The sequence below is a fragment of the Apteryx mantelli genome, chromosome 1 (assembly GCF_036417845.1).
Source record: "Apteryx mantelli isolate bAptMan1 chromosome 1, bAptMan1.hap1, whole genome shotgun sequence".
Lineage (NCBI taxonomy): Eukaryota > Metazoa > Chordata > Aves > Apterygiformes > Apterygidae > Apteryx > Apteryx mantelli.
In genome coordinates this window covers 18,635,615-18,923,972 of record NC_089978.1, presented here as the reverse complement: position 1 = coordinate 18,923,972, position 288,358 = coordinate 18,635,615, and the positions used below count along the sequence as shown (strand labels likewise).

At 40.1% G+C, this 288,358-nt stretch overlaps 2 protein-coding genes across 2 annotated transcripts; both read left to right on the top strand.

Moving 5' to 3' along the window:
• The first annotated feature begins 9,621 nt into the window (after positions 1 to 9,621).
• LOC106493473 (vitelline membrane outer layer protein 1-like) lies at positions 9,622 to 11,493 on the top strand. The gene is made up of 3 exons (XM_013953533.2): positions 9,622 to 9,792; positions 10,391 to 10,485; positions 11,208 to 11,493. The coding sequence occupies exons 1-3, from the start codon at positions 9,622 to 9,624 to the stop codon at positions 11,491 to 11,493; spliced, it is 552 nt and encodes a 183-aa protein (XP_013808987.1).
• Positions 11,494 to 89,439: 77,946 nt separating this feature from the next.
• Positions 89,440 to 261,841, top strand: GUCY1A2 (guanylate cyclase 1 soluble subunit alpha 2). Its single transcript, XM_067289748.1, has 8 exons — positions 89,440 to 89,691; positions 105,752 to 105,813; positions 111,468 to 111,589; positions 128,160 to 128,878; positions 185,403 to 185,888; positions 205,348 to 205,491; positions 242,132 to 242,286; positions 257,030 to 261,841. Exons 1-8 carry the CDS (start codon positions 89,440 to 89,442, stop codon positions 257,235 to 257,237), a joined length of 2,148 nt encoding a protein of 715 aa, XP_067145849.1. The 3' UTR covers positions 257,238 to 261,841.
• The last annotated feature ends 26,517 nt before the right edge of the window (positions 261,842 to 288,358 follow it).

The window sequence follows — 288,358 nt, the reverse complement described above, 5'->3', positions numbered from 1 at the left end:
TAAAGTCCTTTCTTAAAACAAAGAAATACTTGAAATAATCTGATACTTATCAAAATAATCTAAAAGTAATCTTTTTTTTTCAGCACTTTGTACACTGTTTCTTTCTTTCCTTCCCTCCTCCCTCCTTCTCTCCCTGAGCAGACCTGGATCTGCTCTGCTTGGCTTGGCATTACCCAGCAGGAAACATAGCCACCAGCCAGTGCGCACATGGCTGAAAACCAGCTGCACCACATGCTGCCTTTTCTCCATGCTGCAGTTAAGGGACAAGGGTGGGAACAGAGGAGGATGGTCGAGGCCCACTGCTGGGAACCAGGGTAAGGTGATATCAATGAGAAGGGCAGTTGTGGGGTCTGAGCCGTCTGTTTCACTGTGGGTGCAGTGGACACTCTGGGACTGAAGTGCCCGGAGATTATTTCCACTCTGTCTTTGCTGTTAGCACCAGGCAGTATTGTATTGTCCCCAGGCCAAGTGGTGAGGATTGGCTTGACTCCATACTGAAGATGGATCTGGATCCCAATGCAGAACATCTTGTAGTTAGTGCTAGCATGTCACCATCAAGAGAACAACTTGATTTACTGGGAAAAAAAGCCCAGGTATGGACTAGCCTGTATACAGTAGACACTCAGGGAACTAGGACCCTGTTATGGAACAGGGAGATGAATCAGTTTGGCCATATGCGATACACCCCCAAACTACTGTTTAGGGGACTGAATAGCCTTATGGCTGAGGTTATAGCAGATTCTGAGAACTTTTCTCAAGTGTTTTCAGAATATGTTGCTGGAGTTTTCTTATATAAAGTGATCTTTAGTTAAAGATATAGTGGTAGATCTGCAGTGGGTGCAAATTGACATTGGTCTCTGGCTGTCAGTAAAGCTGCACTACAGGAGGGTCTGGCCCATTTTTTTTTTAATTAGCAATTTCAATCAATGGTAAAAATTGTCAAAAGCCTAATCCTACTGTGAAAAGATATATCGAGCCATGTTCCGCAGGAGACTGTTCTGGTTCTGGAATTATTCAATATTTTTACTAATGACTTGCATGGTAGAATAGAGAGTTTGCTTATTAAATTTATAGATGACACCAACCTGTGAGAAGCTGAAGAACATTAGAGGATGGGGATAGAACTCAAGATAAACACAGGTGCAAAGTATTATGCTAACGTGAGAATAATCAGCTTCACAAAGATGTGAGTGAGAATGACTGGCTAGGCAGTAGTTCTACAGGAAAGGAGGTGCCTGTTCTACCCTATCTAGCTAAACAACCATGTTAAGTAAACGAGTAGAAAGCTTCCACCTTTCCAGTACCATGCTGCACTGGTAATGTCTCAGTTGAAATGCTCTTAAATTCTAGGCACTACTTTTCAAAAAAGATGTCACCAGTTGTGTAGAGTCCAGAAGAGGGGTGAAAATGATGAGAGGTCTTCAGAACAGCCTATGTAGGATGATCAAAGAAACGGGGCCTTGGACTAGGGAACTGATGACAGTGCTGACATGACAGAGAGTGCATCTCAAACAGCAACACCAAGAAGATGTGCTATCTTGCATGTACAATTGTAAATAGGTCTCCATTGTGAATGATTTGCTCATCTACTTGCAGTCCTTTGCTTCTCTGGTGTAAACTCATTTGCAATTTGTCCCTACATTTATGTCATAGCATGTTTCTGCTGGAACAGAAATGTCCTGCCAAGAACAAATGCAGGCCCTGAAATCTATTTTTGCTGGCAAATCTTTCAACCCTTTGTATTACCACTATTGTCTGGGCCATCTACCCACCTTCTTGTTGAAATCGTAGCTGTTTATGCACTCACTGAGAGTTGCCTAAAGAGTTAGGAATGAAGGAATCAAAGCCAGATAAAACCTTGACTCAGATGAGCTGTCAGAATGAGAAGGGTCATGTGGGGGGAGATGGTAAAATGACATGTGGGGATTAAACATGCAGAAAGTATCAGGTGGCAGAGCCTGAAGAGCTGGTTCCTTGGGCTCTGTTGTCACTTCATGGTTGCCTGTGCCATGAGCAAAGACGGACTTGTTTCCCTGCCATGGCCTTATCTTGGGACCCAGCTGTGCTCTAAGCAGCTTCCCTCAGCCTCCTTTCAGTGCATCTGGGCTGCCACCAGCCAGCAGCTCTCTCCACTGCAGGCTGCCGCAGCATCATCCTGCTTTTCTAGCTGCTATTCTCTGGTCCTTATTTGTAAACATCCTTTCCCACTGATTCTGGCCCCTGTCAATACCTAGAGGAAAAGATGTGAATGTCCCAGTGTAGAGAGTGTAAACAACCACGAGACAGGAGCAAAGGCAATCTCCTGGTTACCGGCCATGATGTGGGCTCTGCTTTTTTTGAACTCAATGGAATTCTTATGGAAGCTCGGTTTGCTTGCTGTCCGTCATATGCAGGTGGAAATCACGATGAGATTGCAATGACAAGTTGACCCTTTACATGTTTCAGTTCTTGTATGTGCATGGCAGAGAATAACTTGTACTGAAATTAATTTAGTATGAAAGAAAAATGCAGGGAGCCTCAGTAGCAACTCCAAGTGTAGTGGAGCATAAGTTGAGCATAAGACAACAGGATCCAACTCTTGAAGATGGATGTGACAACAGTCTTCATGTGTTCAAATGGCTGTTGAGGGAGGAAAAGAATAAACAGTACTAATGTGAATAAAAAAAAGCAGACTAGTCTTAAATTTCAGTAGACATTAGGAGAACCATTCCAACAATAAGGACAGCTGAGCATTAGACTATATTGCTTAAGGGATCTGTGGAGTGTTTATTACTGAAAGTTTCTAAGAACAGGTTGAACAAACATCTTTCATCCTTCAGGAATATTTGGGTGTAGACTGATTCTGCCTTGGGGCTGCAGGCATGGACTGGTTGTCTTGTTAAGTTCCTTCAGGTTCTCTATCTGTAGAATGATTTTGTAGAGGATTGTTCAGTGGCACTTTATGGCAAAAATAAGAAGCAGTTATGGTGTGCTGTCTCCCAGATGGGAATTGGGAACCAAAAGTAATTGAGGTTCCCCACTGCAGAGGAACTAGGCTTTCACAACAATGTATTAAAATAATGTCACTTAAAGTTGTAAACAAAAATTAAAATGAGCAAATAAACAATAGACTATAGAAATAAGGCATAAAAATTCATATATGGAGGAAGGCAAGTTCCATTGATAATACAGAAATAAAAAATGTGAGAAACTGTGAAGATTCTGTTATGTATGTTAGAAATCACTAATGGGTGCTCAGCCTACTAGGGAAGACAACTAAAATGTCTAGGTTTCAGAGACAATTTTGTATAAAAATCTGGGGTCATGGGCAGGTAGGAAACTCTGCCTGAAGACAAACTCGGAAGAGGAGCACCACCTTGAGGTGGAAATCTTCTTTATACCCTATCACTATTGTAAAACTGCCTCATCCTAAATGAAAGAAATAGCTATACTTAGTCTGTTGTTTGCTGTAAACTTCTTTCCCTGCTCATGAATCTAGAAAATCCTGGCTCTTGCCTCACTTCTAATGTCTCTTGCTTGCATTTTTCCTGCTATTCTATTTTCTATTAATCTGAGTCAGCTTAATGAATGAGAAAATGAGGATCAAATAGCACCTGAATTGATTACTCATGTTCTCTTCAATGTTAGCCCATGCTAGTTAAACTATTTCTAATCCAGCACTACTGTTTTTAGTCTAGTAAAGCTTAAAAAAGAGACTGAAGATGTAAGACTAGTCCAGATGGGGAATCTGCCTCCCTGTAGTCAATGGGGATAAACAGGTATTTTTAGGGAGAGGTTCATCTGAAATAGACACGTGAAGGTGTCTGTTTCTCTCTATTGTTGTCATATTTCTTTCTCAGCTGTGTTAAAAGGCGGCCATGGTGATTATTTCAGATGGAGACATCTCCGGTGTAGACGGGTTTGTTCAGTCAGAATCCCACCCCTTTTTCCTAAATAGTACAGCCCTTTGCTTATGCATATTTTCACAGAGTAAAATAGACTGTTTAGTGCCCTTTCATGTTTCTCTGGTAATAGGTGTAGTTTCTGTGTTTGCGAATATCCTACTTCCATGAAACAGTGAGTTCTTTTGCAGGAAGGTACTTTTGGAGTGTCTCATCTTCATCCCAAGGTGGAGGTGAGGAAGGTTTGTCAGAGCCAGGACATGTGATTTACAAACGATTCATATTTAATTGTAATGGCCAATTTGTGCGTTGGCGCTAATGACAGACATGGCTATTGAGAGCTGTCTGCGTTGGTGAGTGTCAACCAGGACCTTGGCAAGAGACAGCGGGAGGGGTACGAAATGGCCTGCAGCTTACAGAACCACACATTCATAAAGCTGAAACTGCCCCTCAGTTCTTACTTACTGATCTCTTCTTTGGTTGATGCTATCTATCTTCTCTTCTTCCCTGAGTTCCCACACACTTGCATCAGCCTTTCCTACAGCTCACTCAGAAAGTATCGCTATGATTATTTTCGTGGACATTTATCATGCAGTGTCATTCCTGTTGACATCTCTCTTCCAGTTTCCTGAAGGTTTTATTCACTTCTTCAGGAAATGAATTCAGCACAAGTTGCTTTTGCCTCCATAGGCCAGAGGGCCTGCTGGGAGCTCAAGTACTTCTTTGCTATGAAAAAAATGAGCTAAGAGAAGCTTTAGACCCTGGACCCATCCTAAGATGTGAACTCTTTTGTGTTACCTCATAGAGAAGATTTCATGTCAGAAGAAACCTTTTTCATTTCGCAGACTAGAATGGAGAATTTCTTCCTTCTTTCTCACAGGCTGATTTATTTGTGATTCTGAGTTAGGGATGTTAGTGTACAATGCTTGTCCTTTCTTTATGTCTCTTAGAAAACTGTTATGCTTCCCTGCTCCTGGAAACGTACAGTGTAAGATGGATCCTGCAAAAGAGGGAGCAAGAATGCTCAAAGATGGAGGCTAACATGGACAGCTGGAAGTTATGGTGAAAAGTTTATTTCTACTTGTTGCCAAAAAAGAAGCTTTAAACTTCTTCTAGATTAGTATATTAATCTTTCATATGGAAATCTGCAACAAGACAGAGTAGAGAAGGTGGTAAGAACAGAAGAGAAACAGGAATATGAATCTTCACTGTTTCTCTGCCTGCCAGAGAAATACGACTAATGACTAGGATTTTAAAATGCCAGATTCTTATAATTTAAGAGAACTGAAAAGTCGAAAGGACCCTAGTGCATGGTCTTCTTCACAACACAGGCAGAGAAAATCTTGCTGAAACACTGCATGATCTTCACAGGACAGCAGTATTCTTAACACCCTCAGGAGCAGGGTGGAGATACAAGGGCTGTGAATGGAGAAAAGAGGCACTGGAGACTGAAATGGCAGACAAAAAGCTGGAGCAGATGTGGTCTTGAATGACTTTGCAGCCTATTGCCTTGCTTTTCAAAAGCTCTACTATGAGGCTGGGCAGTCTGGTAAATCCCTCAAATGATCATTGTCTTTTCTGCAGCAGTAGGTATATATGAATACAAGAAATTGAGAGTGTGAGAAAGACAACACCCAATAGTGTCAAATAAAGTTTGTATTCCTAACTATGATGGCATTTTTGAGGGTCAAAGTCAGAAGAGAACTACTTTCCAAAAGCTAGTAATATATAGTTTTTTCATAGCATCATAAAATAAAGCAAATTGTGTGTGAAATGTATTTTTATATGTTATACATGCATATTTATTTTGCATGTTCCATATAAATATAAACTATTTCATAACTTCAATATATTAATTTTATATAATTAATATAATACTTAATATTATATTTATCTGCTTGTATTAAGCATTTTAGAAGTATTTACAAAAGTTGAAAAATATTGGCCTAATTTTTATGCTCCTCTGCTTGTAAAAATAGTTGTATTCAGCTGGATGAATGATGAAGGCCTGAAATACCCTGTATCATCATCACTTTTGCATAGTCCTGCTTTATTAATCAAACTAATGGGCTTGCCAGTTTTCTTTAAAGCTGTGTTCTGCCATTATTTTACAATTACAGGAATTATTTTACAGTTATTATTTTAAGGTTAAGAAATATAGTGGTCAAGTGTCAGTAAGATGCCTGGAACTTACCATTATGGGATATTTTTATTTTAGTATTCTAGGTAAGCTGATCTTAGAAAAATTTTAGAGGAGCCCAAGAAAAAATGCGCCATTACATTGTAACAGAAATCAACAGCAGCTCTGCTTTGCACATATTAGGTGCTACATAAGGTATGTACTTGGAAATCAAGTCTGAGACATCTCATATCTGACACCTCAGATTACCATGTAGTTTCTTCCATAGCCTTTGACCCTCAGTTCCTTTAAAGTGGGGAAATGATACTTTCCAAGCACCAGAGTAACTGTACTAGTCTGGGGTTTGAATTTTCTTAGGGGCTTCTGAAGTGCATGCAAGAGTCATTTCTCATGTCCGCATGCCTGAAGCTGGCCTCCCTGCTCCTCTCCATTCTTCTCCTCCCCACACTCCCCTTGCACACAGTGGGCTCACAGAGCCCTGGGATGCCTCCCCTGGGAGCTGGGAAGAGTTGGAAATCTCCTAATCTGAGCAGAGTCTGAGGCGGAGGTGGGGAGTGCACTTGCTGGCCAGGCCATGGGTCTAAATCACTGTGGCTGGAGGTGGTTTTCAGCTGGGAAAGAAGAAATGAATGTGGGAATTCTGCTTTTTATTTTATGGTGTTACCTCCAGGTCCCAGCCCTTTCTCAGTGACTCCTCTCGGTGCCTTTTAGACTTTGTGAGCTACAGCCAAGGGCAGGTCTGCATGTCCCCGGTTGCCCTGTGTGACCTCGGCTGAGCAAACACACCTGGCTCACCAGCAGTGGTTGCACGGTCCCTGCTGAGGAGATCACCTTTCCTCTAGGCTCTGACATCCCACTTGGAGAAGAAGGATGAATATTCTGGTTTATGAAGGAAAACAGTCTGTGCCTCCGTCACTTACTGTGGTCTTTCAGTGCCTTCATCCAGATTCCTGTCATCTCTGTTTCCAGATATTTCAGTCTCTCCCCTTGGAGAGCCCAGGCTCTCATGTTCTCGTTCACCCATTTAAAAGCCATCCCACTTCCCCTCCAGTTCTGCGTCACTCTGCTGACTCTTTGTTGTCTACTTGGTTAAATGAATAACATACATGACACCTGAAACTGAAGGAATAGGAAGTTATGTACGTTATGATCGTTCTTGCATTTTTTAATCTTGAGTGCTGACACTGTTACCCTGTTATAGTGTGTCACCTCCATAGTTAGGAAACCCTGTTGATTCCCTGGTTCACAGGAAGCACTAATTTTTCCAGTTACTATCTTTTGCCTCCGTTTCATTTGTGAGTTCTGTCTGAATCTTTGTCAGATTTCTGTCTCTGTATGTAGGCTTTGTTGAAATTGGCCAAAATATTCACCACCTATCAGGTTTGAAAAGTAAAGAAAAAAACAATGAAAGGATATGTATTTGGATGTGTGTTCAGGTCCAGAATTAGACCTTTGAAAACTCACATTTTTGGAAAAGGCAGTATATCCCCAGAGTGTCAAAGAAAAAAATGAAAATAAGGTGCCTTGTGCATCTTTTTGAGAAAGAATTGTGGGTAAAACTCACTCTCACCTGCAAGAAGAAGATACTTTGGACACTAGCTCTTGAACCTCCTTTTTCAGTCATTGGGATGATTATGGAGTAAACAGCTGTTTGTCTAATATGTCTCTTTGTGTATTCTCCCGCCCACCTCTGATACATCCCACTCACATTTGGTAGTCATGGGAAGCTGTAATCCAGGAATGCAGCAGCAGCCATTCTCCAGTCTTGAGGGGAACAGTGCGTTTTCTGGTTTGAAGGCTTCATCATCTCTGTATGCTACAGTGATGTTAGCCATATTTGTCCAGGAAGTCCTCCCCAAGATCTAGTCACCCTAGCAACTGAGCCCTCCAATTTCAGCCAGGAGCTTCTCAGCAAAGTCTCCTGCTGTCTCTTGTACAAATTCCTTATCAATGAGAATTTATGGCATGTAGTGCCATGGGCAGAGCCCTTCCTGCCATGTCTGCACTCTGATCTACCAAGCAGTGCTGAGTCTTCCTGTCCCTGTCTGGATGCCAACTTGTGCCAGTGTTTTCCCTTTGCAACCTCTTTCCCTGCAAGCTCTGTTCTTTTTTTTCAGGACATTATCTGTGGAAGCTTAATTTGACCTAGCCATTATGAGGCTGAAGCTGGTTCCTTATTTCAAGACTCTTATTTGTAGCCCCTGATTTCTTTTTCTGATACAGTAGTCTGTATAACAGGATTCATTTCCTCTAAGGAAGCAGAAATTGCCCATGTCATCTTCATCTTGTAGATCAGATCTTAGTAGATAATGAGGAATGTTTTGTCTTCATCTTATGCTGTTCCATAGAGCCACAGAACAAGAATCATGTTTCCATACAGCAGGGCTCAGGCGGGCAGACAGGAACCAAAAGGCTGAAGTCTAAGAATGCTGAGTTTAAGAAAACTGGAACTAGCATGAGCTGGAGCCCAGAAGTACTGACAAGGAGATGGGGAGTACAGAGTGAAGGGTGGGAAAGGCAACATTACCTTTTAATGGGACAGGAATAGAGGGAATAGATCTGAGATTAAAAGAAAACTAGAAGAGAGAAACTCTTTGCCTTCCTCCCTTTCAAGACTTGGTACCAAGTCCTGCTATGGGATCCTGAGCCTCGAGACACATTCCTTTTTTCCCCTCCTGGCTTCCTAAATTGAGAAATAGCTTCTATCAGGGCCAGCTAATCTGAATACAGGCCACAGTGAGCACAAGTTGTTTGTATGTCAAAAGAGTCTCTCAAATGCAGGATTTTAAATTTGCCTCTCCCTGCATTGTGGCCTCCTGAAAGACAGAGCACTCAAGTTCAACCTCACCTTTCTGGAAAACCTGTTTCCCCCCCATGCTGTCCCAGTAGCATTTATTTTGCAGTCTCCCTGAGAATCACTGCAGGTATCCTAGCATGACTGAGTCAGTTAAGCTTGTCACAAAGCACAATGTTTTTTATTGAGATCAAAGAGACAGTGGGAAATAACTGATATTGAAAAAATTAAATTCCTAGTACATATGTCAAGCTTACCAGGAATCCCATTCATTAGGGAATGCTGGGAGACACAGGATGTGAGCTTACCCATTCTTTTTTCTAGACTGTGTCCCCAGTTAAGTCATGTTTGTTACTTTTTTTGTATAGTTTGATCTGCCTTGTCAGACATCCAGAAACAGCTAAAGCAGTTATTACAGTTTCCCTCAAAGGATAAACATTCCCTGGGCCAAGGATTTGCATAGCCAATAGTGGGAATCCACATTAAACCTCTGTGAAGTTGTTCCACAGGTATCCACGAACACAGAAAGGGCCGCAAAGACCTCTGTGTAGTCCTTCAGTGATGATGAATAGCCTTGTAGCCACAGCATCTGCCATATGTTTGCCGTCGAACTCTCTGGGCTTCCAAGGGAGCTCGTCGCTGGCACCAAGAGCAGGTCAGCAAGTGCTCTGTCGCTCCCCAGAGAAAAGCTATTGTTCCCACAGTGTTTGTCTATGAGCTGATGGGAAAATCCAACCTGCCCTGACAGAGTATAAATTCCCCTGTTGTTACACTAGCTCTCCTTCAGCAGATCAGGATTCGAAAACATGAAGCTCCTCACACCAACCACACTCATTCTGTTCCTCTCTCTTTGCCTCCAGGACACAGGGGCACGCAAATACATCTCTGTCCTCGCTGTGCCTAATGGAGGCCACTGGGGCCACTGGGGGAGTCGGCAATTTTGCCGCTATGGCTATGCCAGTGGATTTGCGCTGAAGGTAAAATTCTCCCTATTTCCTGCCATCTCCTGTCCCTGTGTCTCACTTCCTCCCCACCTCTCCACCTCCAAGGAAGGTCTTCTCCAAAGTTTAAGGACCTGTTGCAGAGTTTTTGCCCCTCCTGACTGTTAACCTGTACATAAAATTCTGAGACTTTGGGTAAACTTAGCCTAGAAAATGCTGCCACCATAGTTACACCAGTAAGGAAAAATATGATCTTTTTAGGACAGGAAGTTTCCTATCAAATACAGCAAAAAACAGGTCGATGCCAGAATTGTTTTGCTCTCAAACTGGAAAGAGATGTGCTGGCAAATGCATCATGCACATTTGGCTGATGCTGCTGGGAGAAGCCACATCAGTGCTGAAATGCACTGCTGGAGTTAGGAGAGAGGCAGTTGTGTCTAACTTCTCAGCTGGGATTAAGAGTCTCTGCCTTACACATTGGGTCAGGAGTTGGCAAACCTAATGAAGAAATTCCCCAGGTATGCTTCTCATTACAGAAAGGAATTGCAACTGCTAATGACAAGCAGTTAAAGGACATTTCCTGGCCTTTCTCCACCTTGCCTTTACCTCTATCCCTGTGTGTCTTCCACTGCAGGTGGAGCCCTCCCAGTTTGGAAGAGACGACACAGCTCTGAATGGCATACGCTTGCGTTGTGAAGATAACTCAATCATTGAGTCTTTGGTGGGGAAGTAAGTACCATTGTAGTTTCTCTTGTTTGTCATGCACTGGCTCACAAAATAACCATAGGCGTCACCCTTTGCAGGGGACTCTTCTGATTGTTTCGTTTGCACAGTGCTGGAGCATAAAGTAAGCTAAAACAGGTGTCTGGGGTTTTTATTTTGTAGATGAACATGTTTATTTCACATTGCTGTCTTCTGTTGTCTCTTGAAATTTCTGCAGAGTACTATGAACACCAGAAGTATAATCCCAGGGCTACAGTTCTTGTTGGAAATCTGAAACACATGGGGCAAATGTGAGGAAAGAGACTTTTAGCCATACATTTAGAAACTCTTTGGGTGAGGTCCTGACCCTGTTGATATGAATAGCACTGCACTACAGGACTGCAGGGTATCTATTCTGACTGCTGTCTGATGTGTACGTGTGCAAAAGGTTGGAGATTCATCATAAAACATGCTCAGGCTATCCTGGGAGTTTCCACCAGGACCACGACAATCCAGTCTGGGACTTCCTGGTGTTTTTCTGATGAGATACAAACAAAGAGAAAAGGACACCCATGAAAGGGGGGGGGGGAAATGGAGAAAGTAAGGGGCCCCTGACTTCAACAGGATGTTGCACTGGTCACTGCTGTGAGCAAAGGAAGTGTTAAGCTTGAGGGCAGCAAGGCAAGGAGAAGGGGCACTCCCTAGTGGTTTGCAGAGCCTAGACATCACTCTGTCTGCTTTTTTGACAGATGGGGAACCTGGACCAGCTTCCAGGTTTGTCCTAGAGGCCACTTGATCTCCTTCTCACTGAGAACAGAGAAATCTCAAGGAGGAGGTGATGACACAGCAGCCAACAACATCCGGTTCAGATGCTCAGATGCAACTGTGCTAGTAGGTGATGGACTTTCATGGGGTAGTTTTGGCCCATGGAGCAACAGTTGCAACATATGTGGTCTCCAGACAAAGGTGGAGCCCCCACAGGGGCTTCAGGATGACACATCACTCAACAATGGGAAGTTCTTCTGCTGTAGCTGAGCGCTTTCTCCATGTTCCTCATTGCCTTACACATCCCATAACAAATGAAACATCAGTAAAGCTTGGCTGTAACATTATGCTGAAAAATGCCTGTGATTTTTTGACTAAGCCCAACCTTATGAACATGGATTGCCTCCATATATGCAGTAGAAGGGCAAGAAAGAGAACCATGAAGAAAAGCAGCAAGAGGGAAAGAGGTGGAAGAGTCTGTCCTAGTCGAGTCAGTGAGATGGAAGGGGTGAGTGAAAGACAGTGTCTCTGCCATGTACTAAGGGATAGTACAGGGAAGCAGTCCAAATAGCACTATATCATAGCTTCCCTTAGCCTAGACAGGCTTTCAAAAGGGACACCTGCCTCCTGACCCTTTTGGATTATACAGTCCTGCTTATTTCCAAACAATATATAGAAAATCTTATTTCTCTGAACGTGGCAGAAACAAATAATTGGAGGCAACAGGTCTGCAGTGAAATGGTGCCCTTCCAGCAGAGCGTGGAAGAGCTCTCTCTCTAGGCTTACTTCCAGGCTGTAGCCTCATGCCCACATTTTTCATTTGGCTAGGCATTCTTTTCCACCTCTGCATGTGGTGTTCCCAGACACTTAAAGTGGTAACCAAGCAATACCTTTGCATTTGCAGTCGGTCTGCAAGGAAAGTCCCAGGCTTTTGTGGTTTAGCTTCTGCTTGCATATGCCTGCCTGTGTCTGCATGCCTTAGATGATGGTACCTCTTACAGCTATCACTACCTTAGTGTATCTTCTTATGGTTTCCAGGGCGTTATTGTGCTTAAAACAATTATCATGTTATGTAACTGGTAGTATATCACTGTGAAAATACCTAATTTCTGACAATTGCTTAGAATGGATTAGTCTTCTCACCTTTTTCTTCTCTGACTGGTTGGTTTCTTTCAGATATGCTCTGCCCATTTGTCCCTTTGTTTGAAACAGTATTTGACCTGGTAACATGACAGACAGGGAAGAAGGGTTATTAGTTTGGGTCTACTTGAGGTCTCTGACCAAAATGCTGAGGACTAAACTGGGGGAAATCGAAGTTTGGGTGGACTGTGTGCAGCAGCAAAGATTTGGCATCATTGCCCACTCCTGACTTTGTCTTTAATTGCTCGAAGTCTTGTACATATTTTTTACAAGTAGTCTGTTAGGTCATGTTTGAGTTTCTGCCTTAGGGAGCATGGCTAGAAAGTGTACCTGCACATAAGTGTGGCTATGGTGCCAGCTGGGTGGTCTGTAGCTACACAAAACCTCCCTTTTTATTGCTTTGGATTTCCTTATCAGGGAAGTACTTAAAAACCTTTGAGGAACCATCTCCAACAGGTTACAAAAGCGAGAGCAGACTCTGGCTTACTGTGCATTCTCCCTTTGCTCTTTGCTTGTGATATCTCTGTACTGAAGCATCAGCATGCTCCACTGGCTCACCTAGCTGTTAACACAAGACTGTTTTTCACAGGACTTGTTTTCTTGTTTGTTGTTTTCAGGCTTCATGCTCTAAATAGAATTAAGGGGAATACAAACTAAAAATAAACTTTGTCTTTCTCATTGATCCATTTTTTATGCTCCAATTTGCTAAGTTTGGAGTCAGCTTGTCCTGGTGTGCTAGATGTAAAGAATGTACTTTTTGGATTTAGGGAAAACTTGTGCTTGGAGAACATGATCCTGCCCTAAAGTCTGAGCAATGTCTGAACTCTAACAAGAGTTCAAGGAGATTTAGTGCCTTTCTGAGAACCTTTTAGGAAGTGTCACTGTTGCTATTTACTCAAAGCAGTGCATTATGCATCTCTCTGTACTCAAAACAAGCCAAGGGCCTGGTGTTGCCATGATTTTGTTGACTAGCTGGGCTGTGGGAGTGTTGTGTTCAGGAGCACAGACACTACGCAAAGGTACCTCAAGTGAAGAACTTCCCAAGGCCTCAGCAATGCAACCTTTAAAAGATTCTTGGATTTGAATGATGTTATTGTTTTTAAAAATTAATATGAAACTTTCTAACCAGACCCTCTGGTGCAAATTTGCATAACTCTGCTTTATTCAGTCTTAGGATCTGGTTTATTTCATAACTTATTAAGCTTTAAATTTTGTATTTTTAGATATTTCTCTAACTGACCTTCTTTCCCACTCTTGACTGAAGACATTTTATGAGTGCTATTCTTTTGTTATAGAAATGCCTATTTGGTTTAATTGGCCTAGTCAGCATTTGAAATACAAGGGATTCATGGCTTCAGGGAAGCATTTTTTAACTTTATAACCAACAGAGAGAGCAACCTTTTTCTAACAATCTAAACTGAACTGAGCTGAAACTATAGTCTATTGCTATCACAGTTAACTGGGGTTTTTGATTCACTTGTCCCTTTATTTATAGACCAAATATAAACTCAGCATCTAAAATAGTGTTTTCAGTCCTCACACATGGACATATCTTAAGTTGCACCTGGTTGCTTGACTTCCATTTTATTGTGAGATAAGGGTTGTTTCAGCTTGCAAACTCACCATCCAGCGCATTTAGTGAGGTGAGATTTGAGGAAGTAAGAACAAGAACAGCTGCACTTGCCTAAACAAATTGGGTGTCACTTAGTGAAGGTGAACAGTAGTCACAGTGACATTGTCTGCATGGTCTTGCAAAGTTTGTGGAAACCATTTGCTCAGGCAAAGGCAGCTATATACATTGCAGAGAAGTCTTGCAAGGCCAGCTACTGGTCAGCTTTCATCAGAGTGAGTAGGACAAGCAAAAATTATCATGCATTTTATGTTATAGCATCTTACCTTCAGTGTCACCAGGAAATAAGGAAACATTGTATTTCAGGTGCTTTTTCTCAGTATGTGAGCAAGTTCTGTGTCTTGGAAAAACATGCTGTTTGAACCTAATTGTGTGTGCAGCTGGTTTCCCAAAGAAACAGTTACGTGTGGAGAAAGAAGGTTTGGTAGTTGCTGTGTTCTCCAGTTAGAGTTGGTTTCTAAAAGAGTTAAATCTTGGAACAGCCATTAGTGTTGAGCTGAACTGTCTGAAAGAAGGAATTACTTTTTTTTGAAAGATTTGTTCAAGAACTGGTGCAAGCTTGCTTGCTTATGTGTGTGCAGATAATTGAACTAGCCTGGACTTCATATTGCATGTTTCTTCTCCAGCGGGTAGGCCAAGCTGGAAGGCTCTGAACATCTGCTGCTTCTCTGCAGAGGATGATTCAGTTAAATTTTGAGGTTGTACTGAGGGAAGGATTAATCACACCATCAACTAAACTGACCTTTTACGCTTCCCTATTATGCCAGGTGTAACACAGCCTCATATCAATGTGTGAACAGACACTCCAAACGAGTGCTATTCCAAGAAATGTTTGGAAAAAGAGAGCACAGTCTCCTCTTCACTGACTTTATCATGTTTTTAACAGCAATTTCAAAATCAAATGGATGCTTTTTGTCTTCTGAAAACTGATGTAATACTTTCAGCCAGACCTCCTCTAATAGTCTACTTGCATAACACGGAGCATATACAGAAAAATAGAGTGGAATTTGAATTTAGAAGTTCAAGCTGAGTAGATCTCAGCTATTTTACTGCACTAGTTCAAGAAGCATTTCAGGTAGAAGAATCAAACTCTTTCAACTAAAATGAAGGACTAAATGCACCAGCAAAGTGCACTGGAACTGCAACTGTGGCTAGCTAGAAACTGTGAGTAGCGATAGCTACATTACTTTCAAAAGTCACTGTGTGTCCCTGGTGCACCTAGGATTCAGGAACACGTTGCCAAAGAACTGCCAGTCTGTTCCTGACAGTAGGGCCAGGGACAAGACTGAGGAACAAGCAAACATTATTCCAGCACCACCAGTAATGTGGGGATTTTTGGACTGGAGTTTGAGCAGGCTTGGGGAAGGGAAGGAGAAGTTTTCCACCTGTCCACATATATGTGGCACAGCTCTCAGGAAGGCAGGTGGCAGCAGCAGCAGGTGCAGAGCTTTCCAGAAGTGATTTTTAAAAGTCAGTTCTATTTAATAAGACTAAATAAGGCTCAGAATAAACCTGCTGGTAGCGGTGCTCAAATGAACCAAGCTTTGATGCTTTGATACAAGTTTCTAGAAACTTGACCTTAGTCTTTATGTATGGGTTGCCCCCTCTGCATAAGGAAAATAAATATTCCCTCCATCACAGAGGTGTTCTGATGCTTAAATTATTTGTTTCTGTGAGATGCAAAGAAAACATCTGAAGATGTTTTAGCTACATGAAATTGTTAATGTTGTGCAGGATGGAGGTGTGCACCATGCAGTTTTTACTAAATCTGTCATAGTTACCTTTGCTAGCCCTTAGAGCCAATTCTAATTAACTAGCATGATTATCAGTGACGAAACAACTGAAAACATCTGTTTTAGAATTTTAGGAGGATAATTATTCAGAAATTTTGCTGCAGAATATGAGCCTCGGAGAATGTTAATCTGTGTGTCCTGAACAGAAGAGTAACAGGGACCTGTAGAAGAAGGCATTCATGAAGGATTGAATTCTGGCCTTCATTCTCCCCCACAATGCCAAGGCTCTCAGTACTCTGTATTTGTGGTAGTGCTCTTGAATCCTAACTTTTGTCTAAGAAATTCTTGCGTGGTTTGTACCTGGCTGGTTTGTCTTCATCTCTGCAGAAATAGAGCCTATCCAAGGCAGTCCAGGCTTTAGCAAGTGAAGTCAGAAACTATTGTGCCAGCAGGAATGGGGGTAGAAGGTACCTGCTTGGCTCAGTAAAAGCTGGGGAGACTGTGTGAGTCAAGAGGTCCCAGGGAAAGTCCTGCCTAGCAGCTCAGAAGCAGAATTAACAGCAAAGTGGCAACACCAGGTATACAGAAACCACATTTCTCTTGAGCAGATAAAGTGGAACATTTCTTATAGACTGTTTCTTTTTTGGTACGTTTCCTACACTTCCATATCTCATCAGATCAAAACTTGGTAGGCCTAAATCACCTCACAACATAAGGCCGACCCTCTATAGCGTGGTAAGGTTTGATGGCTACTGCAGCAATTCAACTAGTTCAAAGAGATTTGGCTGCAAGAACAAACAAACCCCTCCAGCAAAGGGTAACAACTATTTATTTTTGATCAGTCAAAACCAGGTCAATGGCAATAGTGGAGAGCTATAGTGGTAGTTTGGTCCATTTCTTAATGAACATAAATCACCAGAATGAACATCAAATAGCCTTAGTGGCTGTGTAGTGGAGAAAACTGAGGCTGCACTGTTGTAAGGATAAATGGATGTGCTTAAATCAGTCTGTGGTAAATAACCACTTTTTCAAAGGGAACGTAACAGTATGAAAAGTTAAGTTCATCCATGAGTCTTTGCAGGATCAAGTCCTGAGTGGATCTGAGATCTTTAGTGATCTAAGCCCTCTTTCATTGGGGAGCAATCTGTATCTGTTTTGTGAGTGACTTAGAAGTGCATTGACCAAAATGTACATGAATAGCTTTGTTAAAATTCATAAAGTGCCATTCACTCCTTAAATGACAATCTCCTTCCACACTATTCAAAAATATCTTAAATTCTTGCCCTTTTTACAAGTAGTAGAAGTTGATTGAAGAATTTATCTGATATCCCCTAATCTGATACAATGCATAGAAAGCCTTTCAATCCTTGCTCCTCCCACCAGCAATTTTTTTTATGTCAGTGAACTTTTTATGGTGAGATAACCAGAGGTAATTTATAAAGCAACTTTCCTTCTCAGCTTTTGTCAATACTGTGATTATCAAATATGGTGAGCTTTATTATTTCTAGTTTATTGCAATGACATCTGCAGCATGGCAGGGAACTGCTGCCAATGGGAAAACATTAAATATATTCTAAAAGTTTATTTGAACATTTGCCTTTCTGGGGATGAAAATAAATTCTGACAACTGCCCTCTGCTGGGTTTGTGTTCTACTATAAGTAGCAACCTCAGTGCACTCCCCAGGAAGAGCAGTATCAAGGGGATAAAGTTCTTAACTTCAAAGGAGACTTTCGTCTGAGGATGAGTAGTAACTAACCGAAGAAAATACCATTTCTGTTTCTAAGTGTTTGCAAACAAACAGCTGGGAGCACTTGAATATTTCAAGAAAAAACATAACTGTGTTTCTCTTCAGGATCACATTGGAGTCAGTGTTGTTGCATATGTATAAAATAGGGCATAAGTGAGAAAGGAACAAGACATTAATTTAGGAAATAATTACTGTATGATCTACCTCTTGAAAAATTTCCTTTCAAGTCTGGCAAAATGACTGCAACTTTCCATGTGAATTTATAACACTTATGCTACAGTGCTAAGTAGTTAGCCAGTAGTACCCACTGACTCTCACTCTTATTAGAGGTGTAAGAAATCCACTGGTTTCCTGCTAGACTTTAAAACTCAGCTGGAAATTTATCAATGAGATATCTTGGAAGTGGCTCACCTTGAATGAGATACTGTGTCACAGTCTTGCTTGTTAAACAGACTTTCATATAATGGTTATGGTTTCCATAGAAACATAACTAAATCTTTTCTCCAGCATAATCCCAGAGGCTTTCACAGACCTGAAAAATATGCTGTAAATAGTCAAATCATTTTTTATGCTGACACAAAGAATGCTACAGTTGTCACCCAGTCAAGTGTCTCACCTGTGGCAAAATAAATTTAAATCCCACATTGCAGAATTGCCCTGCAACATTCAGACATTTTTTGCTATCCCATTTCCTTGCAGATTTGGTTTTATAAACGTCTTATGAAAGCTTACAGACTCACATAAGTTATAGATGGGAAAGACCTTATTCGTTTATCTTCATAAAGCATATTGGTGAGTGCAAAATACATTAGAACAGAAACAATAATTATGCTGATGATCTCTTTCCCAGGGCTATGTTGTTTCTGATTGGGCATGTGTTCTTCATGCCTAGTTTTAAATGCTCCCCTTAAATGTTGGACCTCCCATCACGTAACAGGGAGGTCAATCTACAAAACAATGGCTTTGGCAGACAGAGAGCTTTCCCCGGACATTCAGTCTACAGTTTCTTTTGTGTAATTCCATCCCTGTTCTCCTAGTTGTTTAGGGCCATGTTCTCTTTTCTTGGTCACGAATGAAGATATTTATTAATACTGTCCTACAGCAGAAATGGAGCTGATCTGTAATAACTGATTAATAGTTTGTGGGCATTTTAATACTTTCAACTAAAGGAGAGCCAAGGAGTAAGCTTGAACAGTGGATCCAGACTGCACACTGTTAGCTCCTCCTTGTCTGTTTTGGCCTGTTCCAAACAGTCCTTTACAAGACAAATCTGTTACATGGGGTGGCAATTCTCAGCATTGTGCAGGGGGCCACTTGGTCTCAGGCCAGGGTGTGTGTCCCCAGTCATGTTTTTTTTTTTTTCTTAGCAAAAAAGGCATGGACTATATAAAAGAGTTTTTGGAATGTTTCTAGTCTGAAATGCTTTATTTCAGTGCTGAGGTATGATGTCTTCATTCCAGCTGAACACCCAACAGAAAGAAAAACAATGATGTTCAAGGTAAATCCGAAGGTGATGTTAAGAGATGATACCTGAACTATCATCTCCAGATTAAGTCTATGGTGATACTGAAGGGAAAAAAACATGGGAATGGATGAACCTGGATGGAAACTGGCTGGACAAGAAGTGATGCTTTGCCATGCTGGCGAGGTTGCTGCAAGGAGCCGTTCAGAATGGAAGGGGCAACTTCTGGAAAGCCTGAATGAGCGAGGGCTGCAGTGTGGGCATGTCTGGACTGTTCACTGTGTTAAAATTCCCTGGTTTCTTCCATCCTGCTGGGGGACATTAGAAAATATTTTGGCATAGTCAGGGTCAACTGTTCACCACTGGTCACAGACTGCTGAAGGCAAGAACAGCCAAGCTGCAAAACATTGGACCAGCTGGGCTAGCACAACCAATATACAGCATATTGAGCTCTGGCCCAGTTTGAGAGAGATATCTGTGTGACTTTGTGTCCTGAAGAAGCACATAATTAGGGAGTCATGCAGAGACACCAGAGAAAGAGTAGAATATAGGTTGACCTGAAATCATGACACTTCATACAAGTGTAAGCTTTTCCACCAAGCTTTTCCCACAAACTTTATCCTGTTCATACCTTATGCCTTTATTATCTTTGTATTCCTGTAGCTGTTTTTGAATCTATATGATATCAAGGTATTGGGAGAGGTGCTTTGTAGACTGTTCCCCACCTGTTTTTCTCTCTCCTTGGCTTTTCTCTCTCCTGCTCCGTATCACTATAAAGTTAAAGAAAATTATTACATCATTTTTCCTGTCATTGTTAATACAGCAAGCAAAAAACTGATTCTGGTGGGTGAATGGAAACATTTAACACATTTGCTTTTTGCCATCAGAGCACAAAACCAGTAGTGATTTCCTCTAAACTGATTTGAATTCATTTTGAGGGTAAGATCAGCTGAGTTACTATTTTTGGATGTTTTAACAAGAAATTTGCATTTCAAGGTTGATTTAGCAAGGCAATTTGTCTGAACTTTGAGATCCCTGAGCCTTTTGTCATGAAGCCTTCCTGCTCTCCTTGTACTTCTGCATGTTTTTTATTGAGCCCCCCATATTCAATAACTAATTTATCAAGAAAGGGCTTCAAATGCAGAGTTCATACCCAATAGATTTTACACAGATGGTCTGCAAATTTACAGCTACATAAGGCCAAGAAATGTTGAGCTTGATGTTCTCTAGCATGAAGCAGGTAGCACCATTCCTTACGCAGGCAAAACTCATTCTATGGGAAATGGAGGGAGGTGATTCTCTCCCTCTACTCAGCCCTGGTGAGGCCCCATCTGGAGTACTGCGTCCAGTTCTGGGCTCCCCAGTACAAGAGGGATGTGGCACTACTGGAGCAAGTCCAGCGAAGGGCTACAAAGATGATTAGGGGACTGGAGCATCTCTCTTATGAGGAAAGGCTGAGAGAGCTGGGCCTGTTTAGCCTGGAGAAGAGAAGGCTGAGAGGAGATCTTATCAATGTGTACAAGTACCTGAAGGGAGGGTGTCGAGAGGATGGGACCAGACTCTTTTCAGTGGTGCCCAGTGACAGGACGCAAGGCAAGGGGCGCAAACTGAAACGCAGACAATTCCATCTGAACATGAGGAAAAACTTCTTCACTGTGAGGGTGACAGAGCACTGGAACAGGTTGCCCAGAGAGGTTGTGGAGTCTCCTTCTATGGAGATATTCAAAACGCGCCTGGACACGATCCTGTGCAACGTGCTCTAGGTGACCCTGCTTGAGCAGGGGGGTTGGACGAGATGATCTCCGGAGGTCCCTTCCAACCTCAGCGATTCTGTGATTCTGTGATTCTGTGAAATACCTTGGTTAAAAATAGGGAAAGTTCACAGTAAAAAATACTCAAAAACTATTAAGTACTGTGTATAAAAATAATGGATTCTGGAAAACAGAACAGGCTGTGCAGTGTGATGCCTAATCTGGCTCTCAGTTTCCCACAGTGGTCAAGGTGTTGTGACAGCACAAACTCCTAGTCTGGTGGACTGCAGATCTGCATCACACTGAAAGAAGCTCTGGAAATACTGTCTTTCTGGGATTCTGCTCTCAGACCCAAGAACATCTTCACTGGTGACTGCCTCATCCTTCACACACCCTTTGGGAGGCTCATGGGAGGCTCCTGGAGGGAGAAATTCCATTCCAGTAAGACATAATTAGAAGAAACGAATGGTATGCTATTTTAAGAGTCCACTCGTACTCAGCTGGGCTGTGTTTCTCACAGGAGATATATTCAGGCACTCCTGTCAAGTGGAGAAGTTCTGGCAATATTCAGAGATACCAGCTGTAACTCAGTCTGCTAGAATTGTAGGATTCTTTCTTTGGTGAAGCCAGCTTTGATTCTCCCAGCCTCCATAGTATACCAACCCTTTCCAGCCATCTCCAGCATATTGCATAGCTACTTTATGATCATCTCTGCTGGGTGTTGCATTGGCATAAATAGACCTGTGACCACATTCAGAGCCAGTGGCTCCACTATCAGGAAGGAGGAAGATGGGGACGCTGAAGCAGAAATGCCAAGCATGTTGTAGAGACCCATGGGGAGCATGGGCAGCAGGGAGTGGAGACTGGTGAATGTGTGGTGGGGGAATATGGCCTGGTCCTGCAAGAGCAAGAGCAAAGCCTGAGCAGGGTGCAATGATAAGTAATGAAAACACAAAATGGAGAGGAGGTGGAAGGGGCTGTGTTCCTGTAGAAGCTGCACTCATGCAGGTGTGTTTTCAGTCCATACTGCTGTTTCTTCATGTCACCATGGTTTGATGGTATTATGGGGAAAGATGGTACTGGAAGTGAAGGTCCCCACATGCAACGAAGTGCTGTTTGGTACAGCTGGGCTCCTGAGACTACTGGTACAAGCATAGCCACAGCAGATGCTTGAAGCTCCTTCTGACATGTACTGGGGTAGGTATTAGGGACAAATCATTACCTTTCAGCTTAGACCGCCTCTCCATTTGAGTGGCCTGTGTTCCCAATCCAGGGATTATTTGCTATGCAGTGAACTGCCATCTTCTCTGCTCTCCAATTTTATTCAAGGGGAAGGAAATATCTTTTGACTTTTGGTCAAATACATTGCTGATTTCTGGTATTCTGAGGGAGTAGCTTCTGCCATGGACCTTCTTCTGCCACACTGATTTCAGACTCTTCTCTTTGAGTTCAGATTGCAGTTGGTGCCTCCTGACTTGGTCTCTAGTTCAGTCACCAGATCTGCACATTAGTCTGCTGGAGCAATTGACTGCAGGGAACAGCTTGGTTTTCTTTGGTATCTTATGTGTATCAGTGTATGATTGTTAGCCTAGAAGTTTAAGATATTTTCACCTTTGAGCAAAGTGCTACTTTGGCCAGGCACTGAGGCCTGCTAGAGGTCAGTGATAAGAAGATGTGAGCATCTATTTATTTGAAATTAGGCTTTTTTATTCACTGCAGTCAGAAGAGCATTTAATTAAGACAGGATCAGGATATGGCTATTCACCCTCATATTTAACCTCAACTTTTACTTTTTTAGCTTTCAGCTACTACTTCTTATCTTGAGGCTCTGAATCATTCTTTTGCTACTGAGACTATGTATATTGTTTTCTATGTATACTGTTACCTTGCAGTAAAATAAGTAGTAATATAGGTATATATAGTCTGTGATTATCTTTCCTTTTCTTCTCAATGTAAATAAACTCCTTCAGTCTCTATATGGTATATTATTCCCTTTATAAAGCCAGAAGAACTATGGGGAGATGGTTTCTTTTGACTTTGAATTTTAAAAGTAGCTATAATATTTTAAATAAGATTGTAAGCAATATAAAGCACACAAACTTAACCAGTTCGTTGCATGCATAAATTTGTCAATACCTGGAAATATATTCTGAACTGCAAGAGTCATATAAAACCTTCATAAGCCATTACAAAGAATACGGAAGTCTGTTGGAAGGAAAATAGAAATAATGCATTAGGACGTCAGGTTGCCTTCTCAACTCTTCTGCTTGTACTTATCTAGACAAGCTGGAAATACAATCCTGTGAATTCAGAAATTGTTTATGATCTGAATAGACTGGCTCATAAAATTTGAGCCTGGGAATAAGCCGTTCCTGTTGGAATGTAGGACAGACTGACCAGTCATCATGGGACTTCCGAGAAAATACAGAAACCAGGTTGATATGAGGAGGGATTATCAAGAATCCGAATTTGACTCAGCCTCCTATTTTGCTCTATTCAGAAATGTGAGCAGAGAGAGAGCTGAAATGCTATAAAATCCAGACAAAACTATTATGATTCATCTAATTAGCACTGTGTAAAGTTCTTTTCTCTGAAGTTTTTAATATATAATATTACCACAGTCCAATTAGGTAACTAAGCATAGGCTTAGTATGGGTTCATGAATATTCCTGTAACTTTCAACATTTAAAATTAAACACGAGCAGTTGATTTGTTAGAATGGGGCTAAATTTTTTTGCTAAAATTATTTGTTATGAATGACAGGTATTTGAACTACAGTGCCTTCAGGTGGAATATACCTGACTAAATATTGGCACCTGTAATACATAGTCCAGCTGCTCATGAGTGGCCATGCCCCTTGGTAGCTGATTTTTGCTTCTGTTATTGGGACAGCATCTGAGATTTAGTAATAAGATAATCCTCTTCCTTCTTTTTTTTTAAGGGGGAAAAATGCAGCTCTTCCAGCTTTGTGTTTAGGTGAAGTATTCCAGTCAAAGAGACAGAGAGAGAGAGAGAGAGGGAGTGAATTGCCTGGAGAGCTTATTCTGGGTTACTGGCTGCGGATGACCAGTCAGTGTTGATGGGAATTGATGGCTTGGTCGCAGCCCTCCAGATATTGGGTACTTACTGAGCATAAAGTCCCCGTTGCAAAGCAGATGGTCTAATTCTCAGTGAGAGAGCCAGGTGGGATTCGGAGTTGGACACAGAAATCTTCCAGACTATCTGCATACTGCTCTGCTTTATATGGGAGCATGGCACAGTTGTCAGCTCTTGTTATGTTCCCATGAGTGAACTTGCTACTTTCCCAGCTGGGGCTGAAGCCAGACTGTCTGGCAGGGACTTGAGGAACTGCAGCCACTCAGATGAATTACAGCATCCACAGGGGAAAATCCCTCTCTGGTTAGCTGGCTGTGCCACACGCTTTCCTTGGGAGTAGAGCAGAGGGGAAGGGGAGGCAGCGCTGTCCCATATGCACCCCTCAGTACTCTGAAACTATCCTGAGACCAGCAGAGGAGCAAGTGCTCCTTGTTCGAGCTGCCTTCCTTCAGGTACAGGGTGGCAACCCCGCCTGTCAGGAGGCCCAAACTCCAGCTCTGTGGATCTGCAAAAACTGCAGAAATCATTGGGGGAATTAGCCGGGCTTGAGATGGGATACAGACACTATCTTGAAGCTAAAGCAGACGGAGAAGCGGATGTGAGAAGAATTATTGTTTCATGTCTCCATGTTTGTCTCCAAGTATAAAGTTATTTCTTTAAACTTTATTTTTTACTTGAACGAACTTGTTTTAATTGTAGCCTTCGATACCTTAATGTTAAGAGTGGTTTCAAGCAGGCTGCAAGTTGATACTGGTTTGCTCTGGCAAGGCCAGGGTTCCCCTAGATCTGGCAGGGTTCTCCACAGCACTGGTAGGGATCTCCACAGGGATGAGCTCCACCTCGCAGTAGGTGTCATCCACCAGCCAAGGTCCTGAACCACCAGGTGAAGGAGTTGAGGGAGAGAAGAGGTGAGCCCGCTACACAGCATCAGGGAAGCTGAGCAGAAGATTGCCCCCTGTTGCATGGAAAGAGGGATTGCTAGGGGCTATACTCAAGCAGGTGGAGGATGGGGAGTCCCATGATGGCTGCATGCTTGAGACCTACAGCAGGAGGACAGCTCCTTCACCACAGGCATAGGTGAAAGTGCCCAGTAGGTATAGGGTCCTGGCAACATGTGAGGCCCAAAAGGTTGTGTCAGGGAAGATATCTGAGAAAACCAAACCTGATCCTTGCTCTAGAGTCAGGAAGCTGTGGATGGCAGTGGTGGGACCTCCTTCCTGCGGGGCATGGAGGCACCTCTCTGCCAACCAGGAGGTTTGCTGCTTGCCCAGGGGCTGTGATCTGGGATGTACTGGAGAGACTGCCAAGGCTCATCAAGCCCTCCAACTGCTACCCCTTACTTGCTCACCCATGTGGGCACCAACAAGTCTTCCAGGGGAGAGCATGATCATATCAAGACTGGCTACAGGGCCCTGTGGGCAACAACCAATGGCATGGCAGCCCAGGAGGGCTTCTCCTCAATCAGGCTGGTGGACTGGAAAGGCTCAGGTCAAAGTGGATGCATCCTGTGGGTCAATTTCTGTTTGTGCAGCTGGTATTGCAGGCAGGGCTTCAGCTCTTACAACTGTGGGACCTTCTTTCAGGAATAGGGACAGCCAGGAAAAGACAGGATCCATCTCATAAAGTGGGGCAAGACCAACTTTGCCAGAATTCTTGTTAACCTAATAAGTAGGGCTTTAAACTAGGATTGTCAGGGGATGGTGACCAAAGCCCCAAAAGAGGTGGAGGAGCTGAGAGCAGGAAAGATGAGCCCAGGCTCTCACACTTTTCCTGAGAAAGGTGTGCAATTGGGGACCCATTTGAAGTACCTTTATCCAAACACATGCAGCATGGGAAATAAATGAGAATAATCAGAAGTTCATGTACAGTTGCACATTGGGATTCAGGGACATGATGGAATACCTCACATGACTGGAGTGCTGTGATGGATGAATGAAGCCTCTTTGGGAAGGACAGACTAGGAAATGAGAAGGAGAATTGTGCTTTATGCAGAACAGCTCACATCCATGTCATTTTGTTAAGGACCATGTGGTGGGCCAGTCAAGAGCTCCTGAGACAGGATGTAGCAAGAACACCTGCGGAAGACCTGACAAGGAGTCAGTGACTGGCAGAACACATGGTAGCAGCCCCAGTGTGTGAAACTACACACTGACCATCAGGGCCAGGCATTCATATTCCGTTTTGTCAACAACGTCTAGTTGCCTCCCAGACAATAGTTTCTCAAGGTTAGCACAGCTGAGATGAGGAAATAGTTCTAGTAGATTTAAGGGGCCCTTACAAACAGCAAGTCAAGTCCCCCATGTGTCCAACCTGTGCATCCTACCTGTGCATCTGACCCATACCTTCAGCAGCCTCCCATTGATGACCCCTCCTTGCAGTTCCTGGGGCTCCCTGTTCAGTCTGTAATGTAAAAGTCCTTTATTAAATCTGTCCTGTTTAACCCCTTACGAACCTTGAGTGTCTCTCTCTGCCAGTATCCGACCCTCTCTTGCCCACCTTGTGGTCACATTTGGCGTAGTCGGCAGGATACCAGTGTGGAGATGCCTCTTTGGGAGCGAAAGGACAAGGAGGAGGTGGGGAGCTGTGTTCCCAGGCGGCCCGCTGCAGGTCAGTGGGCACCCATGGCTTGCAAGCTGGCGGGGTGGGTCGCCCCTGCAGCACAGCCGGAGCTGGAGAGTGAGCCAGGGGTAACCCCAGAGTGGCTTGTGGAACTGATTTCCAAGCTCTGGCTGGAAAAAGCAGGGCTGGTGGCGTGAAAGGCAGCGGGGGATCTGGGGCGATCCTACTGGCTGCGCTCTGCACCCTGGACGAGGCATTGCTGACGCAGTGCCAGTGAAATGGGCAGTTGGAAAGTGATCTCAAAGCCACTAAGGAGGTTTGCCAACAGTCCTGAGAGGTTGCAACTACAGCCACGGATCGAGCAGAGAAGCTGGAGCACCAGTGTGCTGCTTTGGCTGCTAGCATTACAAATCACCAGTGGTGACATGGAGGGCAATGAGAGGTCCATCCCCTGGCGCTGCAGACACTGGTGCGAAAAGCAGATTGGGATCCAGAAACTTGGGATGGCAATGTCTGGGACCGCGACGAGTCCCCCAGCTCAGAGTCAGACACAGAGCATGAGGGGGAGGCAGCTGCCTGGCCGGTGGTACAGCAGAGGCTCACTGGACCGAATGCAGCCCATCTGCAAGGGACCACAACTATTTGTGATTTTTAAAGCATCAGAGCTGCAGGATATGCAGGGCCATTTCAGGCAGCAGCCCTGGGAAGAGTTATTAGAGTGGCTGTTAAGGTTGTGGGGTGATGGGGCAGAGGCAGTTTATTTTACTAGAGAGGGGCTCGGTAGAATGGGGCTCTGCCCCAGGATCCCAGGCTGCGCAATACCCTCCACACCTGGCAGCAGCAGAACCGAAACGTTTACCTCTCCGTAATGGAGTGGGTGCTGGGCACGGCGTGGTTAACCTGGTCGACCGCCGCGGACATCAATGACGGGCTCACCGGGTGGACTACTATTGCAGCAGGGATAAACCAGCTGCGGCAATTAGGAATGTTTCTGGAATTTAGTCCCCCGAGTTTACGGGACCGGGTCAGATTCCCATGAGTAAAGCTGCGAACCGCCCCTCCCCGCCCCCGTATTAAAGCAATGGTGCTACCTATGATCGGGGGAGAGGCAGGTACAGTGGGGGAAATTGCAGCGCTGCTATCTTGGTTAGCAGAGGCATCCTCTGTTAGAAGAGATAGGAAGTCAGGAAATAATAGGACGGTAAACGTGAAAAAGAAAAAGAGTGAGTTGCGGCACTATGTCCCGAGACCTGCTGCCAGCCAGCATGCCATGGCGGGAGGTGGATGGTAAATCCAGCGCAGGGCTGCTCGAGCGGTGGCTGCAGCTCCAGCCGGAGCAGCGCACGCAGCCCCTAGGGGTGGGGGAGCAAGGTGAGCAGCCTGGAAAGCGCAGGGAGGGACCTGCAACACCCACTGCCCTACCGTCAGCGTGCACAGAGGGACAGCTGCCAGTGGCACAAAAACAAGCCAGGCAGAGTTGCCCCTGTTGTACCCGCTCAGCCCCACAGCAGTTGTGGACCAAAAAGCGTTATATCTGCAGAGGGCAAAAGCCTGGGGAGGTGCAGCAAATTGATTATATTGGACCCTTACCAGAGAGCCAGTGGCACAGATATGTCCTGTCCACTGTAGATATCTGCTCCGGTCTATTGTACACCCACTCCTGTGCTGCAGCTACCCAGGCTCACACCATTAAGGCATTAGAAAACTTGATTGGGTTATGTGGTTCCCCAGTGGAAGTCCAAAGTGATCAGGGCACTCATTTCACAGGGAATGACATTCAAAATTGGGCCAGAGAGTGAGGAATAGCCTGGATGTATCACGTACCCTACCATTGCAAAGGGCAGGATTGATAGAGTGAATGAATGGGCTGCTCAAAGAGCAGCTGTGCAAACTGTCCTCTGCTGGTACCATCATGAGTTGGAGCAAAAACATTCATCAGGCAACTGCCTGCCTCAATGACCACCCACTGCATGGCTCTACCCCATAGGCTTGTTTCAAAGGGGAATCCATCGAGTGGCTGCATGTGCTTAGAGTGCAACGGCTGCACCTCCAAGCCTGCCTCCCCAGGCGAGCCATGTCTGGGAGTACAGGGTTGGATCTGCGATTGCCACGCAAAGAAATAACTCTAGAACTGGAGGGCCATATTCTTGTGAGTATGGGGTTGGCCATCACCATACCTCAAGGGTATTATGGTTGCGTGGTGCCCTGTAATAGTTTGGCTCTCTGGGGGGGGCGGGGAGGGCATCGAGGCAGGAGTCATTGACTCAAACTACCTTGAGCAGGTTAAGGCAGCAATCCACTATGCTGGATCCCAACCCCTGTGATGTACACAGGGAGATCAAATAGCGCGACTGATATGTGAGCGAATAGGGGTCCCCACTATCCAGGAAACAGATTCCTTGCGACTCACCCAGCAACCAGGTGATTTTGGGTCTACAGGGTGTGCTGTGTGGGTGCATGATCTGGCTAAACCTGAACAGTTGGAACCATCCTCACATCTGCTGGCAGAACAACATGGCAGGGTGCTTAAGCAGGTAAAATGGGCATGCAAAAATCCATGGGACCTGATAGACTGCATCAGAGAGTGCTGAGGAAGCTGGCTGATGTCACTGTGAAGCCTCTCTCTGTCATCTTCAAAAGGTTATGGCAATCAGGGGAGGTTCATAGTGACTGACGGAAAGCAAATGTCACATCTAGCTTCAAGAAGGGCAAGCAGGAGGATCCAGAGTACTACAGGCCAGTCAGCTTCACCTCTGTCCCTGGGAAGATGGTGGAGCAAATCCTCCTGGAAGTCATTTATGAGCACAAGAAGCACAAGAAGATGCTTGAGATCCACCAGCATGGATTTACCAAGGTTGAATTGTGCCTGACCAATCTGACTGACTTCTGTGATGTGATGACTGTCTCAGTGAGTTGGAGGAGAGCAATGGATGTTGTTTACCTTGACTTCAGCAAGGCCTTTGACATGGTCTCTCATAGAGTCCTTAAAACCAAACTGGAGAAATACATAATGGAAGGATGGATCACTAGGTGGGTGAAAAACTATGGGACAGAGTGCTCTCTTAGAAGTTCATGGATGAAACCAAATTGGGAGGAGTGATCAATATGCTAGTCAGCAGGGTTGCTACTCACAAGAATCCTGTCAGGCTGAAGAAATGGTCTGACAGAAACCTCATCATGTTTAGCAAAGATGAATACAACATCCTGCCTGTGGATGGAATCACCCCAAGTAACAGTGTGGCTGGTGGCTGACTGGCTAGAAAGCATTGTTGCAGTTAAAGACCTGGCTGACCTGGCTGAACAAGAGTCAGCAGTGTGCCTTTAAGGCAATGAAGGCTGTCTGCATTCTGGGCTACATCAATATGTGTATTGCCAGCAGGTCAAGGTAAATGATTATTCAGTACTTAGAGGTTTCCTCTGGAGTGCTGTGTCTGGCTTTGGGCTCTCCAGTACAAGACATTGATACACTGTGATGAGTCAATGGGAGGGCCACCGGGATAGTCAGGGGCTGGAGCACATGGCGCACAATAAGAGGTTGACAGCTGGGTTTGTTCAGGCTGAAGAAGAGAAAGCTGAGGTGGATCTTATTGCTGTCTAAAACCACCTAATGGGAGCATGTAGAGAAGGCAGAGCTGGTCTCTTGGAAATGCATGGAGAAAGGACTATAGGAAAGAGTCACATGTTGCAGCCAGGGAGATCTTTATTAGACATGAGGAAGAATTCTTCAGAGTGAAGGTGGAAAGCACAGGAACAGGAGCCAAGAGGAGATGTGAAATCTCTGTCCTCAGATATGTCCAGGGTTTGATCAGGACAAGATCTTGAGCAACCTGTTATAACTTTGAAGTTGGCTTTGCTCTGTGTGTGAGGGTTGCACCAGCTGACCTACAGAGGTACCTCCAGCCTGAATTATTATATGAGTCTGTGAATGTTTGGGAATTTATTAATGCACAGGTGACCAAATGTTTCTTTGATGGGCAGCAGGGCAAGAGGGAGGGAGAGGGACTAAAACACAGGGTTGCCTTTGAAACTGTGATAACCTGCAATACTTTTTATGAGAAACACCCCCTGAGATAGGCAACGGAAGGAGAGATTTCCAAAGATAAGCCGGCTCCAAATCATGACAAAATTCTTTCACATTTTTAACAATAATTTTGGAGAAATTCACACTGTTTTCTAGGACTGCCTCATGATTCCTCATATCTTGAGTCTGGCAACACTAATAGCAGTAACAGTAAAGGGCTGTGATTGTGCTCAGCCTAAATGGCATCCATAAATGTATTCACTTAGGACTAAATGTTGACCTTGGGCACAGCCAGTTGTTTGGGATAATGCAGGGTGCACAGATGCAAGGGCAGTGCAAGTAGGCACAACTCTTCCCAGAGCTGCCTGCTAGCACTGGTAAAAACTGCTGTGTTCCCAGTTTGTTCCTCTGCCCCCAACACTCAGCCAGAGTCAATTGCAGTGAACTCCCTGTTACAGTTGTAACATTCTGTGGGAAGTGAAAGGGCTGAAAATAGTAGGTAGACTTTACCTGAAATGCTTAAAATCATTTTAAAATAAGGCTTATACCTTAAAACATTCAATAACTTGCAGAAAGCTTGCAAACTTTTTGCCTTTTACAGTACCTGAGTGTGTGCGCATGGTAGCCTACTGCCCTCATAGTCCACACAGTGACCTAAGGTTGGACTGTTGCCTGTGTCAGCACACACCTATCATATTAATGACTCGGGTCTCTCAGGGAGAGAGTAAAGAGACTGTAGAGTGAATGTGCACATGGATAGCACACCTCAAACCCCAGTGAGGGGTAAATGATTCCTTTTATACTGTGAGTGTTTGAAAGGATGGGGATATATTAAGTGGAGCCTCTTTTGTAGTTTACCTGCAGGTGACTATCAGGGTCTTCAGGAGAAAAGTGCTATAGGACAGCTCTGCAGAATTTGGTACAGCACTGGGTGCCCTCATGGTGACTGACAGAAAGAGCTCAAGGAGGCTGCTTAATAGATGTCCAGAACTGAGGCTTTCTTAGATGAACTTCTTGAAATCTGCTGGAGGGTTCCCTGACTGCTGGTCAGGGATGGTGCCGTTGGTCATGACATAGAATAGTCTGGGCAGAAGGAGGAAGGCTTGTTTTTGACGGGAAAAGAGAGAAGGAAGGTCAGAACAATGACGTCATTTACACCTTTCAGGATGTTTGGAGAGTGAGATTTGTGAGGAGAGGTTTTATGCATGGAGAGACTGTCTAGGAAAGCTCCAATCTCTTTTTGCTTGTGATCCTGAAGCTGATTATGTATGAGCTCTGGAAAGGGACTTACTTTGGTCCAATACATGCAACCTGTAGGTCAGCCTTTTCCTGGATTACCAATATTTAGCTGCTTATCAGTGCAGGATATTGATGCATGCAAAGGACCTCCTCCCGCTTCAGTTAAAAAGTTCAGTTGCCTTTGAAACATATCGCAGGGAGACATGATTGATGTAGCCTCAATCTATGTCACAGAGTGACAGCTCTGGTCATGGAGATGGAGAAAGAGTCCACTCTTTAAAGCATCCTGAAACCAAGTTCTAACCAGAAGCTGGCCCTCAGTTTAAAGGCAACCAACAGAAAGATACTCAGTAGTGAATCAAAAGTTGGTCATAAAAGCAGTGTTCACTTGAAGCCACAAGGACATGGTAAATAGTAATCTGGAACTGCTGGCATATAGCTCTGAGTGCATCTTACCCAAGGTGTTTGATTTTTGAGGCTCTTTGTCTTTTAATATAAGCAGAGCTTGGTCTTTTTTGCTAATTGTGGTTGCTACCAACAAGGAAAGTACACATTCTGCACTGGTCTGGAGGTACTTGATATGTTTTGTCTGCTCCAATGGCAAGGAGTTTTAAGAAAGCTGGAGCTATCACAGAAGGTGAGGGGGTTGTTATGATCTCAGTAGTAGGGATAGTGATCTTCTTTTCTAAGTTGAATCGAGAATTTCCCTTGTTGCTCCACTCTTTTCACACCTGAAGACCTTGAACAACTCTTTTCAGCAGATCTTAAATATCCCCAAAGTCCCTGAAGTCCTCTGACTGGGGTAGCTAGTGACAGAGCCTGATCTCCAGGTGAGATGAAGTGTTATCCAGTTATGACTGTTTGGGTCAGTGGAAGGGTGAGATCTGGTGGATAAAATATTGTGCGGGGGGGGTGGGGTGGGGTGGGGTGGGGTGGGGTTAGTCAAACTGAATCCCAGAGAATTTCCCCTGGAGGATTCCACTTTTCTCAGTGACTGTGAAACAGAATAGCCAAAGCACCAGGTTTCATAAGATGACTGGCTTTTTGTTATTTCATATAATGACTAGCTTTCCCATGTAATGGTAGCATAAACAGGCAATATAGTGGAATGCACTTAAAAGGGTATAATTTGGAGCTCTTCTGCGTTATCTGACTCCATTCAGGCTGATTGAAGGAGAAAGAGCTTGTGAGATAATAATGAAGGAAAGGCTGTGACTGAGAATAATAGAATTTTGTCCCTGTAACAGTCTCCAAGAGAAGGAAGCAAATGATGTCATGATGGAGCAAAAGAGACACAAAAGTGACACGATACAGTAGGCCCTAGTCCTGGGAATTTAGTCTTCTTTCCCCCAAATCTGATGATCAGAAAGGGAATCCCTCAGTCCCATCCTACAATGGCAGCTTGCTCTCTACTTTTCTGGTCATCACCACCCTTCCTGCTTGCAGTTTACCCTGTTTAATAGTTTTTCCCTAGGAGGTGGCTCTAAAATCAGGGAGAGAGTCAGCAGCATTTGGGTCTTGGCCTGTGTGCCTCTGGTCTTTAACTAGTAAGAATTTAGCTCCTAATTATGCAAATTTTTGATGCTTTTTCCTTTCTCTCACATCCAGGAGGTGACATGTCCTTGCAGTAATGCTAAAGAGGCACTTTCTTTCTGCCTGTGGTCTGTTCCTTGTTCAATCTTGCTATTTACACCATGTGACAGTGGCTCCTCTTATTTAATGCTGCCTGGAGGAAACTGGGGGAACACTCATAAGGCTGTATCTCTGAGAAAAGCTCTTCATCTGACAGCTCACAAAGCTGTCAGAGTCCCTGACTGTGGCCTCCATTTACCTGCACTGAGACGGGATGCTGGCAGGCAGCAGTTTCACCAAGCTTTTTCTCCCAATACAGCAAAGATCCTAACTCTCCATATCACTGCTGGTTTGTTGCTGCTGCAGCATCACTGCCACTGTTGAAATCAAGCACATAGCTTCCAGGGCTGACGGAGATAAGACACTTATCATAGTCTTATATCAAATCTACTCTAGAATTAATTACATCATTGTATTACTGTTCTTTATTCTTCTCATGAAATTTAGTTCCCTAAAGGAGAATTGTAATACAAATTACATGCTGTAAAGACCGATGGGAAATGAACTCATGCTTTCCTTGGGAAGATCATGGGTAACCATGCAGGGTAAACTATAATTGCCCATCCATTCCTGTTTCGCTTGCAAGGGCATACAGCTTTTCATGACATAATTTCTTCCACTGATTTGCTGGATGTCATTAGACAAATTACCTCACTTTCTCCTCATTGTCTGCCCATGTTTCTCCTGTACAGACTCTAGGCTATTTGACATCAGGATGGTTTCTCACAGTGGGTGCATGTGCAATGGTGCCTTTGAAGTACCTGCAGCTCATGGAGATGTATCCAGGTTAGCTTTGAACTAGTTAAATCAAATGCTACTAGGAGCAGAGCAATAGCAGCAGGAAGCTCATCAGAAGTGACAGCTACCGCTTCAGAAGCCCATGCCACCTCAGACATGCTTCCCTCAGAAGCCCACCTCCAAAGCTGGGCATGTACTTGGGTGTCCAGTCCATGCCAAGCCACTGCAGTGAGAATATTGACTGCTAGAATATTTAGCATGTCAGCAACTAGTTGGGGTAAACCAGAAACAAGCCTGGCTATGTGATTACTTCACCTAACCATAGCCACCTGCAATTTAGGTGCTGAGTCAAAGCTAGGTGTCTAGGTTTCTCTCCCCCTAATGGAGATATTGTTGCCTCCAGAAGATGATTCAATCCCACTACTTTTTGCACTGTCATCTGGAGGTGCCTGTCTTTCCTATGCCTACAGAAAGGAGCTCAGACTGTTCACCCAGCTTTCAGGTGCCTACAGATGGCTGAGAAAAATTCAGTTCTCTGTGGATACAATATTCAGCAGATAGTGGTGTTCTGATTTCTTTGGAGCTTCCAGGTGCTACTCCAATTCTGATACAAATCAGTAACATTGGTATATGTACGGCAGCTTGGCTCCCAAGCCAAAACAGTGCTTTCACTGGGTGAGTTGTTTGTCAAATTCTGATCTAACATCAGGATTTCTAATTGTCAATGACATTTTGAATAATCACATAAATTAACTACTCTGAACACGATCTCAATAGATAAGAAGCTGCCATTGTGCAGTGGAGGTTGACTCAGCACACACATTATGGGACAATGTTTTTCTATGAGCATTTCACCTGTGTGCACTTATTTGTCTTGTCAGTGAGACTGAGGCAATTCTAATGATTATTTTGTAGCTGGATTTTATTCCTATGCAAAGAGAATTTTATACTGCAGTACTGATACTTGAAGGTGTCTGTTTCTGGTAGCCTATCTTCATTCCATAATTATTCCTTCAAGGACAAATGGAGGCAGAAAATGCATTAATTTTTATTATGTCAAGAATGAGAGTGATTGTAGTGTTGACAGCTCACTTATAGCTGTATTAAAAATGGCAAATTCTTGTTCTTTCTTCCTGGTATGGAGGTTTCTGTGGCTGCATTTTCTCCAAAGTTTCCTGTGTAATTAATTAATAAAAGACTTGCTTTTTAAGAAACCTAACTCTTGACTCCACTGAACATAAAGGAAAGGAAGATCCTTTTTGTCCTTTGCCAAGATAGCAATGAGAGTTTGGCCTAAAGAAAGATGTTGGAAAGATATCATGAGTGACAGGGTGATGTAATACCTAATGCATCAGCATGGACCTTGGAGTACAACAGTTTCTGCTATGACTTGCTATATAGTTGAGTGCTAATGACTGACTCAGGCCCTTGATAACATTTAGGTGCCTACCTTTCATTGACTGAAGTGTGATGGAGAAGGTGCTCAGGTGCTCCAGGAACATTAATGTGTCAGTTTGCTGTGCTTTTGTCCATCTCTGTCTTGGAAAACCTAAGGGTTGTTTTTGCCAGAACAAGGATTTCTGCATCCATGCAGGCATGGGGTGGTCAGGGAAGAGAGTGTGTCTTGACAGAGGGTTGGTGTCACTGAGCTAATTGCCTTAAATTTGCTGATGACAATTTTCAGACTATCAGTAGTGATGATCAAAACTGTTTATGGCCTGACCATCAAAGGCCAGTTTTGATGGCAAAACTTTTGTATTATCAGCCAGATCTGATTTCCCCTGTTCTTCACTGCAGCAACTCCCAGCTCCAGCTTCTCTGAACATGTCACTCCTGCTCCCTTTCTTTTCCAGCTGGTAGCATGACTAACACTAAAGTAGTTAATTACTGGCAATGCATTGTCAGGACTGACCTTTAAAACTAATGCTTTAGTGTAATGAATACAAACAAGTGAGATGGGTCATATCCCTCAGAGTTATTTGAAGATTTTGATAGGCAATCTGGAAGTCAGGTTACACTTGTTATGATTTCTTTACAACCATGATAGATAGAAATTTCTCTCTCTCTTTCTCTTTTTAACTGAAATTCATGATTTTTCTGAACCTCAGTATCTGGTATAACACATTATATTGATCAGCTCAAAAGTGGAGCCTGCATGCATGACCATCCTCTTCCTCCTGCCTGACCAAGACAAATGGGATCTTCAGAGAAAACACAGACTCTTCTGTATCTGTGTGAATTCTGGGCTGGATGATTAAAGTAATGGAGTTCTTGAGCTGCTGCATGAATGGGATGTGTTTGCCTGAGATGATGACTGCTGAGATGTGGTTGGCACATATCAGAATTTCGGTCTGCAGACTTCACTTTTGTTAGAGCAGATGAGTTGCAGTAACCTCTGAATCTTTTCTCCCTTGACCTTACAGGTTATCCAGAAGCTTTGTATTTGTTAGTTCCAGCATTTTTCTCATTCAGTACAAGAATTGGAAATTTGTGTTCCTTAATAAGTGCATTATACGCCTCTTTATTTGTAGACTCTCAGCAGTGGTTTGATAGCTAAGTTCATCTTTGCAGATTTCTGTTCTGGAAGGATCCCAACTAAATTCAAGATTAGTTGCCTGGGAGACCAGCTAATCCAATTCAAAATCCATTGCAGTGCAGACTAGTTTCTTGCTGCCTGCCTAGTATATGGCTAACTTTTTCTACAGAGGACCTGGTTTCAGATGTTTCCTGCTCTTACACTTGCTTTTTCCAAGTAGTAGGGAAGTAGATGTGTTAATCACATCTCAGGTTTCAGCTACTTGGTTTTTTTGTTTTTTGTTTTGGCTTGTCTCTATAAAAGGTGATAATAGGTTTTCTCCTCCTGCTGCATTTTGTGTGTTTATGATTTTAATGGACACCTTCAGCACTGTTATCACTTTCCCTTTTAAAAGTTTGAACAAACATTTTTAGTGCTGGTACCATTGCAGTCAATGAGAGTGGCAGCTTGGAAAAAAAAAAAAAAACTTCTTTAGCACGTTAGCTAGACTAACTAGATAATCAGTATTTCTTGTTACTAACTAATGTCTAGAAATGTGAATAAGATCTCTGTCCCATTGCCTGGTACAGTGTAGATGCACAGATAGCTGCTGTCTTGAAGATCTTACTATCAATAGGTAAAGCTAAAATGCAGCACAGTGGTTTGGCTAAGGTGAATTATAGATCAGTGGGAGAGCTGAGGTGAAGGTAAAGATCTCTAGAGCTCCATAGTACTCTCCATCCACTCTGCATTTCTGCCTTTTAAGTGTAGAATTACCCAGTTTTGGATATTTCTTCCTTTTCTCTTATTCCCTGTAAACCCTTCTAGGTCATTCAAATGTGTTGCTGGGAAGGAGAAGAAAGCTCATGGAAATCAGTCTAACCTGCAGGAGCATCTCTGTGAGGTGTTGACTCTGCTAGGTTGTTGTCCCCACTCCCTGCCCCCCCACTGCCATTTGAAAAGAGGAGCAGCAGATCGTCAGTGCCAAGAGCTGTCTCATTGTTCACTGATTCATTTGTCAGCAGTGACTGACTACTGGAGCACATTTGCGATCTATGAGCTGACTTGTCAATACATAAAATGCTGGCTGCTTACATTGACGGGAGATAAGCAGCAAGTGTCCAACTTCCCAGCTCAGAGTGAGTTTCCACTCATGGTGACTCCAGCTGGGGCTGGGGATCCCAAAGAGGATGTACAAACACAGTGTACAGACAAAGGGTGCTTTGAAATCCCTAGCCTGACTTGAAATCGTTTTATCTGATAGCACGAAGCACGCAATAGACACTGGCAATTTATATGACGTAACCACTGCAAACAATGATCCTGCCAGATTTACCAGTTAAACAATACCTAAGAAAGTATTGTAACCATTTCTCCTGTATATTGGCCACAAATGAGCTTTCTATCACTGCTAGTTGCAAGGTCATTTCTCTGGTCTATATTTAGGGGACTGGGAGACTCCGTTGCTTCTAAAAGCCAGGCTTAGGGTATGATCTAGTAACTCTGGGCATGTTGCCCGCCTTCTCAGGAAATATGTCCCTTGAAGTCCTATTTCTTTTTGGATTCTACTTAGGTTTATTGTATTGGATGAAAACAAACAACTGCTTTATGTTTCTATTTGTGTAGCCTCATGTCCTTTACACGGTATCTAAGAGTGATGGCGGAGTTTTAGTCATGTCAACCCCCTCCTGGCAGGAAGTTTCAGTGCCACTAAAAGCAGTAACAACAATAAGACATGATAATAAAGGTGAACATCTGCAGGATGGAGCTGTCTAGGGTGAAAGATCAGGACATCAATAGATGAAACCATCAATACAAGTCACCAATTGCTTCTGATCGGTGACGATGTGCTGCACATCACTGCTATCCCTGTCTTGCTACTTTTGCCGAGCTCTTCTGCAGAATTATGCTGAAGTGAAATGACTCTGTAAGATAAGACTGGAGGAAAAAGGTCAAAGGAATGCAGATTGTATGAAAATGCCTGATTTGGACGTGATGGGCCTAATAATCACTGAGCTAGGATTTATAGATTATGCTCAGCTCTGCCTGCAGTGTGCCACAGATGAAGTAAATCACTTCATCTCCCCATGCTTCTCCGGCTCCCCCTTGACCTTGAGGTTTCTCCAGCTCAGGCAGGGGGGGATCTCAGGCACAGCCAGTGCTTTGCTGTTTCCTTGGAGGGAGCAGAATTGCCATCCTGGTGGAGCGCTGGCTTCTCCTATGCTGTGCATCCCTCTCACTGTCACTTACTGCTCATTTGTATGCACAGAGCTCTGCTCTGTGCTTTGTTTCTTGGCCCTTTCCCCCTTTGAAGAAAGGTCCAGTTCCCTATGGTCATTCCAAGGGAAAATGCTAGCAAGGGAGGTCTGCAATAATAGTTGGTATCTGCAGTCAGTCTCCACTGAGTGTAAAAGCAGGCCTGTGCCTCCCTCTTTCTCCTCCAGCAGGCTCTGGCTGCAGCGCTGAGGATACAATACTCACACCTGCTGCATTTGGAGATGCGATGAAGCATCTCTCCTGCCTCACTGCACAGATCTGGATGAATGCTGCTCTTTGTCTACATGACAGGACTAGTGCAGCCTGCTTTACCCAGACCTTCCTATACATCAAGGTCAACAGAAAAATCCCTGCCATCAATCAGATGTCAAGGCCTCCATATCAAAGATGAAGACGTGTAGCAACCAATATATTCTGTTATTCTCTGCCTGTGTTTTACAGCTTTGCCCCTGAGTTGCAAGTATTTTACCAGCCATTAACCTGACCACAGATTGTAAAATCATCTACTTATGCAGCTACTGTATCAGCTCAATCTTTAATTTGTCTTGGTAAACAAACATGTTCATCTTGTTTTGAATTAAAAATTTGGCTCATAAAAAGTTAACTGCATGGATATAACAAACTCTAATAAGCAATTTGTTTCAGGGCCCTGTCATATGCTGTCTGCAACAAGAAGGATAAACAGTATTTATAAAGAGCTGGCTAACCAGCAGGCCACAAAAGGTAGCAGTGAATGGGAAATGGTCATGGAATGGGACTGTGCCTAATGGGATTCTCCATGGATCACTGCTATGCCAGATGCTCTGCAACATTTTTGTTTGTATTCTGGGAGAAAATCTAAAATCAGTGCTAATAAAAGGTTGCAGATGAGACTGGCACCGCAGTAAATAGTGATAAGAGCTGGGCAGCCATTAAGAACAATCTGGATCATTTGGTCCTGTTCAGAAAAAATCATTTTCCATCGCTCCTGTGCAGGAGCAGCCTTTGAGGCTGGCTGTGAGGCCAAAAGCACTGTCAGTCTGCATTTCTGACTTAGCTGCATGCACTTGGAGCCTGCTGACCTGGAGCAATACCTGGGTGGTATTTGCCATGTGGGGAATTTTATGTATCTTCTGGACACTGGAGCATGCTGAAGGGCAATGTCATATCAACAGTGTCAAGCAGGCAAGATGGCCTGGGGTCTTTCCTACACCAGACCTCAAGATGCCACCTGGAAGAAACCTTTGCTAAGCTGTTGTAGGAGCAGAGAGGATTTGCAGGCAGCCTGTGTTTAATCCCAGTTCAGGTCGTCCATGAAGGAAATACGGAAGGGGGTGCTGCTGTTTTGGAGTATTTCTACAGTTAGCCAGCTGAACAGGGCTAAGGCTTTCACACCAGACCTCAAGGTGGGGGACTGCAGCCTAGGAAGCAGACACTCAGAAAAGGACTAAGGTCCCACAGAGACCCAATATCAGTCCTCTCTATGACACTTTGAAAAATATGTTTTCCCTGCATGCATCAAGAGAGGACTAACAAGTTAGCATGGGCAGATGATTTTATTGCTAAATGCATGGCATTGGGAAGACCACACTGAAGAACTAGGTAGGGTTCAGAGGAGGAGTTCAGCTAAATAAATGTGGATATCTGAGCTAGGGCACTCCTAACTGTGGGCATCTGAGCTAGGCACTCCTGGCTTTCTTTTAGTCAGCAGAGGTGCTTTTAGGAACTGACACATTGTGCCCCAATGTGGGCTATGAAGTAGATCAAAAGAAATATGCTCTGGAAGTGTCCATTTCTCCCACTGACTATGGGGAACCCAGGGCCACACATGCAGACATTGCACTGTAGATGTGTCAGGTAGATCCCATCCAGATTGTGCATATTCTTTAAAGGATGTTGAAAGACTGGTGAATACACAGAAAAGACAAATGATGCTAACAGTAACGGTTAAAGGAAATGATGAATGGTAGAAGTCTTAAAGAGTTAATTTTGTTCAGACTGTCAGAAATAAAACTGAAACACCATTTGATTGTGACCCCTAAAGCCTTGACAAGAAGAAAATATCAGTTAGCAAATGGCTCATTAAGCTCAGGGTAGAGGAAAGTATAATGAGATCCAGTTGCTGGATGCTGAAGACAGAAAATTTGAGTGAGGCAAAATAATGTGAGGCACTAATTCTAATGTTGCATTACTAACTATTGCAACAGGTTGTTGGGGAAGGAGTAGGCTGTCCACCTTCTGATATTTCCCAACCACAGGATGACACCTTTCTAGAAGACACTCTTCAATTCTGGCCAAACACAAATTGCTCAGCTCAGGAAGGAATGCCAGAGTGTAATGTAATAGCTGTCGTACACGATGTTAGATGAGGGAATCTGCTGTTCCCCAAAGGACTTAATCTCTATGAATCAACGAGTGAAAGCATTAGGAACCCATTTGCTTTTGCAGCAGTCTGATTATTTTTTGAAACTCCCCAATTCAGACACAGGCATCAAGCAGATGGGCATGCAAAAAGGCTAGTTAGGTACACAGTCAGTCACTGGGAAATCTGTTCTTTACTTGTTCATGAAGTCACACTAACTGAGCCCATTTTATTTTTAATTAAAGCTTCAGTGCTCTTAAAAACAGAAAACCATTCTGTGGAAAGTTGCACCTGAGTGGATGGTGCATCCCTTCCATGGAATCTCCTGGGATCCAAAAGAACTCCTGGATCTAAATTAAGAATTTCCTGATCTTCTTTATGAAAGAAGTCAGTGAAGGAAAAGAAAAATACACTCCTGGAGCATAACTGATTCTTTATTTGGGAGAACCTTTAACTCTCTATAAAACCTAATGTTTAGCTCTTTGGCTCTCTTGATGCCCCAGTTTCTTTGTGCAGAGATGGGGATGCTGCCATTTGTCTATTAGACAGAGATACTGTTAACCTTGTTTTATGAACATATTAAAAGGGCACTGATTTCCCTACCGGAGTTCTAGAAGTACAAAATCCAGTTATTAAATTAAATCAGCCCCACTGAGGCGGAGATAGGCAGACTAGGGTAGTTTTCCAAAAAGAACCTGCAATTTCTCTGTCCAAATAACCATCGGATGCAAATTATGCCTTTTATAGACACTCGGCCGACAAATACCTGCTCATATAAATAAATGGTTTGAATGGGAGATGCAGAAAATAGGACAATCTAATCAAAGTTAGGCTGAAGTCAGGGTCATCATACCATATTTCAGGTTAAGATATAAAGCATATATTCTCCAGGAGGGAATATTACCTGGTGGGTGGAAAAGTTGTTTTTAGCATGCAATCAATGCAGATGATGTCAGCATACCACAAGCCCAAATCTTCCATTTATAGTGTCTTTCCTAACCCTGATTGCTTTTCTCTGCCCTTGTGATTCTCTGTGCAGAGCTCTTTCCCAGACAAACGCAGAACTTCCTTGTCCATAGGCCGTGCAGGAAGGTAGGCAGGGAGTTACGGAAAGGACATGGGAGCACTATCAGCATTTGAGATGCTATGCTTGCATTCTCAGCTTCACCCCAGCATTAACCCACACCAGTCATGGAAATTAGTTTCAGCTTCATGCCAGTTATTTCTCTGTAGAGCTAGTGTTATTGTTTGAATAAACCAAGATAAGGACTCAAGGTAACTGTGCAAAAAAGAGAAACCCATGCATTCTGACATTCACTTGATGCTTGCCTTAGTTTTCCCACCTACAAAATGTATGCAACAAGTTAGGTGCAACAAATAGCTATAGTAGGTTTTAGGGCTGTAATGAACAAACCATTCAGAAATGCTCTTGCATTCTCTGGAGAAAAGCTGAGTATTGTGTTTATTTTTTAAACAAAATCAGCCAAGGATTTCAGGTGACCCAAGTCACAAATTCAGAAAATAGACTGCCAATATCAAGCTGAACCAGTCTATTAGTATGGATACCAACAGGTGCTCTGTTCATCAGTCGCACAGAGAATGAATGAGTTCACATGCTAATGCCATCTTTCCATCAGTGTCCAACAAATGGAGTCATAACAACACCTTGCAGTCTTGCTTGGATGCTTGAAATTGTTCAAGAATCACAGCAGAAATCTGCACTAAACCCTCATCCTTGCCACCTGAGAAGAAGGTGGGTTTTTAAAAAAGACCCCAAACAAACCTCTGAGCATAGCAGCCCCTGAAAGTTGCAGTGTCTTGTTGCTGAATAATGTTATTTCCAGATGAGTTTGTACCAATTTGAATGAACATTTTAAGAAGACAGGAACAGTTCTTCAGTAATTACAGCTACACCACCTTAATTTACAGACTCCTGTAAAACTGTTGACACATGGCAATAGAGGTATTTCATCAGAGTTCTGATAGCAGATTTCTACAGCTTTGGTACACTTGATACCTTTCATTGCTAATTTCTTCCTAAGCTCCCTTCCTTTTTCAAAAACATGTAAAGGAAGAATTTTCTTTGTGGCTTAACTGTCTGGAAATGCACCCAGATAGTATATAGGCAGGTGTTGTTCTGGAAAAGGGAAATAATTGGATCAACAGCTTTGTATTTTCCAATAGCTTTGTATTTTAGGAAACTCTGAAGCTTCAGAAAAAGGGAAGGGAAGGGAAGGGAAGGGAAGGGAAGGGAAGGGAAGGGAAGGGAAGGGAAGGGAAGGGAAGGGAAGGGAAGGGAAGGGAAGGGGCCATTTTAAATTAATATGGCTCAGGAACTTAGACGGCTCATAAAATTCCAAGGCCCAGCTGTACAAAGGTATAGAGACATTTAGACTCCATTTATTCTAAAGGAGCTAGTCACTCTTAGATATCCTTGAGAATCTGGGCCTGATAGTTTGATTCAAAAAACAAAACAAAGAGAAAACAGAGACTTTCTTTTGCATCACAGTTTGCTCCTGGGGGAAACCACCAGGAGCATTTACTTTTGGGAATAACAGAGGGTAGGCAGATACCTGAACACTAAGTGAGGGCTATAAGTCAATCACATTTTCTGTTTTTGATACCCTAATTACTCAATAAATTCTTCAAATTATTAATTCCTTTGAAAGAGATCAGATTAAAATCTCTAAAAATCATGATCTAAATACTTTGCTTTTTTTTTAACTCTACCATCACCACATAGAGTTGCTCTCCTTCCTGCAAGCAACCATCATCTTAGCAAGAGGAATAACTCAGCAAAGCATATGTCGCCCTGTTGTCTGTGGTGCAAGTGTTAACGAGCCCACAGGGTCCTCAGAGCTCCGGTGCGACCATCAGTGGTGCTAGGGCTCAAACCAGCATCAGGATTGCAGGTGAACGTGGAATCCCCAGGAGGTGCGTGGGGCCTCCAGGAGTCAGGAGGAGGGGAGCTCAGCATCTGAGGTGGTTCACAGCACAGCCCTGGGGCACCCCACGAGTGTTCCCAAACAGTGTGAGCCCCTGACGCCAAGCAGTGGTCATGATGCAGAGCAGCTGCACCACCCCACTCTCTGCACACTGAGCAGTGCTGCGGGAGAAGGTGGAGAAGCGGTGGCGAGGATATTCCAGCGCTTGGGGTGTTCCCAGGGGCTGGTTGCCTTGGGGCTCTGCAATGTCCCCAGTTGCACAGTGGGATGAGGCTCAGGTGCTCCCCAGCTTCCTCTCCCTGCTTGCTTGGCATTGAACAGGGGGGAAAGCCAGGCAACTGTCCCACAGGGCTGCAGAGCACCCGTGCCGGGAAAGCCAGCTGCAGAGCGGTGGCGGGGGGGATGTGGGCACAGTGCCGCGTCCGCATGGCTTCTGTGGGAGCACAGACCTTGCACCAGCGGCAAGAGGAAGATCGCCCCATGGCAGAGACCTCCACCCACATTCCTGGGCTGGAGCATGAATACTGAAATCTCTCTGAGAGATGGTAGAGACAATGAAGAAAGAATCATGCATGTAAGATACTAACTACATGCTCTGAAATTTTGAATGCAATTAAATTGTACATGGTGCTTTTCTTGACATTGACCAAATCAGCTACTAAAATGTTATTTGAAAGAACCTTGGGAAGATTTGCTGCTCTAAACTTTTAAATCCAAATACTATAATGTATTCCCCCCCCCCCCAGTATGAACACCACATTAATCTTGCTGCACCCACCACAAGCTATTTCTACCTTAGTGTTTTTGTCCAGTCCCTCAAATTATTGCATTCCGCCTATTACTTAAGTTTCACATACTGGATTGTAAGAAGTCCTTGGTGTAGCATGCTGAATGAATGATCAGAAGAATTTGATTTTTTTTCCTTCATTTTCATGCATTACCTTTAGTGAGTCACATGCCTCTGTTTTTTCAGGTGTGCTTTTGGGGAGAATGAAGATAACCCACCTTCAGCATACTATCAGCCTCTCAGGAGGAATTGCAAGTTATTGTTATTATTCTAAACAAGGTTCTTTGCTGGTAAAGATCCACTTAGAATTGTTCATGCCCCCTGTATCCTTTGGGGAGGAATCGTCTTCTCAGGCTACTAATGGCTTGATATTTTTTTCTGTGGAAAAACAATAAATGAGCAAACAAACAAAGGGCCATCATCAGCAATGCTGTTCTTATTACAAGTTCATTTGTCAGAGGAAACATACAGATTTTCACATGAGAATCTCTCTATAAATATACGTATATATATATAAATATACAGATTTGCATCCCTTTCAGCACGGCCATTTGCAGATCTGCACTAAACAATGAATTTCAATGCGGGTGCTGTAAAGGTGTCAGTCAGCAGCTCTGTTGCTTCTGGGTCTGAAGGTAATAGATTGGCTAAGAAATCTGGACACGTTCATTTTACCAAGGGATTGTGTGCTGCTGGAGGTAATGCACATCAGATGAGATGTCACACTTCTAGAAGAAGTGCAGAGGCGTTAAAGCAAGCCAAATTCTCTGCTGTTTATATTCTCCTTTCCCAATCAGGATGTCAGGATGGGGACTGAATTTAAAAATACTGGAATGGGGTTTGTTGCATGACAGAAGCTCTTGGAGAAAAAAAAAGGTTAGACTTTTTGCCTTATTAAGTCCCAAGGAAACCTGATTATCTGTGTTCATAGTTTAAATTAAATGTATATCTTTGGACATAGGACTATACAGACTTCAGAAAAAAAAATGCATCCAACATCACATGCTGAGAGCTGTTCTGTACAAGAGTGGGTTGTAAGGAGAAAAGCAGGCAATGGTAGCCAGATGTTTTGTGCTATGCAGATTCCTGAACACCTTAGAACAGTCCTGTGAAACTTTGCAAGTGTTTTAGAAACAACTGTCTCCAATTAGCATTAGTTCTTGGCTCATATTTAAAAGTTGGTTTCAGGTCAGTGATAACTTCCTCAAAGAAAAAGAGAAAAGGAAAAAAAATTTCTGCTGGGGAATTGGTGAGTGCCTGAGATGTTGTTTTGATTTCCTTGCAGCTGTCGGCTGTGGAAGAGGGAAGGAACATGGAAGCCAGCAGAACAGGGAAGGAGGACTGTGACGGGATAGTGTTTAAGTTTGACTGTGGAAACCGTGTGCTGCAGCAAGAGGATGGAGCAATGATGCGAGTCTAATGTGCATCTCATTTGCTCTTTGCCTTTTAATCTTTTTGCCTATCACGATTTGACTAATCCTTTAAATATATTTTTCATTCATTTCTCAAATAACCAGCAGACATATGGTGCTAATGAGAACTAGAGAGGGTTTGTTTTTTTAATGAACAAGAGCAGCTGGTAAGCAGAACGTAAAATTAAAAATGGAGGGAAAAAAAAAAGCCCAAGGGGATAGATACAGTTATTAACCACAGCAGAATTCCTCAGCTCTCCCTTCTGATGAGAAGAATTAGGTGGAGAGGGACACTGTTGACCTTGAAATAAATACATGACTGCCTGTTGCACTAGGTCAAAAATGAAATGATGTCTGATATGCTTGACTGTGTCGAAGCTATAAAAAAACACAGAGAAGAGGCCTGCCCTTTCTCCATGTGGTGAGCCTAGCAGACAGTGGCAGTCCCATCCAATACAGCTGACCAAGCCTCCCAGTTCAACAGATGGCACTTAAATCATGAGGGGTGAAGCCCGAGGCACACATGTGGAGGCAAACTGCTGCGGGGTAGCTATGCCCAGACTTGTAGGCAAAACATCTGAAAGGAAAACATTTGGAGAAGGGAGAAAAATGCTCCACTATATCCAGGGTTAAATTACTACTTTCTGAGTGGTGCTTCATTGCTGGGAAGATTTGTGGCAGATGCTCACAGATTTCTTTAAGTGAAAACCACTTCATTTTCTGCTATTTAAACATGTCATCCTAACCAACACAAAACAATAAGAGAGTGTTCCAAGATACACTGATTTAGGGGCTAGGAAGGACTATTAGGACCATCCAGTCTCTTTCCTAACATGACTGTGCCAGCCTGCCTAGTAGTTGCAGCCTTAAGCCTGGAGTTTCTGTTGCACTATGCCATTACTTTTTGAAATCAAGCCTACTTCAGTTAATGACTTGAGGTAGACAGGGTCTAGCTAATGGTTTTAGTGTTAACTTACTTTCACAATACACACATACTACCAAAGACTGCTGCAAAACAATATGCCCCTTCCACCCAACAGATCTTGTTCTCACTTGACTAAAGCCTGTCAGTGGTAGAAACCTCCTCTCACAAAGCTATTTTTAGCCTGCAGTCAGGGTACCTCCTAGCCCTCCCTTAGCCCTCCCTTAGGTAACACCTGAGTTAGGACTGAGGTTACTACAAGCATTACCTGTGCTGTAAAATATGGAGCCCCAGGTTTTCGGTGGTCCTGAACACTTTCAGCTGCGTTGGCTCCAGGGCCATGTTTGTCCCTGTCTATCAGATCACGCACTCTTTGTCAGACAAAACCATTTTGTTTGTAGATGTGGCTAATTATTAAAGCAAATCAGGTTTGCCTCTGGTCTTTGCACATGTCTGGCCATAAAAAACAGAAACCATCTGGCCCAATTTTAGATGTCCATATGTGAGCTAGTCCCTAGGTTTCCTCTATAGTCAAAGGACAGAGAAAGGAGGTGTGAGCTGTCTCCTCCTGACACAGACAGGTGAAACTGGTCAGATTAATAGCTTTAGTAACCTTTCTGTACAGTGGCCAAGTCGACGTCAAAGGGCAGTCCTAGTTCTACATATTGCCCTCTGTGTGCTTACTGGAATATCCTTTGATCCCAGTAAGTTTAGGGAAGAAGTAAGATGGTGGTCCCAATTCCCTGCTCCCCTTGGTAGGCTAAGGGCATTTAGGGACACAGGTGCACTGTCAAAAGATGATGTTGGTCCTTTAGGTGCTGGGAATGGTGGGAAAGGTCCAAGATACAGTCTCTCCTGACAGGGGGGGTGAGATGTCCTTGCTCTGGGGGTGGTGAACAAGACCTTGTTCTCTCGTTGCAGACATTTTTTCCCTCCATTCCTCCTAACACAGATATGAGGAAGCTATGGGCTGATTTGGCCATAGACGCTATGCAGAGACACTCTGCAGTGCTGCTAGGAACATATCTCAGAGAAGTTTAGAGGAACATAAATGTGAGTGACCTTAACTAACCACTGTAGTAAGAGCACTACAGCAAACAAAGAGATTGCAGTATTCAAAGAGAAAGCCTGTTTATACTGAAATGCCACGTGCCATTTTCCCATCATAATGATTGTGCAGATTTTTTAATCTATCTGTGCTCTTTGATTTTACCTGGTTAATTCCTCAGAAAGAATGAACTATATTCAGGGTACTCTATGACTATGTCTACATTAGCAACAGGGTGCATCAGTAGGAGCAGATCTGCAGAGCAAAATAGCTGGTGTTTATGACAAGACATCCACATTATATATTTTTCAGGATTTTATCTTACTTCATAATTCTAGTCTGTCCTAAGGACTGAGTGCTTATTTGCCATGGGAATGCATTAAGTGCTATGGCTCCTGGATTGAATCCTCCAGGAAGTTAACCTTTATTTGAAAGGAATCCAGTTCACATCTATTTCATGATGTCAGTCAAAGCACAGTAAACAGGGGTGACTGCAATGTGCCTTCCTGATCTGACTTAAGACACCAATGTAGACAAACCTTAAGAATATTTAATGGACTGAAGCATGAACACTATTCATTGCTGGTTTCTATGGCACTATTGATCTTATAATTATGATGAGATAATGATGATTTACACAACACAACTCTTCTCCAAAAAGCATCTTCTTTGGCAAATTCCTAATCCCTCTGACTTTGTCCAGTGCATGCCTTTAATTTTCAGAGTTAGATGGATCCCATAGCAAAGTGACTGCTCTGAGCAGAATTGCGTGTTGTATCTTTTCCTCCTAGAGCAGTGTAGGTACTTTAACTCCTTTGAGGTTTACTGAAGGTTGTTTTCTCTTATTATTGAGTAAAATGTACATTGTTATAGCTACCAAGACAGCAGACCAGTCATCGTAAGAAAGGATTATGACTTCATTACAAGATGAGATCCTAAGGATCTGGCTGTATGGGAGAAAGCCCTTGTTTGAACATGTTATCTGCAACAGTAGCAGAGAGAATCCTCAAGGCTGAAAGACAGTAAGTAGCTTTTTCTGTTCAGTGAAATATAAAAAATCCATCTAGATGAGCTGGATGAGTAATGAAAGTACTCGAGCCCTCGAGGGAAACTCTCACTGCCTTGCAGGATTGGGCTCCTTTTGCATTTGGCAAAGGGAAAATTGAAAAAGAAAACAGTAGGAGATGATTGCTGCTGCTCACATCAGTGAAGAATGAGTGCATCTGTGTTGGGTTTTGCCCCCTGCGTGGTAATAACCTTTCTAGGAACAAAGAGCTACAATATGCTGTGGGATTTAATGGAAAGTGGGATGAAATGTCAGGGCATAGCTGAAGATGCCAGAAACAGGGAGAGAAGGAAAATATTCCAGATCAGCACTGCTGGTTCATCACTTGCTTCTTAAGTCATCCTGCAGTCTTTGGTGGACATAGACATCTGGCATACTGAGGCAACTCAGGTTTGTGCTTGGAAAAAGCTCTCCTGCTGTACGCTCAGAACGAGCAGTTTCTTGAAGAAAAGACTCTGCACGGCACACTTCTGCTTGGGCTGAAAATCCAGTGCTACTTGGGCTGTTTGTGCCATGAGAGTCTCACTAGCCCATTGTGGGAGTGCAAATTTTTAAGTTGTGGCTAAGACACATCTTATTCAGTTCCCTGTGATGATTACAGTAATACTTCTTGCTACATACTCTGCTGAGAGAGAAAGGTCCCTTGGTGTGCCTGAATGTCACACAACATAAAACACCATGGTGCTCCCTCTTGCCTCTCTCAGAGCCCCTCCAGCCCTGCATCAATCTCTCAGTAGGGGGAAAAAAGCTCACGTAAAAGGGATGTTTACACTGGTGATATTCCAATGAGCAACGTAAAAAAAATACGATATTTAGGCATTGCCTTTACTTCTCAGTAAATTTCTCCAGGCAAAATTACCCACAAAGCTCCTTAAGCCTCCTCAGGGGATCCATAGCTGTTGGCAATATTTTCTTTCCTGCTTGCTACAGTTTAGGGAGAAAAATATTCCTTACTGTACTGGCGTAGCCCACAAACTTGCTGAGGCCCAAATGTGAAATACTTGTCTTAAGAAAAGCCAGGAGGAGGAAGAGACCTGAAAAACAGCAAAAACACTCAATAAGAGAAATCTGCAATGGTATAAAATTCATCTCTTTGATATAAATGTTTCCATAACTTGTCAAAAAATTCAGCATTTTGTAAGTAGGAATAAAAATTCACTGTATTGAACAGCTGCTGGATAACATGTTTGTGCAGAACAGAAATATTCTAGGGCCAAAAATCAATGCTCAGAGGGGACCGAATGGCTCAATCTATGGGTGAACATATGGAGGCTTCTACGAAGATCTTTACACTTTGAAATTGGCCCAGGTCAGTAGAAACGGAAACTAATTTCCAACTGATGCCTTTTCTGAGCCTGTTAGTTATAATCTGTCAAGTTAATATGACCTCTTTTTCCAATTTCAAGAGGGCAAATGCTTCTATTTCCTATCTACACTGTGTTTCTCACTGGGGTAAAAAGCAATCAGCTTTTAGTGTGGAAAAAAATTGTCCTCAAAGATGGAAACAGTTCCTCCAAGTCAGGGCAGTTGTGTATTTCTGAGGGAAATGGGAAGGAAATTTGCACAGCCATGGACCATGCACTGGAGTGCAGTGCTTAGACTAGTCAATTTTCTGTCTTATGTGAGTACAGGGTTATCTTTGTACAAGCAACAGGAGAGACAAATAAGTAGATGAGTGGTGCAGCAAAGCATGGGCAGGGGAGAGTTTGCCTGTTTTGCTTTTATATCTGCTTTGGTGCTGTAGGATGTGCCTCCTTTATTTGAAACAAAGAAGGTCTTTGGCCTTACCACCTGAGCAAAGAACAACTTAGGCAGTGAGTGCAGGTGACCGATTTGACTGACTGTGAGCTAAAAGACATGAAAAAAACAGTGACAAATGAGGCTTTAAGGAAATGGGATGATCCCAGAAGAGCTTCACTTCTCCCTATTAGAAATGCAAGGGCTCCTGAGCAGGGACTTACCTCAGGTATACTTATTGCTTCAGGAATAAAAAAAAAGAAAACACTAAACCCAGACTATAGATCTGATGACGACTGTAATCTATCAGCTGCTGATAGTTTCAGTATGTGCTGAAACTGAAGGATTTTACCTAACCTTAACTGGGAGCTGAGAAGTGGTGAGCAGGTCTGTCTCTGCCTCCTAGAGAAGAGATTTTTCTGTCCTATTGCAGCAAGATTAATTAATTCTGGAAAATAATATCTTCCACTTAGAAGATCAAATGGAAAGTGCTGGTTTTGAGCAAGTATTTAGACCTGCAGGTCAGCTGTACTATTGCCTGGGCAAGTCAGCAATGCCAGAAACAGTAGATTTATATATGTGACTCACCTGGTGATTTTTTTGGAGGAAGCCTGTTTCAGGAGAGTTGTCCTGCTGGCAGCCTGGATGACCGGCACTACCACTAGGAATTGAGAACCCTCCTGGACTTCTCCAGCTTCAGTGGGAAGGTGACTGTGCTAGGTATAGCGAGGCTCACCCATGGTGGATGCGGTCACTGGTGGATTCTGGTCTTGGCATGAACAATTACGTCATTAGATGTGGTGAGGCATATTTACTGAAGAACATAGAAATTTACTAGATTGTACAAGATCTTACCAGCATGTTTTCTTTTTTCTGTTTAAACTCTCAGATTCAGGGACAGATTTTACACTTTGGATCATTTGGTTCCTCTATAAACAGATGAGTAAAAATATATTAAACACTCTCTCTATGCTCTACTCAGTAGAGTACTATAGCCAGACACTTCCATGATCTGTAAAGATTTAGAGTAAGCGGTTGCTGTTTCTCTTTGCCCACTGCTTACATTTCCATAGGATTCTCATTATTTCAAGTCTGATTGGAAACAGTGGGCAGCCCATCATACACCTATTACTTGAATCTTTCTGTAAATCTTACTCATTTACTTTTATACAGAGGAACTTTAAATCTCAGTGACCCACTTACAGCTCTGTTTATCTGCAACAGATGAAAAGTGGCCCAGACTCCTTGTGCTTCTTCAGTTCACTGGCTGAAATGAGCCCATGCCCTGAGGTCCTGCACACCCACTGGAGCGCAATGGGCTGTGCTGCCCCAGAGACTCCAGCTGCCCCAGAGCTCCCACTGGCTCCATGCATCCTCCCCTCTCACCTCCTGTCAGGAGGTGACATTGCAGCCACTACACAACAGTTTCCTGACAAAGTACAACCTGCACAGAATGAGGCTAATATCACCCGGGTATATTAGTTTCTTTACCGAGCACTAGGAAAAAATTTCTTTCCTTGCAAGCTAACCATGTGTGCTGTAGATTATATCCATCATACTCCTGTCTGTATTACTTGCATTAATCTAGTACAGTGTGGGATGAAAATGTGCCCCTGAGACTAAGCATGTACGTAACTTTAACTACCAGCTGCCAACGTGGATGCAAAGTTATCTCTTCAAAATACACATAAAAAAAACCTGTGGATAGTGACGTTAAGTAGCTATCTTGTATGCAATGCAGCCATTACATTTGTGTTCGTGTTTTGACACATCATTATATTTCTCAGGGAGGCAAATTAGAGCAATGATGTGAGATTTTGTCTTGAGAGCATGAGGATTTTTTTATAGTTTTGAAAACCAGCATTAAAACAGACTGTAAAATGGGGTGTAAATATTATTATGATGAGTTATTCCTTCCTGCTTACTAAGAAGCAATAAACATCACTGGTAGAAGCCAGCATAGCCGATAACAATAATTAGCATTATTTGTTAACAACTGCTGCTATATATTGATTGCTTTTACTTTTAGGCACCAAGGATACTGTTAGGGATACTCAAAAGAAATCTCACATTTTTTATATGGCAGCCATGGCTAACGATCTCCTCAGCTAGTTCCTCTGTTCTGCACTTAATGTGAAGACATCCATATGAGATCTTTCTTTTCTCTCGCTTTTTAATTTTCTGCCATCAGTTTTGCTTTCACAGTGAACATCTGCAGCAAACCTTGCACCACAGGTTCTGCAAGACTTGTTTCTTTTCTGGGTATAGCTGCATGGCATCCTGTGTTAAAGGCACCTACAAGGATGGGTTCCCCATGTCTATGCGGTGCCTTGCAGACTGCTGGGCAGCTGATGTGTGTTGCTAGAGCCTCTGTGGTATAATCTGGAGACTGCACAGCCCTTTCCCCTGCCCGACCCTAAGAGCCAGGGCCATCAGTTCGGTCACTGGGACCACAGTCCTCAGGCTCCTGCGTGATCCTCATCCAGGGAGGAGGACTGGAGTCAGGGGGACTGCAGCCACCAAGCCGTGTTACCATTTTTGGGTACCACCTTTTAGTGTAGTCCCCAGGCAGGCCATCTACTCTGATTAGCCAACAGACCTGCGGACTGACCTGTTATAACAAACCTTCATAGAAAGGACACTTCCACATAAAAGCTGAACAAGCATATGTAGAATTTAATATACCACAGGAGCCCCTCTTCCCTGTGTGCATATCTGTTTGGCTTTCCCCTCTTCTTCCTGTTTTCAAAGAGGTATATTTAGACACAAAAATAATCAGGACTGGGCCTCCTGAGATCTCCCCTAGGAAGGTGTTCTGCAGCCCAAAGCACTCCCTGAAAATTCACTGTGTCGTGGACATTCGTAGTTCTAGTGGCTATGTTTAAACTTTCAGGTTGCTGGGCATAGATATCTGCTTTGACTCCACCCATTGCCAGGCAGGGAGAAGGCTGAGTGAGCCCCAGACATTCATTGTGCCCTGGCTACAAAATCTGGAAGGACTCCATAGTGTATACTCATTGCTCACATAGATGTGGCAACAGTGGATAATCTGACATACATTTAATAACAGATATGTTTAGCAGCAATTGCCTTTCAATAAATGTTACTGATACCAAGTCTGACCTTCTGCATACTGCAGAACACATCACACTGTTTTGAAACCAGTAGCTTTTGCCACAAAAAACTTTCCAAAAAGTCATCCAGTCTTCAAGTGAAGGTTCAAAGGAGGGGGAACATGCCATTTTCCCTGGTCATTTGCTCTGTTGGTTAGTCATCTTTGTTCTGAAAATTGCATGCCTTATTTCTAATTTAAATGCATCTGACTTCAGTTTCTAGCTGCTGCGACTCATTTTTCTCTGGTAGGTGAAGAAGCCCTATGGTACTGAACATATCCTCTGAGGTTAGGTCACCTTTCAGCCATCTCTTTGATACAGTAACCACAACGAATGCTTTAAGTCTTATATTTTCTCTAGCCCTCAAATCATTCTAATGAATCTTTTCTGAGTGCTCTCTGATTTTTTGTCAGATCCTAGAAGTGAGCAAAATATCCCAATAGCAATTTCTGTAAATAGAAATGAAATGAACTGCCATCTGCCGTCTGCTTCTCTGCTGTCTGTACATTCAGCAGTCATTGCCGTTGCCGCCCCACGGTGGGAGCTCACTGTTTACCTGTCTGTCCACGTTGACCCCTTATCATTTTCAGAGGACTTGTTTTCCAGCAGCAGTGTGGCTTGCATCCCTTTTTCCTAGATACAGAACTTGATGCTTGACTGTTCCAGACATTACATTTTGTATTTCACCTGATGATAGCTTAAGGCAAAAACAGATAAACATCCTGAGAAAAAGGATCCAGGCTTCTCTCCATACTGCCTATCCTCATTACTGGACTATAAAGACTTTTTTGTTCATTTTCTTTCTGATTCTTTAAATCTGCACTCACGATTGGAAGGGCAGAGTCACCAAGAGGAGTGAAAAGTGTTTTTTTGGCAGCTCCAATGATATCCTTGGGGCTGGGGTGCTCCCTTGGGTGATAGGGGCTTCAGTCTGAACTCGTCCCTGGGATTTGTCTCCCCAACTCCCTGGGTGATTGCTCTGACCACCAGGCTTTTCTCTTCAGCTTAAAAAAAGAGGAGTGAGTCAGTCATGCTTACCTAGCAGAAAGGTCACAACCTGGGAGCAGAAGTCTGTTTCAGAGGGTAAATCTCAGGCTCCCTTAGGCACTCTGGCAGAAAGAAAGCAAAGTTAACATGAAATCAGTTTCAGACCAGATCCTAGTATTTCCAGACAGAATGCACTATTTCCAGAAAAAGCACCCATTTCCAGGTGCTTTTCTCTTCTTATTTGCTCCAGAGGATTGCAGGGTAGCAACCCTGAGGCAGGAGTCTTAAAGGTGTTATTCTAAGCCCCTTCGTGGAGCTGGAAACAAGTTCCCCAGTTCCCTTTCTGTAAAATAAATCTAGTAATGTTTCCCCACCCCATAGGAGTGTTGTATTAAAGGATCTGAGATGTGCAGACATAATGGGGTGAATGCCAATTACTTTTCTTAAATAGCATTTACTTTGTATATAGAACACCTTTCATCAGCAATATTAAATTGTACTTTAAAACAAGAAGATAGTAAATAGTAATAATTATTAGTGATAATAAATCCTTGATTAATGGTAAATGTAATTGCAAACTCAAGACAAAATTCTCCTCTTGTGTGCATAAGTATAGCTCTGTGAAGTAAAGTGGTAGTTTAGTGCTGTGAATGGACAAAATTTCGCCCATGGTTATTTTATTTTGGGTTTGAAATGTCTTCTTTGATCTTTTGTTAGTTATTTCTTTGAGAGACAGACAACTGCTCCAGAGATGAAAATGCAAAGACACATGAATGAACAAATAGTGGCCAATGGCATGTAGAATTCCTGCATTTATGCATTGAAGTATAATGACCATTGTGCGCTCTGGCATGTCTCATAAACACCTTTACCTCTGGTAAAGGCAGATCACAGCAAACCCTGATCTATTTCTGCTGTGTGTTTTATGCTTAAAAAAGCTGGAGTTGTATACTTTGATTACATAATGCAGTAGAACTATGAAGTTAAGGATGCTGGACCACATTTTAGGAAAAATGAAATAGAAAGAATGGAGATCAGATTCTAGACCACAGAACGTAAATGTGGAAGGTTTCAGCTGTGGATGAAATTTTTTTTTCTCATAATGACCAGCTACTAAGATAGGTATAACAGGAAGATATTTATTTTGAGTGCCAGCAAGCATTTGATTTTTTTATTGCCCTTGTAGTTCTATAAAAATTAATTTTTTATATAGACAACAATTTTCACGGGTGAGATACTGGTTCTCTATTTTTCTTTTAGGAGTTTTCTAGCCATGCTTACACTTCTGGCTCAGCTAAGGTCTTCTCAATGAAAAGCTAAAAGAAGTCTATACTGAATGAATTAGATGCATCCTGTAATGCTGTAACATACACTAAAACTGTGATTTACACTGGGGCTGGTTTTGATATAAAGTTTAGGTGAATTTGTGTCTGTTGTAAATGGGATAATTTACAGGGATTTGACTGCCTGAATTAAGAAACTATTTTATTTCAAGCACTGCAAACTCTGTATAAGAAAAATTTCTGATTATTTCCAGCATGGTTAAATGAAATACACTGCTAATACATATGTATTGCTCTTCTCTTTGAAAACAAAAAAAACCCAGATTTTCTTGAACATTTCCATTACCTTTCCAGCAGTACAACTGGACATTTAATGACCTGCAGAATATGGCTCATGATGGGAAAATGGTCATTGACACCTAAAATCTATGAGAATTGCTTCTAAGACAAAAAAAAAGTAGGATGTTCCAGGTTTTATTCTGTATGTCTTGTAATTCTAGCATATAGATCTCACCACCTATAGGCTCTCTAGCTCTTCACGCCTGATAATTTCCTAAGTGCACACAGAGGTAAGTGAAATAAAAGTCAAAGTAATTCCAAATAAAGAGATATTTGCCTTCAGCATTGTTTTTCTTCCTCTAAAATGAAAGCATATAGTGAAAAATTCTTTCTAACACCAAAGTCGATACTTTGTTTATCACTTGTCATCCAGGAAAGAAATTCTTAAACCTCTTTCTGCTGAAAGCCAGGAGAGGATATAAGCCTTGCTGGATGCATACCACTATTAGTGTCACATTACTGAGACCAGCTGGACCTTTCATTTGACCTAGGATGGAAGTTCTTCTATTCTTATTTAATCTAAATATGGAACTTTGTTTTTTTAAATAATTCTGCAGACTAACAAGTCCATGTTCCAGCTGTGTTATGTCTTTATACCCTGCCATGGAAATGAATAATAAATTGCTGTAGCATACTTAAAAAAAACATATCTGTGTATGTCCTTTTCACATTACATGCAAAAAAGAAAATCTGTCCTTGAACAAGAATATTTGCTGTTTGTATCCATTAGTCACTATTCACCATTCTCCTCCTGTTGTGTCACGCAGAGCACACAGCTGACATCACCTGACTTACATGGTCAATCACACAGCCCAAAAATCTATTAGTACACATTGCAGATGATCTGCTGGCTAACAATGACTCAGAAATAATGGATTATATGGATTGCTTTGTAAAATTGCTAACCGAGATAAGCGCCAGATTCATTAGGAACATTTACTTATTGGTGATGAAAAATCCACTGGGGATTTTGTGCCTTAAAAATCATTGTCAGAGTCCTGGGAAAGCTGCTGCATTTGGGTAACAGCAGACTGGATCCAGGTTCGCTTTAGCTTTTCCTCGTTTGATTAGACTGTGGCTGTTTTGTTCCTTTTGGCTTCCCTGCCTAAAATAGGCTCTTTGCCTCTTTTCTTTCCATGAGATGAGAATTTGCAGCCCAGCAGCCTTAGACCACCTGTACTGAAGCTGTCCCTTCAGATTGCTAGAAGTTTAAATACATTTTTTTCAAGAGATTTCACCATGAACAGTCTGGATTTACAGTTTTGTCTCCAGGGACACATGCTAAAAGAAAACTATGCCCAGGCTTTGTAAGGTTTTCAAGTAACAACCCCGCTTTTAACATAGAGTAGCACAGATCTAGACAAAGCTATAAAACACCTGTACACAATTCAATGCCTCATTTCCCTCCTCATTTGTGAGTCCTCTGGGGAATACAGCACACGTCTGCACATGGCTTCTCCTTCAGGTTGCAGACATCTATCTTCTGCAGCTGATTTCCTCCCTTCTTAGCTGTTTCCACAGTGAAAATGATCTCATTTCTACAAAAGCAGATCCCTCTGCTATTCTCTCCTGCTCAAGCTTCCTTGATGTCTTTAAGCTCCTGTAAGTTACCATTTGTTGGGACTCCTTTAATTTGCTTCATCAATCCTTTACTATAATGATTGGTTAGTTAGTGACTAGCCCACCCTGAAAAAATGTTTTACCCTGAACTGTAGCCTTGTTTGTCTAAGGAAGTACCTCTTAAATGAGCAGACACCAAAGTTTACTGGCCCTCTTCTGCTGGTCCCAGCTAGGAGCATCACTTCCCCTGCCACCTCTTGGGCTTTGCTCTCTGTACGAAATCAGTGTTCAGCAGAGAAGGTAACCAGGCTTTCACATTGGGACACATGCAAACCCCATCACCAAAAAAACCATGGGTTGTATAAAAGCAGAATGTCCAGGTCTGCACATCCACCTCGTGCTCAGGCAGGTGCAGGGCACGTTGTCAGAGATTTTTCTTCAGCAGTGCTTCTGTCATGAGCCTAGAATAGTTGTACATCCCCTATATATCCAGGCACTCGCAAGGCTTCCTTTCTTTATTGGGGCATACCTGCCTGCTGGAACCTGACTCCCCTCTGGATTTACCTTCCTTCCATCCTGCTGTTTAGGTCAATGTGCTCCCAAAAGTTTCCAGGTGCTGTCACATGGCCCCACAAAACACTCGTGGAGAACAGGCAGCATCCAGGGAAAAGGCTGCCGCCTTGCCGCAGTGTAAAGTGCTGAGACTTCAGAAGATTCTTTAGTTTTATTAACTTTTTAGTTCACTTTTGTGCTTTAGCCAGTGCCACAGAGTGTTTTAAGCAGCTGATTTAGTCCTCTGAGGCTGGGTGACGTATGCATTTGTTTAAAACTTGGTCCTACTGAGGAAGAGTGGCAGCTTTCATTTTTCAGTCTCTGAGACAGTTTTCAGTGAAGACATTGTGAATATGGCTTTGAGTTTTTTGGAATCAACCTTCACCGCTCCTTTAGCAAACTCATGCCTAGGCCGTGTTTGATACAACATTCATTTTTCTTCTTTTATCAAGGGCCAACTGCTCTAACATGCTTAATTTGCACATGACTGCCAACATTCACTATGCAAAAAGAAGGATTTGGCCAAATGTCACCCTTGCAACTTCCCACTGGCAATCTTGGTCACCAAATGTCTGGTTGTTTGGTGTATGCCAGAGTTAGTTTGTCATAAATGTAGCACTTTCCCTTGAAACCCTGACAGAATACCAGTCTCTTTTACTAAACAGACATACTTCTCTCAGGCTTCAGCCTCAATCTTGGGCAAGCTGCTAAACAAACAAATAAATAAATAAACATATGGAAAAGTAAGCAGCAAAGGAAGGGGTGACATTCCTCAGCAATCTTAGCTTTTTCATACCACACAGACTTTCTTGTCTTTTTTTCCCAACTCAACTGCCAGAACTATTTCAAACTAGACACCCCAGTAACCTTTGATATTCCCTGCAGATTTCTCCTTGTCATAGAGAATCCAAAAGCAGTACTCTCAAAGAAATCAGAAACCTTGTTTTCTGCAAATGTTCACTTCTTGATCTTCTCCGTGGGAATAGAGTATAAATGTAAGTCTCTATTCCAGATATAGCACAGAACAGCTACTGTGACCAGAAGGTAACAGATAAAAAAACTTATTTTATGCATCACTTAATTTTATTTCTATATCTATATGTTTATAAATACCCTTTTGTTAGTAGCTGCACAACATCAGAATTGAATAAAAGGAAAATGAGCTATATCTTGTTCTTCTTGTCAGGTTGAACTGCTGATAAAATGTGCGAGAGATCACAGTTCACCCCATAAAAAATGAGCAGGAGACTTGAATTCCCTTGGATATCTGCCAGCGGATATCAGTTGAAGCATTTCGGACAAGTCACTGGTATAAACACCTTCCTTCTTGCAGAAAGTGTCTTGAGAATGTCGATAACCACAAAGTGGTCAGGACCTTAGCAATACAAGTCTTTTGAAAGATGGTCTTTTGTGCAGCACTGAACTTCAAATGCTGTGTGGAACCATTGGTTCATAGTGCCACCTACAGAATCGCCACTTCCACTTTGTAATGATTTAAGGGCACAGCATGTGGATTTCCTCTGTTTGCTTTCTCTTTTAGGACCTGTAACTCATTTAAAATTCTCCAGAAATTTTGAAACAAAAGCCTCAAACTTTAGGTGTTAAGTTTACAAAGATTTTCAAGAGATACAGTGGACCTAGGTAAACATGCATCTTCCTTTAATTTAGGCTGTGGTGATGATATTCTCGCCCTGGAAAGCAGAATAAAATTGAACACAAATTGCAGGCGGAAGGCAAGACGACCTAGGACATCAATAAAAAGATAATCATTAAGAGTGGTGTGTGGACACTGAATCACATAGAAAAACATATATAACTTAGTAAGCCTAAAATATGGAAGAACTCATTCTCCAATTTTAAGGTAGTCTCCTATTTAAAAAAATATTAATTTGATAACTATACTATACTGTTTTCAAGTGTGAAGTTGAAAGATTTCAAAAATCTCCTTCTAAGAATGAGTGCTATTTTTATCAGTTGCTGTACAAGTATATATAAAGAGATGATATGCACATTTCAAGAACTACAGTCTAAAGGACATCAACAGAAGAAAGTTCAGGGACTGGGCTAGTCCATAAAGAAGCTTGAACAGACACTGACACATCTGAAAATGACAGCTGTAAGTGGAGAAGGCTGTCCAAGGAACATATTAGTAAAAGAATATCCTTTTACCTTGTTTGCTTTCCTTAAAAGGCTAATTAAAAAAAAAAAAAAGTAGGAGATGTAGATTGGACAGTAAGAGGAAGTTTGGATTTCAGGTGCATCTCCAGATTCTTCCTCTGTTAATTTACGCTTGCAAAGATGAAGATTCTGTAGGCCACTCCTAGAAAGTAAAAAAATTATCCAGATCCATCAACTGAGGTTGAGAAACTGGCTATCACCAATGGGACAGTTATATTCATTCATTCATGTGACCAGTTATTATTGTGTCAAATGGGATAGAGAGATAGCTTTTCCAAAGTTAGGCTGATGCATATGGGACAATTATTTCAGTTTTGGGCATGTTCTCATAAGGATTCTATTTCCAATGTCAATTTAAACACACAGGTGTTAGTACTGCAATAATAACATAGAAATGATGCACGGTGAGGCAACACAAATTTACTTACTTCTTATTCCATGCTAGGCCAGGCACTGAAAAGGGGTAAGCTCTGTTTTAGCTTTATTTGCCCTTGACTTCCACAATGCACACCACATCCTGGAATCAGTCCTCTTCTTGTGTTGGAGATGACCTACCTGTTGCAAGGACACTTCCCAAAGAATACTTCTAAAACACTGATGCTAAATGTGGAATTGTATCATAAAAGTGTTTGAGAGTCCCTGTTCCACAGAGTGTTAGAATTGGAGAACATTTCAAAGTGATCATGGAAGCTCTGGCAGGTGAATTAATCAGTGTATGAGTCCTTCCCCCATAGAGAGTAGTACTTGAGTGGTAATTTATTTAAAACAGGCAGAACAGAGTAGAAGATGTTATCAGTCTGACTGTCATTCCGTTCAATTTAGGAAATCTTACTTGTCCCTAAGGAAAGGAAAATAAGGTTCCTCGAGTCATGCTGTGCTGGAAAGGGGTGGTATGTTCAAATTGCTGGGAACATGGGTTGTATTGGGTAGATAGCAGGGAGAAGGAAGAGCTCCCTTAATTAACATCCCACTTCATGGAGTAGGTATCGGTACAAGCTAGACTGAAAATTTCTGAAATAGGAAACAAAGTACAAAGACAGAACCTGGAGAGATAACTTTATCACCTCTTCTGTGAGTAACTACAACCTACATTTCCACTGGATTATCAATTTTTGCACCTTTTATGTGTGACCTTTGTAATGATAAAGACCGAGACCAGTTCCTTTGGGTTGAACTACTCGGCTTAATATATGACAATTTATAAAATCAGAACACAGAAGAAAAGACTGACTTAAAAATACCCTTTTATTGCTATAAAATGGAGTGAAGTTGTATATCTCTTTTTGTTTGCCCTTTAGTTTCTGATGTTCTTTAAATTTATAATGGAGTGCTGAGCTAAAATGATAAATGGGACATAGATACTGGAAAATGGAAATGTTCCTTGTCAGCCTGCATAATATGAGTAGACAGTCAGGATAATGATTCCAGGTTTAAATATACTTTCTGATGCTTCTTCTTCTCCTATCCCTTCCCTTTTCTTACATGTTCTCTTTCTGAAATAGTGTCCTGCCATGAGATATTTGTTATGTATTTATGTCTCTCATTATTGAAGGAGGAATTTGACTGCCTGGTAGTAAGGTCTGTTGAATTTGCTTTTGACTCAACATGAAAACATGCTGTTTGACCTTTCCCTGGAGACAGTGGCACCTTTCTTTTATTCCAGCTTTCTTAAGAGAACTGCAAAAAGCATTTAAAAGAGCATTTTCATATTAGAAGGATGCTGTTAAGCACTTAAAGGGTCTCAGTTTGGTTCTGGTTAAAAATGTGGCATAAACTTGTGGGTAATGTCATTCAAATACTTCAAATGTTTAAAACCAATCAGTCTCCTTGTTCCAACCACCGAAACACACTAAAAGCAAATGAGTGCACTTCAGAGTATTTTTTTCCTGATGCTATATGAACAGATCAGAGAGACATTGCTAAACTATTCTGCTTTGACTTTGGACTGTAACTTTTCCTTTCTTTCTTTAGAAAGTAATCCAACAATGGTAGAGAGAGAAATAATCTGTGTTCTAACTGTGATATTTTTTTCCTGGCTATACATTAGGTGGAATTCGTCTGATCAGAGGTATGCTTCTACAGGGTAAGAATTTACATTTAAACTTGATATACAGACCTCTTTTATTGCCAAGGGAGAAAGATGGACACTAATTTTATGTACTTTGAGTGCAACTGAGCACCATGGGTGTTCAGCACCACTAAAGATGCCCTAGGCAAACCTTCCTGGCCTCCAGGTGCCAATCCAGCAGGACATGAGTATCCCACAGGTCCTATGTCACTTCTGCAAGCCCTGCATGGATTTTTTGGATATTCTGGAACATTTCCAGCAGCAGTAGATATTTAGGCCTTTATCTCCTTTGACTATCAGAAGAGCCTGGAGCAAATGGGTAGAAACAGACACCGGTGGTAGGTGCAGTCTTTTGTGTGTTTGCCCTTAATTTCTGTGGGAGTCCAAACACTCAGAGTTTATTTCTCATTGTCATTTCATTGACTCTCTGAAGCACAGAATCTTTCTCCTGGCTATCTCTGGTATTCGCTAGACCTGGTAGCATCTGCTGGTCTTGACACTAAAATGAAAATGGTTGCTGTCATTGAGATGGAGCCTGTCATATAAAGTGTGCTGAGGGGGAGATATAGGTTGTGCTGGGTTGCAGACAGCCTGTAGAGTGGAAAAGCCAGTCAGGGTGATGTGGAAAGGTACATGGGAGAACTGGAGAGGCCAAGTTCATTCTTGGCAAAAAGTGGTAGAAACTTAACTGCCGGAGTTAGCCAGAGGAGACCTTGGGCTGCCTTTTGGACCTTGAGTAGCTCAAGCTAAGTGCCTTAACTTAAGTCTGAACTGTGACATGTGCCAGCAAAGGTACAGACGTAGACATAATCTAGGAGTTTCTTAGTTTGCTTTCCCTAAAAGGCTCAGTTTAGTAGCTTTTTTCAGACAATGTCTGTCAACATCAGCAGGATTGCATCCTACATAAAACTCAGCAGCAGAGAATATTTTTTTGTGCATGAAGGAATGGCTTTCATTGATGCAATTATTTTCTGCACAGATCTCTCACTCTGCTGGTGGAGGCAGAAGTGATCTGCCTGAAGGGATTCCAGTCCACCTTTTCCACCTTGCGGGAGACTGCTCCAAATACCAGACTGTAAGCTCAACTGGGAAAATTACCCTCCCTGTGAATGTGTGTGTCTCTATAGAAAAGCACTGGAACCTAACTGGATCAGAACCTTGGAGCATGAAAGTAAGGATAGTTTTATAGCTTAGTAATCAGGTTTTCAACACAGACAGGAGGAGTCTTGAGTTTCGGCTTTTGCCCTAAGGCCTCTTTGTGCATTTTACCTAGTAACTGGGTAAATAATAATGTAATATAAACTAAAAGCTCCCTGGTGTAAAGATCAGCACTTGCATCCCTCCTCTCTTAGGTCAATTCCCATGAAACTATGGAGTCATGGGTGTTGTAAATGAAATTAAAACATACATCTTGTAAGAATGGAGTGCCCTGATATGACAAAGGATAGCAATGGCTTAGAGTGAGGAAGCCCGTGTTCAAGTCTCCCTTCTGTTTGAGCCAGAACACAGTTTTAGAGAAGGTCTTTCACATCCTGAGAACATGATTTAAGCATCAGAACAGGATTTTTCTCATCTGTCCTGGTGAAACTGTTGCGATTTGTGTTAGTACTTAACTATTTCTGAGGTGAGAGAACAAACCAGAATATCCAGCTCTCCAAACCACATGGACAAGGAACTCAGTCTGGGGGAAAAGGAATATCTTATATTCAGCCTGTTCTCCATATTCCAAGGAACCTGTCTGTATTTGGGGCTGAACATCCCACAATGTCTTTCTTCAGAAAGTTGCTTCTCAGTCCAGCTATTTCTCACAGTTCACAGAGGAACTGGTCTAGTGCTAATCTCAACCAACAAAAAAGAACTGAGTCAGTTCTATGGAATTCATATAATTATAACTCAAACTTCCCATGTGTTTTGGATTTCAAAGGTTCTGAAATGTGAGGATATTTGTGAAAGAAAAACAATTGCCAAAAGAACTTTCTTTTTTTTTGAGCCAAAATTAAAAATTTATTAGCTCTCAACTAGCATTGAGTTACTTACACACTCCTTGAAACTTGAAATGTTTCATCTCAAAAATGCCATTCCCAAAAGGCTGTTTTTTCCAAAATACTTTCCTTCTTTTGGGGCATAAATGGGCATGCAGAGGGAGGAAAATGTGAAGACAATTATTTTCCCCAAATCTGCATGTAATTCGAGGCTAATGAAACTGCATTTTTGGTAAATATGCTACTTATAAAAAGAATCCCACTATAAATTAAAGAATTACACAATCTTATAGCTGATGTTGAAAGATCATGATCAGGGATGCCAAACTAGACTTAAAAATAATGACATGACTTGCAGATAGTACTTAACAGGTTCCTCTTTTTTGCCTTCAGTTTTTCTTTTGTGACCTTCTTTATAAAGAACTTGTCTTTACTGGGACAGAATGAACCAATGGCACTTCAGATCCCGTAAGAGCAGCCCCAGCACTCAAGCTAATGGAGATTTTCATTATCTATCCATCTCAAAATACTGTGGTGATGAGCACTGGGGAAATTACTATTAATCTTCTGTCAGCAGCAGCAGCAGCAGCAACAATAAAATTCTTTTTTTTTTCCGTGCCTTTAACCATAAGAGGACAAGAACACCAATGTGCAAAATTCACCTAAATAAACTGCTCAGCATTTTATATGTTTTCTTGGGTGGTCATTGGTCTGAGAGAGAGGACTTTGCTTTGGGAACACACTAGTGGCAGTCTTGCTTGTGTGCAAGGTGTAGAAGTGGGCAGGGTAGATGCTGGAGGAGGAATGATGCACTGAGCAGGTGAGCAAGGTCCCACCAGCAGGAGGATGGCAATGACCTTTCCACTTTCCAGGGGGAGATGGAAGGTGACCATTTCTGTTGAGTGGTTGGAGGACAGCAGGGATGAGTTGGTAGGGCCTGACACTGACAAAACTGGGCCCAAGTGGAGGACTAAATTTCCTCCAAGAAAAAGGACAAAATGAGGCAATCTGGATGCTAGAGGAACCCAGTGATGAAAACTGATGTTAGCATGGTAATTCTTAGTGAATACAGAAGAGGCAGGACGGGAAAAAAAAGAAATATCTGAGAAAAATGTCCAGTTGTGTTCCTGCAACAGCTGCCTCTGTGAGTGTCATGCACTGGGAGCTGCAGTTCGGAGGGCTGGCACCCCTACAGCCGCTAATCCCTGATTGGACTACACCTCCCATGACACAGCGCAGTCTCCCCTCTCAGTCATGAAAATCGTTGAGTTTCTTGTGATTCGTGATCTCCCCGGCCCCCAGGCTCTGGCAGGAGGATGGCTGCACCTGTCAGCGAAGCCTTGCACCTGGTTGGCTCAGTGCCTTGGGGTGCACCCACACCTTTTGCCCTTGAGGTTCCACCTGCCAAAACCTGCCCTCCTGGGGGTTCACCTGGGTGCTTCAGGGGCCCCACCACAAACTAGGGGTCAGTGGGTGAAACCGTGCAGGGCCTGAGTTTATGTTCATGGTGCATTTCAAAAATAACCATCAAGAGCCTTTCATGACCTGACTCATGTTACACAATACAATATGCCTTTTTTTGCCGTAGTTTGTACTTAATACAGATAACACACATAAATGATCCTTACTTGAGTTGTTTAACACAGATGACAAAGTATGAATCTCTTCTTCTCACATTCAAATACAGTAACTCTGTCTATTCCTGCAAATATCCCTGAGCTGATAATGTTTTTCAGGATATTTTCCACCATGGACCAGTCAGAAACATTCATAAATGACATTTTTCTTGCGTGACTTGATTTTCCTCAAGCCTCAGTCAAACCTTCTCAGAGAAAATTGAGGTAGAGGTACACTGAATCCTCTACCCAGGCCACATAATTAGAAGGAATAGGGATTTCTGCAGAGGTAGTTCATGCAGTCCGCAAGGAGAAGAGAATATGGCCAGAGCATTCTATTAAGTTATTTTTGGTCACTTACAGCATGAAGCTGAGACATTTCTTGAAAATGGCACCTCTGTGCAGAAGTCATTATTTTCTTCATGGAGAGTAACAACTTTTTTCAGTGCAACCTTTACTATTATTTCACATGGTGTTGTTCTGGTGTTCCCTAGACAGGGGAGAGTCTGCAGAACTGTAAGTATCTGTGCGGGATATTTCTGAGTGGGATGCAACACATCTTGCCTTTACCTACACTTAAAAGTGTTTCCTGATGGAGACCCCAGGTTCTTCCTCAACAGTCTGTTCCAGTGCTTTACTAGGCTTAGCTGGACATTTCTTACTTTGCTGCTGCGTAACCCTGGTCTGAACTGGGGACTGTTCAACCACCCTTCTCAAGGCCGCGTTGTGATGTCCCCAGTCCTCAGCCTTCCCCGGTACTGGGGAGCAGCCCACACTGCTGGCGCACTGCCAAGGGGGTCCAGCCATGGCTATGGGATGTGCGACTTCAAGACTTTTATAATGACACTTAAAATAGTCCTAATTTACCTCTCTGAAAAAAAGAGTAGTCAGAGTGAGTTAGTTTAGCTGCGTTTCACTCTGTCACCTCATTCCAGTATGGTTGACTAAGAAAGGACTAAGGTATAAATTTATGTAAATTAGAACATATTTATACCCTAAAGTAGGCAGGGGCTCACTTTGATTTCCAGCTTGTGAGTAGCCACTCACATTGAGTCAAGATGCACCAGCACAATTATTAACTGTGCTGCACTGCTTTATTTCTATCATGGAATGATTAAATCTGCAGGTTTAATAACAGGCCCTTTCAGTCCCAAGGGATGAGCTCACCTTGTCACATAAGTGACTAAAGTGAGGACTGTTGATGCCTGCAAGCATTACTTTGTCTTTTTCTCAGCTGCTCAGTGTCTTTAAACTTAATCCTTACAGCAAACCCTTTACTTATCATAACTAACCAATAAATCCATTTATATGCAGACATCATAAATCACCTTTTACAATATTTTACTTGTCAAAATATGGTTAATTAAGTTGGAGTTCTTTTCTTTGTGAGTAGTTTAAATACATATGAACAAAAATTTAAATAATTATAGCCTTCTCAGAATATTTTGAACAAAGATCTATCAAGTATAAAGTTGAATTTTCAATGTCTCATTTAGCATATTGCAAAGAAGCAAAAGAAAGATTTTAAAATATTTTGAACTGGAGGTTTAGAATTAAAAAGAGATACATAGAATTCTGATTACTAGTTAAGTTCACATTTAGCACCAATAAAACATGCAGGATTGTAAGAAAGTTTGACAAGAGAAAGCCTACAGAGCTCAGTACAGTTTCATGCTATAATTATATTGGTATTTTTATATTATTATAATTATTATCTTGCCAATACTTATGAAAAAAAACCCTGCTGAATCCTCTGAAGTTGACAGTGGTTGTATATGTATGTTCATGTGTGTATACAAACGTGAGGTGTTGCAAAAATGTTGAATCAGATTCTGATGATAGACATTTCCAGAGCCTGCAGCCACTTAACTTTAGGTACCACAACATGAATTTTACCTTGTGTCTGTGAGCAATTCGATAGAGGTCAATTTGTGAAGAACCTGACTGAAGTCACGCACAGCTATTTACCGTCCAGCTCGTAGGACGTCCACTGGAGTCATCTGCTAACAAGCAGGTGAGTGAATTACTGGTTGCAAGCCTGGAGCCTGACATGGGTGTTGAATACTGTAGTACTGTAAGGATGCTGTCTTGGCTTATAGCCCTCCACCCACTGACTGTGAGCAATGTGTCTCCTGAGGGATTCTTCCACATTGCTCTTGGCCGCAGGAAATGAACAAATAAAAATGAGGCTGACAGAGCCAAGTATGATATTGGTCATAGTTCCTTGCTTGCAAAACAGATGCATCCATGGACAAGTGAAGTCTGGGGACTGCTAAAACAGTCTATCACAACCTTGCTGATTCCAATAGGAGAGCTTCAAGGTCACATTGATGTGACTGAGGTGAGAACTGAGTCCAATGTACTATGTGTCGCTATTCAGTAGTCTCCACCACTCTTACTATTGTTGATTTTTGTCAGTACAGAAATATTTATTTAACTGAGGGGAATAAAACTGAATCTCAGGCAAGGTATGTCACCATTTTTCAGAATGGACTAACAGTAATTCTTAATTCTTTTGGATTTGCTGAGAAAGGGCATATTTCTATTCATGTTTAGAGAGCAATATTAAAGTTCTCATTGAGAAGTTCATGCATTTAGAAAGATGCAATGACAGGAATTAGCGATAAGGAATACTTTATTTGCATTAGTCGGATATCGTTGATCAATTGTCTGAACTGAAGTTAAAAGCTTACTGGAGTCTGGAGATTAATTTGGAAATAGGCTTTGTGTTCTATTTTCAGGCCCCTTTATGTGTGTAAAGTGTGAATAAACATAGACCAATCAAGAGGGAAAGCAGAGGCCTGGGGAAGACAACTCTTTATGATATTATAATATTAGCATTATGCTTTCAGAACAATTCTCCCATAGGATGTATACAAACCTAGTGGGATTTACTTGCAGAATTTGTGCATTCAGGCCAAGTCAGGTTTCATTTATCTAGCCGCAGAAGATGTTCCACGGTATCAGGCTTCTTGTACCAAAGTTGCAGAGGGGAGTCTCCCTTTGGAATCCTGCTCTACCAACCTCTGATGAAGAAGCCACCCAGGCTCTACTGAGTGTTGGTCTTTTGGCACAGTAGGAGCAGAGACAAGTCCTGTAGTGAGGAGCTGATCAGAGTTAAAGGAACAAACTGTTCAATAGCTGCTGTTACTTTACAAACATCATAATTTCCTGGATACTAGGTCTCCATAAGTAATTTGCAAAATAAGTGAGAATATGCTAATGAGCAGTAATATTTCAGTTCTTTCAATCATGGAGACTGTCTGTTACAGCCTGCACTCACTTTTATACTTGTTTTGCAAAAAAAATGGGGGAAGTTCAGAAAAATCTAAGCAATGGGAAAAGCAGTGCATATAGCAGATCATTTCCCTGTCTGCTTTTCAATAATGCCCCAGAAATAGCAGTTCAGATTATGTCTTGGAAATAATCCTTTTATATAGGAAGAGAATGATTTTAAGGTATCTCAGTCTCTGCTTCCCTGTGGCTTCCTGTACATCTTCTATCCACCACAATAAGGCTCTTGCTTGGTCGACTCATAGGCTTCACAGTTTGGTGGGATGAGGACATGCCTGGAAGATGTTGATCAGGCTGGTTGATGAGGCTGGAGTTTCAGTGGCATGGTAACCACACATGTGTCTGCCTGGGCTGTGTTTGCCAGCTCAGGGGATCAGGATTGCCTCTGGAGGGGACAGCAGATGCAAAGGGTGTTTTGCAGTCTAATGTCAGTGTCGGTGAAGCAATGCCCAGGGCGAGGCAGAGGTGTCACCACTCGACATTGCTCAACCCAAAATGACACCTGGGACGAGGCGGGAGTCTTGCAGCCTGGCGTTGTTACTGAGGGCAAAAAGGCCAGCAGCCAGTGATGCCTTCTGCTGAGCTCTACAAGGACCAGTCATCCCACAGTGTTCGACTCAACCCCACCTCGCCAAGAGGATAAATTCAACGCATAAACATTGCTCCATTTTGAGGACGAGAATGCCAACTCGCGGACGGGTCGACAGGCCTGGACCTCTCTTCTCCTGAAACAGGGATGTCTCTTTGGTAAGACTTGTGCCTCTAACAACGTCGGATGTTACCCGGGAAAAATACCATTGTTGGAAGCACTTAATTATTAGTTTGAGCTCAAAGAAGGAAAATTTGTTGCAGCAAGTGCATTTATCAATGGCAATTCTGAATCTGTTGTATCTGGCGCTTTAATAAATTGTTTATTTTACAGCTTTGCAAAACTGACTCAGGGCAAGTCCTTTTCGGAGGGCTCTGGCAGGCAAACATTGATTGCTGAATAAGGAAGGGCCTTTCCCTCCCTTCAGGTGACAACAAGCAGTCTGGTCCAGTTGTCATGGCAGTCCTTGAACCAACTTGGTAACTACTGCTGCCTGTGAACATGCCAGCCTGCTGAAGAGCGAGTCACCCCTTACCCCCATGGCATTTGACTGTGCTGCCACAGGGCAGGAGCTCCAGGGGCTTTGTGGAGCCCTATGAGCACAGGAGCCACATGTTTAGCCACTGCTCATTTCCCTGGCCTTATACCAGCACAAGTAACTTTACAGCCATAAGGAACATCATTTGAACCTACTGATCACATTAGGTACATTAACATCTTGTGGGTGTGATCAGAACAGATGGTATTTTGTCACAGACCATGTATCAAGCACGTTTTTTAAACAAGTAGCAATGTGAACAGTGGAACAAAGGAAGGCTGATTTCTAACAGTTCTGTGATGACTAGTTATGTGTGAGCCCCCACTGCTCTCATGGCCTCAGTCAGGGCACCATCAAAGTCTCTCCTTTCTCTGCCTGCTTTTTTCATGAAATCTCTTTGTGCCCATCATTCCATTTCCCTACCCCACTGTTCAAAATTGGCCAACGGGTTCTCAAGTCTTTGGGGAGACGGAGAGTCTCACATCTTCACACAGACAGTGCGATAGCATATGCCACATTTTCCTTGAAAATCAGGCTAATAAAAATGTTATTGTTACAACACACAAAGCTCACAGACAGGTTTTCAGAGGCAAAATCCTAACTTAAGTCTTTCTCTTGTTTAGTGCTCAAATGAAAGATTTAAGTGTCATGGTCTATTTCACAAGGTGCAAGAAGTTTGGGTAGCTTATTGTTCTAAATGTGTTTGCTATGAACTGCTGGCCACGTGCTATTAAGATTTACTTGGAGAAGAAGAACAGCACCTATATCATCTCTTCTCGCTCATCCATCTATTCCAAACCCTGCTCAGCACAGGAATGCTTGAGGCATTGGACCTTTTGGTCTTGGGAAACCCAGAACAAGTTTTCTTTGGCAGAATAATGTGCTTGGAAACAGCATTCCCATTCATGCAGTGGTACTAACCAGCAAATTAGGGTGTATAGTGTATAGGGGTATATAGGTGTGTTTTACTATGACTGTGTGGTTATATGTGGTTAGCATTGACAGAGACCTCCACTTTGAAATCCACAGGATCTGCTTTCTAGTCCTACCTCTGCCCCTCAGGCATAGCTGACATTTTATGAATCCTCTTGAACAACCAGCCTGTCTGTATGGGCAGGTAACTTCTGTTGTTCCACCACTATGGTTCCTGCTTCCTTTGCTCCTCTCTCCAAGTACCTCCTGCCCCAAGACTTGCTTTACAAGATGTCATTGTGGGGTGAATTAGCTGAAGTGCAGTTTCCTCACTGCTAACAGAGTTCATGTCAGCCACAGTCCCGTGGTGCTGTTGGAAGATTCTCCTCTAGCAAAGGAAGTACACCATGCTGCACGCAGATTTTGCTGATGTGTCAGGACAAAAGCCTGATAAACAACAAATTTCTGGGCACTTAAAATACACAAAAGACCAGTGAAAGGCACCATTCTGGAGACTATTCCATGTCTTTAGATTCCAGAAAATAAAAAATAGACTGAGAAATGAATGCTGGAGCTTAGATGCCCAGGGCCATGCTGGCACTCACAAGACAGATGTTCTATCTGAGAGTTGCCTGGGAGGAATCTTTGCCAAAGCCATTAGTAGCAAAAGATCACTGGCATTACTGTGTTTCACTGAGATTATCAGTGCTTTTGGGAGGCAGGTAGGCTATTCACCATCTTTGCAGCTCTGGGAGAGTGTGAGGTATGGAACAGGCAGGGGGAGCCCTCCTTTGTCCCCCTCACAATCTTCTTTCTGCCAGCAGACAAGAGAGAAGAGCTTGGGGTGAAGGCAGGGGGTAGGGGAGTGACAACAGGGTTTTGGGCAGGCAGCTGCAGTGTCTCACGGCAGAGGCGATCTGAGGTGGGACCAGAGAACGGGTACAAGTAGGACAGGAAATGAGGATACGGGAGTATGGGGGGATCAGATAGTAAAGAGGAACTGCAGAAGAGGAAGCAAAAGTGAGCAGCTGAAAGGGAAACCATACTGGAGAAACCATTTCACTTATTTTTGCGTCGGAAAGAAGAATTCCCTCACCACAGAGCAAAACCTGAACAAACACTTGATGAGGAGTTCCTTGTGCTGTGATGGCTGGGACAACTGACCCTGGTCTGCAGCACTGTGACGACTACATACTGGGTAGCCCTGATTTGTCTTGATACTCTGTCAAACAGTATTTGAAATGCTTAGAGCAAGCCAATGAATTGTTAGAGGGTAGCTGGTGGCTTTTGACACTTGACTTGTATCACATGGAGCACAGCTCTGCTTTCATCTAGCCTATTCTTTCTCAAAAGCATGGCATCAGTTTAATGCTTTGTTCTGAGCTGTAGGATGATGATGATGATGTCTCCCTTAATATTAATACATTTTCCCTTCTTAAGTCTTTATGAGTATAGTTTGCTGATTACTGGTGGTTGTTGGTTGACTTTTTTTAATAATTATGTGACAGAAGACAGATAGAAGTGAAAGTTGCTTTGCAGAAAGCAGCCAAACACAAAGGGGAAAAAACTGGCATCTCTTCCCAGTCGCTGAGTTTCATTGTGATTCATTGTGCTGCTACTGGACTCCCAGCTCTTTGGTGTTTTTTTTAACTGCTGCAAGCAAAAGCCAGATCAATCTGTTTTAGGTGTCTATTTCATTGTTGGTATTCTGTATGCTGTCAGTCACAAGGGCAGGGGACACATACTGAGAGTCAAACAGAGGATGGCAATTTGTGGCATGCCAGATGGGGGTGTGTGATTCAGTCTCAATAGTGAGTGAAATTAGTAACTAGGAAGGCTATCAAGCAACAAAATATCTACATTTTCCATATGATTAATTGCATTCTGTCTGATCTCTGCCAGCCAAAAATATCCACAAGCTTGACATTATTTGCATTTTAGAGCATTTCTTTGTCCAAGAAGGTGTTGTTTTCACCTCAGCATTTCTTGGAGACCAGTACATGTGTTACCTGCCTGACTGAGGCATGGGTGAAAACTCAGCAGGATTTTGGCATGTGTAAACAATACCTCCTGATTACATGCCTTCTCTAGGAAACCTCATCTGACCAGGGCAAGTGAAATATCTCCCTTTGTTGCAGGAATTTATGAAAGTTGAAACACCTACAAAATTTGGTAAAGTAAATTTTAATCCTACTGCATAAAACTCACTCTGTTTTCCTCACTCTGTAATCCTTCTAATGGGCTTGATTTGCTCTTCACACTGTCTTTGTACAAGAGTAAGCTCAATGTTACAGAGAGATTTCCCCCCAATTAACACTAGTGCAAATGAGAGAGAACTATGACCGATAGGTTGCATACAATGCGCTACTAGCACCTAAATCCTGTAAAAGAGAGATCCGTTTGCTATGCCTAAGTGTTAAAGGTGTCCGCTCACTGATAAGAACATGTTCTCATGTTCTTCAGCCTCTAAGGCTGCATCTACACTGATCTTCAGTGCCTTCACTGGTTTGCCCCAAGGTCTCATTTCAGCAGCTCTCCAGGCCAGGAATATGACAGGAACATCTCCCACACACCCAGGGAAACAGGTCTTGCCCTAGCATATATTCAGGATGTAGCTAGGGTTTGCATCAAGTAGGAAATACTTTCAGACTTGTTATTACAGATATTGGGCCAATTGCCAGATTGTCCGTGAAGCTACTTGCTCTGTGTGTCCCTTGGGATGATGGCAATTACAATTTATTAGTTTTATTTTAATTAGCCTGTAATACTCACAGCTTCATCTGAAGCTCTGAGATTGATCTTGGAGTCTTAGAAGGAAAGACATGATACAGAGATGTAAAATACTTATTTGTGCGAATTCTCTTTTCATAAACAGTGCAAAATCTCAGATTTTTAACATAACTTATTGCTAGATTGTGGGAGGAGGAAAGAGAAACTGTGGCTCCTGCTTTTCTGTTGCTCTTCTATTATATCACAAAATCACTCCACTGCTCAGCCTGGATGCTCACACCACCACTGTGATGAGATTCTTTTTGCAAACATACTATCTCTGGTGTTGTTTTGTCTTCCACTGATTCAGTTATCCGTTTATATACATGGACTCTGACCCACAAGACTATTCAAATCAATGGGAATCTTTGCTCTGGCTGAATTTTTGATTAAGCTCTTGTTTGAAGTAGCCCAAATACTTCTCTGTAATGACTTTAGGGCAGAGGATACTTTGTGTCATATGCTTATGTAATTCTAAGTACAGTGGTACTTTATGCCTTGGTTGGGAACCTTGCCTGTCACAGCCACAGAAATAGCAATAGATATACTAATTACAGAAAAAAGAAAAAAATAAATATTTCTGCCCTTCCATTTCATTTGAAGCTCAGTGGAAATAAAAGCATTACCAAATATCAGTGGCTGTATTTTTATTTCTGATTCCTCCCTGCCCCTGGTTTGGCAAAGACAGACACTTCTTACCTGCTGAGGAATAGCACTTATATTTTTTAGGGATTCTTACTTTCTTTTACTCCTTGTCCTTGCCACCCATCTCCAATATTTAATCTTACACAATTTGTCATGCACCCAGATATTCCCATAGTCAGATTTTGTCCTGTTGCTCACAAACCCTGCAGTCTCCTGTCTGTAAGTATTCTCTTGCTTCCACTGACCCAAAAGCTGTTGCAGAATCAAGACTTGCTTCCTTAATTGTTTCTTCCTTTTCTTTCTGAAGCTCCATGAGGGCTCCTTCATGTGAGGAGGAAGGCAGGAAGGTTCATATAAGCCAAGAACAAGAGCTGTTTCCTGATCAGCATCTCAGCTCTGCTGCTGGCATTTAGTTGTGTCAAAGAAAGGGAAAGCAACACCTTTTTTTCCTTTCTTTGCCTGCTGCTGCTTTGCTTGTATCCTTATCTGCTTGCAGGAGCTTTGCATTATTATTGGGATAGAAGTGGAAATGGCTCTTTCTAAGCTCAGGGGAAAACCTAGCAAAGAGTGGCTTTGCCCTAGAGAGTTATCCAGAGCAGCCTGGGAGAAGAAGGAAAGGATGGGAAACTGAGGAATAGCCAGGTCTGCCAGCCTCCAGGAGAAGTCACAGGGCTCTGGGGATATCCCAGCCTGATCTAGCAGTCCCCAGTAAATTGTCCTGCAGTGGGAGTCCAGCAGAGTGCGAGTCCTGGTGATCACATACCTTTCTTCCCATCTGCCCAGGGCTGCTCTGAGGAAAGAGCAGGAACTGGCTGTGGTGGTTTTAGGATCCCCGAGAGCTCCTCTTCACCACAGGAAGGAACTTGCACAGTTTCCTTTCGAAGTGAACAAAATTAGCGGAACTGAACAGAAAAGCTTCTCCCTGTAACTGACTGCGACACCCTGACCTTTCCAAAACAAGCAGCTGAACCTTGGGCTGGTAAGGCTGAATGTTAATGAAGCAGAGGATGAGAATTTTGCTCCAAACAGAGATGCTGGGTCCCACTAGTTATTATCTAATGACAAAACAGTCTCAAATCAGTTACTGATCTGCTTGAAACAATGGGCAGTATTGCTGTTATCAAGTAGTAATGTTTGGACATAATTTTTTTTCCTCAGTAATTATTAGAACTCAAAAATAGCAAGGCTGCTGCTCTCTGAACACCTGATAGTTCAGTAAGCATAAACTGCAACACAGAGCGGGACCACTCCAGTGGTCTTCCTTTCTGTATTTCTAATCAGTCTCTGGATTCTTGTCAAAATCTAACACCTATTAATGGTCAGAATATTTTTTTTAATTGGTATTCTACCCAAATGTCATTGCTTTCACTTACATAGCACTTTTAAATATGACTGTGTCAAAACCTTATCCCCTCTCAATATAGACCACAATAACTCTGTGTTTATATTGCACATATTAAACTCATTACAGGTGAAATATGGAGGCTTGGTTAGGTATATTTACATTGATCTATAATGTCTTCACAGGCATTACTCTCATTTTTCAGATTCTAGATCTGACTGGAATAAATATAACTTTGTATTATTTAAGAAACATACTTAATGCAAACATATTTGACAGAGAGGACCAAAATCCAGTCCATGAGGTGCAATAAGGATCCACAGGAGAGCTCTCTGTCCCCGTGAGTGATTTGTATAAAGATGAAGAGAAGAATCTTGCCTTTGCATAGCGGTTGGGTAGATCATCTCATCTAATTACAGCTATCTATGGTGTAAGCATTTAAAATGGAACGAGTCACCCGAGGTTCCTTTTCAAGTCAGTTCAGAGAAAGAGGTATTTTCAAGAAGTGATTCACTTGACCTATTTGTAGCCATCTGTTTTAGGATGAAATGAATCCCCCTCTCCAAGGTGCCTATTTCTGTGCATTGACTGTAAAGAGCATTGAAGACACTAGCTGAAAGTTAAATGCCTACATTGCAGGCTTTTGCTTTTGGCCAATGAAGGCTGCAGGTTTATATATTATCATTACTTATTATTGACTCAGACCCTTACATTATATGGATGGTTGCTATTTGGGAAATATGCCCACACCAAGGACTGCTCAATTTCTGTCTGTTGCACCTCTGCCTTCCCTATCTTTGCCTGCCTGTCTTTTGCTTGTCTTTCTATGTCTTTTCCTTTTCTCTGTAGCAATTTCCAGACCTTTCTTATTCTATTTGCTGAAATTATTGTCAATTAAATAATTAATGCAGGCACTTAAAATATTATTAGGACTTTGAATGTAACACACAGTAGAATTAATAGGAAGCAGAGGAGTTCATAAGTCTTGAAACTCCCCTGTTGGTCAGGTTTCAAGGTTATCTTTACAGCTGGGAGAGATGGAAATGTGCAATGTAAAATAGGAGCTTAAATTGTTCAGAACCTAGTCCTGTACATCACATTAAATGTGCTGCATTCAGACAAATTCATTCCAGGGAACAGCTGTTTGGCAATCTTTGCTTGATGATGTCAATATTCTCAATTGCAGGACATCACATTTTACTCTTGCTTTTTCAGTTGCTGTAGTTTTGGTACACTTGTACATCTTCCCTCTGCTGATCAGCCTGATGAGGTGACATTCTGACCTCACCGAAATCCATGGGAGATTTCCATTGACTTTGGGACTAGATGTGATATGCTGTTGACTTGGATGGGCCATATGCTTTTAAACTCTACTGGTATGTGCCACATCCTGCCTTGTGCTGCCCTTTTCCTTCTCATGTGTGCTCTACACAATAGAGGGCAGAGGACATGGCAGAGAGAAGAGGATTTAGTGGGAATGTTTCTCATAAGATCACCAGAGTATACCACAGCTGTGAATCCCCCCAGGCAACTCAGATCCCCCCAGGCAACTCAGAGCCATAGTAGAACGTTATCTTTAGGATTTAAGTTGTAGGTGATGGTACCTCCTCTCACTTCTCATTGTTGTGACAGCCATGAAAACTAGGTTGCAATGCATAAATAAACATAACCATGTCGTATACCTCCTGCTCTGCCCCTAGAAGGGCTCTGAGTTCTGAGTGGATAGAAAATGTTAAAGATTTAATATACAGATAGTCATTGTTACTGTTTATTTTCTTTTTGCATACTGTGCTTTGAAATATGACTGATCTTCCACACTGTTGCTATACGGTCATTCTCACTTTCTGCTCCTAATCCTCTATATAATGAATAATGAAATTTTGCAACAAAAAATTTCCTTTTATTCATATTTCTGTTTACATGAGGTTCTTAAAAAGTTTCCACTGCTGCACATTTCAAATCTCTTTGTAAGGTGAGGTCTGAAAAGGAGATTTCCTTCTCTATGGAGATTGACAATGTTGCCGCTACAGGATACTGTAAAAACATGAAGGGTCTCAGACTGATGGGCAGGCCTTCTGGGAGAGCTGTACAATGTACCCTGAGGGGAAGAGCAGGAAGAAGAGCATGTGAAATTCATCTGATTGATTGACACAAAATGTGGAGAAAAACTGCTGAGCCTGGACTGGCAGAAATCCTGATGTTTTCCCCATCTCCTCTGGTGCCCACTTCTTTTTCCCTGCTGCACTAAACGTGTTAAACAGTCAGCAGGATATCTGGGATGTGAGTTCTGGGCAGGCAGGAGGACTGGCATGGCCACAGCGGGAAGGGCTCAGGGTGGAAACCTCAGGAGCCCCAGGAGAGTGTGAGCAGCCCTGCCTCTCCCATCCGGAATCGGGTCCAGCCCACACCCAAAGCCCAGGATTGTGACCCTGAGATGTGTGGTTGTGCTCCCTGACACCACAGGAGCAGGATCTCCTCTTCCCACCAACTCAACTCCCTTTTCCAGGGTTAAGGGTGAATACAGCCTCCGCTTTGACTTTCTCCTTGCCAAGAGCAGCCTGTTGCTTTTCTCATTCCCACCAAGATTATGCAAAACCTCCATAGGTTTCCCCAGCATTAAGATGTTCATCACCTCATCTGTTGCTTTCATGTTAATGGTTCAACAGTTCCCAATAGAACCTGATTTTCTTTGTTAGTCATCATTCTCTTCTTATCCAGAACAAAAAGCACTCACACCTCATAAATCCCCCTTCTCTAAAATTATTAAACTATTATCAGTGTTATCTTCAATATACAGAGGCTTATGTATGCCTTATGCCCATTGCTCTCTCATTAACAGTAAAAGAACCCAAAAGATTTAAAAAGAACAATGAAAAACAGAAATCTCCCAGTCCTCTCTTAGGCCAAATTCCCTTTTTAAGACAAAGAAAATTCAGGAAGACTGTGACAGTTGTAAAGTTGACAGAGGTTCACTGTGACCCAGGTCTTTCCTGAATTAGCTAGCAGAGTTATGTTTTCTGCTGTCAAATTTCTTAATGTGGAATTATATTCAGTTTCTTCTCTGGCCCATAACAGATGATGAGTTGTTTATAGGACACAGAGAAAGTTTTCCTTGAGGTGATTTCTGATTTTGTATGAAATCAGAATCTAGTATCTTCCAATAAAATTCAAAGAAGAAATGAAAAGGAACTCAAGATTGGCAAGTTTTAATTGGCAGAGCTTTCTGCTTTGATAAATTGTATATCTGTATTTGAATCCTTTACCTATCCACTTCCATTTTCCCCTTGTAACATCAAGTCTATCTTTCTGCCTGTCTCTAATACCTACATTTCCATTCTACCAAGGTTGAAACTTTGCTCAGTACAAAGATCCTTCAGAAGACCTTTCACACTACTTAAAAACCAATTACCCTGTAAGTCCTGCTCTTCCCAGACATGTCTGAAGCATTCAGGATATGATGAAACTGCTTTGCTCTATAAAAACAGGTACACTTGCCTTAGTAATAGCAGAATAAGAAGAATTTTGCTTTTATAAGTTGGTACACTTAAACAGGTCTGCTTGAATCAGTATGTTATTGTTTTTGATATTTAATAAGCTACATGTTGAATTTGTTTGATAAGTTATGGAAGGAAGCAGAGCAGGACAGAAAAGGACAGGAAAGAAGCAAACTGTTGCAGAAGAGAAGAATCAACTGAATTTGAAATATTTAAGAATTGCTGGCACTGTGATTCTAAGCACAGCTGTTTAGTTATATTGTTCAAACCTGTTGGCCCTATTAGTTTTAGAACAACTAAGTCTCTTGGCTTTCAGACAAATGGCAGAGATCAGTGTTTCTTATTCATGTCTTTATACTTTGCCTAAATGTGATTTCACAATTTTCTCTTTCAAATTCAAATCTTGTCCACATTCAGCCATTTTGATGGATTTGGTGTAAGCCAAAAGTAATTCCTGCTCTTTGTTGAACTGTATAGGTAACACTGCAATGCCATGAATGTCTCCCTACTTTTCATCTTCAGGGGACTCAAGGGGCTTTCTAATTATCACAATGCACTGAGCCAAGTGTTTTTCAAAATCTAGGGAAGCGTTTGCCATTTCAGATAGCATGGAAGCTTTCAATGGTATCCTGGTTCCATCTGCTGCATTGTGATTTCCATCCAACCGATAAAGAAATGTTAACATTTTTGACATCTTGTTTGTGTTGAGTCATGGCAAATGGCAAACCATCATCACTAGGTGGTAAATATGGCACTATCTGAAGACAAAACATGTGCAAGAAATAAAAACAATTTAGCAGCTTTGAGATGATACAGCAGGTATAGATTTTAGTTCATGGCAGCAACAAGGCATAGTATTTTTATAGGCACTTTGTATTGTGCACATACTAGTACTAAAATAGTTCAAACCAACTGTATTACCATTTTCACTTTTTTTGAAATCAAATTCTCATTTCTTTACAGAAGATAATTTTTACTTCTGTGGTTTAGTTGCAGCTGAATATTTTTATTAAAGAGGAACTATGTGAAAAAATGATTTTATGGAAAACTTTACTAGGTAGGCAACCTGTACTGCAGTGTTCACTCACTTTGCAAACCAGGCTCTTGAGGGCTGAGCCAGGGCCACCACACTGAGAATTTAGATCTACTTTGAATTTCTGAGACAAGTATTCTATAAATGTGGTTTACCTATCAGCTTTAACTGCAAAATGTTAAATATAATTGTCTTAAGACTGAGTTCTATTGTTTCAGGCTCTTAATGGTGTTTTGCTTTAAAAATGCTTTGCTCATCTGCTTTATTAATGTAAACAGACTAGTTTTTAAAAAAACATTATACCCTTAGCACTAAATGCTGTTGGTAGCTAGACTTTATTTCTGTATTGCTACTAGCACTTAAATTCCTATTATGGCAGTGAGTCCCTTGCCTGTGTTTTTTTTTTTTCTCATAAAAGATTTCATGACTGACTCACATTGGGCGTGATTCTGAGAAGTTCTGGGGACCTCCTACAAGGTACTGAGTGCCTCAGCCAATATCAGTAGGAAAGGAAACAGCTTGGTACCCACTGGATTGTGCCCACAGTTCTTTTAAATCCGCTGTGAAATCTCAGTTGTTTGTTCAAGCTTATTCACATCACAGACATTTGCTTTGCAATTGCTTGCAAATCACCTTGAGAAGTTTGGAATGAAACATGCTATGAAACTAATATTGATGTTGTGGCAAACATGTTGCAGCCCCCCCTAGATGTGTGATTCCTTCACAGTAACCTACCTTTCTCAGACCTTTTTGCATAAGATGTGTTGACATGAAAGAGGACTTGAGAATCAGATAGGAGTTTTGCATAGAGAAAGGGACTGTATTTTTTACCCATATTTTCTATTTTTTATTTGTCTCCCCCTCTTTCCCCCTGAAAGAACATTTTAGACAGGATTCAACACATATTTTAAAGCTAAAATCATATAAATATATTTGTTTCCAGTTGTGTTAGCATTAGAAGATGTATTTATTTAAGCATTTTCAGTGTGCAGCTTTCCCATTAGTATTCATGCTACTCTCTGCATAGAAATATTCCTCAGGGAAACGATGATCTGTTTTGCAAAGAACAAGAAATCTTGGAATATTAAATTTTGGTATCCTGATTCTAAGTAACATCAGCAAGAGTGACAGTGCTCTGAGTAGCACAAGTGCTCAGATTTGAAAGTTGTATTCTTTCAACAAAACAAAATGACAGAAGCTAAATGGTAGGAAAAGCATTTACCTTGGTATTTAACTGTAACCTTGTTCTAAGGAGTGAAGTGAAAGTGAAGAATGAGGTAAAAGAGCAAGGACTAAAGACCTGACAGAATAAACAAATAAATAGAAAAGTGGATGCTCAATTGGTGCTAAAAGTAAAGTCAACATGTTTTATAGCTATTGCAAAAATTTCTCTAGAATATTAGGATTATTTTTACAAAAGTAGCCATGACATCAGTAGGTTAGGTAGTTGAACAGCTGGAAAGGTTCCTGAACTCTGCTAAGTGCTTAAAACCTCTTTTTTCTTTTACTATAAAATGATAAGCAGAGACAGACTAAAGTTAACTTTGAAGGTATGGCCAGTGGCCAGTGAAGGAAGCTGGGACTGATGTAAGCAACTATGTACATTTAGAAACCTGCTTTCAGAAATTGTTTCACAACAGGATCACTTGCCCCCATCTCTGGCTAAAATATACTAGGTTTTATGAACATTTATTTTATTCTACTCATCAGTATCTTTCATTTGTGCAAAATTTTGGCTAACTCTGTATTCAGTGAAAAATATCACATAGGTAACATTCCTATTCCATTGCCTACATCATGTAGGCAAACTCAGGAAGTGCGGGATAGATGATCAGGCAATGAGGTCGATTGAGAACTGGCTGAATGGCAGAGCTCAGAGGGTTGTGATCAGCGGCACAGAGTCTAGTTGGAGGCCTGTAGTTAGCAGTGTCTCCCGGGGGTCAGTACTGGGTCCAATATTGTTCAATTTATTCATCAATGACCTGGATGAAGGGACAGTGCACCCTCAGCAAGTTTGCTGATGATACAAAACTGGGAGGAGTGGCGGATACACGAGAGGGTTGTGCTGCCATTCAGAGAGACCTGGACAGGCTGGAGAGGTGGGTGGAGAGGAACCTGCTGAAGTTCAACAAAGGCAAGTGCAGGGTCCTGCACCTGGGGAGCAATAACCCCATGCACCAGTACAGGTTGGGGGTTGACCTGCTGGAAAGCAGCTCTGCGGAGAAGGACCTGGGAGTGCTGGTGGACACCAAGTTAAGCATGAGGCAGCAATGTGCCCTTGTGGCCAAGAAGGCCAATGGTATGCTGGGGTGCATCAGGAAGAGTGCTGCCAGCAGGTCGAGGGAGGTGATCCTCCCCCTCTACTCAGCCCTGGTGAGGCCACATCTGGAATACTGCGTCCAGTGCTGGGCTCCCCAGTACAAGAGGGATGTGGCACTACTGGAGCAAGTCCAGCGAAGAGCTACCAAGATGATTAGGGGACTGGAGCATCTCTCTTATGAGGAAAGGCTGAGAGAGCTGGGCCTGTTTAGCCTGGAGAAGAGAAGGCTGAGAGGAGATCTTATCAACGTGTACAAGTATCTTAAGGGATGGTGTCAAGAGGATGGAGCCAGACTCTTTTCAGTGGTGTCGAGTGACAGGACGCGAGGCAACGGGCACAAACTGAAACACAGACAATTCCATCTGAACATGAGGAAATACTTTCTCACTGTGAGGGTGCCAGAGCGCTGGAACAGGTTGCCCAGAGAGGTTGTGAATCTCCTTCCTTGGAGATATTCAAAAGATGTCTGGACAGGGACCAATGTACTCTGGGTGAGCCTGCTTGAGCAGGGGGGTTGGACTAGATGATCTCCAGAGGTCCCTTCCAACCTCAGCCATTCTGTGATTCTGTGATTCTGTGATAAGAACAGTGGTAGATACATTTTATCTTCTCAGGTATTATGTTAGTGGTTTCTTACTCTCTACATCTATAGGTATAAGCATATTGTCTCTCTCTCTCCTGCTGAAATTATGTATAAATAAGACCTCTTTATTCCTTTTTTGTGCTCCATGGGAACAAGCCATTGTAGACAATTTGTTCATCAGTTCATGCATTATAGGATGCAAAGAAGCTTCCAAGAGAAAGTGTTCCTACTGGCTATACATTATGAGGTCTCGCTTTTAAATAATTCTGGGTCAAATATTCTGTGATTTCCTGTCATTAAGATAGAAAAAGGAAAAGATAATTCAATCAGATGAGATTCCAGTATTCCATTTTAGAGCAGTTGCTAAGAGAACATTAAAGATAATAACATTGATTTACATTTTGGAATTTTTAGATTTGAACACCAACTTTTATGAAACACAGGTCATACAAATATAATACATCTCCTTCTACAGACTAAGTATCTGTTTTTGCTCCTTCCTTGGCAAGTTGGTATAGTAAAATCCCTGAAATACTGAATGGATTTAGTGCCAGTCAGTCATATTTCAAGCCAATTGATTATGGATAATGTTGTCTTGAAGTTAGATTAGGCCTGATTCTGCTGTAGATTTGCTATGTATTGTGAGACTCACGATACTGGTGGCCTGTGCTTTGCTTTTCTCATTCACGAGAAGAACAAAACTCATCTTTGTAAAGTGTGCTGAGGGTCATGGATTAAAGATAGTTTATGAACATTAAGATCTAGATTCTACTGCCTTCATTAAGTGTAATATCTCATCCCACGTGCAAAATTAATTGACTACTCATTCAGTAATAATATGCCATGCAACATGATGGACTCTGACATACCGAATTACTTGGATCATCAACTTTGGTCAGTCAGAATCCACTATATCTTGTGCATAAACTTCATTTCTGAGTGGCTGAAAAGTAGAACTGATCTGTTCTCTAAGCCAATCATAATTCGACAGGTCATTAATGACAAATGGCAGAGTGCCCTCAGACATCCTTTCAGGCAATACTCCATATGGAAGTCATTGGATAAAGAACAGAAAGGTTTGGCAGAATGTGAAAAAAGAATAAATTTGCTACACATCAGTCATTTTGCCTGACCGCAATAAAGTAGTCGTAATAGAATGTTGTCACAGGATAATGGTCTCCTGCTGCTTTAGAAATGCTTTGCAAAACAGATGTTTACTTTCTCAGTGGGAGACATTGATCCCGGGACAACAATCTTTTCTATTAAAGGAAAATTAAGTACCTGTATGTTCAGCATTTTTATTGTATTATAAAAGGATGAATATAAAAAGTAATATAATGTGGTGTATGATATAAAATGAAATAAAATAGTGATATATAATATTAAGTGGGATTAATTGAAAGTTTCTTCCTACAGCTCTGACTAATATTTTCTTAGCAAATGCAGATAAAACAATGAAATTCACCATGACGAAGTTGTTTTCATTATTTTAATTGTCCAAGGCTTTGTGAACTGCAAAAAAACAGCATTTGCGAATAAAAATAATCACAATAAAACTCCAGTATGTAATGTATGATGAAAATGTTTAGTTAATAATAAATAGATGATAATCATGAATAAATAATGATAAAGTAACATGTTGCAATTAATGGACATTAAAGACCATGCATTTTATGTCAGGTCTGAATTCAACATTGTGAGTTTTGCTTAGTAGAACCAAAAAAATTGAAAAAAAAGTAAAAATTTGGAAAGGATTTGTGCATTTCAAAATAATTTTTCTTAGAAGAGCAATTATATGGTAGAGATTGCAAAAGCAATTAAAATACTCATATTTTTTCTTTAAATTGTCTGTAATAAGCATAGGACGCATAAATTGCATTATGTTGTAGTATGATAGAAAAGTTTTATAAGCACTATTCTGGTGAACCTTATACATTTTATCAGACACTTGCCATTCCAGTAATGTGCCAACTGCAAATTTAGGCTGATGAAGCATCCATAAAAGAAGAACATTTGTTCTCCATGTGCTGTAACTGTCTATGTCTACGTGCTGTCAAAGGCATTTGACTATCAGATGCAGCATCCCTCTGTGGTATTTAACTTTTGCCAAGGTTGTATCTGGATCAACAGAAATAAAATGAGAATAATTAACCAGGGAACAGGTGACTTACTGGCCTCACCTGACTGACCTCTGGGACCTGTGCCACCTTGGGTCCTTTCTTGTCCATTTCTAGTTCAAGACATCTTGTGATGGTGCTTGGTACCCTTCCAGTTAGTGTCTCTGTCCAGTTCTGTGTATTTTATAGTCGTGAATTCCAAACAGAGTTGCCGTAGACCAATTGCTGACATGTTTCTGACTGGAAGAAGTAGGTATTATGCCTGCTTCCACAAGTTTTAAAGGCCATATCTGAGCAGACTAGCCAGGGAATATTCAGTCTAGGTTAGTGTTCTCTGCTTCAGGTGGAACAGTAGAAGGTTTGAAGTCCTAATTGCATTTTTTACTCTGAATGATGAACTTTAGTATCTAGATGGTCAAGAAAAACAGGTTTTATGTTCTTTAAATGAATTGGTTTGGTACGTAAGTGGATTCAGGTATAACATTCTGACCTCAAGAACAGTCACTGAAGCAAAGCATTTCCCTTCCCATTTCAGGGTCACCACATTACAGAAATGAAAGGAATAAGGCTATGGAGGGCATGAAGAAAATAATTTTTAATGTTGCAAGGGGAACTCAAAATGCTGTTAAATGCTAATGATTGGTTGTATAGGGAAGTGGTACTTTAAACTTTACTCCAAGAAAAAATGTAAATTGACCACTCAAGGAATGTCAGAATTTTGTCTTCTTGAAAACCTTTTTCCCCAGTGGTAAGTAAAATGCAAATATCCCCTTAAGCAAGTGGCTTACCTTAGTCCTACAGTTAAAGTACTGCACATGGAACAAGGTGACACTTGGATATTTTAGTAGTTTAGACTTAACCTATAAATATGTATTTGCATTTTCAAAGCTAAACCATGTGGCTCTTACCCAGTTGTAACTCGCACTGAATCAGCCACGAAACCAACAAAAGTTTGCTTCACTTGGGTCTGTACCATATGGTCTATAAGCTAAATGGAAACCCAAGCATGGGAAAGAAGTTAACATCTTAACACAGTGTATCCTGCCCTAGGGATAGTGCTTAGCACCAAAGGATATCTTCCAAATGCCAGTTCCCAAATTCCTGAATGCCCTCATTGCCAGAGCTTGGACTGAGGGCAGGCAGGAGCTTGTACAACCAGGTCTCAAAGGGTCTGTTAGAATGAGGATGTCTACAGACGGACAAAGGGAAAGGCAGAACATCTGTCATCTCTGTGTACTATGATACTGATGAATAACTGTTGTTATCCACTGGAGAAGAGGAAAGATAGAGGCGGACAAAGGATCTGGAGGTTCATGTGTGCTACAGCACTGAATTAACTTTCAGATCTTCCGTCAAGTCATCTCTGATTCCTGTCCTTGGGCAGCTGAGGGAATCACCAGGACTGTGAAAAGAAAGCCTGTCTGCATCCTAACTGTAATGTTTAATAAGACAACAGAAAGCAGTATGCTTCACCCTGGCTTCATTATATGTCCTTTCAAACCACAGGCTTCAAATCCCAGAATTTTAAAGAGTGAGGCCTGACACAAGGAGATCCATTGCTTCTCTAACTCCATATTTCTTTAAAAAAAGAAATTTTGAAATAGAAACAGGGAGAGGTAAGAGAAACAGGGATGATGAAGCTGAAAGAAAGGCCCTGGCAGGGGCTGTCTTATTCTAGCTTAATAGCAGCATGCTCAGCCTCTGACCTGTACCCTTCGGAGCACAGACACACAGTGCGTGCTGCCTGCAGCCGTACTCAAAGTTCTTTCCTACCTGTGGAAATCCCCCTGTCTCCCTAGTGAGCTTTTGTTCAGGCTGCACTCAGATGCTCAGCAGGATGAGAATGTAAAATGTACGCCATAATATAAGGGAAGATAGAGTAAACACAGTCTTAAAACCATTGCCTTTTAAAATAAATTTTGTTTAATTCAAGATAAAATAATGACAAGCTATCTTTCCTGATGGTAGGATGAACCACAACAATGGAGATTACAGTTCTTCAGGGCCTTTCCGCCAAAGAGGAATAGATGGGGTTATCGCTATTGCCATGAAATGCTTAAGCTTTCTTTAAACTGACTGTGTGGGTAGGGATGGATGGTAAGGAGACACTTTGCTTTGTCTTCAAGGTTGTCATCTTATATCCAAGCTCCTCTGCTTTTTTTCCTCTACCCCCTCCTTTTTTTTTTTACCTTTTGCAAGATTTTTGACTTTTTTCCTTTTTTTCTTTTCATTTTTCTTTCCTCCCCTCCCCCCCTTCCCCCCCCCCCCTTTTGAAACTTTTGCGCAGGGCTGCGGGGAACGAATTTAGCTCCTGGTTTTCCTTTCGTGGACGCGACCCGCGAGGTTAGCCAGGGCGGTGTTTTATACAAAGGCGAAAAGAACTTTTCCCTCTGGAAACGGATGATTTTAAATGATTTCGCTCTCTGAGCGGCATTCGGAAAAGTTGTCGGAGCGGCGAGCGTGCGGCGCGGCAGGTGAGGAGGGAGCCGGAGCCGGAGCCGGAGCCGGAGCCGTCCCTCCCGCCGGCGGCGGCGGCGGCGGCGGCGGCGGCGGCGGCGGCGGCGCGGAGCTGTCCAGCACCGCTCGGCGACCGCGGGTGCCCGGGCGCGGCAGCCGGGCGGCGGCGGGGGGCAGGCCGGGAGCAGCGGGCGGAGGCAGGGGGAGATGGCGGCCCGTTCCCGCGCCCGCTCCGAAGCGCCCGGGGGGGGGGAGAGGGGCGCCGCCGCTCCCCGAGGCAGGCGCCGGGGGCGGGGGCGGGGCGGGGGCGGGGGGAGAGGCCCGGCGCCACGTGACCGCGCGGGGGGCGGGGGGCGGGGAGCGCGGGAGGCGGCCGAGGCAGGGGAGGGCAGGAGCCGCCGCCGCTGCCGCCGCTGCTGCCGCTGCCTTAAAGGCTCCCGGCGCGGCAGAGCCGCGTAGCTCCCCCGCTCGCCGGCGCTGCGCAGGCCGCCGCAGGCACCCGGCGCGGCCTCGCCATCGCCCGCCCGCCCGCCGGCGCGGCGCCCGGGGCCATGCGCGGCGGCAGCCCCCGCGGCGGCGCGGCTCGGCGCTGCCCGCCGCCGCTGCCCGCCGCGCTCCGCTGAGGCGCCGCTGCCGCCGCGGCACCATGTCCCGGCGGAAGATCTCCTCGGAGTCCTTCAGCTCGCTGGGCTCGGACTGCCCGGAGACGAGCCCCGAGGAGGAGGGCGAGTGCCCGCTGTCCCGCCTCTGCTGGAACGGCAGCCGCAGCCCCCCGGGGCCCGCCGAGCCCCCCGCGCCCGCCGCCGCGGCCAGCGCCGGGGCGCGCCGCGCTCCGCGCCGGCGGCGGGTTAACCTGGACTCGCTGGGCGAGAGCATCCGCCGCCTGACGGCCCCCGCGGTGAGTGCCCGCGGCCGCGGAGCGCCCGGCCGCGCCGCTTCCCCCCGCGCCGCGCCGGCCCTCCCTGCCCGCGCCGCTTCCCGCCGCGCCACACCGCACCGCGCCGCGCAGCGCAGCGCCGCCGGCGAGCCCCGGCGCGGCTCCCGCAGGCGCGCTGGGGCCGGCGGGTCTCGGCCCCCGCCCGCGCGCCTTCGCTGCGCGCTGCCTGCCCGCGAACCGCAGGGTTTAGGGGCCGCGGCGCGGCGGGAAGCGGCGCCGGGGGAAGCGGCGCGGGGGACGGCGGTGCGCGGAGCTGCCCTCTCCGTCGGGTTTGTTGTCTCTGCCGAGTTCCTTTCTGCATGGAAAAAAAAAAAAGTCATAAAGTACGTGTCGCTATCTAGTACTAGGAGCAATTTTTGTATAGAAAGTTGCATACATTATGTTTTCTTGACATGCACATCCTCCCTTCGCACAGCAGCAATAAGAACTTCTTACATTTCTTGGGCTTTTTTCCATACTGAACAAGGTAAAAAGTTTTGACTTGCTGTTCTGCAATTTTTGAGCAACAGATTTCCCTATGGCTCAGTGATGCACTGACATTTGTGAGCGACCGGTTTCTTTAAAGCGTACTTCGAAATCTGTGATTTACAATTATCTGAACAGTTATACCTGTAGCTGAGAGTCAGTGAAGCATTGCATGTCTTAAAATGAACAGTGAATTTGGGCAGAACTCATTATGTACCACGGTATTGCCTTGGAAGACTGGCATCGATGTCTGCCAGGGGAGTTCTGGTAGTTTCGTGTGAAACAGAAGGTCTTCTCCAATCCTTTTTGTTACAGACCTGCTAGGTGACCATCACAACATTTTGCTTGCCAAGTTTCATATGCAACAGAAAGCTTGTTTGGTCTCTGAGATATTTCAACATATTAAGGTATAAAAACATTAATTGCAACAAGTAGTAGATTAATCTATAATACACTTACATCTGCGAAATATTGTGGCATTAGAGTATCTTCTTACATTTTGTTTTTCAGCTTTGGAAATTACTTATGGGTCTAATCACCATCTGCTGTTGGTTTGCTTTGCTTTTAATGTACTCCTTTCTATTCAGCATTGCTTGAACTGGCTAGGTAGTAGTAGACAAGCTGTTTAATGGGAGAGGTTAGTAATGCATTACATTGCTAATAGTCGTCCAGTTTCAATACTTTTCTTTCCCACTGATTTTTTTTTTCCCTCTCCACTGGGAATCTGATCCTGTAATGCTGAAATTAATAGACAATATCTCAGGTGACCTATCTTGTTTTAGTACAAAAAAATGAAGCAATTTAATTTGGTAATAATACAGCGGTATAATTAGAGCATGTGTTACCCAAAATATTTGAAGTATTCTGAAGTAGCTCTGTGCAGTATTTTTAGATAACCTTAGTATTTGTATTTTCACAGCTTTGACTGTTACCTCCTGTAGTGAGATACTATAAAAGATAACTTCAGTTTTACAACTTAGATGAATTGTTGAATTTGTTTGAAAAATAAGCACATTCTTTGAATTTAGAGATTAGGAAAACTCCGATAGACCTTATAGTCCTCTTTCCTTTCTGCTGTCAGAGAAATTTCATTTAAGGACTCAAATTTCATCCAACCTGGTTTTGATGTCCCAAATGACAGTTCCCCATTGGCTACCTTGGGAGATAATTATAGCAACCCGTGTTGCTGAAAAGCTGTTTTATTCTTTCATTTTAATATGTGTATGTGAGTGATGCATATGATATGTATAGCCGAAAATTTCCCTTTTTATCTTGGCATAGTAACTAGTGCTTCGCTCTCATCTTACGAATTCTGGCATAAGTTAAAGTGACTCAACTAAAGTCAGAAAAGTTGTGCTGGCACAACTATGGTGTAAGAGAAGAATCAGGCCCCCATTTTTAATTTTTTACTCTAATTGAGAAATCACTCTTCAGATGCGTTGCTATTTTAGTGCATTTTTTCTTACCAAAAATCTTTTCTGTGATACTGAGTATGTGCCTTCTTGCAACAAGTCAAGTTACCATATGTCTAACACTCTGAATCTGATTATATTCTCACATCTGCTAATATAAATCAGGAATAACTTTAATTAGGAGTTAAAAAATTACTTTGCGTATAAAATTAGTGTCAAATGAGTGTCATCCCCATTATTTTGAAAATTAAAAGACAAGTCTGAAGTATGTATTTACATGTATTCTTTCTGAACAAAAAGCTTTTTTGTTCAATAATATAGATATATCTTCATTCAGTCATATAAGATTCAGTCAGAGTCTTCATTCAGAGATGTGGGTCTCTGTAAGTATATAAAAGGTATATATGAATGTGTGTGAATACATATTATATGTATTGCCTGAAATGAAAGCGCCAAGTCTTTTCCAGCATTAAGGCAGCAGCAATCTGCCCCCATCCCAGTGCTGAACACTTTCAAAGTTGAAGGATGTTACAGGTTTCTGATGTTTATACTTAGCCATAATTTTGTGCTTTCCTGCAGAGATAGCTGGGATTGAGATATCGAGTAAAATTTCTTTTTGAGTTTCCACTGAGAAAAAAACCCCTGTGTGTGTGTTTAATACCGCTGTGACATGCAGCGAGATCTCTGTGGTGAGGTTGTTTCAGTCTGGAGGTAGCAGAGGCTACAGAGGGCTGATGTGTGGAGCAAGGGCAGAGCCTGCGAGTGGAGCATGAAGCAGCATCTGAGGGGCGAAGCAGCCCCGTGAGAAGGGGTGCTCAAGGGGCAAATACCCTGGTGGAAACTGGGCTGTGTAAGCAGGCTAAGTCTTTTGAAGAGTGGTAGGACAGAAGAATGGATGAAATATAACCACCTGTTCAATGTATTCATTAACATGAATAAAAGTGTGCATAATAGTCAATGGAAAGGTAGATTCAGTGGAGTAGAAAGCAGTAATTAAGTATTTGAGGAATTTATGGGGAAAATATACTGAAGAGCAGTTATTGAATTTTGTATCACTTGTAATTTTAGCCTGAAACTTAGCTGAGTGTGACTTTGCATAAATATTAATTTTTTTCCCAAGGTTCAGCGGAAAGTAAAAAGCAAACCATTCTCAGTTGCAGGGTTTAACCAAATCCCTTCTGCTTTCTCCCAGAGAATGGCTTCTAGGACTTTCCAGCACACATGGCTTTTATCTTAAATATGTGTTCAGAGATTTTCCTGCAGTGGTTACCCTAGAGCATGTAGGGGCCTGATTCCCAGTCAGCACAGGGTCACTTCACACTGCTGTGGTTTCATGAAGGTTTCCTGGCATGCCTGGATAGCTGAAGGACTGACACTGAATGCTTGGAGTTTGCTTACCCCCGACCCTCTCTTTTTAACAGACAGAAATGGGGGGAGGATAGGGCTCACTCCCACCAAAACAGCTGCATATTTTGAAGAAAAGTGTATGGTAGCCAGGAAAAAAGAGCAGAGCTCCTCACGTAACATGCCCTTGGTGTTTGGGAGAAGGGTGCGCAGGGGAAGTAGGATGCACTGAGGCAGGAAGGCAGAGCAGCGATGCTGCAAGAGAGGTGTCCCTTAGTCACGGCTGTATCGAACAAGCAAACAGTGCACATACTGAACGCTGTTGTTGCTTCAAGTTGCTGTCCTGTTGCCCTCCTGCTTATTTTTCTGAATAAGCAGGAGGGCCGGCAACAGGCAGGTGGAGGCCCTTCCACAGCCAGCCACAGCCGGGCGCTGCAACCAGCGGGAATGCTGGCCGATGGGCTGTGCTCAGCACTGGGGCAGAGGAACTTTGGTGGGAGCCATGCTGAGCTGCTCCATGCCCTGAGCGCCGTCATTGCACGCCTTCAGCTCCGAGTCCTTTGTCTCACGGGATCGCGGCTAATGCTGTTCCTTGCTCGCTAGCCCCCAGTGCGGCTCTGCCCTCTCGCACCCTCATACCTGTGACGTTCTTGCAGAGCTGAGCCCCTGGTCGCGTAGGCAGCCTCTTTCCACTCTGCCAGGAGCCATGCACCCAAGAGTCATGGTCCCGACTGGGCAAACGCATCCCTTCTGTCCTCCTTCCTCTCCACCACCATCAAAAGGTCTTTGGTCACGTAGTCTAAAAGAGAAATTTGGGGCCAGATCCAGCTGCTGTCAAAGCTAGTAGGTACCCATCTCACTGGACTGTGTTCAAGTTTTCAGGACAAAGGATAAAATGCCAGGAACCTAGTATGTACATTGATTTATGTCCTAGCTTTTAAGAAATCAGCTACAGTAATTATGTGTTTATCACAAGCAAATTTAAGGATATATTTTTCTTCCAGCTTTACTATTATGCTCCACTTAAAAATTCATCCTTTACACTCTTGGTGACAAAAATTATGATTAACTATAACTAGAGATGATGACTATATGCTATTTATTATCAATATCAAATTTTCTGCCTTTAAGGGCTCTGTTAGATGGGAATGACATCCTGGCACCAGTGAGTATGGTTTTATTATTTAGAAACCCCCATTTATTATCTTACTGAATTCTAGTTCCTTGCAGCAATTTTCACATTTGCTCCAGTTCTATCTTGACTTGTATCCAATACCAGGCTGAAAGTAGAATCAAAATCAGAAAAAAAATTGTCACTGGTTTGAAAAGTCAAATACTCTGCTCCAATCTGTGGGGCATGGACTACCCTAAAGGAGTGGAGAGTGATGGGCATGCATTCAGAGGAGACTACATACCCCTAAGTGTTGAACTGATCTTTCTGAAAAGAGAATTACAGCATGACAGCACTAAACTGACTTATGTTTCTGTTTGCTTTTATCTTCTGAATGGCCTATGTAACATATCTCTCGACCTATAGACATTATTAAGTGAAAATCACTTCTGATAAACTTTTCTGCGTGTTCAGAATTATTCCATGCATCTTTTAAAGGCCCAGTTAAAAACACATTAAATTAAGAAGGTTTTTCTAATATTTAAGCCAGGAAGCAGCTACTGGCTTCTACCAAATAGTTTGAATTTCAGAATTGTCTTTTTGAACACAGCCTTCTACTGGCAGTGGGAGAAAATAGAACCTAAAGACTGTCTTTTAAGTTAGCATGTAGGCTATTACACAGAATTGCAGAAACTTCAAATTGCTTAATTGTAAGTGTAACCTCCAGTAAGCAGAGATGTAATTTTGGCAGAGAAATTGTAAGTATAGCAGCCCAAATTGAACCTTGCTCCATTATAAACCTCTGCTACTTACTCTTAAGGAATAGCTACTCTTGCTAGTAGCAATAGCAAGTTGCTGCCACTATCAGGAAAGGTAACAGATTGATTTAAGATTTTGAAAAATTTCACACAGGTATTCCGAGCTTCTTAAGATGCACATTAATCCATCAGTGTATCTAAGCTCTAATGTAAGAATAACTTCTGCCTAATTTTCTGAATGAAGTAAGATAATATTAAATGTTATGGATATCAGCAGTGTGACTGGCATATTCACTTAATAGCTTGGGTTGGATGATCTTTATATGAGCAACATCCTTCTCAGGAAAGAGAGTGTGAAAGGAAAAAAAGCATGAAAATGGTGAAGAAAGGCACATCCCATTTAAAAACCGATAATTTCTAGTTTCAGTAGGCTAACAGGATTAATTTTCTTAAACATAACATCAGACTTTTGTCCAGTATCTTTCAACTTATCAGAGCTGCAAGCCATTTATAATACAAGGCCACACTGGCAGTCTGAAGCCAGTCAGTTAGCTATTTCATAGCATGAAACACAGCTGCAGTGCCTTAAACAGGAACATTCTGAAAAATTTTATTAGTCTGAGAATCACAATGGGTTTTGTTTATTTGTCATGTGTGGTAGTTTAATATCTCATGCAAGGGAACTTCAGCCTCAGCAAACAAAATGTAAACAACTCATTTTAGCTGCACCCGAGGGACTGCGGCATTGCATTGACCTTGATGAAATTTTATTTAGGGTGAGCTTGAATATTTCACATCTAGTGTTTAGACCAATCATAATAATAGTTACTGCATGCTGCAAATGAAAGAAAAGCGTCCTTCAGACATTCACCGTGGGGTATAAAATACTGTACCATGGAAATTTAGACTAAGCCTGATTGCTTTCTTAACCTTTGTGTACTTTCAGGATGAAATCTTGACTTTTTTCCTTTCTGGAAAAAAAGATGTCTCCAAAAACATTCATACACTGCAGATATCTTTGTTGTCTGAAAGCAGAGACCAAATCCCCTTTTGAGGATTCCTGTCCACAGTCAGATCTCAACCCCTGGCTGCCAAGCCACAGTGTAGCAGCACCGGTGTTAATCCCACAAAATCAATCTATCTGAATTGTTTTGCACTTCTTTGCCCCCTCCCCTTGGCCAAAGTGTTTAGCTGCGAGTAATAGAGAAGAAAGTTGTAAAGTAGAAGGGAACCTGACCATCAACGTGCACTCCTGAATGGTGGTATGCAGTCATGGCTACATCAAAACGAGGCTGAATGTCCTTCCTTCGCAGCGGCTTGAGAGGAGACTTATTACTTCATGGCGATTCAATATAGTCCTTGTGAAACTTATCAAGTTAGCAGGGAGAAAAAGCCATCTCTTTCCTTTTCCCTCTTATGCTAATGTTAAAGGCTGTTACAACATGCTTCAAGTAAAATAAGTATTTCCGTCTCATATTAAAATTCTTTCTAAATGTGTCTGCTTGCAAACTATAAAACTAAGTTTCAAAATGAAGACAAAAAATATGTGGTTTGCCTGTTGATCTCAAGGGGATAAGCTTCAGTGCAGCTCAGCATACGAAATTAGGCCCAGTTATACTGAGGAAATTGGGTGTACATTCTATCCCAGCAGAAGAAATTCCTTAAGGAGGGCTGACATGTAAAGTCTTTCATTTCCCACCTGTCTCCTAGAGGAGCACTGATGATTTTATGTAGAAGATATGAGTTATGTTAAAAGATGAACAGGCAGCATTAAAAGTAGATTATCTATTATATTTCCACTTACTGAAAGTATTTCTGCAGCACAGAATAGATTTTCTATACATTCCACACATGGCCAAAATTCAAGGACGAACAAAGAGATCCCAGCACATTTTATAATGGATAGTACTCTGAGATATTTATCCTTCACTGTCAAAAAGTTAGACTGGATGATCTAATAGGCAATTTCCATCTGTAATGTCTGTGATTCTTCTAGCTGAAAGGCAGCTAGGGATGCATGAGTTATAATTTCTAATTATTATTTAGTTCTGTTTTATTTCTTCAGAATGTTTGTATTGTTATTGCCATGGAATAGTATGGGGTAAAATTCTTAGTCTTAATGTTATTTATTAAATTAAGATATTTTCTCTTATGTGCACAAGTATTTCCCAGTGAAGAACACCCAGTGTGTATGAACTGTAAAGCAGAATGGTCTGAAATTTAGCTGTCAGGTGATACTGAGCTCTGGCACTGCATCCTCACTCATTCCAGTCTGGATCATCACGTGGTATTGTAGAGGCAACTCATTTTGCTTCTAGCCATCAGTCTTCCTGCACTAGATCCCCAACACTTCCCTTCTTGGGATTCTGCATCTTCCTTCTTGATACCAAATCTGGTGCTAGTCATGGAAATCTTCAAGCAGTTGGTGTTTTTATCTAAAACCCAAACTTCTGGAATCAAGAAGTTGGTCTTCAAAAAGAAAAATACTTTTTTAGCTTGTAGGGTTGCAGGGAAAAAAGAGTGCACCCTAAAGAAAATATTTCCCTGATTTTATTATTAAAACAAACTACCCCAAACCATGATGTTTTGCATTTTCAAACGGTTGCTAACGTTGGGGCTTTGCTTCTCCATTTCTGCTTCTCCACTTCTCTCTGTGCCCTTTCATTCCATTCTTTAGCTATTGGGAAGGTGGTAGGGAGGGATGCCTGCTCTACAGGACATCCAAGGACCTGCTAGGGAGTATTCCTCCTTTACACATTATCAGAAATTACCAAGTGCCAAATGATCCTTCCTCTCCTTTATCCAATTCTGTTTTTCCCCAGTCTCAGCAATTTCAAAATGCTTATCTCCAAACCTCTGGCTTTTGGGGAATGTTGATTAATTTTTGTCTTCAACTGGAGCCTTGATTCTTTGTTTACTGCCCCTTTAACATCAATATTTTGGTGACCAGAAGGACAGGGAAATAACGATTTTCCAGTGTTTTCATGACCATAGGGTAAATATTAAAAAAAGATTAGAAATGAAAATTACTTTTCTGCCATTTATTTCCTCACAGATGGGCCAGGTGCACACCAAATGATGCATGCTTAGAGATCCGTAATCACCTATGCGCAGAAGCGTGACTAAAATTGGTTTTGAAATATGAAAAAAAGTGTTTTTCACTAATGACAGATCACCAGCAGTGAAACTGACAATTAAAGTCTTACACATCTGCTGAGTTAGTGATTCAACACTATGAATTTGAAGCATGTAAAACTTTCAACATGAAAGTGCTAATTTGGATGAGGTCTCTGATAGTTTGTCTCTCCAGTATGTAGAACTGTGATTCCTTTAGGAAGAACTTTGCAGCTCCCCAGGGCATAAAAATCTGGAGGAATCCCCTGACCTGACTGACTTGCTTGAAAAAAAGTTCTGATAGAAGCAAAGTGGTTTCAAGCTGAGCCTATTTTGCTCTTCAGTGCTTCAACTTTTATGTTTAAAATTATAAGCGCTCAAGTTTTTAAGAGTATGACTACTGAAGCACTTCAGAGGCTCAGCTAGGAGGCACTTAGCTTTTTACTAGGAAAAATCTTTGAAGCCCTGTTAGGGTTAAGGAGAAACTGTCTGTGTACCTGGGTGCTCTCCCAGTTCGGACTTCCTAGCTCTGTACAGTTTCTTTGTTCTCTAGTACTAGCATGTTATCATAAGATGCAAAAGGCATGGTATGGAGGATATGCAACTGCATTTATGCAAACTTGAATTGAGTCATCTAGGATACTATGTGCGCTACTGTCATCTCAAGGTGAGCTTCTGCTCTTACTTAACCATTTAAAAAATGTGTGAGTCTAAAGCAGTCACTCAATTTCCTTTTTAGACAAAGACAGAAATAGGTAGTCCTAAAGGAAGAGTTTTCAGGTGTGTATTAGATGCCAAACTTAAGGTAAAATGAATCACCTTGGATACCTACAGTTGGGTGCCTACATTTGGGCAGATGGACCCTACTGTTTATTCCCAATGGTTTTACAATCAAATGAAAGACATTTCAGAGGCAACAGAAAATGGCTGGGGAACAGGCTAAACATTCTTTCCTCAGAAACAGAATGAAAAACTTATGCTTGATTGTCTTAGAAAAGACATTTATAGCAAGGGATGCAATTAAAGTTGAAGTTTCTTTTCCCAATGTCTCCAAAACTGGAGGTAGTGATGTTAAAATGAGGGAAATTCAAATTCCATTAAAAAAAAAAAAAGACACAATGTTTATTTAAACTGGAATTCTTTTTCAAAGGAAGTTGACCAAGGTCAAAAACTGGAAGACTTGAAGATAGGTTAGATGTGTATGTTCATGAACTATGTTCAGAATGATGAAAGTTAGTCTTAAAACACCTCTGAAGAGATGTTACTCCCCTGGCTTCAGGTCTTTAACCAGTTTCTCACTACTAGTGAGCAGGGTGAGATCTAAGGGAAAAGGCAGACTTCTTCATGTGTGCATGCTGCAAGTCGAGTGCAGCAAATAGAGGCAGCTAACAGAGTCACAGCAGTTGTCACAGGAAGGGTGTTATGGGGCCCAGAATCACTGCTCAAGGTGGTGCAACAAAGGTGGTGCAAGGCAAGAACATAACACCAGCTGGAGCAGCTGTCCATAGCAAAGCAGGGGCCTCAGAATGAGGGAGGATGCTGTAGTTTGGGTCTCTGGCTGTAGAGAGCACATGGTGCTCTTCCCTGGGGCTGAGATTGCACACCTCTGGGATGTGCGCTGTGGGTGAGGTATTGAGTTGCCAAATGAAAGAGCTGTAGGAGAAGGTGAGCAATCTGTACACATCAGGGAGGATGAGCAGGATATTGGCAGGGTCTTTGCAGAGTCCCTGCAGAGCCAAGAACCCAAGCCCCATGTTGCAAGGAAGGAGGCACAACCAGAGACTAACTTCAAAGGAGCAGTGAATAGAAGCTCCTGAATTGGAGGAAGCTGGAGGCTTGTCACTTAGGGTAACACATTTAAGGCCCCTTTTTCACCTGTGGTTCTGCAGTTACTGAGCAGGTACAGTGCCCTGGGAACAAATGAGAGAGATGACCTCCCTTCAGGTGAGGCATCAGTGCCAGCTGAGCCTCAAACGTCTGCACAAAGAAGAAAAGGAGTATGGTAACTATCAGAGACTCTCTCCTGAGGAGTCAGAAGCATGCATCTGCCAACCTAACTTGCTGCCTCAGGAGGTTTGCGGCTTGCCAGAAGCTTGGACACAGGATGCTGCAGAGAGACTTCCGAGGCTCGTCTGGCTGTTGGACTATTGGCCCTGCTCCTCATCAATGTAAGCAACCGACAATATGGCCATGGGAGACCTCAAGCAGATCAGGAGTGACTACAGGGCTCTGGGGGTGAGGGGCCAGGGACCCAGGTGGTGTCTCTTTGATCCTGCTGGTGAGGGGGAAAGGCTCAGGCTGGAGTGGAAACATCCAGTGAATCAGCGCCTGGCTGGGTGGCTGATGTTGCTGGCAGGGCCTTGGCTTCAATGGGCATGGAACTGTCTCTGAGGAACAGACTGCTGATCACGAATGGGATACATCAGACAAAGCAGGATGGAAGGGTCTTTGCCAACAAGCTTGATAACCTTGTGAGGAGGACTTTAAACTATGTATGTTGGGGAAGAGTTTTCAATCTCTGAAGAGAAGTAGAGGCAGGGGAGACAGTGAAGAAGCATCTGGGGGACAGCATGGCTCTCACGCTCACCTTGTGAAAGCAGCACAGCTGGGGGCCCATCTCAAGTGCCTGTAGACAAATGCAGGCAGCACAGGGAACAAACAGGAGAGATCAGACCTCCCTGCACAGCTACAGAGCTGGCATCTCATACAGGATTGCAGAGATTGGGTGAACTGGCTCACATGACTGCAGTGCAGTGGAGGATGGATACAGGCTTTTCAGGAAGGATGGGCTGGGAAGGAGATGAGGACGAGCTGTGCTCTGTGCAAAGGAGTGTCTGGAGTACATGGTCTGTTGCCTTGGAAAGGGGGATGAGCCAGCTGAGAGCATGTGGGTATGGATCAGAGGACAGATGAACATGGGTGGCGTTGTGGTATGTCTGCTACAGACTGCCTGATCAAGATGTGAAAGCAGAGGAAGCCTTTAGGCAGCTGGAGTAAGCCTCAAAATTGCAGGCCCTGATACTCATGGTGGACTTCAGTCAACCTGCTGCTTCAAAATCTGCTGGAAGGGCGATATGGCTGACCACAGGCAATGCAGAAGATTTCTGGAGTGTGCTGAAGACAATTTCTTAATGCAGGTGATCAATGAGCTGATGAGGGGAGATGCTCTGCTGGACCTGTTGCTCACAAGCAAGGAGGAACAGGTTGAAGGTGTGAAGATCAAGGGCAGCCCTGGCTAGAGTGACCGTGAGATGGTGAAGTTCAAAATACTGAGAGAAGTGAGAAAGACAGATAGTGGAATCACAACTCCAGGCTTAAGAAGAACAGATTTTGGTTTCTTCATGAATCATCTTGGCAGGATCCAATGGGCAAATAGTCAAATAGTCTGGAGGGTAAAGGGGAGCAGGAAGTTGACTGATCTTCAAGGACACCCTGACACCCTCTGGAAAGCACAAGAATGATCCATTCTGATGTGCATAAAATTATGCAAGCTTGGAGGAAGGTCAGTATGAATGAACAGGGAACTCCTGGCTGAGTTCAAATGCAAAAAGGAAGTCCACAGAAGGTGGAAGCAGGGATGGGCTACCCAGAAGTACAAAGGCATTGCTCAAGTATGTAGGGATGGAGACAGAAAAGCATTCCAGTTCCCCAAGCCTACTAGCAGAGTCTGTGGGAATGTAGCATTACCCACAGTAGGAGAAGACAGAGTAAGGAAGTGCTTAAAAGTGAGCTAGACATGCACGAGCCCATTGTACCAGTTGGGTTAAATCTGAGGGTGCTGAGGGAGCTGGCTGATGTCATTGTGAGGCTATCATCTTTGAAAGGTCACGGTGATCAGGGGAAGTACCTGATGACTGGAAAAAAGCAAACATCACACCCAGCTGCAAGAAGGGCACGCAGGAAGATCCAGGGAACTGCAGGACAGTCAGCCTAACCTCAGTCCTTGGGAAGGTTGTGAAGTAAATCCTCTTGGAAAACTTTTCTGAGCACAAGAAGGCCAAGAAAGTGATTGAGATCAATTGGCATGGTCTTACTAAGGGTAAATTGTGCCTGACCAACCTGATTGACCTTTGTAATGAGATGAATGGCTCAGTGGATGAGGGGAGAGCAATGGAGGTTGTTTACCTTGACTTTAGGAAGGCCTTTGGCATGGTCTCCCATAGTGTCCTTAGAGACAAACAGGTGAGAAGTTGTTTGGATAAGTGGATTATAAGGTGGGTGGAAAATTGACTGGACCTTAGCAGCCAGTTACCTATGGGTATCCCTCAGGGATTGATACTGGGGCTAGCAGCGGGCTACCAGGGTGGTCTCTCATCCTTCCACTATGCACCTATGAGAATAGTCACAGACAAAGTTGGAAGATGGGAAATTCCAATTTCATGTAAGGAAAACAAATTGTCCTGAGGACGGTCAAACACTGGCACAGGTTACCCAGAGAGGCTGTGGGATCTCCATCCTTGGAGAAACTTAAAACTCATCTGGAGAAGGACCTGAGCAACCAGTTCTAACTGGAATTGCTGTAAGCAGGAGGTCAGACTAGGTGACCTCCAGCGGTTCCTTCAAATGCACACAATTCTGTGATTCTTTGGTGTTTACAACTTCTTCTAACACATTTCAGGGTAGCTATAGCCTGACCTCTGGATTCCAGTTTAATTCAGTGAATTTCTATGGCCTCTGTCAAGTAAGAGATCAGTCCAAATTTCTTCACCAGTCCCTTCTGCCTTATATTTCATCATTTTGGATGGAGTTTGGATAGGATCTGGTATGGCAATTCTTGGATTAATTTACAGTTAACAATAGCATTACTGGCATGTCTTAATTTGAATTGCCCTTAGAAACCTGAACTGATGTGACTATTCCTTCTTGAATGCATAGTAAATACTAGTTAATTGTTATAATCAGATGCATTGTTAATATTTACCAAATAGTCACTTTTTGACATTTATAGTAAATCTTTCATTTTAAGTGTTCACAAAGCTTTAAAACCTCTCCAGTAAATAAAGGCCACTGTGTACCTGTATGGAATAGACTTACATTGTGGTGGAGGGGGTGTATTGTTATAGTCTGTGTTTATCTCTCCTAAGCTGTGCTTTTTGGAGACATGATATGCATCATGCTACTAGAAGAAGGTTTAGCTATTTTGTCTCCATCAAGTCTTGCTGTTGGATGCAGAAAAGAGATTAAAATGTTTTCCTACCCACACTTTCTCTCCCATAGGGAATGTATAGTCGGTAGTGGAAGAAGTAGTACATTGAGCTGCCCTTGTAGGCAGCTGTAAACAGGCATCTCATATCTTCTCTCCCTTTTGTTTAGTCATGGCAATATGGCCATAATTAGAGAATTGCATCTATATTAAAATCACATTCACCAGTAATGAAATAGAGCAAACTCAGAAGGTGAACACAGTGGCTTTTTAACCATGCACAGTGACATGCCATAATAATTCTTGTCAGAAATGAAGAAAGACTTTGACTCTTCAGGTCAGTTTTCGTATTAACTATGAGCATATTACACAAAGCTTTGCTTATGACCAGTGTTTTAATCATACATCATATTTTTTGTCTGTACTTCATTTCTAAGATTTAATAGGAAGTGCCAGTAACAAAAGATATGAGTTCATAGAATTGTTTACAGTTGTCTGACAATAGCTGGGCAAATTTAGCTTAGAGAAGAGAGAGTTAACAATAAGTGGACCATTCTTACTTCATTCAGTGCTGCAGGAAAAGTGAGTTGTATTGATGAAATGAGCTCAAGATCTGGAGATTGCTTATATGGTCACATCTTGAGGTATTGAAAGGGGATTTTCCCTGGGTAAAGGAGTGCAAGATCTGTGTATCGGGTGTAAGAAGTGCGAAGACAAACAATGAAGGATTGCTCAAAGTGTCACCAAGCTGCAAAACTTCCCTAGAAAAGAAAATGCTATGTTCCTTCCTCTTTGCCTGTGTTGCCAGGCATTCCTGCCTTCCATATACTTGCTATAAAGCACTTTGGGGGAACCAGAAGGGAGATTTAATATAACAATCAAAAACTTCCACCATTTCCCATCTCACTTCAGAGAAGGTATTGGTGGAGTACTTATGCTCTATGTGCAGGGAGTGAAGTGGAGGGAAATGTGCTGTGGAGAAGGGAGATGGCAGCACTCTGGACCTCTTAACTTAAAGCCATTTCTGCTTTGCCTGCTTGCTAGAGTGGAAAAATATATCTTTTCTATATGCGGAGAATTGATTTTTGTGCCTGCTGAGCACAGGAAAGCTTCCGAGTCTCTGTGAGAGCATGCCATGAAATATATTTGTAGCCCATCAGGCCTAAGGACTTAAACATTTGCTATACCACTGAGAAGAGGATGGTTCGAGATATGTGATGATTTCATTTATATGGTGCTTCCATTGTGTTTTGGAAGAGAACATGTAACTTCTAGTGCCTTTTAATGCAGGAAACTTAGCTCCTGCAGAGAACAGAAGTAATTATCTGGTACACAATTAACTAAAAAAAAAAAAACTCTTTCAAGGTCTACATCTATTCTGAGCTTACTTTTGTAAATGCATGCATTTCTACAAATTTGAATTCAGAAGGGCAGACAGGTTCCTATAGTTTGCTATTAAAAAAGAAGTTTTTACAATTGCATAAACCGAGTGCAACCTGGTATAGGCTTCTTTTTCATTTCTGCTGTTGTCAAAGCAGCTGGGCAGGAGTAAGAAGAAAGGCCAGCTCTTGAACTGCTGACTCTGTGGTCAGCAGAATTCGAGATTTTTAAAGCTGATGGTGGTTTTAGAATGAAATACCTCAAATTAAGGGGCATTTCGACTATTACTTTCCAAAACAGCTATTTTTTTTTTTTTTCAAAGAGTAAGGAAAAAGCAAGTATCTCTAAAATTTGAGCTGCTAAGAGTTTGGTCAAAACATTCCTTTGTGTCTTTGATACAGAAGGAGGGCTTAAATCCACATTGGGTACCTTTGTTTGACCTCTGGCACAAAATGGATAGGTGAAAAACTTCAGATTTGGCACAAGCCAGTCATTTTGAAAGGATGAAATTTTGTCATACTGTCTTAGGAAATTCTGTAGGGAATGATGTGGATTTAATATTTCCTTGATTCACCCAAAGATCTCTCAAGAGTTAATTCAAAATAATAGTAATGGTAGTAGCAGCAGATGTAGTAGTAATAGTAAGAATAAAAATTAACACATATATGCACATACATAGTTTGGTGACCAACTATTAAAATAAAATAGTATAGAAATGCTTGAAATACGTCATGATTTTTGTTTGATGAACTTGAGTATCTTGGTGATTTAAAAGATGACTGGAGATTCAGAGCTGATCAGGAAAGTAAGCCAAAATAAATTACATATTTATAATATTCTTTAAAACAAAATTCTCTAGGGAGTATACAAAGTTTAAAAAAACAATGCCTTTCCTGGATGATACTTGCATCTCAATATAAAAGCATTTTCTTGAACAGTAATTTAAATCAATTATTTCAAAAAAATGAGATCATCGGTAGGTGAATGATGAGATTATTGATAGGTAGTAAGTCTGTGAGAGCTAACAGTGAAGTGCTCCTTTGTTCTGCACAATTGTTTGCTGTTATCTTATAAGCAGTATTAATTGTTGTATTGTAAAATTCATTCCTATTTAAATTCTTATTAAGTAAATATAAGGCAAGAATATTTTATATCCATTACTCTTATGGGCACCTGGCAAGTAGAAGACGAAGAGGAGTAAAACTGGAAAAAAATGAGTGTGTTAAATGATATGTTAATTAAACTGTGTTATACTTTCCTAATTTTATGATTTTTGTTTATTATTCTTCCGTAGCCTCAGACCATTCGGCAAACTCTTCAAAGGACACTGCAGTATTTTGAGCATCAGGTTATTGGGTAAGTGTTAATGCAAGGTCAAGGAAAGGTGCATGGTAGCTTTTTCCTCCATGTTTTCTAAGTCACTGACAAGCTTTTTAATTTTTCTCACAAATTCTTAGAGATGCTCTGGAGTAACCATATACATTACAGATGTTAAACTACTTTCCAGTCCTGCTTCCATGCAATTCCATTAGAGAAGGAGTACTCCATTAGCTCTGAAATTTCCCATGCAAAGAGAACAGGGAATCTGTTTGTAACAGTACAAGATCTATCCAAATTTGCTTTTCATTGAGTGAATTGAGATGGCTGGACAAATGATTTATTTATTACTTATGCTTCTGTCTCAGCTTAGTCAGGGTTACACAGTGTTAAAAACCCAACCCAACCTAATCCAACCCCAAACTTACAGCAAATGGTAGCTCCTGGGCTGAGATGCTATGACCTGAGGCCCAAATTTGCAAAACCCTGCGTCAGTACTTATTGAATACATGCACTGTAATATACTTGCAAGCTTTTGCAGAAACAGGGCTGAAAGCTGCCTCCTGACAGTTGATTGAGAAAATTAATAGATGACTGAGGAGTAAAAAGAAAGTAATAGCTACTATCATCATGAAAATCTAAGGTCTTTTCCCATTGATTAAAATAATCTCTTTTTAGCCATTTCCTTACCTACACAAGTATTTTATTGTCACAGATAACTTTTTTTCTTAACAGTCAGAATCCAGTGGCTGCATATCTATAGCCATTAAGTTCCTCTGCCATATGGCAAATGGAGAATACTGTCCTTCTCTGAATTTAATTACACAGATATAATGGTAATTTTTTTCAAGTTGCGTTAAGGGTCTTTGTAGAATTTATGGCGTAATTTTGAAGATCGGTGCATTGGAGGGAATTATCCCTGTCTGTTTTTCAATGTTTGGTTAAAATTCAAAGGGAGCTCTAGCTTGGTAGGTGACATTTATAATGATAGCACATCTGGCTGGCACCTGAGGGAACCATTCTTTGCAGGTAGTTATGACATCCACCATGCAACAAGCAGAGGGAGAAGCCTTCTGGTAAAATATTTTTTTCAGGTGCTGAAAAAATTGCTTTAAGTTTCCTGTTAGGAGACTTCGGTGGATGAGACAGAGTGCCCTGGAAAACGTATGTGTGCAATAACTATGCAGCTTTTAATTTATGGCCACATGTGGCTTAGATCTGCTTATTGTAGTGGAGAAGGTTTAAAAACAAGACATGGCAAAAACCTGTGATCACTATGACTTACAATACACTTTGCTTCAATTTTTTGAATGTCAACATGAGTTTGTTGAAGTAGTGTCTGTGTCTATATTTGTCCTGACCTGTGGTCTTTACTGATGGTATACACATAGCATTTCGTAGCTATGCTTTAGTTCAGATGTGAGTTTGTTGTCTGTACTATGGGTGGTATGGCCCCAGAGTCTGCACTGATTTCAGTGCACAGCAATGCCCCATGCTGCTAACCACAACCTGGATAAGGCTGTGAGCAGAAGCAGGAGGCCAGGCTCAAGGCATTGGTACCCTCCGACCTGGGACCTGCAGCAGCCAGGCTGGGCAGTGGCCTGGGGATGGTGAAGGCAGCCAAGGCTGTGGCTTCCCAGGAATGACTGTGTGGTGAGAGGGAGCCCAGCATACATGGGCAGGAAAAGCTCACCCTAGCTGAATCAAGCTCTTCTCTCCCCTTTGCCTGTGTGTGCTTCAGACCATCCCTTCTCCTAGGTTTCATTCACCATTGTCTGTAACTGCCTCCCCAGTCTTGGAGTGCAGATTACCAGTGTCTGAGCACCTGCTAACAAATGACCTGGGGTCAGACTGGCACTGAAGGGCTTCCTGTAGGTCCTAAAGCTCCCTGGCAAGTTTCACAGAATCACAGAACGGTTGAGGTTGGAAGGGACCTCTGGAGATCATCCTGTCCAACCCCCCTGCTCAAGCAGGGTCACCTAGAGCATGTTGCCCAGGACCCTGTCCAGACAGCTTTTGAATATCTCCAAGGATGGAGACTCCAAAACCTCTCTGGACAACCAAGTGTGACTGTCTTTAAGTGGTGAAGGGTCCTCCTTCCTCTCACTGTGACAGATTCAAGAGCCCCCTCCTCAGCTGCTGGGATGCCCCTTCTGGTACTTCCTCTGGAGCCTCTTTTGGGGGTGAGGGGTGGTTCTTTCCTCACCCCCTTCATGAGAGACCTGAGAGACGGTCCCCAGAGCTTTAGGAATCATGCAATGCAAGTAAAAATGTCCAGCAGAAACACCCAGTGAAACAAAATTGAATTTGATTTTCTTAGGGTAAATGTTTAGGCACAAATATTTAGGCACAATTCAAGAGAGAGGAAAAAAAAAAGAGCATGGTTTTGTATAGTACACAGGCAATAAAGAAGCATTTAAACTGCATTTTTCTTTACAGACCAGCATGGGGCTACCCAAGCTGTGGATAGACTGTTTTTCCAGGACAATGAAAAGTGCAGAAGTTTGAAAACATGATTTTGAAGTGTCTTGACCTGTCTCCAGACCCTATAGTCCCAGTATCTAAGATAGGTAGAGGTGTGTGGGTGTGTTAGAAGTATCTTTCACATGTCGGAGGGTACCAGAGATGGATCTACAACTCTTCGTGATAGTTTGGATGCACTGTTTTTCCTTTGGAAAGTCTCTGTCTGGGAGAGGGTGACCTAACCTGTTCTCTCCAGAGCTGCTGTCTGGGTGCTTTGGCAGATTACCCACAATCTTGATTTGACAGCTGACCTGGAGAGATGGAATGGGTTGTGCTCTCTTGTGATTTTCTACATTTTTAAGGCCATCTTGTTTAGGCATAACAGTACTGTTTTTTGGAAGAGACACAAATGGATTGTCATTTTTTCAGTATTGTTTGCCTTCATTTTGGGGTCCTGGCAGCTTGGTTTCAAATCTCTCCTGCACACAACCTCTGGAAGACTCTTTCCTCCCTCCCTTGCAGCTCATGTGTGCCCCTGGGTGCTCTGTTGATTCTGGGATAAAACTCTAAGCTCTTTCCAGAACAGAGGCATTTGGGCTTATGGTTAGATAGATGCCAGGAAGATGACAGAGAAAGTCTATAGGATGTACTTCTGGATTTTTGAATAGTGGGGGGGAGGGAAGAGGGTATGAAAAAGTAACTCTTGTCCATGGAGGCATTAATGTGAGCCATATCTGTGAGAGTGAGTGATGACAGCCTGGCACTGTGGACTGCAAGGCTCGTGTCCTGGGTAGGCAGCAGCCTTTATGTAGGACTCTGCTGTGGGATCATGAGGGGTGCATGGAGAAGCAGCACATTGGCTAGAAAGGCCTAGCTGGCACGCTGAAAATGCTTGTGCATAATTTATCAAAGATAGAAATATTTCACAAAGTGTGCTCTGTTGGTGCATCTGCAAAGTCCGGAGGTTTCCTAAAGCTAAGAATATGCTGATGCCTAAAGGAGCAGCCATTGTGACTGACCAAACAGAGCAGCATAGACCATCTCCAGGGGACCAGATAAACATAAAGATCAGCTCAGCGGAAGCCCTAAAACAGGAGCCAACTCTCAGGGAGTGTGGCAGGGAGAAGTCTGAAAAGAGAGGACTAATGTACACAGTGGATAGAAGTGTTTCTGCCTGCTTGTGGGTATTGTATTCTTCTTGACATCTTGGCTTAGGTACCAGAGAGAGCATATAGCCAAAGCTTTTGAACACGAGTGGCCTAGTCATAACTCACGTTTTCCTTCCCTCCCCATCATTCACCAAATTTGACTTCCCTTCCCTGCCACTTGCCCCTTGTTGTTATTTGCATTATACACACACAAATACTAAATCTCCCATCTTGGTCAACAGCAGAGGTGGGGAATCGTCACTGTATAATTCAAAAAAGTCCATAATATTGGCTTGTAAAGGCTTGGCCTCCTGGCTTGATAATTTTTTTGTGCTGTGACTTTGGGCTCTGGATGGACTTAACAGTGGGTCTGGATGTGGCCTCCCTCTGAAGCAGGATAAGAGTTACCATCATGCAATGTGGTCTTGCATCAGTGGAGGCCTGGTAAGCACCATAGACCTGTGTAGCTCACTGCAGAATGGACCAAGACCCTTTACTACCAAGAACAGTTTTCTTTTTTGTCTCAGATTAGCCCAGTCTTCTTGATATGTTTTACTCTACATACAAAACCAGTCTCACTTGTTGACAGAGTAATTTGAAGGGATGTCTCTCCTTGCAGCTTTGAAACCTTTCTGGTAGTTTTCAGTGGGTGCTGGCAAATAAGGTTAGTGGAATTTTGCAGACATTAACCAGATGAGAAGTCCAACCCTTAAAACCGTTATTAATTATTAAACAAGTATAAACAAAGTTTGAAAGTATAACAAAACTGTTAATAAAATACTCATTAGAAAATCTTTTCTCTGTGCATTGAGCTAAACCAGCTGTGTATTTTGCCAAGCGCATTATCACTCTGCTGTAATATTTTCTTCACTTGTATTCCCTCTTCAGTCCTCAGTAGCACCTGCATAAAGCTTTGTTTTTAAACAAAGTTTGAGCTTCTGTTCTGTCTGTTGAATTAAGGAAAAACAGTCCAGCAAAACTAATTCAAATAGAATAATTTAGATGGCAGCAGCTTTCTTGTTGGTCTTAGCACAGCTCTGTATCTTTTGTCAGTGGTTGTATTCTTTTTAATTTTTTTTTAATGGGCTATAAAACAAAATTCCTCCGTGATAACATAGTGAATTGTTATCTGACATCCTTCTTTTTGCTGACATCTTTTCAGAAGGTAATCCGCAGAGAAACCTAGGCTTTTATACTTGCAGTGCTAGTTTAATGTAACATAGCTATATCAGGAAGATTTATTCTTCATATTAGAAACTAGCCATTGCCTCATAAACATCTTGCTTTGAGTTTAATATACAACTTCATTATAGGCAATGCCCCAATGGGGATGACGTATAAAACAGATATGTCTGATACCGAGCACTTTGGTATGGTTTTTTTTTTATGTCTTTAATCTCATTACAGAGAATACTCCAGATACTAGTATGATACTCCAGATGCCCTGTCTACTAATGAGATGTTATCAGTGTGTGTTTATGCACGAAGGGAAGGGGGGTGACAAAGGAGAGAAGAGGGAAGAGATGAGGGCGGCTAAGGGCTTATTCTACTTCACTAAATAGACTGTCTGATGTGAATGGGAACAGGATCAAGGCAGTTGAAACATGAACTTGCTTTCAAAAGTAATCGGCTGTTAAATTTTTTGACTTAGGTACTACATACAGAATTCTAATGGTAAGATAAGAAGAGACTTCAGAACCTATCTTGTCTTTGCCCTGAACCAAATCAGCATCATTAGGAATAGAAGCAATGGGCACAAACTGAAACACAGGAGGTTCTGTCTGAACATAAGGAAAAACTTCTTTACTGTGAGGGTAACAGAGCATTGGAACAGGTTGCCCAGAGAGGTTGTGGAGTCTCCATCCTTGGAGATATTCAAAACCTGCCTGGACACAATCCTGGGCAGCATGCTCTAGGTGACTCTGCTTGAGCAGGGGGGTTGGACTAGATGATCTCTAGAGGTCCCTTCCAATCTCAACCATTCTGTGATTTTTGTGATCAATAACTGCTATTTCTGAAAGATATTTGTCTAGCTTGCATTTATATAAGGAGATGTTATATTTTTTTCCTTTTTGTCTGTAGTTACAGGGATGCAGAAAAGAACTTTCACAGTATATCAAACAGATGCTCCTATACAGACTGCTCTGGCAATGAAGAAACAGAAGATGTCTCAGGAATTCTTCAGTGTACAGCTAATGTACTTGGTATGTATATTTTTGAGGGAACTTGTTTTCTGTAGCTGGAAGGAGGGTTTGCTGTGCATCTTATTACCAACAATGAACCAAGGCCTTTTTGTTCCAGCCAAGGCAATTTAGGATATAGGCACCAGTGTGCTGGTGTTGCATCTGTCTTCTTTTCTGCACATATTTTGCTCATTTGAAACAATACAGACTGATTTTTCAGTGAAGGTGTATTGCGCTATACACAGTTTGTCAGTGATAAATGAAGTTTCAAAGTCTTTGAGTCCAAATGTATTTGCGGCTATGCAAGCCTTAGTCTTGAAATTATCTCAGACCATTGGCCTGGTGGATATAGGGCCCAGGAAACATACAGCAGGACGTACATGAGACATGAAACATTTTGGAACCTTACATTCATGTTGAAGGATGCTTGCTGCAGCAAACTTTTAGAAATGTTTATGTTTCAAGATGACATCATCCATTACTAAGTGCAGCTGTCTTAGTAGATCACACCAATGGTACATAAGAAACTCCTGAAAATTACCAATGGAGTTGAGGCTGCTCTTATAATATGAATACCCGCTCTGGAATTTCACAAGAAGCCATCTGTTCTGTGCAGATAACTGAACTGAGATATGAAAGTGTGAGTGTTTTAAAACAAAGCTAAGGAAAAAAGTACTTGTGCTTTAAATTTTTGGTCTCAAAATTAGCTAGCTGGCCATTTGCCTCCATTAATATGATTTATCCAGCTTGCTGTCTTTCCTGAGCTCTTGGTAAGTTTTACTGCTTTTCAATCTGATCTGTGCTGCTGATTCAATCCACCATGAAAGGCAAAAAAAAAAAAAAAAAAAGAAAAAGGTGAAAAACCTGCTACTGAGAACTCAATTTTTGACGGGGGTTGGTTTAACCATTTCACTTCTGTGAAATAGATCATCATCTTTTTTTTAGCGTAAACTTTACAGATTAAGCTTTAACCACTGGGCAATTACCTGCATTTTGTAAGGAACTTTAAAGAGGAAAAGTAATAACTGCTATTAAAGAAAATTCTTTCAAAGGACTAATTACTGACTTATTTGTGATAGTCATTTGCAGCATAGCAGAGCTGAGTTATATAGCTCTACTTCCAGGGATGTAATGGTTGACAATAACTTTTTTATTAAGTGCTTAGACATTAAGTGGTCTCATATATTAATTGTATGCAATTATGCCATCTGCTCACAAGAACCAACATGGTCATGTTACTAGTTGATGTGAATTTATGAGTGTTATGTGTGTTTGGGCTCAGTCTTGAGGTCAAGTACCTGCAGCTCATCAGCTTACGGCACAGCAGTGGAGCTGCCCTAACTGTCTATGTGCCTGCTGCTGCCAAGTGTCAGCAGCAGACCGGTGTCAGTTACCATCCGAGGGTGCAAACGGAGAGTCACCGCACTTGTAGAGGCTGGTCACTGGCTGCCTGGGGAGCAGCTCTGCGGAGAATGCCTGGAGGTCCCAGTGGTCAGCGAGCTGGATGTGAGCTGGCAGCATGCCCTGGCAGCAAAGCCAACAGCACCCTGGGCTGTATAAACAGAGGCAGAGCCAGAGATCGAGGAAGAGATTATCCCCCCCCACTCAGCACTTGTTATACCACATCTAGATACTGCGCCCAGTTTTGGGCCCCCCAAATACTGTCTGTCTTTTCTGTCTCAAACTGTTAATAGACTTGGTACGCTGTGTAAAACAGCTGACATATTCTATCTGTGGGAAGACTGCATTTCCCTGACAATTGAAGTGCTTTTTATTTGTTGGGTGCCATATTCTGCAAGATGCTAAGCACTATCAGAGAGGTTCTGAGTGCCTTTAATGGCTGCTGAATTCATGGGAAGAGATGGTACTTGTCACCTTCCATGTTTGGGTCAGTGAGAGAATTTAGATTTAAATTCTTTCTCCCTTATATGGGGCAGGAATATAAGAGAAAGAACACTCAAACCAGCTTCTTTATTTTAATTGTTAGCTCCTGTCACAACAGGTAAATAATTAATGGAGGCCGCCTAATTAATTTTCACATGTGCAATTATTTTTCTGGTTGAATAAAGATTAGAAAGAGACTCTCTTATGTGAGAAGGAAGTAATCACTGGGGCATATACCTAAAACAATTGGCATCGCTGAGACAAAAGACAAGAATGAAACCAACTGTTATGGTAGTTAGAGAAGCTTGTTGAAGCTTGCTTGTTGAGGAAATCCTGCTCTCAATTTATTTGTATGGGTGGTAAAAAGGATTTGCTATCTAGGGTTCTGTGAGTTCTGCAGTCCAAGAGTTGTGCCTGTTCCTGATAGGGGTCAATGTTTACCCTTGGGCTTTGTATGACCCACGAATAGCCACCTCTGCTCTGCCCCTGCTGACCTGAGGCAGAGGATTGTCTAGCTTTTATGTCCACTTATAAACCTGGAAGAAAGTGTTTTCTTAAAGGTGCTTTGGAACAACCTCCTGCTCTCTTACCTTAGATAATGCCAACATGATTCATGTCTCCTGACCCTCTAACTGCCTCTAAAATTGTCATTTGGCCTTCCTTATTCATCAAAGGACACAAATGCTGAAGTCAGTAGTAAGCCTGGAAGACTGTGAACAGATGCTTTGCCCTGTGGTCCTGGTGCTTACACTGCTCACAACATGGTACTGGCTGCAAGGTACACATTCAACTGGATGCATGTAATTTATACTGTATGAGTCCTGGAATTTTCCTCCTGTCAAGTTATCACCAGAAGTGTGACACCATCCTCCTGCAGTGAAAGGGCCTGATTCTCCTTGTCTCTTCACTGAGGTTCTCCTGCTACAGTTCTAGACATCAATAGAGCTCTTCCTGCTTTCATTCACTATAATTAAGAGAGCGACATCCATCATGCTCAAATGCTATAAACTGTGTTTGATATCAGATCAATGACACAGCTTTTCTTTGCAGCTTCTGTGGCTGGAATATTTAATTTAACTTTGTATCCTTTCCAAAACAGTCCAAGCAGCTTTATGATGGACTCTGCTTTGTTTAGTTCATACAGGCATACTTTTTACAGTGTCCTTCATATCATCCAAAAGAAAAACAAGTGACAGCGTTTTGGAAGTTGGGCAGAAAGAGAAGAGAAATATTGTCCTCTAAGGAAACTGTTAGAAAGTTCGTAGATTGAAATAAAGTATTTCAAAGAATAAACATGAGTATGTTTTATTTTGTTGGCACAAATAATGATTTTAATTGGCTAGCTAAGCTGTGTTCAGAGCAGCTTTGTGTAGTTAGTGATCTTATTTAAAAAAAATATATAAAGGTTCCTGTGATGAAGTATATTATATGGATGACTACTGCATTTCTTTATAAGTGATTAAATTTATACTGAGGTATGTTAGAGAGAAAGATTGTATCTGAAGAGATTTATTGTTTGACCTTGGGCAAGTTTTTATTCTCCCCATGCCTCAATTTCGTCATCTGTATAATGGAGATAACAGTTTCTTTTTTAATCCTTTAAACCATACATCAGTGCTGTCTGTTTAGATTTTAACTTTCTCAAGGCAAGGACTTCTCCATACTGTTTGTACATTCAGCACTTTGAACAATGAGGGCCAAATCTTGTTTGGGCCTACTTTTGCCCACTTTAATAAAAATGATTTGATTTGAGCGCAGCGAACAGACGCAGCAGTTTGCGCAGCAGTGTTTGGGCTCTGACTAGAACTTGAGGATCTTGTTGGAAGTTGTGGGCTTTCTGAGGACCCCCGAGGAACTAGAAGGTGATTGCTGTGAACAGGAAAGGGGAAGCTAGGCAAGGACAACTGCAGGAGGCCTTGACTTCTCCTGGGAAAAGCTCTAGCTAGGAGTGGCTGCTGCTAACGAGCTCTCTGGGTTGCCCCTGACCAGAGGGAGTTGGGGCCTTCAATACAGGTGGCCCTTGATTAGGGCAGGTCAAGCACCCTGTTAGCCAGTGCTAGGGAGAGGCCTATATAAGAGCCAGGCCCAGAGTGCAGCTCCTAGAGCACAGTGAACAGAGGTAGCAGTTTGTGCAGAAGGGTGTGTGAAGGAACCTTCATTTCTGATCCCTGAGGTGTACGCTTCCTCAGGTATGGTTGTGACACGCCGCACAGCGCGTTCCCCAGTGGCTGTTGGAGTTGCTGTGTCAGAGGCTTGTACCCAGACCAACCCTCTGACAGCAGATGCAGCTCTGCAGGTCCCAGGCTGCAGGGAGTGCTTGGGGCCTCTCCGGGAGGCCTGGGCTGGCAGTCAGCTCTCCTGCAGGAGGTGTGCTGCTGTTGATGAGTTGTGTCGTCAGGTAAGGGAGTTATGGGAGGAGATCAGTAGGCTGCACAGCATCCGAGAAGTCGAGCAAGAGATAGACAGGGTATTCTTGGAGACTGTGCAGCTTTGGGAGTCCCAAACCCCTGCAGCAGTGGAGTTGCTGGAGGGCTCTGTGCTGTGTGAAATGGTACATCACAACACCGTAGAAGAAGGCTGGAAACTGGTCACTGCTCGTGGGAGGAGAAAGGCTCCTACTCCTCCTGAAGACTTGCAGCTGAAGAGCAGGTTTAGTGCCCTCCAGGATGAGGAGGAGATGGGCATGGCTGCCAGGGAAGTACCTGGGACAACAGACTCTGTGCCCTGCCGGAACGCCCAGAAGAAGCGGCGGGTGATTGTTGTGGGGGACTCCCTGCTGCAGGGGACGGAGGCATCTATCTGCTGACCTGACCCCATGTCTAGAGAGGATTGTGGCCTGCCGGGGGCTCGTGTGAGAGATGTCATGGAAAGACTGCCAAGGCTTGTCCACGCTTTGGACTATTACCCACTGCTGCTCTTCCATGTGGGCGCTAATGACACCAAGGGCAAACTGGAGACCATCAAGCAGGATTTCAGAGCTCTGGGGATGGTGGTCAAGGGTCTGGGAGCCCAGGTCATCTTCTCCTCAATCCTGCCAGTGAGGGGGATGGATGAGAGGAGGAGGAGACGGACTTTCCAAGTTAACGACTGGCTGCGCCACTGGTGTTGGCAACAGGGTTTTGGTTTCTATGACCATGGGACCCTTTTTGAAGATTGACAACTGCTGGGGAGAGACGGGATCCACCTCACTAAGCAGGGCACATGTGTCTTTGCCAACAGGTTGGCCAAGCTGGTAAGGAGGGCTTTAAACTAGGAAAGATGGGGGAAGGGGAGAGTTATAGTGCCAGGGTAGCTGGCAAAAGACTGCTCAAGTCAGGACGCCTCCAGCAGGTGAATGCAGCCAGGGAAGTGTGCATGGGATGTGGCTATGGAGGATCCTCTTGCATCCCTCCTGGGAAACCTGCATGCTCGATCACCTCTCTGAAATGCCTGTACACCAATGCACGCAGCTTGGGGAACAAACAGGAAGAACTAGAGATGTGTGTGCGGTCGCAGGGCCATGATCTCATTGCCATTACAGAGACATGGTGGGATAGCTCGCATGACTGGAGTGCTGTCATGGATGGCTACATGCTTTTTAGGAAAGACAGGCCAGGAAAGTGAGGTGGTGGAGTTGCTCTTTCTGTGAGAGAGCACCTGGAATGTATTGAGCTGTGCCTAGGGGTGGATGAAGAGCAAGTCGAGAGCTTATGGGTAAGGATTAAAGGGCAGGCTAGCATGGGTGACCCTCTTGTGGGTGTTTACTACAGGCCACCTGATCAGGATGAGGAACTCGATGAGGCCTTCTACAGACAGCTGGAAGTAGCCTCACAATCCCAGGCCCTGGTTCTCATGGGGGACTTCAACCACCCTGATATCTGCTGGAAAGACAACACAGCTAGGCACAAACAGTCCCGGAGGTTCCTGCAGAGCATTGGTGACAACTTCTTGACACAGGTGGTGGAGGAGCCAACAAGGAGAGGTGTGCTGCTGGACCTCGTACTAACAAAGAAGGACTGGTTGGAGATGTGAAGGTCAGGGGCAGCCTTGGCTGCAGTGACCATGAGATGGTGGAGTTCAGGATCCTGCGAGGAGGCAGCAGGGCACCAAGTAGGATCGCAGCCCTGGACTTCAGGAGAGCAAACTTTGGCCTCTTCAGGGACCTACTTGGAGGAATCCCATGGGTTAGGGCCCTAGGAGGAAGGGGCGTTCAAGAGAGCTGGTTAATATTCAACCATCACTTCCTCCAGGCTCAAGAGCGGTGCATCCCTATGAGTAGGAAGTCAAGCAAAGGAGGCAGGAGACCTGCATGGATGAGCAAGGAGCTCCTGGCAAAACTCAGCCAGAAGAAGGAAGTCTACAGAAAGTGGAAAGGGGGACAGGCCACTTGGGAGGAATATAGGAACGTTGTCAGAGTATGCAGGGATGCGACGAGGAAGGCTAAGGCCCGTTTGGAATTAAATCTGGCAAGGCATGTCAAGGACAACAAGAAGGGCTTCTTCAAATACATCAGCAGCAAGAGGAAGACTAGGGAAAATGTGGGGCCTTCGCTGAATGGGGTGGGTGCCCTGGTGACAAAGGATGCAGAGAAGGCAGAGTTACTGAATGCCTTCTTTGCTTCAGTCTTTACTGCTCAGGCCAGCCCTCAGGAACCCCAGACCCTGGAGACAGGAGAGAAAGTCTGGAGAAAGGAAGACTTTCCCTTGGTGGAGGAGGATCGGGTTAGAGATCATTTAAGCAAACTTGACACCCACAAATCCATGGGCCCTGATGGGATGCACCCACGAGTGCTGAGCGAGCTGGCGGATGTCATTGCTAAGCCACTCTCCATCATCTTTGAAAGGTCATGGAGAAGAGGAGAGGTGCCTGAAGGCTGGAAGAAGGCTAATGTCACCCCAGTCTTCAAAAAGGGCAAGAAGGAGGACCCAGGGAACTACAGGCCAGTCAGCCTCACCTCTATCCCTGGAAAGGTGATGGAGCAGCTCGTCCTGGAGGCCATCTCCAAGCATGTGGAGGACAAGAAGGTGATCAGGAGTAGTCAGCATGGCTTCACCAAGGGGAAATCATGCCTAGCCAATCTGATGATAGCCTTCTCTGATGGAATGACTGGCTGGGTAGATGAGGGGAGAGCAGTGGATGTTGTCTGCCTAGACTTCAGCAAGGCTTTTGACACTGTCTCCCATAGCATCCTCGTAGACAAGCTCAGGAAGTGTGGGCTAGATGAGTGGACAGTGATGTGGATTGAGAACTGGCTGAATGGCAGAGCTCAGAGAGTTGTGATCAGTGGCACAGAGTCTAGTTGGAGGCCTGTAGCTAGTGGTGTACCTCAGGGGTCAGTACTGGGTCCAGTCTTGTTCAACTTCTTCATCAATGACCTGGATGAAGGGACAGTGCACCCTCAGCAAGTTTGCTGATGATACAAAACTGGGAGGAGTGGCTGATACCCCAGAGGGCTGTGCTGCCATTCAGAGAGACCTGGACAGGCTGGAGAGGTGGGTGGAGAGGAACCTCATGAAGTTCAACAAAGGGAAATACAAAATCCTGCACCTAGGGGAGGAATAACCCCATGCACCAGTACAGGTTGGGGGTTGACCTGCTGGAAAGCAGCTCTGCGGAGAAGGACCTGGGAGTGCTGGTGGACACCAAGTTAAGCATGAGGCAGCAATGTGCCCTTGTGGCCAAGAAGGCCAATGGTATCCTGGGGTGCATCAGGAAGAGTGTTGCCAGCAGGTCGAGGGAGGTGATCCTCCCCCTCTCCTCAGCCCTGGTGAGGCCACATCTGGAATACTGCGTCCAGTGCTGGGCTCCCCAGTACAAGAGGGATGTGGCACTACTGGAGCAAGCCCAGCGAAGGGCTACCAAGATGATTAGGGGACTGGAGCATCTCTCTTATGAGGAAAGGCTGAGAGAGCTGGGCCTGTTTAGCCTGGAGAAGAGAAGGCTGAGAGGAGATCTTATCAATGTATAAAAGTATCTGAAGGGAGGGTGTCGAGAGGATGGGACCAGACTCTTTTCAGTGGTGCCGAGTGACAGGACGCAAGGCAACGGGCACAAACTGAAACACAGACACTTCCATCTGAACAAGTAAGATTAGGGTGTGTATTTTGACTTATTGCAGCTTCTCGGAATAAAGCAGAGGACTTCATTGAAGTTGCAAGTTTAACTTTCAATGATAAGAAAATAAGGACGAAAACTTTTTTTTTTAAATGATTAGTCTGAAATTTTTACCATAGGGAATATATTTTGGGATATAAAGCCTTCTTGACCTGTCTTCTGCATATCTCTTGGGCAGATATTGCAAGCAGATATGTGTTACTGAGCTTTATGAAGCAACAGAGAAATGCCCACTTTCCATTTTTCAGCCCCATTATGCAGTTCTAATATATTACATGATGTTTCTCACATCCTAAATATACAAACTGTATAGAAAAATGTACAGCCTTCACCTCACCTCTCTCATATACTGTTGGAAAACACTGCACACAATTAGTGTAGTCTTTGTGGAAGTGTACAGCTCTTCACTCTTATTTCAATCCTTTGCAATAAAGAAAGGGAATTTCATGAATGGAATACCTGTTTTCCTTTAAATGCCACCAGTATTTCCTTTGGAGGCTCTTTGCAGTTTGCCAGAAGGAGGGAACTATGTCATCTGTCATAGCTTTTGACAGTAAAACTAATGAAAAGTAACCTAAATTCATAGATTTTTTTTTTTAAGATATTTATCTTCTCATGTGCAAAACTTGCAAAGCAGATGTAGAGATTTATATCCAGTCTTTACTGGCATGGAAGAAACAGTGTCTTTGAAAGTGTATTTGCATATTGGACTACAATATCTAAATTGTATGTTCTGCAGCACCATGCTTTATATACTGCATAAATAACACTTTAGCAACACCTTAGACATGCAGCCTGAAGTTATAAATGCATTTATATCAGGGAGTTGTTTCAACAAGGAGGTCTTGGAGAAGTAATTGCATATATCTGCATTTCCATTGTTTAAGATACAGAAAAAGTGTTTCCATTTTCTTCCATTTTTTTTATTAAAGAAATAAATTTATGCAACACAGTTCTCTTTTATCTGTTATAAAAATTTGGCTCCTAAAATCTTAGTATGATTGTCTTATTTTCCTTAAAAAACCCACAGCATACATCAATGGCTACTAAGTCAGCTCCACATGTGCAGCTGAATGTATTGCAAAGAATTTTTCCTGTTAGATGTTCTTAACTTACAGATTGCTAATAATGCTTGTCCTCTTGATTTTTGCTTCTGCAAGCAGGTTGAAAATTGTGCTTATCTGCCATTTCTAAGTGAAAATCTTTTGGGCTATCTTTCACCCTGTGGATGATATGCTGTGCTGGCTAGGATTCCCAAATCTGCCTGTGATATGATATATGGAATCCCACTCCAGAACCCTGTGCCATCAGGAAGATAAATCCGTGTTCTGGATTCAGCCTCCCAGAGATCCTGAGGAGGACATGGAATCTGGTGTCTGAGCAGGGGGGAAATAGAGCTCTTGCTCTGGGTGATGTTTCCTTGTCATCACCAAAGAAGATATGTGCTGTAGTCTGCTTTATGTAAAGCAAATCACTTCATCATGAAATACATCTTGAAGAGCTGTTTCTTCACCTGTAAAAGGCATAATTGTATAAATGTCATTTGTTCTCTGTGTCAAAGTTGAAGATCTGGGTTTCCTTTCTTAAACTAAGAATCTCAGCTTTTTACTTTTCTAGTTAAAAGGGCATAAATTTGGCATCTTTATGGTAACTACTTAATAATGATGGCACATCACTGCTGAGAAATATTACAGTTACATAAGCAGGAAATATGCTGAAAAGGAGATGCCAGAACAGCTCTTAGTCTGCAGGGAGATTAGGCCAGGTGATATAACTGGAAAATATGGACAAGGGTCTGGCACACTGACTGTTCAGCAGGTGTCTGAAAACTGTAAATGCTTATATACTTAAGGTATACAAGTTAATACTGCATTCTTCTTTCTCTGAGCTAAGAGCTGCAGATAGTCATTAGGATGCAACTAATTTAGGATACAAATCTTGATTTATATTTAAAGTTGTTGGTTTACAAGTGGCACAGAAGGAAATGTTACATGGCCCAAAGGACTGATGATACAAATGGATTTTAATAATACTTGGAACTTCATCCTGTGGAGTCCTAAGCTATACACACAGGACTCCTCTTATTTAGCAGATATTATACAGCACTGGCAATACAAAAACAATACATACAAAAATCACATATTTCATGTGATTTCAAAATTGAGATGAATGCATCTAAATTAGAAAAGGACAAATATTTTTAACAAATGGCATTGGACTTCTAACTCTTCTAAAACCAGGACTATTTATTATTAGAAAGCAGATAAACTACCAGTAGATAGTGAACAATTTAAAGTTATGATATACACTGACATCTTGTTAAAAGTCTGTTTATAAAGTAGAAGACATTTTAGGCATGATTCATTGCCTAAACGTAGGTGTTTGGCATCATTTTAGGTGCTGTGGGTTATCTCGTGTGGCCTCAGTCAATGCTTCAAAAAAGGCCAAGATCTCCCATAAGTCCCATATCCTGGCACATGTAACTATAGGCTCATCCTTTTGCAGATGTCCTGGAAGCCTTATGATGTCTCAAGTAGCATTAGATTTCTATATTTAGTCAACTGAATTGAGCCCTCTATATATGTAAGGAATTACGAGAGAGGATTTTGCATTTTATAGGAAGTGTTTTTAGATTTCATTACAATTTGATTCTTTCCTAAAAGTGAAGAAATTCTGTTCCCTGTATGGATTCAAAGCCATATTTGCTTATTTTAATACAAAAGCAAATTTAAAAACTCTGTTCATACTGCTGTTTGCGCTCTAGAGTTAATACAAAACAAACTGGATCTGCCTTATTTTTAGGAGTTATCAACCTACTTATTGCTATTTTTGTTTAATAAACCCTGTGCAAATCTAAGCAGTGAGGTTTCCAAGATGTGATGGGGGCACAATATGATCACAGTCTTGCTTCTGACAGCTTATTTTGGCCTGCAAAACTGGCTGTTATTAAAAGCGCTATATGTTGGGGGGTGGAAAAGAGCGTTGCTTATTTTTAATAGCTCAGTTGAGCTTCCTGTGTCAGTAATTTGGGGCAGAATCTTTTATATGTAATCTGAGCACAGATGATCAGGAACTCACTGAGAAGTGGTAATCACAACAATACTTTTAAGAGTCATTTGTCAGAGGAGAACCTCACTTGAAAAAGGAAAGAAAATGTCTCATTAAAAATTGGACAAAAGAAGTATTATAGGTGAACAAATGTGAGGAATATTTTTCTAACAGTAATCACTTTTTATTTTATGAAATCTTAAAAGATATTTAGGCCCTGTATAGTGCTGTAAAATAAGTGTAGTACAAATTACATAGTTGTGTCAAAACCATATGTAAAGGAATAAAATGATGTTATTTTGTTTATATACAACCACTAAAAATGGTAATATAAAAATGTTATCTGGGTTCCTTCCCAGACTGATATAAATTCATCATGATAATCAAGTAAGATCAAAGTCCTTTACACAGTAATTAGACACTACCACTAGGATCACTGACAGGCCAAATGATCCATCTAATGTACCTTCAGCATCACTCTGTACACATCAAAGCCTTTTTTATTGAAAGAATGAATGTTGGTTCCCCTACCATCTTCAAAGTATGCTTTGGAATCCTAAACTGCTACCTGGGTCTCCATCCAAAGAACTGTTTAAAAGAAAGATCTTACTCATGCTAAAAATCTACTAGACCAAATTCATTTAAGAGATATCTTCTATAAATGAAGGTGGAAAATTCTGTCTTTGTCCACGTTATGTCCACGACTTGCATGTTGAATTCCCCCATCCCATTAATATTTAACATTTATGGATTCTTAATGCATATCCCAGATAAGATGGATTTGTGTATGCCAAAGGAATCAGATGCTGGCCACTCTGTGAATACTGTATCCATGATTTACTTTAAGGAATAATTGGATGGCTCATAAGTGCTTCTGTGTGCTTTGCAATTGAATGGATTACTTTGACATTTTGATCACATCATTCATCTTCTTTTTGTTCTGAAGAGCCCATGATTTGTGATTTCTTTAATAGGAGCAGGTTCCTATGTAATTTCTCCACAAAGTTATGTACTAATTACTTTGAAATTAAGCATTAGTTCCTTGGAATTTTGTAGTGGGTTCACAATTTACAGGAATTGCTGAAAAGAAAATGACAATGGACCTTTTACTACCATGTTATTATAGGATGAAATCATTTATTTACGCTCCAGTTCAATGAAATACTTAATTTGTACTTTGAGCCTATGCTTAAAGACTTTGCTAATTTTGGATCTGGCTCACATGTATATGATCTCTCTAAATGTCTTTGACATACATTTTCAAAGGATAATAATAGACCTTATGTAGTACTTTTGTCATAGATCCCAAAGTGCTTTATAATCGAGGCCCGTAGCATTATCTTCGTTCTACAGTTGCTTTGCCTCTTAATTTCCTTCTAAAAAAGTGCATATTTAATGTCTCTTCAGTATGGGCTAGAATTAAAATGACATTGTAAGAAAAAGCAATGGAAAGAAACTACTAAGGAGACAAATTTGTAAGAGAAAAGGAATAAGAGGGCACAGCAGTCTCTGCATTGGAAATGCTTGGGCATGCACGTAGATCTCAACTGTGGACAGTTGAATGAAAAGATTTGATTAGAGTGCCATAGTGAACCAAAGAGAGTATAAAAATACTAGCTTTCCATGAAGGTATAACAAATCATACTGAAAAATACTTTCCATTTTGATGAATGGAAAATTGACTCACATCTTGAATGCCATCTTCAGTTTTAATCACTCCACTGCAAAACTAAAATGAAAACAAAATAAAGATGCACAGAAAGTATTAAAGGTAGGAAGAGGTTGAAAAGATTAGACTCTTTATGCAGACATATAACCTGATGGTTATGAAGAAGATCATTTTGGAGATTTTGTCTTTTCTCAAAACAAAAGAAAAAAGCACAGGAAATACTGAATATACTTGAATTGGAAATCATACTGAATTTAATTTTTAAAGATCATAATTAGCCTGTGGAAGTCTCAAAATGTGTACTATAGAGACAAAGAGTTCAGGGGGATTTTTTTAACATCAGGCTTTTTTATAAATAATAAAAACATCTTCTGACCTAGTAGTTCTCTCCAACTTGCCAAACACTTATTGTAGCAGTTAGGAGAAGCTTCCCCAAAAGCATCTTTTTTGCATGATTTTCCATCAGATTTTACAGTTCTTCTATAGCATCTGGTACCAGTCACTGCTGAGACAAGATTTCTGAGCTGCTGAGTAGCAATCTGATGCATTGTGACAATTTCCCTTCTTCTGATGATGATGGTCATTTTCATTTTCTGTTGAAAGCTAAACATTTCCAGTAAGTATAGGGAATAAGGAGGGAGGAACTTCACAGAAGATATTCAAAAGACTGGGATCATTTATATGGTAGTAAATGAAAGGGTTATGATGAAAGTTACATAACATAATGTTTTATAGAAGGCAAATGTGTGCTTCTATTCATCATTTATTTTAAAATAAGAGGCAGGATTCAGTCTGTGAAAATTGAGATTAAGTATTTTGTACAACTTCACACCACTATATGACTGAAGCCAGTAACTTTGCAAGAAATACAGAAAGAGCTAGTTTGTGTTAGTTTGTGTAATAGGAATTTAAATAGTTTTGATTTAAAGTGATCATGTTTCAGGGCAAAGATTGATCTCTAATTGGTGAGGTTTAAGAAAGCTTCCCCTGTAGGTAGATTATACTTGGTTGTTTTAGAGGTTTGTCTGACTGTTTAATTTTCTCAGTATCTCATAATGCCTATTATTAGAGAGAAAATTCTGGACTAAGACAGACCAGCAGTTTGGTCTACCTTGGGCATATCTGTTTTTCTAATAGAGCTAATCTAATTTTCTGATGGCATTGTGTGTAACTCAGTTTAGGGCTAAAAAGTTTTAAAAAGTAGTGGCACATCCTAGAGCCAAGTCATTGACCTGAATTTCATAGTATAATTCATGTTGCTTGGAGTCAGTATGTTGCATTCAGATTTAACAGCCAGTCCTCTGGGGTGGATAACAAGACCAATCAAACACAATCAACAAAACTTTAGGCCAAACACTAAGAAACAACTCCCTTTAATGATAATAAGACAAGAATTACTGTGTAGCTGTGAAGTATGGGGTATCAGTGTGATTAGTTCCTGTTGTGATTAGTTCCTGTACCCTGTTTTGAATCAGTGATGCCAGTGCAACTATTTGTTTTATTGTAGTCTCATAAAATACTTAAAAGAAAACACTTATGCTATCATTCTGGGCAATTTCCTAGGATGTTACACAGTTCTGTATCAGTATTTGGTGATTTTCATGAATAGCCCTGGGGTTTCTGTTACCATCCTTTTCCTGTACTTCCAAGGCTTCTTACAGCCTTGGATGCCCCTGCTGCAGTCTTGTGACTGCTCACATTTACATGCTTGCTTCTTCTAAAGTTCTTCACAGTTCATTCTAAACAACAGTAAGATTTAAATATATATGTTCATGTATATATATATGAATATGATAATTTCTTAACTCCTTGTTATGAATATCCAGTTATGACAATATTATTGGTGTGTGTTAGAATTTAATTCTTTTCAGATTGTAATGAGCATTTTGATGGAAGATGTTACAATACTATGTTACACAGACATAGTGGTGATGAATCAGGAATTGGCACACTGTCCTCTGAGTCAGGAGATTAGGGGGCATTGTGTACCAAAGGTACTTTCATTTGGCTCAGATACAGGTCTGACCATCTGTGGTCATAATAGATCCCGGGAATATTTTTGTAATAATAGGGCTGCTAACCTAGTTTAGTGACCAGATTTCATTATGAATAATGCCATTCTGAAGAACTTTCCCAAATTATTGCTATTACTTCTCTTAGAAAATATGCTTTGTCATGTTGTCCTGCTTATATATGCAATTCTATGAATTTTAAACTGCTCTCAATCATATCCAAGGCCCAAACAAAACTATCTTTGCATATAGTTTGTAAAGCTGTAGAACACTTTGTGAATATTGATCATTATATATGCCAGTGTGGATAGGTATTTTAGACACTGCCTTGAGATGATCAAAGGTTGTTGTCTGCAACAACAGATGAATGACTTCCTCGGTCCCCTGTTTTTCCTCTGGGCATGAAAGTCACTAATTGCATTGTTCTTCCAAATTTAAAAGCCTGCAAGCAATGTAAACAAACAATGAGTAGTTCAGTGATCCACTGGGATCTTAACAGTGTTATCAGGCATGCTGAATACATATTATAATAAAAGCCCTGTTGTGCCCTTAGGAAATAAATAACTGCCCTGCATTTCTGTTGGAATATTGAAGATCAATTTAAGGTGTTTGCCTGGTTCATGTTATATATTTAATAAATTTCAATACACTGGAGGAAACTATGTTGTTAATACCTCTATCAATTTTCTTTGCAAACTCTTGCAAGCTCTTGCAAACTCTTGTTGGATCAGGATACAGCTAATGTATCCTTTTCTTTCATCTATCACAGCTTAGAACAACACAAACATATCTGATAAACTTGGTAACTCTGCTATTTGATATAGTGATTATATGTAGATGAGATTAACAGAGCATTTCCTTGCTAAAATAAGACAGAGGAAAATGTTTAATAAACCTCTTAAAATTAATTTTTCCAAGTTATCTGTAAAGTGGTAGATAACAAACGGGTGGAGCATTTGATATGCATTTGTATCCATGGACTTCCATCATTGATACTTTTTCTCCCCCTGTGCAGTACCAGCCTTATCACCCCTGTAAATCAAAACCCTTTGAATTTCTGTGATGGAGACCTGAAGTGACATTGTGAGGTATCATAGAGCTGTCCCATCTACTAGCAGTTCAGCTGGCTCTAAGGGACAGGGATTTTTTTAAAGATGGATGAGCCTAGAAGCCTAAAAGAGAAAGGCTTTGCTCTCCCTTGCAGGCAACAAGAAAGAAGTAACTCCCAATACCTATAATGAGAAAAGTATTTGTCCGCCAAAAAAAAAAAAAAGAAAAAGAAAAAGAAAAGCAGCTACTAATGCATAATCTGACTGTAGTGTTTTACATTGCTTACTGAAAGCCCAAGGCCTAACTTTCAGTCCCGCTGTTTTTTTTCTTCATGCTGATAAGAGCTGGATTCCTTGCAGAGGCGGTGAACAGAAAGGCTGTAAAATAGAACTGCAAAGTTTCCCATCTGTGACTAGGTCAAAAATGGCAGCGGTGCATCCTCAGCAGGTGTATTCACACAGTGGAGTGCATGTGATATGCAAAGTTGGGGAAATTATAATGTGTTCTGGATTCCAGCAGGGAAGAGGAGACAGGCAAATGTAAACCCCACAAACAGTTGGCTGGGACAGGAAAGTGAAAGCAGAAGGAAATAAAATAGCAAGCAAAAATGGCTGCCAGAATGAAGCAGTGTGGCTCAGGCATCCTGGGATTATTCCCAACCACCAGAGAAAACAGAGGTGCCACAGGTAGGTATTCGATGAAAAAGCCTGTAGAACAGAGGAGAAGCCACTCTCACATGACTTGGAAAAATATCAGGCAAACAGGGAACAGAAAGGGAAAATGCTACACAGTAGTAATACTATGTTGTTGACATCAGTGTCTCATTGTCCCATAGGTTTAAAGTTTGAGGAAATGCAAGAAAAGTTTGGGGAAGAATTCTTCAATATCTGCTTTGATGAGAATGAAAGAGTTCTTCGAGCTGTAGGTGGGACCCTTCAAGACTTCTTCAATGGCTTTGATGCTTTACTGGAGCACATTAGAACTTCATTTGGAAGACAGGCCACCCTGGAATCCCCTTCTTTCCTATGCAAAGAGCTCCCTGAAGGCAACCTCATGCTTCATTACTTTCACCCACATCATATTGTGGGATTTGCAATGATGGGAATGATAAAGGCAGCAGCAAAGAAGATTTACCGCTTGGAAGTGGAAGTAGAACAGATCACTAATGATAAGTTGTGTTCAGAGGGGACAAACCCAGGTAACTGCAGCTGTCTGACTTTCCTTATCAAAGAACATGAAAATGCAAATATCACGAAAGCACTTCCACCAGGAACATCCCAGTCCCCCTTGGACCTGAGGATTAGCATCAGCACCTTCTGCAGAGCTTTCCCCTTCCACCTGATGTTTGATCCAAACATGCTGGTTCTCCAGCTTGGAGAAGGTCTTAGGAAGCAGCTCAGATGCGACACTCATAAAACACTGAAATTCCAGGACTGCTTTGACATAGTTTCTCCTAAGATCAGTGCTACATTTGAACGAGTCCTCATGAGTTTATCTACTCCCTTTGTGATTCGGACGAAACTTGAGGATTCTGGCTCTGAAAATAAAGACAAGGTAAGAGCATTAATTTGAAATGGGATGTGTGTATGCATGTGTGTGCAATGGGAGAGGATTACTTATTCAGAAAGCAGCAGCTCAGGTCCTGTGTATTCTGGAAAGCTCTCTTATGCCTTCCAAACAGGTGTTAAGTGATATTCCCCAGACAAGTGAGTATTTTCCTAATTATTTATAAGCTTTGCATGTGATGTTCTAGCAAATCATGACATTGCCATTCAGAAAAATTCTACACTGCAGAGTTGTGTAATGCAATTTAAATCAAAGGGTGGGGAATTTTACAAAATGCCCATATCTAATCCTTAATTTCACTTCAGCTGTATTGTGATAACAATAATAGTTATTAAGCCATGTACTGGGAAATAACTTTAAATATGTTTTCTGAAAGACTCTAGCTGCAGGGTTCGCACTGCCACTTTTTATCCTACTTCCCTATTTGGAAATGCTACTTTCCTCCATATTTCTTCTTATCTCTCACCCTGCACTCAATGGAACCAGAGCTGTAAATGGCACTGTGTCACTTAGGCCAGTTTTAATGCTTTCCAGTCATTTAAATGAGCACTTGTCCTCCTATACTGCCTCTTCCCTCAGTATTTCAGAAGAGAGTTATCCAAACTAGTAAGCCCTACATTAAGTTCAGTGCATCCCAGGTAAGTTAGGTGAGAACATGCCTTCTCGACTGGGCCTTCTCAAAGACTTGGATGGGGTTTGTCTCATTACATACCCTTGAATTATGGCAAAGCTTCCTGGTGTTATGTGGGATTCCAGCTTTATTCACCAAAGTGCTTACATTTCATGCTTACACTGAAAGCCTATGCTTGGGTGCCATGGAAATACTGTTGCCCTAAATGAAGGAATTATTGATTTTCAGGATTTTAAGAATTTCCTAAGAGTGTCATGATTTAGGTGGTCTGGATATGGCTTGCAAAACTCCACCTCCATTTTCCTACCTATGCTGGGCCACAGTTTCAGAAAGACTCCCATGGTAACTGCATACTGAATTCTGGGTTCTTTTAGAAATATAGCCACTTGTGACAGCAGTGATATTTCCAGCTCCTCTTTGGCCCTGCTTTTTGGCACCAACAAAAATGTTTCTGCTGCGTTTTCCCCTGGAAACAACATGTTCCCCCAAGAGAAGCAAACTAGTGCTTCTCATTTTGTATGAATTGATGTAATTCAACCTATTTAAAACCAAAAGGGAGTTTATTTTACAGACTCTGTCCTCAAAGTCACCCTATCCTAATGTGGAAAAGTTGTGTGAGAAGTTCAGAGTTGTTGGCTCTGAGCTGCTCTTAGGCACAGTCCTGTCTGCTTTTGGAAGAGGCTCGTGATGTCCTCCTTTCTCCCTTGGAGACTGCCCATCTCTCTAGGAACCCTGTTCTGCTGTAGAACAGAGTCCCAGCCCTTCGAGAGCTTTTAGCCCTTCACAAATTTGCTGTAAATCACCCTGAAGAGTGAGAATAAGGTTTTGGAGGGGCTTTTTTGACTTACAGTCTTCCTAATTACAAATTAAAAAAAAAAAAAAAAAAAAGATTAGCCACTCTCCTACCTGGGCAGGTTTGGTACACTTGTGGCTCATCAGAGATGTGGCAGGGAGTGGAGCTTGCTGGAAGAAGGTTTTAGCAGCTGGCTTGGGAAACAACTGTGTTTTTGGAAGCCTGTTCTGTACCATCAAGCTGTGCTGCCTTGAGCACACCCTTGCATTATTGTGGTGTTTTATACCATGTGTCATTACCAGGTAGGTAATGAATCAAATCAACTATGGGCCTAGCTGCCACTCAAGATAGTGACTGTTCTTTGTCTTAATGTCATATGTAAAGTCAGATCCTGGACAGCAAGCATCAACATTAACAATGTAATAGTAATTCAGATATTCTTGAGAAGCAATTAAAAGGGAATGGCAGTAAAGGAAATCCTTTGTCTGCCAGCAATTAGAAGACAAATTGTGTCTGGAACAGTAAGATGTAAATGAAATAAAAAAGGATGATGGGGAAGTGCAGGAAATGCAGGGTAAACATTGTGCTGCAGGCACTGGAATTAATTTGAGAATGTCAGTTTAGCTTAAAAGGTATTTTCTCCTTAATCACTCATTTTATGAATACTTTCCAAAAGTTTATTTCTATGAGTAGCTATACATTTAAACAAGGCTCAGTATGTGATGCATTTTACTAGATATCCCCTTTATTTGCAAAACTAAAGGTTGCACATATTCATAGAGATCATGATCATCTTTCTTTCCTAGATTGTGAGAGGAGGAACTTGGCAAAGCTCTATCTCATGCTCAAGTCCTTGATTTTCTCCTGGATGTACAAAATAGACTGAGTGTTGGGATCTTCATGCTCTGTTAGTCTCCCAGAGCTAAGAGCACTCATGTAGCTCATTTTGGAATGCTTTCCAATTTGCCAACTTTTGTTTAAAAGTTGAGTATTGGGTGGACAGGTTGCTACTTCCTGCTGTAAGCAACATCATAGGAAAAGTCAACTGTAATTGATTTAGTGTATTTCTCTACTTTCTGGACTGTCACACATCTCTATTCAGTTCATACTGGAGTTGTATCCCACTGATAACTATGTATTTCTGAGTATTTTTTAGAAAATTCTGACTTGGCAATAATCTCAATACTTTTCAGAATTGGTTACTTTAGATGGCAATTGAAGGGAGACAACCCAGACAAGTTTAAGCTGCTCAGATCTCTCAGTGTTTCCTCAAGAATAAAAAAAATGTTTTAAAACACTTTGTGATGCACAGAGGGCCTTTTAGCCTCTCTTCAGAGCACTTTTATCTTCATTTCAATACATAAATAAGATTTTTTTGGGCTTGCAGTGGGTAAGACAGAATAACAAAACAGTTTTCAGTTAGCCCTGACACCAGCTCTGTGTTCAGAAGAAAGTAAGGCACAAATTATGATCTTCCCTTAACTCAGCACCACTGAAGACAAATTAAAAAAAGACCTGTTCTGAGTTTCAGGATATTAGTGCTTGTCCCACTTCTGCAAAGGCTCATTTGTGTGCTTTGATTTACTGGGAGCTGAATCACTGAAATAAATGGCTTGGCTTTGTAACACTATCCTAAGTTTCTGAGGGAAAGCATAGGAGGGTTGGGGTGATACGTAGCACTCACTGGAAACAGAGACGGGCCTATACCTTTGCAGAAGCAGAGCCTAAATTAGGCATCACAACAAAGAAAGCAGCAGCAAGAAGAGAGGCTTGGCCTGAGTCTGATTTCTAAAGGGTTTTGGAACAGTGGATTGTGGACGACTAACTCACCTAAGTTACAAATGGAGACAACAAAGTAAAGCTTTCAACTGTATGAAAGTTTCAATGGAGTGGAGACTCCTCTGTCACTTTGGGGTATTTAACATTTTACCCATATATCTTATTTTCAATAGTAGGTCATTTTTAAAGAGGATTTGTATAGAAACATGTATTTTTTTTTCCATTTCAGACCAATCAATATGGTTGCCTTTGCTCTCTATTAGAAGTTGATTTTGGAGAAAAAGGAAACTTCTCCCAGCTTATAAAACTCTTTCTGCTATCACAGTGAATATAACAAATTGCAGAATTATGCTTGAGAGTAAGGTTTAGCCTCTCAGGGTGTTTGATTAAGTATAGCTTTTCACTTGCATAGATACAATGTTCCGAATAGGGGGGGAAAAAAAAGAAAAGCTTCCAGTCTTTAAAAGCATCCAACAGCAGCATTTGTTTCCCTTCCCACAACAAATATATTGTTTGCTGACTACATGCTACATTCAGAGAGTACTTTTTTTTGCTGTTGTAAATTTACTAATGTTTGATTTCATCTTTCACTTTATTCTAATATTATGAATTCAGAATTTTTAACATTGTGCCCAAAATTATGCTGAAGGCTTCACAGAGAAATTAGAATGCATCATTATCTCAGCAAGCTTTTGTTAATTTTATGTGTCACCAGCTGTTCTTTGGCACTCCGAACATTTAAAGGCTCCCGTTATTCTAGGAACCAAACACAAAAAAAGAACTCCCCATCTGAATAGCGTGGACTTGGTTTAATCCCCATTTTCAACACCAACCATAGTCCTGGGCCATAAATCAAATGTTTTGATGTTTGCTTGGCTGAGTTTTGAATCTCCATTGTACAGTGGACACATTCGAAGGAACATGCGAACAATGCAGGTCTTGGTTCTGCAAAAAGGTGAGAAATGGTATAAATTTATTAGTTCAGCAGTCTCACTGAATTTATTTGAGCTTTTTATAAGTTTTCAATTAAACAGTCTTGTAAGAATGTGGAGGAAGAGAACCAAACTATATAATCTAATCCAGAATAAGACAAGGTGTGATGATTTGCTAAATCCTTCCTTCCATCCTTCCATCCTTTCTTCCCTCCTTCCATTCATCCTCTTTGAATGATCAGTTTATCTACACTTATGCATTGGTCTTTTTCTTGATCTTATTCTGCACATTCAGAATTTTCAGTATGAACAATTATGACTGATCAGATTTGCTAGTATGCACACAGCTCTTTAGATGTATAGAAGCTAAATGTGATCTGCCTCTGAGGTTTCCAGTTTTCTCATGTAGTTAAATTCCTGTTGTTGTCTGTTGTTTATATTATGGTACTACCCAGATACTGAAGGGAGTATTAGGGCACTGTTACTCCACTTCCTGTACAAACATTCTGCTATTTTTCAGATTTCCCACTAATTTTTATTCAGTCATTTTGGGGGTTTAATGAGAGAGCTTCACTTGCATTCAATCATGTTTTCTAAATTACTGGTATTGTCCCTAAATAACAAGGTCACAAATACTGTTTCTTCACCTCTCTAAGCAATCTCACTCTACACCTCTCTCTCTGGGAGCAAACATTTATTTCAGCTATATGCGATAGGTTGTTTAGATTGTTTATAGCTTCACACAGAATCACAAAATGGTTGAGGTTGGAAGGGACCTCTGGAGATCATCTAGTCCAACACCCCTGCTCAAGCAGAGTCACCTAGAGCATGTTGCCCAGGATGCTGTCCAGACGGCTTTTGAATATCTCCAAGGATGGAGTTGTTAACACATGTTTAATAACATTGTATTCCACAAGAGTTTATGAAAATCAATGAGGTCACACAGGGAATAAGATCTTATTTAAGCTGAGAGAAGCTGGGTCTAAGCTTGCCTGTTGGAGTGTCTCACCCCTGCAGAAACTGTGTTGACTTGATTGTTTTAGATGTTCCACTCTTGAACTTTATTTAGACTTGTGTGGTATCAAGTGTCCCCTCCCATCCGAATTTCTGCAGAACTTCCACTTGCATACTTTTCATGTAAAGGTGATTCCTCATTTCTGTGAGTCACTGTTGTTTTTAAATCATATCATCCTTTACTGTGCCTCTTTGTATATACCGTTCGTTTCACAGAACTCCTCAATGGATATTACTTGATCTTGTTGTCTCAGTGATGTTGCCTTTTTCAAACAGCCTGGTAGCTTCCTCCTCACCTTAAGGGTGAGACCATGTGGAAATCTTTCTCATCAAGGCCACATTTCAGATTTTCGTTAAAAGTGTTTGCATTATAGGAATTTTGTAGAGAATGTGGCAAAATGTAGCTTATAACCCAGCAGTAGATTGTATGTGTAGCATAAACACAGGTGGGCTGCCCTTCTGTGATTTCTTAACCAGACCATGGCTGGAAACTCCCGGATAGGTACCTCCTAAGTACCAATCTAGGTACCTGGATAGGAACCTGGTCATTCTCTGGGTATATTAATGGAAGAACCCATCTGTGATGTGACAGAAATAGTTGCCTCCTTGATAGCATAGTGAGACCAGTGGAGTTGCTTTGGATGTTTGGGATGTTTGGAGTTTTTGGATGTATGGGAAAACAAAGACTAACTCTCCTGGTTTTCTTCTCCTGGCTCGCCTTCTCCTCACACACAGATCTGTGGCATCAGTGCCGGGTAGACCAAGAGTGGAGACAGAGCTGCCCTTGCTGGCATCCAGCCAGTCTTAGGGGCCTTGACCCAGATCAAGTCCTCTCTGTGACAGAACAGTCAGAGGATCAATCCTCTGATTGACTGGACGAGCCCTATCAGCACTGGTTTTTGTGGGTGCCTTTCTGAAACTATGACTTAGCATGCTTGCTAAAAGGGATGCCAAAGCAGGCATTACTACTGTTTTAGATTAAAAAAAAAAGAAGTTGAAAGTGAATCATAAAAGAAATTATTTGGTTCCCTGCCAGATACTGTGCAGCTGTGTTTTCCATATACTCCCTGCTCTCTAGCTCTATCTCAGGCTAACAGCAGTTTTCCACCTGTGAAATAAATCAGTTTTTATAAGGATACTGACTAGTCTTTGACATTCTATTAGGCCTGCATACAGTTTAATTCAAAGAACCTGTATAAGAACAAAGCTGGTATCTAAAACTGCATTACTAAAGGTGGCCAAAATTGTTCTGTTGGAATGTTTTCTCTTTGAATATGCCATTTTATTAAATCAGGTTTCCCCAGGAGTTCAGCAAAATACTGTCCTGAAAAATAATTGGCTTTTATTGTGTTAAAATGTTTTGTTCCAATATTTTTAGAATGAAATGTGATTTCTTTTAGTTTTATAATACATTTTATTAGAAATGGGTTTTACATTATAAATTACAATACAACAACATTCAAAAATATGAAACACTGTATTTGACAAAACCAGTCCTTCAGAAAATTTTATACTACAAGAAATTCCAAATATCGCATACTGTTCTGATTATCAAGAAACACCAACTCTGAAATGATGAAACTTCCAGCAAAATGGAAGTGTCAGCATTTTATAGCTCTACTGATTGCACAGACTGTCTGAGCCAGCTCCTCAGCTGTTGTCAGTAGGGAGGAGAGGGTTTGCAGTAAATGGAACTGGACTGCACCAGCAGGAATTTGTCCCAGTGTTCTGAATTAATAAATACATAAATAAATGAAAATAAAATAGTCCAGAGCCAAGATTACTTTAGCCAAGATTACAGGAAAAAGTCCATAAAGTTAGATTCTAAAGTATATAGATAGACATATAGTAAATAGTCAGATTTTTAAAAATGCTGAGTAATAAACTATGTTTCACTTTAAGATGTAGACTGATTCAGTGGAAGTCGGTGGGATTTTTCCCCCAATCGTTTCCATTGTTCTCTTTAACTACAGATTTATTTATCTAGTCCTTTTCTCATGGTAGTAGGTAGTGCTGTCTCTTGGTCAGATATTCCAGTCCTTCAGCTCAGTAAGACTTGCTATGTATGATCAAATCTAAATTCCATCCAACCCAGCATGTTGAGTCTCATGGTGACCGACAGACAAGACAATGCTTAATGAAAGAGTATACGAAAACGGATAAGCCTGCAGGGTTTTTTTTTGTATCCAAGGATGAAAGCCATCCTCCTGAAGTGGCATCCAGAGAGTGTTGCTTGATAGCCCCTGAAGGACCACTCCTCCATAATTTTATCTAGTTCCCCCTCTTCGAACCAGAGGAAGTTTTAACTTTCAGCTTCCATAGAATCCTGTGACAATGAGTTCCACAGTTCACTGGAAACTGTGTAAAGATAAAACCTCTCTGGTGTGTGGCACCAGCTGCTTTCAGCCAGCTGTGTGGGACACCAGTACAGAATGGCACAGCAGGCCTGGAAGCCTGCTCACTGAGTGCTTCAGCAGCAGCACTTTCCCATTGTGCTTGTTGACCACTGAAAAATATCCGTATAAAAATAATACTTTTTTAAATCCAGGAAGTACGTTGTCCCCTCTTTTATATTAAGAGTCTGTTCTGTATCTGCTGCTTCTTATTTATTTTCTGGACCAGCTGAAGGAAATAAACAGTCCTGACATTGGCAGACTAATTTAAAGCCTACCATACACAATCTTGAAGTGTTTTGCCTTTACACTGTAACTGCTTTTTCTTGCTCTCCTAATAAAATTCAAATGAAGTGACCTGAAAGTCATCCTAGCATGAGGGACATCTGTCACTTATGATCTAGAAATTTTAATTCTTCTTAGAGCTGATTTATTCACACTCGGTCAGCCTTTGACACTAAGTTCACATTGCTTTTGCAGGCTCCTGGAGCTCTCGGTATCAAACTGTGTCTTCTGTTTCTGATAATGCTAATATCCCACCCGTTTGCTTGTCAAAATGTGTTTGGACTTTGATGGTTTTCAAGATGAATTGGATTGGCTTGCTTGGCAGCTACTAGAGAGTGTGATGGGTGATAGATGACATGACTTTCTTATCTCACTAATGGCCATGCTTCAGAGAACTTTAATAATACTGTGAAAGTGGCCCAGAATTTTTAATATTTCTTGTCTACAACAGGCCAATGACAATGTCATTTTTTAAATGTTTCTGGTGATAGAACTGAAAAAAAGGTAACAAGCTAAAGATAAAATACTCCCTTCCCCATTCTGTTTGCTGCAAACTGAAGAAGCTGTTTGGGAAGTTAAATGGCTATTGAGCCAATTTGACTCCATGGTGAACTGTCCCCTCTTATGATTTGTATTATTTTTTGTGATAAGGAAGCTGTTTCCACTTGTAAGTGTTCATCTTTTTCTGATTGATAGAAAGCTTTTGAATGGGTTCATAAATTACACTACATTGTAACTGAAACAAAAAAAAATCATTAATTGTTGCATTACATAATGAGAATACTCAAGTACAATACAGTTTGATTTTCAGGAATGCATTTTTCCTACCTCTCTCTTCTCCTGTGACTAAACTTAATTATTGGTCATTTAGAGTACATTTTTATCCCCTTCCCCTTTTTTCTTATGTGAGTTTTTGAGTGACTGTGCTGTTCGTGGCATCACAGTCCTCTAATCTGAATAGGTGTGATATCAAAAAGAACCATTTTCCCTGGCATGGTCTGAGTTAAAGCAGAAATATTCAGTCACTCTCTCCCATGCTTTCTCCCGCCCTGGCAGTTGCAACTGGGCCATGTGCGTAGCCAAGCTAAGGCTTTTATATGTCTCTCTAGAAGAGCTGAACTGGCCTTAAGAAGAATGGGAAAAGCTTGAGAGTCTCCCTGTGGGGTGTGTAAAGAGTGCTACGCTGAAAGGGCTGAATGGGCTTTGTGCAGGCAGGCATGAGCTCCCGCTGGTGCATCGGGAATAAGAGGCTGTGTGAACACCTGCGCGTGCCTCTGAGTCTGAATAAGCTCGTTGCGCTGAGAGGCAATGAGTGCTCTGTGCTGGCACAGTTTTCAGTTGTGAGGCTACTTCTACCTGGCAAATGCCAAGTGGACGTACCTACTGCTGCCCCTGCTCCTGGAGCAGAGTGTTGGGGGGGAGCAAGCCTGAGCTATTCTAGGTTATCCCTGCAGTGGCCCTGCTTGGCTGAAGAGTCCAGGGAGTGGAAAGGCAGCTTTGTCCCATTTTCCCTCCACCTTTACTTTTGCTTTGAAACCTCAAATTAAATCTATGGGATTCCCTTCCTATTTGGTCTGGAGTGTAGCTAGTTAGCTGCTAGTTTTGGACCTGGCTTGGGTTCTCCAATCCAAACTCGTAAATACCTGGTCTTCTGAGTTATAATGTAGCTGTCAGCATAAATTCACTCTAAGTACATTAATTTCCTTGTGTTTACTGTTCATGCATCTTATCCTGGATTGAGCATGCTTTATTTCCGTGGAGGCAAAGGTCTGAAGCCCTGAAACTGTCTTGAAATAGAAACTTTGCTGATTCATTACTGGGCCAGGGACCCAGGCAGAATAGATAGCTGACAGCAGATTACATGTGATTTGTACCTTTTCTTGATTCCTTTTACATTCTGGGCGTGAAACCAAATCAGACGTTGTAAATTTTGGAGGTGATAAAGCTCTGGGATCGAAAGGAACTCTACCATGACATAACACCTAGCTTATTTTTGCATGCTGCTGCATTATGAATAATTAGTAATAGTATAAAAGAGTAAGATAATAGCAATTTGTTAAAGTCAAGACTCATACAACTGACTTGCAAAAGCCAGGTGCTGATTCCCTAACACTTAAGTATTGTGGTTTTTTTCATCTTTGGACAGCAATAGGCACCCTAATGGAAGCACAGTGGAAAGAAGCGTGATGTGAATAAGTTTGACTGGGTCACATTGTGCTGCATTTTAGTATTATCAAGGACGTGTGGTATTTGCCCTGCTCTTTTCTCCTGAGTCTTCCAAGGGCAATGACTGACCTTCTCAACAGCAGCAGATCACCTATTGCCAGACAAGCAGTCCATGCCAGCAGTTCTGATCAGTGTTTTAGCATGCATTAGTATTTTGCAAGGAAAAACCTGTGTGTTAGGAGCCAGGAATACTTGCTCAAGAATGAGGAACCTTTCCCTTGTAATGCTTTACATTGCTGAGGATCTGATCATCATTAAGTCACATCTGAAACAGGGGCAGGTGGGCAATACAGCAAAAACCATTACTGGAAAACTTGGAAAGTGTACAGACAGCCAGGCAGACCGCTCTTTGGATAGCTACGGATTTGCTGCTCTGGGAATATTCCTATGCCATGTGTGTTTTTAAAACGTGATAAAACAGAAGTCATCTCAGTAACCAACCTGTTAGACTGTGGAGTTACACAAACCACAAAACTAGAGTTTAAAAGGAATACAGAGTTGTGTGCAGTTTCTTTTGCCTGTGCTAAGAAGTTATAGGAAAAAAAATAATCCAGAGTTCTGTAATGTGCTGTCTTGAGGATTCCTCAATTTTTTGTACTTTGTCTCAACTGTGTTTTTTTTTTTTTTTAGAATTAGCCTTTTATAGCCTTATATGTTCATATACGCTTCAGGTAGAACGATCTATGATATGTTAAAAAAAAAAAAAGTATAACCAGAAAACATTTCAGTATCATTATGCTTAAAGAAAATTAAATCAGTCAACTCATAAAATAGTATTTCATGTTATTTGCTTCTGTCACCAAACTTTGGTTTTTATGAATGATGACTTAGAATAAATGTATCTGAAAAGAGAATTAAATCTCCTTTTCCAAACACCCCATAAAGGCATTTAAGCTATTCCTAACGTATTATTTTCCTCTTGAATTGGTTCAAACTGAATAAACTTGTTCCTCTTTGCAGATTATAAACAAGTAGTAAACAGTTGGTTCTTTGATGTCTTGGAAGAGGGTAAAATTCAATCTTCGATAAAAAAATATTTAGATATTATGTTGAATACTTCAACCAATACATTTTTTCTCTCACTGTGATATTTATGTATTTTATGGTGCTTGTTAGACTGTTTTGTTCCTTCTAAGAGCTGGAATTTGACCTGCTTGTTTGCACTGGATAGCAACTTTCTCTGTATTGTTTCTCACTCCTCTGTCGGACTACTAGCGGAGTAAGGTCTATGCGGGTCTATCAGGAATATAAGCCTATTTTATTTTCATTTCTGCTTCACCTTTTTTTCTTTAAAAATTTATAAATTGAATGCTTTCTGCCTTACCTATAAGTTCGAAAACATTGTGCCCAGAAGGGACTCTTATGAACATGTATTTTGATCTGCATAAAAAAGACCATAGGGTTTTAACTAGTAATAGCTATGTCATTCCCACAGCATTATTATCAGAATATTACAGTGGCTTTAGTGGATTGCTGTCATGACTAGAGTTGGTAAGGTCTGATTTTTCCATGTCTCAGCACCTAAGTCTAGAATTTCACTCCAAATGTGGAACTGATAGCTTTAAAAATGCCTGTTTTGATGAAGATATAGGTCTAGTGGATCCTCCTTAACACAGTACAGAAAATATTTTCTAAGTGTTTAAAAAGACTGCTTATTTTAACAAGTTGCACAGATATAACTTAGTGTTTCTGAAAATTCATAAAATAAACACCTAAATTTAACCTTTGCTGTGTTTGGGAGAATCTGAAGAATAACCCCAAATTTGTAAGCAATCTACTAATAAAGCTATTTCTGAAGAGGGTAGTTTATTGGGCAAAGATATTCAAATTGAGATAACTTTGGAGGCCTTCAATCATAGCTGTTGAAGGGCCCATAAGTCAGTCACAAAACAAAAACAAAGGCATGCTCTGTGGCTTGAAGAAGAAAGTAAAAGCTGGGCAGACCAACTTCTTCTTTTGTCCTATGTGAGAAAAGGGTAGGCTCCTCTGCAACACCTCGGGATATTCTGCTGTTTTAATTTTGTTTGAGAAGAGAAGATAGATAATGCTTTAACACTGAGACACAGGCCCCAAAGCAGGCATGAGGTATGCATTAGGGGACTCAGATCTGGATTTCCTGTATGTCCTCTAGTTCGACTTGTGCCAAAGATCCATGTCACTTAAATTCATCTTTTAATCCTTACTTGCATAAAGCATGTTGGATGATTTCAGTCATCAAGTGACATTTCCTTATCTGCATTTTATTTTTTTTGCTTAGGAGAGGATGATATGAAAACTGATCTTACAGATTGATTTCTGATATCAGTGTGAAACTTCTGTGGGGAATGCCCAGTGGATTCTGAGTTAATTATATTTTAAATGCTTTATTTAAGTATAAAAAAAGTGCTGCCTGTTTTTTTTGCAAAACCCTCAATGTTTTCTGCTCTGTTACCTCAAAGGCATCCAACAGAGTGAATGTCTGAATGGATTAACAGAGCCTGGGGATAGTTCTCGATTGTGCTTGCTGTGATTTTGAGTCCTTTGCAGTGCAGGCTCTTGGATGATTCACCTGTGAAAGTACTTTCTGCCTCCACTGACATTGCACCTGGCAAAAGGCAGGCAAAAGAAATGAAGAGATCCCCTATTCCCAGAGTTCTGTTATGCCAATAAAGAGAGAACTACCAAGAAAAGAACAGAAGATGCTATGTTTATTTCAGCTCCACTGAAAACCCAGGGGGGAAAATACCAGTGCTTGGCAAATATTAAAGGAGATACTTCATACTGAAAGAACTTTGATTGTTCAGCTTCGTAGAATTGTATTTAGTTTTTCATTTTAAAGAGAAAAATACACTATAAAAATACTGACTAGGGCAATGATGCGAATGCTATGCAGACAGACAGTGCTGTTTAATTTTCACATGAAGGAAGCATAAAATGTATCATTAAAAGGGCATCAAATATTCTCACTCATCTCGGTGGACTGCTGATTCAGTCTGTTTCCTCTTTGCTCACGAAGGCTTCAAATCCAGTTATTGGATAACTTCTGTTCTGTTTCTTGAATGTTGAATTTCTGGCATTTGTTCCTGGGAATATGGGGATAAAATAGCTGAGAATATTTTCTGTCAGCCAAAAATGCAGAAACATCTGAGAGGTTTCCTAGCTATGTTCAGCAGCATCAGAGGGTCCTGAAATGCTTTCTGAGCCATTTTGGGTGATGGGGAACTCCACAGAGAGTTCTGGGAACATGGGAATAACACTGACAAATCCATAAACAGTACTTAAAAATAACTGACTTTTTTGCTCTGATTCTGTTTTTTCCCATGATGTCATATAATATATGGGCTCATTGAATGTGATGAAGACGCCAGGGTATCATAGTAGACCAGCAGGACTTGCAGGGCCACCCTAGCAGCTCTCCACTTTACACTATCCAGAAATTCCAAATCTTTTAGTAGGATATTCTGTGAAACAACTAACAACAAGAAACAATTCATTTGATCAGTACTGGTGAAGTGAGGTTTGCCTGAGAGTGCAAAAGCAAAGACAAGTGTCAGTGGATGTCGTCAGGATATCCCATCCTGACCCCTCAGTGATAACGTAGGTCAAGTTACAATTCTGATCTAAGTACACCGTGCTGATCCTGTTGGAGCAAAATCTGGTACCTTTTCTCAGGATAAAGAAATTCTTACTTCTTGATTAGTTTTACCTATTTTTGTCAGCCTGGCTTCAACAGGATTGTTTTGGGAGAAAGGTACTCACTGTGAATGAGGCTATCTAAACTGTAAGTGACTTACTGTGCTGAGGGCGTTACCATTAATTTCAGCAGATCTGTCTAAAAAGTAAGGTAGTAGTCAAGATGAGAAAGGGCAGTGCAATTGCTCCTTTTAATGTAATCAGTTTCATTACCAGGCTTCTACTCAGTAAGTAGCATCTAGTTCTTTGATTCATCTCATTTATTTTGAGCAGGGAGAGCAAAACATAGTCTTTAATTTGACATTAAATTGCAGAAAATAAATTTGGTGACTACACCTACAAATGTACTGAGCATGAAACCCTTTTGGTAACAGAAGCTGTCCGTATGGTATGTTCAGAAAATTAGACTTTTATTTCTAAATGGGAGTCTTTAACTTCATCAAGACTGTATTGCAGTGTTTTCTTAGTTTAAAAGAGAGGATATCATAAATAATTCTCTTACTTTTTTTACTTTCATTTTTCTTTAAAAAAATCATTTACTATTCAACAAACAGTGACTTAGAAAATCCTATAAGCTTTATCTCTTTTGTGTGTGTTAATTTGATTGACATTTTAAGACTCATTTCTATAGTCACTGTTGAACTAGAGATTGTAGTATTCATTGTAGAAAATGTCCATAACATTACCAATGAATTAACAATAAAAGGTGACTAACACATTGTTTTCTAGCAGCACCTAAGTACAGCTCTGCGAAATTATGAGGTAAAAGAACTGACTGATCCCCCCAAATTTTTAGTTTTGGATTTGTTTTCAGCTACAAATTGTTACTTGTAGGCCAAATCCTAATCTTCTTTCACTGGCAAAAGTTCTGGTGAAATCATCAGACAACGGTCTGAGTAACTATTGAGTAGAAATATAAATTCTATGTGAAGTCATTGAGAATTTGACATAGAAAGGACTAACTAAAAAATAGGACCTATCCAAGTTTATTGTCTTAAGGTGTTTTAATCAAAATAGGCATATTAAATTATTGTTGATATTACCTTAATATAGGTCTTATTTTACAAAGTCATTTTAAAGTCCTTATTTACCTTTGATAATATACAGGGTATTACCCCACAGTCTGTCAAGGGAAGCAGCACTTGAGTGAGGACTCTCACCTCACGAAATGACAATACCTTGCAAAAAAACCCCTGTTGCATTTGCTCTTCTGTGGCACTGATAAAAGTGTCTCCTACAGAACGATCCATGACCAAAGCTGTTGTTCTTGAATCTTTGCTTGAAAAAGATGTCAATATGGGAATAGTCATGCTGGGTGAAACTTTGAAGGCCGTGTTAGCCCCTTGCTCCTGTGTGTTGAGCTCTGCATTGCCAGGACTAGCCGTGAATATAATAGAAGACACAGATAATCCCTCTATGGGGTATTTTGTTGGAAAATGTGGATGAACTTGATCTTTAAATTGGTCAGGCCTGGCCAGCTCTGAACGAGGAGCCAAGTCACTGCTGTTGATATGACATGATGCCTGAGCCCTGCCGGGGGCCAGAAGCTGTTTGGCCGAGCTGTGGTGCAGCTTCCTTGGTCCACTGGGCAACAGCTCATGCAGTATCAACAGGAAAGCAACCTCCCAAGGGTCCCTGGGGCATGGAAAGTTATCCAAAATTCTTCCAGAGTGTGAGCTGCTGGTTAGGAGTTAGGGACCTCACAAAGGTCTGCTGCATCCTGACCGATTACTCTGGGGAAGGGATGTTGTAGACTGGAATGAGCTCTTTTTTCTCAGCTGCCAGCTCCATTTCAGAGCTGTCTGCCAGCTGCTCAGACTTCTTCAGTATCTTGGCTGAGAAAGGACTACTGCTGCCGGCCTAAGTCTTGCAGCAATGTTGTTGCTTTTCTTTTGCTGTTATATGAATGCTTCTGCTCAGTTCAGTCAGTCCCAACCTTGTTGCAGCTGAGCCTCTCTGAAGCACATCAGTCATATTTTGTATTGGCAAATAGCTAACACTACTTTCTCTCAAAATAAAGAACTATGGTGGAGCACAAATATATGTTTTAATATAATATTGCAAATGAACTCAGTCAGGAAATGAACCGACTGTATTCAAAGCAAACAAAATATCTATCTTGTCCCCTTAGAGGACCCCGTGCCTTCTCTCTCTCCCATTTTCCTGCTCTTCTATCCCACACAACCCCTCCCTAACCAGGACTCTGACTCTGCTCCTCACCTCTCCCACCTTCAGCTCTCTACTCCTCAAATCTGGTCCACCTCAACCCCATTGCTCAATCTGCCACTGGAGTGTGGAGGTCCCATCACTCACTGGTTAGGTGTAGACTAGTTAACTGAACACTGCCAGGAAACATTCAGAGGCTCTGGGAAGCCTCTGAATTAAATAACGTTAAATTGTTAGATGGTCTTTGGCATGATGTTGGCCAGTGCCGATTAATAATAACATTTTCTGGTCCTGGATCAAGAGTTAGCATTGGCAAGGGACCATTCCCAGGAGGGGATGAGGTTACTCCCTTTTGGAGGGTGGAAGAGTTTAATTGTGAGAAACCAGGCCATTCCTTGCCTTTGGCCTTCAGGTCAGAGAACAGTGCTGAACATATACACTTGTTTATAGACTTCAGAGCACAGGAGTTCCTGCAGAAACGGAAGATGGTTACCTGGGAAGATCGTGATCCTCAGCTCCCACTGAGTTTCTGCAGGTGCAAGAGGCATCTGTCTTTGTGCAGGCAGGGATGTCTTTTCCATTTGCCTCCTTGCGCCCCTGCCCACTGGGGACAACTAATACAATGAGTTATTCTCTGTCCTCGATATCACTTTTAGCTACTACGCTCGCTGACTGTTAATGGATGTTCTTGCAGCATTCCATATTCTAATCCTTGTGTCCTGTTTTGGATCTATTGCCTGACTACTTTTCTCCATTACTAAAATCAGCAGTGTAACACTGTAAAATCATTTGTGGCATTCTTCAGGATTTGATCAATTAGTCTCAGACAATCTGTGTACTGGAAACACCATGTAAAATAAGTTTTGCCATTTGAAATTGTAATCTGAAGGTTAGATCCTTAAAGTGCATGCATATGGACAAAACGTTATCAGTCCTCCAGATAGGCTCCCCTACATATCTTTTTTTATTTGCCTTTATTATTTATACTTAAGCATTATCCAAAAGATGCTATAGATTGCACTTATATGTAGATATATAGGATGACATAGTCTCTGAATCACATTGCTCAGGTTCTAAACAGGTAGATATGTATGATAGATAGTATGTAGGGAAAAAAATACAAGAACATCCTAAAAGGTCATGGCTGAGCATTGAAACATGCTTTTTTAAGTTCAGTTTGCTGTGATTTAGTATATAACTTAGCCATTTATGATTCAATGTATAACACGTAACAACCTACTCCATTACTCTATTATCTTGTTTTAATAAATGCCATTGTCCTTACTTTCCTAGCATTTTCTACTAGAATTCCCCAGTAATAGAAGCCCCCAGAACTGATGCTAGAGATGCCTTGTGCCCTCCTTGTGCTTACCTCTATACCCAAGAGGCCCACTAAAACATAGGTGCTCTGGGCATGTAGTTTAATGCCTTTAGCAATGATGTGGCAGAAATGCAAGGAACATAAGCACAACAGTTTCTCAACACAAGGACTTTCTTTTTGTTATCACTTGAGACTAATGGGTGTTTTTAAAAAACAAGATATTCTTGGACATGTTCTTCTCTCTTCCTCTGATCACCACTGATCTCTTTGCCTGATAACCTCCTTCAGGCTATCTGTGTTTCCCCAGCAGTTCTGAGTGGGGGGAGTCCTCCTCCCTTCATCGTGTAGCAAGGCTTCTTGCCATTCTTGTCATTCTCCTTGAACAAAGCAGAACTATGATTCTTCAAGGTCTCCAGGTCCTGGCCTGGTGCTCAGAAGTCTCAACCCTCCAGCCATGTTACTCTGGGTATCTGAAAACAACTATTCTGTGGCAGTGACTCATCCAAATTAATGGACATGCCACTGCAAATTTTTACCCCCATGAAGAGTCTTCACAATAGCATAGCTTTAGGAGTCTTCTTTAAGCAGATGCAGGGGACTTTCCTACTTAGGGTTCTTTTAGAAAAGGTGACTTTAATGTGACACTTTTCCTGGCTTACCGTATTCAAACTAATGTCATAAATAGCTAACTGCCAGATTAGAGACAGCCTTATGCTTCCTTTTGTTAATTGCATTCTGCAGCGTATTATACAGCAAACGTTAGTGGTTGCTGTTCAAATAGAACTTTTGCACATGATTGGGAAAGCAGAAGGATTACATGTGGTGGAAAAACAGATTCCATTTGCTAAGAAGCTGAAGTCTTACTAATATTTTAGCGTATCTGCACGTGCTTGTGAATTGCTGCTGCTGAAGTGAAAATCCTACAAATGATCAGTATTTGATAATTTTTTATTGATTTAAAAAATCAATAAAGAGTTTCTGATTCCTGCATAGATTAAAAAGCATGAGGCTTACTTCTTTGAAGAGAAGTGCTTTCTGAAACATGAAAAAATGCCTTGGGACTTTGAAGCTTAATAGAACTTTCCCTGTGTATTTCTTCAGTTCTTCTTCTGCATTTGTGTTTGTAGATAGTAACCCAGCTAAAGGGTGCCTGGTGTCTTCTGCCTGAGTTAGCGAAACTGAACTGAAATAAAGCATTTTGCTGAGCAGTACTGATATCCTGCAACAGATTATAAAGGACTTCTAGTAAACCTGTGATCCCTTTAGCAGAACTAAGATTGAGAAATGAGCTTAATTTGTAGGTTTATTCCCTTAGAGAAAATGTATCAGTGAAGGATATTTTTTGATCTGCTACTGCAGATCTGTGAGAAGAACCTGAAAAGTAGCGCTCTGTTCTTGTTCACTAAAATGATCTAGACTTAAAATAACCTCTCCCAGAGGACTGGGGAGAGAAGGATTGTTTTAAACTGGGATCAGAAACAGCCTGAAAAGTTCATCTGACTGCCCTAGTTACTGGGACCCATTTACTGTGAATACGTTGTTTATAGACATATTTTCCTAAAACAATGGGATTTGGGTAGATTTAAAAACCTATAGGAAACAAACAAGTGGTTATATAGGACATATAATAACAAACACAAAAGGGGGCTGAGATATGCCAACAGAATCTTGTACTTGACATTGCACTTGCACAAAAGCTTACCTAACACTGATCTTCATAGGTAGAGAAGTCCTGTCTCCACTTAATTCAGTAGGATTTGTGCAAATGATTTTAAAGGAGACATGTTTTTAACTAAGTAAGTTTTTTTAAATTCAGTAAGATGATAACAGAAAAAACTGTGTTCTTTCAAGTAGCCTACTGTTGGAAGAACAGATGTAACATACTGTAAAACAGAAAGCCAAATTGCACTGTAATTCAGAAAGTCTGATTTTCTGTTATCTAGCATTTTGTTTCAAAGATAAAGGACAGTTATCTGGTAGTCTTGCTTACCTGCACAGGAGTCTGAAAATAAGAGGTGAAGAAACATGTCCTCTTGCTTACAGAATGTAATACTGTTGATCCTCCAGCAATGTACTTACTTGTAAGAGCCCCAGTTTGCTTGATTTTCTTCTTTATTTCTCATTGGAGAGCTTGTGCTTTCTATTTTAAAGATCTCTGATAAGTAAGTAGGAACACATGAATAAAGTCATACAGTACACATTTTAATTATACCTCCGTTGTTATTTGGAAATTCAGAATTTTCTTACTTTTCCTTTTTTCTTTTTGTGATAATTTTTTTATTAATCATGTTAATAATATACTATTTTAAAATTATCTTTTATTTAATCTAAAATATGGCACATCATCATGTCTGCTTTTAGAAAAGCATTATTTTTGTAAACACTGCTTAAACTATACTCTTTAGATAATCACAATGTACGTACATCCCAACCATGCAACTTCTGGAGATATTCTGATAAAACATGTGGAAACTGTATACTGGACTGTAAGACCATATAAAAATTATTTACATATGTTTGTACTTGAACTAGCTCTGATAAGTTAAAAATAAACAGAGATTTTAGGAGTTCACTTTGCAAGAATGTAGAGTATAGCTATATGTGGTTAGGCATTTGCAAAATTTTACTTTAGAAGTGTTTAATGTGTTTAATGTCAGTGTTAAATAAAACAGTTCCTTTTAGACGATCTAGCTAAATAAAATCTTATGTATTTCCTGTATATTTAGAGCATGGAAAGCCATTTGAGATGCACTGCATTGAAAGTATTCTTTAAATTAAAGAAGATATTATCTTCCACTAATTTAGATTTTTGTTTAGAGCACTAGGCCTTGGAAGAAGTACTCTTGAAGTCTAGAACTGTGCTTTAAGTTTTGTCATCATCTAGCAAATAAGGCAGGTTTGTACTGATATTATTGGCTGGCAAATTTCCCTAATGCTTTCAGTAGGTAGTTTTAATTAGAGATTTATAACATTTTCTTCTCTGTTATTTTTGAAAATATGTCTCTTAAATCATATATATTCCATTTAGTGTACAATTTTCTTGTAAAGTGTTCAAAATTTTAATAGAATTATATGTAAATCAGTAAGGGGCTATATATATATTAGACACTGCACTGTGCTGAGTAGAGTGGAGCTATTCTAACTCTATTTTCTAAACTAAACCACAATATAAACATATTATACATATCATATAAAAAAAAAAATATATATAAGTGGAAATTATGCCATCTTCTGAGCAAGGACTGATGAGAGAAGAGTTCTAGCCCCTTGGTGTAGCATGCGGAACTCAGTGTCCAGGCTGCTCCAGGAGATCCTTGTTCTGCAAGGTACCAGGTGTGATGAGTTGTTGAGACTTCAGTGAGACTGCAGTCTGCATAGCTACAAGTCAGTAGCTGCTAGTGCACCATATATTAGAAAGCTGAGGCTTTTGCATGTGAAATGCTTTCTTGTCACTTCCTTTTATGCATGTTACAGGTCTGCCACAAATTGCCTCATGGTGCCACATGTTAAAAGATTTCACTGACTCTTTAAGTAAAAATTCAGTGACACTGTAAGTAGGAAGAGAAAAAAAAGAAGAGAAATTAGTTTAAAAGGGTAAAGTTTTCCTCATATAACTTGATGATTGGAATAAAGTTATAACATTCGACATTTTACATTTGTGCAGTTATGATGTGACTGTCAAAGTATTATTTGTTTATTAATGGACTTTTTCATAGTGAAGATAAGCTATAGTAATAATATGTTGCCACAGCTTGAGCAAATTGATGCGTTTGGCCATTTCAGAAGTCCAATAAAAACAAAATGTTTTCTTTGTTTTGGTATGAAATTTTTGGCTAGCTACAACATCACATGATAGCCCATGCTATGTGTTGACATAAGGCCAAGCCAGCAGTCCTGATATGACTTTCACAGTCCAAACCATTTATAGTTTGTTCTCAGATCCAGTCAACAAAGACCTTGAACTGAATCCATATCCACTGGGACAACAGAAAGCCTTCCCAATAAAAAAAAAAACATGATGAATATCTAAGAAAATATTAACATGTCAAACCCAAGGAGATTTATATTAAAAAAAAAAAAACTTCAAGACTTAATCACATAGAGGTATCAGTAAAAAAATATTGTAGGATAATACTACAACTAGGAAGCCCAAGTGTGAAGCAATACTACATAGAGAAGTGCTTCAGCTAAACACAGACATAGTGATGGCCAAACACATTTTGAACAGTAAGCGTAGCAGTGGCTGTTCAGAATCATTCTTTAGAACTGAATCTGTTGAAAGAAAAGATAATAGAAAACTGAATAAGAACATATAAAATTGTATCTAGTGTTTTTGAAATTCAAAGCAGAAGCAGTCTCTGTATTTTGCATAGGCAGGCTTGTCTGCAAGGGCAGGTCTTTAAAACCAGAAATGACTTCTGAAGTCATGATCATAGCAGCATGCTCTGCTCTCTCCTCGCACTGTTACTTGGTGTATGGCGGGGAGCTGAATATGTGGCATGGCAGACACAATGTGCATTCTTTCTTGTTCCCTTTGACAATTTAGTTCCTAATCTACTGTCTTGATTTACCATTTATGGAATGTAAAGCTATTATCTTAATCCATGTTTAGCTCCTCTAGATCTTGCAAATGTCTCATAATGTCAGAGACAGATTTTGAAGGGAATGAAGAATGTGAGGAAAAAGGAAGGACTTTTTGCTTACTAAAGTAGCTCCTCTCTCAATTTGCAATGAGGCTGCAGGGGTGCGGGCTAATTCCAGCTCCTTGTGGGTTTTATGGGAAGGGAGCCTGCTGAGACAGCCCCTATCAGCTCATGCTCAGGTGGGTCTGCACTGTGCTTAGAGTGAAGCTGAGTTTTAGAGGCACAAAGCCAAATTCTGCTTATAGCTATTATTGGAGTAAGTCTGAAGTAATGGAACTGAAGTCTCTCCTTTAAATCTTTGTTCAAGTTGAATTGCTTTAATGAAATATGGAATAATTTGTGAATGATAATTAACCACTGAGTGGAGCGTGATCCATTTCAGCAAAGGAATGAGTGAAGCTTAACATAAAATTATGACCTTAATATTTGACGGAGAGAAAAAAACATGATGTGGACTTAATATTGTTTGAAGCAGGACTGCCTTTTTTTCTCTGTGCTTATATAGCACAACAAGGTCCCAGTCTTGTTCTGTGGAGCTGAGTGAAATTACTCTCATTGGCAATGCCTGTGAGAGTGGTGCTACTCTGTTGAAGGCAGCCAAGCCATTCTGGTTTCATTTTACTACACCTGCAGCTGTGTTTGAAATCTGTTTCCAAACAAGTATTTATGACTTTCCCTATAACCTGGCAGCAGTTGAAAAATATGACTTGTTTTTTTCGCTCATCCCTTTGAATTTTCAGAGTATTACCTTGTTCTTAATAATTTCAGTTGAAGTAGTAGATGTTTTCTCTTTATCCTTTCCAGCAGGTAAAATACGCAGCCCACTTTCCATTAAAATGTTTATTATTTAAATTACATTTAATGCTTTAATAAGGTCACTCTATTTCTCTTTTTAAGGGAAAAAAGCTATTTTAAAATCTCAAAACTAATCACACTTCCTTTTCAAATCTGGAGTTTTGTTTAGACTCTCTCTGAAGCGAATTAGAGACCGATGGGACACATTACAGACATGAGCTTCTCTTCAGATTAACTCTGTCTAAGTAAAATAAGCATGAATACCATTTGTACTTAACAAAGCAGTAATTTGGAAAAAGTAAATTAGTTGCTCACAGATATGAGGTAAGTAACACATCTAAAAGATAATAGCACTATGTTCAGTTCATTTCCTCATCCTCCTGGCTATATTCAACTCTTTTAGTACTTTTATGTAGTCTTCCTATTACACCAATCTGTAATTTACTTTCTCCAATGTTCCAGATGTGTCACTTTTTGATTTGATCCTATATAATGATTCTTTCTGCTTCTTCAATACTTTTGAGTTTGCTAAAATGAAATTTTTGTTTTGTGTTGACTGTTTTTCATTATAATCCCAGTGGCAGTGCATATTTTAGGACCTTAATGGGTCCAATTTCCTGTGATTGCACACAACTTGTTCATAAAATGCCATTTTAAATCTGTTAGATTTTATTTTGCTACAAGTTCTCCTATTTGCAAGACACTTCACTCCCCTGGTGTTTGCAGACTTTCTCTAATTTCCGTCTAAATGTATTAGTTAGCTTGTGTGCATTTATTGTTGGGCAGAGAGTGTTGAAGCTACTTGTAACCCTCAGTAATCTAGATCCTGATGGTTAGGAAGCTCTCATGAGATATGAAATTTGAGTAGCCATGTCCTAGGCAGAGGAAGATTTCATTAATGTAAAATACTGTCAGATGAGAAATGACACCAGTGAGAATGTTTATTTTTCTCTTTTTCTGTTTAATCATAGCTTAGTTTATACTGTTTTTATATCACAACTCATTAAGCCTGTGGAAAGTAGAAAGCTGTGAGGTGACATATTGAAAGCTGAGGTTCACTGTATGACTTTGGTTTTTTAGATGCGTTCTTTTAACTGTGTAACTGATTATGTTGTTTCTTTGGCTGCTACCATGGCTTTTAAAGCCGTATTCCAGGGCCTTTTTGTTAATAGGAATGAGCTTTAAAAATTTGCCTGACATTTTAAGTCTGTGAGATTCAGGGAAGCTCAGAACCAAAGAGATTTGATTTGATCTGCTGTATGCATACTAAAAATCAAGGTTGGATTTGTGAGGTAATTATCTTCAAAATGTAAGGTTTGGAATAGACCCATTTTGAAAACAAATAATAATGGAAATTAATTTTTGTGAATAAAACTAATTCCATATTTACAGGCTGAAGAACACATTTTTGATTTTATATGAATTTTATACTGAAATGACTCTGCTTATTTCAGAATAATTACTCTAATTTGCATAAAATGTACATAATACTAAGCTCAAGCCTTTAATATAGGTCATACTGCTGTTTCAGAAAATATTGCTGACTGAAACTCACATAACTTTTGTTTTGATGTTTCCAAGGAAACACAACTTGCTTTTCACTGCCGGTTGGTTTCACCATGTGTGGAAGATGTATTTTTTTCTTGTTGTATACTCCTCTGGTTCACTTTAAAATTTCCTTTTGTGGTGACTGCATATTTCACTCAGCATCTGCAATGCCTTTGCGTAGAGTTGAACCATGCTTTCATTTGAATCTTGATTCACTCATGTATCAGGCACCACATAGATTCAGCTGTCTTCCGGTCGTAGTGCATTGTAGCTGATTTTACATTTCAGGTTTTTGTTACTTTTCTTTTTTCTCACTAAATGCTTCCATCACTCAGGCTCTTTTGCGCCTGCATCCTTCTGCAAAATGGTTCCTATGGTGACACCGCTAAATATCTATCTGTGTGCCCTCCATCATCTTTGCCTTCAGAAAGTTCCCATCCACACTGCTTTTGTAAGAAGGCTAAAGCAAGCTTTTTTGTTCTGTAATTTATATCCCAGAACATTTTTAGTGCATTTTTACTTATAAAGGATCTTAATTAAATATCAGTATGCATGAATTTTCAATTCTTGTTCAGTTCCTATTACTCTATCCATATTTTCTCACCTCTGTAGAATTTAATTCAGTAACTGTTCTCTGCCTACAACGCCTGACACCCCTAATGCAGATGGGCACCCTCTAGAAGGTGGCCATACTCTTGACTTTTAAAGTGCTTTCAAGACTTTGTTACAGTTTGAGTAAATGCTGCATGTTTGTGAGTGTTGTATTCACACATACCTACGTAACTTTAGAGACCTTAGTAGAAAGGTGCAAGAACCAACTAGATGATATCATGAAACAGCTTCATGAACAAGTTCCCATAAGGCAACCGGTATTGATTTATAGTGCATGCACTGTGCCAACCTAACAGTTCACCTGCCTACTCTTCCTCTCTGGGAAATGTAAAGTAGCTTAGACAACTTCTACTTACAGTCATTGCAAGGTAAAGTATGTGCTGTGGTTTAGATTACGGCACATCAGCTTTCTTGCTTCATGCTAATTTTTTAATTTAGCCATACCTTAACCTGACTTGCCTCCAAATCTAATGTTTCTATGATTTTGTTATGTGTTTTAAAAGGTAAGCAGTATAATAAAATATCAGTTTTGTCTATTTATAGATTGTCAAATAAAAGTGTGCCATAGCCCTATGAAGTATTATAGGTTATAGTAGAAGAGAGTGAGATACCTATGTATCTATTTATCTTTTTCGTGGTAAAACTTCCACTCTCACCTGAACCTAAATTATATTCCAGTTAATCTGCTACATAGGCTACTTTAGTTTCTCAAATGTAAAAGTTAATTTTTGCTGTATTTATGCCAAATTTCAGGTGGGTGTTTCTATTTTCTTTTCATTCATTTTCAAAGTAAAGTCTTCTGACAGGCTCTTTCTCATCTAGCCATCTTTTTTCTGTGGTTTCTACTGAAGATGTATTGTGGTGCTCATAGCCATCCACAAGTAAATCATTATACCTATAACTACCTCTGAATAGTTTAAGTATGACACAGTCAACTTGTCAGTGAAAATTTTGTTTTGTTTTGCAATTGAGATTTTTTTCAGGTTTTTTATGTTTGTTGAGACTCTCAGTATAGCATAATCCAAAAACGCAGATGGAATACAGAAAAAAAAAAGTCTTTAAAGTAATGCACATATTATGCATTGTAGAAATCACTGATTAAATTATTATCTAGCTGGCAGTACAGGCTTTGGATGAGGTATGCGCTAACCAAGACTTATCCTGGAGTTTATAACTGGTAGTGGATTTAGTAAATCAGTTGCAAAAGGTGACTTCCTCTCTCACTACATAACTGTTACTGTTATATTTTCTGTTATTTATTTTAGTCTCTGGTTTGATGATTTAGCATTAGAGGACACGCTCCCTATCTCTAATACAGGCAAATTCTCCTTCAAAATTCAGTTTTTATTGTCAAAATTCTCAAACGTTGTTATAATCTGGTGTTTTCAGTAGGCTCTTTGCTGTACATAGAGTCTATGAACCTAACTCCCTTGAAAATAGGAGTCAAAAGTTTAAAATGAATATGGGTCCTTACAGTGTCTTTGGAAATGTTCTTAACAGTTCTTCACTTTTAACTTTACAGTGCTAATAAGTCTCTCGCATATTTTTACCTATAAAAGGTTTTTGAGAAATGACTGCAGTCTGGAATGCTTGTGTCTGTGATGACATAGAAATTTGAAAGCCAGAGCACTGCCTGCTTAACTGCAAAATATATAAATAATGTTTGTATGTTGTAAGAACAGCAGCTTGCTGCTACCTACCCAAGATAACTGCTGTCCCTAAACTAGTTAGAAGTAAGCCTAAAAATATCTTGTTACAACAATTTTACCTATTGTCCTCTTTAATACCCAAGGAGATTGCTTTGGCAAAGATTTCCAGAGGGCAATAACTACTGTGAGAAACTGCACATATTCCATGCTGAAATCAGTCATGATGTTCTTTTTCTGTGCCTGGGAGACATTTGGACATACAGAAGAGTGAGTTTAAGATACAGCTGAGATGGAGACTAAAGTATGAAGAATGAATTAAAATCACCCTTGGATCCAGCCCGTCTGGTCTCATGGGTCTGTATATGTCCCGTTAGTTTAAGTGCTCCATAACTGTGTCTTCCTCCACTGTTGGTCCTGCTTCACTCCTACCGCTGCTTAGTAGGCCCAGGGACCTGGGAGGCCAGAGGGCAAACCTTGCCAGAAAAAAACAAGGCAGAAAAGTGCTGAATACATCAGCCTTTTCCTTAACTGCTGGTTTGCTCTTTTTGCTGACTTACACGAACTTTCCCCTCCCTCTTGTCTTTATTTCACATTCTTGTTGGCTGGCAGTTGTCTTCTCCCTCCTGGTGTGCAGTGTGTCCTCTCATCTAAGCTCATCTCTTTAGTCCCTTTGTCCATCCATTTTCAGTTTTTCTCTGCATTTTCACTTGTTAAAACTTCTTCCTCCACTACAACGCTCTCTGTTCCCTGGGCTACCAGTCAGTCTCCTGGCTGAGATGATCTTTCTGATCCTTATTTCAAGTCTTTGCCACCAATTCCTTATATTTCTTTAATAGCTGGAAAGCCTTGTTCCATTTTTTCCCCTCTCATCCCTTGCTTCAGATTCAGCTTGGGAAGAGATACTTAGATTTTATCTTCTCTGCATCCCAATAAAACAGATTCTGTTTTCATTTTGCCTCTGTTCAGACTGGAAGGTAGGGATGGCACAGGGTAATGAGCCTCCCTGTGCTCAGTTCAGATGTTTGCACCCTGCAATGCCTCTAGTATCCTGGAAATTGCAGGAAAATATCTCTTTAGCCCTGGGCTATAGCATACACAGGGTATATATCTGCTGAAATCTGCTACCAGCTGTTCGATCAACACATTTTTATAGGGTCTCTGCATTTGTTAATTTGGATGAGTTGACATAGAGTGGCAAAAGCACATGACTGATAGAGATGCTAAATTTCAAATTCATGCTCTTATGCACAAAAGTACTAGAAATCACAAAACTAAGGGGTGTTTTTTCCTACTTTACTAAGATTGATTTGCTTTAATGTTGGAGTTTTTTTTTTGTTGGGTTTCTTTTTGAAATAGCTGCAAAGCATTTTGGTAGAAATTCTCTAAAGCCATGAGCACCTGAGGGAGACACTGGAAATGGAAAATTTCAGCCTGAATGATTCAAATATGACAAAGTTATGAATAGTGGAAAATGGGATCTGTTGATGGGAAATGTTTGTCACCTTTAGTACTAAAAGAAGCTTGTAATATTGCTTATGATGCTGACAGAACAGCTTCTAGACACAGTGTTTATTAACTTTCTCAGGACGTGCTTATAAAGGGTAATGCAGCTGAAATGCTTAAATGATATTGGCTCATGACAGTGAGTAGTTCTTTACAGATATAATTAAAAAAGTAGATTATGACCTTTGCCATCTGCTTAAATTACATTTATGAGAAAAACACTTTCCCTATGGTACAGGGACACAGAAAATTATGTATCGATAACTCAATTATATTTTAATGTTCATATTTAAAATTCCTCCCTTAGAAAACAAAACAAAAACAAACCCACCAGCAAACATACATATGCATGTATGCATAGTATCTTGTACTGGAATGTCTTAATTCTCCAAAGATATTCCGTGAATTTCATTCCTGAGCCTGTGATGGCTGTGTCGGTGCTTCTGGCCTTAGCTTGAAATATCTGCCTGGGATGGGAAAGATGGCTTAGAAGGTGATACTAAGGAGAAAAGAAGGCAGAAGAACTCCTTGAGGCCAAAGGTGGTGACTGCCTCTCTATTGATCTCCTCCTGTGGTGTTATTTTTTTAGGAAAGACCCAAGAGCTAGCTAGAGGCTGTGAATCTGTTGTCTAATGCTAAGTAATATTATGTGGTGCCTAGTGTGAGATGGAAGGCATGTTCTCTGGACTTTTCTGAATTACACAGCTATCGCTAAAGTGTCTGCAGTTGTGAAGTCTAGATTCCTGATGGTCCTTTCCAATCTGAGGTTTCTGTGATTCCTCCCCTCCCAATGCAGATAATGCTTACATTACCTTAAATCAGTCTATTGGCTACTGAGAAGATGCCTGAACATGTCTGAGTTATTGGAACATCCTCAGCAAAGATTACCAGGCCTTTGTGTTTTCAGTTTGCATTACCCATTTTTCAGGACAATAGACCAGTCTGAAGAACAGCAAGAAGCGTACTTTTGAATCATTTGACTGCACCATGTGAATAGTCAATTTAATCCAGGATCTTGTCTCTCTCAAAGGCCAACAGCATGTAACAGAAGACAGTTGCAAGGTGGAACACAGGCTAGTGTATTTTCCTGGGGAATTTTTTTCCTACCTCCTATCTAGTAATGTGAAGTATGACAGCTATCTTTTATGGGTTAACTTCGGATGCTTTTGTTATTCATATAAAGGATTAAAGATTTTTGAGATCTTACTAAATTCTTTGCCTGGATGATTCTGTATGGTAGTTGAAGAGATTTATCGTTTATTGTGTTAAATAAAAAGAATATTCCCTCTTCTGATTTTAATTTTCTGTCTTCCTGAATTGAATTTTGCCTTTCTCCTTCTTTGTGAAAGAAAAGCATTAAACTTACAAGCTCAATACCTTTAATGTCTATGTTACAGATCCCCTCCAGCTTTTCTGGCTGCTTACTTTATAGCAGTCTGTGTGTGCCTCTAGTTAACTATGTTTTGCTACTTCAATTTTATTGTGGGTTTTTTGGATTTGTTAAGATCATTAATGAAAAATCAAATGCAATTCCTTTAAATATCTTAACAACTCTCCTTTGAAAAAACAATCATTCTCCATTCTTTCCCTTACCTTACTTCCAAACTATGACAAAATATTATCCTATCCAGTGGTTACAATTTCTTATTATCTTGCTATGAAAACCTTTGCCAAGCACTAAGTGTTGTAAATGCTCTCTCCTTTTGCTGAGTGTTCCTTTCAAAAGGATTCTGTTTTATTTTAGAAAAGCTGTCCTATTTACTTTCTATTATGCTTCTCAAAGTATACAATAGTTCTATTTTAATCAATATATGAATGAACTGGCCTAGGACTGAGAAAAGGCTTTACGCACCTACAACTGATATGGTCAAACACAAACCTTTTTATCTGGCTGAGCTGCTAACAAAAAAGAGAAAAAATTGGAAGGTCTCTTTGAACTCAGCTGAAAGTTACTGTCTTGGGAGCTTTCAGACCCCCCAACTGGGGACCTTCCCAGCCTGCTGGCTGTTGCTATTTAATCATCCATTTTTTTCTAGTACCTCCTTTTCTGACTTTTCTTTCTCATACTGTGCCTCTGTGATCCTGAGCTTCTTAACACCTTTTGTGTGAAGAAAACTGTTACAAAGGCATCATCTCACTACCCTGCCATGTCCTTACTTTCCTTGGTGGAGAGTTTTATATGTTTTAAATTGCTTGTTGGTGTGGTAGACCTATGAATTCATTGCTCCTTCCACAAATAGAAGTGTAAGGGGATGAAGAAACTCGCCTGTGTGATTTGGAAAGCTGCCTACCATCTGGTGTGGGCATACCTGGCTATTGGTGTGATGGTGGTAGGAGCCCTTATCACATCCAACCTCGCCAGCCTCCTGTGGGGCTGCAGCAGGTGGAACTGAAGTGCAGCATGTGTTCAAAAATCTAACTGCTTTAAAAATGGCACTTCATAAATCTATGAAAGTGAATTATATGATGTGATTTCTCCAGCAGCAGGAAACTGGGCAAAATTAAGTGGCAGATCCTTAATGACCTGTGAAGTAAACGAATGAAAAGGAATCTGAAGTGCACACAAAATGCTGTGAGCATTTTGTATCCACTCTGCTTAGTGAAATGCACAGTGAGTATTAGACTGTCTGGTTTTAAGTCTGAGTCTTCATAACCATCAAAAAGCACATATGAAACTGATGATGAATTATAACTTCTATTCTATAAATCAAATATTAAAACTTAGATAGATTACTATTACTAAAAAATAAACCTGTATAGGATCTGAAAAAAAGTAGTCTGCCATGTTTCAACCTAATGGCTTGCCAAAGGGCTGAGATATTAAATCCTGAATACCATGCTTTTATAATGGACTTCATTATAATTCAGGAATTCCACAGCTAGTTCACGTTGACTTTAAGGAGATAATACCAAGTATGTTAATTACTTACAGCCACAGAACGTGGTGTGACAAACTGATACTTGAAAGTAACAACCAAAATCTAAATGCCGTATGGTAATACAACAGCATTTTCAGAAGCTGCTAAGTTAAGAGCAAAGAACAAAACTGATATTTAAATGGGACTTGTAGTCCTTAACAATTAAGATGTTTATGAGACCTGTAGTCTATGTTGTAAAACAATTAGAAATTGATGATAACAGAAATAGATTATTTGCTGAAGCAGTTATGTATTTGTGATAGATAAGCAGTGCTTGCTAATGGCAACTGATAATGTGATTATTTGGCAAACAGAAATGATGTGGGGCCCAATTCTTCACTGCTGTAGATCATCATGGTCGCTCAAACCTGTGTAAAGTAACATTAAATGTCAGGAGTGTATTGCATTCATTTAGCGTTTGAATGAGAAGATTGCTCAGTTCTAGGCAGTGAAGAATTAGAGTTATGACAATTTTAAAGCTGATTTCTAAGTCTAGCTTTAGGTGCATATGCTAGCAGGCTGGCATAAATTTAAGCTGGCATAACTCAGGAGCCCAAAACTGCATGCCAAAAAGGGCATGTCAGACAGACTGGTGTGCATGAAGTTGGCTTCTAAGATTATTCATTAGTAAATTTCTTCTCAGTTTGATTTCCCTTCACTAAGTTACAAGTCTGCAGAGAATTACTTCTTCACGGAATAGTTTAAGTGCTAGATTCTATGAGTCTTGTCTACATCTTTTTTTTCCTGGTTGGCAGCAGTTTACTGTTTTAAGAAAAGGATTTGTTCTGTTATAATTCTATTTTTTAACATAATGTCACATGTATTCTGTTAAATTTAGAGTATATTTGTTCTCTTTCTATGAACTTTGTTTATAATTCAAACACTAGGATTCTAAGTAATGGCTTTTTGATGTCTGTAATCTTCTAAAATTCAAGTATGAACATCATGAAGAGTGAAGAATTCCTTGATGCTCTTTAGACATACTTTAGTGGTAAAGGAAGGCTGTATGAAGATCCTTTAAACATGCTGGACCTTTAAAATGTGTTTTCTAAAAGCAGAACATCCATTCATTAATTTCAATTGGCTATTTCTCAGTTTAGTATTGATTTTAGTCAAGTATTGCTACCCATCAGGATGCCAGTTAGACTTAAGTGCATTCTTGGGCTTGGAATAGACTTAAATGACTCTTTGAATATATATGAATTGTCATGAATGCGCCAAAGCTCAAGGATTTTGACCACTGATAAAACTAGTTATTTTTCACAGATATATTAGGTATAGAAAGGAGGTGTGTTGACTCATTTGTCAACTGGATAGGTCAAAATGTGTTTAAAATCTTTCCTACAGAAAAGACAATATACTTTTTTTTAGGAGTAGCAAATAAGAGGCTCAAATCACTAGTCAATCTTCATTATTAATGACAGAATCAAATAGTATACCATGTTTGGAAAGCATCAGCCTGGCATGTTTCATTTTCTGTAAGGAGCAAATGCAGTGAGACACTTATTCATAGTATGCTTCACTTCCGCAGCAAATCCAAATAACAGTGACATTTAAAAAAATATATTTTTGCAATAATACCATTACAAAATCATCTAGGCTTGATGGGAGTAGCAGAGGTCATAATGAATCCTTATTGTTATCTGTGGGGATATCAGATTTCTTTTAGAGGACATGAACTGAAATACATTTGTTAAATGTACCATAAAAACACTCTTACCAAAGGTTTTTATTTTTCCTTTCTAGCAGGTCAGTTTGATGAATTGTCCTAATTAGCTCTGAAGAAATTTGTATGAAAATTAGGTGAGACTCGCAAGGAAAAATAGTGACACGCTCAGGAGTCATTATAGATTGATTTATATGAGGAATTAGTATGTCTATCAGCTGAGAACTGGCATCATTTATTTATTTAATTTTATTTATCTCACACCTAAGATCATGGTATCTGACTTATTAGTGAGATTAGAAAGACCACATCATTGCCAAAAATGTGTGCTGATTACAAATTCCCTTCCACTCTGCTGTTCCTCCTGTGCTTGTGATATGTTTCTTCTGCTGTACATTCAAATGAGAAGAAAACCAGTACAAAAAGCATGTTCTCTTGCATCCTAAAGTGTCCAAACATAGGAACTCGACGTCTTCACAAAGAGGGAAATAGCAAAGCAGGGGGCTGCGGACCCTGATGGCTCTGACCTGCTCTGAAAGGAACGAATACCCCAGGCTAGATCTGAAAAGAGGAACAATACTGAAACATCTAACTCCTAGACAATGTATTCTTCCCTTCCCTCAGGGGGCTGACAAAGACCTGGAAGAATTTCCCCTGCTCCCCGTATGAGATCTGGTAGAAATTACAGGCCTCAGAGCAGAATCCAAAATGAGCAGTTCACTGCAATGCCGTGAAGTGATAGAAAATGCAGACTACAAGGGCATGTTTGGAAATGCCTCTTCTTTCTGGAACTTAGGACCTAAATCAGGGTAAGAAGAGAAAAACCTGAGTCCATTTAGGATCTATAAACCAGAATCTTCCCAAAAGTAGATGAGAATTTAATCACTATGGACAAAGGAGACCAAGAGCCCCCACATCTATTCTTCAGGCAAGTGTATTAGCTGTTAGAGTACTATGCAAAGAACTGCACAACAACTTCTCCCACTACCATTTTTTAAATAAGGGGGTCTGCGAGTGAGAAATCAGTGCTGTCCGCAACTGTAGGCAAGAACGCCCACCGTTTGGGGCTCCGTACAGTTGGAGTCAGGGTGTTGCTCCTTTTCTGGATTTCGCTGTATCTTATACAGGAGGTTGGCCACTAAGTGTTCCAGGTGACATACCTCTGGACGTTGTGGGCAGGCACCTACAGAGGGTTTAGGTCCAGCACAGAGATGCCCAGTGAGCTTATGTGCCTCTGACCACTGTGTCAGGCATTTTAGATCACAGTTAAGGACCTGTGCCTAAAGGCTGACGTCCAGTTTTAGGTGTTCTAAATCCTGTAGCTGGCTCTTGGCTCACTCTGGCTGACAAGGGATAAAAATTTAAGAATCACAGAGACTGTAATTTTGAGTAGATCACTTCTCAAACTACACTCTTTGTAGAATGTGAAGGGAAAACGTGTGCTTAGAAAAAAGCAACTTCTTGGTTCATTCTGTAAATTAGTAACAATGAAACAACTAAAGGGTGTCATAATAAAATCAATATGTCCTTTTAATACAGTTCCCTTTATGCAGTCTGTACTATAAATGTCAGGCTAGCAAATGACATTCTCCATGTTATCATGCATTTTAACTCCCTAATTTGGCTATTCAATTTGAATTAGAAATCCAACAGTTTCTGGATTTTTAGACCCTTTGGCTAATAAAATAGATGGCTTCAGCATTGTCCTAGGAGAAAAAGAAATGCTACAGGCTGTGCTAAATTAACTCTATTTCTTTAATTTAAGGGGCACACACTTACTGCTGTATGAAAACTAGTATGAAATTGGACATGGTTGGCTAACAGTAATGATGTAATTTCTCATTTTGCTTTATTATATCTGCTAAATACAGATTTACCTTCAGAGTTCAATCAAGAGGAAAAATGTTGGCAATATTAACATCTGATGGAAAGTACATTTATTCTTTTAGCAGTTATATTTCTTCATTAGTTGTTTTTTGAAGAGACTTAGAGTGAAGAAAATTAATAGTTCCTTTTCTTTGGCTGTAGAGATTATATTTTATAATTCTCCTTTGAACATTTATAATCTTTTAATAGCTGTTTTCCTCAGACAACGTGACAATAATTGCTAGCTTAAAAAAGAGCAGTTTGATCAAGCTTGAGTGCTGGCTTGATCCTATTTCCATTGAAGTCAGAGAGACTTCTGCAATAAGAACAGGGTTAGAATTTGCTTCATGATTGTTTCTTTTCTTCTGCCAAATCCTCTTTCACTCATCCAAAACAGAAGAATCCTGCTTGCAATCACAGTCCTGTAAATCTGGTGTAACTGCATTGACTTAATGGGCTTATATTTGTAGAGACCTGTATAAATGGAAGAAGGATTTATGCCAGCTGGACTGATGCTTGTTGTTAGTGGGGCAATGTGCTATGTAATTGGCTCTATCAATAAGACTTTCCCAATATTCACTTCCTTTTTCAGTCTGTGTATACAAACAGATGGAATACATCAGATTTTCTGACAAACATGAAAGGTACAGTATCCTGGAAAAAGTTGTTTTTCTTTGGCTGGGGCCTTTCATCCTTTATCTTGAAATTAAAAAAAAATAATAAAGAGAAATATATTGTTCTATGGCACATTTTCTATTGCTTGGCTGTCACAGATATTGTGACTTATCAGAAGTGTAACTGTTTGAAGGTCTGGGTCTTAAAAGAAGAAGCACACACAAGGTGCTATCTATTATTTATAGCACCCACAAAGTGCTATAAATAGAAGATCTAGAAACACATAGTCTGAATCTTAGACAAGTCACAGTTAACAAAGGTGGAGAATATGAAGATGATAACAGATCAAAGAAAGACAAATTATGACAAAATTCACATGCTCGTAGTTACACTGAGGGTGAGATTTTAGTATGAAAAAGGTATATTGAAATAACAAATGTTCTCTACTATAATGATAAGAAAACAAGAAAGGAGAGAGTCTTTTCTATATAGATGGACAGCCTTAGAATGAAATATTGGAAAGAGCTAGTATATTGTTTAACTTTACTGTGATAATCTGGGAGCTCTCAGGCTTGTAGAGACAAGAAATTACTTGGAGAAGATTTTTCTTATGACCATTGACATATTTATTTTTGCTGCAACTTTTCCAAACAAAAAGAGGTTACACTGTGTTTAGATTTCTGGAAGATATTTAAAAAATAAAAAGGGACAGAGATAATTTGGTTCTGATAAGATCTGATAAGCAAAATAACTAAGAGTGAAACTGAATTGTCTGCTTGGTTCTTTTTACATAATTTGGCAGTTTCTGTATACTTTGTTTTTTAACTCTCTGTATTTCACCTATGTATGTGTGTGTTTCAAGGGTTCATGCAGCATAAATAAAGCATATGTGGTGTGCTTTACATGTTATTTATGAGGTAAAAGACATTATCCCTTGTTATTTAGATATTGGAACACTTTCAGGAAGTTTAGATTATTCATATTTACAAAAAGAAAACAAAATTTAATTCTGATTTGAACCTACCATTTCAAACTGCCTTGGTTCTCATTAGGGTTCTGATAATCTAATGTTAGATTCATTACCATCTAAAATTATTGCAATCTGCTGCCTTTTGTTTTGATTCAAAGTCCATAATTGTGCCACATGATGTCAGTAATTACTGAGGCTGCTTTAGGAAGATGCACAAAGATACAGCAAGAAAAGATGATCAAGCCAAGTTTAGATTTGTTATGTGGTTGTACATGTGCGTCAGAAACTGCATTTTAATAGTATATGTTTACACTTGATATTGCGTAGTTTCCAGAAAAGGAGGAACTATGCTGAAAGATTAAGGAAACAAATTAAATATAGTTTTGAATCATCCAGGATTGAAAGGAATGGACTCCTAGACACAAGAAGCTGAAGCTTTCATTGTATTTAATCCTTTTTCACTCCATTTTCTTTTAAAGAAAATAGATGCTCTCTGTGTAGAACTCTCTCCTCTTCTGTCAAAAACAGAAAAAAGCAAACACTCCTACCTGCTGAAAATGAATAAATGCTGCTGACTCCAAAGTATGTTGCAGTTTATATAATTTAAAACACATATAAAAAATAGTTCCCCCTTCTCAAACAGTAATTAATTTTATCCATTTTGTCTTCTCTTTGTAAATGGATAAGGCAGTCCAGCCCAGGAGAAAAGATGAAATTAATTTCATTTCTACTCTTTGTTTTCAGATTCCTTATTATGAACATTTTATTCTTTAAATGAGATTTTGTGAAGAATTTAAATGTGAAATACACATCCAGAATAATTTACTGGAATAATGTAACATTACATCACAATGTGATCCATTGTTTAAAAAAATTAGAATTGAGGCAGCCTGAATCCACTAGCAGGACACAACATTGTCGGTAATGGTATGACTCTGCTTTTTTTGTAAAGTTAGAAAAATAGTGGGTATGAGAAACTAAATATACAGGTGTGTTGTTGAGTGCTGAATGTGAAGTAGCTGAAAGGCCCTAATTTCCATCCATAAAATTTTAATTCTCTTAAGACATTCCAGTGTTGGTGCACAGAAGCAGCTGCTTTAGAGAATTTTGATCATTTTCTTATTTGAGATTTTCCTTTTTGCATTCCCGTGCTCATGACCACCTTTCTTTTAGAATATATTCTCTTTGAGTCAGATAAGATTTTTTTTTAGAGTAAATAAAAGCAGTATATCTCTGGCTAGAGAAGCAATAGATCTTGTGCTTTTTAGAAAAACCTTTAATTAATGAATCAGAAACTATATGTTCTGCATTTGGAAGTAGAAAGAAGTAGGAGAATCCTGTAAAATGTCAGAATTCTGAAATACATTTATACTTTTCAGGGCATTTAAAATTAAGACTGCTTAAGGAAAATCAAACTGAAACTTGGCAAAAAATCATTGTCCTTTGGCTTTTGTATGAAGAAAGCAAAAAGCTTCATGTTTAATGGCAGTTAATAGAGTTAATTCATGCAAGAGCTATAGGTCAAATGCTGCTTTATCACACCACTGTTCATCTGGAATAAGCTGAGTTACTTCGGTGGATATTATTTTAAATTTGTGCTATTGAAGATGAGAACATGACTTGTCCTGAAATCAATAGCCAAATTTTAAGAAGAAAACCAGAGTTTAGTAAGAAGAAGAAGAAAAAAAGAAAGAGCAAAAAAGAGCAAAAGATCATGTTTAAATCAAATGTCAGAGATTAATAGTATGTAATCCTAGTTTATTTACTGTATTTAGTCCTGGTAAGTGCTCCAGCTGTTGTGAATGAAGGAAAAAAGAATCAAAACAGGCTGTATGAAGAGTGACTGGTATTGAAAAAACAAGCTCCCTTTCTAGATTAAAGATGATTTTGCCAGATGATACACAGAGTAGATTGTTGATGATTCTCAGTATAATGAGAGAGAAGATATTTGGAAATTGGCCTTGGATCACATGGAGAATGTCAGCAACCAAAGAAATGAGAATAGAGTCTCTAAAGGTATTAGGAAACCCTTAAATGCTATGGATCAGTACAAATGCTTTACTCCCACTGTTAAACAATGACCAAAACAGTAAACTCATTGCAGAGTTTGCCATCTGGTCTTATAAAAAAAGAGGAAAGCAATTAGTGGCTAAATCAGAACCAGATTACAAAACACCAAATATTTAATTGCACTGAGACAAAGTTGAGAACCTCTCACAGTGCAGAGCAGGCCACTTCACGTGGGGAAAAGTCTGGGTTTTGCTGTCCTAGAGTTCCCACTGTGACTTTGTCATTAGGATCCCATAGTGGGGTATTTGGCTTTCTAGCCAGGTCACTTTAAAGTCCTAATATCTTCCTCCTCACTTCATGCAGCAGCTTTTTAGGCTGTCTCATGGTATCTCCTACGGAGGAAAAAAAAACCCCAAAAAACAAAAAAACCTTTTTTCACCCACAAAGTAGTTGAAAATATACTGCCATGTGTTCCACACCTGGGTACGAGGTCTGTCCTGAGCTCTCCGCAGGTGCAGCGTGCAAACACACGAAGCTGCTCTCTTGGAGTCTTTTCCTCTTTATCAATCAGGATCTAACTTCACCAAACCCTGTAGCTTGCTCCTCATTGCCATTCCCTGATGAGAAACACTCCCCTGTCCACAAAGGCTACAGAAACTCTGTGCTCTGGTCGAGGCTGTACCCTTTGCCTGGTCACATTACCCTGCTGGTTGTGCCAAGAGAGATTTCGGCTTCTACTTAACCCTTTCATCATCAGCCCTAGTGCCTTAGTCGGAGAGTCTAGTATTGGTCAATGACAGATAGAGGGCATGAGAGTAGATGAACTGCAGACTAATCTAATACAGGAAATTTAGTACTGTAATTGTAGTGTTATCACAGTGCCAACACAAAAGTACCTTATCAATCTATTTTTAAAAGAATAATTGTGTCCCACGGTTAATGTGTAAATAAGCACAGGAAAATCATTACCTGTATGTTAGAAATTCGAGCTGGCTTGTCAGAAAATGTGTAAAGCTAATACAGCTTGCTGCAGACAGGCTGTTCCTGGAATTGCCTGTTTAATGAGAATAATAGCACAGCAACATCAGCATGAGAAAGCATAGCATATGATGTTTGCTGGTCTGACTAAGGATATTATAATTGGGTATTACCTGTGTAGGTGTATAGGGGTCAAGATGGAGAAGAAAAAAAGGAAATCACTTCTGTGTTGTATCATCTGTCTAAAGCAACTGAATCAGTTTCTGTTAGAATCATGCCGGTTGGGTTTACTAAAGAATACCCAGTGGAAAGGTATGTCCAGAGTTTGTCTGGAATTAATTTGTATAAATCTATTATACTGCATAAGAAAAGAGATATTTCTGGTTTTGTTGATCCAAATAGCACAAAGCAAGACTTAATTAAAATATTTACAACCCAAACCCCATTTCAATGAGATAACACTGATATATCTAAAGTACAGTTATATTAGCCTGTATTTAGTAAGAGATATGCTTCCATGTAATAAAATATTTCCACCTTTTTTTTACTATACCTGTTGAAGAGGAAGTTGTTTCGGTTAATTATAGCTCAGGGTATGGTGTCCTACATAAATGGTGAGTGCCCCACATAAATGGTGTGATCTTTTAATGACTTAGCATTATGAGAAATTATCAAAACTTCAAATTCCTTAACCATAGAGAATTCTGACACTTCATAATTTTCTTCTGTTCAAAAATTAAAATTATAACTTGCTATTTCAAAATTTTGAGAACAAAACTTCAAAATGTAGTATTTTTCTTTCAGTAAGATTGAAGGTGCTTATTTAAATAAAGATGAAGCCCTTTATTTTATATTTTATCACTTCATTTATACTAATGAAGGAACAGAAGAGCTTTAAATTTCTGAGTGTATGGGGATATATTTTTTGTCTTATCCTTTGATTTAATTAATGTATACCCATGACATATTTTGATTTCATAGAATCATCATTTTCTGACATAAAAAATAAACTGCCAGGAAATTTTTGATGAGCTGCTACTACTATTTGTTGTATGTATTAAGAATATATCTATCAGTCTTATCTCAGGGAGGGACTATGTTTGAGGGTGACTGAAGAACTTACTAAAGTCAGCATTGTTGGAACGGTGTGATTATAACAGCTTTGAATTTGAAACTATAACCAAATATGAGAAGAAGTGAAGTCTAAAATATATTTTTCAGCTATGTTGCCAAATTTCAATTCTCACTCCAGAAGAATTCACTTGCAGATTTTTATAATAATGAACTTAAATATAAGGGTTATTTCTGGAAGATTTAGTCTACTACAGACTAAAACACTAGGAATGATCTTGCATCTCTAGAATTTATCATTTCATCTGTGATGTGGTTTTATTACAAGATTTCAAATTTTAACTTGTGTAACAAAATTGTCCTGAAATAACAGGTTAAACGTTTAGCAATGTGAGTCAGCTATGTTGTTGTCATCACTACTTCTGTGATGCCAAGACAGTTTTACTGACTTGAGTGATTTACACAGATGAAACTCAGATTCAACTGACCTCTGCAGAACCTAGTTTTCTGATGATTCACAGTTTGCAGTACAGCTCTGGAAATCTGGAAGATGATCTCTGGAAAGCTTTTGCAGAATAAGCTTTGGCTGATTTAATTTTTTCTGCCAACTTTAATTGTTATCTGTTTTTTATGAAATATGAGCATTCAGATGCTGTGAACTTTTGAAATGGTGTATTTTGTGTAAGGTCATCAACATTCAAGTAATATATAATTTCTTAGCACAGACAAGAACCTGCAGTAGAGTTCTCACCTTACTGAAGTTGGTAGTTTAGCCATTTATTTCAATAGGCTAGAATTTTTACTCTGGGTACCTAAATATAATTGAAATACCTTGGTCATTTGTGGTCATTTAACATACTTCAGTTGTGTTATTGTGTCTGAAATATAATGGTGTTTTTAGATTGCTGAGGGGCCTTTAACCAAAGCAGAAAGAAGAGAAAAAGAGAGTTCATTCTTCCATCTTTTCACAGATCACTAATGCATCAAAATGAATTTTGGTAAACAATGCCTCATTTTCCTGCCTGTTGAGCAAAAGTTGTTATTTCCTTTCACAAACATGTGTGGGAAAAAATTGGAGAAAATGGCTAGTTATACTGTTTAGCTGTGACTGACAAACCACAAATGTTATCAGAGTGTTGTTTACACCAGACTGTTTCAATTTATTATAATAAACTGACACAACGTATACTAGTAGTATGTATTGGTAGATATTACCTAGAGTCTTCTGCTTCCTTCAATAAAAGGTGGATGTATTTTGATTATTTGAGAAAGGAGGGATTTTCCATTCATTTACAACCCTCTGTCCCAGAGTGTGCTGTTGTCAGTAACAGCCTCCTCATTAACTTTATCAGAATCCAGATTAGGCCTTTTCATTGCTACTGCTCAGGAGCATCCCTCCAGGAGAATCATGCATTTTTAAAGCAGTTGGAAAACTTTTTAGACAAAATATAGAAATCCCAAAATTCTATCTTGTGAGAGTATTTGTGTTTTCACACAGAGCTAGTCATTGGTCTACTTTTGCGTGTGACTTGCTCTTATCTGAAGCTGGATAATCATCTTCATTTTCTGTCACTCCTCTGTGAATGCAAGCTATCTAATTTACAAGATACATTAATACATGAATAGTTTCTCCTTTTGAATAAATCAGCTGATCTGTGAATAATCCCATTGATTTAAATCAAAAGATAATGTTGCAGTGTGATTAAGAATAACAAAATTTTACCTTCCCTTGTTTTTTGGTAATTATCCGTCTGATGAAATACAATGCAAGAATAGATTATTTGGGAGAATTAGCTTATTTCTACTTATTTTGACTCCATAAGTAAATCATATGATCCTGCTCATGAGAAGCTGAGGTCATACCTTCTGTATTCCCAGTGCATCAACCAGTGCTATTTTGAGGGTTATAATTTTATTTCGTAGCATCATCACCTTGATAATATGATAACATTTAATACTCCTTAAAATGCTCTACATATTCTTAATACTTTTGTAAAGATCCTGATTTTTAGTGCTTCCCTATGCTAATTCTTTCATTGACTTGAAATTACATTAAGCAGCACATTAATTAAAATAAAACACTTTGAAGGTTATCATATCTAGCCAAATATTGCAAGTTATATTTGAAAACTAAAAAAAAGATTGCAATTTCTTGTGTTTGTGTTAGTTTGAGTACCATAAAACATAAATGGACAATGCAAGGAACAGAGGATAAAATAAACGGAATAGGATTTCCGGTGTAAATATGTAGGAAAAATCTATGTATTACACTGTACTACAGCACTGTAGGAATATCTGACATCGATGAAAAATCATTTAAGACAAAACTGTGTATTACTTGGCCCAACATCAGCCTCATTGCTTATTGAATCCAAACAGACCATGTCATGTGCCCAAGAAGCTGTTCCTGATTGTGTTTTTGTGTATGTATGAAATAAGCCTGTACCATATAAGTTTACATGAGTCAATGACAACCATGTAAAGCAAAGCCCAAATAAATAATCAAAAAGTGCAGTGTCAATAATGAAATTACACGTGCCAGAAGTGGTAGGTACTACAGATGTTTAATAAAACAGCCCTACAGTGAATCATCACCATAGAAGGCTTCAGATTTCCAGTGATGCTAACTAAATTAAATTAATTTTTATTAAGGGATTCTATTTGCTTTTAGACTCTTCTCATGAGGTCTCTTTCATAGGAGATTCTGGGACAGCACCAGTTTTCCTTCAGGAGATATTAAAGGAAGAGCATCAGGGAGCTGATGCTCCTACCTACCTGCCAATTCAGGGGTCAGTCAGGTCCCTAATAACCCCAGCAGGCATACAGGAGAGGAGGAGATGGGCCCTGGTGGGAAGCTAGCTGGAGGCATGGTAGAAAACACACTACCTTCGAGAAACCAGAGCTGGATTTACAGCTAAGGACAGCATGATGGGTCTGTAGCTTCTGCAATAACATCCTGGGATGTGGTGCTTGTTCCAAACAGCAGGATGAGCGGGAGGTGCATCAGCCCCATTTGTAACACCAGCATTGCATCTAGTATGTACAGAAAACATTTGTCATAGACCCTTCCTGGCTAGTCCTTGCTATACAACTATTGGCTACCTTTGCAGATGTGCAGCACACTCCATCTATCATTATCACATAAATAATGTTGTGGTAGTGGTGATGGGAGGCCAGCACCACTGCATGAGGGTGGTGCACAGCAGTAGGAATGGGTCAGCAGGTGATTAGGATTCAGGGCTGAAGGGGTGGATCCAGACCTTCCTGAGGAGCCCTGTGGGTGAGGAGCAAGGCAGAGTGTGTGCTCCAGCCTCCATGGCTACAGCTGCAGGGGCTAGTACAGGAGTACCACTGAAATTTCTAAACTCACTAGGTTTTGCTGGAGGTAAGGAAGGAGTGCTTTTTCACTGGCTTTGTATCTCCTTCAGACAGTGCAGAGAACTGTTAGTTGACTTTAATCACCTTTGTTGAGATGTGATAAGTAATGAGACTGTTGAATGTGGAGCACTAATGTAATCAGTGCCCTGCTCTCAGCAGTGGCAGGAGCACTTCTGCTCCTGGAATAATTATTTTCACAGTTTTCTAACACATTTAGACTTCAGAGGGATCTTCTTATAATGCTCCTTGTTTTATTTTTTTTTGCCTAGTTGTAGCAAAGTACACTAAGATCTATTTAAAAACTCCAGAGCCAATAGTGTGGGGGACTCAGCAGTCATCAATGAGAAGGAAAGTGCTTCTGACTTTGTAAAGGGAACAGAAATACAAAAGGTGAAATTTTGAAAGGCATCTACATCCTATTCTTAAAACTGACTTTTGAAAATAGGATTTTAGGCTTAAAGGCTTAACATGCAAAGAAACAGAGGAATGACAATGCTGCAAATTGAGGTGCTCATCAGGTACTCTGCCCTTTAGGGAATTCACAGCTCCAAATTAGCTGCAGATCAAGATTTACATAAATTGGATGAAGTTGGTCCTGTCAGTCTGTGTGTGTACAGACAGCTTTACATTACCTTTGCTTGGTCTTTCAGCCTGCCAGATGTAAGCTGACCCTAATCCAAAAGCCAGGTAGCTGTGTTAATGTCGTGCAGTGCTTGAGCAAATATTTTCTACTTCTCAGCAGGACTCTTCAGCTGAGGCACAGCACTGCGCTTGGGCAGTCCTGTGGCCTTTGGAGCTGTGCCTGTCAGCCCAGAGCAAGTACTGAGCAATTTTGCAAACCTTGCCTGAGGTATCTGAGTACAAAAATCTGCAAATTGTGTGGGGAACTTCATAAGGCAGCAGTTCTCAAAATTTTTAGACTGACCACTTCCGCTCTTTCTCTTTTCTGTAGCAGCTGAGTCTCCCATTTGCATCCACGCCCATGCATAGAAGCAGCTTGCATTAACTATTTTCTTGAATTTGGACTAGAATAATCAAGACAACTAAAACCGTGTCTTGGTTTTAAAATACTACCTTTCACCTAATCCATTTATTTTCCTTTGTCAAAATTTCCAGAAGAAAAAAAGAATTAATTGTATTGAACAAAACTGGAAGCTAAGAAGATGTTTTAACACGCATGGAAATATGAATATTCACTACATTCTAGCTGTTTCCTCTCAGACTCTGTGCATATTCTATTAATAGCAATCTTAAAGGGATTGTAATATTTTTGTTTGCTTTTCGTTTCTTGATGGGTTGTAAAATAAATGCACTGTGGTATTCATTAAAAAATGACACCTTCAACCTGAGACTGTTAAAGTAGGCCAATGCATTCTTCCCAAATTTAGAACTTGAACATAGCCTGTAGGAGACTCCACATAAAGCTGTGTTTTACTGTTACAGGTTGGATATGATAATTAATAGAAAGTTGTGGATGAGAGGTCTATTAATGCTGTAATGTATTGTACTGAACATATTGAAAGAAATTCAGTCTTTTTAAGTAAAATACAAAAAAGTTAATTTTAAAGGCTTGATGCAGTTCTCATTAAAATCAGCTGGGTATATTTACAATGGCTTCACTGGGAGGTGGAACAGCTCTGTCTAATTATATCTAACTTGGAAATGATTGGTCTGGGAGAAACAGAAATTTCTTGTCCTGGTGTTCTGAAAATGTATACTGCACCAAGAGATCAGAATTGATGAATCTCTATATCAGATTCTAATGATAGAATCCTTTATCATCAAAGCTGCAAAAGTACTTGATATATGGCACAATAAAAAGAAAAACAAAGTAAAAATACCAACAGAGAACTCTACATTTAATCAGTTTGCTTGGTGTGGTGTTGGCAGGAATTTGGAACTGATGTATATACTTAAAATGAAATAGAACAGGAAAGGAGTTGGTGCATATAAGTCCTAAAGGATAAAAATGTCTTCAAACCAGTTAGTGCAAAGGCAAAAAGATCTTTTAATCACAGGAATTTTAAGATACCTAGGTTGGTGATGAAATGTCACATCTCTTAATGGATGCTATATATATCTGTTCTGCATAGATCAAAGGGGAAAGCTGCTTCTGCTGCTCATTGCCTGCTGTTCTCATGAATAAACGTATATTCTCAGTTAACTGTTTCACTGCAATTTGTTTAAGAACAAATTCCACCAAGAAACAAACTAACCTGGATCAGGGAAATAAAAATATTTAGAAAGGATTATCACAGAGTGATGAAGAATACTGTCTACTAGCAGGTCAGTTTAGACAGCTGGGACAGTTCATGTTCAAATGAGAAGATTTTGCTAAGAGCTGAATACTAATAATGGAAGGATTAGGTGTTGAACTCGTTTGTGCATGTGCACAACTATTGTGGTGAAAACTAGGAACTAATCCAAAAGGTAACAAAACTGTGGAGAATGGGAGCCTTTCCACTGGCTTCAGAGTATATTGGTGCATTCTTCCAAAATCCTGTTGGGTTGATTTAATAGAAATCAATAAAAAACTGTGTCTTTAGCAAACTAACAATTAATAGTTGTCAACTAAGAAGTTCTTTACAAGAATGAGGTAATTAGAGCTTTGATCACATGAACATGTGTAGTTCTTTTCTTTAACCAGATAGATAGTCTCAGTGATCTTACTTGTATCTTCATCCTGAGTATTAAGTTGAAAATATCCAGTGTAAGCTCAGTAGAATAGGAATGGCACTATTTGTTGTGTTTCTACAACATACAGCAAAAAAGGGTCCCAGTTCAGAGTAAGGTCTCCAGAGGAGTTTCAGTCCCTGATAATATTTTCCTCTGGCATGACAGCACACAGCTGCATGGCATACCACACCAACAATGAAATGGAAGGCCTGGATAAATGTAAAAGATTAATTTTAAGCTAATATTTGTAGGAAGGACTGGGCCCATCCTTTATGTTTTTCAATCAGCCACTTCTGTTTTTGCATAACCCAACTGTTCTTAAAATTTTTCTTAAATATTTCAAGAGAAATTGAAAGGTCTTTGAGGCTGGATTTGCACAATGTAGACAAAAGATAAAAACAGAATGGCACATTTGTTTTAAACAACAAAAAGATCCTATTTTGGAAAGGCAATCTTAAATTATTCTCATTAATTTATGTTATACATTTATCATAACAGAAATTTCTCTGCAGATACCTTGACCTTTGTAAAACTTGATCTAGTGGAACGTGCTGAACATTACCATGCTCTTGGTGCCGATCATTACACTGTTTTGTAAGATGAGAAATAGAATACTATTTCTAAAAAAGAAGAAGAGAGACAAGGTTTTAAAGAAGCAGTTGAGCAGACAAAGGTACTTAATGATAGTAGATTATCTTCTATTCAGAAGTGGAATTTTCTGCTTGTAATTCAGCATGTTCAGAGCTGTCTTTGTGAAATACCGACATGATAAGGACCTGCCTGGGTACCATTAAAGTCAGTGGCAGCCACAGGATTGCTTGCCTTTAGGTGTGTTGAGCTTACCTCCACATCATCCAGCTGGCAGCTGGGTTATGGGTACTGTCTCTAATCATCAGACCCTCTGATCTGCTTTTGGGGCAGGAGCTGTTGGCTCTTCATATTCTCTCCAGAAGTCTAGAAGTGAAACCAGAGTTTCACTTTTTCCCAGATTCTCTTACTCTCTCCCCCCCCCAAAAAAAAAAAAAATCAAAATATGTTGCTTTGAGGCCCATAAGTCTGCTACAAGATTTTGTTTTGACTCGTACACTGTAAGAGTCATGGACAGGATAAACCTTTGCAAGTCAGAGAATGACTATTATAAATGATAATGCATAAATTTCTGTGAATGTTCTTAAAATATAGGTAGGCACACAAAAAGACAAGAAAAGCATTGTGTTAGTGACCTTATCTACTAATTTGGAAGAGTTATTCCTGGGGACTTAATGGTAACAAGCTTGTTTTTTCCCTCTGTGAAGATGACAAACTGAATGAGTATTTGTGTCATCCTCTACCTCTGTGCCTTATCAGGCTAATGGAGATTAGTTTGAGCTGAAGAACCAACTTTTCAGAAAGCTTTAATGACTTTTTCAAATGTTCCATTCTTGTTTTCTCATTTTCCATCCCTTTTTTAAAAGGGAAAGAAAATGCAGCTGAATAGTCCATTTCCTTTTCCCAGAAAAGACTTATGACAATGAATACTGTTTTACATACATTCATTGGAACTTGAATGTAATTCTCTGCCATTCGTCTTGCACAAACCCAGAGAGAATATTAAATATGAGAAGTTTCCCTTAGAACTTGGTTGATTTGGCTGTGTTATAATCAAACTGTGACAAGGTCGTGAGTACAAAAGAATGCATTTTTTTTGGTTTGAAATGCAAAATTAATAAAAATGTGTTGGTTGAGAGTCTTCTGTTTGGAACATGTTTATTGCTAGCACAGTTCTCACAGTTCCTGTCAAGAAGCAGGGCTTCTGGTTTTAAGGAATTTTTTTAAAAGGCTTTTAGCTGACTCAGAGTTAAATGAAAAAAATTGTGAAATATCCCATAAACTGGAATCTCCCCAGAATCTACAGCTGCTCAGAGCAGTTAATCCTCTTCTCCGATTTAAACTTTATGTCAAGAATGTGAGAAGTTCCATGGGACTCCTAAAATCCTTAACTTTAGGAGCTGTTTAGTGATCTAAGAGCAGAAATCGTACAGTTTCTAATATCCATGATCCATGAGAAATCCAGGACAGTTCCACTGGATTACGAAAAAATCAATCTAATCAGAACATTCAGAGAGAAAGATTTTTAGGTTAAACAAATGGGCATTTCCCACAAAATTATTTTCCATGCTCCGTTTCTGACCAATATAAGCAGAGATCTTTTTACCCTGATGCTGTAAATTTGTAATGATTCTCTGTTGTTGGAATACATTGGATAACTATATGTCTTCATAAAATATCCAAGCTTTTGATGAAATGGCAGAGAGATGTATGACTGATACCTAAAAATCTAACATCCTAGTCGAAGTGTGTGACACCTACCAATAGTTTTAATGGAGTCAATAGATTTTCCAGGGAAAGGAAAAACATCGGTTTTAGAAACAAATCTTTTCTGGATCCCTGTCAGGGTGCTGTGCGGGCTGGAGACTCCCTGGGGCCAGGAGCTGGTACCGGTGGGGGCTGCCACCGGGGCTGTCCCCCCGCCCCGAGGAAGCAGGGCCCTGGGGGCAGCCAGGAAGCCCCAGCCCCAGGGGCGTTGGGCACCGCTGTGGGGTCGGGCTGGGCTGGGCTGGGCGGGCACCCACGGGTCATGGTTGGGATGGAGGTTGTGGGGTCCCATGGTTGGGCACGGTTGGGCCGTGGCGGGGCTGGAACCAGCACCCCTGCGTCATCGCAGGGCAGCAACTGGCAGCCCCGGGCTGGGCTGAGATGGGGCCAGGGCTGGGCAGGGTCAGGCAGGGCTGGGGGTGCTCCCAGGACTTTGACAGATCCTTTTTAAGAGTATGAAGGTATTTATTAAAAAAAAAAAACTAATCTAAACATGTTATCTTAAAAGACATCTTGAAACGATCTGGCAAAAAACTGGTGATTTTTTTCCTCTTTGTTTTGGTGACTGTCATCTTCTGTGCCATGCAGCCTGGTCCCTGAAGCTGGGCAAGCTGCTCTGTCCCTCTGTGATGTAGGGCTCGCACCGCTCATCCCTTGGAGAGCCAGTGCAGAGACCAGGCTCAGGCACACAGAGGACTGAATTATGGCTCTTTGCTACTGTGTGAAGGGAGAGGTTTCCCTTGAAGGAATCATTTTTTGCATGATTTTTATGCCTCAGGGCTAGATTTATCTTGGACTCAGCCCAAGGATCAGTCTGGAGTAACACCACCTTAAAAGCAGTTTCTATCTCTTGAAGCAAGAAAGGAGAAATTGTAAATTTTCACAAGCCCTTTCAAGGGTAGTCCACTTTTTTCATCCCTTTGTCTAGCTGATTTGACAGACGGATATGCAAGGGACAGAGACACCTTTTCCTTCTCCCCCTTTCACATTTACTTGCAGATGACTCCATGTTTTCCTCTGCCATACATACCTGTGTTTCCTGTGGATTAGGTTACATCCGACCCTGATATCTTGGCTTTTAATCCGTCACACTGTTATTCTTTTGATACCAAGAAATGCTTTTGAGGTCCCAATTTAAAACTGAAGTATTTTAAATGTTCTCTCATCCCACCAATGGTTTGGATTTCCTGAAGGTATGTCCCTGCCAGTATACATGCTGCACTGTATGTTCTTCAAGTATCCATGACACACAGAAAATGTTAAATTTGCTCTCTTTGGTTTGGAGGCTGTTGCATATTATATAACACCCCAGGGATTTCTATAAATAAGCAGAAATTTGTAACAGTCACTTTGCTGCTGTGTGGAATAATGTCTTTTGACAATGCATCGAACTGGAAATCCAAGTTTGCAAGCAAATGCTAAGGGTTCTACTTCCGCCAGAACCTGAACACCTCCCAAGTTGTGCTGAGCAAACTCCGCCTAGTTTATTCAGCTGCATTATGCTCTGACTGATTAAATAGTTTTTTCACTTCTGTGGAGGTGATATAAGTTTCTCTTTGTTTTTTTCAACAAAAGATAGGTGTAATGGAAGCTGGTGCTTTTTTATCATTCTTATATTGAATTTAGATGCTTTGATGTCTAATTGACAGATATTAGATGGCAAATCAGGGCTTCATTTGAATCTGAATTTTTCTTATTCCCATGAATCTTTCTTCGCAGTTAGTTCTGCTGGCTCTAACTCTAGCTTATTCCAATCTACAAGCAGAGCTGGAATATCAAAAGGTTGTAATGGCTGTTTCTAGTTCTCTGTTTAAGTTCAGAGTCACATTCTGGCTGTGTTAGTGGTCAATCAACCTCAGAGCTGAGTTAACTTACGGGCATATGAAGTTTTTGTTCAAATAACTGCATTGAATTTTGGGGTGTTTAAAATAGAAGTCTTTTAGATCAATAGAGGATTTACACTTGTACTTTGCTCAATACATTTATATAATGGCCTTTAGGTATCTTTAAATACACAGGAATACCTGTACCACTGTGAAATAGATTTATATTGATAGGGAATAGGACTCCTCTGACCAATGTAGGCAATTATATCTGAACCTCATGTTCACACCTTTATCAGTGGAGAAAATTAAGTGTTTCTAGGACATGATTCTTTCCACCCTGAGGTAGACATCTCAGGTACACCATATGAATTTTGTCCTAGAAGTACCTGTTTCTCTTCTTGCCTATAAAAAGAGCATAGAGTGACTAGTTAGTTGCAGGCTGAGTGAAATAAGAGGGATTCTACACTATCCACACTGTTGCACTGCTTTAATTATCCTGGAACTGTTTAAGTTAGATACTTTTGGTATGAAGACAAAATGATATCCTTCTACCTCTCCCCTCCCCATCTCCACCTAGATCTCTGTTAAGTCATCTAGTTCATCCTTCTGCTTTCCAGCAAGATTCATAAACTTTGGCAGATTCTTGTTTAACCTGTACTCACAAATCTGTAATATGGAGAAACAAGGTCCTAACCAATCAATCTGTTACTCTTTTCACCGTTCCTATCATTAGAAAGGAATATCCCACATGAAACACTTTTTTTTTACAGTTTTAGCCTTTTACTTCTTGTCCTTTTACCACTGGATGTATAGAATAGTTTCTCTTCTTTGCATCAGCTCTTCTATTTGACGAGTGTCATATCCCGCCTGAGTCTTCTCTTCTTTGGGGTGAACTCCAATTTTTTCAATTTTGGGGGAGCAGGTCATATTTCCTAGACCTTTCATCACTGCTACTGCTCTTCACCAGACTCTCTTCCGTTGATCCACTTGTTTCTTTAAGTGTTATACCAAACATGAACAAATTCATCCATCTGGGGCCTGAACACTGGTGGTCAGAGCAGAAGGATTACTTCCTGTGTTTTGCAAACTATAGTCTTGTTTATACATCCTCATATAATGTTTGCTTTTTTTAATGACAGCATGCCTTGTTGACTTACATTTATCTGTTCTACTCTGTAACCTCAGGGTCATCTTCTAAGGAACTGCTAGCCGCCCTGTATTTTTGCATTTGATTATTCCTGTCTAAGCATACTTCATTGCCCCAATTTGCATCCTGTTTTCAGCCTATTTCTCCAATTTGTCAAGAGATTTTTAAATTCTAGTGTCTTCCATCATGCTTGCAGCCCTTCCTCTAGATGTGTCACCTAGAAACATAGCAACATATTTCTTTCTGCAAGTGACCAGTTACGTTGTCCAGTGCTTACAAAATCCCTCTGAGCTCCTAACTGCCTAAATACTTTGGAATATCTTGCTGTAAATATCCCTGAGATACTGCCATGTATCATACAGGACACTCAGGGAAGTGAATCCAGCTGTTTTAAATTACAAGCCACAGCTGACTCACGTTTCTAAAAGTTACCCTGTATTCCCAACCCAGGATGCAGTGATTCTTTCTGTTTTCTGAACTGATGTTATTTTTTTGTATCTTGAAATGTATGATGGTGTCCTGATTGTTTTTTCATAGGTCAATTTTCCCCTGAACACCCCTTAGTCCTCTCATTAATTATACACCTGTTAAACAAATAAGAAGCTCTGTTTATTTTCATTAAATTATTTCACTGTATGAAGTCAAGCATGTGTGTGTAATTGTTCACTGTGGCCTACTCCACTCCCAATAAAAAGAAAATAAAAAGAAAAGGCTATAATCACAATGCAGTATGGATTACATACTGATCAAAGTCAAAGTGAAAGCTACACTATTTATAGGGAGATTGCAGAGGATGCAGAATACATAAGCCTGGCCTAATGGCATAGAAAATTTATTTTTAAAAATCCCAAATCTTTCTTAAAAATACCATCTGATATTCCCATTAGTATTTCCCAGAAGATGTATATACCTTCTCTCAGTCAGTATTCCAGAATGCCTGTCTTTGTAACAAGGAATATCGTCTTCCATCAGTGCAGCAGATGATGCTTTTCCCCATGCTTTTCCTTGAAGACTAGGCGGTGGAGTTGGCATTTGATTCATAAGCTTTTGATCCATACTTAATCCTAGGATGGCATGAAGCCAGGGCATGCAGAGCCTGGATAATGTGTACCTAATGAGGTAGCTGTTGGTGTACAGCACAGCAGGGTACTCTCTCATGTTCTAAAACAGCAGCTTTAGAGTCTGTCAGTGTTCCCTGGGTAGGTATTTGGGGAGAGAGAGACTGAAAGAGCCCTGAGAGTCAGGGCCTCTTCTGTTTGCTCCCTGTTCTTTGCAGTGGGTCTGCAGTGAAAGCAAAATTCAGTGATAGGCTTTTTATTTTTCTTCCTGGAGCTAGTTAGGCTGTGCCACCATTTCACAGGAACATAATCCCATAAACACTAACATGTAATTGCTCATTTCAAAATGTTCTCTATTCTGTTATACCACTGTAGATCAGGAGACTGTCCTCTGAAAACAGTGGAATTATTCTCATTTTATTCTGGGAGAAGATAATTAAACAGACAGGAAAGCAATGAAATAGAGCAGTAATGAAATACAACTGATGATAAAAATGTTTCAATCTTTCCCTGCTTACAAAAAAGACAGATGATGTAGTCCTGACTGCCTGTAGGCTCGCAGTCTGGGTATAAAGCAGCCTAGCTGTGGGGAGCTGCACAGAAGTGAGACAAGCTATGGCAAACTTCAGGAAAATCTGATGTCCCATTTCATTCAGTTACGCTTCAAGGTACAGAAAAGGATCTAAGAGGGTCCAAAGGAAAGAGCTGGAGGTTATGCTGGATCCTAGTTGCATTTCAGACCCCTCTGGAAAGGTGGAATCAGAACAGAAACACTGTGGTCAAGAGACTGGGAAACTAGATGGACCTTGGGAGATCAGTTTCCACATATATAAAAAGGAGCATAGAAAATGGCTTCTTTGGAACAAAAGAGCTTTGCAAAGAATGGGGGGAGTGATGCAGTACTTAGCTTTTTACAAGAGTAGATTATTTCTCCCCAGACAAGTGAAGGCAGCTTTACATCTGCTGTCCAGTTCCCTGATTTGGCCACTTGAAGAGATTACCAGCCCAGTTTCTAAAGCCCTCAGTCATCAAGAAAGAGCAGAGCATCAGAATCACTAACATAACATGAAAGAAATGATAGAAAATACCAGCAACTTCTGTTTAGCAGAGCAAGTGATAAAAATATCCAGATGATAAAGTCAAAATAGCACTGAAGCTTTGACACCTTTGAAATTGAGTAGCTGTGTAGGGAGAGTATCTTAGCAAAAAATTCTAAACGTGCTCAACATGATGGAAACATGCTGAAGCCCTCAGCCTTGATGATGCAAGGGCTCAGCTCACTTGGCCAGAAGAACAGGTTATTATTAGTTAAGCATTTTACAGGATTACCTGTGTCTTCTATTGCTTCTCACACATAAATCTCAAAGCGTGTTGCAGGGAGGTCAGTGTTATTGTTCCCACTGTGTTGAAAGGCCGAATAAGCATTCACAGTTGATAATTTGCCTGGAGTTACCCAGAAGTGGAGCATAGGCCTCCAAAGTGCTTGTCTGGTACATTATTCACTAGGCCAGTGCTTCCTGAGAGGAATCCATCTGAGGAAGGTTGGCCCAGTGCATTCACACAGGCAGACAGGGATCTCATCAAAGAATTTAAAGTGTAATTTGACAAAGGGGAAGCAGGAGCACAGAGGGATGTATTAAATTTCTTCTAGTCTCACGGCAGGTTAACAGGAGAAACACAGTTCCTCGCCAAGTGCCTCGACTTGCTGGTAAGAAGCCCACCCTCAGCCAAGCTGGCTCAGCCAGGGTCCAAGGTCATGATCTGTCCTCCCAAAGTGACACCTTATTTTCACCTGGAGATGGAAGAGTGAAATGGTGATGTGAGATGCATTTGTTTCATACATCAGTGATGTCTTAGGCACACAAATCCTGAAAAAGGGGAACAAAAAAAAAGAGAATTTAAAAATGCCATGCTGTATATCTCACATTTGGCAATTTGCACTTCAAAGTTAAAACAATTTCATGTGTGCCCTTTGAAAGGATGAGGCTGCATGCATGAGGAAAGCACCTATTTCCCTTATGTGTTAAGTGGGGAGCCATACGGCTCTTCCAGAACAAAGCTGGGGAACAAAGCCTTAGAAATGTAAACATTAGTGGGTGCGTAGGAATGTGAATTAAAAAAATGACAATTTTAAATGCTGAAGATCTTTCATTTGCTGAGTTCCCAGGCTGATGTCAGAAGTAACATTTGTAGGGTTCTCAGCTGGGTAGGGTATGCTCTGGTGGAGGCAGAGGAGCATGTGAACAGGATGGGCTCAGACCCCACACTTAGAGTGGGGTCTGCAATGCTAGCATATTATCTAATGTAAGAAATCCCTAATAGAAACAGGAGCTTCACAACATCTCCCCAAACCACGGAAAGTACCACGTTAGCTCTACAGGAGCTTTCAGGCATTTGGGCGCTTATGTCACATCATTCTTGCAAACACCACTGGATTCTCTGCTTGAGGTTTTTCCATTTTGCTTTGGGGGGGATTGTGGATGGGAGGAGGATTAAATGATACAGTGAATTATGTGAGGGTGAGGGAATGCCTGCCTGATGAAAGAAAGGGTGACTGGAGGAGATCATTTTGTTTCAGTGGATTGCATGTAATAAAAAAATGCAGAATTCAGACCTTATGGTGCCTAGCAAGTATGGGAACTCTGTGCTTGGATGCACAAAGTTGGCGTGTTGTTCTGTGTTGTGTCTGTTTTGACTATGAGTTCCTTTGGATAAGGACTGTACTTTTTTAGATCACCTAGCATAACATCACCCTGGACTCTGTGCACTCCTCGAATGAAAACATTAGCTATGATTACTGGTTATTGCAGAGGCTGTGGCAGGCTATATTTACAGAAAGGTACAGTTTACCCTATTTAATTCTTTTCTGCTTAAGCAAAACATGTAAGTTCATTTTAGCTTTTTTTTTTTTTTAAAGAATACTATATTCAGGCAAAAATTGGCCCTTTACTTTTTTACTTTAATAGACAGTTATTCGTGTGTGACTCACAAATAAGTGAATGAAAATCAGAATGTAGCCCAAAATACAAATGTATAATTACAGTTAAGCTTCAATGTCCATTTCAGTCTGGTAGCTTTGTGTGTGGATTGGTGCAAGAGGTAACAAGCCAAGGTCTCATTCATGTCAACCACGGACAGCACTCTAGCATTGGGACATCTAGCCATTTAACAGTGAAATATGAAATCTGGGAACTGAGATGAAAATTTTTTAAAGGTTCTGTAAAACAGTGTGAAGAACCACCTGATCCTTTCTAATATTCCTTTCCTATAGTTCCTTCTTCCATTCTACAAAGAGAAATCATGTGAATCAATATCAGCAAGTAATCCACAGACTCTAACAGATAATGTTGCCTTTCAATTAGGCTGCATGTATGAGAAGACAAAAAGGAAATAGGAGGATTGACATACTTTTTCTGTGTCATTCACTATTTTATAGAGTTCTTTCTCATGTCTTTTCTTTTTTGATTGCTCTATAACATGGCCACCCATGGCTTAGTAGCTGTTTCACTGAAGAAAAACAGAAGCTGCTTCACCATTTCACTAATCTGCTTTGAGCTAGTTGTTGTCATTTCCCTTTAATTTTTTTCTTTTTCTTTTTTTTTAATAATTTGTAGCTAATTAACAGAGAATGAGCTACTTTGGAATTTGCTTTTCAGGCCAGGCACATTCCACGAGCAAAATTTAGAAACACTACTTACACCCATTCTGAGAAATATGTGTTATTGTGGTTGTTTTGTTATTTAATTGGGCTGAAAAGGAATCTAACATATGATTTTAGGATATTATTGTGTCAGTATAGGCTATTCTTTGACTCACCTTGGTGAGTAGACTGTGTGAGTCTCATTGTTTGAACAGGTGGGTATAAAAGGCTATAGTTTATGTTCATCATTTAAGCTGAGAAGGAAATGAGGCTGTGGAAGGCAGATAAGTAGCAGTGCACTGAACTGAAAGTAAAATGGGGATCCATCTACATTTGCATAGTTTTTACTTTTCTAAACTCTATTTTTATTTTGCAGGTAATGGAAATTAAAGGACAAATGATTCATGTGCCCGAATCAAATTCCATTTTGTTTCTGGGTTCCCCCTGTGTGGACAAGCTGGATGAACTGATGGGCCGAGGCCTCCATCTTTCAGACATACCTATCCATGATGCTACTCGTGATGTCATATTGGTTGGGGAGCAAGCAAAGGCTCAAGATGGCTTGAAAAAAAGAATGGATAAACTGAAGGCAACACTAGAATGCACGCACCAAGCCCTGGAAGAGGAGAAAAAGAAAACAGTTGATCTTCTGATTTCTATTTTCCCTGAGGAAGTGGCTCAGCAGTTGTGGCAGGGGCAGCAAGTTCAGGCCAGGAAGTTTGATGATGTCACGATGCTCTTCTCGGACATTGTGGGCTTCACTGCCATCTGCGCGCAGTGCACCCCCATGCAGGTCATCAGCATGCTGAATGAGCTCTACACTCGGTTTGACCATCAGTGTGGATTCCTGGACATCTACAAGGTAAGAGCTCAATTGCTAAGTTATTTAAATCTAATTTAAACAAAGAAAAAAAGAAAAAAAACCCTTCCCAGTATCCATCTTCTAAATTATAGATGTTCCCTATAAAAGTGGGAAAAGAAATTATTTGTTTATTTGGAAAACTTTGAGTTTTAGGTGAAATATTTCCATTGAAAATCAAATACTTTGACATTGAACTGTCATCATGGTTTCCATGGTAATATATGTCTTATATTCCCATTTTCCTATAGGGACATATACATCCTATGTTATAGTGTAGTTTACTTTTAGGTGACACATCAGGCACAATGTACTAGGGTGATGAAGTCCATAGTGATGATCCTAGTCCAAGTTGCAGCTCCTGGAAGGCACTCAAATACTTTGTGTTTCAGCTGGAACCTGAATGTTTTGGAGTTTATGCATTTGTTTTTCCCGGAAAAAAAAAAAGTGTTTCATAGAGAACAGAGTGTTCACTAAGAAAACTGTAATAAAAAATCTAGCTTTCCACTGAAAAATAGGAAGAGGAGAACAATTGTCCATTAACAGTAAATGGAATGAGTGCGACACAGCCTTCCAGCTGCTCTGCAGGAAAGGAGATGTTGCATATGTTGGTCCTTTTTAGAATCCATCACCTTCTCTTCTCTTCAGAGGTGAAGTCCACTATGTGTTTGAGAGAAAAAAAGAGGCGAGATAGAATTTAACAAATGCTTCTGAGCTCTATATCTGTGAAATGATTCTTTGAAATCTACAGACAATGTGTGTTGTATATAGAATATATTTTAATTTTATAATAGGTTAAGCAGAGCAAATTTCTTTAAAAAAAAAAAGAATTGATGCCAACACTGCACCCAAGAAAAAAAGATGCAGTTATAAAATTATATGTTGAAATTGTTTTCCATCTGAAATCAGCAGTTTTCAAATTGTTCCAAACAGTATTTGTTGATAGACTACAGAGAAGAAGTCTTCACAGGAGTGCTATCCCTTTAATTTTTAGCCTCTAATGCACTTTAAAAGGCACCTAATAATATTCATTATCTACTTAAGTAATAATTACTGTTGTTGCTGCGAAGTTATAATAGGTACTGCAGGTAGAACTGTACATGGTATAGGAGATGGTTGGTAGGACAGCTTACCGGAGCAAAAGATCATGTCGTGAATAAGTCTTGTGCTCCTAGGCTAGAGGCTGGCGTTACTGACTTCTGCTCAAAAGCCAAACAACATGTTGGGAGAGGGCAACGATGAGAGACACAAACCCTCGTTTGAAAATTGCTGTGGTGATATAGCCAGAAAAGATTGGAAGTTCGATCTGGGTTTGTGTCCGCTGCCTGCACTGGAGCTGAACCCAGCTCTGAGTGGGACTGGAAGAATTTTTGACCCTCAGTCAAGAGCAGTATCTAGTGACCTTGTTTCACATGCTGTATCTGGTACATGGATGTATTTAGTGTTTTCCCAGATGATTAATTTTAGTTAACTGTTTTGAGGCATTCAAGGCATTCTTTGTTGAAAGCTACAGTTGCATGGGAATAGGAAATGCAGTATCTAAAACTCCCTGACCTGTTTGGAAGGAAAGTTGGTTGAGCCCTGTGAGAACACTAAGAAGGAATATTTATACATAAATCATGAATATTATGTCATTTAGATCCTGGTTTATTGCCTTTCACCTAACTCTGTGCCACTGCATAGCAGTACTGTCCTGACCGGTGAAATAAGATAGTAGCTGCTGAGATAGGCAAGATAACATTTCTACATCCAGAACAGGAAAAAGTACTCCAAAAAATTAACCTCCCCATGTAATTCCACAAGCAGGGGAATGAACAAAGCCTATTTTTCTACAGAAGGATGTCTTACACCTCCCATACCTTTTCTCCACTGCTTTTTCCTCTGCATTGCCTTTGAACTTTACTGTTTTAATAACACTCTCTCAGATCCCTTCGTCCCAGGTTTCCCTCCATCTCCCTGCTCCCCCGTGGCCCCTGAGCCTCCCCGCAGCCGCCTCTGCTCCCCTCCGCAGCCCCCGGCCCCGCGGCAGGCGCTGTGGCTAGTGGGGAGGCGCGGGTGCGTGCCCCACTGGCTGACTGCAGAGCTGGGGGCTGCTGCCGAGAGTCCCGCAGCTGGGGACGCTGTTCTGACCGTCCCCCCTCCATGCAGAGACAGATTTTCTCTGCGCTTCTAGGAAGCTGATGTCTTTGAACTCTCTACCTTTTTTTTCCAAGTCTTTTTTTCAAATGTTTTTTAATCAGGAGTCTGAGAAATGTTACTATGGGGTTAAGTGAAAGTGAGTCAGTTGGGCATTACAGAAAAACAAGAAACTCAGGCGTGGAAGTTTCCTTCCCTTAGAGAACTAGGCTTACAATAAAATAACAATTCTTTTGAAAAAAAAAAGCATTTGCATTTTAAAATAAAAATAGCTTTGTGTTTATATCTCTCTTTCATTTGTTTCAGATGATACTGTGGAAGCAAAATTTATTGGTAGAAATGTTCACCACCACCACCACAACTATTATTTTAGAAATTATTGTCAAACAGTGAATTTTAGATCTGTAATCACCAGTATTTGTACCCACAGCCTGTCTCTAAGTTATATTCCTGTAACTAGGCTACAGGAATTTATCACGTGACCTATATATAAATCTAAACAGACCAATTTTCAAATTTGCTTGTGTTTAAGCAACATGGCAAGAATAATTTGCAAAGATTATTTGGAGAGTACTTCTGAATAACAAATTCATCTTCTTGTAAACAGAAAATGAAGCAAAATTCATTAAATAAATTTCATGCTATGAATTATTCATTCCGCTTTACTTTATATCATTTTGAATTCAGAATCTCAGTGCTTCTAATCTAGGATTCAGACAATGAATGTAATGAAAGTAATAATTTTCAATTGTTTCATACTATTCATTCAGGGATGTTTATAGAGAAGTATTGCATGGAAAGAAGCATAAAGATGCTCACATTTAACAAGTAGGAAATGGAGGGCAAACATAATGAGCTATTGGATACAGAATAAGAAATGCTTGGAAAAGGGCTGAAAGGGAAAGGATTAGACTTTGAAATGTCTTAGAAATGAAAGTAAGCAGCTATAATTGATTAAATAGGGAAAGAGTATCCAGTGGAGGGATGCACAGGTGTGAATGACATAGTCAAAGATGGCCTCAAAAAATGAACTTTACAGCAGTATTTTGAATACATACCAGAGGTAACAGATTACATTTGTCCAGACTGAGGAAGAACATTGCAGTGATTGAGATGCATGGTGATAGGAGCCTGGGGGAAAGTGCTAGCAATATGTAAGAGTCTGTATTTTAAAGAGAAAAATTTTAGAAAGAATCTGCTTACGTACCTCTTGGACAAAAAGACAAGAGGGACGCTTTCAGGGGAGGGGATGAGGAAAGTCTGAGTACGTACCTGACAATGCCCTGCCTTTGGAAACTGGTGCTGCCTGATATTTGAGCTAATCATATTTGGCTTGAAACTGGGGACTGAGAGAAAAAAGATGCTCTCGAGCAGAGTGTGCAAATCAAAGCAATGTAGATAAAACTCTAAAGATTGGAGACTTTCAATAAGTTTTTGTCTGTGGAAATGGAAATAGAAATGTGGACTCCAGGAGCACATATATTGGGAAAGATAAGATTTCAGTAAATTGTGGAAGCAACTGCTTTGGGTAAAACATATACTGGTTGGCTGTTTTGTTTGTTTTGTTTCAACCTGTTTTTCTCTGTATCTGAGCTCCCGTTGTTTATGAGCTAAGTGCTGGAAAAGGATTCTACAGCTAAATCATCTCTTTATTAAATATGCTATTTAGATATGCTGCAGCCACGGCTAGCATTTAAGACTTACCTCTGCAGACTGAAATCTTCCACATTCAAGCTTCTTGCAGCCTCTGTTTCTCCCTCCTAGTAATACGTCTTTGTCATAGGATCCTTTTTAATATTTTTTATTGTTGTCTTTTGTGCCTGTGTAGGCCTGTTTTCTCAGCTCATTTCTCCTCAGTTTCCTTTCTGAAACAACCCCGGTTCCCTCCCTTGTCCTTTAACTGCAGCATGGAGAAAAGGCAGCGTGTGGTGTGGCTGGTTTTCAGCCCTGCGTGCACTGGCTGGTGGCTATGTTTGCTGGCTGGGTAATGCCAAGCCAGCAGATCCAGGTCTGCTCTTATGGGCATTATTTTCTTGGTCCTTTCCCTGGACAGTGCAGCCTGCATCCTTGAAGGCATTTCTTTAAGGTAGATTTTCACAGAACAGTCTCCCCTGAAGTTTAGAGTCCAACTTGCCACGTCTGATCCTGTCTCTACTTAGCACAGAGGTCCAAATTGTTTTGGACAAAGAGCTTTTGTCAACTGCTGAAGTTTCTTTGCTGCACATCTTTATTGTCAAAATTTTCACGAAAATGATATAAGGTCAGTATAATTCCACAAATAAGTTTTATAGTTGGAATTCTCAACTTTGTTATGTAAATTTCTGTTTTCTCTTTGGCTTTATTATTTGGCTAAAATGATGCCCCTTCTTTCTCTGAGTGGTGCCACAGTATGCCTCAAAGGCCTTTACCAGCTTTCTTGGGGTTTTTTTTTGGCTATTATTCCTGGCAACATTATCATCTCACTTACTTTACACTCATTTTCTGAATGATACAGTAAGTATGTCATACCCTCATTTTCTGATTGTATATACCTAGCTCTGCCTACAGCCTTAATTTTTGCTCCTGCTAAAAACCTCAGACTAAAAAAGGGTGGGAGGTCTAAACTATCTTGTAGTCAGTAGAAGCTGATACCTGTTCCAAAAATTGTTGCTTATATTGAGTTTGTAATATAATGATTCTAGGAACCCAATTTTAAATTCAGGTTTTCTAAAATTATCACTTTAAATTTTTCTATGTTCACATTATGTTAGAGAAATCAGTATTTATTTTTAGTTAAAAAAAGTAGAAAATACCAATACCTTCCCAGTGCTGTCACTATCCCTTCCTTGGAAACAGATACTTGTACATATAAATATACATACATATATATATATATATTTAAGCTTACTGCCTGGTGCTGTAGTGACTAAAGAATACTGTAATGGCAGGGAGTTATGAGCTTCAGACTCTTCTGAGGTCTTCCAGGCTTTATATTCCATAAGTTAAGAACTATAATTTGCAATTTTTCCTATAAAATCTATGGCCATTATTTTTTCTCCTTTCCATCACTTCCTCAGTTTTAACCTTGTAAATTCTGTGCAACTACATGACCATTTTTGTGAAGCATTAAAATTCCTTTAGCTTCAGTTTAGCCTTCTGCAGAATGAAGATTATTATTAAACTTAATTAAAATATGTAAGCTATAGTGATACTCTTGTATGAGCAATATTATATACATAAAATACATCTTTGTTAAAGATGAATAGTTCCAGGTTTGGGGATTACCAGTGTAATAGGTGTTACTTCTTGTTAGTTTAAATCAGTGGAGATTTTGAATGGATAACAGAAGAAAGTTTCCATCGCACAGAACCTATCTCTGTATGGTGCTACCCTGCCTGGTAGAGCTGCCCTTTCATCAGGCTGCTCTGCACAGGTCCCACCACAGAGAACTCTTGAATTGTCACATTTTCCTTGCCCTGTGCAGGCTGTAGCCTTGGCTTTCTTCTTGAACCCTCTGTCTTACTTGCTGGCCCATCACTGTGTGTTACTCCAGTATGAAGTCAGGACAAAGCTGGGGAACCTATGTTTTTTTGGGAACTCAGAAGTGTTCCTGGGTTCAGTTAAAAAAAAAAAAAAATATATATATATATATTTATGTCTGGAATCCCCTTGTAGATCTGGTGTATCATCATCGAGGAGCTCCAGTGTTTCAAGATTTCCCATTACTTTAAGCATGTATTTTTCTCCAGTCTTGAGGATGATTTACACTTTTTCTTTTCAGGGAGATGTGCAAACAAAGCAAACAGACATGCAGGCTCCAGAGAAGTCACTCATTACTTTATAAACATACAGATCTGCACAAAGCACTAAAACATCTGTGTATATTACCCTGCTCTAGGTAATTCATCACTCAAGAATCCTCCGAGGAGTCCAGGACCTCTGTTCCTGTATATCATTTCTTCTTTAGGAACACCCTCTTTGTATTTCTTTCTCTCTTCTTCTCTTGTCTCTCTCCTTCCACATTTCTCTTACCTGAACAGGACACTTGTTTATAAGTGTGGTCTGCCTTTTCTCTCAAGCTACTTCCGAACTTTAAAGCCTGTGTCTAAATTGCAGGTCCTGGGAATGCTTCCGAAGGCCTGAGTTTGTGGGGGAACTCTGGTCACATCCTGACTTTTTGTCTGGACAGGACCCAGAAGATCATCCTCTTTTGGGGCTTCCTGTTCCATGTCAATGAGCAAGCCCGGACATAGCGGCTGGAAAGCAAGGAACTATGGGCAAGAGCATACCCTGTCACAGTATGCAAATTTCCCTGAGGCTACAGTTTTCAAAATTATTCTTTAATACCTAAGTCCTTTGAGTCCTTTGTTTTCTTGTTTCAAGTTTTTCTACCTTCTATTATCTATATCCTTCTGAGGGATTGGAGAAAATTTATTTCACTTTCCATCAGCCTATGCTATTTCCATTTAAACAGTCCAATATTGTCTCAGATCTAGAAGATACATGGCACAACCCGGACAAGTTGGCCCTTCATATACTTGAGCCCTCTGTGATGTAGCATTTCTGTACATTTAAATATAATTCATAAGCTGGACCTTAACTTCTTAAATGAATATGGAGGATACTCAGGAAAGTTAGGAGAAACTAGCTGATATATGAATTTTAAGGCAGACAAATGAAAGCTCATGTAACCTTGATGAAGGTGCTGTTGTTTAGAAGTAGTTTTAATGCCAGGGCTAGCTACAGCAAACTAAGGTCACCACTTTGACTTCTGGAGAAGAGCAGTCACATCAAACTGAAATGTGCATCTTAAGTTATGCATAATTATTTTAATATTTGCTTATCTTGTTAAACAGTTCTTTACTTTGACATTGCAACTACCTGATGTAAGGTAGAATGCTAGCCAGGACATTTTCTGTTCGTCATATACATCTGGTGTGATTTTTGCAATTTCATACTTGCTTACAGAAAGAGATAAATCACTTAAGTACTATGACCTATGCATTCCATGACAGTCGCGTGCAAACCAAATGTTGACATCGTGAAAACTGTAAGTCTCGCTGCATGCATCTCTTTTAACTAGAGAAAAAAAAAACTTTTTAATACTAGTTATTAAGTCTACACAGCAGGTACTAGTTGTCTCTTTTCCTTTCCTAAGGAAAACAGCACTCTGTGGATTACTGTGTAGATGAAAGAATTCCTCCTTATATTGGATACTGAAAGATTTATACTTAAGATGGCTAAGTAGGTGTTACAGAAAGAAGTTTGAATAAAAGTCTTCCTGCAAAATGCTCCTGAACTTGCCAGCATGCAGAATCATTAAACTTGCTAAAAATAAAATGCCCTCAGGCCTGGTAAGAGCAATTGCTTTATAATTAGGCTCTCGGGAAAGGAGCTGGGATTTGTAGTAAGACATTTCTTTTAAAAATTGGCCTTACCAGATGAACAGATTTCTGAGCTTCAGTAGACAGACACTTGGAATCCATTCCTACTCACATGGCAGGGGTTTTCATACACTGAGTGCCTCTGAACTGTTTTCAAAAGCAGAATGCAGCATCAAAAAAGCATTGCAGAGATACCTTGAAACTTAGGTGCAAGATTTGACTGCTTAGGAGGTCATTTTGAGAAGCTGAGAGGCAGAAGCTGAGAGACCCAAACACTGATGTAGAAAATGAAAGAGATACTTGGATCCTTTTAAACACTCTTATACTCAAATCCTACTTTGAAAATTTACAGAAAGTTTTTTATAGTATCCTAAGGACTTTGGGGACTTATAAATAATACTATGTCTAACATGTAGAATTCATTTCTCCCAAAACCCACAACCCCTAAGTATTTTAATCTGACAGATGTTTCTAAGCTTCACAGTGCTGCACAATTCAACTGTATTTCAAAGCTTTTCTGCCAGATCTGTGCAGCAGAAAAGCATATGCAATACTTCAAAATGCAAACAAATCTAAACTTTAATTTCTGTTTATACACTATCAAAAACAAACTAGTTTTGGTTAGTTTGAAAAAGGTCAATATTTTCCCTTTGTTATATAGGCATATAGAAATGTAGGTCTAGAAAATCCCTCAAGATCAAGTATACCTAGACCATGGTCAAAGGAGGCTTTTTTGCACTGCATTAACAATGCTTTCAGCAGAAGAGAGCTCACATATGATGTCTCAGTGGAATAACCTATCCAGTTTCTCTCCAGCATGTCACTTAGGCATTTTTTTCCTTGTCATTTCTATTTCAAATTAAGTGACCTGTTCTTGCCTTTCACCACAGGCTGCCCAAAATACTTCACTTCTGTCCCCCATTTATGATTCATAAAACCTCTGACCTGCATGCCAAAATGGGCATGCCGAAATGCAGGATTTTGTGGACTAAGCAGGCTCTTGCTTCTGCTGCTGACAAACAAATATCCTGGCAGTAACAGTCAATACACCCATGCAATCTCTGTCCTGTGCCTGGGTGCTTTCTGGGAGCAGGAACATGCACTCTGTAGTGTGCGTCCCAAGACATGGGGCGAGTGGTGAATGAGCAGATAATACCTCATCCAGAGTCTTTTGAAAAAAAAAAAAACTTCACAGACAAAGCCTTCCCAGTCTTTGGCCATTAAGGGTCAGATAGACCAGGTCCTTGGTCCTTTTTCAGAAAAAGCCTGTTGATGACAACATGGGAAGGGGTCTAGCATATCAAACTACAGGTTAGGCGTGGAAGCAGTCAATTAAGCGAAGACTTGCCTTACCAAATTTTAGTCATCTATAGCAGTACATTTGGGTGATATGAATCCCGAATCACAGAATGGTGGAATGTCATCCCGAATGACAGAGCTGTAAGGTAATTACTGAGATGCAAAAATGTATTTAGGAGAAGAATTTGGGTAGAAAGGAATATGGGATATGTCAATGACATCTTGAGATAGAATATGAAGTGAAATAAATTGCTTCTTGTGGTGAGTGCTAAGACTGCTGATCTCTAGAAACTAAAAATATAAAGCTAGAAAGGAAACAGTCTCCCTTTTCTTCAGTCTTTATCTCATACCAGATAAAAATGTATCTTGTTTGCTGCTGAATTAGAAATCCTGAACAGAAATAATGAAGCCCCAAATGATAACCCTGAAGAACCACTCTATCATATATCAGAGCCTTTTCATAATTTTCCTACTCTACAACTTAGGGCAGAGAACAGATGAAAGCAAAGCCTGTTGGGAGATACTAGTGACTTCAAAGGTTTCTTACAGAGAGTTAAACTTGCAAGAATTTTGTCTTAAGGCTAAATTTTGCTGCATTTCTTTAGAAGGAAGACATGTCAGCATTCTTAAAAGAAATATATAGTTTTCTCAAAAGAAATATATAGGTAGCATGTACTCTGGTCTTGCAGATGGAATGAATGTGGATAAACAGGATAATGAAAAATTTGGGAAGACATAGGTCCGTACTGTACTACTTGAGAACACTTCCCACCATCCAGTTCCATGTACACTTTCATCCTGAATCCTGGCTCCATGCTGAGATGAGACTTAAGAAACCATCTCCTTATATATGCACATACTAATTCCCACAGAAATGCAATCTAGATATGCAGGAAGTTAAGATGTGCTCCAGTAAATCGTAGCTAAAGAGCGTACATGGAACTCACATTGACTAAGATATAGCCAGGGACACACCTTATTCTTATATTTTGTTCATTGAGGAACTATTTCCAGATCAAAGCAAAATTAATAAGCTAAAGGTCATTGATTTTGTTGTTAATGTAACCATATGAATTTTTTAAACTTCATATTCTCCAATAAACACTGTTCTGAGCCTAGATTTATCTCTAAGAGTGGAAGGGAACTTGATAGATGGAATGTAGGAAGGTTTTCCACTGGTTCATTTATCTGCCTAGAAATCAGCTTTCCTGAAGCACTGTCTGTTTTCCCAGAATTTGCTCTGTTCTACTTCAAAAATTCTTCTGCCTCTGTGACCTACTATGTTCTTTCTACTTTTCTGCCTCTTCACGTGGTCTCATTAGAACTGTCTTCTCTAGTTCTGAGACAGAAGGTGAAACTATACTATTTACAATACAGAACTAATCATTTAGACTATCCTCATAGTGAACAGAGGAAAATATGCTTCTATAGGGCGAGCATGAATCTTTTTTAGTGTGAGAGTCCTTATCCCAAAGAAGATGGTTAGCACAGTTGAGCTGAATTGCATGCTAGAACTCCCATTTCTGTCCATTGATTATAAAGAGAACCAAGAGTTACTAACTCAAATTCAGGTGACTATATTATATATGTCTCTAATTAGGTGAGATGAATCTCACCCATATAGTCTTCACCTTATCAATTTGCAGTCTATGCTAGATGTACTTGAAATATTGCTTCTTCCCTGCTTTTACCATCTACATCTCTCTTCATCTGCTTTATTTTTATTATTAATTTAACTGTGTTGTATTATTTAATGCCTGGAGTGTATTTTGATTGAGAAAAATGAAGTTCTGTTGCATTTTAATTTCTCTCCTGAAGTCAGCATCAACCCAAGTTATGTCTTTCAGGATTTCATTGCATCACATTATATTGGCACTGGAAGAACTCCCATTACCACTGAGCGTAAGGATCAGGCTGTCTCTCAATACGGTCCCTTAGAATACTTTGTTGGTTAGTTCAAGGCTAGACTTTCCATGACTTTTGCAAAGCGATCTGATGATCTCTGTGCAAAGAACTATGTATTGCTTGCTCCCATTGAAACAATCAGTAACATGCAGGATTTGGCTGTAAGAAGCAACAGAGTATTCCAGAGTCCTTCACCATAGTGTTCACTTTCAGCTAAGAAGAGAAAAATAAACATCTTTTCATCAACCAAGGAAATTGAGGTGGTAATTGTATTGACAATCACTAGAGAAAGATAAAGAAAGGCTGACGTTCTGGCAGACACTAATCTGCTAGGTGATCACCAGGGAAGCAGGTGTGTTGCAGCTTCAGACATTGTGCCTATCTGTGGCTCAGCTGAGCAATGAAGTTATATTTATTAAAATGCACAGAAATATTGCAAGTGTTCTTTCCCTCCCTGCCTTCCTCCCTCCCTCCTTTCCTTCCTTCTTCTCTTTTTCTTTCTTTTTTCTTTCTCTTTTCCTTTCCTCCTTCCTTCTTTTCCTCCTTTGTTCCTTCCTTCCCTCCTTCTCTCTCTTTCTTTCTTTCTCTCTCTCTCTCACTGTCTCTCTCACTCTCTCTCTCTCTCTCTTTCCCTCTCCTGTCCTGGAACTAGGGGAAAATGATATCAGAACAGGAGCAGGATTTACTGAAGAAATGGAGAAAAGCACATAGGAAATTAGGTCACAAAAGAGCACTCCCCCTGCCCCGCCTCACCCCTGTCCCCAGGCCCCGGATTTCATTAGTGCTATTGCCAAGAGGTGAAAAAAATATAAAAAATGTTATATTTTGCTATTACTTGAATGTTTCCTTGGGCAGTTTAAATGCTACATCATGAACAGATCAGAAAATATGGACAATATGCAGTTTTAATTTTTCCAATATAATTTGTGTAGCAGATTTTTCTCCCTGGAATTAAAAGATACAGTACTGAAGTGAAAAACTCAATGACTACAGTATAACCTCAATTATCTAAATGTCAGGGAAGACAGAAAACATTTGGACAACTGAAATTTCAGATAATTATCAATGTAGCTAATAGATATGTTGGAGACATAGAGTATCATCTAATTAAAATTTGGATAACAGTAGGAACTGCCGTAACTAGTGCATTATAATGGTCCATCTTTGACAGTTGTGAGCATGGGAACTTTAAGAGGAAGAAGTACAAAAAGCCCCATATTAGCTAATTATGAAATATCAGGTACATATGGCAGACTTCTTTTTAACCTTTTCAATTTGAGATTTATACCCTGGAAACAAGGATTATATTCTTTATCAATGTATTCGCTGATGTATCTATAAAAATCCTCACTGTCTACAAAACTATTTGATTGTTCTTCAAAATATATTGCAAAATTCCTTCTATCTGAGTAAGATCTGGTGGTCCTAAGTTCCACAGGCTTCCTTCTTTCCTAACCCATAAAGGATGCTGACATCTCAACTTTCTAGAAGCAAAGTCCTTAGTACTTAGGCCTATATAGGCAATAAATTGTCATCATTCTTGTGTGTAATATAGTTCAGAAATTGCTTCTCTTGCCGTATCCTCATTTAACATTTAATTGAGCTGGAACTGCATATTAAAACAGGTTGCTGTGCAAGGCTGCATGCTGTTTTTCTTTTGAGATAAAAGCATTGTAGGAATTTAACACAATATTTTAGCTCATGAAGAATGTCTTTTGAGAGAGACATGGAATAGAATCTTGAATCTTTCATTATTTCTTACTTCTTTTAATCTCTCCCATCATTGCTCTCATCTCAGCCTGTATCTGGGCTCTAGAAGATGTTGTCCTCTTAGCTCTTTCATCATAGGGCTTCATGGTTTTCCAGAACAACCATATGAAATATTTAAAATATATTCCAGAATTTCTTCTTTTATGTTTTATTTATATAATTATGGTGAGAGCTAGATACAAGCCTCTATAGACACTTAGCTCACTCTGGCATATGCCACTAGGGTTTGTAATACAATATCACAGAGAACTACTTTTAACTACAATCTGTTCACCACGGCTTTGCTGCTGAAGAAAAGAGCTCAAATCTAGCACTCAGATATACAGACAGGAAAAACAGAGCTACCTCACTGCCCCTTTTCAGTGATAATCCTAGTTTGTATTTCTATACAAATTGCAAAACAGAAATGTGGATAGCCACCAGTAATAGTCATAGGATCACAGGTAATTCAGGTTGGGAGGGCCCCCAGAAGGTCTCTGGTCCAGGCTCCCGCTCAAAGCAGGATCAGCTCTGAGGTCAGACCAGGTTGCTCAGGGCTTGATCCAGTTGGGGCTTGAAACCCCCCAAGAAACTGCACAGCCTCTTTGGACAACCTGTGCCACTGCCTGACCGTCCTCATAGGGAGAAAGTTTCTCTTTATGTCCAGTCTGAACCTCCCCCATTTCTATTTATGTGCATTGTCTCTCATCTTCTGCCCCATACCGCTGTGAAGAGCCTGGCTCCATCTACCTGATGTACTCCCTGTAGGTGCTGGGAACTGCTGTCAAGCGCCCCTGAAGTCATCTCTGCTCCAGGCTGGACAAGCCCAGCTCCCCCAGCCTCTCCTCACAGGACAAGTGCTGCAGTCCCAGCCATCTTGGTGGCCCTCCCTTGAACTTGCTCCATGTCTTCCTTTTACTGGGGGTGAACAAAAATAAAAAACAAAATCCCCAAACTGGATGTAGTATCTAAGTGTGGTCTAGTAAGTGCTGAGTAGAAGGTGATAATCCCTTCCTTGATCTTTGGCTCTGCCCCTGTTCCTATAGCCCAAGGTACTGTTGGCCTTTGCTGTTACGGCACGCTGTTGGCTCACATCCAGCTCACTGCCCACCGGGACCCCTGGGCCTTTTCCACAGAGCTGCTCTCCAAGCAGTTGGACCCCAGTGTTTTTGCAGGAGTTCTTGCATCCCAGGTGCGGAAGATTGCATTTGTCTTTGTTGCATTTCATGAGGTTCCTGTTGGCCCATTTCTGCAGCCTGTCCATGTCCCTCTGGATGGCAGTCCTGCCCTCGAGCATATTGACTGCCTCCCCCAGTTTGCCATCATCTGCAAACTTGATGAGAGGGCTAATAATGTTATTAGGGAAAGAAGCAGACATTTTGACAGAAAAGGGAGATAAATTTACTCTGTAAAATTACAGATGATATTCTCACATATGGTATTTTGAAAAGATTAACTAATCAGCACATATTGCACACACCTAGAAGAGTGTGTCTGTATTTGGTGAGAAGAAGGGGAACATGCATAGACAATAGATGAAAGAAAAAGCAGGTATTTTAAGATGGAGAATAACACTCTTATGGAAAACAGACAAACAAACAAGAAAACCAGAAGAGTTACTTTTCTCAGTGAGAAAAGTTAAGTAAAGAAGAGGAAGAGCATTCAACTGTGATTAGCTAAGCCTTCCCCTGCTCCTTGTTTCTATGTATGCACTCTCAAGCTCTTTAAGAGGAAATTGCTATCATTGCAACTGTTGTTTGTTATTATTTCAATATTATAAAACAAAACTATATAGAATATCTCCCAGCTGTTGGAGAACTGTTTCAAGCTATTGGCAGATTGCTCATAAATGATAAGAAACAGTTTAGTAATAAGCTTCCCTTCAGCTAGATATAGTATATACACTTTATATTCTGTGGCTGTAAACAGGGTGTGGAGTGTAGAAAAACTGTTTAATATTCCAAGTTTTCTGCCAATTTAAAACTACAAAGACTATGAACACATACTTAAGCAGAAATAAATATTTCTGGTGATTAAAATAACACAAACATGTGAGACCATGAGCAGGATTTGATGCATTTAGAAATGTAAATGAATTTGAAATAAGTATCTCTTAGTCTATAAAAGTATGAAAAGAAATGAAGGACATGGAAAGGGCTGAAGAATATCTATATTTAGTAACTCTATTAGAACTTGGCATATTCTGAAATCCCTTGCTGAATTGACTCAGGGTCTAAGATCAGGGAAGATCATAAAGCTGCTGGAAGAATTCTTACACCAGTGTTTTTTCATATTTCCACTAGCAGAGCAGGAGAAAGTAAGCTGAAGAAAACAGGCATGCCCTTGTGCCAGTCTCAGGTGTGAACCCTTGGTGGGTTAGAGAGGAAGTTTGGGATACCATAGTTTCACTTGAGCAGCTTGGTCCAGCTCAGAGCAGTGCAAGGAGTGAATGCATGTACAGGTAAAACCTAGATCACCTTTTCACACCATCTGGTGAGGTATAGATTATATAGCATACCAAAACTAAATAATGTGGTGTAAATAGGCCCTGAGTTTTAAACTTTATAGGTGTGATATGGCTATATTGATAATTTACACATGTTAATATGGTAAGCAATATAACCTTTGAACAGCGTAATATATTTTTTCTCATACAAGTACCACTTAAAGGTTTTCTCTGCTCAAGAAAGAGCATGCACCTTGCAGAATACTTATATATTCACTGTCCAAAGTAATACTGTCCACATTTGCTCACCTATGTATAGCGTAAAGATATCCAGGAACATCCTGTAGTTCTTTGTACTGAATTGCTCTATAAATTTTTTCCAGTGCCCTGTGAGAAAAAAAATCTGTGTTTTCTGGATAATTATATCAGAAAGATGCTGAAGGATGAATGTCCCTTTCATGGAGTTGACTTGAGAAGGACTCTGTTAGCAGTTAATTTTATCTCAGCACGACAGCCAACTCAGACTAAAAGCACTTGTGCAACCTGTGTTAAGGGCTTTTATTTGTGGATGACACTGAGTTAGAGACAATACTTTAACTGTTTTTACGTCTATAGTGAAAACAAGCCAACTTCTCTTTATTTCCAAATTATGTATCTGTTTTGCATAACAGAATTTAGCCATCCATATAAATACTGGTATGGATTATTTTAGGTTTAATGGCTACAATGGATATTGTAACCCCTCAGGAGTGAGATAAATACCCACACAGCCTTCTGAGTATTTAGGAGAAGGGAAAAATAGTACACAAGCACTCTTCAAATGAAGGTAAAGGTTCTACAGGGGACAAGCTGTTAAAGGCGGATTTTCTTCCTGAAAGAAGACAGTGATTTTTGAATTTTCAGACCTATTCTTTTGTACCTAGTTAGTTTTAATATTAAGTAAAGAAGCCATTTTTAGCCTTCTTGATGTGGGTGTAACTTAACCTATTAAAAAAGCAAACATATATGCATGCATGCGCACGCACACGCACACATGCGCGCGCACACACACACACACACACACACACTTATTTACTGCTCTTAAATAAAAAGACAGTGACAAGTACTCAACTGTAAGAATTTTAATCCAAATGATCTATTAAGCTTTTATAGGAAACCTGCTGAGAGAAGCAGGACTACAACTACAGCTGTTTCTCCCTCCAGCTGCTTCTTTCAGTGGATTTAATTTTTGTGATTGCAGTAGGAATTTCACATCAGACATGTCACAAGAGTGACCCCTGTGATTACATTTGTGATGTTTATTTTCAAGTAGTGCTTTGGAAAAGGTGCTGGTAAGATTCCTTAGAGTATCGGGATTCCTGAGTGTTAGATGAAAATCTCCAAACTTGCCACTGCAGGTTTTTTCCCCTGTGTGAGGAAGCCTGTGAAATGAAGTGTGACCCTCATTACCTTTAGAAGTTCATATACATGATGCCTGGTGCCCATTCATTCATTCACAAGGAAGAGTACAGAAGCAGAGCTATTACTTCAGTACACCACACTTTTCCTTCTGAGCTGTCACTGAATCAACACCCCAACTTTATACCCCGTAGGACATCATTCAGCTGGAACTTCCAGATTTTCAGTTAAGCACGATAATGCCAGCCTAGCCACTAGTAGTTAGAAGAGACCCCTTGGAGCTGCCAAGTGATAGATTATTCATTTCTTGAATACTCACTTACTTGAATACTTATGGAGTAAGTTGCTCTCCGGTGTGCTCAGTGATTTCAGGATCTATCCAGCAGGAATTTTGGATTGAGCCATGAGCAGAGCTTTGTTTTTCTGGTCCCAATGTTGCTCCTCAGCTGAGAGAAGAGAAATCCTCTTCTTCCCTGAGAGTCTCTGACTCACTGACAGTCCATCCTGGAATTCTGAATTATATTATATATTCCAAATATATATATTATGAATTTTGAATTATATATCTTATATTATAATATATAATTCTGTCATTATAGTTTCTGTTTTACTGCCCTCATATGAGAGGACCAAACAAAGGTGTCATGAAAAACCTGAATCAGGGAATTTTAAGAAGCCCTGGAGCTTCTTAAAAAAGGGTTAGGGGAAAAAAAACACAGAAATTTGGAAATGCTGCCAAATCTTATTTTGAAGGAAGACTGAATCAAGATAAAGTTTGATGGGGACACCCAGCATGGAAATTTCAAATTAAATGGTTAGTTTGGGAAGATAGTGGCTGAAAACAGGGTCACAGAATGCAAAGTATTAGACAATCTTATCAGTACTTACAACATCCAGCTTCAACTACCAGATCAGTCTGAACAGTCCTAATCGTTCACCTTCAATTGTTCATCACACTCCAGTATTACTGGCAGAAGAACTTGATGGTGACAAGCACTTTAAAGGGTGTCCTAGAGTGGTATTATTATCATATTTATTTTCAGAATAAGATTATCACGAGGCATCTTGAGTCCCATTTTCCTGGTAGTACACAGACATGCAGAGTGAAACTCTGATGATGCTACTCTATTCAGTAACTGCAATTTAGCCCTTAAATTCATTTATACAGCTATGGAAATTTCCAAAGAGGAAGATGCTAACAAAATAAATAGTTTTGTCTGAACATTACAGGAATAGTGTGTGGTTACAAATCTGTATTTGCTGATGACTGTGTAATGTCACTAACTTCAGTGGAAAAGTCATTCTGAAATTAACTCATGCAACGAAGAACAGAATTTGTTTCTCATTTTTGTATTTGATGGCATAGCCTCAGCTCTTTTTATAGTAATCCTTTCATTTCTATTCAAACTGGCTATAATCATTCAGTGTTAAGGAGGACAAGGTCCAGATGTTTGGATTTCCCCTTACTCTCTCTAATGTGAGGATTTTTGACCATCTGCTTCTTCTCCATCCAGAATGACTCTTTTAAGATCTGCTACTTTTTATCTTTGTGGTCATGCCTTTTCTTCCCCAGTTTCTATGTTTTTCACCCTGTTCTTGCTTATCTGTTTGTGTTTGGAAAGAAGACCTAAACTGCAGGGAGCTGGCAGTCTCTCTGCTTCCCATTGACAAAGATCCTGAGAAGTGGATGGGGTTAAACAGTCAGACAGATAGCAGAATTGATTGCTCTTGCATGGCTTTTCTGTATTCAAGCACTATTAGGAGTTTCCAGACGTGAAGAGGGAGCTTTGGTAGCTGTCTCTGCTTGTCCTGTACTCTTCTTCATGTCATTTTGAGCTTCCTGTGTTATCCTTCTTCAGTACAATGGCTAGGAAAGGCTAAGGAGACAGACTTGACAATGGGCTTGTGGCAGTTTCTGCAAGTTGGACACGGGGGAGCTTTTGCTCATACTGCTGTTTCAGATTCATTCTCCAGGTACATTTAAATATAATGCTTACCTTTTGAGATCTTGCTTCCATTTCTATTTATCAGGACTGAAAATTAACCTGAGAAGGTCCAGGTCAACTAATATTAGCAGAGTCCCTGTGGAGAGAAGAATCAGCTTTATTGTTTCCCTGGATAATTCCTTGCTCAGTGCACACTTTCTTCTCATACTAATATTTGCCTTTTCTTCCGTTCCTGTAGTGTTGTGGGCCGGGTGAAAGCCAGATTAGTTATGTAGCCAAACCAAACTAATGCTTGAGGGTTGAGTCTACTTGGGCATTTGTTAAGGGATTGTGTGCTGAGATTGCTGCAGATGTGTGGGTAGGCAGACTGCAAAGCATAATGCTGTCAATAAAGCTGCAGAACGCTAGGCTTTCAGTGTTTCTCAGGCTGCCTTTATCCAGAGCCAGAGGGCTTCTGTAATTTCTTTTCCTCCCACTTCCTCCTGAGGGATAGCTTTCCTTAAAGAAAATCAAGGATGAGAGAGAGGTACGGCCTGTCTGACGAGACCAGAGGGAACAGTCTGCTGAACTTGATGCCTGAAGATAGGGAGTTCACACTCAGGTAGCCTGCACAGTAGGCAGAGGCAGCATTTCCTATTTGAAAATAAGAGAGAGATGCAGTCAAAAGTCCATAGCAGTAATACCTATTTTTAAATTCTGCCCATCCCAGGAAAAGCCACCTCCCAGTGAGAAGTCATGGACTTTTCACTATTTTTATGGTGACATTTTGCCTCTTGTAATTCTCCTCCTAATATGCTTTTCTAGCTGGGCAAATAATAATTGTGAATTCTAAACACGTAGCACAATTCTTACCTAAGAGCAAAGTGCTCAACTAGGATAGTGCCAACCAAAGCTGCAAGCAATTTTTTATTTAGGAAAATAGAGTTTTCTATATTATTGCAATGGGAAAATGTTGTCATGTCTCAGCTGATGGCTTGTATTGTTCTAGATGTAATGATCTTCTTTGGTTATAACAGTGATGAACCACTATGCAATCACATGTCAGATTTTGACTGCACCTGTTTGCAAACTCAGGTAATTATGCTCCGTTGTCTAATTGCTTACTTTATGGATGTTTTGCTCACATGTTCTTAAGCAGTGCTATTTGATTGCAGATAACTAATGGTAGCGATCTCTGCTCATTATCTTACTTTAACATTTGATTTGTCTGATTGCTGCAGGTGGAAACAATAGGTGATGCGTACTGCGTTGCAGCAGGGCTGCATAAGAAAAGCCTTAGTCATGCTAAAGCCATTGCCCTCATGGCACTGAAGATGATGGAGCTTTCAGAAGAGGTTCTCACACCAGATGGGAGCCCTATTAAGGTAACCTCTTTAATCTTTATTCTCAGCTGGTCAGTGGTACAATTGGCCTGATTAATTCCACCATATTCTGTTGGCAGAAATCCGTTTTGTGTTAGGAGAATTTGGAATCCTATCAAGATATCACAGGCTATTTTATGGGCATATACATTCAACAATCATTTAAGTTATGCCTACTTTAGCAAGCACAACAGACCAACACAAGCAGATCTGCAGACTGAAACAATTGGTGGCCAGGGACCTGACACCCACACTATACGTATTTTGGGGGATGTATTAGATACACTCCTGGAGCCCTTCTTCCCATTCAGTTTAGTCTAAAAAGAAGACAGTTCACATGCTTCAACGCTGCTCCATGCTACAAGCTAAAGTACATTACATGAGGGCAATTGAGAAATTGACTTCAAAAGTATGCTGCTGATCTGAACTAAAACACTAATGTAGATGCACTCAGGGCTCTGTTGGTCTAGGGGACCACATGTCTCCTTTGTAAATAGTTGCTGACCTGAATAAAAGAAGAGTGTGTGAACTGCCTGCTCTTTCTTGCTCATAATGTGCTTCCTTCCCACTCAGTTCCAGTTCCTTCCCCTAGCCTAGTACCAAAGAGTAACAGGAGGCAGAAAAACACATATCTTTTTGTACTATTTTAAAGTTCCACTCTGATGTTGTGCTGCTTTTGATGCTATAGTGACATTATAGCTGTTAGCATTTGGAATAGGTAGTGTTTAGGTAGAAGATGGAGATTCTGGAGGGAGAAAATCCATGGAGATACATACATGCTTTTCTTTTTAAAGCATCAGATTACACATTGTTTTCATTACATGTATTTACTCCACTGTGCATCCGGTTAAATTGTTCTTCCCATAACACAGACTTTTTGTTTTCAGAGAAAATGAGGGAATTATGTAGAACAGTATTCAACACTGGCTAAAGCACATAACAAAAGCCATATGTAGCTGGATGAGAAGGCCAGACACACTTCCCATGGGATGGTTTACATCATGATTGAATTGCTCTTTGTAGACTATAATTCTTCTTGTCTGTTAGAAAATGAGGATTCTGTCCATGGAAACTCTTATTTCTTCTGGCAAAAATCAAGGACCAGCTTTGAGGGTTTAAAACATAACATAAAAGAGCTAAAATTTGAAAAATTTAAATTCATAGATGCTGCTGTGATGCTCCTTGAGGAATGAAATTATATTTATCTGAGTTCTCATTCTTCTATATCTATTAGCCAGATCATAACTTGAACTTCATTCATTGCATTCTTTTGTATGGTAAATCAAGAGAGATTTTTATCCAGGTGAGTGGCTCTGCCCAGAAAGGAGAATGTGGACACAGGGCAACCAAGCTAGAATAGTTCCATGAAATATGGCAACACAATGTTCAAATAAAATTATTTTAAGTTTTAGATGAAATATTTTTCATTTGTAGGTATCTAAAGCTTTTGATGAAAATTTAAAAAAATGCAAAAATAAAACATTTATGATTGTTGAAAAACTTCTACATATTCAAAAATATAACTTTCTGAAAAAAACTTGAAATATCAATCTTTCTTTGAAAAATTTTGAAAAACCTTCATATAGACACTTCAGGAAGACAGAACAAACGTGAAAAGACAAATGTTTACTGAAGATATCTAAAGAGGTAGTATTTTCAGTTTTGATAAGTGACTGTTTTAAATAGGTATTAATTTAATCTTATTAAAATATATTTTTTAGATTGTTTGGCAATTTCTCTGTTTATCCTAAGAATATAGCTGATTAATAAATTCTAGCTACCCTGTCATACATTGGAAAAGCTGCCTTCTGGATCACCTCCATCCTTTGGCTTTGTTTAAAATGATTGTTGCAGTTATAGGGAAATTTTGAAGGTATATGTTTTACTTTGACAGCCACAGTCAGTTGTGACTGTTTTCATTATTACTGTCATTAATTTTCAGAAAATGCCCTATGGTAGCAGTGACTGCATAAGAAAACCTATTAAAAATAAATTATAAAGAGTGCAGAAGAAAAATGCTTGCAAAGAAGGGAGTTCTAGGAATAATCAAATATTTTGCCAAATGTCTTAATGAACCTCCTTCGAATTCAGAAGAAAAAGTCAGTTCATCATAACTTAACCTGAAAGTAGAGGCGATGAGAAGGCCTTCAGTGGGTGTGAGCTTTCCCGTCTTCAGTTTTAGCTATTATAGATTTCAAGGCAGGAGGGATGGTGATATCATTCAGTCTCTCCTCCTGGATAACAGAAGCCATAAAATATTATTGCTACCTTTGTCTTGAACCTGGTAACTAGTGTTTAAAAAAGCTTATCTTTTAGAGAGGCATCTGGATTTGATTTGAAATGTATCAAGATTAGGATTCCTCTCGCCTAGATATCTAACCTCTAAAACTGTATAAATAAGGACTTTTAGAGTCTACTCTAATCTGTCCTAGTTTAAATGTCTACTCTAGGATGAGATGAATCACACCCTAAAAATACGTATTTTTCTCACTTGTTTGTAAGGGAAGTCCACGGAACTAGCCTAAGTGTGGATGTCTACTCTGTAAATTTCTACACTTCATCAGATGAATCCTCCTACAAATGGCAAAGAATGCGTAGTTTTTCTTGGTGGTGATGTCAGTGATCTGTATTATTTCTAAAATGGGTTTGTCTGACTTTAATTTCCAACTAATACTGAGTTCTATAGAGTGATCCCTATTTTCATTAGCTGCCAGTTTTTCACTTACATTGCTTCACAATTGTGAGGGTGCACATCCTGCCACAGATTCACAACAAACGCTCCACGTGCATCAATCCACCTGAAGCTTAAGGAACCCTGTGGTATGTATCAAAGTTACCATGGAATCAGCTCAAAACCATTAGCAGGAGACTTTTTGCTGCAAGTACTTTCCAGTTATGCCTTGCCATTAAAATATTAAATATATTTATTGACATTAGATACAAAATTCACTGTGTGAACTGTAAGACATTTAAGGGCCTGACTTTGAAACAATGAATGAAAGTGTATCATAATGTGGTTATTTTGAGCTGGTCCTGTTGATGTGGATGGCAAAACAAGTGCAATATTTTGACAGTATTTTGACCTGAATTTCTATCCATGATTCATTCTTCCAGGAGCAGTGCCCATTCCCTAACTCCTTGCCAGGTGGATTGAATATGGGATGCTGATACAGCTTGCCTTTTTCTTATATTGAAAAAATCTACGTTATTTTTTGGATGTTTGAAAAGAACTTGAAATGAGAGGGCAGTTTTCCTCATGCCCAACTCTCTTATAAATATCTTTGACAGCTTTCACGAGCTGCTGTGACTAAATCCTGAGTTCATTCTTCAGGATACTCTTAGTAGCAATTTTGAAAAAGCTAGTCAATTGCTTCACTGACTCCAAGACAAATTTTCAAATCATAATTCTTAAAAGTAGGGGATCCTCTGATCTCAGGAGTAAATAGCAGAGTACTCTGTTTTTTCTCTCCTCTTCCCCCACAATGACTGATAAGACTTGATTAAATAGGAAGAAATTATTATCAGCCATTTATATAAGACCTTACACCACAGATATTTAAATTTTAATTTGTATTAATAAGCTAACAATTATAGTACAGTTACTTTGTTCTAATAGTATCTTTTGATAAGAAGGAAACATGTTAAAGTCTTCTTGGTATTTGCTGGGGATTTCTTTTCCAGAAACACATCTCTTGGGTAACCTCTCTGAGATCAGCACTGGAAACTGAGAATTCAAAAGTTACTCCCCAAATTTGTGGGGTGTGACTAATCTGATGCACTTTTAAGATGGCTAATTACCTAAGAGGGTGGGGTTTTCTTTAGACAGGTTCAAATCATGAATCTGCTTGGGTTGTCCTGCTTGCAGAGATTTCAGTTCTAGGGAATAAGGGGAACAGTGTGACAGTAGGAGAAACCTAGCTGCAATTAGGAAATGTAGTGCTTGAGATGTAACTCTTATTTCATGATTACTCAATTAGATATGTCTGGCTGTATGATTATGGCTATGGAATATGTTTATTTTCTAAATTGCTTTGATAGATGTATTTTGTTGTCATCTCAGGACTGAATTCACCAGAAGGTGAATGTTTACCTTCTGTGTTGCTTGAAATGATCATCCCTGTGATAACAATGGACATCTCATTAAATGACGCTTATGGAGCCTAAGAAACAGACTCAGGAAGTTAGGGAAAATGAATGAATGAATGAAAAAATACCCTATCACCTAAGTGGAAGTTTAGGATATGATTTTCACATATAAAGTGCATTGACAGAGAACCAAACAAAGGTTGTTATTTGAGTACACAATTAGCATTTAAATGTATTCATTCACAAAATACCTTCCTGGTGCAGTCATGTGTACTTTACAAAAAATCTCCCCCTTATAGCAATATCCATGTGACCAGTAAGCAGCAATGGACCTCAGGATGGTCGACAAGGTGTATGAAGCAGGTCTGGTTTATATCCAGCCCATCATCTCGCTCTGTGACTCAGAGCTCACAGCAGGCTGATGAGAGCTGATGTGCAGCTGCCACACGCTCAGGCATTTGTCACTTCCAGCAAAGCCAAAGGCAGCAGGAATGCATGAGCAGAATGGAGGTCCTGAGTCTACATTCTTTAAACCTACTTGAATAGCCCATGATTTGCAGGGTAAATAATAAAACAATAAAAACAATGCTGTTGTGCAGAAAGAGAGAGAAAGCAAGCTGTATTACAGCAGCCTCCACAAGTCCTACCATCAGTATTGTAACATAGTCTGCTCTTTTTGAAAGAAATATTTGTAACTGAAAATGGACTGAGAATTCTCCTGTGAGTGATGGAGAAGTCTTCAGGTCCCTGCATGATTTCTTTATTCCATGCTATTTGAGGCAAAATCCCATTACTTTAAAGTGAGCTAAGGCCTTAGTGCCAAAGAAGGACTTTTGGCTCAGATGCTGCATTGTAGAATTGAATATGCATTTATATCCTTTCAGCAAAAAATTTTTAGTCCAGAAACACTCAACTGTTTTAGGTCGTGTGCCACTAATTATACTTAGTGCCCTCTGCATGTTATTTGAAAATATGGATTTAAAATTGCCTCCTACCTTTAAGTGAGCATTACTTGAATTTGAGATACGCTTCATATCTTACTGTATTCTTTGGATAAAGTGGAAGTATATTAATTTTAATAGCTAGAGATAATGCTGTAAGAATTCTCTAGAGCGTTGACCTTCAGAGATAAAGGTCACCATGCATATCTCATTTAATGTGTTAAACCCATAAGATATTATCAGTGGCATCACTTTTTATCATGCTTCAAATCATGCCTAATTATTTAATGTGCAGTGTATATCCAAATGAAACAGAAAAGTTTCCTTTTCAGCTTATTGGATAATGGATATTGTTAAAAGGGCTGGTCTGGCAGAATGTACCTAGTTTTGACTAAACGGATTTCCTGAGAAGTTACCCTCTAAGATTATCTGCTTATTTTTTCAGTGTGCAAAGGCAGTATTAATAGGGTTATGAAGAGATACAGAATTGGAAACACACAGAGAAAAAGTAACTGATTTACACGAAAATGCTAAAATTAACTGCAATTATGTAGATTTGTGGTGGTCCTGTTTAAAGCATAAAGATTGGGCCCTATCGTAGTTCAAAACATGTTTTAAAATATGTTCCTCTACAGCAAAAAAAATCATTTTCAAATTATTATGTTACAAAACTATGTGAATTAGGCCTGTAAGTGCTTTCATCACAAACTGAAGCAAATACATACTCTCACCTTTTTATTTGCTTTCCTACTAATGACTAGGTTATGAAATAATCTAAACAGAGTAGTACAGAAAATTTCCTAGCTGATCTTGTTTTAAATGGGATTAATTTGTTCTCAGGTGAGGTAGACTGAACCTTCTATTCACTTGGACTGAAAGGCAGATTTTCTGGTCCTTTGTTTTCTATTGTTTCGTTGTTATCAGGATACAGTGCTCTCAGGACACACTTGCAGCTTCTAACTTTGAGATGTGCATTTCCAAACCTGCTTTCTTATTGTATTTATAAACTGTACTCAGAAAATGTAATCTGATATTAGCACTATCAACACAAGTTTGTCTTCAGTCTGAAGCCTGTCTTCATGGATGAGCTTGAGAAAGACATCCAAAATGACAGAGGGACCATTTCATACCTAGGGTGGGATTTAAACTCATCTAATTTCAGACACTGACACTGTAGACAACTACATCTGAACTGGTGACTGTAGCTCCCTTTTAAATGGAGGGAAGAAAGCTATTTTAGTCTGTATTCATCTGACATGCTTTCAGCATTTATTTTTTAATGAAATATTTGTATAGATATTTACTGAATATCATCAAAAGGATGAATGATCCTACTGATAGGAGCTGGACTGAAACACAGGTTCAAATGTTTGTTCAGCCACAGCCCTTCCATTTGAATTTTAGACCTGTTATCCAGACTTTCTATACCACAACATCCCATATTTACAGTGTAGGTAGCAATCAATATTTTGCAAGAAGAACCTTTTTTTTTTTTTTTTGTAGCATGTCTAAGCCATGTGACTTTATAGCTGTATTAGTTTTGATATGTGTTGTCTGTTTAAATACCTATGATCATGATGAATAGAACAATGAAAGCCTGATTTTGATATGAACCTCTAATCTGTACTTGCTAAGTGGTAAATATTAATAAGCATGAATCTGACTCCTGAGTGAGGATACTGAAGAGGAAAAAGGGTTCTGATTGCAATAGCTCATGCCCACTGTGAGAGCAATGCACTTTTCTAAATAATGTAGAAATGGACAATGAATTTTAATATGAGTAGCCTCTTCTGCCTATTCAGTTAAGCTTTCCCTTCTGCACTGTGGTAATATGGCAGTTGGGCCCAGAACACAAGTAGAGTGAAAGTGTCAATATTTGCTCGAATATATGCTTTTTTATTAGTTTCTACTGAAGCAGCCCTTCTCAACATACAGTAAAGAAGTAGGAGGAAAGGAGTAGTTTGAAGATGGTTATGCAGATAGCACTTGCTAATGCCTTGCTTTTAATTCAGATTGTGGTGTACTAGTGTTAGATTTAGTGGTCCACACCAAATGTGTTTTACGTAAGCAATGAAAGGTTGTGTGTTTTGTTTTAAATTGTGAAAAGATGACTGCTGATGCAGGCATTCTCATCAGCAGTATGTGAAAAGCTGCTATGTTACTGTAATGCTCCTTGCTCGATCTGTGGTATCCTAGCAACTTCTCCTCTTACCTAATGTATAAATCAGCATCTGAAAGGTATATAATATCCTATTTCAGGCTAGATAACTTCAAATCAAAAATTTCTTTGTGCTAAAAAAAATCTGAAACCATTCCACAAAAGAAACACTTGCATGAAGAGACATTTTAACTAAAAACTGACCATCATGCTGACAAGGGTACTTAGTTTTATGAGCTTACAAACATTAGGGTAGCATTAGTCCTTTGGTGAGCATTCAGAGCTGCATGTCTCAGGAGAAGCCTGGTACGTTTGCTGGAGAGCATGTTTGGGAGATGGTGAGGCAAATTCAGCCCTGGAGACAGTTCCCTGGACTTGAGGAGATTTTCGGTTCCTAATGCCATACCTCAGTTTGTCCAGGTTCCTTTGGAAATGCAAACTGAGAAACACAGCATGTTTCCCCAGGTTTCTGGGAAATTGTGGGTTTTGTCAGTATACCCTGAGGGAAAATTCAGACCTTCTTCAGCACTCCAATCATTGTCACTCAAGTACTTCTTTTGTCTGATTTTAATGATAGACTTTATTAATCACTTTAAAAAACAAGAACCACACTCATTATTTGCAAATTCTATTCTTTTGAAGGGACTTCATCATATCCAGTTATATAGCACATCCACTCTCTGACAGAGTTACTGCCTGCATGTGAAAGAATAGCAAAGAGCTAATTGTTAGCATGAGGTTCCCTGAAAAACAGATTTATCTTTGTATCTGGCCATTCTCTACTCATGCCATACTTTCTCTGACATTATTCTCCTGAGAGTAAGAGGCACAAGGCACCTGAGATGTCCTTCTGTTTATATTTGTCTCCATGGTAAGAATAAAGCATGCCTGTAGAAATCAGGGTGTGCACCCAAGGCATCTTGTGGACTTCTCCATTGTTTGTTAGTCTGCAATGACCACTGCTCATTCATAGCTCTTGTAACTCTCAGCATTTGGATTTAACTAAATATAGAGATACCTTTGTAATTCAGTCATATTTGCTGTTCACAAAGGCAGACATAACCTTACAGTGATGGCTGTACCTAGTTCATAACTTTGTCCAAGTGCCTCACAGACAGCAGATACTTGCATTCCTATATCACCTGATATAAATCCTTGCACAGGGAAGGTCAGGCTGTTTTACAGGACAGCAATACCTTCCAGATTTAGATTCCTTCATGGGATTTGTGCCCACAGGATATGCAGCTGTATTATGGGGTTAGGTTTAAGGTCGTTGTGTGACATCTCTCACTGGTCTGATTCTCACGGTTCAGCAGTCATTCTAGCCACAAACGCCTCCAAGTAATACTCCAGATGTCTGGCTAATAGTAGAGCTGGTTGGGAATTTTCCATGAAAAACACTTTTGGCTGAAAATGCTGAATTATCAAAACCAAAAGCTTCCATAGAAATGTTCAGTCATCTTTTCATCAGGCAAATTTTCTAGACTTTGGTGAATTTCTGATCAGAAAAAAGCTGGCTCCAAAGTAGTAAGTACATTAATGACTAGTACAATCACCTGGAGGGGAGGAGGGAAGAAAAAAAAAAAAAAGCTTTAAACAGAACAAAGGCTTGAACTTGTGTCCTTTATGAACAAACCAGTGCATTCCTGGTTATGGTAGGATGGAAGGTCTACTGTGAAAAACTGTTTTTCCCCTGGACTGGGGTTGGGGCACTTTGCCCAACTGCCAAAACTGCAAATTCTGATTTTTTTTTTTTTTTTTTTTTGTCTAGCCATAGTTGTCTATTGACTGTTGTCCATGTTGAAGTTGAAATCTTTTACTGTTATAATTGCCATTCATTTTTTATTCATACAAAAATAACATTAACAAACAGAACCCACCAGGTGAACAAATATTCAAATTTGTGGTGTACATAGGAATTTCGGGAGGTTGACATTGTTACATCTTTACAAAGGAAACGATGGACAAAAATTCTTAGAAAGTGAGAATTTGTATAAAGAAGACAAAGTATCATATAATTTAAAATTATTCATGAATATTTAAAGAATTGGGCTAGGGAACCCAAGATAGCTGAGTGCTGTATTTTTATTTCTCCTTAAGTCAGGAATTCACATTCCTAAATATCTGTCCCCTTCTTCCCTCAGTATGTCTTCCTGTCATATAAGAATTAAAGTCAAGTTTCCACTACCAGCTACAAGACTATTTTTCCTATATCCTGAAGTGGAGAAGAGATGAAAAACACTACTTAAAAAATAAATATAAGTACTGATATGAGATAATACACAAGCCTACCTGGACTCACAGAAGATAAGCAGTAATACACTTAGAAGCAAGCACAGGTTTTGCATAAAAATAATGTTTTACTGGCTTTTATGGAATCCAAACACATACGCGTGAATGGCAAATGCTACTAGGCTTGAATTACCACCTCACTGAGTTAATAGGCATAGGTGTTCCCAAGGATGCTTCTGCCTGGGAAGTAGAGGGGAAAATGTGTTGCCCTTTGCAGCTGTAGAGGTGCCTGTAACCTAAGCATTTGTGTTTCCAGGTGCTGAGATGTTGTCAGCCAGCTGCTGCCCTGTGCTGCCTTACTGCAGCATCAGTCTTTCCTTGTTCTTCTTTCAGTGACTGAGCTGTCTGCACCTGCTTTTTGATATACCTGTTTTATAATGAAGGAAGCCTCTTACAGGCAGTGCTAGTGACAAGCAGAATGAGGAACGTCCTTTAACATCATTTGGGTTATGCGCATTGTCTTTTCTAAATTGAGCACTATTTTTGTTTCAGAACCACCACTACATCACCAACATCCGTTCATTTTCTGACTTCCAAGAGTTCAAAGGGTGAAGTTGCCTAATCCAAACTGGGGCCATACTTTGCCATTAAATTGCAGTTTTGAGCAGAGAACAGGGAGGATCTGGCACCTCCTTTGATCTGACCCTCCCCTAGAAGCAAGAGGTGGTGTGATGCCTCTTGGAGCTCTCTAACATGCCAAAGTAACGAGTCCTCCTGGATAACGCAGCTTGTGCATTCATGTGCTAGATGCCAGTGTGAACATAGCTCCCGCTTCTTTCACCCTGATGCAGGCTAGATAAAAAGACACAAGAAAAGGCCTCTTTACATCTTCTCCTTCTCACCTCTCCGCCACTTGCTCATGGATGCTAAGATTAGCTGCAAGCTGGCTTGTATATGTTGCTTGACTGTGTTTTTTCGAGGATGCAAGCACTGCCTTTGTGCAAAGATGTCACTCTTGTTACTGGAAGTGAGAAAGAACTTAATAATGCAGCATGAGAATAGGGCATTGCAGTTAGAAGTTAATATGAGAAAAGGTCCAGATGAGACAGTGTTCCAGGTTTCTTAAGAATGAACTTGGTTATGTCCTCTTGCAGTGGAAAGGAGAAATTATTGTTTTGGTTGAGTGGCTAGGACTCCTATAGCAAGGCTTCCATTGTCTCTTAGTGAATGAATAACCTTGAATAATGTGCACTGGAAACATGAAGATAATAAAAGTGAAGGTGAGCTGCATCACTTTTTTTATATTGCACATTTTCTGTTATACATTTAAAAGGCACAGCTCCCCTCTCCATGACCTATTAGTTACCTCACTCCTTTTTCAGGTTCCTCTCTCTGTTACTATAGTTTCGCTGTGAGGATTACGCTCACTTCAGGAAAGACCCCCACAGACAAAGCTTTTCCATCTCACAAGAAAGAGCATCTCACTAGCCCTTGTCTTTTCTGACTCTGGATTGCAAGAAGAGCCTTCCACAGAGTCCCAGAATAGCTGCCCGTGGGTCATCTCACTGAGAACAGTGCTTTTCTCAGCCCCACTGGATAATCTTACAGATATGTTAACCTTTATGCAGAGCTGGCTCCATACTCTGGCAACTCCATTTAAGGGATTTTTAGAGGCAGCTGCCAGCGTCCCCTTTGCAAGACAAAGAAGAAGAAGAAACTGTACTTGTTAATGACAATTTTCTACTTCCCTCATTCCCTCCAACACACACACTTCTGGGAGGAACAGTCAAAGTCTGCTGTTTTAAGGGCCAAATAAAAAACTCTCACATGACTGTTATCATTGTCCTGTGCTATACAGTGAGTCATAACACTGTGCTATATTTGAGTGAACAGTTCAGATGAGGGGTGGATATTGGAGGATAATACTTTCCCTAATGTTTGAAGCTGACAAGTTCAACAACATTGTTCAACTGCTTCAGAACTGTTTAGTTCCCTAAGGAAGAATGTATTTCCTGTCATAAATAAATCCATAAACTAAATGTTTAATGGTATTTCAGCTTCCTTTCATATCAGACATAGAGTATTTTGGAAAAAGTGCCAATACTTCAGAGGAACTTCAGACAGCTTCTTCTGCTCAAATATCTTCCTAAATTTAAACTAGGGTAAAAGTCATTCAGTGTTAATAATCAGCTTTAAAGACTTCATACTGAATAACCGGAACTTTTTTTTTTTTTTTTTAAATCAAAGGATCTCCATATTTTGGTATGTATCATACTTAGGTTAGGGTTTTTGCTCTGACATTTTAAAAAGTAGGGGAGGGCAGGGGAGGACAGGACAGGGGAGGAGAAGCAAGGCAAGGTAAGGCAAAGGCATTACTTTTGAATGGAAAACAAAGTGAAACAAGGCATGAAAAATGTAAGCATGCTCAGTTAATAAAAAAGCTCTTTGGCTCCTTCCTAGCATGTGATCTATTTGATTAGGGCAATAAAAAGGACGGGGAAAGTGGTATAAATCAAAAGTGAGTTATAATGTACTGGGATTTCTCCCAGCTGGCAGAAGTTGGAAAGGCCCAGAAGCAAGAGCTGTTCCCCCCCCCCCCAAACCCCTGGGTTTGAAAGTTGAAGCTTTGTTACAGGAGATAGATTCAGCCCTGAGGAGGAAGATGGGAAATGATATCTTTCAGAGATCCCATCAATATAATCCATAATTGCTTCACAGTTCTCTGGATTTTTCTTCCTATAATCTTTTACTTTCATGGAATGCAGGGATTTGAAGGTTTAATCTAATCTGTGAGAGCTGTTGCTTATAGGACACACGGCTCCCTGAATTATTGATAGATTTAAAAAAAAGGATTTTATTTCAGTAGCAGCTTTTTCTTCAAGTATGAATGCACGTAAGGAATTGCTGTTATATAAGAAGTAGACCTACCTTTGTTGTGTCGAATTACAAAATGATGGGCTTACACCTGACAAGTCACTGTAGACCTTCACGCTTCTATGCATTTAGCCAATGCTCACCTGCTCTAAACTAGTCTATTTTTGACTCTCTAGAAAGCTATATCTGTCTGGATTTCCTGAAATGAATTCTAACAGGTATTCACCTTAGAAAATTAGTTAATAGCCAAGTCCACATCCCACATACAATTATATTTAGGTTCAGGCAGTAATAACAAAAACTCTGAATCATCAGACCAAACTCAAGTCATTCCTTAAAATATGCATACATATATATATGTGTGTGTGTGTATATACATACATACATATATATTTATGTAAAGGGCCAGATTCAGCAAACCTGTGTGTAACAGATCTGCATTCAAATGAGCAGTTTGTAGCCTTACAGATTACTGTTATGAGTAAAGGTAAGAATGATCATTGACTGAGTTCAGGTGTTTTATGTTTAAATTAATGTAGTTCCCTCCGAAGGGAAGTAGGAATCAGTAACATGAAGATCTAGTAGGGGAAATGTATTTCAGTGACCTGTTCAAACTAATGGACTGACAAGGAGTATTTGGAAGAATGTGGTTGCCATAAATCAAAGTTTCCTGGATGAGGCTTGCTTCGAGGTACGTAGCATATAAATTTGTCCTTAACATCTCATGCTGAGAAATCTCTCAGAGCAACTTTAGTGCTCAGGTGGCTAACAGTAAGATAATTATATAGAAAATGTTAAGTTCAAAATATGTTAGTGGAGCTACTTTTTTACAAGAAGAAACAATAACATTAATGTTCAAGTGAATGGGAATTCAGGTAGTGTTTCTTCTTTTTAACCTAACTTTGGGGAAAAATACCATTTCAACTTTATATCCTTCAAACCCATACTCCAATACAGTAATAGATATTTTCAAAGGATGTCACTTTACTTTCTCAGCTTCTGTGCCCCAAGGCAACATGAAAATGCATCTCACAAATTAATAATTGAGTGTCTCCTATTTTCTATATAAACTTTTGAACACTAATTAATTTAACTTCAACACATACTAATTTTAATAATGTATCCTAAGCCCTGGAATTTTGTTGTGTGATGAAGACAGTTCCATTATTTCTAACTCCAAAATGTCAGTTTACATTTCATTGGACTATCTGTGAATAAGAACTTTCTCAAAGGTGAAAATTAAAAGAAAATGATGTAGAGTTCCAGTTAAATTTCCTCTTTATATGTGTTTACCACAAAACCTCACATCTTTCAGGTTGCGATATGATATTCAGATGTACGGTCTTCCCTTCCTAAGCCTTTTGTGAAACAAAGCATGATTGCATTCTGTTTGGCACTGTGTGAAACCTTGTCTCTACAGAAATTAAAAGAAAGTTTGCATGGAATTCAGTTCATTTATCTGCTCTTATCTCCCAGGTACCATCCCTTGCGTACTGGACTCTTTCTTCAAGCGTTATATCTGCTTTCAGAACCACAGAACTGGATTAGATGGACTTTTTGTCAGTACAGTACAGTTTGTCAGTACAGTTGTTTTCATATTCTTATCTAATGTATTGTCTGTTCCTAGTTACAGACCTCTGCAGTTAAATGTCAACTTCTTTTCTGAAGGAATAGCAAATTTTATAGTTAGGATCAGCTCATATAACGAAAACAACAAAAGAGAGTGCAAAAATTCTGATTACTGTGACTGAGGTCATGGTATCTGTTTCAGCCTGGTTACCCTATGAGATTTTATGGTTGCTTGTGCACTGCCATTTCCTCCCCAATGGGTTAGTAGAGAGCTTGTGAAATTTTTAATTATAAACATATTGCAGAGACTATAGCATCCTTCTGTTCTCAGAGTTTTCAGTATTTCTGAGTACTTGCCAAACAATTTTTAGCCTTTTTGTTTTTTGTGAGCCCTTCCTTGTTTTTTGCCATTTGTTACATTGTGTGAATGTTGTATTGGTTACCTAAGTTATGTGACATTCTTGCTCCCTAGATAGATGAAAAACTTTTAGTGCATGAGAATAAATTAAAAATTTCTAAATAATAAAGGCTACTTTTGTTCACACATGCATGCTATTGTTTACAAGAGATGAGGTTAATTTTGCAAAGATCTGTTCCCCAGTAAACTCAGTAAGTTTTTTTTGTTCTATGAGTGTTCATGAATAGAAAGAAATGAACAGCCATTCAGAATCTAAATGATTGTTTGCAAATGTATTTTTCTGCATAACTGAAAAAGGTTATTCTCATAATAGAACTGTCTCTTTAGTTATGTCTACAACAGCTTATGGTGCCATGTTCTACAAACTGCAAACGGTAAGGTAGTGTAGAGTTTTCAGTCTAGCTTTCAGTGAGGCTAACCAGGGCATCCTGGCTAGTGGAAGTACAGAGCTCAGCATGATGAACTCACCTGGTCTTAGAAGTATGGTGCCCAACCCTTTTTTCTGTTTTTGACTATTCTGTAAGTACAGAGAGCTGAGATTTTTTTTTTCTTTCTTTTGGCATAAAAGGTCTAGTGCATTGGAAAACATAGATTGTTCTAAACCAAAACTTCTCATGTCCTATTTTGATAGAACAAAATTGTTATTGGGTTTATGATGGCATTTCTGGAAAGCTAAAAGTGCCTTTAGTCCCACTCTGACCCTTCAAGGGCAGCTGATGGTTAACTGGACTGTAGAAACTAGGTTCACGTGCATGGTTTAAATTAGGCAATGTCCCATACTCCAGGTGACTGAGTGCCATTAATGCCAATACAGTATACAGGCTATTCTTGAGACTGATGTTTTTCTCATATCATATTTTGAAGGACCTAAGTTTTGTTTCACAGAAAAGAATTAGAAAAAAAGAAAAAAAGATGGTAAAAACAATGCAATTTATACAAAACTGAATGGCTTTCTTGCTAGCCCTAACAACAAGCTGCATCATTATACAACCCACACAACACTAATATTAAGATGAGATCTTTGCTCTAAACGTTTTGCAGGAGGAATCAAAAGTTTTTTAAACAATGTAGAAAGTGAGAAATAAAATGCATGTTTCAGATCTCTATCCATGTTTAGTGGGCATCTGAATCAGAAAACTCGACTCTGTAAATGACTGTTTGGAACTATGACCAAAGTTGCAACAGATGGCTACTTTTAATTTGGTCTTTTGAAGACCAGAAAGCAATGTGGAACCCTGACAATTTCCTAAAAATTCTTCTCTGTGTCCCCCTGTCCCAACCCTTCCCTCAAAAAAGAAAAAAAGAGAAAGAAGCCATAGGGAAAACTTGATGTAGGTGATTCTGCAGCTCTGGATGGCAAATTCATGTGCATTAGAATAAAATAGCAGGTTGACAGACTGTGGAAAGCACTGAAATTAGTAGGAATGTATGTGAGAAAGGTCTGTGCTACCAATTTTGCTGCTGCTTTCTTTCTAGGAACATAAAAGAAGAACAAATCTTTAACTGGACTTGTGTTTTCCTTACCAAGAGGGTGGGAATTACACAGATGAGAATATAGTTTATTTTGCCATCCAGGTAAAGGATCCATTTTAATACATTCTGTCTGCAGATATTTCTAAGTCCATCTTATGATGTCTTGCACAGTAATGACAGTATTGTGAATGATTCACTCATATCCTGATACAACTACTTTGTGAGCATATTACCAATTTATTGTGACAAGGTTCCAAAATGAGGAAGAGACTAATGTGTTTTCTCATTACTTTGGGCTAACAGAAGTTGATACTGTTTTAACACAATGCCAATGTCATTACAGTTTTCCCATGTCTGTTGTGACACATCTGGAGCTCTTCTCATTGGCTCATGAAAAACAGTTATCCATCTTTGTCAGTTGCTGTCATGTCTTACCACGCACTCGGCTTCTCAAAATTTAGCTCACACCCATTACCTTTTTTCTGCATTCCTCCTCTCCCATGCCTTTGTTTTGTCTTGTATTAGAATTTTACTTTTGAGCTATTTTATATCAGCAAGATTCTTATTTACTCTATGTGATTATGCACAGGCGTATAAAGCCCTTCCATACTTCACGCTGACAGGGAAGAAGGTTCCATGTGGAGAAGTGGAGGTAGTCCATTGCTGCCTCCGCTCCCACAGATGTGCTCTCAGATTTCTCCTGGCAAGAGCAGCTAAGTTAGGAAGTAATTAAAGTACATATAAATACCTTCAAGTCTTGGTTCTCATTTTTGCGAGGGCTCTTTGCTATGTGTGGGGGCAGTGTACAAAGGCCTTAAAATGGGTACAAAGCTCATTTTGACTCTTTCAAGGGTTTGGCAATGTCAGAACACTGGAAAGAAGCATTGACATACATGAAAACCAGGACTGAAACATTTGGTTTGATAGTTTGGTAGTTACAGAATTTAAAATCTTCATAGGTGAATATGGAAAAACAGGCTTTGTCATGAGTCCCCTAAAACTGAGCTGTGTTTTATCTTCTGTCTCATGCCCTTAATAGCTACAGCCCCTCCTGCCTTCCCCAGAGCTGTTATCTCTAAACCTAGGCATCCTAACCATCACACTACTCAGCATCCTGTACAACCCTGTTCTGTCCTACCTGGTCTTTGACCCAAGTATTGTATCAGACACCCTTCAAGGCAGTGGAGAGTTAGTATGCATTAAAAAGTTTAAGTTGTTCTGTGTGTAACTCAGTTCTGCTGCAGTCTGCTGTCAGCTATCGGTGTCAGCGCAGGGAAAACTGGATTGAAATGTAGTCATCTGCACTGTAAAGGAAGCCAGATCACGTAATTTAGTGGTACCTTCTGTTTTAAACTCTATTGGACTGTACAGAGGTGATGTCAGAAGTACCACTTGTGACCTCCACAGAAATGGCATGTTAACAAAACCAATTTGGTTTTTTTTTTAGAAATCATTTTCAGGGAGGTTTTTTGAAATGTCTCCAGACAGAGCTGTTTCGGTTCCTATAAAGAAGTATTTAAAATCCATTGTATGGCAGTTTTCCAGTAGATTGTTTGTTTAAATAAAGCCAAGGATGCGTAGAGGGGAGGGGAACTTTTGCTGTAGAGTCAGAGATTTTTAAGGACAAATTTATCATTGCCTTGTCCTTACAACTAGAATGGCAGACTAAGGAAAAAGGAGCTGGAGATGAGGAAGGTGTCATTAATTAGTGCCTGAGGAGAGCAAAAGCCTCTCTTAAGTCCAATGAATGTTTGAGGAACCCACCTGCTGCACATCTTCAGAAAAAAATAGCAAAGACAGAAGATCTGAGAAATCAGGGGAGAGACAACCATCGAAGTTACCTGTGTTAGTTTTATGCTGGTTAGTTCAAACATCCAAAACAGTCTAGAGAGGGCATCCCATAATGTGGAGCTCAGCAGTAGACGGTTTATCTTTCACCTCAGAAGACCAAGAGTCACAGACTGCTGGAAGCAGAGAGATTACACTGGAAAAGCATCACTGTGCTTGTCCTGTTCTAGTATTTTTTCTTAAGTGTCCACAAGTGCCACAGTTTGAGTCAGGATGCTGAGCCGCATGGCTTTTGGGCTGAAGTCGAAGTGCCATGCTTCTGTAGTTATATTGAATCAGAGCTGAACAAGCTCATCTGAACACAGTTTGCAGTCTCTGTACCTCACTGAAACTTGCAGTGCAGATATAGCTTTAAAGATACTCTAGACAGAAAAATAGCCTTTCTTTGTTTGGACAAAAATAGAGATACAAAGATCCTGTGTTCACCTGACTACTTTTCTGATAATTAATACAAAAGTGTACTTCCTCATTAGCAGGTTTTTCACATCTAGGCATAATTTTTTAAAAAAATCTGCATGCTTTTTGAGGTACACCGTCCTACAGTTTAAGCAGACAATGAAATGTACCCCTTAAAGGAGATGATTTACTTCCCTTTGCCAAAATTCTCATATTAAGTTTGGCAATGTGAACTTGGATAGTTGCTCTGATGTGAAGAAAGTCCCTGTTTATTGTTATAAAAGTAATTAATTGGCTTCAAAGGAGAGAAAAGGAGTTTTCATTTCTCTCCCCACATTTCTACAATGGGGAATGGTGTCTGTCGAACATGTATTCTGAACATTATTCATCTTTTCTGTGGAGATTATTAGAAGTGTATTAGGATTCTCTGAATTTGCTTACAAACTGAGATCAATTTCTAAGTAAGACTAAATGAAGAAAAATTGTGGTGAGCTGTCAGACACAGTCCACTCTGGTAGCTGCTTTAAATGAGCTTTGAGACACACCATAATACAGTCTATTGTTGCAAGTATCTTTTGTGTGCACAATACCTACCTTTTATAATGTAATTTGAATTTAACATGCTACAGCTTTGAAATGTACAAAGCCAAATCTTTAATGTGGGAAAGCTTCTGGGATGACACAATTTGGCAATGAGAAATCTTAAATGTGTTTTGACTAATTTCATTCAAAGTTCATCTGCAGCATTTTTATATAAGTGAATATTTTAATTTTATGGGCCTTACCACTCTAATTAAAGATGTCATTGTTTCCATTTTACATTTCAGTCCTGAAGGTTTATAATTCAGCTGTAACATTTTTACTAAGTAATGAATTTATTGTCATAAAATGTCAGTCACTGAGTTTTAGAAAGTACATTTTTAAATGCATGATCACAGGTTTGTCTGGCTAATATTAGGTAATTGGTTTTGGTCTCTTGCCCCTATCATTAATGATCCAATACGTACATCATCGAGTAGCCCAGCGCAACAGGAAAGGATCAGTGGAATGAAGGAGTTGGTGCTTCATGTAAGATGTAAGAAGGCCCTTACATCTACACTCAGTGCATTTTAGGGTTTTCATGTGGGACTAATTTTATCCCTTGGACTGAATCGCCTCACCACATAGTGTGATCTGAAAGACTGAGTACTAATATGGACCTTGATACCCCCATAAGAGACTGGCTCACTTTTGGTATACATCTTGAGCAGAGCTACTGGCTTAGTTTCCCCTAAAAGGGGTCTAGCTCACACAAGCCAAAACCACTTTGCAAAGTGAACCAACACAGAGTAAGTGCGGACGATCAGGGCACCTGCTTCAAAACTGCACTATTTCTTTGAACCAAAACTGCTGTAGATGTAGCCTAATTTGACCATGGAGATTGCTGCCCTTTAGTGAGGTGATGCTTTCTTCTGCTGGAGGCTTAAAGTACAGTTCCCACAGGATTTCATATAAAAGGATTTATTTTGATTCTTATCCACATGAAGCAGAATATTAACCATCCACCTACAGCTTAACTGTGATTGTCTGTGGTGAAAAACAGGCCAAGGCTGAAATAACATCATTAATGCAATATAAGGTTGTGGTGTATTAGCAGAACTGACTGCCACAGTCAGCATTCCTTGCCATCTTCCTAAAAGATGACTGTCTAAAAAAATTATATTAATTCTTCACCTTGGCAAGATTACAGTCATCTGCTCTACCTAGTGTACTCATTACTGAAAAGTGTCATTAGATATAGAGCATCATGTTATTATTAAAACAATGCTAAAAATCTCAAGTTTATTTTATAAGTAAAATCAGTTCAACATAGTCATTGCACTCTCCCTTTTTGTCTCTAGTCACTAGAAAAATCTTACTTAGCCTAATCTGATCAGAAATTTTCTGCCAAAAGAGGTTTTTGATTCACTGGTCCCAAAGATGTTTTACAGAAATACATGTTTCAGGAAAAATACTGTCAGCTTGCTTCATGACCAGTGGAGACGACATGGCCTCTAGGGTTTCACAGCCTTCTTGTCATCCTCATTTCAACTGCCAGAGCTAGAGCCTGAAAAGTCCCAGTTTTGTTCACTTTAACTGTTGCTCATACTAGGTGCGGAGTACTAACTTTGTTTTACAAAGATTTGTTCAGGGTTAAAGCAGATTCTCCAAGCTCTTTTGGAAGTATTTTTAAAATGTTACATCCTGGTTCTAGTTTCCTTTTTTAAACTTCTGGACTAAGTTTAAGCGAAATTCTTAGGAGAATGTGAACCTAGTTAGGCTTAATTTCAAACTGAAGTTCAAAATTCTGTTTCTTTAAGTGGTTTCAGAATTTTAAAAAATTATTTCTCCTAGCCCATCTGTTATTAAGGCAAACAAACTTTTCAGCAGTCATCTGAAACACTCAAATGCATCACCACTTTCTAATTAGTTGTCCTTAAAACCAGTATGATGCTAGAGTTAGAAAGGATGTATGTCTATTGACGCATGCTGTCCATCTTCCTGTCAACATGCTTGTGATGCACTTTCAAGTGTTTTAGTAGTGCCTTAAAGAAAACACCTATATGAGGTAGCTTAACACAATTGTCTCAGGAGTCTGTTGCTGACATCAATATAGTCTATCTAGCTTTTGAGAAGCTTCTCTGGATGCTCTTCTTCTACTTCTTCATTTATATTTTATTATTTCTAGTTATGCCCCCATCTGCCATATCTCCCTCTTTGGCATTAACACTTTGTAGATATTCATAGATTGTTATCATGTTCTCCCTACTGAGTAATGCTTAGCCAAGCTGTGAATATTTAGAGTTTCTTAGTCTTCCCTCTTAAACAAATCCTTTCAAGGATCTGAACAGATTTCTGATCATTTCAGAAACCACTCCTGTTGACCGTACCTATGTATTAACATAACATTCTTGGTGTGATTGAACTAAAATTCTATAGGAAGGAACTATTTGGAGTGTAGTATGATGTTCATAGCCCTAAGTCACTCTTTTTTATGATGAGACTGCATGTTAACTCAAATTCGTTTTGGTCTTCCTCCAGGAGACCTTATACAGAATTTCATAGTTTTCTCCCTTGAACTGTGCATTTTTAGTTTGGATTATGTTTCTAGATGCATTCAGTTTGTGTGATCAGTTAACTTAAAATGTGTCCTGTTTATTGCAGATTATTAACAAACACACTAAATAAAATTCAGCATAATTCATTTTTATTTACTAGGCACAAGTACAAGCTAGATAAGGTTTAGGCATATTTCATGTACTATGTTTCATTTATCCACTTAATTTCAGCTCAAGTTAAATTCAAATAAAAATGATTAAGCTGGTATGATTTAATCTTCATAAAACCACAACCGCAGTCCCTGAAATGTCTAATGATTTCTTTCTCTCAAACTGTTTTCCCTTAGTTTATTAATGCTAAAAGATAATGATTCTTAATATTATTACTTCAAACTCTATCTTTTTTTCCATATAGATAATCATAACTATATTTAGCTTTCCAGTGTCATTTCTGCTGTCTATTGATTTTAAAAAAACTATATTGTATTAGTAAGATCGGTAGCTAGTAGGTAATCTGTTTACTAGTCTAGGCTGCACACCCTATGCAGATGACCTACTAAATAAATATTATGAAAGGTCCATATTAGTCTCAGAAATTTCCTTTCATTTTAACAAACCCATAATGTAAAGATCACTTTTTGCTCATCTTTTTTTTTCTTTATTTTCCTTCTAACAGATTATTGTGAGGATAACACTTTATTTCAGGTGACAGTACAGTTTCTGGTTCCTTCTGCTCCTTTTCTTCATTTTCATTTTATAATATATTATCTATATTTTTTAAAGGCAGATATGTTCTTTCTTTATTTAGTGATTTAAGAGAGAAGGGTTGTTAAGTTGGTTTCTCTTTTTGTGGGAGAAGAATTTGTATATTTTACTCCTATTTTTCAATTACACCAGTTACGTGTATAAGGAGTATCTAGGGTTTGAAAAGACAGAGCACAGGAGAATAAAGGGATTCTTTCTAGGAAACATATCTTACATGCATTTGGGAGGGGAAATGTGCAGGGAATGTTACTAAAATATTAAAGAGTTGTCAGCCACAAAGGTTGAATGGAAAGAGATGGCTTTGGGGGAAAAAGTTGACCAGTTCCGAATAAAGCAAAATCAGACAAGAGCAACAGCGGAAAAGAAGCAAGTAATGATAATGCTGGTAAAGCAAAATTCAGGGCAGGGCATCTGTGTCCTTCAGCTGCCAAATTCACCCAATTAGTAGCCTTAAAGGTTGGCTGGGCAGCAGTGACAAACAATGAAGTTATAGATATGCCATGCTATCATCTGCTACTGCATCCAAAACCAAATCAATGTTTAATTTGTCTAGTGATTTTTCAAAGAACATGAAAGAATAATTGAAACTTAAACTCTCTTTGACTTTCTGTTTTGGTCTTTCTCACACATACAAACATGCTTTTGTGTGTGTGTGTGTGTGTGTGTGTGTGTGTGTGTTTGTAGGCTATATAAAAATAAATTAGTTGATAAAAGCTTGTGAAGATGGGCAGAGATCTTCACTAGGCATATTAACATTCTAATGTTATAATTTTCATATTTGCAAAATGCTTAATATATCAAAGTAAAAATAGGAATTTGTATTATAATTGTGTATTTTTATAGAATGCACATGCTAAAAACAGATGTATATGTTCCCTGTCTCTGAGAGAGTGGTGAGTGTGAGAGAGCAAGGGGGAGCGATCCCTGGACAAAAGGAAGGAAAGTGTTTAAACTGAGCATTGAAGTCTTGTCTTTCCACAAGTGATTCACCTTCATCTGAGAACAACTTGTCTCCAGCAGTTTGGATTTTGTCATATTCTTTACATCATCAGGCCTTCATTTGCTAATTGCTTTGAAAATAATGTTGAAAATAAGGTTGAAGTTTTTCTAGTCATGGAAACACTGAAATGTGATCAAATTCATACTAAATATTCCTCCTAAAGTTGCAGTGTGGTTAAACATTTTATCTGAAGTAGTTGAAACAGACAGCAAACGGTAGTTCATTTCCATCCATGGCACATTCGAAATATAATAACCATCAGAGATTGCTTATAGATTTGCATCTTCTATTTAGGAATAGAAGACATTACACAGAGAAGTGTAAATTTTGCACAAATCATTACTGTCACCTAGCTCTTATGTTGTCTTGCATTAGGACTATAGAACTTGAAGTTATTAAAAATGAATGAAGGAGCACAGCATCATTATCCTTATTTTGCAGATGTGTGAGGTGTGTAAGGATGTTCTAATGTTGTTAGATGTTCTAACATTGGAACGTACATGATCTAGAGTGTCTGTAGGCCACACCTGTCTCATGGAAACTTTCTGTACTGTTACAAGCTAATTTATCCTCTTGATAAGCATAGGAAAGAGGTTGTGGTCATGCTGGACATTTATTATTCAAATCTATGAATAAAACAACTTCCATTATAAGCAAGCAAGCAATTTTTTAGCCATTTATAGCTTGCAACATTAAGCATTTGTTATGAACAGCTTGGGGTGTCCTCATCTTTTTATCTTTCCACACAGTTGTTCTCTGATTTTCAGTATTTCTTATGCTACCCCAATTGTTTTCACATTTCATAAGTGCCCTACAAAAGAGGGCATATGCTGACTTGTTTCCTGTATTTGCCTATATTTAATTGGGTATAATGTTTGTTAGACTGAGAGCTGATGAAAGGACTAGTCTCCACTTTTCACAGCTTATGAACAGGCATATTTGCAAAATCTGTCTTATTATGTTTGTTTTTTTTGTCCTGTCTACTGTGTCCATATGGAGGAGGGGGATCCTAATCAATTTTTTATCTTTAATGTGTTTGCCTTCATGCTGACTGCAAGAGGCTGGAAGACCCTGTAGAAACTACCCGCTTAAAACGTGTCTTTTCTTTGTGCAGAAACTATAAACGCACCTTTTAGTGGTAAAGGTTTAAATGACAAAGGCAACAATTTAGCTAACAGTGTAGAAGCTTTTGAGGAGAATCTTAATACAGATACATCACTATTGTAACATAGACTGGAAAAGATTGCATCTAATAGTGAAACAAGATTCATATTCATCAACGGTTTCTGTAGATTTAAAACCCATTACGTAGCAGGTCCTTCCTGATTGTTTCCCAGCTCTTCCCAATGCAGGTCAATGTGCATTTCATTCATGCATCTGTGAGCGCAAACTAGAATCAAAACACAAAACATCACTTTTTCACTGAAAGTTTGTTCTATTCTACATTTATAAAAGTTGCAGGATAGATTTAGAGATCATTCTGTTAAAATACCTGAAGAAATTTCTGGTTGTTCTACATATTGAATGGTTTCCTGACAGGATTCTGTCCATCAGATTCTGTTCTTTGATCATTGATGCACAGGAGTGTAGTTCAGTTTAAACAAAGAAGAAGATGAAAAAGTTGCAACTTCTTCAGTGTGAGGGATGGAGTCATACTGCCTGTCTTTAGCTTTCTAAGCAGCAGGTGTCCAGGCTAAACTCACCATTGAAGGTCTCTTTCTATTCCCCTGACAGAATTAGGCACCTTCAGGAGTGATTCATCCAAACCTTCTTAGATGCCGATTTCAGAATGTGAAGAATTGCATGGTTGAGGTTGCTCATTTCCTAGGTTTAGAAGGAGTCTAGCAATCTAATTTAGATGAGCTGCCTAACTTCCAGGTGGTTGAAATAAAGTGAACTCTACCTAAATTAGCAAAAGAATTGAAGAAGACTACTTCTTAAGCTTAAAAACATAGTGTCTTTAGGTTAGGGGATAGAAAGCTCATCTGCACATACCTCAAGGAGCACAGCGAGACAAGAGTAGGTGGGGGAACCTGAATAATACCATGCCCTGGCTACTCCCAAGCTCATCACAGGAAGGTGCTCAGCCCGTCAAGGGCTCATCTCCACAAGCACAGAGGAGCGCAGAGGCACAAGGGCAAGGGCAGGTGGGGGAACCCAAATTATCTACTCAGAGAATGGACAACCTGGCAGGGCTTCTCCCAGGACTGTCCCGGGAGAACATCATCTGCATGGGCAAGATGTGAAACCCAGCACAATGAGTCAATGGGAGTGATTCTCTGCAGTGCCTTTCAGACTGAGGGGGGGTTACTGCCTAGGGGTTATGGACACATTATGGGATGCAGGGGAAGAGCATTTCAGGATTGCAGAGGATTTATTACAGGATGCTCAGAGGGTGCACTGGAGGCAGAGAAGGGGAGGTCTCTCAGTGATTTGGAGAGGAACAAACATAGGAAAATAGAGAGAAAAGGGGATAAAATGGGCCTGTTGCGTGCAAACAGGAGGCAGGTCAGTACACTTGTCCAGCCATGCCCTGTGTCTGATCAGCGCAGTCTCTCCTATCTTCTTGTTAAATTAGATTTCTAACTATTTTGCTGGGTGTGGGACTCTATTCTGTGTGCATGTGTGCGTGGAGGTCTGAGTGCCAGCAATTAGAGTGGGCCCACGGGTCAGAGGGCCCGTGTGTTTGTGGTGCCAGCAGCAAGAGCGAGTGAGAGTATGTAAGTGAGTGTGTGATCACTAGTGAATACTAAGTCCTACTGGTGGACTAGCTGACAAGCAGGTGAAGTGACCTGGGAGCCAGATATGTGTGTGTGTCTCTAAGAGTGAGACAACAGGGACAATTGGCTACTGGAGGTACCAGGGAAGTCCTGACCAACTGCTGGAGAGACCTGGAGGTCTGGGGAGAGTCTGGAGATTTACTGGGAGACCTGCTTGTGTGTGCGTGTGTGTCTCTAGGGGTGTGGCACCTGGGAAGAGCAAGGATCCAGTGACTGGATGGACCGTGTGTCTAAGCCCAGTTACTGGAGGGATCCAGTGTGTGTGTGTGTGTGTGTGTGTGTGTGTTACATGATAGGGTCTGTAGCAGTAACTGGAGTGGGGCTGCTGGCTCACATGTCCGTGTGCCAGCAACTGGGGGGACTGGGGATCCAGGCACCAGCTACTGGGCAGACTGTGTATCTACAGCCAGCTGCTGGAGAGATGCACACTGTACATGTGAATATATATGTCCCACAGGATCTTCCTCCTGATCAGCCAGAGAGGGGAAGAGGATAAGGCTGTTAGTGCTGTTTGTGTTTGTGTGAATACTGTGTATGTCTGTCTGTATTGATCTACATGGCCGACCATGTATATTTGTATGTATGTGTTGTATATATGTGCTTGTGTGTGTGCCTACTGGGAATACATGCTCAGCTTCGGTACTGGTTGGACCTGGGTGCACGGAGCTGCAGAAGCCTTGTCTCTACTGGGGCACCAGATTTGGCCGCCCTTCTAACAATGCCCACCTTTTCTTAACATAGAGCTTTTTTGTTCCCTTCAATATTTTGAACGTGTCATTTATCCTTGCTAAAATATCGCTCAATCCATTCAGAGTACGTCATATGTATGATGGCACTGTGAGACAAAGATGCCCTCCTACACTAAAGATCAAACAACTTTCTGATGAATTTTTTTCTTTTTTGGATGTTAGTGGAGAGGAGGCTGGGAAAAGTTCTCCACTGCTCTGTGGGCTTATTTGAATGATTAGCTCTTTTTTAAGTGCCTGAACACACAGATTCACATAGTAATTAAGTTCCTGCTGTGAAAATTACTATTCAAAGAAAACAATAAGAAATGTTTTTGATTAAATGCTATATCAGCAATGAAATGCAACATCTGATTGGTGAGAAGCAGCTTACGAAGAAGCACATTAGCATTAATGTCTCTTCTTTGGCATCTTAGGAGAAAGATATGGAACTTATTCCTCTGTTCAGCAACCCCAGAAATTCTCATTGATGTGAATGGGGTTGTTGTTTTCCCTTGTAGGGTGAGAACAGCAAAACATTTCAGGTTGGATGTCTTAGAGATGACCCACATCCTCTTCTAATCTAGACTTTGAGCAATACCTTACTGAATTTAAGTATTGTGTCAGGAAAGGTTTTGGCCTGAAAAAGGCTGCCCCAGTATTAGTTTTCCTTTGGTGCTACAACTAGTGACCCCTAAAACTAGTCTGAGTCTTTGTAATGAGTTTAATAGCTATTGGTTTTTACTTCATCCAGCTATGCTCCATACTACTGATGAAGACTTACAGTAGCATAATTTTTCATCACAGGGCATGAAATATAGAATCACAAAACAAAATACATTGTAAGGAATCTCTGGAGGTCATCTGGTGCAACCACCACTCAAAGCAGGGCTAACTTAGATCATAGCTGAAGAACATAATAGGAGGAGATAAACAAGTTAAACCTGTCTGTCCACTGAATATTTATGTTACTTTATTAACCCTTCACATCTGGGGTTTCTTTATGTAGCAGTGCTTCATAGCTCCTTGGTCCACATTCAGTAGAGATGACTGTTAGATAAGTTACTTCAGGACCATAGCCCAGAGATATACATGTGCAATGTGCTGGTGTACATCATATTGATTATAATAATTGTGTGCCTTTTACACAAATCACATTGCCTTACCCAGTAACTTACTATTTAAAATAGATTTATTGATCCCAAGGAATTAAATCTTTGTTACTTTATTACTGTATTTTTCATTCTCCTTGTATAATTTTATGCCTTTTACTTCAAGCAGGTTGAATAATCCTAAATCTATGGATAAGAAATCTAGGAAAATTTCAGCAGAAAAAAGGCCAAGTGTTCATTTATCCAAATGCTATTCAAACATGGGGGAAGTATACTCTGTAGTTTAGTTCCATAAAACACCTTGTGAAATTCAAAATGATATAAATTTTCTCTGAGCAGGTCTCTTTCTTGGCAACAATTCTGTAGTGAGCTGTACTGTCATATGTCCCTTTCCAGAAAGACACTGTGATGTTGAATGGTGTGGGTGCCCTGGTGACAAAGGATGCAGAGAAGGCAGAGTTACTGAATGCCTTCTTTGCTTCAGTCTTTACTGCTGAGGCCAGCCCTCAGGAACCCCAGACCCTGGAGACAAGAGAGAAAGTCTGGAGAAAGGAAGACTTTCCCTTGGTCGAGGAGGATCGGGTTAGAGATCATTTAAGCAAACTTGACACCCACAAATCCATGGGCCCTGATGGGATGCACCCACGAGTGCTGAGCGAGCTGGCGGATGTCATTGCTAAGCCACTCTCCATCATCTTTGAAAGGTCATGGAGAAGAGGAGAGGTGCCTGAAGGCTGGAAGAAAGCCAGTGTCACCCCGGTCTTCAAAAAGGGCAAGAAGGAGGACCCAGGGAACTACAGGCCAGTCAGCCTCACCTGCATCCCTGGAAAGGTGATGGAGCAGCTCATGCTGGAGGCCATCTCCAAGCATGTGGAGGACAAGAAGGTGATCAGGAGTAGTCAGCATGGCTTCACCAAGGGGAAGTCATGCCTAACCAATCTGATGATAGCCTTCTCTGATGGAATGACTGGCTGGGTAGATGAGGGGAGAGCAGTGGATGTTGTCTACCTTGACTTCAGCAAGGCTTTTGACACTGTCTCCCATAACATCCTCATAGGTAAGCTCAGGAAGTGTGGGCTAGATGAGTGGACAGTGATGTGGATTGAGAACTGGCTGAATGGCAGAGCTCAGAGAGTTGTGATCAGTGGTGCAGAGTCTAGCTGGAGGCCTGTAGCTAGCGGTGTCCCCCAGGGGTCAGTACTGGGTGCAGTCTTGTTCAACTTCTTCATCAATGACCTGGATGAGGGGACAGAGTGCACCCTCAGCAAGTTTGCTGACGATACCAAACTGGGAGGAGTGGCTGATACCCCAGAGGGCTGTGCTGCCATTCAGAGAGACCTGGACAGGCTGGAGAGGTGGGCGGAGAGGAACCTGCTGAAGTTCAACAAAGGCAAGTGCAGGGTCCTGCACCTGGGGAGGAATAACCCCATGCACCAGTACAGGTTGGGGGTTGACCTGCTGGAAAGCAGCTCTGCAGAGAAGGACCTGGGAGTGCTGGTGGACACCAAGTTAAGCATGAGGCAGCAATGTGCCCTTGTGGCCAAGAAGGCCAATGGTATGCTGGGGTGCATGAGGAAGAGTGTTGCCAGCAGGTCGAGGGAGGTGATCCTCCCCCTCTCCTCAGCCCTGGTGAGGCCCCATCTGGAGTACTGCGTCCAGTGCTGGGCTCCCCAGTACAAGAGGGATGTGGCACTACTGGAGCAAGTCCAGCGAAGGGCTACAAAGATGATTAGGGGACTGGAGCATCTCTCTTATGAGGAAAGGCTGAGAGAGCTGGGCCTGTTTAGCTTGGAGAAGAGAAGGCTGAGAGGAGATCTTATCAATGTGTACAAGTATCTGAAGGGAGGGTGTCGAGAGGATGGGACCAGACTCTTTTCAGTGGTGCTGAGCGACAGGATGCGAGGCAACGGGCACAAACTGAAACACAGACGCTTCCATCTGAACATGAGGAAAAACTTTTTCACTGTGAGGGTGACAGCGCACTGAAACAGGTTGCCCAGAGAGGTTGTGGAGTCTCCTTCTCTGGAGCTATTCAAAACACTCCTGGATGCAATCCTGTGCAATGTGCTCTAGGTGACCCTGCTTGAGCAGGGGGATTGGACTAGATGATCTCCAGAGGCCCCTTCCAACCTCAGCGATTCTGTGATTTATAAATCTATCTAAGAATACAGATAACCCCCACACAAAAGCAGATGTCAGGGCACAACTGTCAGTCCTGTCAACCTGCAGCTCTTTGAAGGAGCAGAATGGCACATTTGACTCACCAGTGTTTGGCCTTGGTTTTAGAGGTCTGAGCTTTGTAGAGTCTATTTTGTGTTAATACATTGTACAAATAAATGTTCCTGTGTAAAGGCAATTTGTTGTGATTCAGAGAGAGTACTGCTGTAGAAGCTGCTACAAATATTGGAGAACGTAAAGTCTTACAGAATTTGGCACCTTCTGTTTGAAAGGACCTGACAGCGCATCATGGGCTAATACATGACACACTCCACAGGAGGTGACTTTGTCCTTCCTGAATGGGACTGCTACAAGGCTGGAAGGGAGATGGTCCTTACCAAGACACAGATTGTCACTCAGTAAGTTAGAACAGCAAATGAAGAGTCCTTTATTCCTCTAAGAAATGGTAGTCTACAATTATCCGGATAAAATTATCTAAGTTAATGTCTAAAGTCCTGATCCAGCAGAACACTTATTTAAATACTTTGCTGTCTTGGGACCTCCATGTGTCTGGAAACACTTCCACACAGGTACTGCCTCATATCAGCCATGAGCTCTGCTACGAGCTCAGCACAAAGTCATGAGCAGCTGCCAGTTAGTCACACTGTTCAAGCCTGAAATCCTCCAGGCTGGCTGACTGATGGATTACTCCTGCTTGTGGTTGCTTCGGAAACTGTGTCGCCTACTTCTCAGTCTGCCCTTACTTCTTCAGTTCAGGGTCTATGTAAGGCAAGCAGTTTTGTGAAACTGAATTTTGAGTCCTTGTGAATGTAGCTAGCCTGTGAGGCAATCTGAGATTTTTTTTTTTTTTCTAGTATGAGAATATGCTTTTCAGAGTGTGAGAACTGTTTATTAAGGTCCTTTTCTCTCTGTGTGTAGTGGGAAGAATGTGTACGTGTACTGCTGATTGCAGCCACTTCCATTCCTATAAAATATTATCATAGTCCATATTTGATGAGGAAGTGTGAACAACACCTTTACAAAAAGGATTTCCTTTGGTTCAGGAAATTCCTGAACTAAAAATTGCTGGTTGCCGAGAGAGAATTCTGAAAATGATCATGGCAAAAGCCCTGTGCTTATCAGAAGGCAGGTTACATACACCTTTGGTTTGAACTGGAAGGGCTGTTTGTATGTTACAGTAGACTACTCTTTACTGGCAGACAAAAAGAGATACCCACAGACTTTTCTTTTTCCTGTCCTGCATTTAAATACAGTCATCAAGGAGCCTTTTCTTTTCACCTGAGAATTTCTTCTTCAATTTCACCTTTTCATGCAGTTCTTCATGCCTTCCCCTGTCATGAAAGATACCTAGTTTTCCCTGATGTCTCCTTTCTCTTCTTCTGAATTATATGTGGGTTTGTTCTTTTTGAAAGAGATTTTTAGCCCTTGTAGCAGAGATCTGCAGATACATTTGTACAGCACCATGCACTTAAGAAGTTTGAAGAATAAGTAAAAAATAGTTAGTTTTTCTTTTAGGAATCATTACAGCTTAAGCCTTAACAGTAGATATGAGTTGAGCTTTAAGCAGAAAAGAAAGAAATTTTAAGTCTTATAATACAATGTCTCAATATTGACTAAAAAGAAATATGGATTTTAATGTGTTCTCTTGGTTATCAATGTACCAAGTGTATCAATGACTGTGTTTTGGTTAAAATTTTAGATATGAGGAGGTTTTATATAATGTTTTTAAGGAAACAAATAATACCTCTTGGACTGTAGAACAGAATTTTTTAATCTTCTGTGTCTTTCCATTTGTATTTAATGTAAAAAAAAAATCTTCAGTACTTCTATGAGAAAATGAGGAGAGGCAAGAGAGAATGCATTTTTCAGCAGGATTTCAAGAGAGGAAGACTCTCATGAGCTTTGAACATAAAGGAAATGACTGGGTTGTGCCTGTTTTGAAAGTACTGCTTAACAGAGAAAGCTATTAAGGAATCAATTAGTAACTGTGAAATTTAGTTCATGCATACGACTGCATTAATTTACTTTTTCTAAAATATCTGTGCCCCCTAAATGTAGCTGTGCTGTGAGTTTTCAGTAGAGCATTTACTTTCAACTCTCTTGCAATAGGCTGTATTAGAAATGAAAAGTTCTGTTTTCAGTATGGTGCCTAACAAGGCACTGGAGCTTTGGGAAATGATGGAAAGTACACAACAGGTTAAAAAAATTAGCACTTTTGCCTTTAAAAAAGTAAAAATCATGCTTTAGCAATGAAGAGATGTAGGTGGTGACTCTTCTAAGATTCAGTACTTCAGAAAAAACACATTAGCAGAAATTTCCATTCACTCGGTTCAGAAAAGCAAAACATATTGATGTTGATCATTGTTGTTCCTATTTGTTCTTGACTCTTCTCCCTCAGTCCAGTCTTGTCTATCAATTCTCATTGACTCAACTTACAACATGTTTCCCCGTTAAATTATGTCAGAGAATGACTATAGCTTCAGTGCTCCTTATCTTTTCTTATGAACCTTCTTTATTTGTCACTGTTGACCCAGCCACTATCCTTATGGTCACTCTGGTATTAGCCTTTTCTGCTCCCTCTGCCTTACCCTTGGGCCATATCCAAATATTGCTACTTTTTCTATAATATTTTTGGAAGCTTGCTTTCTTATCTGCATAGCTAGAGCTCTATTGTCTTTTTGTCTTCATCATTGCAGGCTTCTTTTCTTTTATCATTCTGACACTCACATCAACTTTTCTCCACCTCGCTTTTACCACAGCTGCTGCAAAGATCAAATTAATTGATCTTTCTTCTCCCTATCATTCTCCACTGTAAATTGTTCCATTGCAGCTAGTTCAAGTTTCTCCTCTTTGTCTAAAAGCTCTTTTACAAGTCTCTTGCTCTTTTTCACACCTGGTCATGTTTCTTTTCCCATTGTCCCCTCAAATTTTATGCCCTAGAAATGTCTTCTGCCTTTGTCCATCCCTTCACTGTCCTTTAACTATGGCGGTCTGGTATTTTTTGACTTTTCACAGCTGTCTTTTCTTCTCTGTGATAATTTCCAAAGTGCTGTCTTTCCAGATATATGCATAATGCCTCTAAATTTTCCAGTTCCTGCCTTGGACTCATTTATATGCTCTCCTTTTATCATTAGCCAAATAATTAAGGGCAGGTAAAGGAGCAGTCAGCACAAAGGAAGAGTATGTATTTTATTAAAAATGCTCATTCTAAGTATAAATGTAAAATAAAGTTTTATGTCTACTATATATGTATAACATATATAATGTACATAAATGTATAAATATAGCTATGATAATAATGCATCCTTGTGTTGCTGCCTAATCTCCCTTTCATGTGTTGTTAATAATCTTAAATGGTTACTGTTTTGGGAAGGCACCCATAAGGGCTGTATGTACTATAAGGCCTGGGAATTATGACTATATGTATAAAACTATGACTCTTGTTCCAAGACAAGTTCTCTAGGCAGATTTTATTTTGCTGCAAAGTTAACATGAGAAGGTGATATCCCCAAATAAATGTATTGTTGCTAATAATTTGATCACAAATTTCCTTCCTTTGTAAAAAAAAAAATCCCTTAAATTATTACACAACACTTTTCAACTCAGTGAGGAGAAATAATTTTGTTGCAGATGAAATAAAATCCTGAAAAGACATTGTTATGAAAAACATAGTTCACTAAAAAGCAAAACATGACCAATATAATGGTTGTTCTTGATATGAAAAGACACACTCAGGAATACTTTGTGGAAATAGCATCAGCGTTACAGGCTTTTTGTTGTAGAGAACAAAATAATGAAGCAGGAGGAGCTTTCTTTCGGGACATTTTTCGTGTAATTTTGTCTTCTATCAGGCATTTATCCATATGGTTTAATAGCAAAAAATACATTGACTTTCATGATTTTCTTAAATCTCAGCACCTAATGATAAATTCAGTTTTTGATGCTCTCATCAGTAGCGCTGTGTAGGTTTACCTGTGTTTGTCAAAACATCTACCTTTTTATTGTAGGAGCATGGCTTATAAGGAAACCAAATGCACTACAGAAAATGGTATTTTCTTCATTGAGGCTAATTACTAATCCAGTCTCGGTGATCGGCAGTGCTGTTGTTGGAAAGTGCTGTTGATCTGAATTATCTGATGCCTGATGACCAACAACATTTTACATGGGCACCAAAAGTTAGGTGGACAAACCCTTGTACAGGTTCTAAAAAGGTAAAACACTAAATGCTATGTATTCAGCCAAATCAAGGAGTATTCTTTATCTCTTTGGATACACACTGTGATAAATAGGAAAGCCCTCTACTTTCCTGTCCATTTATTTTTGCTCCCCACTTCAATATTTTCATAGAAGTTGGCATGGCTTTAAATTCAATCACCTGGCAAAGGAAAATATTTGATATCAAGAGCTATATATCTTCTTTTATTATTTTCAGCAAGTCTAACATTTGACGTTGTAAGGTCTGTGGCTGGCTCCCTTGGCACTTACAGAAAAGTCATAACCACAAAGGGCATCTCCCCAGTTTCTTGTTCAGTGAGACAACCATGAGAAAGATCTTGAAAGCACTTTCTGTGTGAGTGGGGTTTGAGTTCTTTCAGAGAACCTAACACTTTTGCAACCAAGAATTTGAAAATCTTGATAAAAGTCTTCTGTCACTGAAGCATAGAATGGTAAAAAAAGCTATGTGGATGTGTATGAGGAAGCACTTTAGGAGTTAAAGTAGAACCCCCCCCCCCCAAACAATTTCAGTTTTCATTGCATGCATTGCAAAATAATACTTTTTTTTTCTACCAGGTCTTCCTTACAATCTAATGTATACTCTCATCTCACCTTTTCAACAGTAAAACAAGGCTAGTGCTTTTTCTTATAGTTTCAATCTGGCCTTCACGTGTGGTTGAATGTACCCCAGAAGAGGTCACAGTAAGTGGTTTGTTTGTGATCCTTTAATAAGTAGGCAGGGCAGTGGTGGAACAAATAGGTAGCACTAGCTGTGCTCTTAAACTTGTGTACAAAATAAGTAATCCTTCCCCCGTCTCACAAAAACAAGACATTGCAAAAAATTGCTTTGTTATTTACTAAAAGCTGACAGCGTACTTGCTGTTGTGTGAACAAGACTGTGTCTGCTCTTAATTATTTGCTGAGGGCAGGTATTGACATGAGTAATCATTACCTAACTAACATGGAAAGGACTACTAAAACAGGAACACTTTTAATTGGAAATGAACAACAGAGTTTAAATGTATGTTGTGACAAAATCAGTAAATCTTCATGCCCCAAGATATCACCAAAATAATGTAGATATGATGAGTTTGAACAGATGTTGTTCGCAGCCAAAGCAAGTTTGTGGCCCCTTCATGGCCCAGTAGCATAGACTATTTGAAGGATTTCAGTAGTTGCCTTCCAAACTGTACTAAAAGTTTGATAGCATAATTAAGTGAAAGTGCTATTTATTCACAGATTTTTTTAAAAAAACTAGTCTGTAATTAATAGCATTATTGTGAGTACTGAAGGCTTTGTGGTGCCTGTGGAAATGGTGTAAGTAATATCCCACTGAATGCAGAATGATATGTTGTTAGATTAGGCTTGGGCGTAGTATATAATGGATATGCTGTTATACCCATGTCTGTGATGTGTTAAAGAAAGAGGAACAAAATGAAAAAGGTGCTTGGCTGCATGTTAAAATTCTTAGATGCATGGGAAGAACTACAGTCAGTGAAATAATGTAGGACCTCACATGTTCTTAGAACTTCATGACTACCAAGGCTATAAAATGCTGGCATTTGTCTTAACATAAAAAAAAGCTAACAATTAATTGCCAGCAGTGTATTCTGGTATGCAAGCTAATAAGTCATTTAATTTTTTGTTTGTATTTGAGCAAGTATTTATTGTGTTATTAAAAATATAGGGATTGACAGACAAAAGCATAGTGGGATAATAACTGTGAACTGAGTAAAAGGACTTGGTGAGGTATAGAGTTTTATTAGTAGCTCATTGATTGAATCCCCATCAAACCCTTTGTTATGTCTGTTTTAGTAGCTGCTATTTATCTTCTGCACATTATCTCATGTTTTGCAGCAGTCCAGTTGCTATGAGTAAGAGTATCCTCTCAAGATATAACTATATGCTTTTGATTTTTTTTTAATGTTGCAGAGTTAACAAGGGAAAGAGATTTCCCTATTTGTAAAACTGATTTTCTTGGCAAACACAATTGGTTGTTAAAATATGTGCAGAATAAATCTTCTCTTTTTGATTATTCACCCTGAAAGAAACTTGGATCGTGACTCCATGTTTTCTAGATCAGTATACTCTCCATATCTTAGACAGTTACAGCAGAATGGTTGCTAGAATAGACATGGCTTTTTTAGTTTGCTGGGGATTTATTCCAACTTTTTTTCTTTTTTTTTCTTTTAACAAAATGATTTTAAAAGCCCTTGTGTCTTAATCTTCAGCGTCTTCACCATTGCAATGTCTCTCCATCTGACAAAGTGAAAAAAGCAGCCTTGGACCTTGAGGAATTTGGAAGAAAAAAACAAATATGAAAAAGATAAATACTATATACCATATTAATTCACTCCACTTCATACTCCTTCTGCCAATTTGAGAAAATGTGTATCTTATTTTAAAGCCTGTGTTAAAACTAGTTGCAAAAGTATCCCTCTGTAATGTATCTATCTGTCTAATGAAATGACTGACATTGCAGTAATTCTTGGTCATCCCTTTCTGTCCTGTTTAAGATTCCTGTTTTGACAGTGGCTGTTTCCAGTAAGTGTGCCTCGAAGAAGCAGACAAAAATGGTTTTAGTGAAAAGCATGTTCATCTTCTTTCTTATTTTTAAATGTATCTGGTTTAAGCTAGAGGGACAGGAGAGTCTACTTTCTTCCACTTTCACTGTTTCTTCTTTGGTTTATTATTTCTTTGAAAGGGGTGCTGTGACTAGCTTGTAAATAAGTGCTAATGACATTAGTTTGGTCAGCACAAGAGACACTGATTGACATGGATCTCATGATTTTTCAGATGAGAATAGGCATTCACTCAGGATCAGTTCTGGCTGGTGTCGTTGGTGTAAGAATGCCACGTTATTGTCTCTTTGGAAACAACGTCACTCTTGCAAGCAAGTTCGAGTCAGGAAGTCACCCACGTCGCATCAATGTCAGTCCAACCACATACCAGTAAGTGCTGTCAGCCTTTACATTCTGTTTTTATTGCAGCCTGTTTAAAGTCAGATCTTGTAACATGCTCTGTCCTTCGCCCATGAACATCATCAGAAGGACGCCAGAGCACCAGGACAACTGGAAAGGGGTACTGCACAGATCTCGTAGCTCTGCATCAGAGAGTACAAAGAAGTCAAGACAGTGGAGGCAAGGGATCGCTACAGCAGGGCCAACCATTCCTGCCTAAAATAGCACATAATGGAAATGGGCAATGCCCACCATACTGCCATCATTTTATGCACTATTACAGTTTTAGGCTGAGAATTCTGTTTCCACCCACTAGATAAAGCTGATGAAGGAAGCATGTTTCCATTGGCTCTGGAGAAAGTCTTTAATTTTGGCAGTGAGGCCAAGCTTTCAAAGAGTTCTTATGCATTCTTGGAGGCAAAATTTCTTGTTTAGCACTGTCAAGAGATACTTGATACAAACATTTACTTAAAAAAAAAATTGAAAAAGGCAAAGTATTATCATCAGCTCTTTGAAGAAATTATGTAAATGGAGAATAGGCTTGATTAAATAAGGTTAGGAGTAACAGCTCTTAAAAAAAAGGTGTTCCTTATTGTTCAAGTTTGACAGCTTGACTAAGAATTTCTGCTGCTTGGATTAGTACTGATATACTCACTTTTTTGTCAGGAGATGTAAATCTCACTCTTCTTACATTATGTATCTGAAATAATTTTCCGAAGCATGGTTTTGCTCAGGTTTTGGGACTGCTTGAGTGGGGTTGCATGAGCAGGGGTGTTGGACTAGATGATTTCCAAAGGTCCCTTCCAACCTCAACCATTCTGTGATTCTGTGACTGTTCCTCTGCAGTAAATCTATAAACCATTGCTCAAACAGTATTGCTTTTCTCTCTTATTTTCTTATACAGAACTGTGAATCTCCATATTTATTTTTTCATATATCTATTTATGTAAATGAAAATTTTAAATGGAATTTCTTCATCCAAGACTTGAAGCTTCTGATATGCTAAAATATAAAGCCATCAGAAATGAAAGTTAAAAAGTAATTAAAACTAGTGAATAATATGACATTCATCTTGAGAGCCCATTCACTCCAGATAAAATTTACAGAATGGAGCAAGTGTAATTACTTGAACAAAAGGCAGAAAAACTGAACAGACTTTTGATCATAGTGAGCAGAAGCAGGTTCATATTGTTGTGTCGTAACAGGCAAGAGACATACACACCCACACTGTTCTCAGGTATAGAAAATTTGCTCATTTAAATGAAAGTAACTTATATAAATGTATAGGAAATTGCTACTTGGAACTTGATGTCACTTAAAAAGAAAATGTCTTCCACTGTAGGCTATGAGAACCCCCCTAAGACATTGTTTAAAAAGAGAGCACAAGGTTGTTTGCCACTTATGTTCCAGTTTTGAAGACTTAAGTGGTAGCAGTGCTTTTGTTTTTAATTTTACACAAATGGAGGAGAGGGATTCTGACAAAAAGAGACCAAGGTCCTATAACAGGGACCTGAGCATTTCTTATGCAGGAATGTTTCTTATACAGGGATGTTCTCCAATCTGAGAAGGTCTTTAAGATGTTCTGAAAGTCCGGTCCATACCTCTGAAGAGGAGAGATCTTAGTGCTTCACATTTCTGGTTCCAGGGTGTAATTCCATTCAGGGCAATGGTGCTGCTCAAGTTCGTTACACTGAAAGCAGAAATTGGACAGTTGGACATTTTCATATTATTTTAAGAAATGTACAGCTGGAAATACAGGCAGTCAGTATTTGTGGGAGCAATGATGCACAAGTCTGCTTATTTAGACTGTTCTTGGAATGATTAAGTCAGTGCCACTTTTATTGTGCCAGTGACAGTTCTCTTTTTTTTTTTTTTTGGTTACAACATCAAATACAGCACCAGTATAGTACGCTTACCATGAGACAACTGATCCATGGTCATTGTATGTTGTCTTCTTATCACATTGCTGGTGAGAAGTCTGTTCTGAAAGCCAATTTGAAGACTTGTATATGGAGTTTGCCAGCAATATGTGCTTTTATGCTGTCCTTTATCCCACTGCAAGTACATTTGCTGGCAGAATATGAGTCAGATTTTCTTCCCTTCTGTATCTTCCAGATTGTATCAAAAAGTGGTCTACAATTTGTTTCTACTCCCTTCAACCCTATTCAAACATTGGTGTCCAAAGTGTTTGTCTGACTCTCTACTCATTTAAGATATTGGCCTCAGTGAGAATAGGACTGCTTTTTATCTTCAAAAAATAAAGTCAGCCTTGGCTGTAGGGATCTTCTGAGACAAAACGACTAGATGTTTGGATAAAGGGAGAGCAGTGGACGTCATCTACCTTGACTTTAACGAGGCTTTTGACGTCTCCCACTGCATCCTTGTATGCAGGTTGGGAAGTTACAATCTAGATGGGTGGACTACTAGATGGATGAAAAGCTGGCTGGTCTTAGAGTCTAGTAGTTAAAATATGTTGTACTCTGCCTGGAGACCAGTAACAAGGGGACTACCACAGGAGTCTGTCCTGGGATCTGTCCTGTTTCATCAGTGACCTGGGAGAAGAGACTGAGTGCCCTCTCACTGAGTTTGCAGATGTCGCCAGACGGGGAGGGGAGCAGGTAATATGCTTGAGAACAGGGCCTAGACAAGCTGGAGAAAGGGATCAATGAGAACCTCATGAAACTCAACAAGAACAAATATAAAATCCTGCATGTAGAGCAAATGAACCCCTTGCAACAATGCAGGCTGGGGACTGGCTGCCTGGGGAGCAGCTCTTTGGAAAAGGCCTGGGGATTCCAGTGGGCAGTGAGCTAGACATGGGCAAGCAGCGTGCCCTGGCAGCAAGGAAGGCCAACAGCATCTTGGGCTGTATGAAAGGGGCACAGACAGAGACTGAGGGAAGTGATTAATCCCCTTTACTTGGAATTTGTTAGACCCCATCTGGATTACTGAATACAGTGGTGGGACCCCAGAACCAGGCAGAAATTTATAAATGAGGAAATTCAGTGCAGCGCTGGCAAGATGGTCAACTTGCCCAGTGAGGAGAGGCTGAGGGAGCTGGGCTTGTTCGACCTGGAGCAGAGACAGCAGTCCCCAGTGCCTACATGGAGGTAATCAAGGAGATGGAGCCAGGCTCTTTTCAGTGGTGCATGGTGGGAGAACAAGAGACAATGATCATAACTTGAAACAGGGGAGGTTTTGACTCCATATAAAGAAGACATTTCATTATAAGCACAATCAAGCAGCAGCACAGGTTGCCCAGAGAGGTTATGCAGTCTCCATCCTTGGAGGTTTGCAAGACCCAACTGGATAAAGCAGTGTTGATCTCGTTTTGAGCAAGACTTTGGACTGCAGATCTCCTGAGGTGCCTTTCAAACTAAATTATTCTATGGGTCTATGATTCGTCCATTTATATATTTACCCTTAGTGCCAGTTGATTAAAATTCTGGACCTAAATGAAGAAAATAATTTCTGATAGACTTTATAACCTACCTGTTCTACATAAAAAAACCCAATTTCTTGTGGCTTAATGCTGCAGCACTAACCTGTGAACTTAGAATAATTTCATATACTGGGGATAATTTTGACAGCTTTTGAAGCTGTCATCGATGGGATGCACTCACGAGTGCTGAGGGAGCTGGCGGATGTTATTGCTAGGCCACTCTCCATCATATTTGAAAGGTCATGGAGAAGAGGAGAGGTGCCTGAAGACTGGAAGAAAGCCAATGTCACCCCAGTCTTCAAAAAGGGCAAGAAGGAGGACCCAGGGAACTACAGGCCAGTCAGCCTCACCTGCATCCCTGGAAAGGTGATGGAGCAGCTCATGCTGGAGGCCATCTCCAAGCATGTGGAGGACAAGAAGGTGATCAGGAGTAGTCAGCATGGCTTCACCAAGGGGAAATCATGCCTAACCAATCTGATGATAGCCTTCTCTGATGGAATGACTGGCTGGGTAGATGAGGGGAGAGCAGTGGATGTTGTCTACCTTGACTTCAGCAAGGCTTACGACACTGTCTCCCATAACATCCTCATAGGTAAGCTCAGGAAGTGTGGGTTAGATGAGTGGACAGTGATGTGGATTGAGAACTGGCTGAATGGCAGAGCTCAGAGAGTTGTGATCAGTGGTGCAGAGTCTAGCTGGAGGCCTGTAGCTAGCGGTGTCCCCCAGGGGTCAGTACTGGGTGCAGTCTTGTTCAACTTCTTCATCAATGACCTGGATGAGGGGACAGAGTGCACCCTCAGCAAGTTTGCTGACGATACCAAACTGGGAGGAGTGGCGGATACCCCAGAGGGTTGTGCTGCCATTCAGAGAGACCTGGACAGGCTGGAGAGGTGGGCAGAGAGGAACCTGCTGAAGTTCAACAAAGGCAAGTGCAGGGTCCTGCACCTGGGGAGGAATAACCCCATGCACCAGTACAGGTTGGGGGTTGACCTGCTGGAAAGCAGCTCTGCAGAGAAGGACCTGGGAGTGCTGGTGGACACCAAGTTAAGCATGAGGCAGCAATGTGCCCTTGTGGCCAAGAAGGCCAATGGTATGCTGGGGTGCGTGAGGAAGAGTGTTGCCAGCAGGTCGAGGGAGGTGATCCTCCCCCTCTCCTCAGCCCTGGTGAGGCCCCATCTGGAGTACTGCGTCCAGTGCTGGGCTCCCCAGTACAAGAGGGATGTGGCACTACTGGAGCAAGTCCAGCGAAGGGCTACAAAGATGATTAGGGGACTGGAACATCTCTCTTATGAGGAAAGGCTGAGAGAGCTGGGCCTGTTTAGCTTGGAGAAGGCTGAGAGGAGATCTTATCAACGTGTACAAGTATCTGAAGGGAGGGTGTCGAGAGGATGGGACCAGACTCTTTTCAGTGGTGCCGAGCGACAGGACGCAAGGCAACGGGCACAAACTGAAACACAGACAATTCCATCTGAACATGAGGAAATACTTCTTCACTGTGAGGGTGCCAGAGCGCTGGAACAGGTTGCCCAGAGAGGTTGTGGAGTCTCCTTCTCTGGAGCTATTCAAAACACTCCTGGATGCAATCCTGTGCAATGTGCTCTAGGTGACCCTGCTTGAGCAGGGGGGTTGGACTAGATGATCTCCAGAGGTCCCTTTCAACCTCAACCATTCTGTGATTCTGTATGAAGCTGGGGGAACAATAATGACTTTTGGTGAACAGAACCTTTTTTTTGTTGTTGTTTTACAATAGCCATAGTGACAAAAATTAAAAGGTAAAAGACAAGACTCTCCTCTAATTCTTAGCACACAAATCCCTTCATGATGCTAGCTTTTGGATAGTCTTGGATATTGATTTCCTGGAGCATCCCTAGGAAACTTCTAACTGGTTTCATTACTCAGCCTTGCATTGTTGTGGGACTTTTTAAGTCCATGAAAAGAACAGTCTTTTTGTAGAAGAGGAGTATGAAGGACTCTCATGGCTCCTTCTAAGGAGTAAACAGTTGATAGGGCCATTGGGGAGGAGCAGTGCACTATCAGGTAATGTTTTAGTATACGTGGGAATAAATCTTGATTCCACTAGTTTCATTGATAAAACTTCCAGTTGTTTCAGTACTCTCAAAGTTTCACCCCCATCGGATCATCATGTCTGGGCTTATCTTCCAGTTCTGAAAGTTATAAATTTAGACTATTAGTCTGAAAAAGGGGAAGATGGTAGAAAAGTGACTGATGGTGTACTAACATTATTACATAACAGAACAAAACAAACCACAACAAAATATTGAATTATTAATATTTGTTACCTACATTAGTGTACTACCTAGGAAATCTGTTGTTACATACTGAACAGATTCAGAACAACGAATTCAGTGCTCACTTCAGAGATCTTCAAGTCAAAGTACAAGTAACAGGCTAAACACATGGATGCAGGTAAAGAAAGTAGAAACAACAAGAAAATGTATATTAGAATGAGAGGTAGTAATCATTCAAGATGAATGGCTAAAAGTAGTGAGAAAAAGGATAGGAACTAGTTCCTTTTACATATTTCAGAAAGCATTTGAAATATAAAGTGAATGTGCATGAGGCCACTTAGGCTATTCCAAACCATACCTTCAGACATGGTTGAAAGCATGAGAACAGATAGGGGAGAAGACAAGAAATGTGACGATGCTGACACAATAGTCAAGAGAGATTGCTATTACAAAATATTCTGTGGGGCAGGATTATTCAGAGCCCCTGAAGGTGATCTAGGAAGTTTGAACTGTAATGTAGTAATACTATCAAAATAAACAAGTAATAATCTGGTGCAGCTGTATATAACTTCTATTAAATAGAATTTGTATTAGTATACAATTTGCTGTGTACAAATAAAGTGATTCATCACAAACTGAAGTGTCTTTATAGCTGACCTTATATTACATCAAATGCTTCTACCTGATCATGCTATGCTGCTGTGTACTCAGTTAATATTTTTATTATCTAAGAAGCATACAAAGTAGATAATTCTGCAATCAGTATGAAAATAACAGAATCCCAGTTAATTAAAACTACTAGCATTTATCATTACATGTTTGTACCTACCTTGCCGCCTGATGAAAATTCTGGTATATGCTTTGTGCTTACAAAGCATGCAGATACTGAAAATGAGTCTAATACTTATCAGCTTTCATTATATAGTACATTATACATTATAAAGAGCCATCATAATTTAAATTATCATCACACTTCAGAATGCCTATTATTGGTTTCAAACATTTCCCTTTGAGCCCGTAATCTGCCTGTGTAAGAATCAGAAATTAAAAATATAAATATAATGTGCTGTTGCCTAGCAGCAGCAGTGAACCTTGGGCAGTCTTGCTCCAGTTACACCTGTCTGGGAAGAGCTCTGAAATGTAAGACAGCAGTTCTTACAAAGGTGACCTCTGAATCTTTTGGGGATAAAACCTCACTTCTGTTCAAAATATCTTGTTCTTATGCTTTTGTCTTTTGAACCAAACAGGTCTTTTGTCTGGAGGACCCCCTCTGAATCACTAAGTATTGTAAGACTGAAAGCACTGGAACAGCATAGGTAAAACTTCCAGTAAAACAGGCAGAAACTGGAGAGGGAATAGAGGATCTCAGACTGGTCCATGTTAAACATGTGGCCAGGAAGGAACAGAAGAATAACACGTTCCCTGTTTCTTTAGTAAAATGGCAAATCTGGCCATAGGTTTATTTAATTCATCTACATTATTCTGAAATGAATAAAATTACCCTATTTCCCATACTCAGGAAGCAAAAACAATCAGAATTATGAGTCTCTTCTTCAGCACAGAAGAAAGATTAAATACTTTTTAGTTATTTGTTTCAGCCATGAATAATGATGTTTATCTGATATTAATATAATATACCTACATTCATCCTGTTTCCCTAATAGTATTACAACATAATGCCCTGGGATCTCTAAGCAGTTATCAAAAGTAGGTAAACTTAATTGTTGCTATTTGTCAAGTAACTGTATTTAAAAATCAACTGTCTTTTGCCTTTTCCTTTCACCTCTGGCCTTTCTCAGTACATAATTCCCTTATGGAGAAGGTACTCCTGGCATCAGGTATTGGCTCCAGATGTTTGCCATTGTCACATACTGGGCATTACATCCAGCACCTGAGGTCAGGCAAAGATGAACAGTCTGGATGTATCCCATGTCTATATCTGATGAGCAGAGAGAGCAACCAAGGGTGCTTTTCAAACATGGAGCCAGGTGAGGTCACCTCTGGTTCACTTACCTGAAGTTGCCCCACAGCCTTTAGAATTGATTAAAAACCTCAGAATTTGAACAGGTTTTTAACATTGACCTTATCGAATGCAGCATGGAAAAAGTTCTATTTTTACATCATTATGAAGTATATACATGTCTTTTTATGTGTCTTTTAAATTAAAACTCTACGCATTTCTATAAACTCCTTATAGTTTTTGGGTTTTTTTTGTCAAATTCTTTTTCCTACAGGCAACTATATCATAGAGACAAACAAGTGGTATTGTTCTCCAAGAGCCCTTTCAGGTTAAATTAAACTTTATTTCTGATCATCCTTAAAAATTGTTTGTTGTTATATTAATCAATTCACCATGTGTGCTATCCTGAGACATAGTGTTACACACACAATTTAGTTATGCGCAAACGGGAACACACTTTATATACGGACCCAAAAAGTTATTGCCAGTGTAATTAAAGTATCGACAGTCTAGTCAAAATACAAGAAACAGAGCTATTATAGTCAGTTATAATGATACTGACACTTATAGTCTGAATTAATCTAATTAGTAAAGAAAAGCCACATTAATAATACAGTCAAAATTGTTATACACACTACCTAGAGTCTACCCTTTTTCTCTGCCATTATGCTCACCCTTCCTCTGCCCCTCTTGCTCCTAAGGCTGATGATGCCAGTCCTCCTCAAGAAGAACTGCAAGATGGGTAGGTTTAAAGTGAGTTGTCAGAAACCAGATTTCTTCACTGGGAGGAGATTGATTGGGGTGGGGTGATCTTCTTGGTCCTGCGTCCCTTCTGGGTAATTTTTATATGTTTTTTAACAGTCTGCTTGCATGCTCTTTCTTCATTAGTTTATACTTGTTTTTCTGTTCTTTTTGATATCTGCTTGATATTTTTGATATTTTGTTTCATCTGCCTCCATGAGGTTGCATTCTCTTGGTGACCAGTCACTGTCCAGTGTTATTTGCGATTACAGTCCTGAGGCCTCTGCTGTCTGTGTGTGCCCACACTCTTCTACACTTCATGTTTATTCTAGGATCATAGGTAGTTCACTCTACACAGAATAACTTCTTTTAGATCACTAGCTATTATTTAAGAATAGGAGGAATAGCACACAATTCTACACAGCTAAACTAAAGCTAAAACATATTTTGCTAGACACTAAACAACTGCTATCACAGTTGCTGAAATCGGCGCAAGCCAAGACAAATCCAGGCAAGTCCTGAGACCGGCATTGTTAGATCAATACAAAGCTTGTGGCCTTTTACTAGCGATGGCAAAACCCTATTCACTGAGTCTAGTTTTCTAATGTCCAAAACAGAGAGCAGGCCCAGTAGCTGCTCAACTGCATTACTGTAAAACTGGAAGAATTATTCTACTTAAGTGGGTAAGAAATAAAGGTATTAAAGGTCAGTGGTAGGCATTTGCCATACAGAATCACATATTGTGATATATGGTATATTGCATTAGAAAACCAGGACTGGTCCTGTCATAATCTTAGTGCAATTGAGTTGTGTGAAGGAAAAACACCAATATATGAGTTTCCGTAATTTCAAAAATAATAAGGTAAAATGTCAAATTAAGTAGAAACAGTATACTCAGTTTTTCTTATTTTCATTCTCCTAGTCTTTCCAGCATATTTAGAAACTGTAGGAGAAATCCAAAGCCACTAAAATTTAGGACTAGGCAGACTGATTTTTGGCTTTACAATAGCAAATTCATGTCCTTACGCATTGTGTTTTACCAGCAGTATTTCTTGTGAATGCCATAATAATTTGTCACCTGAATTCATATGGAAACAAATGAGTTGACATAGTTTATCAAACCAGACACCCAGCTAGTATAGTGACCAACAATTTTCTCCACAGAAGAAGGGATCAGCCATCCAGCAATAAACAGTCTTCTGATAACCCATTTGGGAAGTCATTAATTAACCTTTTTTAATTATACCAATTAATAGGTAGATATGAACAAGGTAACTACAGTTTAATACATTTCTTTACCCAAATAACTCTTAAATATAGCTCTTAAATATAATTCTTTAAGAGTTATAACAGAAAGAACCTTTTCTTCTGTTGATAACTATCCCTGTGAAAGAGAATATTTATGGAAGATTGACTTGCATACTTTGCTTTTCTTGGAGCATACTACATTTAACAAGGCAGTGCATATTCTCCGTAGTGTATTCTATTTCTCTGCAAAATACTGCTTAATTTTTGGTCTATACAAAATAATTTCCCTAAAAGAAGTTTACATTGATGTTCAGTTCTGAGTGGGTGCTTTTTTAAACACTGATTCAGCAAATTGCCAAATCCTATCATATCATGACTTTTATTTAGGGTACATGGAAATTCATTATACTGAGTTAAAATGTATTACTTACATGCAAAACCAAAGCTGAATAAATATTTTGCTATTGTTAATACCTTACCTGACTATAACATTCCTGCTATATAGTGTGTTAGAGCAGCAAATACTATAATTAGTCTTATGTTTAATTAGATATGAAAATGTGTTTGAAAGTTATTATATAACACATATGGATACAAGGGATGAGCTTAGCTGTTTATGTCACTATTTATATGGAAATGCCTGATTTATCAGTGCTTACTTCAGACTGGGCTGCATTGCCTGAAGATAGCTTTTGTGTCAAGCCCTGTGTAAAGGGTAAGAGAAAAGATAGTCCTCCCTTGGAGCACAGGGTAAGCAGCGTGCCAGGCTCTTGTGCTGAAGCAGAGCACATCTCTGCAGCCGAACAGTGCTGTGTTTGCTGCGGAAGTGGCAAGCCGTGCTAGCTGGATGCAGCAATCATGGGTGACAGTGGTAAGGAAGAGGATTCAGACATTTCCAGGTGCCATGTGGACAGTGTGTGCTCTGAAACCTTCGCGGTTGTGGTCAAAGGGTTGGAATGTGCTGAAGCCTGGGCAACTGTGCCCTCATCACTGCTGTTTCTCAGAGCAGCTAGAATTAAATTAGTGCATGTGGTAATCTGTTAAGCTTTTTGCTGTGGAAATACAGCTCTAGGGGCAGTTAATCTTTTGTATTTCCAAAGGAGTTGCTCTTTCATAATTCCAAGAGTTGATACTCCAGGCTGCAGTCTAAGCGGCTGCTCTTCTCACCATCTTGTTCCTCCTTTTGTGCCGATCCTTTGGCTTTTGAATGTATCTTGTTAGGGAGGGAATGAAGCAGCTTAGCACACTTTCCACAAAGAAATCATAAAATATTTGCAAGGAGGTTTCCTTGAAGCCATCCTTCCTGCTGAGGCTGAAGACAAGCAGAGGTACTTTCTTTGTGTGAGTATTAATTGATCTTTGCAGCATAAGAACAAAGGTCTGACATCTCTGACAGATGGAGAGATAAAGAGGTGAAATTGCTTCCCAGTGGAAACAGAGAGAGCAAATCGTGGAGGAAAGCATACACACTTAGCATACAAGGCCTTGCAAGAAATAATTTCATAGTAGGAAATATTTGTTAGCTCATTTTCTGTATATAGGAACTCACTGATGAAGATGGAACTCTTTCTTGCCAAAATAGTTTGAAATACAGTTACTCAACCCTATTGTTTCATTGATGCTAAAAAGAAGAGTTACAAGATTTAAAAGCTTTTTCAAGATCCCCACTGAGTATCAGCCCAACTTTCCTTGACACAGAGACCAACTGACCTTCAAATGCTTCTTGTTTCCAATAGAAAATAACCAAACATTCTGTTTCCATACTGACACCACCTTTTTTTAATGAAGGAAATAAAAATGAAAAAATGAATGGGATAATTCTCAAATACGATCTCTTTTTTTTGTCTAAGAGCAACAGCATTTCCTTCATGGAAGGGACAATTCAAGAATTTAAACAGCTCTGGAAGTTTTCAGGTTAGAAGGAGAAACTGTCAAAGTTAATCAACTACAAATCAGTGTATAAGGAATTCTTTCTCCCCTAAAACATCAACAAAGAAGACAAGCTGAGGGCAGACCCAGTTCCAGGCAATTTACAGGAATGCTCGAGTAGCCTGACCCTTACAATTTAAGCACTGGATTGTAAACTGGGTATCCAGCCATTGAGTAGCACCCAGAATTTTCACCCTGTGAATATCCCACCATAAAAATGTCCGTAACACTACCCTTTAAGGGAAATACATAGAAATAATTTAGGAAAGACAACTGGGATGAATGCATTGGTATAATTTCAGAGTAGTTTTTATATGCATGTTCGTGAACCGCTGCGGTTGTGTATCATCAACTCAAGCTCTATGATTATGGGACACTGGGGATTAGAAGTGCTTTACGTAGAATTTAAGCTGCCATATAATTTCCTGAAGCTGAAAGAATGGACTGTGCTATCAGACTTTCAGAGCAGACAATCTGACTTGGTCACAACAAAATGCTCTGGGAATATCAGTGGTGCCGAGGACGACTGGTGACAACCAGTTAGTCCTTGTACAACTATTTGGTAATTTTTCCACTACTGTGACTTGTGATAAACTCCACATCCCCTTATTAGGTGCACAATTTGAATTAGCCTCTCACTCTCAGAAATTGTTTTCTCAGACTGGGAATGAGATCATGTTTCAGAAATTGCCTCTGATATCTAATAACTTTGTGTAGACATTAAAGAAGGAACTATCTGATTATCCTCAGTGCTTAGCAATGAAGACATCTTTCTGCAGGACTCTTCCATTCTATTTTTAGACCATTCGTGATGTCAAAAAGAAAACTGTAACAGCTGATGGTGATGGCCCTACAGCCTTTGCTAAGTTTCCTGCCTTTCTCTTCAAGGGCACAAAGAGCCCTAAAAGATAATTCTGTCAATCAGCTGAACGGATAGTGCAGATCCTCAGGAAGGCAAGGCCAGGTCACATGACCAATTTTCCCATTTCTCCTCAGGCTTAGGGGAAGAGCCAATGTAATACATACTGGTCTGGAAGCTTTCACAGGTGGTTGCATCCAGTTCCGATTGTTTTGTCTTATCTCATGAGAAACTTATATCCAGAGATAAATTATTTATATTTATAGTAGTATATAATATTTTATAATAATTTAATAATAATTTTATAATAATATATAACAATATATAATGATTTATATCTTAAGAGATGATTTATATCCAGATGTGCCATTGGTCTATTCACATCTCTGGACATTCAAGAAAAAGAAAAACCAAAGGCATGAGATTTCATGCAAATGTGGTCATTTGGTTGCAAATATTGTGGCCTGTTGCAGAGCTGGAGCCTCTTTGACCTAATAATTCACAAAACAGGTGAAAATAAAGCCTTTGATTAATATTTTGCAATTTTGTCCTATGAAGAAGATAGATATAAAGTGATAGTATCAACTAAACTCAGTGCCAGTCCTGAACTGAATGTAAAAAAAAAAGTTTTAGGTTTCAGACTTGGATAACTGTCAGTACAATTAGATAATGTTGGGCTCTGAGCAGGAAACCACTGATTTCTAACAAGGTCAGGTGCTCCTCAGTGAGTAGCTAGCTTTTGGGGAAGAATGACTGCAGAGAAACCTTGCAGATTTGACTCAAAATGTTCTAGGAGTTCAAGTGCTGCTTGCAGAAATCTAGGTTGGGAAGCAGAAAAGAGTTACTTCAGTGTATTAAACCTGTGTGTTTAAAACACAGAATATTTACTGCCAGCACTGCAAAGATGAAAGGAGAGAAGCTTCTCTGTAGAGGTCTCTGCAAACTTTCACACGATTTAAAAAAGATTACAGTATTTTGATCATAAAATTGAAAACCCAGAAAATAGATCATGACACTCAAACCATAGGCTAAACAAAGACTACCACAGAAGTTAAAAGGCAAAAACATTGTTGGATTTATAACCAACTGATTATTCAAAAGCTGGGAAGAAAATGCTTTCACATTTCAATGAGCTCTTGGGAACCCGCACAGGCTCCCTCAGCCAAAACCCAAGAAAAATATGCATTAAAGGAAATGCCATTACATGTGCTGGGAAACCTGAAAAATTCACCTGGCAACAAAATTCATTCATTCATTTATTTACTTACCAGAAATCAGCTTTAGAGCCATTAAATAAACAACCTATTACAAAACCCACTGAGAAGCTAACAAGGTTCTTCCACTGATGTTTCTGAGCTTCAGATAAGACTGACTGAGAGAAAGAATAAATATCTTGGGAGGGAAGAAACTGCAGACTACTTTCTTATATCCAGCTGTGCTCAGCATTTACCATGACTTCAAAGCTGTTCTTTTCTACTCTTTGAGAGACAGAATGCCCCTGGCTTAATTAACTGGAAACAAAAAGAAAATGTGTAGAGTTATTTTCTTTATTTTACAACTCTAACTTGTTTCAGGGAAGATAACTGGTAAAGAGACCCTGAACTATCAGACATAGCCAGAAAGACACTTCTCTGCTATGGGGGAAAACTACAAATGGCGAAAGGCAATATAGTCAGGTCTGTGACCTTGTATCACTTGTTTGGGCCACACTGGAGGAAAGTGGGTATGGCTTCATTGCCTCTGTGATCCTGCTTCTCTTTTTGACCCCAGCTGCCTCAGATTAAACTCACTGGTACATTTGATGGATAATGCCAGATTTGATTCTGTGTCTTGTTGAAGCTGGGGCAAACTGACCACCCTACTTCTACCTGTGAGAGCTTCCCAAACATTGTCACTGTTATTCCTACTTTTCAGCAGAAGATTGGGAGATAGTCTTCAATTTGAAATGTTCATTTCTGCACAATTGGCAGGACTACAGTGCTTTAAGTGAGCCGAATTATACATTATGGACAATGATCATAATGAATTTGGTTCCCTTTCTGGCTACATGACTTTCTGAAAGCTGACACTGATTTTCAGTGAAATATTTATTTGGGCCAGCTCCTCAGATGATCTCAGTCAGCAGAGCTCCTTGAAGCTGATGATGCCAAGCTGATTTATATCAACTGGGGATCCTGGCTTAAGAAATTTTAAATGTTACATACTTGCAACTCGTTTCATTTGGGACTCCACAGGACCAATCTCTTCCAAATGTGTCTGGACTGTGTTTTACAATCTTTTATATCCATCTATTTTCTTTTTTCTAGGCTTTTGAAAAAGGAAGAAAACTTTATTTTTATCCCTCGTTCCCGTGAAGAGCTTCCAGAAAACTTTCCAAAGGAAATTCCTGGGATCTGTTACTTCCTTGAGGTCAGAAGTGGTCAGAAGCAGCCAAAACCCTCCATCACATCTGCCAGAGTGAGAAAGGTTTCTTACAACATTGGCACCATGTTCCTCCGGGAGACTAGCCTATGAGGCCTGCTGCAGATCAAAGACTCGTCAAAAAGCACAAGCCCAGAACTGGGTCATGACAGGGGAGTTGGAGGTTCCTTCTATTTCACTGCCTTGTTCTAAACAAGCAGTAAAAGTTCCATGTAATGTCAGGCAATAATCATTTTAAAAGGTGGGTGACTGCTGCCAGTAAACAAAGTGGAAATAGGGAAAAATGTAATTACACGGTGCACTTCCACTTCCAGAGGAATTTTGTTCATAAATTTCAGTCTGGCCCCTTTATAACAAACAAAAACAAACAAACAACAACCCTTAACTTAGAGGTTGGTTTTGTTTTGTTCAGAAATGGTGATGGTTCTCTGTAGATTTGCACCAGCTAAGCAGAATTGAGAGTCAGTTCTGATTATGCATTCCTACATTTAATGTGTTCTTCAGTAACTTAATGATGTTTTTTAACTTTATGAACAAACATTTCATACATATACTGTAGAGTTGCTGTAACCTTCCTGGCAGGAGGAATTATAATTCAGTACAAATATTGTAGGGATTTTACCTATTTTTATACATATTTCACTTTCTGGATAATTACATTCCACATACTGTAAGCTGAGTGAGCTTAGATAGCTTTTCAGAAAGCTTCTGTATATTTCATATATTCTATCAAAGCTTATTGTTATACAAGTGGGAAGAAGTCATTTTTTTGACTTTTTTGGCAACAACAATAACGATATTTTACAGAAGAAAACACTTTGGTTAATCTCTTTACCTGATGTTTATGCTAAAGCTTTAGATGAGCATTATCTTGCTTATATAAAGTAATGTTCAGTATTTGTCCTACAGTGCTATGTTTCCAGTCTTTCCAGGACAATGAAAACAAAGGGTAAAAGATCTATGTATTGACAGGAAAAAAAAAAAAAAAAGAAGAAAGTTGTCCTTTACACAATGGGACTTGCTTCACACCAAATTATCAGCCAAATTGATTTTTGGTAGAAGTCCTGCACCTGGACTTTTATGAAAAATTTGATGATGTGAAGAGTTCTTCAGAGAGAGTCCAGCAGACATTGGAAACTCTCTGGATACTGCTTTTCCCCAGTTTTTAATGGGACTTATGCTCCTATACCACTTAGAAGGTTTTTTAAAATCCTGTCTGTTATTAATGACGCTCACCTGGAAGTTTCCTCTGTTGCTGGACTGGCTGCTTTATCTGATGTAGACCAGAAACTGCTGAAAAGAGGGGAGCAGAGGGAAAAATTACTTTTTTTTGCAGGTTTAATGCAAATGGCAGTTCAAGATTTAGATAAGTCCATGTCTATAAAAATAAAAGGCTAATTCTTTGCTGGTGGAAATTCATATAATTTTATTATCTTTAATGACTCTAGCTGAAACAAGATCTGGAGCTGGATCTGCCTACTGGATCCTCCAGGAGGCACATTTTCAGGCAGTGTTCATGTCTCAGGTTTGTCTTTTAAAAAGTAATGATGGTCAATTTTCCTCTGCAAGCATATTCCTCTTGGGGTCCTATTTCAGCAGGCCAATATTGTTCTGCTCTTGCATTAAGCAGCATATTAGTTAAAGTTTGTGCAGTGATTCTGAAGCGGCATAGCTTTAAATGGACCTGATCAAAGCTCATTGAAATCAAAGATAAGATTCTCAATGGCACTAGGAGGCATGAGAAGCTCAGTATTTCTATAATCCAGATGAGAAATTAGAGGTGTACTTATGGATTTAGTAGTCATAACTTGAGGCACCTTTTAAAACTAAGTAAATAACATTCATCATGTGTCCAAATTATCCAGTTACATCTTTCTGTGGAGGGAATGGCAGTGCTGTAATTCTCCCTTTTGGCAGTATTCCATGTGGGGATGAGCTAGCGCAGCATTCCTGAAAGTGTTTCAGGCTTCCTTTCCATGAAGCCTGGCTGGATGAGAGAGGACCACCTTGAACCCACAGAGACTTCAGCATGTAGAGTAAATCTTAACTCATTATGCAGTTTTTCTTGCCTGATGAGGGTAGCTCTGTGGTCCTTAGCCCAGAGTATTACTTAAATGGGAATTCCCTTGCTTTCTAGAGAAAAACTAGTCTTAACAATTCCTCTCATGGATATCACAGCATCCCTTAGACTGGAGGATTTCATCTTCTGTCTGCTTTGATAAAAGCTTTTGCAGCTCTATTGTCTATCTGAAAAAAGACTTGATGAAGACTCTTTGAGTTTGTGGTGGCAGAATTTCCATCCGAATTACAGATCTGAGATTTTTCTGCACAGGAGGACAAATTTTAGCCTATAGCCATTAGTTTGCAGATGCACAGGATGTAGCATGCATTTTTTCCAGGGAACACTAGTGACACATGCAAGAATCATAAATGGAGCAAAGCTCCAATTTATTTACACCACTTCCTAGCTAATAGCTATGATTTTGGTGCTGTTGCCTAATTTCCCAAAATGCAAATTATTCTAATAGGTATTAAGACTTTGAGATTTCCTTTTGACTTCACTGGCAATATCCTTATTGTGCAATAGGTGTTGACGTCAGATTACTAATCTCTCTGGCCAAACTCTGTTTTCCTTCACACCACCCAAAGTCCTCCATGAAGAGAACATAGAGGTTCAGACCAAAAGCTTGTAGCTCAATATCCTGTCTCTCCCAGTTGCCAAAAACAAAACATCTGTGTTAATTCTGTGGCTGATCCTGGTAGATCTATGGAAACATTTTCATGATAAATGATGGAACAGCCATTCTAATTCCACTAGCAAATGCCATCCAGAAAGTAGGAGAAGCATCTCCTCTTGCATCTTCTCAAGTGACTAATTTATATTGTAAGGGAATTTATAATCACAGAGAGCAATGCAAAAACTAAAAATTGGTGTCAGCATAACCATGGAGACAATGACAGTGTTTGCAAATAAATCAGCTAGCTCCCTGAATTAGACTAGATTCACTGTATAAGAATATACAGGCTCTGCTTTTTATAAGCTTCTGTAAAGGTAACATGCCCAAAACTTCAGCACTGATGCTAAGTATTGTGTTATTTGCTTCTGTGTTATGACAAGTGAAGTTAATAAAAAACTGTGGGTTCTCTAGAGACATTTTTCTAGCTCAGCATGAGAGAAAAGTGTGAAACAAATTCTCAGTACTATTTACTTTAGTAGCTGTATCTACTGCCTGTAGTATTAAGTTACAAATTTATTTTGTTGGACACCTTTATGAAGTGAAATGAAATTCATTAGCAAGGCTGATGCTGTGAAGTCAGTTAGATGCTAGTCAGACAACATTTCTCCAGTAATGCTTCCTTTTGGTGAAAGAGGAAACTTTCTCATTTGTCTGGCATTGTTTTCATAAATAAAAAAGTGGCTCTGGATTCTCAGACTTTTTCCTTGGGATGATGAGATGGGCAGGTAAGAAAGAGGTGCTGAAATGGATGCAAAAAGTTCATAGTATACTTGGAACTTCCCTTTGGTCTATAAAGGAGGTGGCCTGTTGTTCCTCTGATTTAGAACTTACACATCCATTTATTCACTTAGCTGTAAGCAGCAACATCTCCTGGCTTGAGTTTCCATGAGAACCAAATCTTCCCCCTGTAAAGGTGCAGAGTGAGAAGATCTACTGAATATGGTCTGTACAGGAGGAGGGGAGGAGGATGCGAGGAATGTAGCTTGGGCTTATCAGTCTTTTTGCCACAGACTTGTTCTCTGTGGCCTCCCTCTGCTCTAAGATCAGAGGGGCCAGAAACCATGGATTTATCACAGATGTTGGCCCAGCAGCCGACTTCTCTTACAAAAGTCATGACGCCTAAGTAGCCAGAGATAACAGTAGGCTCCCTAGAGCGGTTCTTCAGATTTTGTGTGACATTTCTCCTTCTGCTTGAAGCGCCCCGTCACACAGGCTCTTCTGTAACACAGTGCAAAGAGGTCAGGAACTCAGAGTCAAAAGAAAATGGTGATGGAAGTGGTGGAGTGGTGGATTAAATTATATTCTACATCACTGTGGTAATATCTGCTATACAAAGACAAAAGCCACTACATGGGAGAGTTGCTGCCAAGCCAGGACTCTAAAAGCCTGGTTGTCTTTGTATAGTCCCACAGGATTTTGCTTTTTTAATTCCAAAGAGCCATTAACTGTGGTTGTGGTTTTGGCTTCACTGCTCATTCCCACATCCAGTTTCAGATCTGAGTTTGTTTGGAAAGGCATTTTGGAGCCTGGAAACTTGCCTCTTCAAACAGAAAACCAAAGCTTTTAAAACATAGGAAATCTTGTATGGGAATTGCCTATTCTGAGAAAGAGATCCTTGCAGTTGATTCATTATCAGGTCCTACTGCAGTTCAGCTGTGTGCATATGCCATTTCACAATGCAATCTGTTAATATGTTTTTGGTGTTACCTACCATGTCCAGCAGAGTTATCTGGAGTATAACCACCTTTTCTCTGTTTTCCATTAGCATCCCTCTTTTATTTTTTTCTGTATAAAGCAAACAGTACAGTATCGTTGCATGTTGCATATCTTTAAAAGTATCATAGCGCTGCACTTAGACTTGTTATACTCTGCTAACCGATTTCAAGTTATATATTTGTTCTTCTGAACAGATCCTTCTCCCAGCAGATTTAAAAAATAAAGGAAAAAAATGGTTGTTGTGTTGAATTACAAATGAGTATGAAATCTGTATCAGTTGTTGGGGCAAGTATAACTGCTGGACTGCTTTCAGATTCTTCATCTTCCACAAGCTGTCACACTTGCTTACTTCATGCAACCCATCCTGCCAACATGTCTGTAATGCCACAGCGGTATCACAAACTTCTGGCATTTTCTGGGTTCTTTCCTATTCCAGTCTCAAGCTATTACCACACCTCTGCTGAGGTCTCGGAGCTCACTGAGGAGCTAATTCCTTGTCCTAATGCAGTCACAGAGCTTCTGGCTTTGTTTTTGTGTTTTGGTGGCCTTTTGCAAAATTATATATTTGTTATATATATATATATGTATAAATATTAGAAATAGAAATGTGCTTAAATTAGCAACAAAAGAAGAAGCATAAGAAAGCTTGTCAAACTTAGGAGTGGCTGGCTCCCTTCGTTCAAGGGAATACATTATCCTTAGCACTTTACTGAGGTTGAGGATACCAGTGATGGTAGAGCCTGTGGATGAATTGGAGATGCTGAGTGTGCAGGAGACTTGACAGGCAGGGGCTAATCTGCCTGTGAAGTCTCTGCTGTTGCTACTGTTCATACTTCCATCACCTTGCATGCTATTTCCTGCGCTGGGTCATGCTTCTGCTGTTCAAAAGACTTTACTTTCCTTCCTCTTGCAGCCTGTATGTGACATGCATAATGAGTAATTCCAATTATTGTTCTCATTAGCATCTCTTGTTGACATGGCTGCTTACATCTAAAGAATAAGTGGGTTTAAAGGGCTGATCTTACTCTTCTTTGCAGTAAAGACAATGCTGCTACAGTGACACAGCAGGCACTCACATCTTCAGAGGAGAGGACTGCAGTGCAAGTTGTTGCTGACAGATTTGGGTGGAGAAGCCAGTGGACTGTGTGTCCAATTTTAACTTCCATAAGCACTAAATTTAGCCATGTAGCTAAAAGATAGTCCTTAAGAATCTTATTAATTGCAATGCATGAGCAGCCTTACAGCAAAAATATATAAACTGTTTAACCTCATATACATGACTGATCTTTTGTGGTTTGGCTATCATGCAAGAAAGCAAGCAAAACATTGAAACTAGGGAATGTAGCAGTTCAGTCATAGGCCACAAACCATTCAGCTCTGCAGAAGCTTACTTTGTTCCTGCAGTTTAGAAAGATTAACCTGTAGTTATATATGGTCCAGGTTAGTATCACTGTGTCACTATAGCAACAAAATGGCCTCTGAAAAATAGCATGAGGAGTCTCAGTATGCTTCCCTGTGGACTGTGGTTCACATTACAGAGGACGATACAGTAAGTGATGCAAAGTGGCAACTCTGTTGGCAGCCTTAACAAAAAGATCAGTGGAGGCAGGTGTTAAACTAGCCATCTGCTCCAGGGATCTTGGTTTCCAAAGGCAGAGTGAGGCAGAATGTGTTTGTCTGTTCCTTCAGTGCCCCATGGCTAGCATGGAGGGAGGTGAGTGGGAGGTTTCAAGAGGGACAGGCTGGCTGACCTGGCTGCAGCAGTGTGTTGCAGCAGAAATGATTCTGCCTTCAGCTCTGACCCACTTCTGCTCCAGAAGCTATTGTCTGTGTAACAGAGGCAGCTACTGTACGTCAGGACATCCACATGTCATCCACCCACGGTCACCGTCTGGCACCTTGACTTAATCCACTAGTAAATTGTTTTAGCTCCGATCCATGCTTTCATTGCAGAGTCAGAGCATGAACTGGGGCAGCTGAAGTGCAGATATAACCCACTCTGCTGTTCCTGCCATACCTGTATGCCTGTGACCTGCAGCAGATGGTGTAAGTAGGGTGATGTCTTCAGTGACTTTATTTGAGCCCAAATAAAAAAAAAATATTTCTGTTTAGGAGTAGGTTAACACAATCCATTCAGATGTTTCCTACATAGTTCCTAAGTGTAACTCTAAATGTCACTTACATCACCTAGCTCTAGCGTTCCAAAAGTCAATTTTTCTCTGAAAATGGGGGACAGGTAAGTATTTCCAGGCACTTGTCTCTTCTGTTCAAGACACAACATAAGGCTACCTAAATTCCTGAATGTGATCATGTTTCTCAGTGACCACAGACAGCTAACTTAGACTAGAACATGTATTTTTTTAAATGTCATAGGCAAGATCAGTCCTACCAAACTGAACTCTTTCCAGCCCAAATGCTGTGTCTCAAACTTTATTGTCTGGGCTGCTTTCCAGAGTTGCCCAGAATAGGTTGAATCAAACTAAGTGGCAAATGGATACATAAGCATATCTCAGGATAAATATTGATTTGCTATGGTAGCCACAGTGACTGAGAAGAACAGGGGCTGCTACAGTCCTGGAAATCTCATCCTTCTGATGTCTGAACCCTGTGATATGATATCAGTGCTGCCAATGACAGTTCCCGAATGCCTTTGGGACTGCGATTTAGCAAAGCTCTTGAGCTTTGAGCTCCTAACCCAATTAAGCAAAACTTCTGTGCCACCTTCACCTGAGCTATATGCCAGAATGCCTAAATAAAGCCTTGTTAGTTATCCTGTAGTAAGGATGGTATAAAATGTATAAATTCTAGAGGGCAGAGAGATAGTCACCAAGGTATTGTTAATATAGATTTTTCCGGCTTTTGCGAATTTGTAGGCCCAAAGTTAACTTTCCATTAGCAGAAGGTCTTGCATTCAACTACCTGTTCTCCAGAGAATTATTCCCTAGCAATACTGCATAATGACTACTCTTGAAGCAATAAGTTAAGCCATGCTATTACATTATGTGTAGATTCTTGTACAACACCTATCACCTTATCAAAGCGCCTTCTACCAGAACATTAAATGACACAATAATATTCTGTCATGTACTGTTTGTCCTTTCAACCTCTTCCCTGGGGAGAAGGGTATGTAGTGGAATCTTTTGATTTTGTGAGGTGTTCTCTGTTTGTTAGTTTTCTAAAAATATGTATTGCTACTTATTTAAGTAAGGGAAGGTAAAATCAGAACTATGGAATAGGTTTAGAAAAGACTTTTGGTTGTAAACAGAGTGTCTAAAAGACTGGCCTCTGAGTAAGACTTGTCTGCTACCCTAGAAACAGCAGTACCTGCAATGTATGTAAAATACACCAAGGAATGATACATATCAGCAATAAGACAGATATATGTAATGGATAACTTCTCCTTTATACAAAACAATAAATTGATGTTAAGATTGATTAATACCCAGAAAGGAGGAGTACTGTTTAATCTATCTTAGCATTTGTTTATTACCAGGATATGACTAAGGCATTATTTTTTTCATTCCCTAATGAGTCTGGAACATACTGTTGCATCGAAATCAGGGTTTCTGAGCTTATTGCACAGGAACATGGTTAGGAATAAATAGCTATTCAGGAGAGGGTTTTTTTTTAAAAAAACTAAGCCATTGCTTGAGAGACCAGGTCATATGGAAAAGAGAAAGGAGGCAAGAACATGTATATTTATTTTAAAGCTTTATGTGGCATTTCTGATTGATTGGTTGAAATCATTCTGAAACTGTACATTTAAAGGATGTCTACCTGATGCAGGTTATTTGCATTTGCTAAGATGGAGGAAGTAAAATTTTCAAAGTCACATAAGGGGCATACTTCAAGATTCCATTTCCTGTGTTTAAACACATAACCTCTTTCTGAAGGTTGAGCCTAAGTTTGCTGAACAATCCTGAGGTTGAGTGCCCAAATAAGTTTTGGAAATGTAGACTATAAATTTATGTAATTTATATTCCTTTGAAATGTTGTTATAATGATGTATGAAAGCAAATGCTAAATATCTGACCAGCAGCAAAGGTGAATTTTCCTAGTGCTAGCCTGTGCTGGAGGATGAAATGTGGAGTTGTTTCTAATCTATGCAGTTTTTTTAAGGTGATGCTCCCAGATGTGCTGCTGTGAGCATATGAGTGCTCTGGTCTTCAGTGGGGACAAGGCTCATAACCCACCTTTATAATGTTCTGTGGGATCCTAACAGAGAAAGCGCTGCCCAGCCAGCTCCATCCTATTCAGCTCATCCACGGTGGGTGTGTTTGGGGTAAGCTGAGTCTGATATATGCTTGCGATTGCATCTCACACTCCAGAGCCGAGTAGTCCTTGCCAGTGTTTAGGAGTGCAAGCATTCTCCTCTGGAAACTTCTCACAGGTCCCAGAGTGTATGGGTAAGAAGTCAACAAGGAGAAAGCATGTGAAGAAAGTGAGGAAAGTATGTGTGTATGAGAGAGAGCTGCTGTGAGTAGACATGCTGCAGATTCTCAGTTTTATTTGGAACCTCGATGACCCAGAAAATACACTGGGTGTGATGCAGAATGCAAGACAGTGCTGTACATAATGTCATGAACTCTCATGATGAGTTTTAGACTCCATTATCCTTAGAGTTTTAGTGGAACTGCAGGAGAAATGCACTATTTTAGGAGGAGGGAAAGTTGCTTTGTATTTTAAATAAAGAGTTCAGTCTGTAGTTGCACAGAAAAGTTGTAAGGAAAAAGGGAAGTCTAAAAATTCTAAAGCAAAAAGCAAAGGAAGAATGTCCATTTTTTTCTACCATTTGACTTTTCTAGAGGTAGGACTCAGAATTTCTCAATGGGTTCAGGCAGTGAATACAAAACCTTTCAGTAAATAGGAAACTTTACAAGTGAGGTACTTTGCCAACTTGTAGAAATTTGGAGGCTATGATAAGAATGCCTTTAAAAAGTATGTAGAGATACAGTATTTTAATGTTAGCACTTAACAAAAAGTGAAGCTTTTCTGCTTTGCAAGCAAATATAGTTTAGGAATAGTTTTGAAAGTGAAAGCATGTTTGGAAGAATGTTGTATCATAATAAAAAGAAACATAGTCTAAAATATAGTCTAGTGTTCACACCATTTCTTCGAGAAACAGTCCTGTATATGGACTTCTCAGAAGCACTTGCAGCCAACAGGCATTTATAGTTAATTTCCAAGACAGCAGTATTTCACCAAGCACTTTTTGCAAAAATGCCAATCAGATCATGTTGGCTAAGGCCTAGATTTAACTCAGTTGGTCTAAAGTGTTCTAGAGATACACTGCATCTCAGTGTTAGGCTTTAAAATGTGCCTCCTAACATGTGTTAGCACGGTGCCTTTTACTGAGGTCTAAACAAAGCCCAGTCTAAAGGAGCTGCCATCCCAATGCATGGTATTTATATTGCCTCTCTAAACAATTGGCAACTCACTAAGCTGAAGCCATGAGTGTCTTTGATGCTGGAGTTTTGCTTAGTAAAAACAGTGGGATTCATCTAACCTCAATTTAGATATTTAAAAATTATTTCTGGTCTGAGCTAGTCAGGTAGGTTCCCTCTACAGCCAGCTGAGACACACCGGCAATCTCAGAGAGTGATCATTCCAAGGTAAAACTATTAGGGTGGGATAGGTCGCTCCCTTAGACGTGCTTTTCTCTCTCTCAACACTGATCATAGTGTGAAAGTGGAGGACTAGTTTAGGTTAGCTGCTGTACTATAGGTGAGATGAAATCACTGCCAATACGAATGGGAGGACATGGCAGGAAAGAACAGAAAATGCAAACATGGAGAAGAACACGCCAGGAGCAAGGACCCTCACTGCAACCAGTGATTCAAAGGGTCTTGACCTGGCTCTGAACCTCAAGTGAGTGGGATGGATGCAGGCTCTAGCTGCTGCGCTGCTGTATGACTTGCATACTTCTCTATTCTATTTGCTGTTGCCATTCTGGTCCCTAGACATCTGCGGAGATTTCCACTGCAGTCCTGGTTAGGGAGGCCGTGGGAAAGTACTTTTGGGAGGAAGCGATAGTATGCAGTCCTACGCACTGCAAACTGTCATTCTCTCCAGAGAAATGAAATTAGAAATAGTATTGTCTTGAAGAGCTGAGAAAACTTGCAGATTTTCCGTGTACAGTAAACAGTTTCTGTAATTACCAGGAAAACAAAGCAAAGAAACAAAGTTCTGCAGTAGGGGCATCCCATCTCATACACGCTGCTGTGGTAATGAAATCCAAACCCTGCAGAATCGCAGGCCCATTATTCTCACTTGCTTTAAATGTCAGCTAAAGAGCTAATTTCTCAAATGGGCTCATAGCTCTGAGACAACGTAACACTAGTTGTTTCTTCCAACAAATTGCAGTTGTCAGAGGAACTGGATTAGTAGCTCACAGAGCTAAAAATAGACGCTCTATGGGCTTGGCAGAGAAGCCTGGATTCAGTAACAGAGATGAAGGTAAATCAAAATGTCATAACATCTGGAGAAAAGCAACAAAAACCACTCAACTCAAAGCAAACTACTCCTGAAATTGCACTAAAAATAACCTGAATTATCAGCTGAGAGAGTGACAATGTTTATTCTTGATTCTGTTTTATTCACCTTACAGGTCCAGCTTGCAGTTGCTGCTTTATCAGCTGAACCAATTTAGCCACAAACATTTCAAAATCGTGTACCTCAAGTTAGGCAGTGAAAGCCATTATGTTAAAGCCATTATTTGAAACCTGAAAAAGCATATTGTTTGGCTTAATATTTTACCTTCTTTGGAGGAGGGGGTTAATTTATGGTCAAACTTATTAAACTGAAAAAAAACCTCCCAAAGCTGAGCTCTAATATGAGAATTATGATGGAAACAACATTTCAAACCTCAGCATATCTTTGCTAAAAAGTGGGTAATTATTTTTGATTACAGCAACCATTTACATTTTAAATATCTCTCTTTTATGCCAGGATTTTGTGATTAGTGTTACTTCTTGCACTTTTTTTTTTTTTAAGAAAAATTAGAAACACTTATTTTTTCTTCATTCTTCTTCAGTTATTTATTCTCTGTAGCAGGGCAGTTCCACTGTATTGTGTATGATCCTGAAGAAGTAGCAGTCAACTGCAGATAGGGAACCTCAGTGAACCTCAGCCTGTTACTTCAAGGTAAAAGTTTTGCAAAGTACAAGTTCAGTCTCAGCTGAAGACAGGGCTGGCAGTATCTCCATGCAGTTTGTACTAGACTTAAGGAATTCTTTTTTCTCTTATATTCAGAAGCAAAACTTCTGTATGGTTCAGGAATAATCTTCACCACTCTCTTTAAAAATTCTTTCTGTTGTGCATGTCTTTTCAGCTCACTGCATCTTTTATAAAATCTCTACATTTCAGATCTGAAGCACTGAAAAGTGTAGGGTATAAATAATAACTTAGAGAATCAAATCAATGTGAAAAATATTTGTAAAGTATTTATGGTGAGTGTCTTTTAGATATCTTATAAATTAGAGTCCTCTTTGCAAATTCTGTGCTTGCAGAAGCCTTTGGTCATCGTTCACTTTAAGTGATTCTAAGAGAGGCTAGGAGTCATCTTGAATTTGGGATTTAATTAGCATTAATACCATTTGTCTGGCATTCAACGGTGTGCCAGTATTACTCCGGTGTAAAGATTCGGTTGTGAAACAGAAATGACAGGACAAGCAGAACCAGTAGTTATCTGTATTGTACATCCTACTCTTCACACACATATTTCATGGCACACTTTATATTTTATAGAACATAATATCACTGGTTAAATGTGCAGAAAAATAGGAATAAAAAATACAAAATATGTGCCCCTCAGCTGAGTGGACACTGCAGAATCTGACAGTGATCTTAGGACACTAGATGGTTTTATCACCCATTCTTGGGATTACTCTAAACCAAATCATGCATTCTTGGCATTCATCCTTGTTTTGGTGAGATGCATAGTCATCATCAGCCCTATAGCTGAAAAAACTCTTGTATGGAGTGTATTAATCACTGCCATATTAGGGTGCAGAGATTAATAATACAGCTAGGAATTTTTCAGAGGAGCATTGTAAGAGAGCTGATGCTGTTTTTACTGAATGCAGTGGGCTCCACTGCTAGTACTGACTTTATATCCTGTTTTGAATTGATTTTAACCTTTCTCAGTTTACTTAAATTCAGCAGTTACTCTTTTCAGTGTTCCACAGTGTGTTGAAGAGACTGTGTGTAATCTGGTTGTCCAATATGTTGGTGTGTCACACAAATGTCAAACCGTCTTACACCACCAGTGTCTTGGAGTGGAGAGGCCAAACAATGCTTCACAACCACAAATAATGTCCTATTCACTTTGCCAGTTTGCTCAGCCCCTCTGCCCAACTTCAAAGAAGGAACTGAATGCTACTAAAGTTCTCTTTGTGGTTTGTATTTCTTTCAGTGGGGTAACTCTGTGATTATAAGAAACTTTTGTAAAACAAGCCAGTGTTATTGGCATGAACTTCACAGTCTGAGCCTATCAAGTCATAGTTCAGTCTCTTCCCAAAAACCTCTGACAATTAATTGTACTTTGCATGCAATATCTCACCAAGAAAAACTGATAACAATTTGCTAGCTGTCTGCCCCTGTGATCCTAATGGAAAAATCACGAAGATCAACCTCAGGCTTCTGTTGGAGTGATCTCAGTCTTTCCCTCCCCTCCAGGAGCCTGATGCAATGCTGAAATCAGTGATTTAATTGGTGATTTGTTCAGGCTAGTCTTAATTTCCTCTGCAGGTAACTCTAGAGGATGATTAATCTTTGAGGCCTTAGTTGCATCTTTTGGCTCTTCCCTTTGATTAAAGTGTTGCCAAGGTAAAACCTTAGGACTAGTCCCTGTCTGATGTGCTGACAAACAGCTCCAATAAAATGGACAAACATATGCAGAGCTAAGTTGTAGATATGAGTGAAAATCTCAGATTATTGAAGGAAGAGGCGTATTTGCCTGAGTCCATGAGCAGTGGGAATTTTCAGTCACATATGGGTGGTCTGTGGGTTGCTCAGAGCAGAGCTGTTCAGTGCAGTGCATTTTTACTCAGCTTTCTGAACCCTGGGAACTGCTGCTTGTCTGATTTCGAACTTCTCTATTTTGCAAGTTGGATAAAAATATTTGGTACTTTTAATATGAACAGTGACCCCCCCCCCACCCCCACAGTATCTGCACACCTGTGGAAATAGACCAGACTCTCCTGAGTGCGAATACTTTTTGTGTACTTCTTTAATATTATTTTAGTGTCCTATAAGGTTTCTCTGAAGAGACTTGGACTGGAACTGTACAAGCATTCTGCACCAAGCAACAAGATAACAGCTTTGCACTATTAACAGAGGACACGTAGCATTAAAATAATTTTGGATTTCATTAAATAATACTAGAGCTCTATCAGGATTTAGAGCACTGTGATGTTTATGGACTGAAGCAGTTTGTTTACAATTTCTTACACAGATGAGGATAACTTAATTAATGACAGTATTTCCTTTTCAGTAATAACCAGAGAATAAGGGGCTGTCTCTAGACATTTCTGTCAACTTAATGGCTAAGAGATTAATCTTAGTACCATGTAAATCTGGATATTATTTTAAAACAGGAGGCTGCATTCTACCAGGAAGGGATGTGGCAGGTTAGACTTTTACTGTGAGCTCATGTTTGGACAGAAAAGCTCAGCAAATCATTTAAGCCAAGATCTTCCCATGCTGAAACCAACATAGTAATAGCAAGTGAAGTCTGGCTACTTCTCCTAGCTATTCGGCAAAAGAATCCACCTGCCAAAAGAGGCAGGGTCCATACAAACTATCTCATGCAGCATTTCAGTTTCTTTATTGGAATTTGTTTGGCAGTCTTAGTTGTCCGGAAGTTACAGTAGGTATCTCTGGTTGAAAACTACTATTTCAGTTATGATTGCTTCCCCAGACCAACTGAATTTATCACTAACCAAAGACTTATCTACTTGAAAACAAAACAGTAAAGTTTGGTTCTGTCATTTATGTCTTTAACTGGGAGCAGTTGAAGTGCATAATAAATGTACTAACCAAACCTGTGTTGTGTCACTGAACAAGAATGATTCAAAGCCGCAGCACCAGTACAACACAGCAGAATTCAGTATTAATCCCTCTATGGGAACATGAGTCTATGTAATAAATTGATGTGCCATATGTGTAGGCCATGAGAAAATTGTGTGTGCAGTGAACTACATATGGTTCTAAAAGCTTTAACATTTGTACTGCTCTTCCTATACTGGAATGTATATCTTGATAGCTGTAACCCGATGAGCTTCTGACAAAATGTACTCTGAAGTTTATTCTTCTTGTTTTAAAACCATCATTTGGTGAGTTATTGTTTACACAGGCCTCCATGCAGCAAGGGGTCTTTCTCCATGTGTTTCAGGGAAACAGAAAAGCAGATGCCATCTGTAAATCTTGCAGGCTACAGAGATCAGTGAATGTCTATCCTGAATCTCTTCCTGACAAGTTTCTTTTCTCTAGCAAATTCAAGCAGTGCCAATAACCTGGGCCTTCTGTAGAAGAAAGAAAACATTTGTTAATGGGCCGCCTTCTATTCAGCTTCTGCTGATATTTCTTAATTTTCTCTTTCTGCTTTGTTTCAAGCCAGCTTTGGTGATATGATTCTTGCAGAGTGAGGGCAAGCAGTTTGCCTTTTATGCTGTTCCTTTTTCCAAAGCCACGTAAGGCCTCAAACAAGAAGAACAAACTTTACAAAACTCATGCAGGCATGTTGTTAACAGAGAATACAAGGATGAAACAGCCTACTAAGAACACCCCAGATTATCTTTTAATACCATGCCTGCACTGCTTTGTGACTTCACATCTTGCTTTCATTGTGTGACCTGCTATAATGTTGTTTGTTATAATGAGGTCCTTTTAGTTTGTCCTAATAAATTTTACTTGTTTGTTGCCATATTAAAAACATAGGGTACACTCTATAAGGAAAGCAATATATAATATACTATACATCTTCTATTTCAATGCCTCTAGTTTTAGGCTAGTACTCATATAAATGTTTATAAATGAAATACAAGTTTTATTGTTCTTCACAGGACCAAGCAAAGAAGTTCCGCCTTGTCTAAATACTAACAATAGCATTTCAATTCAACAAATACTCCTTTCTCATGCTTCTAGTTACCTTGTGGGGGGCTCCATCCTACTATGATTCCCCATAAATGCATTTGAAATGGAAAAATAATGAGCTATTTTATTGCATGACCTTTACACAGTACCTGATTCATAAATATAAATAAATCCAAAATCTCATTTATGGGTTATTAGTGATCAGTAAAACAACAAAAAAACCCCTCAAAGTTCAGCTAAATAAGCGTTGAAGATCTTATATTTCTTATTCAGTCTTTCAAAGTTTCTTGAGAGAAACTCAACAGATTACTAACTATCTTTCTAACATCTACTCTATGAAGCTTTTTTCATGGACACTGGCAACAGCCTTCATCAAAAAGTGTTCTAATTTCTGCTTACTATTTCATCTGGAAGTCAAATGTAATGGAGAAATTATCTGGATTTAGAAGTAAATAAATCATATGGGTTTCATTCCAGGCAGTCAATTCTCACTCTGTTTGACCTAGTCCATTTGTACATAGCTCGCATTAATTACTTTTTGTGATATTAGTAAAATAATACCCAGAAAAAAATATTTCGCTGAATAAACTCTACTGAAGAACATTTTGTTCCTGGCTGTGACCAGGATACCTCTGTTATACATTTCAAAGATAAGTCATTGAAAGGTGATCAAATAAGACAGAATATTAAAGCAAATCTAGAGATTTTGCACACAGAAAATGTGTGTACTCATTTAAAAAAGTGATACAGCAGGAAAGTTAGTGAGTTCTTTTTTTTCATTAAATTTTGCTGATATGCATAACAGTCGCTCATAAAATGTTTATTTCTTCCCTCACATACTCTCACTTGAAGCCAACAGGACAACAAAAAAAGTGTTTGGATACTTTATCCAAATCATTAGTAAATGCAATCCAGTGGCCAACTCCATCCAAACTGTTTGACTTTCATTGTCATAGATTGAAATGGAAATCATTGACAGAGCTTGGTTTTTAAGAGCTGCAAGAATATGACAGGAAAAGTATGAGTTCAATTACACTGCCAGGTGCTCAAGACACCTCAAGAATGTATTTACTATTATTCTCCCATCATTTAAAAAGGCAAGAAGTTAGTATAATTCTATGTCTTTCTATTATTCTAGTTTTCACATGTGGAGACAGCTTGCACCCATCACCTTCTTATTCTACCATATGAACCAGCTGCTGCTTTACCACTTCTGTGGTACCATTTTTGTCTGTTTTTGACATCTCTTGGTCCAACCAGATAATAGCTCTGACTGGGCTGCTGGATATCTGGAAATCCTGGATGAAAGGCCACACTATACATATGCAGAACAATTCCATATCTCAGGTTCAGGGAGTTTTGTGTGGGTATGTTAGATTTACTGCTGGGGCAGACCAACTGTGCAAGTGCACCGGACTCACCTCACATGCTTTAGAGTTGATGTGTTTAAGTACAACACATGTTTATACACTACTCAGCTAGTGCAGACACACAGTCATGAATTTCAGTCTGGCAAATCCATTTGGAATTTCAAATGTTGGCAGGATAACATGCTTTTTACCACTTACTCTCTGTTATTTCATGAAAAATATATTGAACAATAAGAAAAAAAAACAAAGGAAGGTGAAGGCAATGGTGAGGCAGAGCTCATTTATCAAACTTTATGTTCTCTTAAGCCCTCTTTTTTGCCATCGCCATGTGTGGAACAACACTGATCATCTGTCGCATGGGAGTTGTGTCTGAGTTTCCGCAGGTAAATTTTATTCTGAATAGCTCTGACACTGTCCTGGGTCAGGAAGTGATTGTCATTTTTAACACCATTGTTTAAAGGTTCATTGTTGAAATCATCAATATCCAAATACTATGCTAGGATTCTGGAAGTAAGGTTCACTTTCCAGCAAGGCTTTGTGATAGGAATTTTGAATATTACTGTGAATCAGACTGATTTGTGTTTTTTCTGAACCTATACTAATAAAGTGGATTATTAAGTGCAGTGAAAACCTTTGTCAATACTGCTATGTCAGAAACCTGGTGTTCTGAACAACTGCAGACTTCCTACCTCCTGATAATCCTTGCAGAGCAAAACCATGTGACTTCTATTACAGCTAATAGGAGTCTTTGGGCTAAAAGTCTGCAAAAGCTTTGAAACCATATTCCACACTCACTACTGTACAAAACGTCAATGGTCTGATTCTGCAAGTGTTGTATTTGCTGGGTAATGCATAGGCTGTAAACGGAACCATAGTCTGGCACTTAAGTGTGTCAAACACCCAAATCAGAAGAAGAAAGCATTTTCCCCTAGCCTGCATTTGGGTTTCAGGCTTAGTTACATGGGCCATTTCGGCTGCAGTCCTGCATGTGCTCAAGTGAACAGGTAGCATAAAGGATGCTGGGAGCCTTGGTCAAAGCCCACTGAAGACAAATACGTGCAGTGTGCTTTGGCCAGGCCTTCTGCAAACTTCTCTGCGAGAAAGGATGACAGGACTGTGGCCATACCTCATTGGGTGGCTGTAGATGGGAGTCACACACCTAGTATCTAATGCAGCATTTCAGATATCTAAGGACTTGTTTTTCCATGCATTCTACATACATTCCTATGTATTTTATGAATCAGGTCTGTGATTAATTTTTCTGACCAATTTGTTCGCTGCAGTTTCATGGGGTTATTATCTCTTTGGTTTGCAATGTAAATAACACTGTATATCTGCTATTTTATGATACAAATGCCATGTGAATTGCTTATTTTTAAAAAGTTTAGCTCTGTTATGGTTTATTTACAATGCCATATTACAGTATTGGTTTAATATATGATGTATCTGTATGGCATGAATTAAACTGCTTATATTTTACCATGTCAAATATTTTATTTTTGTTTTCTAAAATGACTACATTTCATCCTGTGCAGTTTCATAGACATTTCCTAAGCGGCTCATTATGTCTGGAAATATTGCTTTCTCTCCAGTAATGCAGGCATAAGAACCAGTATTCCTGATCAAAATCATCAAATGTGTCATCTAGCAATTTCAGATTAGAAATATATGTACAAATATGTAAGCATTTATAGTTAATCAGATCATCTACTATATCTTCCTAGCTTTTCATGTAATGATATATTTTAATCATTTTGTATACCTTTTATTTGTAATTATTTGTGAGTCATCCACAGTGTAAATAACATGTTTCATTATGCAAGATTTCTCAGTATTCAAGATTACAAAACAAGGTGAATTTGTATATGAAAAGAATTTGACAGTAGGTTGAAATGACATAAAGTGGTGATGACTATGTTCTGTTTATACTGTTCATTTCCAAATTCTGTCAAAGAAAAAACATTTTATTTGCCCTTTAATGTCCAACCATTTATTTACAGTATATTTACATCAATAAATCATGCAAAAGTCTATTAAAAGTCATGCTGCATCACTGAAATTTTCCCTTTGTCTGTTCATAGCTTACCCATGAAGAGCAAAGTTAAAATACAGTAAAACTCTATTGAATGACAACATTCCAAAAAGTCAATAAAGATATTTGCAGAAAATCCTATTTCACCCCTTGCTCTCAAGACTCACCTTAGACCACAAATCCAAGTGCACTGTTAAACAAAAAGCTAATAATGTTGTAACAAAGTACTAGATGCTTAAGTGCATGTGATGGATATCCCTTGATATGCAAGCTTTGATTTTTATGGACATTGCCTTACTAAAGCATTTGTTCTTGACTGAATTTTTGGAGCATTGAGACATACCTGCCTAAGAAATTTACCAGATTGCTGGAAAGGAAATATATGTTTTAGATGATACTGTAACAGCTAATTTTCTCTAGTGATTGTTCAGTTTTCAGTTCTGTAGAACAACAGAGCAAAACCAGATTTAAGGCCTGGAAAACAGAGTTTGCAAATGGGTGCCATTACAATGAAATATCCTGAAATGTCAACACTAGCTCTTTGGTACCAATGCAAGAACAAAGGAAGTTGTCATGCTGTGATGTCATCAGCCTTACCAATGCTGCTTGTGTTGCCCATTTTTTTATTCCTTCTTCATCTTTTCTATATCCCTGAGCACATGACTCATTCCATTCTGCTATTTTTTACAGAAGACCATTAACAAGAATTGGTTGCAATATTTTCCTGCGGAATAAGTGATTGGGAGAAAATGGAATTTCAATGAATTCAAAATGTTGGCAGGGGAGTTTATTCTGATATTTCACTACCAAAATGGATCATCTTTTTTGCCTTCTATATTACTTTAACTATAAAAAAATCCAAATTAAAATATCATTTCCATATTGATTGCTTCGGTGTTACCGAATGGTAATATTTCAGGCTATTTCTTTGTCTGAATAAACTCAGAGGGAGTCAATTCTGGTCCACAATAGATTTAGGAATACTGTGTCCAAACCAAGAAGTTATCAGAAAGATAATTCTCAGGGTCCTTTTGGCCAGGGGAGTTGCTCTTCTGGAATCATAGCATTGCATTATGAGATTGGAGTTAGTTGAAAAAACAACACATTTATGTAACTGTATGAATGTAAGGAATGCCTTCATCTGAAAGTCCATATGCAGTCCAGATAATCCCACCACAGAATGATGTTATAGAAATAAGAAAGGTACTGACAGGCACAACAACGATTATGAAAACTATTGCGTACCTTCCCAACAGACACTAAATAGGCAAGAATTGCTCAGGTTTGAAAAGACAGGACTGTGATAAAGATCTCTGAAATCTATGGTAAAAGTGGATAGAAAATGATTATTTTCTGTTTTTTACAGTATCAGAAATAGAGGGTATTTAATGAAGTTATAGGCAGCAGATGAAAAGCAAGTAATGCAAGAGTAAATATTTTTTTCATAGAGTGTGTAATCAAATTGTGGCTCTCAGTGCCAACAGAACATTTCAGAGACTAAAATAGAAGCAATTAGAAAAGTTCATGGAGGGTAGATTCATCAGCTCATTTTAAACTGGCTGCTATTGTAAGCTCAGGAAGCCACTAATCCTTTGGTGCGAGGGTCTGTGAGAGTGTACCCATGAAAGATCTCACAATACTTTGTTATTCTCTCCCTGCTATAGCATTCATTCCTAGAGATTGTTGCAGACAGGTTATTGGGTAGGTAGACCTTTCAAGTGAGCTGAAAAAAGATGTTTTTATATTCTAAGATGGGAAACAGTGGGGAAACAGAGAACACGATGATCTGTAGGCGGAGATGAATGGGAGGAAGAGATCTTGAAAGTCACACCAGCACCAGGAAGAGGTAGTATAATATCCTGGAAACTTGTTGTTAAAAAGAATACATAGACTGGACATCAGAGTGGGTCTGGAGAACAGACAGGTAGGCTGTCTTCTGGGAGTAAGCATACAAGATTTTAGACTGAAAAGGACATTGCCTGAAGCAGGAAAAGCATTTGGTTGCCATTCTTCACATGGGGACAAACCAAAATGGTAGACTTCTGAAACTTCTCAGTGCAAACAAATTGCGTGTGGTCTTCCACAGACTTTTCCCAGTTCCTAAGAAAGAAAGAACATGTGCACCAAGGATATAAATACCCAACAGGGGGCCAAAATTAGTGTTACAAGAAAAGCTTGGGGATGTTTTATTGTCTTCATGAGGAAAATACTCCTTGGTTTGTTGACTCTTCCTGAGTGCCTGGAGCACACGCCTACTGGGATTAACTCTGAAACATTGTTAATAATAGCTTTAAGCAAAAAAGAAATGCTTGGATAATGTGTGGATAATGTGGATAATCTCACATGGAATATCCCTCCCTGATTTCAATACAGAGGTAGAGGAAAATTAGATAATAATACTGGATAAAGAATCTCTTCCTGCAGGCCTACACAGACAAATGCTTTTTTCCATTTAGTATATAAGAACATGTCATATATCTTAATTATGTTTTGCTAGCTTCCTAAAAGGTAGGTATGTGCAAAATGCACAGGCTAAATAGAAGAGAAACTGAAGCTGAGAACAAGTTTTATTCAATATTTTCATTAAAGAGCTTAGTACAGAGGAGGAGCAATGATATTTGTTGATGGCACAAAACTAAGAGTTGTTATCAACGCAGAAAGATCCAAATAAAATACGAGAAGAATTGAGCAGCCTTCAGGCCACATAAAATAGAAATAGAATGAAAGGATAAGTAATATGTGCCAGGATTAATTGCAGGTATTCCTGTAAAAACTGTAAGCCCATAATTTAGAAACAACAAAAGAAAAAAAGACAGAAGGGTACTGACTGATCAGTGTATGATTATAGCCACTGATGTCACATGAGAAAATCAAATGCAGTCACAAGAGAGATGTTTCTGATAGATGTAGGGATATATCAATGTCATTGCATAAAGTACTTGTGGGATCATATCTGGAATACTGTGTATAATTCTGTTTATTCACATTCAGAAAAGCAATATATTCCTGTGATTGGCAGCAAGGTAAAGTCTAAGTGAAATATAATTCATTAATTAACCTGTTTCTTTTCCAGTGGACCATGCATCTTTTAAAGAACATATATAAAACATTTAAGTCTGTCTGATGAAATGGTATATCTTTGAGCACATAATATAGCACCATCAAAAATATTTAAAGTGCTGCTATTGCTTGCTGCTCTTTTAGGTTAAGAAGACAGAAAGTGATGCAGGCTTAAGAATACAGGCAAAAGATACAGAAGACTGAGTTGCCTTCTAGTGTAGCTCTGGAAGATCAGGGTTTTGATTTTTTGTACCTTCCTTTGTTTTATGTGGTGCTATAGTCAACAGGTAAAGGATCTTCAGCCATCACTTGTATTATGGATTTTTTTTTTTTAAATGTGAGAAGGAAGACCATAGTAAAGCTATACATATGGTCTAGAGGAATATCAAAATTGAATAAGAAATTGATAATTTACCTAACATTGTAATACAACAATGTTTTGAGTACTTGTACTGGCAAGTAAAACAGAACTGTGATCTGATTTATTTCATTTGACCCTGCAAAAGTTTCTTCAGGTACATGGAAACAGACATAACATTACATAATTTGCATTTTTCCACTTTTTTTTTTTTTTTTTTTAACTAACAGTAACCCCCTATCGTGCTTGCTCTGGCTATTATTTCTTGTATAACATGTCATATTGTAATTACTCTTAGAAAATCGATAAAATCCTACAGTGCACAGATCCAGACGGACTGCTTGTCCTATGGTGAGGGTGAAAGAACAAACACTGCTTTTATTTCAGTTGTTTGCCTGGAGCTGTCAGAGTTTATTATGCTGCGCATGAAGATGGCGGTGATCAGAATCCCTTGCAGCAGTATGGAGAGCCGAGTGCAATGTTCTTCAGCCAAAAAGACTGGCTGGTTTCTTCTCTTGATTACATTATTGGAAATCTTCAATTTCCTGCTGTAAAGTCCTGCAGTGGCAGCATGTGATTGGTCAGCTCTGAGTTTCGTATGCCATAGATGGTCCCTCTGCCATTAAAGCAGCCTGGCTCCATGCTGTCGGCTAAGAAGTAGACTCATTGTCACACACCAGAGTCATTATAGGGCTGATCATATGGATTGTTGCTGATGTTATTTTCCTGTCACAATACATCTATAAATACTTTTTCTCAGTTTTATGACCGTACATTACATATTTCTTCCATTTGGGGCTTTTTTTCCTCCCTTTCATATATTTGCCTTGGGACATGCTAAGCTTGATAATGAGTTATGACAACGTGCTTAGCTTCATTTCTCCCCTCTCTTTTTTAGGCGCAGGATGCATTACAGTTTCCGGCCCGCAATCCAGTTCTTTCAGGTCTGAAGAGACAAGTGCATGAGACAGGCTGATTTTATTTCCCATTAACATTTCTAAGCATTACATTACCAGAATACCAACAAGCATCCCTGTCAAAGACTAAGACATCTTGTGCTAGATATCTCAGATTCAAATAGTTTCTTTCCCAAAATGGAATCAAATTCTCTCAAGCTGTTTCACTAACACACAGAGATATGTAAAAATGCTCAATGCACTAGGCAAATGCTATAAAATTTTGCACTGCCTCTTCTCCAACAACATAAATCTTACTATTGAAGATGAGAGCCCAGTTTGGAGGCACATCTTCCCTTCATCTTAATATCTTTATAGAGTATAGGCTGATCCTCTCTTCCCTACCATTAATCTTTCTGAATTGCCTCATTCATTACAGAATTGTGGTCAGCTGTAAAAGGAAATTTCATAAGATCTTCGTGTATTGGCCCTGGCTGTAAAGCTGGGCTAAGGAACAAGGGACTTCTCTTTGAGATCTTTGACTGTTTTCAAAAGTGGAATTGTCATGTGTTGAATAATGTTTGCACTTGTATTTTTTGAAGATTATGTTGTTTTTATTTTTGTAAGTATATTATCATACTGAACTGTATTTTGCTCTTATTCTGTATTATTTCAACAGCATTATTTCTAAATCAGATAGTGTTGCAAGTGGTACATATGTAGTAAGTTCTCCATAGCAGATTTTTAGGTCCCTGTTCATAAAACGTTTAGTAGAGTGAAGCTTTAGGCAATACAAATGCTAAAAATTTCCTTTTCAAAGGCCTTTGGAAGATCCTGGGATGGCTGCAGTCTTTTAGAAGCCTGCATAGGAAATCCTCATTATGTAGTGCAAATGAAAAAAAAAAGGTATTATTTTTATAGGCTCTTTAGAATCTGAATTTTTATTTATTTATTATTTATTTATGTGTGTTTATTATCTATTTATTATATTACATACATAAAGCTTTGCTGTATTGCTGGTGATTTCTATGTACAAAGCTGCACATAGCTTAGCAGTGATGGCTTCCAAGAATGATGCATGAAATCAGACTTAAACTAGAGTCTAGAGTGAGTAGAAATCAAACTTAAATGAGAATGAATCAATCTGAAATAATAGCATTCTAGAAAAATATAGAAGATAGAAGAACAAGATGGAGTGTAAGCTAGGCGAGGCAGGACTTTCTAAGGGGAAAGGAAGAAGAGAGATGCTGCTATTTCATGTAGAAAACTATTCAGAAATCTATCATCAGGAGATGCTGAGACTCTTTTTTAATCAGAAAAAATAACACTGCTGCCCATTATATAAATCTTGTGCTGAAAAATCATCAATAGCAGTAGCAGTAATCTTGAATCCAAAATAAGCAGAGGATTTCAAAATTAGTTTGAGAACTGGAGAAAAGCTTGAGAGGAGAAAAGAATTACCTCTTGATGTCTGTGCTGCCATTCAAGGGAGGAAAACACTTTTTCCTCCAGTAAGAGAAGGTTACTGGTGGAAAAAGGAGGGATTATTCTTGGCATTACATTTTCCTTCCAGGCTCAGATTTATTTTATATCAGAATCAAGCTAAATTCTTCTCTGTCTCAGGAAAAGCTATGTATTTCTCAGACACTCTGGAATATCAAGATGGACATCATCAATTTTAATTGTATGTAGCAGATCACTACCTCCAGGAAGTGTAATAGATTAAGTGGGCAACTTGACTGGGTGTTTTTGCATGCTCCAGGTCAAAAGGAATCTGCTTAAACTTAAGTGGCATAACAGAGCTGTGACACTGGAAGTTTGTGGTAAATTAATAATGTCTTAGTTGTGGTTTCTTGAGACAAAGATACAGCAGTCAGAAAAGCACAGCATATTTGGTTTGGTATTATTTATAAAAGGTTAACTTGTTCACTAATAAATGCATTATCTGAAAATCATTGGAAAAAATAGCACTCAAGCTTTACCCGTAGCTCTAATTAGAGCATTCCTGGCAGAGACTGCATGGATGGGGTTTGGTCAGAGGCTGAAGTCGCCACTTTTGCGTGTTCGTACTGCAGAGAGTCAGAGAGAGGACTTAGCATTGGACTTCACCATCCCTGTAGGGACTCCAGCAATTGCAGTTAAGCAAAGGGCACGTGGAGCATGTGCCACTGGTTTGCTAATGGGCTGCATCACCCTCTCTCGGTCATTGCATTATATCATTGTGGTGACCACAGCTCACGTTGAATGAATTGCAATTGTTGCATAACATGATCTGGCAGCTGGAGAAAGCAACTCTTTTTGCTCCACCTTAAGTGTTTTGTTGACCTCTATTAATCTATCAGTTACAGGGTGGAAGGTGTTGCTCCAGGGACTGTCCTACCCCATGCTAGTTGATTGCTAGGGCAATACCATCACAGAAAGGATGAATGAACTCACAAGCCTCCTAACTGTGTTCTCAAAATAAGGGTGGCTGAAGAAATGCAACAGATGTAGGGCGATCGCAGGAACATTTCAGTATTAACATTTATGCCAAGGGTTCGTGTGAGGGCAAGAGAGGCCTGTAACAGATCGTTGCAAAGCAAAATGAGCTGCTCTGTTAAGCCAAGTCTGTGGGGTATTAGCAACACGTACTGTGTCATGAGGCCTTTTCTAAAACAGGTGATACTAAATCACTTCTGGTTTTGTAGCACATGGCAATGTTGTTTGATCAATATCCCAGTCCCTAAGGATGTAATAATTTCCTTGCAGAACAAAGCCTGTAAGAGAAAATGCTTGATCAGCCTTAAAAATGACCAGCTAATTGCAGACAGGAACCTTCATTAGCAGCCACACACAGAGTTCATATGCTTATGGATGGACTAATGACATGTTGTCGTATAGTTATGGGGCAACGGCAGGCTGCTCTACAAGGCACGGGGAACTGGGGAACTTGTTAAATGTTGGAAATCATTGAAACAAGGTGTTGAGGTGGTCAAAAGTATGGAAAGGTGAAAAAGTGATCAAAGTCAAGGAAGACAAATCTCTTGAGGAGTATTAAACACCAAAGTGTGAGTATAAACTCTGTCTAAGAAAGTAAGTAATAGCTGTCTGGACGCCGGGAGGGTGTGTTATGGGAATACCTGCTCATACTCTCTCCTCAGTACAGTGGCTGCTGACTGCTGTTATTACTGGTTTCTCCACTAGAGGAGCTTGACTTTTTAAAATTTTTCTGGTTAAGTACTTTCTACAATTTTTGGAGGTGAGAAGCAGACCCCAAAGGAAGGAGAATTTATGATGCTTAAACCAGGAGATTAGTAATGGCCAATTCATTTTTAAAATCAGCTTGATACTTCCATTAAGGGAGTTTTAATTGCCACAGCTGTTAACTTATTTCCTGTACATTTTTAAATGCTACTTGAAGCATGCTGAAACTGGTTAGTGCTTTGCCTTGCCTTTGCATAGAGAATTTGTACTCCCTTTGATGCCTCTTCCTAGACCTTACAGGGGAGATTACATAACTGTGTCATGGAAATGAATCAGGACAGGGATGTGCCTACAGAAGTCATTTTTTTATGTTTCACACCCCATTCTCCTGCTTACACTGCCTGAGCAGTGTTTCTCCAGACAGGGCACCAATCTAAGCAAACCTTCAGCCCCACCAAGTAAGGGTGCTCTTACATGTGTGTCCAGAGGCTCCAGCAGAGATCTGAGCCACACTGGCCTTAGAGATCAGTTAGCATTTTAGAAGGACCCCAGAGACTTTACGATACATATTGCCAGGACAGCTTTATCATGCTGCCCCTCCTGGGTACAAAAGCATCCAAATAAAATAAACACTGAGCTAAAGCCAAACCTTTTTTCTGAAAGGCACTTCTCTCTCCCCTGTCCCTCCTCTCTGAGAAATGGTTAATGTGACAGCTGCTGTTAACTTTTTGTTTAATTAAAGTGGATTCAAGAAGGAGCTACTGTTCAGAAATCACTGAAAAATATAACAGTGGATTTCACTACTATTCACCCATGGGTAGTTGTAAAACATCCTTCATAACCTTTGTTCTTAATGAAATGCAGGCAGATAAATTCATTGCTAGTCTCATTGTCCAGTGAGAACTTCTCCGCCTTAATCATAACAGTAATTTCACTCAATTTCTTCTCTTATGTAAATAATTAATGTCATGAAAATGAATTCCTTCTTTAAGCCGTGTGCTGCAATTTTCAATGTCATTGCATGCAGTTAGGATCTTAATTCCTTAATTAGGCTCCTACATAGTCAATTTTCAGAAGTGTGGGATCTTGCTCAGAAATGAATAGACAAGTGAAATGACTCATTGATTTCACTCTAGGAATGCTTCTGAATTCCTCCTCCCTCTCCACATAGTTTAGTAGATGGCATGGTGTAATGGAGAAATGGACCTAAAGGGAAATGATCTTAAAAGGGAAAATATAGTGGAAAAAACTGATAAGAAGTAAATATTGGTGTTAAGCACAGGAACACAAAATGGCTGTGAAAAAGAGAGGAGAAGGACCTAGAAGGACCCAGTCCATAGACTATTCTAAAGTCATGTTAAACTGAAGAGAAGTGGCAGGAAGGATGACTTAATGACAGGTAAGGCTGCCCTCAGCTCTCACCTTTCCTGGTGAAAGGAAACTAGTACTTTTACCCTTTGTGCAGATTCATTATTTTCTAATGCAGCTTAATTTGTAAGTTCACATATGTTGTTCATAATTAAAATTAAAACACAACATAAAATGCTGTTCATAATTTAAGCTTTTTTGGGGGGGTGTGCATGGTCCTGACTAGACTGAACTGAGATGTGCAGTAAAAAAAATGTTTCTCCCACGTTCTGGCTCAAGATCTGCAGGACATTTGGTAATTTCTCTGTAACAACTTCCACTACAGACATACATTATTGTTGTTGTTATTGTTATTAGTATTGTTATTGTTATTATTGAAAAGGTGACATTGATTATTCACAGAACAATCAGGCCAGGGCAATCCTTGATTTTCTTAAATAGCTCATGACTGCACAGAATTTTTCAACTGATAGCACAGGAACTGAGTTTGACACATTCTGTGACCATTTCTGCTACAAAGAAAGTTTGCCATAGATAATTCACTTTCACTGTGGTGAAAACATAGAGATTCTTTCCTTGACATACTCAAAAGCTGAAAAAAGGGGATGTAGGAAAAATACTTTGGTGAAGTGAAAAAAAAGAAGAAATAGAGAGTGAGGTCCAACCAGATGTTGTGGCTTCAGTCAATGAGAAATAAAGAGAAGTGTATTACAAGCCCCAGAGAATAACAGAGCAGCGAGGAGCAGATCACATCAGTTTGTAGCGAGAAACAACAGCAACAGTATTCCCATCACAAGTGACTGCTTTCAAAATGGTATTGCAAGCTGGAAGACACAAAGAGGCAATTGGTTTAAATGCTTTGGATGTGATTCTGGAGAGTTTGGTGTAGCACTTCACGAAATCTTGTCTAAAGAACCGACCTGTATAATGACAAAATATCTTAAATTAGGGTCCAGAATATGAATTCACTTTCTAATGTATAGGAAGAAGTGGCAGAAGTTGTGGTCCTTTGGGAATAGACCCATTTTGCCCTCTGGCTTTGCCAGTAGACCAGCAGGGAAGTTATCTGCTGGGGAAACTGTAACTGGGCCCTTTGCAATTCCTTACCCTGCCTGTTTACTGTCTGCTGATTGCCAGAAGGCAAAAAAGCAGCCCTGGGTGGGTACAGCAGTAGGCGGTCTGAATGCAGCCCAGAGACATCTCACTTCTTGACATCCTCATTGATTTTCGCACCAGGAGAATCCACTATTATCTTTTAGTCTAATCTTCTGCGTAACCTTGGACAAAAATCCTTTTTCAATGATTTTGGCACCAAGACCATATTCCTCTTATGAGTAGAAAATGTTTTACAGAAAGAAATCCAGGCTTGACTTAAAGTTATTGGCATGGAGGTTCAATTGTATTTACCAAGAAAGCACCCCCATGAACATGACAATCCAAAACCTAGGAATCCTGTAGATGTTCAGCAGGATACTTTCTGCAATCTCTCAACTCCAAGATGACACTGGATCTTTGAAAAAAAATGCAGCCAATTTGTGGTCTCAACATGGGGAACAACACTCAGATCTGTTAGGTGTTCAACTGGGATGTTTAATCATTCTTACCCACAGGACTGGAATAAACCCAGGCACAGCCTTAGTGTGGGAATAGTGTTTCAAGCTTTTTATTGTAATAAACTAAAAAAAAAAGGAATATTAAAATCATGCACCAGGCAGTTTTATATTAGCAGGTTTAATAACCTTTCTTAGATATTACTCTGTTGTAATTCCTAAAATGACCATGACTATATCAGTGATGTGGGTGACTACTGTGCTGGGGAGATACAGCTATTGCAGTGCACACTTCCTTTCACCATGGGTTCACAGATAATAAACATAATTACCTCCACAGCACCAGACAGTACTGGTAAATTATTTTGCAATAGTGTGACCTATCCTCATGTGGTGTGTCGTGCCTCTGTTGTATGTTGTGATCCAGTTCCGGCATAGTATTAGCTGCACTGCATCGGTGGCATGGAATTTTTGAATGCATCCCCTGGAAGATTTCAGTCATTTATTGAATTTCAGAAAATAAAAGATTCATTTCTTACTGGAGCTTTAGGCTCCTCAAGGTTTTGCCTTGATAATATTGTTCATTTTTTCCCTATGTTGCATTACATAGGCATGCTTATAGAATCTGATTTACACTTATATCTGATTTACATTTCCACCCCCTCCCCTGGGACAGTCTAGACCATAGACAGCAGAGTATCTCAATGGCTGCACTTCTCTATCCAAAGCTTCTCAAATATTTAACACCTTTTGGTAATAGCCCTGAATCTGACTTCGGTTTGGGGGAATAAACTTAGTTCTTCAAGATCACACAAGTCCTTTGAGAAACACCGCTACATCAAATAAACTTAATTGGAAACTGAAGGCCACGGTCTTGCACAGAATGCCTTATATCAGCAAGCTGTTAGACAAACATCAAGTTAGCTGATCTTGGGGAGCACAGCCACTTTTAAGAGTGTTAAAGCTCCTTCCCTGCTTCCCAGTATTTCTTTCTCACTTCAGACCCCTCCTCTCTTACTAATACCAACGATATCATTTTCCAGAGCACAGAGGGATGAACTCTACTTTTAATCTGGTGTTAAGCAGCTGCTTGAAATTCAGGCCTTATTTAAGCTGGAGTGTCACATACACATACTGTGAATTTGCTTCTTGCAGTGCCAGTCTTATGAGCAGTGCTGTGCATTGGTGTGCCCCAGGGCAGAGAGCTCTTTGATGCTGTCACGTATGTGTTGGTGCTCAGCACTGCGATGAGTCTTGGGCTTCCTGAAACAATGCTGCCAAACCAAGACTTTGCCAATATTGTAGGAGCTATTGTCTTAACCATAGGAAGCTGTGCTCCGCTGGTGTGAGTGAGGTGCTCTTCTCTGAAAATGCAGTCCAGGTTGTGTTCATAACACACTGTGCCCAAGTCCAAGTTGCTAGTGCCTGCTGTCTCAGTTTGCCGCTACACGCCCACCTGCAAAGACTGTTTCTAGCAGCACAATGCTTTATTTCTGATGGAGGAGAGGTAACAGCACATGCCTGACTCTTCATATCTGTGTAATAGTAAATCTTCTACAAGGCTCTTGCCTTGTTCATTCTCTGTGAGTGACTCTGGTCCCTCTCTTTCTTTCAATCTTCAGTCTGACCACCATCTATTTCCTAACTGCATCACTGGGTGTGCACAAGACCTTGAATGACAGTGATATGAAACAGTGGGAAAACTCATCTTCCATTTCTGGATGCTGACTGCCTTCCCAAAGTGTTGCTAGCAGGTATCTTGGTAGGATCAGGTGGGGAAGGTTTGCATGTAAGCACTGGAATGCTTCACTGGGCACTAATTTTTATACAATATACAGATTTGACTAGA

What these genes read in the sequence shown, in the direction of transcription:
- LOC106493473 (XM_013953533.2), top strand. Translation starts at nt 9,622, where the DNA reads ATGAAGCTCCTCACACCAACCACACTCATTCTGTTCCTCTCTCTTTGC. An exon ending in CCAGTGGATTTGCGCTGAAG is followed by an intron (nt 9,793 to 10,390) that starts GTAAAATTCTCC and finishes CTTCCACTGCAG; the next exon opens with GTGGAGCCCTCCCAGTTTGG. An exon ending in ATTGAGTCTTTGGTGGGGAA is followed by an intron (nt 10,486 to 11,207) that starts GTAAGTACCATT and finishes CTTTTTTGACAG; the next exon opens with ATGGGGAACCTGGACCAGCT.
- GUCY1A2 (XM_067289748.1), top strand. Translation starts at nt 89,440, where the DNA reads ATGTCCCGGCGGAAGATCTCCTCGGAGTCCTTCAGCTCGCTGGGCTCG. An exon ending in CAGATGGGAGCCCTATTAAG is followed by an intron (nt 205,492 to 242,131) that starts GTAACCTCTTTA and finishes ATGATTTTTCAG; the next exon opens with ATGAGAATAGGCATTCACTC. An exon ending in GTCAGTCCAACCACATACCA is followed by an intron (nt 242,287 to 257,029) that starts GTAAGTGCTGTC and finishes TCTTTTTTCTAG; the next exon opens with GCTTTTGAAAAAGGAAGAAA.